We start from the raw sequence: 277025 nt of genomic DNA on the forward strand, positions 1-277025 counted from the left end.
TATTCTTGAGAGTTCTCTGTGTGAGAACTATGTACCTTATAGGTTTAAGGCAGGGCAGTGGCTGAACAAACCAAGTGACCATAGTAATGAATATACCGATCTGTAGAGCTAAACGCATTTCATATGACCATAATTGTCCTTGAATGGCAAAAATTACAACAACAATGCAACTGATGAAGTAAGCTTCCAAAAATGACACCATGATCAAGCCGATGATAGTGAAGGCTCTCTTATGCTGTTGTCCCTCTGCCTGTCCCTCCCCATCTCCCCTGGCACGGGCTGTTTCAGAGCTCTGAGAACCGCGAGGCCGCACAACAGCATCACCGACATGAAAGATAGGCATTCGCACAAATACAAATACAACACTGTCTTGGTTTCACCCAACAGCATGCTATGCAGGGGCGTCACAAGGAGTGGCAAAGTGGGACTGAGTTACTAGGGCCCAAGGTGGAGGGGCCTTAATTATTTTATACTTTAGCTATTGAAAAATAGCAGATCTACAAGCTCACAGCGCTTCTCCAGTCATGTTAGATATGGGCTTAATATGGATGACATCAGGGATCTCCATACACAGACATTTCTGTTAGTGTGGTTCCTTTCCATATGAAGTCCTGTTAGTCAGATATTGGCTTAATATTGATGACATCAGGGATTTCCATATATGGGCATAAAAGGGATTCTATCCCTTTTATCCCTGACATCACAGTGATGTCAGAGCTACAGCTATCAATATAGTACAGTACCCCCAAATCAAAGTGACCATAACAGTCAATGCTAGTTAGTGCAACAAGTGTCTCACCATCATGTCAAACACAAGCAAAACTACTAACACAACCTAATAGTGCAGAGTGTCCAAAGGTCAGTGCAATATTAAAACAACTAGAAAAAGAAAGAAACAAGAGAGGGTGACTCAGCAAGACGCACAAGAGCACCCTCCCTGGAAGGTCCTTAGAGGTCAGAGTCAGTGCAACTAAAGTTCCAGTAAGAAAGGCTACCGTCGTCCTAGGTTAGGAAGGTAGTCCTCTTCAATCGACCGTTGTGTGTCTCATTGTACAGCTTGAGAGCAGCCGGTACAAAATACTTTCCTAGTCTCTAGCATCTCCGTCCTGGGTAGGCAAAACGGTCATTTCCTACCTGAGGGGCGACAGCCTGCGCACATCGGTGTTGTCGGGCGTGCACGGCAACCGTTTGTACGTTGAGTGAGGTCAGACCAGAGCTCTGCTCAGCATCATATAATATTTGAAAATATTTTTGAATTCCACTTCATTCCACAGAGACCAGTGGATGGGCATGAAGTGTTCTTACTCAGTGCCGTGAGAAGAAGGAGAGGGTAAATACATTGTCCATTACCCAACAGAACCTAAAACTCTGTCCCTATCACAGGCCATGGATAGATGCAGATTTGATGATGAACCGCAACTCCAGGAAGGAGTGTATTATCAATCTTCCCAGACTACGGTCTGCTGTTCCGATTGTACATGCTTCCGATCTCAATCGAGCCATGACGACCTCTACCGCAAAATGCCCATAAATGGACAGTTCCCCTCAGAATCCTTCCAGCAAATCACCAGAAATGTAACCAGCCAGGAACAAGGAGACACAGACGACCACAGTCAAAGGTTTACCAAGACTTTAACTCAACCAGGAGAAGTAAAGACACATCAGCTTACTTTCCACTGTAAAGAGTGTGACAAGACTTTCAGTCAGTTAGGTCACTTCAAGAATCACCAGCGTATCCACACTGGAGAAAAACCTTTTCACTGTAAAGAGTGTGACAAGAGTTTTTATCAGTTAGGTCATCTGAAGAGACACCTGTCAATCCACACAGGAGAAAAACCTTTCCACTGTAAAGAGTGTGACAAGAGTTTCAGTCAGTTTGGTAACCTGAAGAGTCACCAGCGTATACACACTGGAGAAAAACCTTTCTACTGTAAAGATTGTGACAAGCGTTTCAGTCAGTTAGGTGACCTGAAGATTCACCAGCGTATACACACTGGAGAAAAACCTTTCTACTGTAAAGAGTGTGACAAGAGTTTCAGTCAGTTAGGTGAGCTGAAGATTCACCAGCGTATACACACTGGAGAAAAACCTTTTCACTGTAAAGAGTGTGCCAAGAGTTTCAGTGTGTTAGGAAACCTGAAGAGACACCTGTCCACTGTAAAGATTGTGACAAGACTTTCAGTCAGTTAGGTCACTTCAAGAGACACCAGCGTATCCACACTGGTGAAAAACCCTTTCACTGTAAAGAGTGTGACAAGAGTTTCAGTCGGTTAGGTCACCTGAAGAGTCACCAGCGTATTCACACTGGAGAAAAACCTTTCATCTGTAAAGAGTGTGACAAGAGTTTCAGTCAGCTAGGTGTCCTAAAGATACACCAGCGTATTCACACAGGAGACAAACCTTTCATCTGTAAAGAGTGTGACAAGGGTTTTAGTCAGTTAGGTCACCTGAAGAGTCACCAGCGTATACACACTGGAGAAAAACCTTTTCACTGTAAACAGTGAAAACTACCATCTGCACAATGGAGGAAAAAAACAAATGTGGTCACACCAAAATATGGCTGTAGGCTGGTCTCTCGCATCTCCGTCCTGGGTAGGCAAAACGGTCATTTCCTAGGTCACCTGAAGAGTCACCAGCGTATACACACTGGAGAAAAACCTTTTCACTGTAAACAGTGAAAACTACCATCTGCACAATGGAGGAAAAAAACAAATGTGGTCACACCAAAATATGGCTGTAGGCTGATACATTTTTTATTTCATTTCATTAAGCATCCCGCAAAGCTTGGCCAATGGCAAGCTTTGCTGCACATAAATACGTACAAACAAAAAGCCAGATGTAGGAGCGGTAGCACAGCTAAAAAAACTAGGCTGCACTCGGTCGAGGTGCCAACTTGCGACATGTGCACTCGTACCCAAATTGGAGCGTTCAACACATGAGTTCAACGGGACTCGGGAGCAGTCTAGTTTGTGAAGGAAAGATTTGAGGGCGCACTTACAGTACACTGTCAGCTGAGCCAGGGACTGGGAGGTCCACTCCAGTAGGAAGAAGTTGGCCTTCCCACTCCCATATGAAGTGTTCTGAAGTGTTCTGAAGTCCTCACATGCACTGTACCACCTGTTGATATGATGTAGTGGCTGGGTATGCAAATAGTTCTCATATTATGACGGGGCATCAATGTTCTTCCATCAACAACACAATTTGAAAACTCTGCGGCAAAGAAACTCTTGCTGTTAGTCACAGCCATGAAGCATGGGGCGACTGCCACATGCTGATGAGTTGAAATATCTCAAGACGAATGTTACGTGAACTGTAACTGGAGAAGAAGTCGAAAGGAGCTACCTACACACACCTTTTGTGTGTATGGGTGACATGCCAGCTGACACAAACAAAAACAAACACAAAGGCGTCAGATAATCAAATGGAGAAATGCCTATATTGCAGTGCAGAAATAATAAAATGAATGATTCATGTCCCTGTCAACTTTATGCGAAGTAATGAGGTTTGATAAAATCAAATGATGCTTCTGCCTGGGAAATATAGCCTACAACTTATGGAGGTCCTCAGCCTGTGAGAATCTACACTCTATTCATGACAGTATTATTAAATGTTTGTATGTGACCACATTATCTTTCAAACAATGTGCTGAACTTTTTGAAAAAGGCCTGGGTACTCGATGGAGCATACATCTTTGCCAAGAGGAATGCCCGTACTGTACCTCTTACCATCGTTGTGTGTGTCATGATGACATCATTGTGGTGTATGTGTGGATGAAAAGGCAGGTGTTATGTGCTTGCACATTTTCTCGCCTTGTTGTTTCTTAAGTTAGGTAAGAACTCTGTTTTTCTGTTGGGTGCAGGTAAGCATAGGGGTTTAGTTTTAAGTATGAGTTGTATGTACTGTACAGGGGCCCACCAGAGGTATTTTACCCATGTTTTAAACTAGTGTTCTTGTGGTTGTGTTTTGGGTCTGGGAAGGAGGGAGTCCACTTCTTTTTTTTTTTTTGCAGCTTAAGCCTCTATCATAGTCCAGGGTTAAGAGCTATCACCTCACCGCGGGCGCGGAGTAGTTTTCTAGCTATCACCTAAAAATGTATAACAAAGCCTAGGTGATAGCTAGAAAACTACACCACGGTGAGGTGATAGCTCTTCACCTTGGACTCTGATAGAGGCTTTAGGGTCCCCTGGGCCGGGCTGTAACACAGGGTAATGTGGGGAAAGGCTATAGTCCTTCAACGTCCATGCTGTATAAAATAATATAGGATACTGATAGTTAAGGCCTGGTCTCGGTCATGCTTGTACAGGGATAGACTGTGAGCACAAATTAGGCCAGCCATGTTTATGACCGCAGCCCTCATGTCTGTTCAAATTGAAACAAAAATAATAATAACAAAGTAATTAGAGCGGGCACCCAAAGGACAGCAACCAGCTGATCAGTCAGTCTAGGAAAATAACACAAACTAGACAACTTCAAGAAATTGCAACGTGTGGTTGTGATAATAATTATAATTATAAGGTGTCTTTTGTAAAAAAAAAAAAGAAAAGAAAAAAAGAAAAAATAATAGAAAAGCGGAGGTAATAAGAAGAGGATAATAAGTCAAACTGTCCAGCTGAAAGGGAGAGAGAAAAGAAATGGAAGGCCTGTGAGGGGACAAAATGTTTTAAATCAACTGATATATTCAGAGCCCCCAGTGTGGATGAACGTCAGTCAAAACATTATGCTGTTGCAAGTTACCTACAGTAGAAGACATATTTTCATACATAGCTTTGGGCAAAACTGGGTAATCCATTAACTTTATTCAGCTGAATCAATTTCTCGTTTGACATTAATTTGTAAATGTTGTAGCCTAATGTCCACACAGAGACTATGTGGACTTTAAAAACACAGAAAACTCTTGCTTCCAGAGCGTCTTCCCACTGGGAGGAGACCCCGTGCCAGACCAAAGACCAGAAGTTGCTTAGGATAGTGAACTCTGGAAATCTCATTTGGAACTGTTACCCCTGCAACCTGATTCCGGATAAGTGGTTGAAGATGGATGGATGGATAGATAGATAGATATTGGATTCATATTTGTGCTCCTGTGACATACAGTACAGTACTGTATACTGCAGTGGCTCAGGGCTAGAGTTGCCATCTTAAAACACGGAGGGTTCCCGAAGGGTTCCCAGTTCGATCCCGGCCTCGAGTGTCAAAGTGTCCTTGAGCAAGACTCTGAACCCCTAGTTGCTCCTGGTGAACAGGTTGGTGCCTTGCACATTTTCCTCCACCATCGGTGTATGAATGTGTGTGTGAATGGGTGAATGTAATGCACAATCTATTGCCACTTAACATTTATTCAGGTAATTGGGTAGTTACCACTAGCAAGACGGACAATATAGGGACAAACTGGAGAACAACTATAGTGGCTGTGACGCACGGCGTATGTGGAGAGGGCTGCAGGCGATTACGGATTACAAACCGAAGCCGGCTGTTATTAACACCTCGGACTCTCTACCGGACGAATTGAATAACTTTTTCGCCCGCTTTGAATCTCACAACACGGACCCAGTTACACCGGTGCGGGGTACACCCGGTGCGGTGGAGCTGCAGGTGACACAACGAGATGTGAGTAAAACTTTTAAAAGCGTTGGGACTCATAAGGCGGCCGGTCCTGATGGGATTGCCTCACGTGTCCTTAAGTTGTGTTTTGACCAGCTTTCGGGAGTCTTTACTGACATTTTCAATATGTCCCTGTCATTGTGTGTGGTACCGTTGTGTTTCAAGGAAACCATAATTGTACCCATAGCAAAGAAAAAACCTGTCACCTGTCTTAATGATTATCGCCCTGTGGCTTTGACCTCTGTTCTTATGAAGTGTCTGGAAAAAATGGTTATATCACATATAACGCACATTATCCCTGCCAATACTGATCCATTACAGTTTGCATACTGTGCTAATAGATCAGTCGATGATGCTATTTCTCTCGCACTACACATTGCCTTGAAACATCTGGAGAATAAGAACTCTTATGTCAGACTACTCTTCATAGATTATAGCTCTGCCTTTAACACGATTGTACCATCTAAGCTTGTGTTGAAACTCAGGGGTCTTGGTCTGGGCAGTAGTATCTGCAACTGGCTGTTTGACTTTTTGACAGGCAGGCCACAATCTGTACGAATAGGGAACAAGCATTCATCTAAGATATTGACCAGGACTGGAGCGCCCCAGGGCTGTTGCCTCAGTCCCTTGTTGTATAGTCTGTTCACCTATGACTGTGTTGCCAGGTGTGGAAATAATTCTATTCTCAAATTTGCAGATGACACCACGGTTATAGGACTAATATCCAACGATGATGAGAGGGCCTATAGGAGGGAAATTGAAGAGCTAACCCTATGGTGCCAGAATAACAATCTCTCTCTAAATGTTAGTAAAACAAAAGAGATCATCGTTGACTAGTCCCGTAACCATAAATGGTTCACCTGTAGACATAGTGGACAGTTTCAAATTCCTGGGTGTTCACATAACAAACTCACTCACATGGTCTCAAAACAGCGAAGGTATCCTTAAGAAAGCGCAGCAGCGATTGTACTTTCTGCGGCGCCTCAGGAGATTTGGCCTAAGCACCAAGGCTCTTGTTAATTTCTATCGCTGTACCATAGAAAGTGTATTGACAGGATGCATAACAGTGTGGTTTGGTAACGTGACTGCTCAAGACAGTAAACAGTTACAGAGAATTGTGAAGAGAGCTGCCAAAATCATTGGCACAGAATTACCACAGCTACACACAATCTATAACACACGCTGTAAGAAAAAGACAGAGAACATCCCCTTAAGTGCTGTTCGGGTCATTTTGACCCGTTTTACATTTTCATTTGGAAAAAAAAGGTAGAAGTTAAAAATGTTTCCACCTGAAACTCACTGGCCTTAAAGATTCTTCTGAGATGAACATGAAAAAAAATATATTTTTGCACTACACCTATGCTACACCCCCCTCATATTTTTGGAACCTTAAGTGCTGTTCGGGTCATTTTGACCCGGAAGCACAGAAATACACAGTATTATGCCAAAACACAGACACACAGTCACCCCCACTTCTAACACCCCCCTTCCGAAGCCCCATTCCGAACCCTCCCCCCCTTCCTATAAGCATGAGCAATATTGCCCAGTATTAAATGAAGTAGTTTTTTTTACATGGATTTCAGCTAAATCAGTAAAAACGCCTAGCTCTTTCAGTGTTTAATGTGATATAGCAAAGCAGAAATGCAAACATTTACCAAATATATCATATGAATTGTTTGGTATTGAGTCAAAGTCAATGTATCATGATGATTTGTTAAGTTAAAATGTATATTAGTGTTGTTTTTTTAAAACCAAATATCCCCCGGGTCAAAATGACCCGAACAGAACGAAGGTGTAGTGAATCTGAACAGAACTTAAGGGTTAAAGGACAGCTGTCATCCCGCCCATTCCCTGTTCTATCTCCTCCCTTCAAAAAAACGTTACCAGAGCATCAAATCTCACACCACCCGTTTCAGTAATAGTTTTTATGCTCAAGCAATCAGGTTGCTTAACGAAGAGATGGAAGCGAGACGTAGGTAGTCATGTGCAATATACGCAGTTTTTAAACTGTACACTGTCACACTGTATGGTTGTTTTGTTGTTTTTTGGGTTGTCCTGGGTGACCTGTTGTTGTCGTATTGTTTTGTGTGCAATAAGGCTGAGAGTGCTCTTGGCACAAGCATTTCATTGTTTGTCTGTACTTGTATGGATACGCATTTGACTAATAAACCGAACCTGAACCTGAACGCCTCAGGGTGACATGTGACCTCGCCCTAGGTCGTGCCAATTCTTGGCCATCTGGCCAGTGATGTATATCGGACTAGTTACCCATATATGGAGATCCATGTACTGTATGTAGTACATCCCATGTATGTTCAATGCCCATACATGGAGATCCCTGTCCGAACCAACCGCAAAGATATGGGCTGTCTTCCTCCATATATGGACATTCCCATATGAGGTTCTGTTAGATATGGGCTTAATATTGATGACATCAGGGATCTCCATATATGGGCATTAAAGGGATTCCGTTAGAGTAGTGACATCACAACATACAATATATTTTATGCCCATAAATGGAGATCCCTATCTGAACTAGCTACACAGATATGGGCCATGTCTTGGCCATCTGGCCAGTGATATATATATATATATCGATGACATCAGGGATCTTTAAATATGGGCATAAAAGGGATTCTGGGGAATACCCATATATGGACTTTTACATAGGTAATGTCTCCTGTGATATCACCTGTGATGTCACAATGATGTGTCAAGGGAACCAACCCATAGACTGTAAAAATGTGTACACACACAGAGACAAGCTGTGACATTTCTCATGGTAAACTGCGACCTTCGGTTGCAACAATTAGGCATATATGGTAGTTATGTTGTTGTTTTGTTTAACAGAAAATTACCAACAAATGTACTCAATTTCCATCACTGCGTGCCTGTTAGTACACTGTGGGCAGCCTGGGTGTGGGTGTAAAGCCCATATCATAGTAGGCACCGCGGTGAAAATCTATCCACCGCGGTGTAGTCTTTTCAATCATAAAACTACAACATTACGTCATTACTCGCGGTGAAAAGCTTTCCACCGCGAGTCCCGACACATCTCTCTGTTTTTACTTTCAGACAGAATATAACTACAGATCTTATTCTTGAGAGTTCTCTGTGTGAGAACTATGTACCTTGTATAGGTTTAAGGCAGGGCAGAGGCTGAACAAACCAAGTGACCATAGTAATGAATATACCGATCTGTAGAGCTAAACGCATTTCATATGACCATAATTGTCCTTGAATGGCAAAAATGACAACAACAATGCAACTGATGAAGTAAGCTCCCAAAAATGACACCATGATCAAGCCGATGATAGTGAAGGCTCTCTTATGCTGTTGTCCCTCTGCCTGTCCCTCCCCATCTCCCCTGGCACGGGCTGTTTCAGAGCTCTGAGAACCGCGAGGCTGCACAACAGCATCACCGACATGAAAGATAAGCATTCGCACAAATACAAATACAACACTGTCTTGGTTTCACCCAACAGCATGCTATGCAGGGGCGTCACAAGGAGTGGCAAAGTGGGACTGAGTTACTAGGGCCCAAGGTGGAGGGGCCTTAATTATTTTATACTTTAGCTATTGAAAAATAGCAGATCTACAAGCTCACAGCGCGGCACCGAGTGCCGCGCTTCTCCAGTCATGTTAGATATGGGCTTAATATGGATGACACCAGGGATCTCCATACACGGACATTTCTGTTAGTGTGGTTCCTTCCCATATGAAGTCCTGTTAGACACTGGCGCCTAATCAATGGAGCAAAGGGAGCAACGGCTCCCCCAGATCTACCGCCCCCGCGGGGGGGGGGGGGGGGGGGGGGGGGGAATATTGCGTACTGCTGCCGGTAACTTTATTTAATTATTTATTTAGCGTCAGACCCTAGCTCTGGAGTCACTTACTGCACGTTAACACGTACGTCCTTTAAGTAGACCTAAAAATAAAAGTAGTGTTGACTAATCATTACAAGTGTCTCTTATTTCTCTTATTTTGAAATCCGATTTTAGAGGAAGTCAGTCTTAACCCAGCTGCCATGACACATTGTTATGCTGTTCGAAACTCCAGTCTAACTAAGTAAACACGGACCCACGTGGATTAAAAACAATATATTAGCCACAGTTCATATTTACGATAGGATATTTAAACCATGCTTTGACTTAAACAAGAACACACTTTGGAAATACGGCACGTTAACCTCTCGGAATCTCCGCAGCATCATACAGTATTATGTGAGTAGATCATCTCATCTGTCTGTCTGTCTGTCTCTCTCATGCTGGTTTATGTCGCATCACAAGGCTTTCACGAACGTTGTGGGAGCAGAGCTTGTAGCTCTTTTCTCTTTACTAGGCTATTATTTATATTGTCTTTCACTTGCATGAGTGACTACGAGATGTGCAGCATATGCATATCTTGATACAATTTGCTGTCATAGTTCTCCATCTATTAAAAATGGCACTGTTGAATAGGATAACTATTTAATGTGCAGCTCTGAAAGGCTTGCATGTAGACCTATTTATTTGGTCATGTCAGAGCCCTGGTCATGTTTATAGGCCTATTAAAAAAACCAAGCAACATATCCAGGTCCTCCCCTGAAGCCCCAAAGACATCCGAAAATGACTTAATAAAGGAAACCCGTTTTAGTCGACTTTATACCCAAAAATACCCGTTTTAGATTACTTTATAACCGCAAATACCAGATTTTTCACGGCGCCGCACCAAAAAGATAAAAAAATAAAAGAAAATGTCCAGGATTTGTGCTCCCCCTAGTGGGGACAGAGTTAGGCGCCGGTGCTGTTAGATATGGGCTTAATATTGATGACATCAGGGATTTCCATATATGGGCATAAAAGGGATTCTATCCCTTTTATCCCTGACATCACAGTGATGTCAGAGCTACAGCTATCAATATAGTACAGTACCCCCAAATCAAAGTGACCATAACAGTCAATGCTAGTTAGTGCAACAAGTATCTCACCAACATGTCAAACACAAGCAAAACTACTAACACAACCTAATAGTGCAGAGTGTCCAAAGGTCAGTGCAATATTAAAACAACTAGAAAAAGAAAGAAACAAGAGAGGGTGACGCAGCAAGACGCACAAGAGCACCCTCCCTGGAAGGTCCTTAGAGGTCAGAGTCAGTGCAACTAAAGTTCCAGTAAGAAAGGCTACCGTCGTCCTAGGTTAGGAAGGTAGTCCTCTTCAATCGACCGTTGTGTGTCTCATTGTACAGCTTGAGAGCAGCCGGTACAAAATACTTTCCTAGTCTCTAGCATCTCCGTCCTGGGTAGGCAAAACGGTCATTTCCTACCTGAGGGGCGGCAGCCTGCGCACATCGGTGTTGTCGGGCGTGCACGGCAACCGTTTGTACGTTAAGTGAGGTCAGACCAGAGCTCTGCTCAGCATCATATAATATTTGAAAATATTTTTGAATTCCACTTCATTCCACAGAGACCGGGGGATGGGCATGAAGTGTTCTTACTCAGTGCCGTGAGAAGAAGTAGAGGGTAAATACATTGTCCATTACCCAACAGAACCTAAAACTCTGTCCCTATCACAGGCCATGGATAGATGCAGATTTGATGATGAACCGCAACTCCAGGAAGGAGTGTATTATCAATCTTCCCAGACTACGGTCTGCTGTTCCGATTGTACATGCTTCCGATCTCAATCGAGCCATGACGACCTCTACCGCAAAATGCCCATAAATGGACAGTTCCCCTCAGAATCCTTCCAGCAAATCACCAGAAATGTAACCAGCCAGGAACAAGGAGACACAGACGACCACAGTCAAAGGTTTACCAAGACTTTAACTCAACCAGGAGAAGTAAAGACACATCAGCTTACTTTCCACTGTAAAGAGTGTGACAAGACTTTCAGTCAGTTAGGTCACTTCAAGAATCACCAGCGTATCCACACTGGAGAAAAACCTTTTCACTGTAAAGAGTGTGACAAGAGTTTTTATCAGTTAGGTCATCTGAAGAACACCTGTCAATCCACACAGGAGAAAAACCTTTCCACTGTAAAGAGTGTGACAAGAGTTTCAGTCATTTTGGTAACCTGAAGAGTCACCAGCGTATACACACTGGAGAAAAACCTTTCTACTGTAAAGAGTGTGACAAGAGTTTCAGTCAGTTAGGTGAGCTGAAGATTCACCAGCGTATACACACTGGAGAAAAACCTTTTCACTGTAAAGAGTGTGACAAGCGTTTCAGTCAGTTAGGTGAGCTGAAGATTCACCAGCGTATACACACTGGAGAAAAACCTTTCTACTGTAAAGAGTGTGACAAGAGTTTCAGTCAGTTAGGTGAGCTGAAGATTCACCAGCGTATACACACTGGAGAAAAACCTTTTCACTGTAAAGAGTGTGCCAAGAGTTTCAGTGTGTTAGGAAACCTGAAGAGACACCTGTCAATCCACACAGGAGAAAAACCTTTCCACTGTAAAGATTGTGACAAGACTTTCAGTCAGTTAGGTCACTTCAAGAGACACCAGCGTATCCACACTGGTGAAAAACCCTTTCACTGTAAAGAGTGTGACAAGAGTTTCAGTTGGTTAGGTCACCTGAAGAGTCACCAGCGTATTCACTGGAGAAAAACCTTTCATCTGTAAAGAGTGTGACAAGAGTTTCAGTCACTTAGGTGTCCTAAAGATACACCAGCGTATTCACACAGGAGACAAACCTTTCATCTGTAAAGAGTGTGACAAGAGTTTTAGTCAGTTAGGTCACCTGAAGAGTCACCAGCGTATTCACACAGGAGAAAAACCTTTCATCTGTAAAGAGTGTGACAAGAGTTTCAGTCAGTTAGGTCACCTGAAGAGTCACCAGCGTATACACACTGGAGAAAAACCTTTTCACTGTAAACAGTGAAAACTACCATCTGCACAATGGAGGAAAAAAACAAATGTGGTCACACCAAAATATGGCTGTAGGCTGGTCTCTCGCATCTCCGTCCTGGGTAGGCAAAACGGTCATTTCCTAGGTCACCTGAAGAGTCACCAGCGTATACACACTGGAGAAAAACCTTTTCACTGTAAACAGTGAAAACTACCATCTGCACAATGGAGGAAAAAAACAAATGTGGTCACACCAAAATATGGCTGTAGGCTGATACATTTTTTATTTCATTTCATTAAGCATCCCGCCAAGCTTGGCCAATGGCAAGCTTTGCTGCACATAAATACGTACAAACAAAAAGCCAGATGTAGGAGCGGTAGCACAGCTAAAAAAACTAAGCTGCACTCGGTCGAGGTGCCAACTTGCGACATGTGCACTCGTACCCAAATTGGAGCGTTCAACACATGAGTTCAACGGGACTCGGGAGCAGTCTAGTTTGGAAGGAAAGATTTGAGGGCGCACTTACAGTACACTGTCAGCTGAGCCAGGGACTGGGAGGTCCACTCCAGTAGGAAGAAGTTGGCCTTCCCACTCCCATATGAAGTGTTCTGAAGTCCTCACATGCACTGTACCACCTGTTGATATGTTGTAGTGGCTGGGTATGCAAATAGTTCTCATATTATGACGGGGCATCAATGTTCTTCCATCAACAACACAATTTGAAAACTCTGCGGCAAAGAAACTCTTGCTGTTAGTCACAGCCATGAAGCATGGGGCGACTGCCACATGCTGATGAGTTGAAATATCTCAAGACGAATGTTATGTGAACTGTAACTGGAGAAGAAGTCGAAAGGAGCTACCTACACACACCTTTTGTGTGTACGGGTGACATGCCAGCTGACAAAAACAAACACAAAGGCGTCAGATAATCAAATGGAGAAATGCCTATATTGCAGTGCAGAAATAATAAAATGAATGATTCATGTCCCTGTCAACTTTATGCGAAGTATTGAGGTTTGATAAAATCAAATGATGCTTCTGCCTGGGAAATATAGCCTACAACTTATGGAGGTCCTCAGCCTGTGAGAATCTACACTCTATTCATGACAGTATTATTAAATGTTTGTATGTGACCACATTATCTTTCAAACAATGTGCTGAACTTTTTGAAAAAGGCCTGGGTACTCGATGGAGCATACATCTTTGCCAAGAGGAATGCCCCTACTGTACCTCTTACCATCGTTGTGTGTGTCATGATGACATCATTGTGGTGTATGCGTGGATGAAAAGGCAGGTGTTATGTGCTTGCACATATTCACGCCTTGTTGTTTCTTAAGTTAGGTAAGAACTCTGTCTTTCTGTTGGGTGCAGGTAAGCATAGGGTTTTAGTTTTAAGTATGAGTTTTATGTACTGTACAGGGGCCCACCAGAGGTATTTTACATATGTTTTAAAACTTTATTAATAAATCACTGTATTTTGGACTTTTAAACTAGTGTTCTTGTGGTTGTGTTTTGGGTCTGGGAAGGAGGGAGTCCACTTTTTTTTTTTTTTTTCAGCTGCCTCTATCATAGTCCAGGGTTAAGAGCTATCACCTCACTGTGGTGTAGTTTTCTAGCTATCACCTAAAAATGTATAACAAAGCCTAGGTGATAGCTAGAAAACTACACCACGGTGAGGTGATGGCTTTTCACCCTGGACTATGATAGAGGCTTTAAGCCCCTATCAGAGTCGGTACCGCGGTGAAGAGCTATCCACCGCGGTGTAGTCTTTTTGAGTTATAAAACTACAACGTTACCTCATTCCTCGCGGTGAAGAACTTTCCACCGCGAGTCCTGACACATCTCTTTGTTTTTACTTTCAGAATAGCCTCGCGTAGCCAGGCTTACTCATCTGCGAAGAGAAAAGCCTGGTGACAATATGAGGCAGAAAGTGTTCAACTTGCCGTGAGAATTTCACCGGAAGAATGCAACGCATGACGTAACTTCCGTTAAACGCAGGACTTCCGCCACTTCCGCTAGAACCAACCGGAAGGCATATTGTCTACAGGGTGCTTTCAGACAGATAGGCTCTTCACCCCGTTCACTGATTGGTCGACCTGGACCAGTCAGTCACGGTGAATAGGACTTCACCGTGACTGACTATGATGGCCTTCACTTATTTTCTGACTTGGGGTGGAAAGCTTTACAGCTAAAATTTGCAGTGGATAGCTCTTCACCTTGGACTCTGATAGAGGCTTTAGGGTCCCCTGGGCCGGGCTGTAACACAGGGTAATGTGGGGAAAGGCTATAGTACTTCAACGTCCATGCTGTATAAAATAATATAGGATACTGATAGTTAAGGCCTGGTCTCGGTCATGCTTGTACAGGGATAGACTGTGAGCACAAATTAGGCCAGCCATGTTTATGACAGCAGCCCTCATGTCTGTTCAAATTGAAACAAAAATAATAACAAAGTAACTAGAGTGGGCAGCCAAAGGACAGCAACCAGCTGATCATTCAGTCTAGGAAAATAACACAAACTAGACAACTTCAAGAAATTGCAACGTGTGGTTGTGATAATAATTATAATTATAAGGTGTCTTTTGTAAAAAAAAAAAGAAAAGAAAAAAAGAAAAAATAATAGAAAAGCGGAGGTAATAAGAAGAGGATAATAAGTCAAACTGTCCAGCTGAAAGGGAGAGAGAAAAGAAATGGAAGGCCTGTGAGAAGACAAAATGTTTTAAATTAACTGATATATTCAGAGCCCCCAGCGTGGATGAACGTCAGTCAAAACATTATGCTGTTGCAAGTTACCTACAGTAGAAGACATATTTCATACATAGCTTTGGGCAAAACTGGGTAATCCATTAACTTTATTCAGCTGAATCAATTTCTCGTTTGACATTAATTGTATATGTTGTAGCCGGGAGGCTCTCTCCATTCCGACATGTCGCCACTCTGAAATTGACTTCTTATTGTCGGAGTGGCGACACTCCCATGGGCCTAAGGTTTAGGGTTAGGGTTAGAGATAGGGTTAGTGTCGGAATGGAGACATGTCGGAGAGGAGACATGTCGGAGTGGAGAGATGCACTTGTTGTAGCCTAATGTCCACACAGAGACTATGTGGACTTTAAAAACACAGAAAACTCTTGCTTCCAGAGCGTCTTCCCACTGGGAGCAGAGCCTGTGGCAGACCAAAGACCAGAAGTTGCTTAGGATAGTGAACTCTGGAAATCTCATTTGGAACTGTTACCCCTGCAACCTGATTCCGGATAAGTGGTTGAAGATGGATGGATGGATAGATATTGGATTCATATTTAGTGCTCCTGTGACATACAGTACAGTACTGTATACTGGGGTAGTGCCAGTGGCTCAGGGCTAGAGTTACCATCTTAGAACACGGAGGGTTCCCGAAGGGTTCCCAGTTCGATCCCGGCCTCGAGTGTCAAAGTGTCCTTGAGCAAGACTCTGAACCCCTAGTTGCTCCTGGTGAGCAGGTTGGTGCCTTGCATATATATTTTCCTCCGCCATCGGTGTAGGAATGTGTGTGTGAATGGGTGAATGTAATGCACAATCTATGTAAATCGCCACTTAACATTTATACAGGTAATTGGGTAATTACCACTAGTAAGACGCCTCAGGGTGACATGCGACCTCACCCTAGGTTGCGCCAATTCTTGGCCATCTGGCCAGTGATGTATATCGGACCAGTTACCGATATACAGTACATGGAGATCCATGTACTGTATATTGTACATGCCATGTATGCCCATACATGGAGATCCCTGTCCGAACCAGCCGCACACATATGGGCTGTCTTCCTCCATATATGGGCATTCCCATATGAGGTCCTGTTAGATATGGGCTTAATATTGATGACATCAGGGATCTCCATATATGGGCATTAAAGGGTCCGTTAGAGTGGTGACATCACAACATACAATATATTGTATGCCCCTGAATGGAGATCCCTATCTGAACCAGCCACACAGATATGGGCCATGTCTTGGCCATCTGGCCAGTGATATATATATCGATGACATCAGGGATCTTTATATATGGGCATAAAAGGGATTCTGGGGAATACCCTTATATGGACTTTTACATACTGTAGGTAATGTCTCCTGTGATATAACCTGTGATGTCACAGTGATGTGTCAAGGGAACCAACCCATAGACTGTAAAAATGTGTACACACACAGAGACAAGCTGTGACATTTTTCATGGTAAACTGTGACCTTCGGTTGCAACAATTAGGACTTATGGTAGTTATTGTTGTTTTGTTTAACAGAAAATGACCAACAAATGTACTCAAGTACTGTACTTGAATTAATTTCCATCACTGCGTGCCTGTGAGTAAAACTACAACATTACGTCATTACTCGTGGTGAAGATCGCGGTGAAGAGCTTTCCACCGCGAGTCCCGACACATCTCTCTGTTTTTACTTTCAGAAAGATCGGCCCATCACCCCGTTCACTGATTGGTCGATCGAGACCAGTCAGTTACAGTGATAGTACTTCACCGTGACTGACTATGATGGCCTCCACTTATTTTCTCACTTTAGGTGGATAGCTTTACACCTAAAATTTGCGGTGAATAGCTCTTCACCCTGGACTCTGATAGGGGCTTAAGACTGACAGCCTCTAATTGAAGTTAGTTTTAATCTCTCCTGAAATCTTCTTGTGAAATAATTGGGGAAAACATGCGGTCTTCGAGTAAGCGCTTATCGTCAAGGCCAAATCAAGCAAAGATAAGCTGGTATTAAAACCAAAGTCTTTTGCACACCAGATTTTCAGCTCAGGGAGAGTGTGCACAGGTGGTGTTGGTCGAGCAGACGTTAAAAAGATCAAAAAGAACACGCACACTGTCTTCACTTGTGTCGGTCAAGCGATGTGCTTGACCGAAACGTTGCCTTTTTAGTAAAACGATGAGCTAAAGCAGGGGTTCCCAAACGTTTTTGTCTCAGGGCACCCCATAACTATTGTTTTAATCCGAGGCACCCCTACATTATAATTTTCACTCCCAGCACCTTATATTTATAGCATATCGTCGTTGTCGGGTGGAAACCTTGTACCGGTATGTCCAAAACCGTTCATTTTGTATTCATCATCTATAAAATGTACTAAACAACTAGTTTTGTGCGACAGTCTTGTATGATGAAGCAGGGCTTTGCTTTACTAAAAGACATACACATTTGAAACTTGGAGATACGAGGTTTCTGCCCGTCAGTGACGATATTTTAGTGATTATGTTGCGAGGAAAACGTTGAGATAAAAGCCATTTTGGTTAGAACTGACTGAAAATAACTTTGTACCTCAAGTTTAAAATGATACTAAATATTTTTTCAAGTGTCCAATACATTTCAAATATTATCAAATTACCTCGCGGCACCCCTGGACTGGCATCACGGCACCCCAGGGTGCCCCGTCACCCACTTTGAAAACCCCTGAGCTAAAGGATTTTATGCATTTCATTTTATAATCAACAAACACAACCAATATATTACTGTTCCTCTGTTACACTGTTACTCTGATACAACAGAGCAGTTGTGCTAGCCAATTACGTTGCAATTTAGTCCCTGTCCCCCCGGCTTATGTGATCTATAATACTTCTAACTAGCCAATTAAACACTCCTTTCCCTATGGCTCAATGGGTGTAGACAATCAACTTATCTTGTAGCTACAGTATCGACGCGGCTTCATTGCACCGTTCTTTCATAGAATGCAGAGGTACAACCAAAGTCAGAGAATAATTGCTCAATAGGAAGAAAAGGGGAAGGCTTTGCACACACTATTCTGACTGTGTGTGTGTCAGAATAGTATATATATTACCTCTAAAATGGCAAATTAAACATTGTCCAAATTGTCAAATATATCCACCTGTTTCCGCAAGAATTTACTGTAGCATTATTTGCGGGACACTTCCGGTTACCAGCAGACATACATGCTCACGTCGCATCGCAGATGCAACCGTTGTGAGCTTGTAGATCACTCTCGGCTGCGGCGCCGGAAGCTGCCTGCACATTCTGCGCAATGCACGATGGGATGTTGGAAAGTTGTGGATAGAGGCAGAAATTGTGATAATAGCCGATCTAAATTTTTTCATCTTCGACTTTCGACTTTCTCTGGTGGGAGTCGACTTGTGGAATGGAATCGACTGAGTCGACTTGTCGACTTTTTCTTTAATGCCCTAGTGTGTGTGTGTGTGTGTGTGTGTGTGTGTGTGTGTGTGTGCGCGTGCGTGCGTGCGTGTGTGCGTGCGTGCGTGCGTGCGTGAATGAACAGGAACTGGCGGCCGGACAGAGTGAGTTACTCGATTGTGGATGCTGACGTTTTCTTGGACGGAACATAGAAATATAGAAACTTGCTTAAAAAATTGGGGCTTCAAATATACGTCGGCAGCTATTGGTATAGCGGACCAGCCCTCCCCAGAAGAGCCTATTATTTTGTTAAACACCGTTTTAGAATAAATTGAATGTCAAATACTGATAGGAGCACCGTTTGTCCAGGAGCATATTGGTATTTCGGTGACATACAGCTCAGTATTTGATACAAGATGGAAGTCGTAGATTATTCCCCCCCAGCTTTTTATTCTTGCAATAACAGAGGACTGAATTGTTCTCGTTTTCAAAAGGATGTATTAATATTTCATATCTAAAAATGGCATGCATTCGTCTTCCGCAGAAGAACAGTAAGTTTGCCAGCTGTTCACCTTCAAGGAGTGAAAGAGCTTGTGGTTTGAATTGATTGAAACTTCACCTCAACAAGGGTCTGCATAGGAAATAAGGTGTAAAACATGTTAATTCATATACCCTTTATATTGTTTAGTTAGATTAGTGGATTGAAATAGTGCTTGCCTTACTTTTAAAATGTCAATTTCTGGGACTCCCATCACTTGTATTGGGATGCGTTACTGTTTTTTTTTTTATATATTTTTAACACATGAGCATTGTGTTTTCACATTATTTTAATTGTTGCGACCACCAGGTCGCAGTTACAATCAAAACCTCCATCAGCTGTCAATCAGTCAGTCAGTCTGTCAGTCTGTCAGTCTGTCAGTCTGTCAGTCTGTCCGTCCGTCCGTCCGTCCGTCCGTCCGTCCGTCCGTCCGTCCGTCAGTCTGTCCGTCACGTCACACTTTTCCCCTACTCATATTTCCACCACCGTTGCCCTGATCCATGCCAAACTTTGCACACACACTCCTTGGCTGCTAAACCACAACCCCCACTCATTTCTCACATGTCCCTCTTCTAGCGCCACCATGAGGCCGATTCTTGCAAAACACATTTTTGGACACTGTTCCTACAAATTTTGCCCTAAAATCACGCAAAGCGGTACACAGTATCTCTAAAGTCATGTCATCAAAATGCATCTGTCCCATCTAGCGCCACCATCTGGCCGCTTTTTGAAGACTACAGATTTTGCTCTAAAATCACGCAAAGCGGTACACAGTATCTCTACAGTCATGTCATCAACATGGATCTGTCCCATTTCCCATATCCCCTCCTGATTGGCTACCATTGCCTTCCAAAGTTTGTGCATGCGACCTGACGGTCGCTTATCTCCCGATTAGGGAGTCTTACTGGTAGGATACTGACTGTGAGATTAAGAGGACATTCCTTGCGGGGTCCAGTGTTGTACCCGAACGCGTTCAAAGAACGATCGTTCATGAACACGTTCATATTTTGGGCGAACGTGAACTGAACGTAATTGTTTTCGCTTGATGAACGATATTGTCGAACGCGGTCATTCTGACGCCCGTGAACGACGTTCGTCGGCGTTCGTCGGCCGTTCATGCGGCGGTCCGCGCCTCCGCGGTCATCTGTCCTCTGCTCCTCTCGTCTCTCTTTTCATTTACATGCTCCAATAGTAGGCACTGCACGCAGCAGCACGCAGCAGTGCCTACTGCATCTCGTGAACGTTCCGATATGCGGTGCTGTCTGCACTCTGCTGCTGCACTGTGAATCTCCTCCTCGTCTCGCAAGCCTGACTGACTATACTTTGTCCTATGTGTGTTGCACGGCGAAAATAGCTGATCTGCAAGCTCACAACGCGTCGCATCCACGAGACAACGTGAGCTTGTAGATCAGCTATTTTAACCAACGCGGAAACATGCTATGCACGGTTTAGAAACGTCTGCCTTCTAGTGGGGTTCCTTGTACATGTAATTTTTTGGTTTTTTTCTAGTGGGGTTCCTTGTACATGTAATTTTTTGTTTTCATTTCAAATGTGTGTTAAAGTTTCTTTCACTTCCAATTTGTAGATTATGGTTTATAGAACAATTTTGGTTAGAGTGTCAAGACAGTAGATTGAAGAAAAATATATGTTTTGCCCTATTTCCAAAATGACCAAAATCGGAATTGTGTTTTTTGAACAATGTCTTAGTTTTCCCACAACTGCTGTGTAATATATATATTTTTTTATTGCTATATCAAGTCAATACTGTGTGGGGAATCAATTGGAGTCAAATATTTGTTTTGAATATTATGATATTTCACACAATGAGACAATAACATGGTTATTACATTCAGCCCTTCACAATAAGGGTGCAGGAAGACTGGGAACTAGGCAGTGGGCACATAAATATTGTGGGCACCTCAATGTTAAGTTGGATGAAATTATTGCTGTGTGTGGTTCTATATGGGCTGAGTCAACAATTTTGACAAATAATAGCATGCAGCAACGTCTAAACATTTATATATATATATATAGACCTTTATATATTTTTTTTTTCCTTTTTTTTTTTTTTTTTTGAATAGCCAAAAGTATAAAAAAAATATGGTTAAAAAAAGAACTAAAAAAGAACTATGTAGTTCATTTTGGGGAACCATGAACTTTAGTTCATAATGGGGAATTATGAACTAAAAATGAACTAGTTCATTTTTGAAGTTCTGAACTTGAACTTGAACTAGTTCGTTTTTAAAGTGAACTTTCCCAACACTGGCGGGGTCATATACATAATTGCATGTTTGAGCTGAACTTTGGAGTTGAATTAAGTCAATTACTTTCAAATCGACTTTAGTGCATTGCAGAATTCTACTGGTGGTTGTTTTTCCTTTGAAAATGGCAGAAACAGGAGGCATTAAGTGTGTTTGTTTCTTACAGACTCAGTGGTAGATCTGTTTAGATAGACATGGAGGTGCCGCGGGCCATGAGTGCCTCCACTCTCTATATTTTCTCTGTCACGGATGAAGATATATCCTCATAACTGGCTCTTAAACTTTCGTTGGCACAAGAAATGATTGATTTTCCTTTTCACGTCTCAGCACTCTCTGCTTCTTCAGAACAATGTAATGTATGCAGTCTCTCGTTCCAAAAATATCACATGATTAATTTGATGTTGAGTGAAACAACCTTTGGTTTTGTTTCATTATTCTTGTTCTCTGGGGGGGAGTCGAGGTGCCTTTGTAATTTGCTGTGCGCATACTACTTGTCGGGTGGAAACCTTTTATGTCCAAAACAGTTTGTATTGTATTTGTCATTTTAAAAATGATTTAAACTAGTGAAAACAGCCTATCTACAAGCACACAACGCCTCGCACGGCGAGGCATTGTGTGCTTGTAGATCGGCTGTTTTCACTAATTTTGTGCAACAGACTTGTGTGGTGAGGCAGGGCTTTACTTTGCCAAAAAAAAAAATAATAATAATACAAATTTGAAACTTGGAGATACAAGGTTTCTGCCCGACAGTGACGCTATTCTGTTCTGCATGTGTATTTGGCCATCACTGTAACTTTTCCCACCCTGGAGATTGAGAATCACATTTCCTGGCTGATGTAATTTATATCAGCATTGATGGTGGCTCAAATAGCACGTGAGACATTTGTAGTCAGAGGTGGAAAAAGTAATCACATTTTGTACTTTGTACTACTCAATACTGCACTGTAGATGTACTCCGTTACAAGTAAATGTCCAGAATTCAAAAATGTACTTGAGTAAAAGTATGAAAGTATTGGCATCAAAATGTACTTAAAGTACCAAAAGTAAAAGTACTAAATGTTTGAAAATAGCCAAGGTATAAAATAGGGCTAAAGTGCATTAATGTGTAATATGATCATTTATATCTGCAAAGTAACTAGTAACTAAAGTTTTCAAATAATTGTAGTGGAGTAAAAGTACAATATTTGGATCCGAGATGTAGTGGAGTAGAAGTAACAGTACTGAAAACTGGAAATACTCAAGTTAAGTGCAAATACCTCAAAACTGTACTTAAAGGAGTAGTTCACCCCCAAAATGACTTTTTTTTTGATTAGTCACACCATGGAGAGTAGAGTTCAATAATATTTTTTTGTTTTTTGTCACATTCCTAAGACAAAAATGTTATTTGAGTAAATTTACCCCCATTGATTCCGGATGGGGACCCGTTTTGAAACAGGTCCCCATCCGGAACAAATGGGAGTACATTTATTGTTATCACATTTTTGTCTTAGGAATGCGACAAAAAACTAAAAATATTATTGAACACTAGTCTCCATAGCGTGACTAATCAATAGAAAAAAAGTCATTTTGGGGGTGAACTACTCCTTTAAGTACTTAGTTACTTTAAACCACTGTTTGTCGTGAGCTGTTCTCACACCAACTCTCTTATCTCTTAAGATTATATTATCTTGATTCCATTTTTACGCTAGTTTTTCCTTTCACATCCTGATTGTCAGCTGTGGCCTACCCTACAGTACAGTATATGAACACTGAATCTGATTCAAAGTATTAGTCCCTGTTAAATAGCATATTATTATTGCACCGTTTAATCTGCACCAAAACAAATGTGGGGATTGCTGATTAGGTCTGTTGCTGAAAGAATACATAGTGTGTGTGCACGTGTGCGTGCAAGAGAGGTACACACTTGAAAATGAAAGACTCAATAAAAAGCAACAATCAAGGGCAATAAAAACAAACAAAACAACTCCTCAGCGAAATACTTGCAGAATGTGACTATTACATGGGGATAAAGCAACATAATAAACCTGGAATAAAAGCATCAATGATTGAGACCTCTCCAAATGAAGAGTTTAATGTGAAATATTCACAGACACATTTTCAGATGGTTTATCCGTCACACTCCCAGCAGGCCCATATATAGGGACCTTAACTCTTCTAGTGCCTATCCCGAACTAGTTTGGCTCAATTTGTTGCCTAGCGACGCAAGGTCGTCCTACGTTTACTAACTTTAGTATCGTCATAGTCCGCCGATTTATTCAATGTAATCTAATGCAGATGGACAACTGTGAAGCCCATTTTCTCTGAATCTATGCTTTTCTGGAAGAGGACAGCCTTTATTCGCGGGAAACATAGCCACAAAATGTGCTTCTAACAATAACATTAGCCTAGAGGTAATGGAAGCCAAGGCCTTCCGGCGCATAGTGATGACACGCACGGAAGTCATCGCGCACGTCACGGCTGCGCAGGGCTTGCTCAGCTACAGCGCTGGTCTATGGCCCTTAGTCCGGCCATTGAGCAGGAGTTGGCTCTATCTAGTGGTGGCACTGGACGATTAAGACAGTGGTTCTCAACCCAAGGGGGTCCCCAAATTATTTTAGGGGGTCCCCAGATGATGAACTTAATGTGCAACATTGTTTTCTCTCTCAACAGTAAAGAAACCAACATAAAGTTTAAGTGTATAGAGGGTATCTGCACATTTCTAAAGTGACAATTTAAGGACTTTGTAATTAAACATTGGCCAAATTGTCAAATATTAGAGGCAGAAATGGTGAAAATAGCAGATCTACATGCTCACAATGCCTCGCGTTGTGAGCTACCCTCTAATACGTGAGCAGGCCGTGTTATAAAAATGAAGAAAGTTATCGAAAAACACGGCCTGCTCACATATTAGGAGGGTAAAATGAGTCACCAGAAAAAATAATGGGTGTTTTTAATGAATCTATCATGGTTAAAATGGAGTTTGAAGTTACAATGGGTGTGTGTGTGTGGAGAAAAGCCCATAAGCTGTTTCCCTGTTGAAAGTGGAATATCCCTTTAAATAAAATTTTGAGGTATTTTTACTTTACTTGAGTCTGTACCTTTACTTCCACTCCACTACATCTCAGATCCAAATATTGTACTTTTGCTCTTGGTACTTTAAGAACATTTTTGATACCAATACCTTTGTATTGTTTACCCAAGTACATTTTGAATTCCGGATTTTGACTCTAACCCTATTTCTATATCGCAGAATTGATACTCTTACTTAAGTAAAATATGTGAGTACTTCTTCCACCGCTGCCCCAGCTCTGTAAACCGTTTCATCGTCATTACTGATGAGGCCCACCTCGGTCGTATCGTCGGCAAATTTGATGAACTGGTTTGAACTGGATTTGGCAGAGCAGTCACGCGTGAGCAGAATGACGAGTAACGGACTGTGAGCACGCAGCCTTGAGGGGCCGTCGTGCTCGCTGGGACGGTACGTGAGATGTTGCTGCCAACGCGGATTGTCTGTCGTCAGGGGCGTCACAAGGGGTGAGGGGGGAGTGGGACTGAGTTACCAGGGCCCAAGGTGGAGGGGCCTTAATTATTTTATACTTTAGCTATTGCAGACATACAAGTAGGCCTGTCCTCTAAAAATCGACGCGTCGTTTTAAGCCCCGGGAATCGACGCCAATTGTTTGAGTCGAGGAGTCGAAAATATATATATATTTTTTTATATCACCAGTTAACCTCCTATACTGCGGTGCACTGCTGCTAGACTGGTGTCATGTACTTCCAATTGAGAGATGTAGCAATTGGCGAACAGTTATTTATTGTCTCGCACCAGCGTAGGGGTGAAAGTGAGACGGAACGGCCAGAACCGCCGCTTCGTTAAAACATTCGGAGCCGGGACGGTGTTCCGTACTTAAGAGGAGAAGCACGCTGTCAAAATCCCATATTAAATAACCTGCCACAGCACACACGCACGTCCACGAAGTAATTAAACAATCTACTACAGTCAAATTAACATACACAAGTGTAGGCTACTAGTTACATTTTCTAATTAAAGGGCCCAGAATTTGGTGCGACACGCCTGTCTGTCATCTCTTCTGACAGTAAATAAAAGGTTCCACTTACAAATGGAGGTGCAGAAAAGCCGAGCTTCTCTATTAACTGCTGTAGAATGGTGGTGTTAAAATTCATTACAGTTCCTATTTTCCAGGTGGGATAGTTGCAGGGACGTGCAGAGAATGTTAGAGAGGCAGGGGCTGAAATTTCCTTTTGGTTAAAATATCGAAAATAGCAGACCTCCAAGCTCACAACGCGTCGCACTGCGACGAATTGTGAGCTTGGAGGTCTGCTCACAACTCCTGTGAGTTGTGAGCGTTGTGAGCTTGTCGGCTATTTTCGGTGCTTGATACCACACAGAACCAAGCATAATCAAGTGAATACTGGAGATGTGGTGTAACGGCATAGATTTCTACACAGAGAAAGCAGTTCTTTCAACATAAGATGCAGCATTCAAGTTCAGGAGAGTTTGGACAAGGCAATATGCTCTTGAATGCTGCCTTCAGGTATGACAATGGGAAGAGGGCATTTCCATTTCTTTCACCATAGTAAAAAACACATTCATGGTCTGGAGAGGGCACTTTCCAGATAAAAGGGCAGGGGCTCAAGCCCCCTTTCATGTCTATGTGTGCTTGTCCCTCGTTGGGATGGTGTGTAAGGTGATGGAATCAATTGTGGACCGGTTGGTGCGGTATGCCAGCTGGAAAGGGTCCAATGTGGGTGGAAGTGAACGCTGGCTTTGATGTGACCCATGACTGGTCATTCAAAGCACTTCATGATAACATAAGTCAGTGCCACTGGCTGGTCACTGAGGCGCTACAGTTACAGTTTGGGTGACTCCACTGGGCGCGTCGAGCGCCGCGTCGACGTCAACGCTGGGAATGCTCCCGTTTTAAACAAATGAAGGGTGCTCCACTGCTGACGTCAACGTCGGACGCTCCGGTGACGGCGTCCAAACTCAAAAATCGCCCCGGTAAAATGTTTTGACGCCGTCCACAACAGTCCAGTCATGTATAAATTGTGATTAAATGTACTGTAACTGCATTGTATATTTAAATGTATATACGTGCCTTTCTGCTGTTGGCTATCCATTCACGTCATTCACAAGGGTGACTAGATGTCCCAAAAATCCTAGCATATATATTTTTTAATGTAATTACAGTGGTCTTCTTTGATAACATTGTGTATAAACACAACAGGCTATCATCATGAAAAAAGTGGTCAGTGGTGCATTGCTGCTCTCTGCTGTGAACATATGTCCTCTAGCATACATCCTCTAACGTTCACATTCAGGACACAAATAGTTTTATTACTGTTTGAAAGTGATTTTCATGTTGTTTTGAAAATGGGCTATATTGCCAACCAAACATAAAATTACTCTTCTCCACTAGTCCCTCCCTAATGTTTTAGTCTAGTTTTTATTTTGTTGACGAAATTGTCAATATATTTACTCTTAGTTTTTGTCATCACAGCACAGTATTTTTTTTTTTTTTTTTTAGTTTTCGTCAGTGAAAAAAACGCAGTCGGCAAACATTTTTCGTCGTAGTTTTAGTCGACGAAATAAACACTGATTCTGCACAATGGTTTTTGCTTTTTTCTTACCAAGTGGTCCTGTTCTTACTTAGCTCATTGAGCATGGACCACCTCTAGTTGTTGTTTTTTGGTCTCCCTGGCTTCCTCATCCCTTAGTGGATTATAGTCCAGAGCCTGTCATATTGAGCCTTGCAATATTGGTTGGTTCTTTTCTTTTTTATAGGTCAAAGTGGATATTGACAGGAAACAGAGGAGAGAGATGGGGATGGGGAGAGACTAGCTCTGGTCCAGAGTGTCAGCTGTCACTGACGCTCTGACAGGCGGCTGGCTAAAAGACTAGACCAGGATTTCTCAGCCCCACAACGGCTCAACTTCAGTCAAAATAAACTAAACTACTTCGCTACTCACCAAACCAAAGGTAGTTTTGTGTTGTTGAAAGTCTATTCTCCGTGGTGGGAAACCTCTCAGCACCCCACCCACTCTGTAAAATACATTATTTTTTGTCATGAAATAAAACGCACCCAACTTGAACCAACTCGACCGCCGCTTATTTCCGGGTTGTGTCTGCGGTGGCCGCTGGGTGGCTCGAGGTGGGTGCGTTTTATTTCATGACAAAAATAATGTATTTTACAGAGTGGGTGGCGTGCTGAGAAGTTTCCCACTGTGGAGAATAGACTTTCAACAACGCAAAACTACCTTTGGTTTGGTGAGCAGCGAAGTAGTTTAGTTTATTTTGACTGAAGTTGAGCCCTCGTCTTTTTGCCAGCCGGGCATCCGAAAAGGAGTCATAAAAGGAGTGATGAGTTTTTACCGCATGTGACAAGACGCACAAATTGAACTGGGTTCGATCGGGAAAAGAATGCACTGCCGCAGCCACCTGCCACATGGCAAATTCGGAGCCGGTGTGCATGAGGTCATAGAGAATCATTGTTTTCTTAAAAAAGAAAATGAAATGGTCAGTTTTTTTCTGTGAGAAAAAAAAGTGCAAAGCCCTTTAATCAAAAAAAAATTATCGATTAAAATAAAATCATTGATTCAAACATTTGGGAGAAAGGGGAAAAAAGAAAGACATGTTCCCCCCCAAAAAGTGAAATTGGCAGATCTACAAGGTCACAACGCATTTGTTTCGTGCGTACCGGTATGTAGATCTCCTATTTTTTCCTAAACTCAGCACAAAAAGAAAGGAAACTTGACTTCGGTCCATTATATCTCCCCTTTAATAATACCATTGTTTTGTGTCACCTTTACAACGAGGTACAGTTTGTAAGCATCGAGCATTCGTGGAATGAGCACCACAGCCAAACGTGTGGGTAGCGCCGACCCAATATTTGCCAACATTCGGTCCAATACCTCCCCTTTAATTATGCCAAATGGTATTGTGTTTGGTATCATTGTTATCGTTGATTCGTCACCTTTACAACGAGGTACAGTTTGTAAGCATCGAGCATTCGTGGAATGAGCACCACAGCCAAATGTGTGGGTAGCGCCGACCCAATATTTGCCAACATTCGGTCCAATACCTCCCCTTTAACACCCACCCTGCCAAAAAAGACGTTTCTATAATAAAAATGTCTTTTTAACTATGGACCTCCGTGCCAGACGTCTTCTGGACGTCTTTTTTAAATAAATAATAATAATTAAAAAAAAAAATTGGACCTCCAACAGTGTACTAGGCATGATCGCAATTGCGAAATTGCATGTTTAACCCCCATACCAACCCCATCTTTCAAACATGGCAGCCATGTTTGTTTACATTTGAAGAAAACATAAGGGCTGTTTTCTCCTGAATGCCTGAACGGATTTCCAAGCGGATTTTTTTGTTTGAAAGCTGTGAAAAGCATGCACAATGCACATGCATGGTGCATGATCTGTGCACGAATGTGTGCACCAGCGTGCACACTATTTTTTTAACCCTTTGTTGGCGAAACGGCAATATAAGAGGTCCCACTTTAAATATGGCACGACTGAGTTAATTATGCCAAATGGTATTGTATTTGGTATCATTGTTATCGTTTGTTTGTCACCTTTACAACAAGGTACAGCTTGTAAGAATCTGGCATTCGTGGAATGAGCAACACATCCAAACGTGTGGGTAGTGCCCGTCCAAAAATTGTCAAAATGGCCTGGCAGGCCTGCAATACTGTTCTTTTGGTGTTCACCTTTGTTGCTTGGAGCATTGAATGATTGCACTCTCCCACAGTAATATGGAAGTAATATGGAAAAGAAAAAAACAACACATATTGGCCATTTTTACCCTTTGTTAATTTTAAGCTCCGTGTCAGGGAAGCCCAAAACGAGAGTAAATGCCAGCGGAACAGTATTGCAAGCCATTTTGGCCACATTTTGGCTACCCACACATTTGGCTGTTTAGCTCATGCCTCGAATGCCTGATGCTTACAAGCTGTACCTCGTTGTAAAGGTGACGAATCAACGATAAACATGATGTAAAAAACAAGAGAAATTGGTATTATTAAAGGGGAGATATAAATGGACCGAAGTCAAGTTTCCTTTCTTTTGTGCTCAGTTTATTTTCACCATTGCAGCCTCACACCAGGATGATGGCGTGGCAGCCTTGAATATCCTTTGGGCACAACAGCATGCTTGGGAGACGTGTTAAGCCATGTAGATCGGGTACGCATGATTGCGCATTATTATTTTATGCTTTAACTATTGAAAAATAGCAGATCTACAAGCTCACAGCGCGGCACCGAGTGCCGCGCTGCGAGCTTGTAGATCTGCTATTTTTGAAAAATTGTGATTTTTTGAAAAACCTATGTTTCTATGTCAGTGGTTCTCAAACTTTTTCATGTGAAAGATTCCCAAAATGATATGTATTTGGCCATGGACCCCCATCTCAACATATTTAGTTCCAGGGACCATGCACCAGAAGAAAAATCTTGAGTTACAAACGTTCGCTTAAAAAAAACATAATTATATTCAAAGATTTGCACACATTTTCACGACTTTAAAAAAAAAATAGCAGATCTACAAGCTCGCAGCGCGGCACCGAGTGCAGCTTGTATATCTGCTATTTTTCAATAGTTAAAGCATTCAATAATTCTTGGCCTGAATGGGTTTAAAAATGTCTGTGAAGACTCCTGCTTGCTGTGCAGCACAATCCTTTACCACTCGAACCATGTATGTTATCAGCTCCCGCAGCTTTACATGGATTGATTATACTTAGGTTCTTCCTTATGCCAGAGTGCCTGCTCCTCGATGGGGGGGGAGGGGATGTTTCTTTCTTTCCCTGGCATGTGATTCAGTGCTTCAAAACCGGGCATAGAATTCATCCAGCCTGTCGAGGAAGGGAGGCATCGCTGACATCACCTTGTGGTGTAATTTTATAGTCTGTAGCAGCCTGTCATATCGCCGTTGTCGGGTGCAAACCTTGTATGTCCAGAACCGTTCGTTTTGTATTTATCATTTAAAAAATGATATAAAGGACAGCTTTAGTTTTTTTCACAACAAGGGTTCATATTTTAGATTGTAATTAAAGAATATAAAAGATGAGTGTTAAAATGATTTCATTTACTTCTTTCTATTGTTTTAGAGATTCTTATTTCAGTGGTTGGAGGCATGGTTGGATGTGACTTATGGGGGCTAGAAGTGTTACTGTAAATAGCAATAAAGAAACTGCTGGCTTATTGTGTATAAAAATACATATTTAGCCACTTGTACACATGCCCCCATGCGTACGCCTGCCCCACATTTTAGCACGGTAAACACGATAAAACAATAGAGCGAAGTAAATGAAAACATTTTAACACTCACTTTTTCTTTTCTCTAATTACAATCTAAAATATGAACCCTTGTTGTAAAAAAACAAAGTTGTCCTTTAAAACATTGTAAATAGCCGATCTACGAGCACACAACGCTTGTAGATCTGCTATTTTCACTAGTCTTGTGCGACTCTCTTGTATGATTAAGCAGGGCTTTGCTTTACGAGGAAGCGTACAAATTTGAAACTTGGAGATACGAGGTTTCTGCCCGACAGTGACGATATACAATGCCTTGTTGTCCCTGGAGGCTGAGAAATAGCCTTCAGTTTTCATCGTGCAGCCCAGTTTCTTCCTTCTTGATGTCTCGGGAGAAGGTCGGCTCTTATACCAGCCCGGGGGCTGCTTTGTCCTCCGATTTGAAGGCAGCGTCTCAAGATTTTCAGCCCTTTTTTCAGACCTCTCGTTCCACGGTTTCTGACTGGCCCGGGATGTGACGCGATTGATGGCTGTGACATCCGCGTTGCACTTCTATATGATATGTAGCCGGTCAGAGACTCTGTGTACTCCTCAACATCAGTTTGTAGGTCATGTCTTGTCTCCCTGAAAATAGTCCTATATATATACTGTATAGCAGGGGTGGGCAACTTTGATGATGGCGAGGGCCACTATATTTCCTCCTTCACTCCAGAGGGCCACATTGCATATTGCTACGTCCTACTTTGTCATTCTAGTGTCTCATACAAAAGAAGCAAAAATAGCAGATCTGCAAGCTCAAAACGCATCGCGCTGCGATGGAATCCTGAATTATTTTTTGTTGTTTTTGAATTGGAATCCTGAAATGTAACATTTGTTTATCTAATTTCAAACGCATTTAGTTATATACTCATGTTGAAGGAGCTATAGTCAACTTTTTCTTGAAAAACGGATGCTAAAATAAAAATAATGTTTCGAAATGTTACATCAAGGGTCTTCAAAAATAAGATTTATATGCGTTTCGTTTCAAAAATGACCACAAAAAGTGTAAAATAATAATTTTGGCCGTTGTCAGGCTGACTTTGTTTACATCCCTCAGCCTGACAACGGCCAAAATGAAAAAGTTGACTATAGCTCCTTTAACTTTATGAACCTAAATACAAATACATTGGACATAAAAAAAAAAAAAAAAAAAAAACATTTTAATACAACTATACTAGTCATTAAGCTACTAATATAGACTGAAGGAATTAAAGCAGGTCATGTTTGGAATTGTAACAGCTGAAATCAGTAATATATCAGTATTCCGGTATTAACCTGTGGGCCGCATTAAGTGAAGGTGGGGGCCGCATGTGGCCCCCGGGCCGCCAGTTGCCTATGTATGGTATACATACAGTATTATGTTCAAAGCAGTCTTGTAATGCTGATGTAGCGCCAGCGCCTCCTGGCTTCATATCGAAGTATACTTGAGCAAGACAGATCCCCTGTCGCATAGAGTACATAAAGGGTCTTCAACAGGGGGTCCTCAGAGTTACTACAGGGGGTCCTCCAAATCGTTGTGTGACAGAAACTTTTTACTCCTTTTTTATATGAACCACTTGAATCCTAGCGTCCATATTCTCAGAACTTTAGCCAAAAAAAGCAGAAAGTCGAAAGTCGAAGTTGAAAAAAACGTTCTATTGTGAAAATAGCAGATCTACATGCTCGCGAGGTGTTGTGAGCATGTAGATCGTCTATTTTCACAATTTCCGCCTCTATATATTTGACAATTTGGACATGTTTAATTTGCTATTTTAGAAATGAAAAAGTCCTTAAATTAGCACTTTAAAATTGTGTAGATACCCTCTATACACTTAAACGTTATGTTGGTTTGTTTACAGCTAAGTGAGAAAACAATGTTTCACTTTAAGTCAATCATCTGGGGACCCCCCACAATAATTGGGGGGTTATGTGTGATGTGATGACGTCATCAAACGATAAAGTCGACTTCAACTCAACTTTTTACTGAGTCAAGTCGACTTGCAAAAATCTTCGTTATTGCCCTAGTCTCAGGGCCGTAGCGCGCCTAATCGGCGCTCTAGGCGAGCTCTCTCGAATGCGCCCCCCCACTCCCGCGCGCGCAAAGCGCGCGCGCGATTTTTGCGGGTTTGCCGTGAATTTAGTCGGTTTTGGGTCGGTTTTGGGCTGGTTTGGGTCCACTCCCTCCATTTCGGCGCCCCCTCGGCGCCCCCTCTAGGCTGGCGCTCTAGGCGACCGCCTAGTCCGCCTATAGCTAAAAACGGCCCTGCCTAGTCTATACTAATAGTATGCAGTGAGTCTGTAACAGTTTACAGTTTAGGCATTTAGCAGACGCTTTTAATCCAAAGCGACTTACAATAAGCAGATAATACATCACTATAATAAACAAGATAACATGTCAGAACATCAACAACAATATAACAAATGCATATCAATATCAATCTAAAAAAACAACAACAACAATATAATCAGTAAAGAAAAGGGATTCTAAAAAACCTAAAAAAAACAAAAACAAATGCTAACTAGCTTCCTGTATGGTCATTGAGTGTTTCAGTAGTGCTATGGGTTTAGGTGGAGTCTGAAAAGGTGAGTCTTCAGTCCACGGCAAAAGCTAGTGAGTGAGTCCGTTGTTCTAAGTGCGACAGGGAGTTTATTCCACAGCTTGGGGGACAGGAGGGCAAACTGTCTCGGACGAGTGGATTTTTTGTCCTGGGGCTTTTAGCGATGGTTCCATCAGCATCCCTGTGTTGGCTGATCTAAGTGAACGGGTGGGGGTGTAGGGGTTGATCAGGTTTTGGAGGTATGGAGGAGCCGTACCTTTGGCTGCTTTGAAGGTCAGCATCAGTGTTTTGTATTCAGAGTGACACGTCTTTGTCACTCTAGGATGTATTGAAATAATAAGATGTCTGTATCTGTCAGTGTGTTGTAGAACAAGTCAGATGGAATATTCCAAATGGAATTTCCACCTCTTTGCACATGCAGAGCTGAAATGACACACTCAAGGATCATGCAGATTCCAGCAGTAAAATGCTGGTGATGATTACAGTGTTCTCCTTCAGAGCGCAGACATGTGCTTCTCACACGTGAATTACATGGATTCATTACATCTTTCAGATTGTCTATTTTCAGCGAATATTTTTTCGCAGAATGTCCTGGCTATTATGACCAGAATAGGCACATCACATCTCATTCAGTTATTCATGTCAAAAAGCTTTCAGAGGGCTTGGATTTGTTAATGCATCAGCTGATATACTTCTATGTTCTACTGATTACTTACTGTATATCTGTAAATCCAGATGGAGTGGGGTGCTGGCAGTGTTGGGGAAGTTACTTTGAAAGTGTAACTTACAGTTAAAGTTTATAAAGTTTCAAGTTACATAGAAAAAGTAACTTGGGTAACTTGAGTTACTTTTTTTTTTCTCAGCGTTAAAATGAGAATGTGCATTTGGTGTACATGAAACAAAATATAATATCCTACCAAAAAAGGCAAATGCCAGCAGAAATATGCCTCTCAACTGAGTTTTATGTTTTATTTAAAAAAGGTTGACATTTTCTTTAGTAAACATCTGTGTTCCTAAAATAGAGTTACACAAAATTTTACGATCAAATGTCCTCAACAGATCATAATTTTCTTATTTAATAAGAAAATTATGATCTGTTGAGGACATTTGATCTTAAAATTATAACTTCGCTTGTAACTTCTTGTAACTTGAAACTTGAGCCAAAAATTACCCAAAAAGTATCTCAGTTACTTGACGAGTTACAGAAATATGAATATAACTCAATTACCAGCAATTTACAACAAAATGTAACTTAGTTACGTAACTCAGTTACATGTAACTTTAACTTCCCCAACAATGGGTGCTGGACTGTAGTCCAGCCAACCAAATTGCTACATTTCAGTCTTATTTTCTGCTCTTTCGTCTGCCTACACATTGAGCTTACAATCAGGGGTGTCGCACCAAATTCTGGGCCCTGGGTGCAAGGATTCACTGCGTTATTTTGTGCTTTAACTATTGAAAAATAGCAGATATACAAGCTCACAGTGCAAGCTTGTAGATCTGCTATTTTTGAAAAATCGTGACAATTTGTGCTAGTCTCTGAAGGTTTTGTTTCTATATCAGTGGTGCTCAAACTTTTTCATGTGAAGGACCCCCAAAATGATATGTATTTGGCCACGGACCCCCATCTCAAAATATCGAGTTCCAGGGACCCCCCAGAAGTAAAATTTGAGTCACAAATGTTCGCTTAAAAAAATACATTATATTCAAATTAAGATTTGCACACATTTTCACAACTTTTCAAAAATAGCAGATCTACAAGCTTGCAACGCGGCACTCGGTGCCGCGCTGTGAGCTTGTATATCTGCTATTTTTCAATAGTTAAAGTATAAAATAATTAAGGGCCCTCCACCTTGGGCCCTAGTAACTCAGTCCCACTCCCCCCCCCCTTGTGACGCCCTTGAGCAGGGACGTGCTGGCCATTGGGAAAAGCGGGACAACTCCCGAACGGCTGGTTCATTCCCGGCCGGTGCAAGCCCCGGCCGGTCCCGGTTTTTCGCAAAGCAAAGCCCTGCTTCATCATACAAGGCTGTTGCACAAAAGTAGTGAAAACAGCAGATCTACAAGCACACAACGCCTCGCAAACGCGAGGCGTTGTGTGCTTGTAGATCGGCTGTTTTCACTAGTTTAATTTTTTTTTAAATGATAAATACAAAACAAATGGTTTTGGACATACAAGGTTTCCACCCTACAACAACGAAATATAACTCATGTAATTGGCCCACTGGCTTGTCACTTGTCATGATCTGAAATGGCAAATCTTTGAGTAGCAGCAGCGCTATAGAGAGAGATCTCTCTATGGCGTGCAATGAGGGCCTCTCCAACTCTTTTTCCCGTGCTGAATCAGGGGCCCAGCACGTCCCTGCCCTTGAGTGCAGCAGTGGAATGAATTTGCAAACATTACAAGCAGCCAGTAGTGGCGTCACTGGCGCGGGTAAAGGGTCACACAGCATCCTGACAAATGACAATACAGTAGATGTCTGGATGTCTGCCCTGAAGATATAGTTAATATTTCAATGTCAGTATGTAGTCACGGAAGCGTCAAACATTCAGACTGAACTTGACCCGTGTCCTTGAAGACAGACCACATTCTCTGGGCTGGTTGACGAAGAGAATAATACAATTCCAAGAACATCACTCTGTACCTGACGGATTGTTTTGACCCACGGTGATAGCGTGCAGCGGTGAGACGTCGCTACACACCAAGTGGGGAAAACCACTTCCAACCCATGCGCAGTTATCCCACATGTAGCCCATGCGGGACCACGTGGGACCCATGTAATTTGCCCACTTCAAGCCCATGCCCACGTGGTACCCACGTAGCCCACCTCGTACCCATGCGGGACCCATGTGGGCGTGCTGGCTGGGCTGGTTGCCGGAGAAAAACGTTGGCATTGTATGTTTCTGCAAACCGCACACTATATGTTGACATGAATGTTGAACCAATAAGATCAACATTTACGGACAGGGGTGCCGCACCAAATGCTGGGCCCTGGGTACAAGGATTCACTGCGGGCCCCCCATGAATGTTCTTCATAGGGGGAGGGGGTTTGACCCATTTAGACTGGGACGCATTATTACGCATCATTTTGTGCTTTAACTATTGAAAAATAGAACTCACAGCGTGGCACCGGTGCCACGCTGCGAGCTTGTAGATCTGCTATTTTTGAAAAAAACTTTTTCATTTGAAGGACCCCCAAAATGATATGTATTTGGCCACGGACCCCCATCTAAAAATATCGAGTTCCAGGGACCCCCCAGAAGTATTGTTTTTTTAATGTTTGCTTAAAAAGAATACATTATATTCAAAGATTTACACACATTTTCACGACTTTTCAAAAATAGCAGATCTACAAGCTCGCAGCTAAAGTATAACATAATGAAGGCCCCTCCACCTTGGGCCCTAGTAGTAACTCAGTCCCACGTTCCCCCTCCTTGTGACGCCCCTGTTTACGGATGCAGACCATACTGAATCAATTCTAGATTTCCAAGTCAAGTGTGGACTGAGTTACCAGGGCCCAAGGTGAAGGGGCCTTAATTATTTTATATTTTAACTATTGAAACATAGCAGATATACCGGTACAAGCTCACAGCGCGGCGGTGCCGCGCTGCGAGCTTGTAGATCTGCTATTTTTGAAAAGTCGTGAAAATGTGTGCAAATCTTTGAATATATGTATTTCTTTTAAGCGAACATGTGTAACTCAAATTTTGCTTCTGGAGTGGTCCCTGGAACTAAATATTTTGAGATGGGGGTCCGTGGCCAAATACATATCATTTTGGGGGGGTCCTAGCGGTAGCCTGACACTCACGATCGCATTTTACCGCAATTTACCGCATTTTATCGCGACGCGATGCGCGGTATGGTGCGGCGGCGGCGCTGGTGTACTTGGAAACACACATGAGTTCTGGGAAACCCCCACCCACGTTGATCACAAGACGCTGATTCACGACGTTGATTCGCTGTACAGATTTTCAACCGAGGCAGGCCTCTTCTTATGAGAGCGATGCTAGACCTGAATCGCCAAAACAAAAAATTTAAAGGGGTGTGGCTAGCGATTCAGGGTCTGGAACTAGGCTAGGGGGGTCCTTCACATGATAAAGTTTGAGCACCACTGACATAGAAACATAGGTTTTTCAAAAAAAAAATGTAGAAGGATTTAAAATATTCAAAGACTTGCAATTTCACGATTGTTCAAAAATAGCAGATCTATGGCACCGCTGCGCTGTGAGCTTGTATATCTGCTATTTTTCAATAGTTGAAGCACAAAATGTGAGTGAATCCTTGTACCCAGGGCACAGAATTTGGTGTAACACCCCTGTCAAGCACAAACACTACTTTTAAACTCACCACACACCAGGGACATGCTGGGCCCCTGATTCAGCCCGGGAAAAAGAGTTGGAGAGGCCCTCATTGCGCGCTATAGAGAGAGATCTCTCTCTATAGCGCTGCTGCTACTCAAAGATTTGCCATTTCAGATCATGACAAGTGACAAGCCAGTGGGCCAATTACATGAGTTATATTTCGTTGTTGTCGGGCGGAAACCTTGTATGTCCAAAACCGTTTGTTTTGTATTTATCATTTTAAAAACGATTTAAACTAATGAAAACAGCCGACCTACAAGCACACAACGCCTCGCATCGCGAGGCGTTGTGTGCTTTTAGATCTGCTGTTTTCACTACTTTTGTGCGACAGCCTTGTATGATGAAGCAGGGCTTTGCTTTGCGAAAAGATTTACAAATTAGAAACTTGGAGATACAAGGTTTCTGCCCGATAGTGACGATTTACTTCGTTGGCCGCCCAGCCCCCAAAATGGAACGAAGGCCAACATTTTATTATTTATTTTTCCTAATGGACGGCCTGGACCGGCCGGGAATGAACCGGCCGTTCGGGAGTTGTCCCGCTTTTCCCAATGGCCAGCACGTCCCTGCCACACACATTTGAACAGCTCCTGTTCAAACATCAGGTGGAGCCTCATGTTAGTTGAAATCAGACAAACTATATTAACGAGCAATCATTTGATAATTAATCAGTAATTACCCTACACTCTGCTCTGGTTCACACTCTACCCCCAGTCCTTCAGTACAGCTTTAATTTTCTAATACAATTAGACAAACGGTATTAATGAGTGATCGTTGGTTCATTAATCAGTAATTATCCCAGACTCTGCTCTAGTTCACACTGTACCAAAACTTCACGTGGGGTTATTTCTCACTCCAAGCTAATTTCCGACTCGGTTCGATTAGAAAATGTGCTAGGCAAATTAGCGTATAAATTAGCTTTCGTGACATTTCTAACAGCGTCTTTGGTCACATTTGTTTGCCCAGGGCCTACATTTTCAGCTAGCCACTGAGGTGAAGCAGTTACAGTAGCTATATCAACAGAGGAAATTGTGGACCTGGTAATAAATAACTCAAAAGACCAATGGCCTTCATCATGTATCTTGAGATTGTACAACATCCACCAAGACACAACCTTCTATCCTACTATTAAATAGAGAACATGAATGATGTCTTTCTTTCTGTCCGTCTGTCTTTCTGTCCTCATTATTTCTGTATTTCTGTTGGTTCTCATGTATTTGTCTACTCTGTGGCTTGACAAATTGATCTGACACTGCACATGGCCATCGACCACTGGCATATCATGCACTGATTCACCCAAATGTAAACCGTTTATTAGCTTCTGCCACATGCAGGCAATGTAGCTGAAGGCACACTCCTGTCTATGGTATTACATATTCAACACAAAATCTGTACTTCACTGTGTGTGTGTTAGGGCATTAAAAGTCGACATGTCGACTCAGTCGACTTCATTACACAATTCGACTCCTACCAGAGAAAGTCGAAAGTCATGCTTCATGCTCACAAGAGTGAGCATGAAGATCGGCTATTTTCACAATTTCTGCCTCTGTATATTTGACAATTTGGTCAATGTTTAATTTGTCATTTTAGACTTGGAGGTATTAAAAAGTCCTTAAATTGGCACTTTAGAATTGTGCAGATACCCTCTATACACTTAAAATGTGTTGGTTTGTTTACAGTTGAGTGAGAAAACAATGTTTCACATTAAGCTAACCAGTGTGCGTGCGTGCGTGCGTGCGTGCGTGCGTGCGTGCGTGCGTGCGTGCGTGCGTCCGTCCGTCCGTCCGTCCGTCCGTCCGTGCGCATAACACAATTATGTTTTAGTATCCACCTGTTTCCGCGGGAGTTTACTGGAGATTATTTGGACCTGTTTGCACCACACTTCCGGTTTAACAGCAGACATATAAGCTCACGTCGCGTCGCAAATGCAGCCTGTTGTGAGCTTGTAAATCACACTCGGCTGTGGCGCCGGAAGCTCGGTACAGCGTCTGCGCAATGCACTATGGGGCGTTGGAAACTCGTGGATAGCTGGGATGGAAGTCATCCCAGTCTTCTCAAATACTGAGTATTTGACCTGACGCTGAGTGGTTTGTGTTTGTTGTTTTCATTGCACTGCGTTGGCCACTGGAACGCCCTTGACACACACAATAGACCTTGCTGTTAATGAGTGTCCATTCAGCAGTCTGGGAGCCAGAGTTCCTGTTGATGATTGACCCAGTTCCACTCCACTAGCGGAGGTCATGCCAGGTCTTCATTATCAAAGGGACAATGGGTGCGTTTTTTAGCTATCTGAGGCTCAGTATGTTGGTGTAATTATGGCTCATTGTCCGTCAAAACGTTGTTGTTTTGGCGTGGGTTCAGGTTCAGTCACTGTGTGTTAGGGCATTCGCGAATAGTGATTTTTAGTATTCGAATTATTCGACCTCAAAGTGTTCGAATAGTCGAATATTTGACAGGACTGGCCAAACTGTCAAAATAAGTAAGCAAGAGGTGAACATTGTGAAAATAGCCGATCTACACGCTCACAACGCCTCGCAACGCGAGGCATTGTGAGCATGTAGATCTGCTATTTTCACAATATTTATCTGTGGAACCGAGTCACATTAAATGTAATACCTACAATTCCAAGTGCTTGTCAGGGTGGGTGTCCCCAGTTCAAATATGTTTATTTTGGGGGTCACAGCCTAAAAAAGGTTTGAGAACCCCTGGTATAGAGCATTAACACATTCATCCACCAGGGGCATTGACAACTCATTCTTATGACTTCCTATCTAGCCAAGCTTTATAAACTATATATTTTTTAAAGAGAATACCAAAAATAAATAAATAAATACGCGAATATTCGACTTCGGTGAACAACGGCGAATAGTGACTTTGATATTCGAATATTCGAATATTTGGTGAATGCACTAGAGCTCAGTATGTTGGTGTAATTATGGCCCATTGTCCATCAGAACGTTGTTGTTTTGGCGTGGGTTCAGGTTCAGTCTCTGTGTATCCTTGTTCTCTTACAGTAACTAGGGATGGAGCTCGAAACGAGGGTCCGCTACATCAGGGGTTCCCAAACATTTTTGTCTCAGGGCACCCCATAAATATTTATTTAATCCGAGGCACCCCTACATTATAATTTTCACACCCATCACCTTATATTTATAGCATATCGTCGTTGTCGGTTGAAAACCTTGTGTGTCCAAAACCGTTCATTTAGTATTTATCATCTATAAAATGTACTAAACTAGTGAAAACAGCCGATCTACAAGCACACAACACCTCGCACCGCGAGGCGTTGTGTGCTTGTAGATCGGCTGTTTTCACTAGTTTTGTGCGACAGTCTTGTATGATGAAGCAGGGCTTTGCTTTACCAAAAGACGTACACATTTGAAACATGGAGATACAAAGTTTCTGCCCGACAGTGACGATATTTTTGTGATTATGTTGCGAGGAAAACGTTGAGATAATATCCATTTTGGTTAGAACTGACTGAAAATAACTTTGTACTTCAAGTTTAAAATGATGCTAAATATTTTTTCAAGTGTCCAAATAAATTCCAAATATTATCAAATTATATCGCGGCAGCCGTGCCCCGTCAACCACTTTGAAAACCCCTGTCTTACTCGTAAACTCTTTATACTTAAAATAGCAGATCTACAAGCTCACGAGTCGCATTTTCAGCATGGAACACCACCGTATGACGGAGTATACATTAAGCATTATTAGTTGTTCTCCTTTTTGAGCGGTGGTAAACCGCTCCATAGAGTGGCTGTGCGTGTGCCTTTTTCCTCAGCGTTTTGCCATAGCAAAACGTGTGAGTGTAGCCTGTACATCCTAGACTCAAATCCTAGTCTGAAGACGTTATGCAAGCACGACCACCGCTCACTTCACATTGGGTGTGATTTTTGAGCGGTGGTAAACCGCTCCTAAGAGTGGCTGTGCGTGTGTCTGTAACCACTTTTCCTCAGCGTTTTGCCATATAGTAAGGGGAACATAAGAAAATCTGTGAAGTAAATCGTTACCAAGAAATTTCTTCACCAATGTGTTTCTAAAGGTGTGTAATAATATGTACTAAAAGGTTGAAAAACTCCCGGGAGAAACCTCATAAAAAAAAATATTCGTGTTTGTGTCCCATTAACTCATTGAATGCCCTTTTCAAGATGGCCGCCAAGTACCAGGATGCCACGTTCCTAAATTTCTAGTGCACGGATCAATTTTTAGTGCACGGATCGTGCACGCCCATGCACCATATATGCACCATATGTGTAGTACTTTTTAACAGCTTTCAAACAAAAAAATCCGCTTGGAAATCCGTTCAGGCATTCATGAGATAGAAGCCTTCAAAGTCAGACAAAACAAACACTGCCACCTTCCTAAATTTCTAGTGCACGGATCAATTTTTAGTGCACGGATCGTGCACGCCCATGCCTAGATCATGCACCATATGTGTAGTACTTTTTAACAGCTTTCAAACAAAAAAATCCGCTTGGAAATCCGTTCAGGCATTCATGAGATACAAGCCTTCAAAGTCAGACAAAACAGCAATTTTTGACATTTTGAAAGATGTGTTTGTTATGGGGCTAAACATGCAATTTCGCAATTGCGATCATGCCTAATACATTTGAGGCATTTTTAGAAATTTTTTTATAAAAAGAAAATTTGAAAAATCTTTTTTTTTTTTTTTTTTTTTTTTTTTTAAATGGCTTCCAACTCGGGAAACTCGGGCTGTGGCAGCCTGGGAGTACTGTAATAACTCGTGAAACTCGTGCCTTGGCAGTCAATGAGTTAACGTTACGATACAAGAAAAAAATACAAACAATAAATCTGCTTTAAATAACATGTGAGGGGTCAAACTAGGGGTTTTTCATGATGCTGAATCCATTGCAACCTTTTTTTTGCATGGAAAACATTCCATGGGCTACAAATGGCCCCCACAAAACGGTGAAAAGTGATGATTCATCACTAAACCATCGTTTTGTGGGTCCGAAACACAAATCAGTTTTTTTATGAGGTCTTCCCCGGGAGTTGAATTTCAACCTTTTAGTACATATTATTACACACCTTTAGAAACACATTGGTGAAGAAATTTCTTGGTAACGATTTACTTCGCAGATTGTTCAAATATCTTATAAAATCCCCTTACTAATAGCAATGTGTTGTCCTCAGCGTTTTGCCATAGCAATATGTGTGTGTGTGTGTGTGTGTGTGTGTGTGTGTGTGTGTGTGTGTGTGTGTGTGTGTGTGTGTGTGTGTGTGTGTGTGTGTGTGTGTGTGTGTGTGTGTGTGTGTGTGTGTGTGTGTGTGTGTGTGTGTGGCCATATTACATCACCAATTACATCCTAGAGACCTAGACCTATCTGTAGCCACTTTTCCTCAGGGTTTTGCCATAGCAATGTGTGTGTGTGTAGCCTGTATTACATCACCAACAATTACCAATTGAAGACGTTATGCAAGCACGACCACCGCTCACTTCACATTGGGTGTGATTTTTTTTATTTTGAATGAAGAAATATAATTCTGGAATCTGAGTTATATTATTATTTCCCTGTCCCATCTTTTGATGTTGCTGCTCTTTTGCTTAAAAGGTCACTAGATCATCAAAGGTGAATTTAAAGGATTAGAACTTTGTCCATGGGCTTAAAGTAGAACAAAGACTCTGTGCCCTTTAATGCCTCTATAAGAAACCAAGGATTACTTGGTTCAATAAAAGTCTAACTCACTCAAAACATGATTTTACATGACTTTTGTGTCGCACTGCAACGTTTCAAGTGTGAAACTGAGTTACTGTAGATCTACAAGCCCACAGGTTGTTAACTTTGAGCTTGTAGATCACATTATTTTGCTACTATTTAGTAAGTATTGTTGCGACCGAAGGTCACAGTTTACCATGAGAAATGTCACAGCTGGTCTGTGTGTAGACGTGAAGCCGTGTGTACAATTTTTTACAGTCTATGGGTTGGTTCCCTTGACACATCACTGTGATTTCATCACATGGGTATTCCCCAGAATCCCTTTTATGCCCATATATGAAGATCCCTGATGTCATCGATATATATCACTGGCTGTGTGGCTGGTTCAGATAGGGATCTCCATGTATGGGCATACAATATATTGTATGTTGTGATGTCATGGGAACCACTCTAACAGAATCCCTTTTATGCCCATAATGTAAATCCCTGATGTCATCAATATTAAGCCCATATCTAACAGGATTTCATATGGGAATGTCCATATATGGAGGAAGACAGCCCATATCTGTGTGGCTGGTTCAGACAGGGATCTCCATGTATTGGCATAAAAGGAATGTACTACATAGGAATGTCCATATATGGGTAACTGGTCCGATATACATCACTGGCCAGATGGCCAAGAATTGGCACGACCTCGCCCTTTAGGGGAGGTTGCATGTCGCCCTGAAGCGTCTTACTAGTAGGGCTTAAGTGGTTCTTCCCGTTCAACTCTTACACCACACAGCTTGACAGAGTGGGGTAGGCCTTCTAATGGGTTAAATCTATTATAGTTCAGTGAAATTTACTTAGGGAACATTTCCCACGAGGAATGGGATAATTTCATGCTCTGAGCATTTCCTGAAACGCGCTCACACAGGACCGTGGAGTTGCTGTGTAAATTAACACACCAGATGGTAGACAACCTGCAGACATAAGCCTGAAGACTTTTTATCTTCATTCATCAGACAGTATTAGCTCTACAGCTCATCCCATTAAGTTTGTATTTTATTTATTTATTGATTTACAGTTCCAGTGTGTGATGAATTTAACCACACAATTTTTTTTGTCTCACGGCACCCCATTGTTTTAATCCGAGGCGCCCCTAAATTATAATTTTCACTTGCAGCACCTTATATTTATAGCATATCGTCGTTGTCGGGTGGAAACCTTTTATGTCCAAAACCGTTCGTTTTGTATTTATCATCTATAAAATGTACTAAACTAGTGAAAACAGCAGATCTACAAGCACACAACGCCTCGCATCGTATTTTAGTGATTATGTTGCGAGGAAAACGTTGAGATAATAGCCATTTTGGTTAGAATTGACTGAAAATAACTTTGTACTTGGGTTAGGGTTAGGTGATACTAAATATTTTTTCAAGTGTCCAAATAAATTCCAAATATTATCAAATTATCTCACGGCACCCCTGGACTGCCGTCACGGCACCCCAAGGTGCCCCGTCACCCACTTTGAAAACCCCTGCCCTAGGTACAAGGATTCACTTCGGGCCCCCCATGAATGTTCTTCATAGGGGGAGGGGTTTTAACCCATTTAGACAAGGAACGCATTATTACGCATTATTTTGTGCTTTAACTATTGAAGAATAGTTAAAGCACAAAAAAAAAAGGTTTTTGAATATGTTGCACCTTTTGACAATCTGTCAAAACATTGTTAATCGTGCTCTAGGACTCTCATAAATCAATATTGCATCGAACCCAAATATCTGCCATTGATTGAGCTCTAGTATTCATGAATCTCTCTTTGTATAGGATCAACTAATGCCTTGTGTCACAAATAATCTATGGCAACTTTATGTTAACGTTGCTAATTTTAAACGGATGATCAGGCAAACTGATGGTGACCGATAAGCGCCACATTTCTTGCACATTGCCAGTAGGCCACAGAAGTATCTCCCCTATTTCATAATTATTCACATATGTTTTATACCTTTTTAAATATTTAACTTAAATTGTATGAAAGTCAATGGGACTCTGACTGAAACCATGGCCAAATTTGGTACCCCTGGGGGTTCCCGGAACACACTTTGAGAACCACTGTCAGAGATAAATAACTGACGCACCGTAGATAACTTGACGTCACAGGTTGTCCGCTTGAGGCAATTTTTCCACGCTGATTTACATCACTTCTACGCGGCACGGCTTCTTGAGTGCATCACCGACCAGGTTACAAGCCCACCGTTCGCTGCTTGGGTTATATATAGCGACAGCGCCTCATGTCTCTGCCCGCGTTTGATTGATGGCTTCTCGCGGTATATGAACAGCCCTCTGTTAGGCGCCATGCAGCCGTGAGGTTTGATGAGCAACTGATCAGAAGGAGCGGCGCTCATCCAGAAAGAGGCAGGCGAGGGACCGAAGCTGTCACGCAGAAGAGAATACATGAGAATACAGGGGGAGTAATAGGCGACAGGGGTGTCGCACCAAATTATGGGCCCTGGGTACAAGGATTCACTCACATTTTGTGCTTCAACTATTGAAAAATAGCAGATCTGCTGCTATTTTTTAAGTCTTTGAATATTTCAAATTTCAAAACCTATGTTTCTATGTCAGTGGTGCTCAAACTTTTTCATGTGAAGGACCCCCAAAATGATATGTATTTTTTGGCCACCCCCATATCAAAATATTTAGTTCCAGGGACCCCCCAGAAGCAAAATTTGAGGTATTAATGTTCGCTTTAAAAATACATAGATTCAAAGATTTGCACACATTCTCACAACTTTTCAAAAATAGCAGATCTACAAGCTCGCAGCGCGGCACTTGGTGCCGCGCTGTGAGCTTGTATATCTGCTATTTTTCAATAGCTAAAGTATAATATCATTAAGGCCCCTCCACCTTCGCCATAGTAACTCAGTACCACTCCCCCCCCCCCCCCCCCTGTGACGCCCCTGATAGGCGATGAATGAGAGAGGGAGAGAGGGAGAGAGGGAGCGAGGGAGAGGGAGATAGAGAGAGAGAGAGAAATGAAGAATGGTTGTGTCAGCTAGAAGAGAGTGATCTTCATAAAAAGGAGGTGCCATCTGTGAAATCCTGGGGAGACTCGCTGGAACCTCCGCCGTGGTAACATAATTTATTCGTCAACCCTGTGCGCGACCCCCACACACGCTGCGTGGTTTCTGTTTAACTTTGATTGTGTCCCATCTTTATTTGGAAGTCAAAAACAGTCACCACAATGTATTGGGTGCCATCTTCATTTGGAAGTGAAGAGATAAAGTCTCACCAGTGTTGTTTTTGACGGCAAATTTTGATTTAGTTTTAGTCATAGTCTTTTGAATAAAATGTAATTTAGTTTTAGTCATAATTTAGTCACCTGAAAATGTTTAGTTTTAGTCTAATTTTAGTCGACTAAATATTATAAGATTTTAGGTGACTAAATCAACAGTTGATTTAGTCAACTGAAATGTATTTTGGCAGGCCTTGATGGCATCGTAATGACTGATTTTACACTTGGTTATGTGCTGAAAAAAAATAGCAAAGCTTGTGAGCTTGTAGATCTGCTATTTTCAGCACAAAACACCTGAGAGCAACCAAAGATAAAATCTTCTCCACTAGTCCCTCCCTAACGTTTTAGTCTAGTTTTCTAACGTTTAGTCTAGTCTTGTCCTTCGCCGCTCAAGCCAAGTTTATTCTCAGTTCACCAATTGACACCAGCCAACGGCTGCAGAGAGAGAGTTGCACGGTTCCTGTGACTACAAAAGTGAGAGGGAAGAGTTTATACAAGGGGTCTTCAATGTTTTCAGGCCAAGGACCCCTTAATGGAGAGAGAGATGAAGCAGGGACCCCCACAACCTTTTCATAGATTCCATTTAGGCCTATAGTTTCATCGTTTGGCAGCACGATCATCAGTGTATTTTGGATGTCAATTTGTGTTTTTTTTAAACCACTTGAACCGTCAATACTTAATAAACTTGACCTTTCAGTCTTTACTTGGTCTGCTCTTTTCCTCCTCTACACCAAACATATTTTCCAAAAATAGCAGATCTACAAGCTCCCAACGTTGGGAGCTTGTAGATCTGCTATTTTTGGCTAAAGTTCTCAGAATATGGACGCTAGGGTTCAAGTGGTTAATATCAAAAAGGAGGGGAAAAAGATTTGCAGGACCCCCTGTTGAAGACCCCTGATTCAGAATCCAAAATAGGTCTTCATCAGTGTCCTGATGGCGCAATCACGGCGTTATTTCAAACTGCAACGTTGGCTTTTTATTTCAGGCTGATTCACCCGTTTAGATGACATGTTCGGTGTTATATATCGCATACACTAGTGCCTGATTGGATCACTTGTTAATGAATCCATCTAATCACTCGTACTGTAATGATCTATAATTACTCACTCATAATGATCATATTCAGTCATTGTGTGGGCTTGGAGAGCATATTCACCCAGAGGCATGAGGGATGCCAATTCCCCGGCCCACATTTTGTGAATTATTTCCTGCCAATTCATCTGCATGAGCAATCGCCCCTTTTCCACTGGCCCAACACCACACCACACCACTCAACACTAGGGATGGGTATCGTCTGCGATACCTTTAATGGTATCGATCGCAAGACGTCGATACTATCGGGTATCGGTTCACGTAAAAACGAACGATACCTCGTTTCGATACTTTGGAACGCACCCCTGGCCAGTCGCATCTGTAACAGTTGGGTTACTGAGAGTTTAATGACTGCTTTAGTAGGCTACACTTGTTACTGTGAAAATAGCCGACAAGAGCCTATAATGTTTATTATTATGATGATTATCCAACGTCTATACTCTCCGCACCGCCACACTGTGTGATCATCATCATCACCTCTGCTCTACCGCAGCAGCGAGTCGCCACTCTTTCCGTGTTGAAGTTAAACTTAAATAAAAAGTATCGAAAATGGTATTGAAAAGGGTATCGTATCGATTCCCGGGTATCGAAAAAGGTATCGTATCGATTCAAAGGTGAACGATACCCATCCCTACTCAACACCACACCGCCCACTTGTACCAGGTTTTCCACTACAAGGACCTGGGTAGAGTGGTGTAAAAGTGGTACTAAACGTGGTAATAAAAAGTATCCAATCTAGAGTAGGTCTGAGCCAGGCCAAACAGGGCCAAACGCTTCATAATGACTGATCACTCACTGACTTTTCATTTAGACCACCAGGATATAGTTGTAATACATGATAATAGATTCGATTGTGTTATAACCACTATTATAATCTATTATAGTGTATTATAATTATCATAGTAATACATTAATACTTTATAGTGTATTATAATCACAGTTATAATCCATTATAGTGTATTATAATTTATGATAGTTGTAATACAAATTGATATTGTATTATAATCACAGTTAAAATGGTCAATTTGTTTCTTACCGATAGGGTTACTTTTGTGTAATGGAAACTGGAGATATTTTTATGTGGTGTGGTGTGGTGTGGTGTGGTGTGGTGTGGTGCTAAAGCTGCAGTCGAAAAGGGGCTATAGTGACTGTTGGATAAATTATTAATAAGTTAAATAAATATGGATATGGATGAATCCATAACCAAAATAAGACAGAGACGAGCCAAAGGACTATCAATACATTGCTGTATTTGAAGAGAGTCAGACAAGGAGACAAACAGCTGAGCATACCATCCTGGTGGCAGCTTGATAATTCTCTCTCTTCCAAGATGGAAGTTACATACAGTATATAAAGAGTACAGTACATGACAGTTAGGTTGTGGGACTCATTCATTCGTTCCCAGATCATAACAAGAAGACAGAGATACAGTATAACAAAAACATGATTTCGTAGTCAGGGCAACCAAAGTCACTATGACCTGTAATCATAAGCCTGAACTCACAGTACCACCAAAATTTGGTCTCCTATACTGTAAGTTCAGTTCATAATATATAACCTTATCCATCATCTGTTTCCGCGGGAGTTTACTGGAGATTATTTGGACCTGTTTGGACCACACTTCCGGTTTAACAGCAGACATATAAGCTTGTAAATCACACTCGGCTGCGGCGCCGGAAGCTCGGTACGGCGTCTGCGCAATGCACTATGGGGCGTTGGAAAGTCGTGGATATGGTCATATGAGCCTCATACACAAATCATACAATTATGTATCATAATTCATATCTAACAGTGACTCAGGGATACAGCATTGTAGCACATTAACCCGACGCCGTGCCCCCGCCACGGGGAGAAGGCCTGTGGCGTGACCCATCAAACTTTAATATCCCCGGCCAGATATAAGACACTGATATAGAGCCGGGGAGCGCGTGCCATTAACTTGAATGGGTCGAGTGGCAGGGGTGTCGCACCGAATTCTGGGCCCTGGGTACAAGGATATCCACTCACATTTTGTGCTTTAACTATTGAAAAATAGCAGATATACAAGCTCGCAGCGCGCTGCGAGCTTGTAGATCTGCTATTTTTGAGAAATCGTGAAAAGTCTTCGAATATTTCAAATCCCTTCTGAGGTTTTTTGAAAAACCTATGTTTCTATGTCAGTGGTGCTCAAACCTTTTCATGTGAAGGACCCCCAAAATGATATGTATTTGGCCACGGACCCCCATCTCAAAATATTCACTTCCAGTCGACCCCCCATGAAGCAAAATTTGAGTTACAAATGTTACAAAAAATACATATTCAAAGACACATTTTCACGCTTTTCAAATATAGCAGATCTACAAGCTCTTGTGAGCTTGTATATCTGCTATTCTTCAATAGCTAAAGTTTAAAATAATTAGGGCCCCTCCACATTGGACCCTAGTAACTCAGTCCCACTTCCCCCCCCCTTGTGACGCCCCTGGTCGAGTGGAGAATCATGGAGGGGGATTATTTTATGAACCCCTCCCTCCCCCTAACCCTAACCCTAACCCTAACCCAAAATGATATGTATTTGGCCACGGACCCCCATCTCAAAATATTTACTTCCAGTCGACCCCCCATGAAGCAAAATTTGAGTTACAAATGTTACAAAAAATACATATATTCAAAGACTTGCACACATTTTCACAACTTTCAAAACTAGCTAAAGTATACAATAATTAGAGCCCCTCCACCTTGGGCCCTAGTAACTCAGTCCCACTTTCCCCCCCCTTGTGACGCCCCTGGTCGAGTGGAGAATCACGCAGGGGGATTATTTTATGAACCCCTCCCTCCCCCATCACCCCAGCCACATTCTGATTTAGAAAGGTGACGTGAGTCAGTTGGCTTTGAAGTCCCATTAAAAGTGAAGTACCGGAGCCAGAGCTGAGCAGTCATATCTTCTGTGTTGGGAGGATTTAGGGCCGGACTGTTAGGAGCTGAAGTCCTGCACATTATGTGCCAGTGTTGGTTCAAGGTTTCAAGGTTTACTTTATTGTGTCTCCCTTGGGAGACATTTGTCGTGGAGACACAAACCAGCAGCATATATAATACTAGTAAGACACCTCAGGGTGACATGCGACCTCGGTCACGCCAATTCTTGGCCAGCTGGCCAGTGATGTATATGGGACCAGTTACTCATATATGGAGACCCCTGCATGATAGTCAACAATGTTATGTCAGAACATGACCATATATGGGCATTCCCAGATGACATTGGGACAGGGATCTCCATGGGCATAAAACGGACAAGGATGTAATGAATGCCCATATATGGGATGGAGATATGCTGTGAGACCCCAAACATGCTTACTCAGTTATTCGTTATGTGAAAATCCTATCACATCTGACATCATACATACAGTACAATCCCTTTTATGCCCATACATGGTGATCAACTTTCGCTTTGGCTTGGGATCAACTTAGAGTCTTGAAGGATGTCAGAACAGGTCATTGAGTCTGTGAGGCCAGATGTAGAATTTTCATTCAGTCATTGCTCATTTATACCATTCTGATGAGTCTGAGTCACAGTGATGTGGCACAGAGTCACAGTGATGTCACAGTGATGTGGACATCAGGGATCTCCATCCCCTGACATCACAGTGACATCAGAGCATGAAGTCAGAGCTGCAAAATGTGTACACACAAGTGTACACGTCTACACGGACGCGGACAAGCTGTGACATTTCTTATGGTAAACTGTAACCTTTGGTCGCAATAATACCATACAAAACAGTACAAAAACAAGAAGGCACACGGTAACAAGTGCATCACCAGTAATTTATGCCTATACATACTAAGGCTGGGCGATATTAGGAAAACCTTCGATATTCGATAACGTTGTTGAATACCTCGATATAGATATTACTTACGATATTAATAAAAACAATTGCATTATATAGTTTTTAATGTTTTTCTGCTTTAGGTCCACTGCCTGCCTAACCAATGCATGTACATTTCACAGTACACATATAATTAAGAAATGAAATGCCTTATTTCCATTTTCCAACAATAGTTTTATTGAAATAACCACACCTGGTTACAGATGGACTGCTATTTTGCATGTGCTACGTGCAATGCATGCATAGCGTGTCTGTTAATTAGACATACACCAATACCTCATTATACCTCAAGCTGTCTTCGTCGATAGAGCATCGCAGCGGAAGTGGATTCCTGGTGCCACTTAATATTCCCCATTCATTTTCGCCATAGACTTTTACGAAGATATTTATAACAATTATGTTAAGCCTCGAACCAAGCCATCCAGGATGGCAGTGAATCATGACCATAAAACCTTTGTTTCTATGAAAAGAACATTTTGAAAATCGCTAAACAAAGGGTAGTTATTAACTCTTATACTGCTTTGGACGTTCCTGTTCGCCCCAATTCTAGAAAGTGAGCCGCGCCAATACGGCCGTTCGTTCGTTTACCTTGTTGATGTCCTTAAGCTGATGAGGGGTCGCGCCGCCGTGTACTGTAATCACATCGCGAGCAGTGATGGTCATAAAAATCCATTATGCGTTAACATCAACGGAGACCAATTCTCTTCCGTGTTGATTTTCTCTGGTCCTAAGGCTCTCTGGCCAGTGACTGCTCTCAATGTAAGGGAAGCGAGACCGGCCAAATTCACATTAATGGCATGACGCCGCCCTCTGCTGCCTGGTCTGCAAAAGTGCAGACCAGGCACTTAAAAAAAAAAAAAAAAAAAAAAAAAAAAAAAAAGAATGTCTATCTATCTACTATAACGTCGCAAAGGTAAGCCGCTTTTTGATGGCACCAGACCCAATAAATAAATAAATAATCTGGCAGGGAAAAAGTTAAATGTAGTATATCAAATAATTTAATATTAAAATATGTTTCCCATAAGTTGTCATTTAATATTTTATTATTAATGCATTACAACAGACTTGCAGACACGCACAGCCAACATAGCACATCAACTATGATGCCTGTACGCACGTACGCACACCTCCCCATACACAGCCATGTTGTGGCACACACAACACACACACGCTCACGTGGCCTGCAACACAAATAGACAGATAGGCAACAGCACCACGCAGATCAAACATGCCTTCAGCTGAGAGAGGGGGGGAGAGAGAGAGAGAGAGAGAGAGAGAGAGAGACAACATAAAATTTTAGGTGAACAGCTGCACGAGTCAGGGGCGTCAAAAGGGGGGGAAAAGTGGGACTGAGTTACTAGGGCCCAAGGTGGAGGGGCCTTAATTCTTTTATACATTAGCTATTGAAAAATAGCAGATATACAAGCTCACAGCGTGGCACCGAGTGCCGCGCTGCGAGCTTGTAGATCTGCTATTTTTTAAAAGTCGTGGAAATGTGTGCAAATCTTTGAAAATATGTATTTTTTAAGCGGACATTTGTAACTAAAATTTTGCTTCTGGGGGGGTCTCCGGAACTAAATATTTTGAGATGGGGGTCCGTGGCCAAATACATATCATTTTGGGGGTCCTTAACTCATATGCTGCCTAAAAAATACCCCTTTGTACTCCCCTCTGCCATGCCCGTGAATCCCGTAAATGTAATAAAAATTAATAAAAAAAAAAATATTTTATTTTTATTATTTTTTTTCCCGGAACTAATGTTTCGTGATCATCGTTTCTACACGGACACATTATTGAGCGGACCAGTTTAACATTGAACCCCTAAACCGGAAGTCCGGTCGGTCGTCTATTTTGGCCCGTCAGCTTACTGTGTGAAGTCAACGGCTTACAGATGGAGAACGGATTGATCAATTTTCAATGTTTCAACGGATTTGAGAAGCTGATGGATTACGCGAACGCACGATGCATAGCAGTGTCCGATCGCGCACGATGGGAATTGGATGAGCGCCCGCGTTAACAGGTAGGAGAAGCAAGCAGTGAGCGACATAGAGAAATCTGCGGGATTCACGGCCATCGCAGCATATGAGTTAACATGAAAAATGTTGAGTACCACTGACATAAAAAACCTTAGAAGGATTTGAAATATTCAAGACTTGCACAAATGTTCAAGATTTTTTTCAAAAATAGCATGATCTACAAGCTCGCAGCACTGTGAGCTTGTATATCTGCTATTTTTCAATAGTTAAAGCACAAAATAATGCGTAATAATGCGTTCCCAGTTCCCCCTATGAAGAACATTCCATGGGGGGCCACCAGTGAATCCTTGTACCCAGGGCCCAGAATGTATTACTCCTCTGCCAACTAGAAGGGAATGCCCTGCTATAGACACTGTCCATTCCTATGAGAAATACAAGTAAGAACACGGTTAATTTAAAAGTCTGTTTTAAAAGCAAGAGCTGGAAGATATCTGTGCTGGAGTGCACCTTTCTGTATTTCCATCTGCTGGCATACTCGCCTGCGGCTCCTGAATGTTTGTGCGTGTGTGCGTGCATGTGTGCGGGTGTGTGTGTGTGTGTGTGTGTGTGTGTGTGTGTGTGTGTGTGTGTGTGTGTGTGTGTGTGTGTGTGTGTGTGTGTGTGAGAGAGAGAGAGAGAGAGATTGTTTTTAGAGACAGTCCTGTATTCATGTCCCCATGCACATTAGTGTGTTTAATTACATGTATCTTAGCACGGTGACGAGTGCATGTTTCTGACCTTCCCTATTATGCAGATGCACACCTCATTGTTATGCAGCAGTGGGAGGCGGTACTCCGTGAGGACAGTGACATATTTGCACGTGCACGCACAGCGCACGCACAGCACACATGCGCGCGCACACACAAACGTGTGTGAGCCATCATTCCCTCTATCTGTCCATCTGTCTGTCATAATACACCTATCTGATTACTTTGTCATGCACAAATGTGGCACATGCTCACACACTGCAACAAAAAGATTTTCACAAATGGAAAGAGAGCCTATGATAGTCTTTTAAGACTATTGTTTTGGTAAAGCCTATCTTGTTATGGTACAGCTCGTTCCAGAGGCATTGAAGCCACACAGTATAACTCTAGTGTCGGACCATTCTTCTTGGCAGAACTGCCCAGAGTGTTAATTAATTGTACTTCTGTCCATGATATCATAATATATAAACTTGACCACACCACCACCTGATATAATTGTCTTGTCTCCTCTGTTTCTCATGATTGTTGATTGATCTGAATTCCACCACAGTGTAATATTTATTCTCTTCTGCATTAGTATTGTCATTGCCAGGACCATAGGCATAGAGGAACTATATGTCAGGACACAGGATCTATTCCCCCAGGGCCCTGTGAAGCAAAGTCCTATGGGAGGGAGGGAGGGAGGGATGGATGGATGGATGGATGGATGGATGGATGGATACCTTTATTATCCCAAGGGGGGAAATCAGTTGCCCAGAGGGAGATAGATAGATAGATAGATAGATAGATAGATAGATAGATACCTTTATTATCCCAAGGGGGAAAATCAGTTGCCCAGAGGCAGCACAGCAGTATAAGGTTATTTACAAAGTTACAGAGAAGTATGAAAAAGATAAAAGAAAAAACAAGAACAGAATACAGAGAGTACAGTAAGTACAGTAAGAGCAAGGTACATCAAGAAAGGGAACAAATAATATATATAAATATATATACATAAAGTGTCCTAAAGCACAACTATCAATATAATACAGTGCCCAAAACAAAGTGACCATAACAGACAATGAGGTGGCCTCACCATAGGCTACACATCCTTTTAGGAGTAATAACTGATATAATGTCAGGTTTTACTGTTATTCCGCGGACGGCAGAAAAATCCACGAATGGTCGGGAAATCAGCGATTCCGGAATTGTCACAGATTTCACTGCGATCGCGGAATCGCGGATTCCTACCGATATTCCCGATCACAGCATCAAATCCATACATTATTTTATTTATTGTGTTACTTTAGCAGCATTTATATATTTAATGATTCTTCTTACAAAACATTGACATTGTATATTACGTATAAACATTTGGAGATTGCAGGCTGAGGTCCTTTAGTGTCCAATTCAACTTGAGTTGAAGCTGAGGTTACATTCAGTCCCACAGATAAATATTGTGAAAATAGCTGATCTAGCTTGTAGATCGGCTGATACTGATCAAAGCCGATAGAGGCATTATCGGCCGATCACAATCACTCACCGATCAATCGGCACATCTCTATTAACAGTTACATAACATAAAGTGCCCTTCAGACGGGACGCGGTTGCCGCGTTCTAGTAATTAATTTTCAATGAGAGGCGGGCGATTATTTTGGACGCGCAGAGAAGTTTAGGAGCGGCGAGAAATTCCTGCGTGCGTGCTTGATGGGTTCCCAGATTGGGACTTCAGTACTCTCTGGTTTTGGTCCCTAACCTTGAGAGACGCGTATCCCATCTGGAGGTACGATTGTAGCCTGATTTCAGACTCTACGCTGGAGCTTGAGTCTGAAGTTGTCCCCATTCTATTTGATTGAAAAGGGGAGGGGATTTAAAATTTGAAATTCCCAATCACAAGAGATCTGGTGGGAGGGGTTGTGTTTGACTTTTGCACACAAAACATTCCCTCCTCCCCCTCCCCTCAATGACATGCACCAAACAGGTCATTGTCTTTGATGTTTCATTGATTAGAGAGAATCACTAACGAGCTATCGACACTTGTAGTTGTAGCTCTTTTGAAGTTCAAAGGAGGCAAGTAAGAACTCTGGTGAGCCACCCCTCCCTCCACTGTTTCTGTTGATTTTCAAAAGTTAGACGCACCCCTCCTCCGTATTGCATTGATTTCATTGGTCGGTTTCGGTCGGTTTCGGTAGAAAGAGACGCGTCATATAACAAAACCAGACCAAGAGAAGCAGTTCACTCAGAGAGTGGGCGGGTCTATTGGCTGGAGCCAGGCTAGTACGATTGTGCCCCGGTTATTAATTCACAAAAAAAGACATAGTTGTCGACTGATTTGAAATGTATTTGGGAATTGAGGTCCTTGGCCTGCTGGGAGCAGTCACAAGAAATATATGCTGCTTGGCCTCCCAGTTATAGTAGCCCACAGACAGACTCAGACAGACTCAGTAGTGCTTTGGGGGCCGGACAGGCCGGACGCCGCGTGCCCGGAAATATTTCCCCACATGCACGCGCACGGACGGCACCGAACGGTGCACGACCGTGTAAACGCGTGCATACCCCCCGCGAGAGCCGCCGGCGCGACAACCCCCCACCCCGCGAATCCGCGATAACTACAAGCAATACTTTAATCAGTGGCTACTTGCATAACAGGTTTCTAGTGGTGAATGTGTGTGCGTCCTCAAGCCTCTATTCATATAGCCTAACACCTAGGTTTCCAGCTGTGACTGCATGTGCATGTGTCGATGTGTGTGTGTCCTCATACATGGCTCCATATTACTGTGGTAGGCCTATTTAGTGTTTGAGATTCGTTCAAGCCAAACTTTGTTTCTCTATCCTACTGCAGCGCTGTATTTTCTAAATGAATTAAAAGAAAGTAGAACATAAAATCTTAAGTAACAATGCAAATGTAATTAAGACTAGAAAACTATTGTTTTCCCACCATTAGATCTGCTGACATCCTTTCTATCTAAATAGCCTCTAGAGGCGCGTGCACGCGCGTGCACGTGACGTCAATAAATGACGTCAATAAATGACTGTCCGCCCGGGAAAAAAAATCCCAAAGCACCACTGGACAGACTGCGCAGAGGAGCCGCGGCTTGTCTGGCATTGGAGCCAAACCACCTGCTCCACGAAAGGCTCCCAGTAACAGCTTAGCCCACTCTGCGCCTCAAGTTGAGACATCCATTTGTGCCTGCCGCACGGGAACTCCTGCAGCAATGGGCTAGGGCTGTCACAATTATTACATAATCGTCTAATCGCAATTATTTGACATAATCGCAATTATTTGACATAATCGCAATTATTTTGTGATAATCGTCATAATCATTTACATGTTGAAACATGTTTATATATGTTCCACCTTTTTTTGGGGGGAGGGGGGGGGGATAGCAGATCTACAAGCTCACCAACGCATCGCGATGCGACACAGTGTGAGCTTGTAGATCGGCGCTATTTCCACTATCAATGTTCTTTTTTAAATATTTTTATATATATATATATTTTTTTTTTAATAATTTTTATCCCACGATTTTGTAACCCATTTTTCACCCAGTGCCAATTGCCTATGTAATCCTGGGCTCTGCTCTCCCTCTGCCGCGCCTGGGGACAACTCCACACAGAAAGGCCCTATCGCCAATGTTATTTTTTTAAGTAGGAAGTTGTCAAATATGTCAGTAATTTCTTTGTATATTTAGGTTATGTGTCAAATCTGCCATGTGCAACTTCAAAGCCTAAAAGCCAAACAGAAACGCAGTTGTCAACGACAAAAACACAATTAAATCGTTAATCTTGTAAAATGTCATAATCGTGACAGCCCTAGGCATCATGGTCATGGTTTCCCCCCTTCTGGGGTGGACCTGCCTAGACTGGCCTGCATGAGGCTTAATCGCCTCCGGCGTCCGACTTTTCCGCTCATCCATGCACAGATGGGGCTTGACTCCTTGTGCGACCTGTGAGTGCACAGAAACAGACCGCAGACCATGTCATTCTGGAATTGCCGGATGTATCAGGCTCCCAGTGGGATGCAGGGCCTGCTGTCTGTGGATGATGATACGGTGACGTGGCTCCTGGAGGTGTGCCCAGAGTCAGACATGGGAGAGTGTTTTTTGCAGGTCTTTCAGTCCAGGGACGTGCTGGGCCCCTGATTCAGCCCGGTAAAAAGAGTTGGAGAGGCCCTCATTTCTTTTCTTTTTTCTTTTTCTTTTTTTTTTAATATTTCGTCGTTGTCGGGTGGAAACCTTATATGTCCAAAACCGTTTGTTTTGTATTTATCATTTAAAAAATTATTTAAACTAGTGAAAACAGCCGATCTACAAGCACACAACGCCTCGCACCGCGAGGCGTTGTGTGCTTGTAGATCTGCTGTTTTCACTACTTTTGTGCAACGGCCTTGTATGATGAAGCAGGGCTTTGCTTTGCGAAAAAAATTATACATTTGAAACTTGGAGATACAAGGTTTCTGCCCGACAGTGACGATTTACTTTGTTGGCCGCCCAGCCCCCAAAATGGAACAAAGGCCGATATTTTATTTTACATTTTTTCCTAATGGCCGGCCTGGACCGGCCGGGAATGATCTGGCCGTTCGGGAGTTGTCCCGCTTTTCCCAATGGCCAGCACGTCCCTGTTTCAGTCCGAGTGTATCAAAAAGGCAATTGGGTTAAAGGTGATACACCATGAAATTTCACTTTTCCTATCTTAAAACCTTTTTTGGGGTCCCACTAGCACCTTCTATCCTCACAAAGTCCCATTTCTGACCGTTGTGTCTTTCTCTGGTTTTGGGAAGGCGGAGGTTAAAAGCATCCCACGGGTTCTCAAAACAGGCTGTCCAGATTTGCTGGCGTCGCTGACGTCACCGACGGCCGTTTTTGAAGAAAAACATTTTTTTTTGGTTGTGCGGAGGTGCCGAAAGTCTGGGGGACGGAGATGCATCTAAACCTAACCTTAACCCCTAACCCTAACCTCAGTAAAACTAACGGTAGTGAATGCTAACCTGGTGAATGTTAAACCGGTCTGACCAACTGCTTAACCCAGTTGCTTTTCTGATACACTCGGACTGAAAGACCTGCAAAAAACACTCTCCTGCCCAGACATACAGTATAATAGCCCGGGTGGACCCCCCATTCCCCCAGGCCGGGGTGGTAAAAGGATAGCCCCCCGCCTCGTACCTGGGGGAGCGGACAGAATCACCTAACCCAAACGACAGACAGACAGGCACAAACACGTGCACACACACATGCGCGCATGCACAAATAATACAGATGTTCTGGATATCAGAGGGAGGAATGTCATCATCCGCCAGTAACAATATCACTGTTCTTTTAACCTGGATATGTCTTTGATTATACCTTATGAACACCTGATAGACACATTCCGGATTTTATTTGTATCCGTATGTTGTTGGATTTGTAATATCCAGGCATTCTGTAATTATATCTGTGCGTCGTGTTTACATCTGTACATTGTATTTGCCACCCATACAGGAAATACATGAAAATCTACATCCTCTCATGCGGCCTACTCCGCAGCCACAGCCCCTCAGTTTGTTAACCTGGATTCATAGCATATTCTCATTCCGTACTCATTCAGCGTTTGATGTAATCCAGTCACGCTCATGTTTAAATGATGAGCTCGGTGCAACATTGTCATGCACGCAACGGCCATGAAATCCGAGATGGCAATGTTATCCACGTCTCAACTCGGGGCATATTTATAGCAGGGAAATCCGGTTTTATTGACCTATCAGGAGCTCCTGCTGTCACGGGGAGAGGCCACAGTACTGCCATGGGATCCACCCTCCCAATTAGGGGATTCTTGACCCCCGAACCCTTTAAAATTCATTGGAGGCAGGCTGAGAAAAATACCTTTCCTCCTTGCTCTGGTCACCAAATCCCCTGAGGACACGTTCTCCTCTCTCTCTCTCTCTCTCTCTCTCTCTCTCTCTCTCTCTCTCCCTCCCCCTCCTGCATCTCTCCTCTCTCTCCCGCAGGCACGTGCACACATAGACATCAAATCCACCTGTAAAAAAAGGGCCCTCTCCAGACCATGAATGCAGTTTTTACCATGGCGAGAGAAGTGCAAATGCCCCCTCTTTCCTTGCCATAGCAGAAGGCGGCACATTCAAGAGAATTGCCTTGTCCAAACTCTCCTGAACTTGAACGCAGCATCTTATGGCGAAATAATTGCACTCTCTGTGTAGAAATGAGGGGTGTAACAATATAGTAGCTGCATCGAAATATCATTTTTTAACTTAAAAAATTGAAGTATATCGAAATGAAAACAGCTAAAATCGAATCGTATCGTTTGATTTCGTATCGTATCGAATCGGCAGGGCAAAGAATCGATTGTATCGATAATACCTACTTGTGCATTGTATTTAGCATTTTTAAGAAGAAAAAATGAAAAGGAGGGGTTTAATTACTTTTCCATTCATTCCATATAGCTACACTGATCTATCGATAAATGTGTACAATCTCTGGGTTCATGACAAGGTGCAGGTTTGTCAATATACAATGTCCATGTATTTGGCAGATAATCACAGTGTTTACTTATTTATTATATCCATAATACTACATGTTTCCCTTAAAAACCCACTATCCACACCTTTCACACAGATGTAATTTCTTTGCGAAATAGTTACTATATCGATTTTAAATCATCGAATCGAATCATATCCTATCTGCATGAATTAACCAATATTGTCTATGTATCGTATCGTCAACCATGTATCGTGATATGTATCGAATCGCTATTAAAATGTATCGTTACACCCCTAGTAGAAATCCAAGCCATTTTGTCACATAATAATGCTTAGTTCAGTGTGGTATCAAGTACCGAAAATAGCCGACCTCCAAGCTTGTGAGCTCGGAGGTCGGCTATTTTCAATATTTCCACCAAAAGGCCCTTTTGGTGGGGGCGCCCGCTGGCCTGGTGGTCAAGGCGCATACCACATACTAGGCTATGATGCCTGCTGGCGTCGCCGGTTCGATTCCCGATCCGGACGACCTCTACCACATGTCATTCCCCATCTCTCTCCCCATTTCCTGTCAGTCTACTGTCCTATCGAATAAAGGCATAAAAAGCCCCAAAACAAATCTTAAAAAAAAAAAAAAAAAAAGGCCCTTTTGGAAATGTCAGCCCCTGCCTCTCTAAAACATTCTCTGCACGTCCCTGCTCTCCCCCCCCCCCGGCCCGGCAGGAGACTGTGACCTCTGCTTTGTGGTTGATTTAAGCTGCGGGGTTGAGATAATGGCCGTGTCACAGCCTTCAGGGCAAGACGTGGCGGGAGAATAATCAGCTCAACGCCTCCCATGTCATTTCAACCTTCACACCCTCTGACACCGCGTCGCCACAGGAAGGGGGGGGAAAAGAAATAGCATGCTCCTGTGCTCAATGTGTCATCTGAGTGGAACGGAGAATTACCATTTCGGCTGGTTGTGTGAGCAGGGGTGTCACACCAAATTCTGGGCCCTGGTGGGTACAAGGATTCACTGCGGGCCCCCCCCCCCCGTGAATGTTAACTATTGAAAAATAGCAGTATAAGCTCGCAGCGCGGCACTCAAGCTTGTAGATCGGCTGTTTTTGAAAAATCGTGAAAATGTGTGCAAGGAACCTATGTTTCCATGTCAGTGGTGCTCAAACTTTTTCTCGTCAAGGACCCCCGAGATGATATGTATTTGGCCACGGACCCCCATTTCAAAATATTTAGTTCCAGGGACCCCCGCAGCAGCAACATTTTTGTTACAAACGTTCGCTTTAAAAATACACATGTTCAAAGATTTGCACAGATTTTCACGACTTTTCAAAAAAATAGCAGATCTACAAGCTCGCAGCGTGCTGTGAGCTTGTATATCTAATATTTTTCAATAGCTAAAGTATAAAATAATTAAGGCCCCTCCACCTTGGGCCCTAGTAACTCAGTCCCACTTTTCCCCCCCTTGTGACGCCCCTGGGTGTGAGCACGGCGCCTGGCTCGTTCTCCGGGCTCCTAAAATTACCTTTGACAGAACTCTGGCGGGGGGAAAAAAAGTTCAGTTCCACTCACCCAGTTTTGACTCTGTCCAATATGGACCCCATTTCTTCTTATTAAAGTCCTATATGCTTCGTTGTACAAAGGTGTTGGGAGCTTGTAGGTCAGCTTTTCATCATATCCTGTTCCTATTCAAAAGACAACTTTGTTTTTTTACAACAAGGGTTCATATTTTTAAATAGTCATTAGAGAAAAGAAAAGATGAGTGTTATAATGTTTTTATTTACTTTCTATCATTTTAGTGATTTTAACTATTTTGATTTGCATGCACGCCCCCAGGTTGGGGGCATACATACAAGTGGCTAAATATGTATTTTTAGACACAATAAGCCCATTCCCAAGATGGACCGCAATCTTTTATCGGCAGATATATGACTTATTAGTGTAAATAGTAACAAAGAAATTGCTGGCTTATTGTGTCTAAAAAGACATATTTAGCCACTTATACACATGCCCCCACCCACTGAAATCAAAATACTAAAATCGCTAAAACAATACAATTGTGTCTTGGCCGTCTGTCCAGTGATGTATATCGGACCAGTTACCCATATGGAGATGGAGATCCATGTACCGTATATGGAGATATGCTGTGAGACCCCAAACATGCTTATACTCAGTTATTCGTTATGTGAAAGTCCTATGACGTCTATCACATCTGACATCATACATACAATCCCTTTTATGCCCATACATGGAGATCCCTGTCTGAACCAGCCACACAGATATGGGCTGTCTTCCTCCATATAGGGGCGGCATAGCTCAGGGGTAGAGAAACCGTTATTAGAGCATGAAGGGTTCCCAGTTCGAATCCGGGCGCCCCCTGAGTTAATGTCGAAGAGTCCTTGAGCAAGACTCTGAATCCCTAATTGCTCCCGGTGAGCAGGTTGATGCCTTGCATGGTTTCCTCTGCCACCGGTGTATGAATGTGTTAGTGAATGGGTGAATGTAATGCACAATCTATGTAAAGCGCCTTGGATAAAAGCGCTATATAAATGCACCATTTACCATTTACCATATGGGCATTCCCATATGAAGTCCTGTTAGATATGGACTTAATATTGATGACATCAGGGATCTCCATATATGGGCATAAAGGGATTCTGTAAGTGTGGTTCCCATGACATCACCACATACTATATATTTTATGCCCATACATGGAGATCCCCATCTGAACCAGCCACACAGATATGGGCCATGTCTTGGCCATCTGGCCAGTGATATGACATCAGGGATCTTCATGTGGGTATAAAAGGGATTCTGGGGCATACCCATATATGGGTATGCCCCAGAATCCCTTTTATACCCACATGAATAGGTGGGTATAAATACATAGGTGATGTCACCTGTGATATCACCTGTGATGTCACAGCGATGTGCCAAGGGAACCAACCCATAGACTGTAAAAATGTGTACACACATGGCTTTACGTCTACACGCATACAAGCTGTGACATTTCTCATGGTAAACTGCGACCTTTGGTCGCAATAAATATAATGCAAAACCAAATAAATCCATATTTGTATTTTATTGCACTGTTGAAGCACTTTCTACAATAAGTCTCTTAGGTGCTAATCATGATTATTAGTATTATTATTTTTTTTTGTAGGCAGAGGAGAACTTTTGGGGCCAAAAGGCCCCAGCGCCCGTGAATCTTTTTACTATTTTTACTATTTACTAATTTTTCTTCTCTTTGTTGTTGAAAGGAAAGTGGTAGAATTATACTTTAGTCGTTATTTTTGTCTCGGATCTGTTGAAATAGCGAGGGACAGATATTGATAATAAATCTGCTTGGAGGTCTGACTACAAAATGATGTCACGGCTTAAAAGCCCCATATAATAGAGCCGCTGTAGCTCAGGAGGTAGAGTAGTGTCCTTGGGCAAGACACTGAACCCCACGTTGCCTCCAATGAGTCGGTCGGTGCAAGCCTGCCACCATTGGTGTGTGAATGTGGGAAGTGAGGACGCTGGCGTCGAATGTTCGCCGCTTCACCTCCCAATGTATGAATGAATGGACCATTGTAAAGCGCTTTGAGTTCGCAACTTGCTTAGAAAAGCGCTATAAAAGGGGGCACGGTGGCGCAGGGGTTAGCGCTTCGCCTCACAGCTAGAAGGTCCTGGGTTCGATTCCCGCCGGGGGACGCTGTGGGTGCTGGGGGGTGTGTTCCTCCCTCCGCATCATCAGCGCCCACACCCTAGGTGGGGTTGGCGATTATTGGGGCTTTCTGTGTGGAGTTTGCATGTTCTCCCTGTGTCTCCTAGGGTAGATGCCCTCACACAAACATGCATTAGTCCAGGTTTCTATACTACCTCCCCCTAGCCAGCCAGGTGTTCCCCAATTCCCCTGGTGTGGCAGGGGGAGAGTGGAAACCAGGACTACAGGTTAGGTAGTTGGCACTGGGTGAGAAAATGGGTTGCAAAAACCGTGGGATAAAAAACATTTAGAAAAAGCGCTATAAAAATGCAATCCATTAATATATATACAATATTGCTTTGCCTATTAAGACCTATTAAGCCTATTAAGTAGAAGTCTCAGGCACTTTGTGTGTGTTAACCACTTCAGCCATGCAAATGGCTGGAAGTACTGTATATGGAAAGGTGGTAACGGTGAAAGATGGCACTTACAGTAAGTAGACTGACTGACCCACTAAACAGACGAGTGGTTGTCACGTTCTTACCTTATAGAAAGGAGGATCACCACACAGCCCGCCACTAATCCAGTGTAAATATTTAGAGAGCTGATGTGCAGACAGCCAGCTGTATTGTGATAAGCCGGCCGGGCCATTATTGAGGCCTCTGTTTGCTACCAAAGGCGGTCAGGGGTGTCACACCAAATTCTGGGCCCTAGGTGCAAGGATTCACTCACATTCTGTGCTTTAACTATTGAGAAATAGCAGATATACAAGCTCCGAGAGCTTGTAGATCTGCTATTTTAGAAAAATCGAGAAAAGTCGTTGAATATTTCAAATCCTTCTAAGGTTTTTTTTGAAAGACCTATGTTTCTATGTCAGTGGTGCTCAAACCTTTTCATGTGAAGGACCCCCAAAATTATATGTATTTGGCCACGGACCCCCATCCCCATATTTAGTACCAAGAACCCCCCTGTTACAAAGACCCTCACTCACCTTCACGTCACGTGGCTAGTCGTTAGGTAGCAATATACCGGTAGTTAACTGTTGACACACAGTACACAAATGAGCATTATATAAGACCGGCATTATCTACAGATTAGACATGATTAGATGCCAGCATGACTCATCCATTCATTAGCCAGCTCTCGCGGAGAGAGTCCATATAGCCTTCCGTACGAGTCGGGATATTTGGCCTTACAACCCAAATATCTCATAAGCAAGAGGGTTGACATCTCGGTTAAGTTCTTACCAGACACCACTGCGGCGGGTTCTAATCCTGGACAACCAGTCTCTTTGAGAAGTAAATTTACACCCCCAGAAGCTAAATTTGAGTTGCAAATGTTCACTTAAAAAAGTACATATATTCAAAGATTTGCACACATTTTCACAACTTTTCAAAAATAGCAGCGCGGCACTCTGCTGTGAGCTTGTATATCTGCTATTTTTCAATAGCTAAAGTATGATATAATTCCAGGCCCCTCTACCTTGGGCCCTGGTAACTCAGTCCCACTCACTTTCCCCCCCTTGTGACGCCCCTGAAGGCGGCCACAAAGGCACATAACGGTAGCCAGCGCAGACATTTGCCTTCATGCATTTATCATTCAACCATGCTGCATTTATAATGCAGATATAGTTCACTCTACAGTACACAATTATAGGATGGGTTTTGTGTCAACACAACTTGGATCCATTTTCAGACCATTCCATAATGCCTGACAGTTGAAAAGAGAGATTTATATTTTGATACAGATCCCTTTTAGGATTGTGCGAGCCGAACTACTGTACATTTAGAACAGTGTTAATTTTGTCGACTTGAAAAGCCTTCAAGATTTTGATATTTTGACTAGACTAGACTAAAACATTCATAAGACTACGACTAAGACTATTATTTGTGTTATTCAAAAGACTAAGACTAAGACTAAATCCTAGTCTAAGATTAATGGCTGTAAAAATGAACACTGGTATGTAACTGCAATGAAGTTAAAGCCAAATACATCAAGTTTCATGTAGGGTTTATTTTGACCAAGTAAGAGGCACTAGAAGACAATGACTTTATGTGGTTATATTTAGCCTCTCACGCTGCGAGGCGTTGTGAGCTTGTAGATCGGCTATTTTCGGCAAAGAGGTTTGGTGTAGAGGGGAAAAAAGAGCACACTACGTACAGAGAGAAAGGTCAAGTTTATTAAGTATTGACGGTTCAAGTGGTTAAATATCCGAAAACACAAATTGACATGAATCCAAAATACACTGATGATTGTGCTGTCAAACAATGAAACTATATGGAATCTGGGGGTCCCTGCTTTCATCTCTCTCTCAGCTAAGGGGTCCTTGGCCTGAAAACGTTGAAGACACCTGCTCTACTACCATAATACTCTGTTGACCTCAGTGCTGGCTTTGGCAATTTCCTGCCCCATCCGTTGTGTGCCCTTCGGGGATACAGTGCTGATAGGCTGCAACACAGCACTATCTAATCCTACAGTGGTTGTACCTTGAAAGTGCTGGTCGTGGCACCTATGTGGTACCACCATGGCAGCCAAATCAGTTGAGGCACCACGTTGTTACATGCCACAACCACTAGGTGGGGTAAGAGAGCAACTAATGCCCAGACAAAGGCATATGAGACAGGTTTGTTGCTTAACTGGGTAGTTTATTTAATTTTCAAGAATGAGAAGATTTTGAGCTTTCAGTCAACAGAAATGACTTGTTGGCAATTGTATTAAATCCAGGGGAAAGGGTGAATTTAAATGCAGAGTTCTAATGAACTGAAAAAGCAATTATTGCTATATTAACAACTGTTTATCATATTTAACAACATTAGACAAATGAACTATTCTAATTTCAAAGTCTCCAGGCCAGGAAAAATAAAGGATAAATAAAATAATTCAATAAAATCCTCCAGTCAACCATTCGAAGTTGATTATCACCTTTAGGCATTTTATATATCCCTATGTAATTGTGAGTATTTTCTTTTTTAAAGATTGCTACTTTAAAAAACAACTATGTTTCTTACACTAAACAATGTTAGACGACAAAACAAACACCAAAGATTTGAAATCTATCACAAACAATGCCATTTCAGTGGACTAAGCAGGAATCGAACCCCTGTCCTTTGGCTTACAAACCTGTCTTTCAGTCCCCTAGACCACACTGGACCTAATGCAGAAGTGTGTCGTACTGGCTAGAGTCTAGTTAGCCTGCTACAGTGACAGCCTGAATAGTTGAGAAACAGATGTAGAGTTCTTAATGATAGTTTTTTAAATGATTGAAGACTTTATTAGAAGTTTGCATAGGAAAAGGTACAGTTTCATGAGGGTACAGTTCACTGGTACAATGTCTACTAAAAGGAGATCCATGAAAAGACTAAGCTTATTTCCACAGGAAACCATTAAAGTATCTCATACAAATAGTTTTAAAAATCAAATGGTGTTTATGTGATAAATGGAGGCTATATTGTTGCTACATTTCTGCCAATCATAAAAGAAGGGGGGAAAAACCCCAGCTCTTTGCAGAAAATAGCCGATCTACAAGCTCACAACGGCTGCCGAGGGGGAGGGGTGATGGGGAGTCTGATAGACAGATCTCAGACTTCTGACTGCCCCCGGCCATGAGTTAAACAAGGATCTCAATGTAAAACAGCATTGGGCTTTCCTGAGCTTTTACCAGTGAACTGTATTAACTGTCATGAAAGTCTACCTTTTCCTATGCAAACTTCTAACCAGTTTAAATATAGGCCTGTCTTTAAAGTGGCAATCTTCAGTCTCCATAAAATGCAGGTTTACAAAAAGTGATTATAACTTATAAATGTTGAGATTTTATTGTATTGATTTTTTCCCCTGTACGGTGTTCCTTGAGTACTGGGGGCTGAAGAGTTTGTTTCTTTATAAAAAACGGTTTATTACAATAAACAATGTTATTTAAACAAAGCAAACACAAAAGATATTGGATAGTGTTAGCACCCCAAGCCAGAATGGAACCTCAAACTCCCACTTACAAGCCCTCCTCAGAGTCCTGTAGACATTCGTACAATTGTTTAAACCCAGGCAGTTGTAGTTGAGTGGTTAGTGTGCCTGCCTGGCAGTCCAGAGCTCTCCAGAGTAATTGCAGGTACGATTCCTGCTCAAGTCACATGTTTGCTGAAGTGTCCCTGAGCAAGACTTTTAAGACCCCCAATAAAGAAACAATCTGTATATAGAAACAATACTAATTCTTTATTTTTGTTTAAACTGTGTCTGTTTTGCAATCATCATAGGGATATACAAAGTAGCCATAAAGTGATTACTAACTTCTAATTGTTGAATGTAAGATTTTATTGTTGTTGTTTTTTTCCTGTCCTGGGGACAGACCTGATTTTCATTACACCTTGGCACCAAGGTACATAATACATTATTATTATTATAATGTTTTATTTATTTATTGGAGAAATAATGCAAAGTTCTTCAAATGACCACAACTCCCCCAAGTCCCAACCTAGCCTGGGGCCAGCCTAGATACTAATGCATCTAGCTAACTAACTGCAGTATCTACCTACCTTGTTTTAACATGGCTGGGATGTCTAGCTCAGCTAGGCTAGTCCCAACCCCCCATGTGACACAGTTTAGCAAACAAACTCACAGAGAGAGTCAGACACACACAGTGGGGGGTGGGGGGTTGGGGGTTTGGGAGTACACAGGTACGAATTCTGGCCAGGCCACTTACTTGCTGAAGTGTCCCTGAGCAAGACTTTTAAATCCCTAATAAAGAAACAATCTCTATTGAAATAATCCTAATGACTTATTTTATTATTGTTTTAACTTTGTCTCTTCTGCAATCATCATAGGGATATACAAAATAGCCGTAAGTGATTACTAACTTCAAATTGTTGAATGGAAGACTTTATTGTATTGTTTTTTCCTGTCCAAGCGACAGACCTGATTTTCATCTTGGTGAAATGGCTCCCCCACCCTCCCTCCCCAAGTCCCCATCACCCCTCCCCCTCGGCAGCCGTTGTGAGCTTGTAGATCGGCTATTTTCTGCAAAGAGCTGGGGTTTTTCCCCCCTTCTTTTATGATTGGCAGAAATGTAGCAACAATATAGCCTCCATTTATCACATAAACACCGTTTGATTTTTTAAACTATTTGTATGAGATACTTTAATGGTTTCCTGTGGAAATAAGCTTAGTCTTTTCATGGATCTCCTTTTAGTAGACATTGTACCAGTGAACTGTACCCTCATGAAACTGTACCTTTTCCTATGCAAACTTCTAATAAAGTCTTCAATCAATCAAAAAACTATCATTAAGAACTCTACATCTGTTTTTCAACTATTCAGACTGTCACTGTGGCAGGCTAACTAGACTCTAGCCAGTACGACACACTTCTGCATTAGGTCCAGTGTGGTCTAGGGGACTGAAAGACAGGCTTGTAAGCCAGAGGACAGGGGTTCGATTCCTGCTTACTCCACTGATTTGGCATTGTTTGATAGGTTTCAAATCTTTGGTGTTTGTTTTGTCGTTAACATTGTTTAGTGTAAGAAACATAGTTGTTTTTTAAAGTAGCAATCTTTAAAAAAGAAAATACTCACAATTACATAGGGATATATAAAAACGCCTAAAGGTGATAATCAACCTCTAATGGTTGACTAGAGGATTTTATTGAATTATTTTATTCATCCTTTATTTTTCCTGGCCTGGAGACTTTGAAATTAGAATAGTTCATTTGTCCAAAACTCAAGCTTTGTACTATTATTATTACCCTTATTATTATTATTTTCCTGTCATGGGTCGTGGGGAAATTAGAATTCAATAGCATACTTATTACAAATCTAGTTGAGGTCTAGGCGCATCTAGTTTTTTATTTGTCAAATGTTTTTAAGTATAATAAACACAGTTGTGTATAAAGCAACAATTGCATTTCAATTCAACCTGAACTCTGCATTGTCGTCTAATTTTTCTTTAATTAATAACAATCACAATGAATCTGTTCACCCTTGCTGTGTTGCCAACACTGTAATGTAGGGTTCATGGACTCACATGTGCCTCCCTGTGGCAGATAAGCCACATTACATGCTGTAACACCTCTAAAAAAGGTGGTACCACCTTTACTCAACTACACTGTAGTGGCACTACAGTGGTGCCACTGAGGCAGCCAACTGGTGACACTGCCAATCTCAACTGCTAACGACTGTATCTAAGCAGACTCATAGCCTGCCTCCACTCGTGTGTCAGCGAAACAATAACAATCAAGGGTCTGAATGTGCCATTAAACGTCATTAGCCCCTCTAGAAACTCTTCTGGTGTATGTTTTATTCACCGCTCTCCTGCATCTGGTTGTTTATTCTCTTTTTTTTCCTATAATTTTTATCCCACGATTTTGTAACCTATTTTCACCCAGTGCCAATTGCCTATGTAATCCTGGGCTCAGCTCTCCCTTTGCCGCGCCTGTGGAGACAACGGACTGACCTCATGCTTCCTTCTATGCATGAGGAGTCCAAGATGCTTTTTTTCACCTGACAGTGGGGATTTCCCCGGTTTGGACGTAGCACGTGGAAGGAACACGTTATTCCAACCAGTTCCTTTCCCCTCCATCAGGCGCCCCGGCTGGCCAGGGGGAGGCATTATTGAGACCAGGATTACTGCATGTTTTTGTGAGGGTATCAACCCTAGGAGACACGGGGAAAACATGCAAACTCCACACAGAAAGGCCCTATCGCCAACCTATCATAGTTGTTTATTCTCTAAGTTGGACATGACCTTATCCCCTTCAACCCAATTTGACATTTTCTCCCCCCATATTATTTGAATATCTGGCATTTAATGAGTTAAAAAGACAATCCCGAGGCCTGCGTTGCTGTTCATATTAAAAGGAATTATGAATTCATTACACTACAGGACTCTCTATCATTATCAGTTACTTTCCCCCTTTTGTTCCTGTATGGTAATAAGCCCCCCTTCTCTCTCTCTCTCTCTCTCTCTCTCTCTCTCTCTCTCTCTCTCTCTCTCTCTCTCTCTCTCTCTCTCTCTCTCTGTGACAGCTGTCCTTCAGGTGTCCATATCCCTAAACAAAGTGGAGTTGAGTGTTGGAGAGTCAAAGTTCTTCATCTGCACAGGTAAGATTTATTAATGTTTTTACATCTCATATACTGTACTAATTTTGTGTAGTGAGGGTTAATGTGTGTGTGTTTATATGAATTCATTAATGTATACATTTTGACACCAGAAAGCATAATAATAACAACGTAACATCCACCTCTCAATAACCGAAAACCACAATTTACACCGATAAATAACGTATATATTCTGTGTGCGTGCGTGCGTGTTTGCACATGTTGGCCGATCGTCTCACCAGACAACCAGTGTGACAGTTAACATCTCAGAGACTCTGAACGTAAGGGATGTTTAGTACAGCAATGTGTAGTAAAAGGGACTGAGGCAGCATTGTACTGTAGGTATCCACCTGTTTCCACGGGAATTTACTGTAGAATTACAGTATGTGTGGGACACGTCACACATTCGGGTATTCTGGGACTGTCAGTGGCGGTCGGGATTACGATTACGTCACACTCGGCTGCGACGTAGCTGCGAGCCGGAACTGCCGTCCACCTTCTACGCAATGCACGATGAGATTATTACAGTACAGAATGAGACAGAATAAAGCCATGATAAGAAATAATGTGTTTGTAATTAGAAATAATATGTTTTCATTAGACAGAAACAAACACAGTTATGCCTTAATTATCCCTACATTATGTTCTAATCATTTAACACAGATCTTCTCAGGGTGCGCAACCTCTTTCATACTGTATGTCCAGTTTGCAACAGAGCCAAATATCAATTGCTAGATATCTAGAAACGCTCGGGAAGAAATCGCCGAGCGCTATAATCGCGGCCAGATCTTCTCGCCGTACTTTTCACACACAACAAGCAAAACCAACAAGCAGCAGATCGCCGCTTTTGTCGGCGAGCGCCAAAAATGGACGGCGACAGCACAATCACCTCAAAAAGTCGGGGCAGTGTGTTCGAGCCCTTATTCGATTTCTAATTAGAACATAATGTAGGGATAATTAAGGTATAACTGTGTTGGTTTCTGTCTAATGAAAACATATAATTTCTAATTACAAACATATTACTTCTTATTATGGCTTTATTCTGTCTTATTCTGTACTGTAAAATTAGGGTGGGACCGGAATGATAATAAAGCATAGAGTTAAAGGTGATACACCATGAAATTTCACTTTTCCTATTTTAAAACCTTTTTTTGGGGTCCCACTAGCACCTTCTATCCTCACAAAGTCCCATTTCTGACCGTTGTGTCTTTCTCTGGTTTTGAGAAGGCGAAGGTTAAAAGTATCCCACGGGTTCTCAAAACAGGCTGTCCGGATTTGCTGCCGATTGTGACGTCAAAAGGTGGCCAAAGGTGGTACTGCAGCTGAAATGCTCTGAGAGCCATTCAAAAATGAGAGAGGCTCTCTATTCAGGAGTGGTAATTTAGCCTCAAACCTTTTGAAAAACGTTTTTGGGACATAAACAATATGACATAAATACTTTTTAAATGCATGGTGTATCACCTTTAAGTGGAACACAGAGAGATAGATATGCAGCTGTCATCATCCATCAAACACGTGTTCCGGGGACCACCCTTTTGCATCCCTGTGACCTGTGTGGCACCGGGGATGTGGCGCTGCTAAGCTTCATATTTATAATTGATTACACATCCTCGACCGGCGCTGCCGTGCCAGTTGGAGCCGTTTCAAGAGGCAGAGCAGAATTCAGAACGCCTCAGCTCTGGCAAGGGCGTCACAAGGGGGGAGGAAAGTGGGACTGAGTTACTAGGGCCCAAGGTGGAGGGGCCCTAGTAACTTTAGCTATTGAAAAATAGCAGATATACAAGCCCACAGCGCGGAGCTTGTTGATCTGCTATTTTTGAAAAGTCGTGAAAATGTGTGCGAATCTTTGAATATATGTATTTTTTAAGCAAACGTTTGTGACTCAAATTTTGCTTCTGGGTGGCCCCTGGAACTAAATATTTTGAGATGGGGGTCCGTGGCCAAATACATATAATGTTGGGGGTCCTTCACATGAAAAGGTTTGAGCACCACTGACAGAGAAACATTGTTTTTTCAAAAAACCTTAGAAGGAAATAGCAGATCTACAGTTTACAGTTTACAGTTTAGGCATTTAGCAGACGCTTGTATATCTGCTATTTTTCAATAGTCAAAGCATTCAATAATTCTAGGCCTAAACGGATTAAAGACTCACACTGGCATCCCTATTTTAGGCCTGTGATTATAGGAGAAATATATAGAGAGAACCATGGGACATAATACTACACCAGAGAACTTGTGTGTGTGGGGAATAAGTTGCAGCAAATTGATACGCTCGAGCTGGCTGTAAACACAAACTGACCCTTTGGAGACACTCTCTCCTCTTCCCCGCCATCCAACACGGTTCTCGCTTCCCTTGCTCTCCATTTCCCTGCAGACCTTTAAATCAATTGCTGGCAAGGCTTTGGATCCGTGCTATTGTGGGGTTTCATCGAGGGAGAAGGCGCCAGTGCTTTTCGGTAGATAATTTTAGCACCGAGGGGCAGGCGAGACAGGAATACATCTTTTAACCCATTTAGGCCTAGAATTATTGACTGCTTTAACCAGTGAAAAATAGCAGATATACAAGCTCACAGCGCGGCACCGAGTGCCGCGCTGCGAACTTGTAGATCTGCTATTTTTGATAAAGTCGTGAAAATGTGTGCAAATCTTTGAATATATGCATTTTTCAAAGCGAACGTTTGTAACTCAAATGTTGCTTCTGGGTGGTCCCTGGAACTAAATATGTTGAATGGGGGTCCGTGGCCAAATAAATATCATTTTGGGGGTCCTTCACATGAAAAGGTTTGAGAACCACTGACATAGTAGTGTCTCAAGAACAGACTAACTGAGCTCCAGTTAAGTGAAAAGGACCTTTTCTTTGACGATGGCTGGCCAGATTGCTCTCATAGAAACATAGGTTTTTCAAAAGAACCTTAGAAGGATTCAAAAGACACTTATAGAATCGGGTCAAAATTGAAATTTTCAGGATTTTAGCAGATCTACAAGATCTGTGAGCTGTGAGCTTGTATATCTGCTATTTCTTTAATATTTAAAGTATAAAATATTGCGTAATAATGTGTTCAGGCCTAATTAAACAGTTTAGACCAGGTAAGCATTATTTGCGTATCATTTTACGCTTTAGATATTAAAAAAAATAGCAGATGTACAAGGCGAGTGCCGCGCTGCGACCTTGTACAGCGAGCTTGTAGATCTGCTATTTTCGAAAGATCTTGGAAAATGTGTGCAATTCTTTGAATATTTTGACCCGATTCTATAAGTGTCTTCTGAATCCTTCTAAGGTTTAAAAAAAAAAAAAGATATGTTTCTATGTCGGCGGTGCTCAAACCTTTTTCTTGTGAAGGATCCCCCAAAATGATATGTATTTGGCCACAGACCCCCATCTCAAAATATTGTATCAGGGACCCCCCAGAAGCAAATATTTGAGTTACAAATGTTTGCTTTAAAATATATATATTCAAAGATTTGCAAAAATCTTAAAGGGGAAGACCACCCATTTTCAATATTGAAATATGTCATTAATATACCTTAGAGGAGTTGTGTTGGAAATAGAAAAAAAGTTCCCCCTCTTCTGTGTTGCCTAGAACTGGAGGATTGATTTTGGGGTTTGTATTGTAAAGTACAATGTGTGATGTCATCAAGTTGTACTTTACAATACAAACCCCAAAATCAATCTTCCAGTTCTAGGCAACACAGAAGAGGGGGAACTTTTTTTCTATGTTCACACAACTCCTCTAAGGTATATTAATGACACAGTTCAATATTGAAAATGGGTGGTCTTCCCCTTTAATGATTTTTCAAAAATAGCAGATCTACAAGCTTGAGTGCCGCGCTGTGAGCTTGTATTTCTGCTATTTTTCCAATAGTTAAAGCATTCAACAGTTCTAGGCCTAAATGGCTTAAGTGTGGAGAGTTGAAGTTGCTTCGGTGTTTCATCTTATATGGCTGTCTCTCTCTGCTGTAGAAAATCATAAACATTACCTGGGACATCTTCCAGATACTGTATAAAGCTCTCGTGTTTACTCTGGTCTCATTTAAGGTTTCCATTGGCCAAGTTGTTAATAAAAAAATCGCACCCGTGCGAAGTGAGCGGTGCAAACTAATTCCTGCGCAAATCAGTGTTGATAGGCATGCATGGCAATATTCTTTTTGTTGTGTATGATGTCAGTCTAGAGGTCTGCTCAGACTATATAAGTCTTTATTGTCATTTCTCATCAGTTAGTTGACCAAGCTACGGATTGTAGCTTGTAAGAGTGTCATAGTGTAATGATAAGTGACCTTATTTACCTCCAGAGAGGCCTCCAGAGAGACGAGAAGAGGCCAGAAGATGAATATTTTAGTTTTTCAAAGTCTGTTCATTTGTATTTTAAACTTGTATTACCTGCCTATAATTTATAACCTGTAAGATTTTCCACAGTCTGTCTAAAAGTGTGGTTATTTTATCGCTTATAAGTGATATTCATCTAATATAATTTTGAAATTCAAGGTTAGCACCGCTCAATAATTTTTTATGACGTATTTTACGCGGCCTAAACGCGTTATGACGTATTTTACGCGGCCTAAACGCGTTATGCCGTATTTTACGCGGCCTAAACGCGTTCTAAATCAGGGTGAACCAATCGAGTGCCTCTGTGACTATGACATCATGGACAGATCAACAGAATCGAAGTGTTTCATTGGTCTAGCGAACTCATGTCATCATCATTTGTGACATCATAGTTTTGGTAAAAAAGCGGTCTATAGGAGCGGTTAGCACCGCTCAAAAATGTCACACTCAGTATACCATGCTGTACTATACTGGCTATGTTTCGTACAAGATGACGTACGTCTATTAATGCAGTGTTTCTCAACCACTGTGCCTGTGGACCTTTGGTGTGCCCCTGAGAAGGGTCAAGTGTGCCCCTTGAAATGGCTTGAAAGCCAGTATTGTATTTATCATTTTAAAAATGATTTAAACTAGTGAAAACAGCCTGTCTACAAGCACACAACGCCTCGCGGTGCGAGGCGTTGTGTGCTTGTAGATCTGCTGTTTTCACTACTGTTGTGCGACAGCCTTGGATGATGAAGCAGGGCTTTACTTTGCGAAGAAACGCACACATTTGAAACTTGGAGATACAAGGTTTCTTCCTGACAGTGACGATATTTACACCCCCGTATTATGTTGGTGTGCCCATTGATTCTTGGTACATGAAAAGTGTGACCATATAAAACTAGACCAGGTCAACCTGGTTGTGCCAGACCCCCTGTCTGTCATCATCATTTATGACATCATGCCTTTTGTAGGTATGTCATCATCATGTCATCATCATATATACCCTTTATATAGAAAACCCGGACCGACATTTGCTTATGTAGGCCTACCCATTTCATGGGTCTGGCAAAAATAAAAATAAATACAAATAAATAATTAATTAATGGCATGGCTTCGCTTCCCCGTGGATCTCTCACATAGTGCTGATGACGTCATATTGATGAACTCAGTCTTGCTTGAACTATTCTAGGATAGTGTATCTGAGATTATGAATTCACAAAATTAGCGAATTAAAGGTGTATTCAGTGATAATGAAAGTGGCCGGGGGTCATCTTGTCCCTTACTGGCCTATTTCTATTGAAAACAACGGACTAATACATTGTGCAAAGTTACCGTTAGAGTCGGTAAGCGTTTGGAGAACTCCTACGGCGTCTTATATTTTTCATTTGTGCATGTGTCGAGTCGCTAGAGACGATTTTGTCGAGCATGCAGCAGGAGTGTATCACAAATTCGGTAAGACCATCCTGCCGTCGCCCCAACGTCACAATGCAGAGGTCTCGGCAGGAGGTGTCTTAATGTAAGGCTAGGGCAAAGGCACAGTAGGGCAAAAGGTCTTCAGGAAACTCAAAACAGAGAGTACAAACTTTTCTATTTCTCTTTTTTGTTTGATTTTTTGTAGCCTCGGGATCCAGGCATTTCAAAGAGAAAACCCTGGGATAGCGCCCCTGTCTCTGTGGCTCACGACATTGTAATTGTATATAAAATATATGTAGCCGTTCAGATATCTTATTTTACATCAGTATTGTTCATGTGAACTGGTTTGTTTAGGCCTATCCCTTATAATGATCAAAATCGCTATGATTTATCAATCGTTTTCCACCGCGGATCACTTCCTCATTTACTCACAGCGGAAAGCAGCAGGAGTCGAGTCCCCCTCCGCGTCATTTCGAGACGCCGGAGGAGCCGGTGAGATCTGTCCTGGGCATAGAATTTCCGCGTTAGGTTAGACTAGATCTTTTGGCTCTCTTTCATGTTTGAGGCAATAATAAAGCGAGAAGTAGCGATAGGAGCAGAGATCAGAATTGGCAGTTATTATTATCATCTTCTTCTGATTCTTACACAAATCTATTTTTGGGCGGCGTAATATATATATATATATATATATATATATATATATATATATATATATATATAGTTGCATTCACGTGGAGCAAATATCATATGATCAGTGGTTCGGTAATTTTTTCCTGCCTAATATTGAACCAGTTCAGAGTGTTTCGCTGAAAATGAATTGGTTCAGAACCCTAAAAGTTGGTTCGGAACTGGAACCAAAACATGGCCGCCAGTTCTGTGAAAGGATCAAGGTTCCAAGAATCTAGAACGGAACCAGTTCTGGAATCAGTTACAGTTTACAGTTTAGGCATTTAGCAGACGCTTTTAATCCATTTCTAAAAACCTAAAAAAATGCTATCTATCTTCATGTATGGTCATTGAGGGAAGGGGAGTGTTACAGTAGTGTTCTATGGGATTAGGAGAAGTTTGAAGAGGTGCGTCTTCAGTCCACGGCAGAAGCTAGGGAGTGAGTCTGTTATGTAGTTCTAAGTGCGACAGGGAGTTTATTCCACAGTTTGGGGGCCAGGAGGGCAAATTGTAACCCAAAGTTTTTTTTGGGTGGAAAAGGGGCAGCAGATACCTGTGTGTCACCTTCCTGCGTCCATCTTTAAAACCCCAGAGGGAGGACTGTTATGTTTGGTGCATGACTTCCCCTGCCCTTCTCTTGCTTCAGTTCCCCAGGGGAAACCACCACTCAGGGGGCCCCAGGATGGATCTGGCAGATTGATAAAGTCGGCTAAAACGGGTAATTTCCTATATTAAATCATATTTTTCCTTTCACAATATTAATTCGGGTGTCTTTGGGCTTCACATTGGCTATGTTGACAACTCCAGGCAGTCTTTTCTGTTCATATTAACTCACCATTATTGCTCAGCCTCCAGTATATTCCCAATTCCTCCATCTGAGCTCTGAGCCATCCAGCCAAAAGTTCCCGTTCTGGTAGCATAAAGTCGGCTAAAATGGTATATTTTTCTTTCTCAAGACAAGGCGGGTCGGGTTCATATTTATTTACTAAAAAAAACATTGTCACGGGCACAGGCACACTAAGGCTACAGTCTTGCTCAGAAGACAGCGTTGTTTGGTTGTTTGTTGCTGTCCGCCTTCCTTTGCCGTCCGGGCCGTGGCTAGAACAAACACTCGATGCAGTGGTTCCTAGCTTACCCCATGCCCAGGCCATGGGGGAAAGGTAGGAACCATTGCAGCGAGTGTGTTATAACCCGGGCGGTAAAGGAAGACTCACACCCTACATTAAATGCGCCTGATTTATCCACAAGTTTCCCCGGGGGTTTACTGGAGACTATCAGGACCAAACTTCCGGGTTTAACAGCAGACATACAAGCTCACGTCGCGTCGCAGATGCAACCCGTTGTGAGCTTGTAAATCGGCGGCGGAACCTCGGTATGGGGCGTTGGAAACTCGTGGATAATAATAAAATTAATAGTAGGATTAAACGGTGTGATGTCATTGTTCAGTCTTACTGTCTAACATGTATATTTAGTATATCTAGTTAACATAAATAATATAAATTCTTCCAATGGAACATGAAAAAAAAAAAAAAAAACACACTTAGAAAAAAAGAGACTCCACAGGGGTTGTTGACTATGGGGTCCCAGACTTTAACTATGGGGGCTAAGCCCCCATTGGCCCCCACATAACTCGAACCCTGTCTCTGTCTGTCTGTCTGTCTGTCTGTATGTCTCTCTCTCTCTCTCTCTCTCTCTCTCTCTCTCTCTCTCTCTCTCTATCCCTTCCTCTCAGGCACATGCACACATAGACATCCAAGGGGGCTTGAGGCCCTATGCTTTTATCTTTTTTGTCTGTAAAAAGTGCCCTTTCCAGACCATGAATCTGTTTTTACTATGGTGTAAGTAATGCAAATGCCCTCTTTCCATGCCATACCCGAAGGCGGCATTCAAGAGAATTGCCTTGTCCAAACTCTCCTGAACTTGGATACAGCATCTTATGTTGAAATAATACGATTTGCCCTGAATGAATCCATGTGGTGACACCACATCTCCAGTTTTGACTTCATTATCCTTAGTTCAGTGTGGTGTCACACGCCGAAAATAGACAACCTCCAAGCTCACAACGTGTCACTCTTGGAGGTCTGCTATTTTCAATATTTTCACCAGAAGACCCTTTTAGAAATGTCAGCCCCAGTATCTCTCTCTGTCTCTGTCTGTCTGTCTGTGTCTCTCTCTCTCTCTCTCTCTCTCTCTCTCTCTCTCTCTCTCACACACACACACACACACACACACACACACACACACACACACACACACACACACACACACACACACACACACACACACACACACACACTTTTGTGTGTGCATGTGTTCACACGTAATTACATTTGAACCATGAAATGTGTTGCCGTAAATCCACTATTATGACATGAATGATCACATAATTTCAGTCCTTATGTTCCAGAAACGATGTCGGATGGAACTCAGCTGCTCAGAGTAGAGCAATATGTGTGAAAGCTCTCAAAATGCTGTTCAGTTAAACCATGTTGGCATGCATCACTGAACCTCAGAGAAGTTGTTCAGTGCACAGTAAAAAACTGTTAATTTAAAAGTGCAATAGACAACATTCAGCCACTACAGTAGATTATAGCGCCCTCTTGCTAGGGCTTAATTATTTCCCCGATTCAGGCCTATTAACAATTTTGCTGCCATTTTAAACATAGCTGTAGTAACAGCTGCCAAATTGTCCTTACCTTTTAACGTGGGCACGCCCACGCATCGTGCACTATCTGTGCGCGACTCATCTAGTAGACGTGTAGACTCGATGACAGCTTTCGAATACAAAAAAATCCATTGGAATAGACAAATCCGTTGCCAGGCTGTTACCCCTGCTGTATCGCTAGTGTTACATAAGAAAACATTGCAAACGGCCAGCTGTGCGCAATGGTAACACGTGGACACGTTCGCGCACATAGCAGACGATATATGTGCGCGGATCATATGCCAGGCTGGCACAAGAATCAAACAGCTACCAAATTAAAAAAAAAACGTGTGAAAAAAGACGATGATATGACCGAGCAGCTCCTTCCTCTGTTTACAAGGAAAACTTATGGGAACGGAGCTATGATTTGACGTCAGACCGGATATGGAAACCTAGATCCGGTCTAAACAGGAAATACGACAGGCTACAGTTAGGAGGCGGGCCTAAAGTCTCCGAAGCGGTTATATACAGCGGCCATACTTTTAATTGTTTCATAATGATTAAAGCTAATTAAATTTCCGGGATCGACGGGCATCGCAGAGAGGTACAGCGTGAAATCAACGGTTTCGACGGGGATCGCAGGAAATGAGTTAAGGCAGTAACCTAGTTGCAACATCATAATGCAAAAACGCAGGTAACTGTCTGAATTGTGGAAGTGTTTCATTTAGGTGTTTCTTTGTGCCAGCATGAAGTTAAATGTACAGGACATATCCATGTAACAGTAACACCTAGATGAAACGCACACACACATGCACGCACGCACACTCTCAATAAATCGTATTACCCTCAGCGATTTTTCCCTTAGCAAATGGCTGCTGTGAAAAGGTCAGCTCAACTGTATTGGACCGCTACAGTGGTTATTGTAGGAATAACCAATTTAAAACATTGGCATTGAATATAATCTGGTTTGTAGACTTGTACAACAGCAATGTCCTGTTCTGGTGATTTGATCAATAATAAATCATGATGATTAAGACAAAGCTGAACCTTTATGGGGAATGATTCACTTCACTTATTGCCACTAGGAGAATTTGACATTTTTGTGGTGTGAACGTTATTGAATCTTGAAGCCAGACTGTGAGCAGACGTGCTTCCATTGAAGCAGCATATAATTCCAGTCAGCCCAAGTTCTGCTTGGTCTCCTGATGAGGCAGGAAGACCTCTGTGAAGGTGTGAATTCAGAATGTGTGATGTTAAGTAGCAGCTAAAAATGGAGCAGCTCACGTTGGTTGTTGTTACACCAAAGTCTGGGCCCTGGGTACAAGGATTCACTCACATTTAATGCTTTAACTATTGAAGAATAGCAGATATACAAGCTCACAGCGCGGCACCAAGTGCCGCGCTGCAAGCTTGTAGATCTGCTATTTTTGAAAAATCGTGAAAATGTGTGCGGAGTCTGAATATTTCAAATCCTTCTAAGATTTTTTGAAAAACCTATGTTTCCATGTCAGTGGTGCTCAAACTTTTTCATGTGAAGGACCCCCAAAATGATATTTATTTGGCCACGGACCCCCATCTCAAAATATTTAGTTCCAGGGACCCCCAGAAGCTAAATTTGAGTTACAAATGCTCGCTTAAAAAAAACTTTTTTCGTTTCTTTTCTCTCCATCTCTCTCTTTGTCTCACTCACTCTCTCTCCTTCCCCTACCCTTCTCCTCTCACTTTATGCACAACAATATCTACCTGTACTTGATATTAAAACTCATTTACTGCTATTAAAAACATCGACTTTCGGGGGTTGACTGCCACGTTGTCCTTACCTTTTAACGTGGGCGCGTGCGTGCACATCATGCACGATCTGTGCACGGATCATGTAGTCTGGGATCACTTCACTTTTCGAGGTTTGATCCTGTCGGGAGAGGAAACCACTTTACGTCATGTTGTAGTACTCAAAGGACTACAATTTGCCGGGAACTATCAAACCGGATTCAGTTTTAACCCAAAATAATTCCCCTGCGCTCAAGGACATACTTTTAGGGCCTACCTTATAAACTCCTTGATGCTGCGTAGTTTTGCTTTTGAAAAAATTGTTTGGGATATGTATCTTTTATTCCACCTCGTAGTGACTGGCAAGACTACACTAGTCTACTCGAGCATTTTAATAGGGATTGGGGAAACAAACGGAGGGAACCAAAACAAAGCGACACCGCTTCTTCGGCTTGTGGTTTCCGCCTAGACCGGATCAAACCGCCCGTTGTTAACGATCACCAGGCTTTCCCTCAGAAACCGAGGCAGTGACACAGCTGTGGATATTGAATCAAGTTATTCAAACAAGAACAAGTAAAGATTGCAGATGGAAAAAATTGTAATTTGATTTCCGTATCAATAAAGATTTTATTGTCAGTATATCCACTCAACCTGGTGTCCCCATACCGGTATACCAGTATAATACAAGTCTGCAATAGGGGGGTCATAGCCAGAGACTAGCTATTCGAGGATCCCTGACTTGATAAAGTGCATTGCTTTGAGGGTTCCGGTTTCAGGCAACAGTGGTTTGCGTACCAGTTTGAGCGGATAATGTAATACATAAAATGCATAGACATAGTAATCTAGGGTCATAGGTAAACCAAATCAGCCTGAACAGTATCATATCAAAACATTCATAATCTTTGCATTGAAAGGTCTACAAATTAATCTGGTATTTGTCTGTTAGCACTGGAACCAACATAGTTATGATGTGGTTCTAACTACTTTGCATCTCCGGGAGAAAATGGGGTTATTCATGGTCGCATAGATACATATTGGAAAGCTGGTTATTGCACTTACATTTAATGGCAAGCATATCTGGAACAAAAATGGTGACATCGATATGATTCAGCACTGAGTCCTTCTTCACAGCCAGCATGTTTGCATGCCAACTTTTGTTCAAGCTGGCACACAGTAACGCCTAAACAAAACAGATTTAGAGATAATGTTACTACACTCCGCTGTGTTCAACCTCGTGAACCCTAGACTCAAGAGACAGAATGTTGGCTCACACTATTTTCAAACGCTTCTGTCTAAAAGTCTGGGTATTTGAAGCACTGAAAAGGCAAAGAATATAAAGTGGAATTGCTGCCTACACCCCACTTCAGTTTCGGCTTTGCAGTCACATAAATAATTCCTACTGTAAACTAAATTAGTCGAAGCCTGTCTAGCTTGCTGCTAAGAATAAATGGAAATTCAAAAAAAATATATAGGCCTATATTCTAAATAATTTATTTTAACACATTTTCATGAAAAGCTCATGATGATTGATGAAATTCCCTTCCAGTCAGAATAGCAGATGTCAGCGTGATGTCACCTGTGAGGTCGCAAGTTTCTATAAAACGCAAGTTACTATGAAAAGCTCCACCGGCTGTCCGTCTGTCTGTCTGTCCGTCACGTCACACTTTTGCCGTACTCTTATCTCTGCCACCGTTGTCCCTATCCATGCCAAACTTTCCACACACACTCCTTGGATGGCAACTCACAACCTCCAACCTCATTTCTCACATGGCCCTCTTCTAGCGCCACCATCAGGCCGATTTTTGCAGAACACATTTTGGGACACTGCTCCTACAGATTTTAGCCTAAAATCACACAAAGCGGTACACAGTATCTCTAAAGTCATGTCATCAACATGGATCCTTCCCATTTCCCATATTCCCTCCTGATTGGCTACGATTGCCTTCTAAAGTTTGTGTATGCGACCTGACGGTCGCTTATCTCCCGATTAGGGAGTCTTACTGGTAAGGCGTAGTTACAGACTCTTTGTAGCATTCAAAGACTGTGGAAGAGTTGCCTGGCTTGAGAGTCATATAATAGTCGAACATTTTGATGAAAATAGCAGATCAAGATGTCACATTGTAACGCGTTGTTAGCTTGTATATCTTCTATTTTTTGCTATTTGACGTACTATGAAGTACAGTATATAGCTTTTGTGGTTGACCATCTGGGTCTGTGAAACATCTGCTGTGAAAAAAGTACCCCCTTACAGCTCTTACAGTAGCTGCCCCTAGGGCTGTCACGATTATGACATTTTACATGACGATTAATTGTCACTCAAATAATTACGATTGACGATTTAATTGTGTTTTTGTTGACAATTACATTTCTTTTTGGCTTTTAGGCTTTGAAGTTGCACATGGCAGATATGACACATAACCCAAATATACAAAGAAATGAAGGACATATTTGACAACTTTACACTTAAAAAAAAACATTGATAGTTGAACATTGATAGCTCGCATCGTGACGCGTTGTGAGCTTGTAGATTGGCTATTTCCACTATCAATGTTCCTTTTTAAGTATTAAGTTGTCAAATATGTCAGTAATTTCTTTATATATTTAGGTTATGGGTCATATCTGCCATGTCCAACTTCAAAGCCTAAAAGCCAAACAGAAATGTAATTGTCAGCGACAAAAACACAATTAAATTGTTCAATTATTATATGAGTGACAATTAATCGTCATGTGAAATGTCATAATCGTGACAACCCTACTTGTGAGTACCTTTCCAACCACTGTTGTCCAGTGGCGTCAGTTCAGCAAAAGCTAGGGTATGGCAAAGATGGGAGTCCTCATGGACAAGAGGCATTACATTTTGTATAACACGGTTCTATTGTGAAAATAGCAGATCTACATGCTCACAAAGCCTCGCGCTGCGAGGCGTTGTGAGCATGTAGATCGGCTATTTTCACAATGTCTGAAAAAAACGAGTTTTGTCAGTTTTTGACACAGGTTTCTATAGTTTCTTGGGCTGGATATGGCAGCCTGGAACGGTTTTTCAAGTGCAGCTAAACTTGGCATGTTAGTAAACGTGCCACAATTAACAATAATGCATTGCACCTGTGCAGCTGACCTGCGGAACCTGGGAATATACCATTCTGTCAAGATGGGGCGAATAAAAGTGTGGAGAATATAATTATAATACCTTGTTAAAGTGACCATTTTGTTAAATGTTGCATTTGCAGTTATTTTACTGTAATTTAACAACATAATAACCAGCACAGATAGACAAAGACACATTCATGGATTTATATTTATTTTTAACTTTTATTTCCCCCCCCCCTGGACCCAGGGTATGGCAGCTGCATACCCCTGCCATGCCCAATTGAGTACCTGAGACGAATAACAAGTATAAGTCCATATTTGATTTTTTTTTAATATACATATTTTTGGATTTACCAGACTGTAAACCACAAACTAGTCATTTTTAATCTGTTAAATTGTTAATGCAACCCCCCCTCATTTTGTTTAATTGTCGGTTTTAATGTTATCTGCTCCCTTTCTCTGCTGAATATCGCTTGTACTGACTTATACTGTTGTTCCACAAACTGTTGGAGATATACTGTTTTTCCACTTCCCATAGGTATTATGTCTTATAATTCACAATATATATGAGTTAAGTAAAAAAATCAAATCCAACAAAATGAGAGGGGAGTACATTAAGACTTTAAGAGATTAAAAACGTCTAGTGTGTGGTTTATAGTCTGGTAAATAAAAAAAATATCTTTATCCAAAATGTTAAAATACGGACATAGGGCTCTATTATGAACCAGGTCTTATGCCTTATGCCTTAACTTCTTTGCCTTTTTTTACTATATAGACATATTCTTTTAAATATTTCAATTAGATGATCTGCAAGCTCACAACGTGCAGATGTAGATCAGCATTTGAAGTATTTAAAAATGTTTTTCAAAATAGTAAAAAAAAAAAGGCAAAGAAGTTAAGGCATAAGGCATAAGACCTGGATCATAATAGAGCCCTATTAGACTGTTATTCGTCTCAGGTACTCACGACGCCCCTGCTGTTGTCTTCTCTCCCTCTCTCTCTCAACCCACCCAGCCATTGGGGAGCTGGTGCGGCTGGAGTGGTTCAACCCGCAGGGCGAGCGCATGGTGGCGTCCAAGCGCGTGGCGCTGCACACGGAGACGTCGCGCTCGCGCCTCATCATCTACAACGCCGTGGTGGAGGACGCCGGCATCTACCGCTGCCAGGCCACCGACGCCAGCGGGCAGAGCCAGGAGGCCACCGTGGTGCTGGAGATCTACCGTGAGTAACTCACCGCACCGCGAACAGGCTCACACTGTGATACACATGGAACACATTCATATCAGTGTTTGTATGAGTCACGACTCACCCTTACCCTAACCCTTTCGTTTTGAAGTAGGGCATTAACGACTTGTGATTTTTGCAAGTCGACTCGACTCAGTAAAACGTTGAGTTGAAGTCGACTTTATCGTTTGATGACGACATCACATCACACACGACCCCCCAATTGTTTTGGGGGGTCCCCAGATGAGTCGACTTTTTCGTTAATGCCCTATTTTGAAGTTGAAAATATGTCAGCTGTCTGGGGTGAACTGACTTGAGTTTGGTGGTCCATGGTCAAGGTTTCATGCTGTAGCTCAGGGGTTCCCAAACTTTCTTCTGGCTCAGGGCACCCCTCTAAATATTGTTTTCATCCGAGGCACCCCTGCATTATATTCATATGTTTCACTCCCAGCACCCTGTATTTATAGCATATTTAACGATTATGTTGCAAGGCAAATGTTGAGATAATAGCCATTTTGGTTAGAACTGACTGAAAATATCTTTGTACTGTAAAATGATACTAAATATTTTTTTAAGTGTCCAAATGATTTCCAAATATTATCAAATTATCTCGCAGCACCCCTGGACTGCCGTCACGGAACCCCAGGGTGCCCCCTCACCCACTTTGAAAAGCCCTGCTGTAGCTGTACTGCCGGTATATGAGCCTGGAAAGACATGGATGTAAATCTGCAACAGATTGGTGGAGGCATACACACGGAGGCTCTAGGTTCTCCTGGTAGGGGCTCCTCACTGAAGATGAGCCAGTAGGATACAACAGCAGTGACAATACTCAGAAATAATGCATAATGACTAAATTGAGGAGAAAAAAGGGGTAAAATCACAATAATACATAAAAAGACAAATGGAACAACATTACCAGGCCAATCAGATTAATCAGATGTTTAACCAAGTGATCGACCATTACATTTTGATGATACGAATTCTCTTCCTTTTTTCTTTTTTTTCTCAAAACGGCAGCCTCTTCTACCGGCCGTAACACAAACACTGTGGCTTAGAATTGATAAAAAACGGTCCTGACTGAAAGAAAAGATTTTCGCGAAATAAACAGGACATACTTGGATTACATTTACTCGGATTACTTTTCTCGCCAGTACTTCGAAGGTAGGTAAAATGGCGGGTTGCCATGGGCACCAGCAAATTAAACGTCGAATAATTCTGGGCACCCGATGTGTTAAACAATCAAACCGACACTTTTGGCCATTATGGTCATGCATAAATCATAAGCCAGGTGGCAAGTTCGCAACTACAAATACATCGTTTAGTGTCAAAATATCTCAAACTATGACTTAAAGTGCACAAAACACACCATAAATAATAACATTTAGAGGATTCTTAATGCTGTTGATCTTATGAAGCAAAAGAACAAAGGGATGCGGCTGGAAAACAAAAGGATAAAGATGCCAAACAATGACCAATTAAATATGATCCACCACATAATGAATAATGAATGAGCTGTTTCTCCTCTAAATGCTGAATATTACAGACGTGCGTTTCAGACATGCATCATTTATGAACCAGCGTTCTGCTGTGCGCTGGCTGGCCTGTGATGATAAATCTAGGATATTTTTGTGTGTGGCGAGTTATAAAGACTGCCGCCCGTCATAGTCTGCTATTTTAACCCATTTAGGCCTAGAATTATTGAATGCATTAACTATTGAAAAAAATCAACTATTGAAAACTAGATCTGCTAGTTGTGAAAATGTGTGCAAATCTTTGAATATATGTATTTTTCAAAGCAAACGTTTGTAGATTTTGCTTCTGGGGGGTCCCTGATAAAATATTTTGAGAAATAGCAGATATACACGCTCACAGCGCGGCACCGAGTGCCACGCTGCGAGCATGTAGATCTGCTATTTTCTAAAAGTCAGGGAAATTTGAGCAAATCTTTGAATATATATATTTTTAAAGTGATCATCTGTAACTCGAATATTTGCTTCTGGGGGGTCCCTGATACAATATTTTGAGGTGGCCAAATACATATAATTTTAGGGGTCCTTTACATGAAAAGGTTTGAGCACCGCTGACATAGAAACATATCTTTTTCAAAAAAACAACAAAAAAAAAACCTTAGAAGGATTCAGAAGACACTTATAGAATCGGGTCAAAATAATCAAAAGAATTGCACACATTTTCAAGATTTTTCAAAAATAGCAGATCTACACGCTCGCAGCGCGGCACTCGGTGCCGCGCTGTGAGCTTGTAGATCTGCTATTTTTCAATAGTTAAAGCATTAAATAATAATACGCAACAATAATGCATACCCCGTCTAAATGGCTTAATGGAAGAGAGTGCAATTAGACAGGCGCACAGAGAAAGTCATTCGGAATAATTACACTAATGAGTTGACACATGAAACATTCCCTTCAGTTTAATCTTGTGTTATTGCTGGATGAGTTCCGCCACTGTTGCTGGGGCCGATGGGAACAGGGCTCAGACAGGCTAACCTTCAGTGTCCAGTGACAATAGTGGCATTCTCAAACTTGAGCTCGATTCACTCGGGACAAGTGCTAGTGTGCTACTTAAGCCTGTATCAGAGTCTACGGTGGAGACCTATCCACCGCAAATTTGAGGTGGAAAGCTTTCCACCTCAAGTCAGAAAATAAGTGCAGGCCATCATAGTCACGGCCCACGGTGAAGTCCTTTACCCCGTTTCGACCGGTTCAGGTCGACCAATCAGTGAAGGGGGTGTAGAGCCTGCCTGTCTGATAGTAAAAACAGAGAGATGTGTTGGGACTCACGGTGGAAAGCTCTCCACCGTGAGGAATGATGTAACGTTGTAGTTTCATGACTCAAAAAGACTTGAAAAGACTACACCGCGGTGTAAAGCCTTCTACCGCGGACCCGATGATACGGGCTTAAGTGGTGTAACGATATAGCAACTGAATCGAAAAATCTATTTTGATTTGCAATGATCTACTACAGTGGTTCTCAACCTTTTCAGGCCGCGACCCGCAAAATAATCATATTTTAACTGGGGACCCCCCACCCTGACGAGCACTAAAGAGTTGAGGCATACATTTTCTATAACACGGTTCTATTGTGAAAATAGCAGATCTACATGCTCACAACGCCTCGCGCTGCGAGGCGTCGTGAACATGTAGATCGGCTATTTTCACAATTTCTGCCTCTAATATTTGCCAATTTGGCCAATGTTTAACTTTGTCATTTCAGAGGTATGAAAAAGTCCTTAAATTGTCACTTTAGAAATGTGCAGATACCCTCTATAGTATAAGGGTATCTGCACAGTCTATACACAGTCTATACACTTAAACTTTATGTTGGTTTGTTTACTGTTGAGTGAGAAAACAATATGCACATTAAGTTAATCATCTGGGGACCCCCCAAATAATTTGGGGACACCTCTGGGGGTCCCGACCCACAGGTTGAGAACCACTGATCTACTATATCGATATGCAAAAGCATATATTGTACCGTTTTTGGCTTTGTATTGTATCGTTTACAATGCAGATAATCGGTATCGAATCGTTTTGCAATGCAAATATTCGATTGTATGGAAACTAAGTATTTGTGCTTTGTATTTAGCGATTTTAAGAAGGAAAATGAAAAAGAGGGGTAATTACTTTTCCATTCCAAATAGCTACTCTTGGTCTAACGATAAATGTCTCTGTGTTCATGTCAAGGTGCGGGTGTATCCATATGTGTTGAAATATAATGTCCATGTATTTGCTAGAGAATCACAGCGTTTACTTATGTATATCCATAATACGGTAATAGATTTTTGACACGTTTCACACAGATTTAATTTCTTTGCTTCGATTTTAAATCATTGAATCGAATCGTATCATATCGCCATGAATGAACCAATATCGTCCATGTATCATATCGTCAACCATGTATCATCTATTAAAATATATATCGTTACACCCCTAGTGCTACTGCATCTGGGGACATCTACTAATTTGTAAAAATATTGGAGATTGTCTGCTATTGTCTGAAATCTGCCATGTCTGTAATTTGTCAAGTAACAATTCCAGCGTAAATTATAACCTATTATAATGTTGTGAAGACAGAGGTTCCCTCTAAGTCAGAGGTCTTCAACAGGGGGTCCGCGACCCCTTTGGGGATCCTCAGAGTTACTACAGGGGGTCCTCCAAATCTTTGTGTGATAGAAACTTTTTTCTCCTTTTTTTTTATATTAACGATTTGAACCATAGCGTGCATATTCGGAGAACTTTAGCCAAAAATAGCAGATCTACAAGCTCACAACGCCTCGCAGTGCGAGGCGTTGTGAGCTTGTAGATCAGCTATTTTCGGCAAAGAGGTTTGGTGTAGAGGGGAAAAAGAGCAAACTAAGTACAGAGTGAAAGGTCAAGTCTATTGAGTATTGACAGTTCAAGTGGTTAAATATCTGAAAACACAAATTGACATGATAATCCAATAATACATTGAGCCGTCAAACAATGAAACTATATGGAATCTATGGGTTGTGGGGGTCCCTGGCTCAACTCTCTCTCAACTAAGGGGTCCTTGGCCTGCTCTAGGTTGATGCTCTAATCCTGTGTGAATTCACAAGATGCATGCATCTGATTGGATGCAAAATAATTTATCAGCACTTCACTTGGCTGTCAGGGCTTCGTGTTCAAGGTAGTTTCTTTCCCTCTGTGACACCCGCGCGAATAGATGATGTTGGCTGGGCGGCGAGCCAGCCAGAAACAGAAAGAGAGTGAAAACTCTCGCGTCTCAGCTGAACGGCTCAGAGGCAAACTGGCTCACATGCCCACTTGACACTTTGTCCTCGACATTCGACGCACAGAGCAAAACTTCACAAGACAGAGTCCTTCGGCGCTCGAGCCAAGTTTATTCTCAGTTCACCAGTTGACACCAGCCAGCGGCTGCAGAGAGAGAGTTTCAGGGGAGAGCATATGTTTCCTTGACTCATTCCTGTGACTACAAAAGTGAGAGGGAAGAGTTTATACCAGGGGTCTTTAACGTTTTCAGGCCAAGGACCCCTTAGTGGAGAGAGAGATGAAGCAGGGACCCCCACAACCTTTTCATAGATTCCATTTAGACCTAGTTTCATCGTTTGGCAGCACGATCATCAGTGTATTTTGGGTGTCAATTTGTGTTTGTTTTTTTAAACCACTTCAATACTTAATAAACTTGACCTTTCAGTCTGTACTTGGTCTGCTCTTTTCCCCCTCTACACCAAACATCTTTTCCAAAAATAACCCCCTGTAGTTGCTCTGAGGACCCCCTAGGGGTCCCGGATCCCCTGTTGAAGACCCCTGGTTTATACATAAAGACCTTACCCGTTCGACGATATGTGCTCCAAAATATGTGCAGAGTGTGGGTTGTGGGGAAAGTTACTGTAACTGGTGCGTGCGTGAGAATATGTGGGAGCATCATAATGTAAGGAGCAGCTCATGGAGGAGTGTATATTTATGATGGATACAAATAATTTTACATTTTTTTTCATACCCGTTGGAAGATGAGACACACATCAAACGCACCTGGTGAAAGCGTGAGAGAGAGAGAGAGAGAGAGAGAGAGAGAGAGAGAGAGAGAGAGAGAGAGAATGCACATTCCTAACTGTGAGAGAGGGAGCTGTGTGTGTGTGTGTGGGGCTACAGATCCCATGGCCTGGAGGAACGGACCGTAACCCTGGCAACAGACAGTAGAAAACGCTAATAAACAGCTTTAATTTGTGAGAAATTAAATTCGGGCTCCGTCACCGTTGGTATAATGCTAATGGCCAATACCATGTGAACTTTGGGATCAGTTGCTGAAGCGAGTGAATAGATAAACGTAGATAAGCGTGAGCGTTAGAGCGTTAGAGCGTTAGAGCGTGAGTTTGCTCCTTTATTAGTAGGATGAACAAATAAATAATAAAAGAAAAGTAGAGTGGAGAAGGAATTGAAAACAAATGAAGACCATGGCTAAAAGCTTGTGGCTTCATCTGAGCAGCTAATGAAGACAGCAGGATGCAGACACACATTTCCACTCAGAGGGGGGCATGGGTGGGTGGGGGGGTGAAGAGCACATTGTAAGGAGCAGACAGAAATCTATCGACAAAATGCAAATGGAGAAAACCAGTGAGCAGAAGGGAGATGTGATAGGAACCCAACCACCTTAAAAACCATTGTATATATCCCTGCCGTAACCTTGATGCAACTAACTGTTACACTCTTTTCACCATTTGTATTGTATTGTATTGTATTGTATTGTATTGTATTGTATTGTATTGTATTGTATTGTGTACACTTCTGCTTTGGCAATGTAAACGTATGTTTTCTCATGCCAATAAAGCCCTTTGAATTGAATTGAAAATAGTGTTGCTGTCAGGCACGTGCACACATAGACATCAAAGGGGGCTTGAGCCCCTGCCCTTTTATCCGTTTGTTAAAAAAGTGCCCTCTCCAGACCAAGAATGCAGTTCTTACTATGGTGAAATAAGTCGATTATGCTTAGTTCAGTGTAGTATCACGTAGCGAAAATAGCCGACCTCCAAGCTCACGACGCGTCGCAGGACGATGCGTTGTCAATCTACAATTGATGAATGAAATTATCTCAAGATTAAGTTCAGATAATAATGGCAATTGGATATCTTTCCCCTCAAGATATGCTTATGCCTGAGTCCTAGAAAATAAGAGAAAACCTACTTGTATTGACGCTTTAAAACGCGTGATTGTCTCTGCTTATTTTGTTAACGTTATTATATTATCTATCTTCTGACTCTGTGTTTATGTATCTATGTAGGTATGGCCTATTTATGTTATTTCTTTTTGAGATGCCTTGTTTGTGTACTTTATTTCTTGACAGTATGGCCTGTTAGTGTGCAAAAACAGAAAAATAAACAGAATGCAGTTTACAATCACCTTTGCCTCCGGGAAGAACAACTGTATAGGTGTATATAAATGTACCACACGAGTAAGAATGTTGATTTAGAAAGTCAACTGTACGTACAGTAGACCCCCAGGGAAATTAAATGCGTGCAAAAGTCCTCTTAATATATATGCACTCATGTGTGTGAGTGAGAGTTTGTCTAGCTATACTTATGGGGACTAAACGCATGTTCACACAGTCACCTGCAGGGGACCTCTGACAGTGTGGTGAAAACATATAATAGTAGGTCCCCACAACGGTTAGGGTTAGGTTAAGGGTTAGGGTTAGGTTAGGTTTAGGTTTAGGTTTAGGTTTAGGTTTAGGGTTAGGGTTAGGGGTTAGGTTTAGGGATAGAGGTTAGGGTAAGGCCACAGGACTTGCATAAAAATGAATGGAAGTCTATGTAATGTACCCACAAGTGATGTAAATAAATATATAGTGTGTGTGTGTGTGTGTGTGTGTGTGTGTGTGTGTGTGTGTGTGTGTGTGTGTGTGTGTGTGTGTGTGTGTGTGTGTGTGTGTGTGTGTGTGTGTGTGAGTGAGAGTTTGTCTAGCTATACTTATGGGAACTAAACGCATGTTCACACAGTCACCTGCAGGGGACCTCTGACAGTGTGGGGAAAACATAGTAGGTCCCCACAACGGTTAGGGTTAGGGTTAGGGTTAGGTTTAGGGTTAGGTTTAGGGTTAGGTTTAGGGATAGAGGTTAGGGTAAGGCCACAGGACTTGCATAAAAATGAATGGAAGTCTATGTAATGTACCCACAAGTGATGTAAATAAATATATATATAGTGTGTGTGTGTGTGTGTGTGTGTGTGTGTGTGTGTGTGTGTGTGTGTGTGTGTGTGTGTGTGCTCGCGCATTGGTGTAAAGTAACTAAGTACATTTACTTAAGTACTGTACTTGAGTACACTTTTTAGGTATTTGTACTTTACTTGAGTATTTCCAATTTCCAATACTTTTACTTCTACTCCACTACATCTCCGATCCAAATATTGTTCTTTTACTCCACTACATTTATTTGAAAACTTTATTTACTAGTTACTTTGCAGATATAAATTATGATATTATAAAATATACTTGCATGAACCACTTTAGCCCTATTTTATACCTTGGCAATTTGAAAAGCTCACAATGCGTCGCGATACGACACGTTGTGAGCTTGGTGGTCCAAGTGAAAACAACTTGGAGACACAAGGATTCTGCCCGACAGTGACGTATTGCACAGCCTATACTTCCAGCGGTCCTGTGGCTACGGAAACACATCCTACTATTTCCTTTGCCTTAGCCCTGCAAGCCCATGCTTTTTGGACACATTTATATTTGATCAAAAAAGATTTTAAATAATTAATTTTCCAGTTTTTTTGGCCACGGTTTGCATATGAATACCCCCCACAGAGGCTGATATTCAACACAACTTCAAGATCTCTGGAGTCCAGAGTCTGGACGAACAACATCTCACTTTTCCCTGAAGCTATTCCTCACAAAAACATATTAAGTAAAATTACTGTAATAATTTGTTTTGCAATCATTAGAATGTCTAGAACATGTACATATGTTATTATTGAGAAAACTATTCCCCAAATGTAAATTAGAGCATGATTTATGATTTATGATTTATGGCTATAAAACCTTACAAAAACATAAAAAAAAGAAAACATGACATTTTCCTCTGAATAGGACTGCTAAACACCATGATGTGAAAGGTTGATTTATTTATTTTTTGCAAGTAAAACATTAATTCAGGCCTTACAGGGTTAGCCTTGAGTGATTAGAATCTGTTCACATCAGAATATGTTGAGTTGTGTTTAAATGGTGATACATATGTTTCAGTTTATGCTATTAGCTCAGCTAAACATGCTGTAGACATAGAAACTGGTCAAATTAGAAAATGTGTGTTTTCAGTGTATGGCTTGAAAAGATGTAACAGTATTGTGTAAGTAATTCCACCTCTGGCACTGAAATATTTTTCATATTTGTCAGACCCTAGTTAATTAGCCCGCAATTCCATCTAGGTCTAGGGTTATATTGATTTTATTTAAATGTATTTTTTAATCAGCTCAACTACAATATGACTAATTTACTTTTCATTATGCAAAGCAAGATGATTTAATTTGAGTAATGAAATTCAGACCTGAAGGAATGAGCGTAACATCAACATGGAGAGAGACACTAATGTTTGCATGCAAGAACATTACAACAGCATTGTCCTGGAACAAACAACACAGGGTTTTCAGGAATAGTTTCTTTAAAGGGGCCCCACCATGCTTTTCAAAATATATATTTTATATATTATATATATATTTAAATTTCATGTTCTGTCTGTCTCTAATTCCAAGCCATTTCAGATGCAATACCAAAATGCCCTTTGTTGTCAACGGGGCACTGTCTTTGGGCTAACATTGGAACGATACAGAGAAGATTAACATGGTACCGTGATGAGAATCATGTAGAGTCAATCCATTGAAGCCAATGTTAATACCACTTTCTCTCATGGTTCCACCTCATATACAGTATATATATAATTTATATATATATATACATACATATATATATATATATATGTGTGTGTGTCTGTCTGTCTGTCTGTCTGTCTGTCTGTCTGTCTGTCTGTCTGTCTGTCTGTCTGTCTGTCTGTGTGTGTGTGTGTGTGTGTGTGTGTGTGTGTGTGTGTGTGTGTGTGTGTGTGTGTGTGTGTGTGTGTGTGTGTGTGTGTATGTGTGTGTGTGTGTGTGTGTGTCTATAGAATATAGCCTAACAAAAAGTACCGCCCCCTTCTCTAGGGTGCCCAATAGGAAATGAGCCCCTTTGTGACATAAACAAGGGCCTGTGACATAAAAAAGGGCCCTATTTCAAAAGAGTATCGTTTAGACACACCCATTCAGAAAATCTCTGAAATGAAAGGCAAGGCTTAGAGTTAATGAATGTTTTTTTGGGGGGGCTGGAAGAGGCACTGGGAAGACCAAAAACAAGAACGAAATGAAAAATGTGAAATTCATGGTCCCCTTTAATGTTACCATCTGTGTGTGATCTGTCTCACAGAGAGGCTGACCTTCCAGGAGGTGCAGTCGCCGCAGGAGTTCCGCCACGGCGAGACGGCGGAGGTGGTGTGTGACGTCATCAGCTCCCCGGTGCCTGTGGTGGTGTGGTACTACCAGAACCAAGAGATCACAGAGGAACGCCACAGTAAGACCCTGTGTTTTTCTCTTAAGCACGGCACTTAATAGACCATATTCACACCGCGGCCATCTTGGATCACATGACTTCCTGGGATGGCAGCCTGCATTACAAACCATTGTGAACAATGGAGCAATGGTCCCACAATATGAGTTCTATTCAACCAATTTCTTTTGACCAAATTGACAAATGGGCAGATGACAACATCAACATCCCCAAAATGATTAAATAGAAGGGCTACAGTAACTGGATTGATTACATCCATGGTAACAATATTCAAGGTAAGTTAGGTTGCAACCTTAGGCCTACTGTGTACAAAGGCTTGCTATCTGTGCAGTGCTTGCTCCACCATCATATTAACTATTTGTTGTTAGATTGTTCCTGATTAATATGCAAAAATCACAATACAGTAATATTAACTATATGATGGCAGAGCAAGCACTAGTCTGCACAGATACTGTAGCAAGTCTTTGTACAGAGTAACACTGCAACCTAACTACCATGAATGTTGTGGATATACCCTTCTATTTAATCCTTTTGGGTTGTCGATGTTGTCATCTGCCCATTTGTCAATTTGGTCAAAAGAAATTGGTTGAATAGAACTCATATTTTGGGACCATCGCTCCATTGTTCACAATGGTTTGTAATGCAGGCTGCCATCCCAGGAAGTCATGTGATCCAAGATGGCTGCGGTGTGAATATGTGTCCACAGGCCATGTTGCTGACCTCAGAGCGCTCAACAAAGCTCTGCACAGAATAATATCCATAAAAAAATCACACCTGTCTCAGAGCTGCTTCTACTGATGTGATCTGAACTCTCACTGAGCCGATGAACATCATTGACGGTCGGATGTTTTAATTGAAATTCAAATCTTCCGCACCGTGGTGACGATGAAAGGTGGAGATGGCTATCTCTTTATCGTAATTGTTGGTCTGATTACATTAGACGTTGCACATATCGCTTGGGAACAAATCAGATAAGACTAGTCCAATCCCAGCGCTGCAGCCAGCAGTGTACAGTGTGTGGGAATGTAAGCAAGGGTGTCGCACCAAATTCTGGGCCCCATGGGTACAAGGATTCACTGCGGGCCCCCCGCACAATTGTTTTGTGCTTTAACTATTGAAAAATAGCAGATATACAAGCTCACAGCACGGCACTTAGTGCCACGCTGTGAGCTTGTAGATCTGCTATTTTTGAAAAATTGTGAACATTAAGTGCAAGTCTTTGAATATTTCAAAGTTTTTTTTTTAAAACCTATTCTATGTCAGTGGTGCTCAAACTGTTTCATGTGAAGGACCCCCAAAATATGTGTATTTGGTCACCGACCCCATCTCAAAATATTTTAGTTCCAGGGACCACCCAGAAGCAAAATTTGAGTTACAAAATTCGCTTTAAAAAAAAATACATATATTCAAAGACACAACAAGACACATTTTCACGATTTTTCAAAAATAGCAGATCTACGAGCTCGAGCTTGTAGATCTGCTATTTTTCAATAGCAGATCTGCTTCCCCCCCCCTTGTGACACTCCTGCTGTAGTAACTGCTGAAGCCTTTATCTATGTGTGGACTTTATCAGGCAAATGTGCGCTGAGCTGAAGATTGACAGTTGGACTATGGAGGAATGGAGATTGCGTTTCTCATTCATTTCTCACAAGTTTCTAATTTCACCTGCGTATCTCTCTCCATCTCTCTCTGTCCGTCTCTCTCTCTCTCTCTCTCTCTCTCTCTCTCTCTCTCTCTCTCTCTTTATCTAATAATTTGAATAATCTACGTAAATAATTGGTTCATGCCAAGCCCCCCTATCTGTACTGTACACCCACTAAGTAATTAGGCCTGTCATACTGATCAAGCAGGATCCCCTCACACCCCCTCCACTCATTATTTTATTCCCTCTGCGATCATCAGCCTGAGCACATTAATGTGAAATACAGCAGGAACAGCATATTCTGACCTTTTTATCACTTGCGAGTTGCAGTTTTGTGTGTGTGTGTGTGTGTGTGTGTGTGTGTGTGTGTGTGTGTGTGTGTGTGTGTGTGTGTGTGTGTGTGTGTGTGTGTGTGTGTGTGTGTGTGTGTGTGTGTGTGTGTGTGTGTGTGTGTGTGTGTGTGTGTGTGTGTGCGTGCGTGCGTGCGTGCGTGCGTGCGTGCGTGCGTGCGTGCGTGCGTGCGTGCGTGCGTGCGTGCGTGCGTGCGTGCGTGCGTGCGTGCGTGCGTGCGTGCGTGCGTGCGTGCGTCATCCACCAGGGGCATTGACAACTCATTCTTATGACTTCCTATCTAGCCAAGATTTATAAACTATATATATTTCCTGAATCTATCTACAGTATATATCTGTTCCTGTGTCTGTCTTTCTTTGTGATTATTTCTGATTGATTGATTGATTGATTGATTGATTGATTGATTGATTGATTATTTTATTAGACAAAAATGGAGAACAGTACAAGTATAGTCAATACAATTGAAATGTAGTATAGTACAAGTACAGTTAAACACCCTGCCTAAAAGGAACATCCCAAATAAGAATAAATGTATCTATCAAATCTGGCTATATCTACTGCATAGTACTGTGTTCTATTCGTCTGTCATTCAATGTTATATGGGACACTTTAATGGTTTCCTGTGCAAATAAGCCAAGTGCTTACTAGGATCTCCTTTTAGTTGACCTTGTACCAGTGACATGTACCGTCATGAAACTGTACCTTTTTCTATGCAAACTTCTAATAGTCTTCAATCAATCAATCAATCAATCAATCAATCAATCAATCAATCAAGACCTTTTACAGTCTTTTTTTATGTTGGAAGCCCTCGGTATTTAATTCATGGACATAATAAATACCAAGCAAAGAAAACATTCAATAATATCGCAGTTATAAAAACAGTGTTGATTTCGTCGACTAAAACTATGACGAAAAAAGTTTGTCGACTGTGTTTTTTTTCACTGATGAAAACTAAATAAAAACGAAACAAAAACTAAGCTGTGGTGACTAAAACTAAGACTAAATATAATTATTTACAATTTCGTCAACAAAATAAAAAACTAGAGACTGGTGGAGAAGACAGTCATTTTATGTTTGGTTGCTCTCAGGTGTTGCGTGCTGAAAATAGCCGATCTACAAGCTCACAACGCATCGCGCTGCGACGCGTTGTGAGCTTGTAGATCTGCTATTTTCAGCACACAACCAAGTGTAAAATCAGTCATTACGATGGGCCTGCCAAAATACATTTTAGTTGACTAAATCAACGGTAGATTTAGTCGCCTAAAATCCTATGATATTTAGTCGACAAAAAAAAAACTAATACTTTTCAGGTGACTAAATTATGACTAAAACTAAATGACGTTTTATTCAAAAGACTATGACTAAAACTAAATCAAAATTTGCTGTCAAAACAACACTGTATAAAAAAACACTATGTCTACCTCTCTCTCTTTCCATCTCTGATTCTGTCTCTCTCTGTCTGTCTCTGTCTCTGTGAAGGCAGGTACCAGGTGTTGATTCTGTCTCTCTCTGTCTCCATCTCTGTGAAGGCAGGTACCAGGTGTTGATTCTGTCTCTCTCTGTCTCCGTCTCTGTGAAGGCAGGTACCAGGTGTTGCAGAGCAACAACCTTCAGATCCACCAGGTGACCAAGGCAGACGAGGGCGTGTACCGCTGTGAGGCCAGCGTTGAAGCCCGCGGCGAGATCGACTTTGTGGACATCGTTGTGGTCGTCAACGGTGAGCTGGATTCCTGGTTGCCTTATACAGAACCACAGGGGTGTCGCACCAAATTCTGGGCCCTGGGTACAAGGATTCACTCACATTTTATGCTTTAACCATTGAAAAATAGCAGATATACAAGCTCACATAGCTCTGCTATTTTTGAAAAATCGCGAACATTTGTGCAAGTCTTTGAATATTTCAAATTTCAAAGGTTTTTTGAAAAACCTATGTTTCTATGTCAGTGGTGGTAAAACCTTTTCATGTGAAGGAAGGAACCCCAAAATGATATGTATTTGGCCACGGACCCCCATCTCAAAATATTTAGTTCCAGGGACCCTCTCTAGGTCGTCCTCAGACGCAAAATTTGAGTTACAGATGTCCGCTTAAAAAATACATATATTCAAAGATTTGCACACGTTCTCATGACTTCTTAAAAATAGCAGATTGTGAGCTTCTATATCAGCTATTTTTCAATAGCTAAAGTATAACATATGGTAATTAAGGCCCCTCCACCTTGGGCCCTAGTAACTCAGTCCCACTTCCCCCCCTTGTGACGCCCCTGGACAGAACCACAGAGTACAGAGCCCACTGCACAAAAGTATGAAGTCATTCCTTGGCTTCTCCAGTTGATATACCGTTACGTATAGAGTTCAATTTGTTTTAAAAACGTATATCCTTGCCAACAATTTTAAACATTTGTACTAACCTTTGAAGATCCACATTATTTTCAACATAATTTCAAAGGTAATCAAGTATTAACCGATATGTCAGGTTCTAAATATTGAAATGAACCTCAGTTCACAGTGTAGAAAACTGTGATGGCACTATTAATGCCGTACTCTGTAAGGGTCCAATGATTTATTCTGACATACAGTATACTGCTTTCTGCAAAGGTCTAGTAAATCATTCTGATGAAATGTATATACTGCACTCTAATTCATTCTGATATATACTGCACTCAGTAAGGGCCCAGTCATTCAATCTGACACTGTATAAACTGCACTCTAATTCGTTCTGATATATAATGCACTCTGCAAGTATAAAGGGTCTAGTAATTGTGGGCTCGCCTGAAAGGCGAGAACACTGTTATCTTCATTAATTATATAGTGAGTTCCGTCGCAGACAGTATAAAGGCAGGGCCCTTAGCCAATGAGGTGCAATTAGCCAGTAGCTATGCCCCTCCCCTAAAAGCTTTTGTCCAATGCTAGCTGAGCAACCGGCAGCTTGCCAAGGCTGTTGCCAAGGCAAACCTTGGCAAGCAGGAAGTTATTCTAAGCTAGCATTGGACAAAAGCTTTTTGGGAGGTTCATAGCTACTGGCTAATTGAGGTGTGGAAAATCTGGGAGTGGTGTAGCTGGAGTATGGGTTGAACATGACTTCACATGACAGTTAGCACGCTGCAGAATATAGTCGTGAGCGAGCCCACACTGTTTCGTTGGAACAGTATTTCTAGTTAATTCTCATATACAGTATTCTTGCACTGAGCAAGGGTCCAGTAATACATTCTGATACATACTGCACTCTTTAAGGGTCCAGTAATTAATTCTCATATACAGTAGCCTATACTGCACTGAGTAAGGGTCCAGTCATTTATCTTGATGTATACTTCACTCCAGATAACATTCAGAAATATCTCACTCCTTTTTTGAGGTGAGATGCAAGTTGTGTCTGAATGACTCTTGAGCTGCAGTCTCTGAACAGAGTTGTCATCTCTGACATTATAAGCTTTACTGCCTGGAGTTCATTAGTAATGCTCTTAATACAGATCTCGGTTTGATTTGACTTGATCTTTCTCTCTCTCTCATTGCTATTTTATGTGAATGGGAACTTTTAATTAATGATGGCTCTGGGCTTTGTGGCCTAAATGTCAAGGGTTTTTTAGATTTTTACAAAGTGCCCTAATTTGTCCTCGTTTATTGAGGAGCTTGAGTCACCTAAAGGGGAACACACACCGGGCGGATAAAATGATTGTCCTTTTTGAGCGGTGCAAACCGCTCCTATGTCCTGCTTTTTTACCAAAATTATAATGTCACTAATGATGATGACATGAGTTAGCCAGACCAATGAAACACTTCGATTCTGTTGATTTATCCATGATGCATCTTTTCTGTCGGTCAGACAGACATCTTTTCTGTCTGTCTGACCGTATGTCAACTCCACATTTTGTCCATTGATCTCATCTCACTAAGGGTCTGTGAAATCTCATTACTATCTCTAGTTTTATACAAATTTCCTATACTAAGGGTCTGTGAAATCTCATTACTATCTTTAGTTTTATACTAAGTTCCTATACTGACAGTGATGTCATACTTGTCATTACTATCTTTAGTTTTATATTAATTTCCTATATTGACAGTGATGTCATACTTGTCATACTCCTCCTCATTAACCACATAAAATGACATCTACCATCGTGTTTGCACCGCTCACTTCGCACGGGTGCGATTTGTCTTAGACTACCAGCTGCCTTTGCAAATCGGTGTTATAAGAATGATGTCAATGGTTTGTGTTGTGTGACGTCAGACCAAAGCTTTGGTCAACCTGAATAAGATGTGACACAGTTTTTAAACGTCACATTTAGTCTGGGCACGACCAAGAGAGGGTCTTTACAGATATGGTGTACTGTGAGAGTCAGAGAGGCAGCGATACAGTATATAAAGACATACAGTAGAGGAGGAGAAGGGATTGACAGATAATATATTAAATTAGTCTTTCCAGCCAGAAAGAGACGAAGAAACAAACGCCTTCCAATTTACAGTCCAAGTAGCAGAGGGTGGTGGCCATGAACCAATCTTCCAAGACACAGGTGTCCTGTTCTGAGTGTCCATGTGCCTTCACGTCTCGGGTCACCCTACATGAAGACATGAAGAGGAGCCACAACCACCTCTACCGTCAAATGATGAGCAATGGACAGCTGCCCTCATCTTCCTATCGGACAATCACCAGCTGTTCAACCAGCCAGCAACAAGGAGACACAGACAAACCGAGATCTCGCGAGGACTTCAACACAGCCAGGCTAAATAAAGAAACATTTGATGACCTACACATGAACGAAAACCTAATTGAGGTATCGGCACAGCATGTCCAGCATGTCCACACCAAAGAAAAACCTTTCCAGTGTAAAACATGTGACAAGGGTTTCAGTCGGTTAGGTCACCTGAAGACACACCAGCGTGTCCACACTGGAGAAAAACCCTTCGTCTGCAAACAGTGTGACAAGGATTTCAGTATGTTATCAACTCTGAAGACACACCAGCGTGTCCACACTGGAGAGAAACCCTTTGTGTGTAAAGTGTGTGACAAGAGTTTCAGTCAGTCATGTAACCTGAAAACACACCAGCTTGTCCATACCGGAGAAAAGCCCTTCCAGTGTAAACAGTGTGACAAGAGTTTCAGTGTGTTAGGTAGCCTGAAGAGACACCAGCGTATTCACAGTGGAGAAGAACCCTTTGTGTGTAAACAGTGTGACAAGGGTTTCAATGTATTAGACAGCCTGAAGACGCACCAGCGTGTCCACAGTGGTGAAAAACCCTTTTTGTGTAAACAGTGTGACAAGAGTTTCAGTGTGTTAGCAACTCTGAAGACTCACCAGCGTACCCACAGTGGAGAGAAACCCTTTGTGTGTAAACAGTGTGACAAGAGTTTCAGTGTGTTAGGTAACCTGAAGACACATCAGCGTGTCCACACTGGAGAAAAACCCTTTGTGTGAAAACAGTGTGACAAGAGTTTCCGTAAGTTATCAGCTGTGAGGGAGCACCAGCGTGTCCATACCGGAGAAAAACCCTTCCACTGTAAACAGTGTGACAAGAGTTTCAGTGTGATAGTTAACTTGAAGACACATCAGCGTATCCACAGCGGAGAAAGACCCTTCATCTGTAAACAGTGTGACAAGAGTTTCAGTCAGTTAGGTACCCTGAAGAAGCACCAGCGTGTCCATACCGCTACCACCCGGCGCCACAAACAGCCTCAGCTCGTACTTGACCCGGATCCACGACTCACGCTCCTCTCTGAAGCAGAGACGAAAAAACAACAATAACAGGAAAAAATAAATCACAGGAAGAATATAGTTATGCTTCTAGCAGTGGGGTCCCGCATGACAGTGAGGTGACAATTTAACACTCTGAGTGCCCATGATGAAACAATTATTTATTTGCTGGGTGCCATGGAAATCTGCGATATTTCCCATATTTCGGAGCATGCGAGCGGAGTTCGAGCGGTGCAGGGCTTTTTTTTGTTGAGCATGAGCGAGCGAGTTTTCAAATGGGTCTGAGCGGCTATGGAGAATTGGAGCGAGGATTTTTCTCCATTCCTTGGAGCGCCAACCCTCCTCCGCTCCTAGCCGATCCTGTTGGGGCCGCACGCCACATGTTTCGCACGCAGACAGTGCAGACTGCAGAGTGCACCCGGGCCAGCACCGCAGAGAGGAGAGCAGACAGAGAATTCCCTTTATCAAGATTTAATTTCAAGTCAATCTACATGTATCTATATCATCCACACAAGTAGGCTATGTTTATAAAAAAAATCGAACCTCGGTTCGAAGTGAAGCGGTGAATTCCTATTCTGTGTTCTAGAGCTATGAAATCTGTGTTCTAAATCTATACATTCTATCTTCTAGATCTATACTTTCTATATGCTTTAGTTCTATATTTTCATGAATTCTGAATGAATGAATGATTTTGTCTGGAGGGCCAAATTATCATGTGAAGCTTGACCAATCCTCAATTCTGCATGCATGGGACAAACATGGGACAGACAAAGCCACACCTTGGAAGCGGCTTTCACCGCTTCCAAAAAAATGCCTACCTTGTGTTAGTTAAGTTATTTATCACCACCAGCCAGTCAAAGGATACAATTTGAAATGCAATTGAGACTGATTTGGTTGAATGAAAAACACACCACGATCGTCGACCTCCCTTAATCAATAACCAACAGGATTTAATATTGCCCGTCTTACTAAACAATGCCTTATATGTTGTCTTTTGAAGGCTAGACAGCTCTCCATCAAGCCAAGGCTCACAGGCATTTGTGTTAGGAACACTTGTGGCAAAGTAGTCCAGTCATGTTAGGGTTAGACCTAGAACAAATTGCAATAGTAGCAAACTCAACTGATTTTGTATCCTCATTATGTCCTTAGTGAGGGAAAAAAAGTCCCAAGGAATCCCACCGGGGCAAAGTTTTGAAAACGACCTATCCACCTTCACTTACTAGTATACACTACAATATAACGGAAAAAATGACTGAAAAAAAAATCTGCTTTAAGTGGGATATGAGGGGTCAAACTAGGTGTTTTTAATTATTCTGAATCCATTGCAAGCATTTGTTTTGCATGAAAAACATTCCTTGGGCTAAAAACGGACCCCAAAAGACTGAAAATTGATGAAAATTGATGAAAATTGACGTTTTGAGTGGCCATTTCTGGCCCAAGGAATGTTTTTCGTGCAAAACAAATGATTGCAATGGATTCAGAATAATTAAAAACCCCTAGTTTGACCCCTCACATCCCACTTAAAGCAGATTTTTTTTCAGTCATTTTTTCCTTTATATTGTAGTGTATAGTAAGTGAAGGTAGATAGGTCGTTTTCAAAACTTTGCCCCGGTGGGATTCCTTGGGACTTTTTTTCCCTCACTAAGGACATATTGAGGATACAAAATCAGTTGAGTTTGCTACTATTGCAATTTGTTCTAGGTTTGGCCTAATTTTGGCCTAAAATGACTGGACTAAAGGAGATGTTGTTTCGGACATGGTAGCAAAATCCTTTTTTTTATTTTGGTTGCTGACTCTGATTGACGACCTTGAGCGGAGCGAGCGCGGAGAGAGAGATGCGCAAATCAAGGTGAGCAACGGAACAGCGGAGGGCGGAGCAGCACGGTGGCAGAGCAATTAGCGAGCGGGACAACAGCCCTGTGGAGCACGGAGTGTCTTTTGTCCCCGCTTCACTCCACTCATGTGCTCTGTTTCGGAGGCTCTGAGTAAAATTAATCTAAGTAAATGTAATACGTGTATTTCCTTTTTTTTTTTTGCAATAGTATTTTCTTTCATTCAGAACAGAAAAATTACAATCGCGGCCATCAGTGATTTTTAACGGCCGGTAGAGAAGGGCTCGTAATAATAATAATAACTAGAAATGGGCTCGCTCGTGACTATAATTTCTGCAGCATGCTAACTGTCATGTGAAGCTCAACCAATACTCCAGCTAACACCACAACCAGAGTTTCCACACCTCAACTTCACCTCATTGGCTAAGGGCCCTGCCTTTATACTGTCTGCGACGCAACTCACTATATAAATAGGCCTAATGCCTTTATACTGTCTGCGACGGAACTCACTATATTGTGGTGGTTCGTTCGGACACCGCCCGCCAGGTAGGCCCTGCATGTCAAAGAAGCGCACCCTGGATGGGAGAGCGAGCCCTAGCAGACCAACACACTGTGTGGGCCAAGTGATTGACGGGCGTTACCTGCCGGCCCACACGCTTCATCAGGCACAAGCGTATGCACCTGTGGGCCCCACCCAACACAGGGGTGCATAAGTACTGAGCTCGCTCTCCCCTTCAGTCTGTGCTGGGAGTCTCTGACAAGCTGATCATGGGCAGACAGGCGGTAAGAGCCACCATATTTCCCTCTCCACCGCATGTTACTGTGTAAAGTGCATTATAGTAATGTTCCTTCTACTCATTACTTCTAGGCATGGACTGGGAGCGGACTGACACTGAGGAGTGTGTACCTGGATCAATGAGGAGCGCAAACCTGACTCACTGTGGAGTGTGTACCTATCACTGGAGAGTGTGTACTCGGCGAGCTGAGGAGAAGGACCTGGAAAAGGAGACCACAGCCTTACCTTCCGGACCCCCAGCGAGCCACCCCTATTCCTATTTTGTTGAGTATATCTCACTTCCCTTAAAACCTTACTAGTATCCGGAAATTCTCTGGCCCCAGGCCCATTATACCCCGTGTTCATTTTATTTAGAAGATAGAGAATTAGACGGATTTGTGTAAGAGCGGGCACCTACTCACCTATTACCTGTCACCTGTGGAAAAGAACTATACTCACCTATTCCCTGTCACCTGTGGAAAAGAACTATACTCACCTATTACCTATGGGAAAGAAATACTTTACCTGTCACCTGTAGAGAGGAACTATACTCACCTAGCGCCGGTGGGGAAGAGAGACTATACAATGGAATTAGACTCGCCTGTTTCCTGTGGAGGGAAACCCCTTTAAAGTAACTCTTACCTACCCCCCCCTGGCCGCCCCACGAAGAGGAGAAACGACAGCCCCGTCCCGGGAAAACCTTGTGTTGATTTATTAAAAGACAATTTCAGTTATTCACATTTATGTTGTTCATTCATGCTACGTTGCATTACAATGCTGTTGTAAAATAAGAACTGTTCAATAAATGCCCGAGTTGGCAACACGGTCTTTGCTCTCTTGTGCCTTGGTTTGGGTTCAGTCTCCACAATATATATATATATAAATAATGACGATAACATAGTGTTCTCGCCTTTAAGGCGAGCCCACAACTGGAAATACACTCTGTCGAGGTGCCAACTTGCTGCGCCTCACGTACAAGCAGGCCACACATGGCCTACTTGTGAATGCTGGTCCTTCATTGGCTGTCAATGATGATGACACCGACAAATATTCACAGAATCCCAGACATTTCAGGGCTACGCTGCCCTACAAAGGCTGAGTGCAGTAACTATGTTTTCGGACACACCGACTTATGTGTGTCACCCAAAGGTCAAATTAGCCTTCATTTCAATTCAATTCAATCTTTATTAGCGGACTCAGGTCCATAGAACAGGGTACAAGACATAAAACACTGTACAATACATAAAAGAAACACAACAGGCAATAAAAAATCAATAAGAAGATGTAAAAATAAATAGTACACTGCTCATAAGGGGGCTTGAAAGTGCCACAATGATGCCGTTAGTAGATACATCCAACCGTTTCGTGAATTTGAACATTACGTTTCTTAAAAGTGCTTCAAAAGTCCTCACTCCAGCAGTGACAAACATCTCACTAGCACTGCCCCCTCTGGGTTTTTTAAGGAGTATTCTCATAGCATCATTATATGCAACTTGCAGCCTATGCATACTAGATTTCTTATAAGATGACCAAAGGTGAGCAGTATAGAGCGGTGTGCAATATGTCTTAAACAGTGACACTTTCACTTTAGTAGAACATTGACTGAACTTACGAGCAATAGTGTTTGCTTGAGCATAGAGTTTTCTACACTGTCTGAAGATATCATCATCATCAGTCATTTGATCAGTAATGAAGTGACCAAGGTATTTGATTTTATTCCAGACTTCCAGATTATTGTCTGATAATTTAAATACAGGAAAATTAAGACGCTTGTCCTCTTTAGTTCTACTTGTTAAAACAGCACTTTTGCTGGCATTGTATTTTATGTCATGATCTACACCATACAGAGGACATTATGTCCAGGAGCTGCTGTAGACCAGCACTACTGGGACTCAGGACCACCAGGTCATCAGCATACATCAGGTGGTTTACAAGTGTTTCCCCAACCATGCAACCAGTATTACAACCTCTCAAGTGAGCAGATAAGTCATCCATATATAAATTAAATAAAATGGGACTTAAAATTCCCCCCTGCCGGACTCCATTGCTAACCCCAAATGGGGCTGATATACTCCCACCCCATTTGACTCGCATGGTCTGGTGGGCGTACCAGTAGGCCAGGACCCGCACAATATATCCAGGCACACCTCTTTGCTTCATTTTTAAGAAGAGCTTCCTGTGATTAACCCGGTCAAAGGCCCGAGATGCGTCAATAAAACACAAGAGGACTGATGAGTTACGTTCTTTGTATTTGCTCACAATTTCTTTGAGAGCAAAGATACACAAGTCAGTACCATGCTTTGCTTTAAACCCAAACTGGTTATCAAACGAATTAATATAATCGACAACTCTATCCAGTAGGATTCTCTCCATTACCTTTGAGAGGATACTGGCTATGGCTATGGGCCTATAATTATCCAGGCTACTGACCTTACCCGCTTTGTCCTTAATGACCGGGACAAGCAACACAGAAAGCATTGAATCAGGTAAAATACCATGAATCATAAAACCAGTAAAACTGATGGATAAAAGAGGGGCTAGCCTCAGACTGGCATTTTTCAGGTGTTCTGCAGATATCAGGTCCATGCCACAAGCTTTATTGTCAGATAATTTGTGCATGGCTTCATACACTTCATGTGTTTTTATTCCTATAGTGTCGTTATTCATGTCTGAGTCTCATGAGACTCATATGGTGTGTACACATTAAGAACAATGAAATCATTATCATTATGCGTATATTGGACCCCAACACACCAATCTACTTCAAGTCGAATAGTCTTTATCACAGCATCAAGTTTCGAGTCCCAGATATAGCCACGCCCCCTGGTATTCTCCCTCTGAGTATAGCCTTACTGAGATCAGTCGTCGATTCACCCACTCCGTGGAATTTAGAATTAAGAGAGTTCAGTTTATCCAAATCTTGCTTAGATAAAAATGTCTCTTGTAGACATAAAATGTCACAGCCCTCCAGTAATTTGTCCACAACTAAGCGCTTTATCCCCTGCACTCTGTCCCATACGCAGGCCACGACAGTTGTAAGACACGACCCGAATGGCCATTAGCAGGCTGTAGTATTGCCACCGTTGGGCACATTACTCTCCCCGAGGGCAAGGTTAGTTAGCGTATTTGCCCCAACCAGTGTGCCTACAGCCTTGCGCGGCTCATAATATCGCCTGACAAATGCCCCTTCAGGCCAGAGCTCAGGCATGTACATTTCACCAATGTCATTACATTCAGCAGTCACTTTAAATGAGGCAAATCTGCTGCGCACATTGTCAATTTTATGACAAGTGACTTCACGGTGAAGTTTATCCTTGAGATACAGCGCCAGTGTGCCAGCGTCTAACTCTGGAGCAAACTTAGTGGCAAATACACTTACAAGTTTAGTCTTAACAGTTTTGATGCTACTCACAACACTTGTGCCAACAATGGATACTGCTCCTCCTGGTCTCTTCCGTGCTGCGGAGGTAGCAGTCGCCCGAGAACCTGAGCGGACAGTGGCGTTCCCCGACCCCTGTTGTGGCCGGCTGTTTTTCACAACTTTGCTCCATGGAGGAGAACTTGCAGCTGTGGTTACGGTAAGCCGTGACACTGATCCATTTGGACCTTTCAGGTCGGAAGCGGAGGCGATCTTCAAGCCGTTCACGGCTCTGTCTTGCCTGCAGGGCGACGGTGCTAGTCTCCCCGCTGACGTGTCGTTCACTGCGGCGCCCAGGTCCCGCGATACGGCGGCTTCCTCGTCCTCCGTCTCGCCCTCGGGGTGTTCCCCCCGGTCCGGGGCACGGTCTGCATGCGACACACGCCCGTCTTCTAGGGCATTCAAACCAGCCTCCATGCCACCCTCGCCAGGTCCAACACCATGGCCAGGACAGCGCTCCAAAGCTGTGACTCTGAGGTTGACTTCCACAGCGTCGGCTCGTACCTGTTCACAAACATCTGTCTGCAGCTGGGTCAAGTGTTTCAGCGCGCCAACCTCAACACAGAGTTGCTCCATTCTCCGCAGTAGGCAAGTGACATCCATGCTGGTGAACGTAACTGGCGGCAGTTCATCCAGGTAATATGAAACAAATCTGGGTACATTCTCCCCACATTCGTTCAGGACTTTGAGACACAATTTGACGTTGTTTGTATCTTTATGCTGGCCTTTATGCGCTATGTTCCTCTGAGTTGTTGCAGGGCACAAGTCAAACAAAACTTTCTTGGAAGCCTCGATCCCGTCTGAATCAAAAGTGTTTGTTTGCCAACAACACTATTTCATCTTGACTCATGGTCTTAATTCTAATAGAGAGAAAGTTCATTAACTCATCCTCCACTATTACTTTGCCTTCCTCAGTTCTGTAGATCTCTGGTTTTAATCGTGATCGTTTGAAAGCGGGAGCTGCAGCAGGAGCTGCCATGCTGCTGTCTGCTCCCTCCGCCATCTTAGAGTCAACTCTAATACAGATGTGCTCAGATTGGGGGATGAACAATTAGCTCAAGAACAGATATACAATCAGTGTAATATCACTTTTATGCCATTATCCAATTTTTTTTTGGAAATTCTTTTACATAGTTACTGCACTCTGCCTTTGTAAGGGTCTTCAAAAAAGGAGGACATCTGCATACTCAGCCGTTTACAATACTTGCACGCTCAGCTTGCGCAAGTAATAAGAACACCTCTGACGCAGGGGCTACAATGTAAGTCCATGTCTAGTAGTGAGAAAAACTAGAAAGATGACTAGAAGTGACTATATTCTGCAGCAAGCTAAGTATCATGTGAAGAGCTCAACCAATACTCGAGCTAGCACCACTCCTCAAATGTTTTTCCATCAATTTCCAATTGCATCTGATTTCCATCAATTTCCAATTCACCCTATTCACGCCCAACCCATTCAGCAACTTCCTGGTGCTGACGTCACGCTTTGAAGGGGAAACCCTGCTAAAAGCCGATAGAGTTAACACAGAAATCACAAATTTAATGCAATTTCCGAATAGTAAAGTATAAAATACGGCTAGCATGATCAAGAACACAAGATAGTAAAAGGCACAAAGCATTATAATTTACTTTACTGTTCGAAATAATGATTTGTTGGCTTTAAGTCCAGTGATTTCTGTGTTAACTCTATGGGCTTTTAGCAGGGTTTCCCCTTCAAAGCTGACGTCAGCACCAGGAAGTTGCTTTGAAATTTGCTGAGTGGGCGGGGTGTGAATAGAGTCTATTGCATCTGATTCACAAATAAAGTGTATCTACAATAAGGTTTATCTAGTGGAAAAAATATAATTTCCCCAGGACTACACACGAATAATATTTGAAGTTATCGACAAGTACTTGTGTGCAAGTTGCAAGTTGACACCTTGACAGAGTGCATCTCTAGTTTGGCACTGTGGACCCTGGACGATTTGACGAACGTACTCCTTGTCATCTTAGAGAACTGGACTTGAGTTACAACTGTACTTTGACCCCTTTCTCGTACACCAAATGTCTTTGCCAAAAATAGCTTCACAGCGTGTTGTCACGCATTGTGAGCTTGTAGATCGGTTTACAACTTCTAACGCCGCTGAGTCGGCTCATGTGACCTTTGCAACGCTCGACACAGCGACTTGAGAAAACACATGGTGACATCATCCAATGGGAAAACCCTTGAAAAAACACAGTGATGTCATCAATCAGGTGATGACGTCACCATCACATAAAAGCCAATGAGGGACCAGTATTCCTTGTGACGTCACCATCAATAAGTGCGACGTGATATGAACATAGAGGGTGATGTCAGAATATTGAGGCATACAGTACAGTATATAAGGGCAATGAGAGCAGCTGTCTATGCCCGTAGCATAGCATATGCCAGATGGACACAAATGGGCATATGTCCGATAAGCTTGAGGATTGGTGGCTTCACATGACACTTTGACAGTAGGAGCGAGATCATTTAGCGACCTACAACCGGGTCGCGACGTGGTCGGTAGTTTTCAGCGACTGGGTCGCTAAATCGAGCGACCGGGTCGCTAAATCACCGACCGCGCCGCTAAATCGACCGACCCGGTCGCTAAATCTACCGACCTGCCTGCAGTTTTAGGTCGGTAGATTTAGCGACCCGGTCGGAAGATTTTGCGCCCCAGTCGGTCGATTTAGCGACCCGGTCGCTCGCTTTAGCGACGCGGTCGGTGATTTAGCGACGCGGTCGGTGATTTAGCGACCCGGTCGGGAGGTTGCGTGGCCTCCACCTCTCACGTCATACGGGTAGCCATAGTTACACCTGGAATGTTGAATCTCCATATATGGAGATAACCTACGCATCACACAAAGTCTGACCTCACCAGCCCATACTTGGGCATGGACGACTTATATCTCCATATACGGAGATGGCCATATATGGAGATACGATGACATCACAGAGTCCACAGCTGATGATGTGGCGTGATGTCATACAATACACAAACAAGCCCTATATAAAGGGGCAATTCTCACCAGGGAAGAGAGCATTGCCTGGAATGTTGAATCTCCATATATGGAGATAACCTACGCATCACACAAAGTCTGACCTCACCAGCCCATACTTGGGCATGGACGACTTATATCTCCATATACGGAGATGGCCATATATGGAGATACAATAAACAAACAAGCCCTATATACTGATGCGATACGATGACATCACAGAGTCCACAGCTGATGATGTGGCGTGATGTCATACAATAAACAAACAAGCCCTATATACTGATGCGGAGATATGAGCAGGGCAAAGGTGTGACGTGTGACGTGTGACGTGTGACGTGTGACCGACCGACGGACGGACGGCCGGTGGAGGTTTTCATAGTAAACTGCTCCCTGACGGTCGCAATAAATGCAACAAATCTCTGTCTGTCTGTATGTAATCCGCGTATCTCGAGAACCGTTCGTCCCACCGGCTTCAGATTCGCGGAGTGCTGTGCTGGGCCTCGACCCGACCCGCAAAACGCAAAACGTTCGGAATCTCCTTATGCAGAGCTGATTGTTGACATCAGGCTGTTCCGGTGGAAATCGGCGCAAGCGCTGACTCATTGTGACATCACTTCATAAAAGGCTCTGACATCACTTACGCCACATGAGTCAATGGGCATAAATGGACACAGGCAAACAGATGGTCAAAACGGGTCCTATGACAACAGGTATAATGGGGTTTGCATTAAAGGGGGAACCGGCACTGTGTCTGCAACACAGTCGGAGGCACAGCCAGATACAGAGATCTCCATAATGGGCATAAAGGGACACAGACAAACAGATACAGAGATCTCTATATATGAGCATAAAATGGATGCAGACAGACAGATACAGATATCTCCATATATGAGCATAAATGGACACAGGCAAACAGATGGTCAATACGGGTCCTACAGAGATCTCCATATGTGGGCATAAAATGGACGTAGAGAGACAGATAACTCCATATATGGGCATAAATGGACACAGGCAAACAGATGGTCAAAACAGGTCCTAAAGAGATCTCCAGATATGGGTATAAAATGGACGTAGACAGACATATATCTCCATATGTGGGCATAAATGGATCCTATGACAACAGGTATAATGGGGTTTACATTAAAGGGCGGGGCATTCATTCCCTATTTAGACGCTGACATCACGTACGCCACATGAGTCAATGGGCATAAATGGACACAGGCAAACAGATGGTCAAAATGGGTCCTATGACAACAGGTATAATGGGGTTTGCATTAAAGGGGGAACCGGCACTGTGTCTGCAACACAGTCGGAGGCACAGACAGATACAGAGATCTCCATAATGGGCATAAAGAGACACAGACAAACAGATACAGAGATCTCCATATATGGGCATAAAATGGATGCAGACAGACAGATACAAATATCTCCATATATGGACACAGGCAAACAGATGGTCAATACGGGTCCTACAGAGATCTCCATATATGGGCATAAAATGAACGCAGACAGACAGATAACTCCATATATGGGCATAAATGGACACAGGCAAACAGACGGTCAAAACGGGTCCTACAGAGATCTCCATATATGGGCATAAAATGGACGTAGACAGACAGATATCTCCATATATGGGCATAAATGGACACATGCAAACATATGGTCAAAACAGATCCTATGACAACAGGTATAATGGGGTTTGCATTAAAGGGCGGGGCATTCATTCCCTATTTACATTGTTCCCGAGTTGGCCAGGGCGCCGACTAGACGCATAAATGGACACAGGCAAACAGATGGTCAATACGGGTCCTACAGAGATCTCCATATGTGGGCATAAAATGGACGTAGAGAGACAGATAACTCCATATCAAACAGATGGTCAAAACAGATCCTATGACAACAGGTATTCAGATTCAGATTCAGATTCAGATTCCTTTATTTACCATTGTGTATCACACATAGGAATTTGCTTTGGTAACATACAAGTGTGCATTCAATATTTTTTTTCACAAATAACATGAAACCAACAAACACAAAACAACACCGTGCAGAAAATAAATAATAAATAATATAATATAAAGTGCAGTAGTGTTCAGTAGTGCAACATATTGCTGATGTCCCTAAGGGGCAGGGGAAGAAGGAAAACCAGCGTCATCAAGCATCAAGCAGCCTGGCGGCTGAGTGGAAAAAAACTGTTTTTGTGGCGCTCTGTCTTGGCCCCCAGATGCCGCATCCTTCTCCCAGAGGGGAGCAGGGTAAAGAGACCGTGGCCAGGGTGGGAGGGGTCGGCCATGATCTTTCTTGCCCTCCTCAGCGCCCTGGAGTCGTGCAGGGACTTGAGGGAGGGCAGGGGACGGTCAATCACCCTCTCCGCAGAGCGTATCACCCGCTGCAGCTTGATGAGATCTTTTGCAGCTGCAGCGGGGAATCAGGTGATGATGGAATGTGTGAGGATGGACTCGATGATGGCCGTGTAGAACTGTGTCATCATGGACCTCGACAGTCTGTATTTCCGCAGCTGCCGAAGAAAGTACAGCCTTTGCTGGGCCTTTCTCAGAAGGGCCGTGATGTTTAGTTCCCACTTCAGGTCCCTGGAGATGATCATCCCCAGGAACTTGCAGGACTCCACATAGTCCACCTGAGTGCCACCCAGCATGATGGGAAGGGGCGGGGCTGGGTCCTTCCGGAAGTCCACCACCATCTCCACTGTCTTAAGGGCATTTAGCTCCAGGTTGTTATTTCCACACCAGCTTCGCAGCCGCTCGATCTCCCTCCTGTAGGCCGACTCGTCCCCCTTGGAGATTAGGCCCACCAAGGTGGTGTCGTCCGCAAACTTGAGGAGCTTGACCGACGGGTGGAGGGAAACACAGCTGTTGGTGTACAGGGTATAATGGGGTTTGCATTAAAGGGCGGGGCATTCATTCCCTATTTACATTGTTCCTGAGTTGGCTAGGGCGCCGACTAGACGCTCGGCCGCCCTTTGGGCGGCCGAGCTTCTAGTCCTATAAATGAGGAGAATAAGTGTGAATGTATATATTATTATATCTTACCATTAATATTATTAAAACATGGTAAGACGGAATTCAGTTAACAATTTAGGCCACTAAACTGCTCCACAAGACGCAAGCTGGTATAAAATGACATTTTTTCTTAGACTGCCATCTGCTTTTAATTCTGGGTTTGGTCATCAACTTGATTCAATGATTCAAGTAAAATCACAGACGGATGAATTGCAAATGTCAGATGTGCAAATCGGTGTTATTAGGAATGATGTGTGCAAATCGGTGTTATTAGGAATGATGTCAATGGTTTGTGTTGTGTGACGTCAGACCAGAGCTCTGGTCAACCTGAATAAGATGTGACACAGTTTTTAAACATCACATTTAGTCTGGGTACAACCAAGAGATGGTCCTTATGGATAGAGTGTACTACAGCAATATATAGAGGTGGAGAAAGGGATTGACAGAGAATATATTAATCTTTCCAGCCAGCAAGAGACAAAGAAACGCCTTCCAATTTACAGTCCAAGTAGCAGCGGGCGGTGGTCATGAACCAATCTTCCAAGACACAGGTGTCCTGTTCTGAGTGTCCATGTGCCTTCACGTCTCGGGTCACCCTCCACGAAGACATGACAAGGAGCCACAACCACCTCTACAGTCAAATGATGAGCAATGGACAGATGCCCTCATCTTCCTGTCAGACAATCACCAGCTGTGTAACCAGCCAGCAACAAGGAGACACAGCCAAACCAAGATCTTGCGAGGACTTCAACGCAGCCAGGCTAAATAAAGAAAAACCCTTTGTGTGTGAACAGTGTGACAAGGGTTTCCGCGAGTTATGGACTCTGAAGGAGCACCAGCGTGTCCACACTGGAGAGAAACCCTTTGTGTGTAAAGTGTGTGACAAGGGTTTCAGTCAGTCAGGTCACCTGAAAACACACCAGCTTGTCCATACCGGAGAAAAGCCCTTCCAGTGTAAACAGTGTGACAAGAGTTTCAGTGTGTTATGTAGCCTGAAGAGACACCAGCGTATCCACAGTGGAGAAGAACCCTTTGTGTGTGAACTGTGTGACAAGGGTTTCAATGTGTTAGACAGCCTGAAGACGCACCAGCGTGTCCACAGTGGTGAAAAACCCTTTGTGTGTAAACAGTGTGACAAGAGTTTCAGTGTGTTAGCAACTCTGAAGACTCACCAGCGTATCCACAGAGGAGAGAAACCCTTTGTGTGTAAACAGTGTGACAAGAGTTTCAGTGAGTTAGGTAACCTGAAGAAACATCAGCGTGTCCACAGTGGTGAAAAACCCTTTGTGTGTAAACAGTGTGACAAGAGTTTCCGTGTGTTAGCAACTCTGAAGACTCACCAGCGTGTCCACACTGGAGAAAAACCCTTTGTGTGTAAACAGTGTGACAAGAGTTTCCGTAAGTTATCAGCTGTGAGGGAGCACCAGCGTGTCCATACGGGAGAAAAACCCTTCCACTGTAAACAGTGTGACAAGAGTTTCAGTGTGATAGGTAACCTGAAGACACATCAGCGTATCCACAGCGGAGAAAGACCCTTCATCTGTAAACAGTGTGACAAGAGTTTCAGTCAGTTAAGTACCCTGAAGAAGCACCAGCGTGTCCATACCGCTGCCACCCGGCGCCACAAACAGCCTCAGCTCGTACTTGACCCGGATCCACGACTCACGCTCCTCTCTGAAGCAGAGACGAAAAAACAACAATAACGGAAAAAATAAATCACAGGAAGAATATAGTTAGGCTTCGAGCAGTGGGGTCCCGCATGACAGTGAGGTGACAATTTAACACACTGAGTGCCCATTTATTTGCTGGGTGCCATGGAAATCTGCGATATTTCCCATATGTCGGAGCATGCGAGCCGAGTTCGAGCGGCGCTGGGCTTTTTTTTTGTTGAGCATGAGCGAGCAAGTTTTCAAATGGGTCTGAGCGGCTTTGGAGAATTGGAGCGAGGATTTTTCTCCATTCCTTGGAGCGCCGACCCTTCTCCGCTCCTAGCCGATCCTGTTGGGGCCGCACGCCACATGTTTCGCACGCAGACAGTGCAGACTGCAGAGTGCACCCGGGCCAGCACCGCAGAGAGGAGAGCAGACAGAGAATACCCTTTATCAAGATTTAATTTCAAGTCAATCTACATGTATCTATATCATCCACACAAGTAGGCTATGTTTATAAAAAAAATCGAACCTCGGTTCGAAGTGAAGCGGTGAATTCTTATTCTATGTGTTCTAGAGCTATGAAATCTGTGTTCTAGATCTATACATTCTATCTTCTAGATCTACACTTTCTATATGCTTTAGTTCTATATTTTCATGAATTCTGAATGAATGAATGATTTTGTCTGGAGGGCCAAATTGTCATGTGAAGCTTGACCAATCCTCAATTCTGCATGCACGGGACAGACATGGGACATGTTAACACATGGTAGGCATTTTTTTGGAATATAGTTATTTATCACTTATCACTTAGTTATTTATCACTCACCAAGTGAGACTGATTTGGTTGAATGAAAAACACACACCACGATCGTCGACCTCCCTTAATCAATAACCAACAGGATTTAATATTGCCCGTCTTACTAAACAATGCCTTAGATGTTGTCTTTTGTAACATTGAAGGCTAGACAGCTCTCCATCAAGCCAAGGCTCACAGGCATTTGTGTTAGGAACACTTGTGGCAAAGGAGAAAATGTTTCGGACATGGTATCAAAATCCTTTTTTTAATTTTGGGTGCTGACTCTGATTGACGACCTTGAGCGGAGCGAGCGCGGAGAGAGATGCGCAAATCAAGGTGAGCAACGGAACAGCGGGGAGCGGAGCAGCACGGTGGCAGAGCAATTAGCGAGCGGGACAACAGCCCTGTGGAGCACGGAGTGTCTTTTGTCCCCGCTTCACTCCACTCATGTGCTCTGTTTCGGAGGCTCTGAGTAAAATTAATCTAAGTAAATGTAATACGTGTATTTCCTTTTTTTTTTTTGCAATAGTATTTTCTTTCATTCAGAACAGAAAAATTACAATCGCGGCCATCAGTGATTTTGTAACGGCCGGTAGAGAAGGGCTCGTAATAATAATAATAAATACTGTTCCTACGAAACAGTGTGGGCTTGCTCGTGACTATATTCTGCAGCGTGCTAACTGTCATGTGAAGCTCAACAATACTCCAGCTAACACCACTCACAGATTTTCCACACCTCAATTGCACCTCATTGGCTAAGGGCCCTGCCTTTATACTGTCTGCGACGGAACTCACTATATAAATAGGCCTAATTAATGCCTTTACACTGTCCGCGACGGAACTCACTATATAAATAATGAAGTTAACATAGTGTTCTAGCCCACAACTAGAAATACACTCTGTCAAGGTGACAACTTGCGCCTCACGTACAAGCAGGCCACACATGGCCTACTTGTGAATGCTGGTCCTTCATTGGCTGTTAATGATGAGGCACCGACATACATTCACAGAATCCCAGACATTTCAGGGCTACGTAGCATAGCATATGCCAGATGGACACAAATGGGCATATGTCCGATATGCTTGAGGATTGGTGGCTTCACATGGCACTTTGACCAGACTATAAGTGGGCCAATTTACATGATTGGTCAGGTTACTATAAAAAGGGCGAAGCGGGCACAAACCTCTAGTATCCTATAAATGAGGAGAAAAAGTGTGAATGTATATATTATTAGATATTATTATATCTTACCATTAATAGTATTAAAACATAAATGGTAATGGCAATCCAGTTAACAATTTAGGCCACTAAACTGCTCGACAAGACGCAAGCTGGTATAAAATGACTGTGTCATTGTTTCTTAGACTGCCATCTGCTTTTACTTTTGGGTTTGATCATCAACTTGATTCAATGATTCGAGTAAAATCGCAGACGGATGAATTGCAAATGTCAGATGTGCAAATCGGTGTTATTAGGAATGATGTCAATGGTTTGTGTAGCGTGACGTCAGACCAGAGCTCTGGTCGACCTGAATAAGATGTGACGCAGTTTTTAAATGTCACATTTAGTCTGGGAACGACCGAGAGGATCTTAACAGATAGAGTCTACTGGGAGAGTCAGAGAGGCAGTGATATATAGAGACATAGAGGAGGGGAAAGAGATTGACATAGAATATATTAGTCTTTCCAGCCCGCAAGAGACAAAGAAACGCCTTCCAATTTACAGTCCAAGTAGCAGCGGGTGGTGGCCATGAACCAATCTTCCAAGACACAGGTGTCCTGTTCTAAGTCTCGGGTCACCCTCCATGAAGACATGGCGAGGAGCCACAACCACCTATACCGTCCAATGATGAGCAATGGACAGATGCCCTCATCTTCCTGTCGGACAATCACCAGCTGTTTAACCAGCCAGCAACGAGGAGACACAGCCAAACCGAGATCTTGCGAGGACTTCAACACTGCCAGGCTAAATAATGAAACATTTGATGACCTACACATGCACGAAAACCTAATTGAGGTATCGGCACAGCATGTCCAGCATGTCCACACCAAAGAAAAACCTTTCCAGTGTAAAACATGTGACAAGGGTTTTGGTCAGTTAGGTCACCTGAAGACACACCAGCGTGTCCACAGTGGAGAAAAGCCCTTTGTGTGTGAACAGTGTGACAAGAGTTTCAGTCAGTTAGGTAACCTGAAGACACACCAGCTTGTCCATACCGGAGAAAAGACCTTCCAGTGTAAACAGTGTGACAAGAGTTTCAGTGTGTTATGTAGCCTGAAGAGACACCAGCATATCCACAGTGGAGAAGAACCCTTTGTGTGTAAACAGTGTGACAAGGGTTTCAGTGAGTTAGCGACTCTGAAGACGCACCAGCGTGTCCACAGTGGTGAAAAACCCTTTGTGTGTAAACAGTGTGACAAGAGTTTCAGTGTGTTAGCAACTCTGAAGACTCACCAGCGTATCCACAGTGGAGAGAAACCCTTTGTGTGTAAACAGTGTGACAAGAGTTTCAGTGTGTTAAGTAATCTGAAGACACATCAGCGTGTCCACAGTGGTGAAAAACCCTTTGTGTGTAAACAGTGTGACAAGAGTTTCCGTGTGTTAGCATCTCTGAAGACTCACCAACGTGTCCACACTGGAGAAAAACCCTTTGTGTGTAAACAGTGTGACAAGAGTTTCCGTAAGTTATCAGCTGTGAGGGAGCACCAGCGTGTCCATACCGGAGAAAAACCCTTCCACTGTAAACAGTGTGACAAGAGTTTTAGTGTGATAGGTAGCCTGAAGACACATCAGCGTATCCACAGTGGAGAAAGACCCTTTATCTGTAAACAGTGTGACAAGACTTTCAGTCAGTTAGGTACCCTGAAGAAGCACCAGCGTGTCCATACCGCTGCCTCCCGGCGCCCCAAACCTCAGCCTCAGCTCGTACTTGACCCGGATCCACGACTCACGCTCCTCTCTGAAGCAGAGACGACAAAACAACAATAACGGGAAAAAATTAATCACAGGAAGAATATAGTTAGGCTTCGAGCAGTGGGGTGACAATTTAACACACTGAGTGCCCATGATGAAACAATGATTTATTCGCTGGTTGCCATGGAAACCTGCGATATTTCCCATATTTCGGAGCACGCAAGTGGAGTTCGAGCGGCGCAGGGCTTTTTTTTTGTTGAGGGTGAGCGAGCAAGTTTTTAAATGTGTCTGAGCGGCTTTGGAGAACTGGTGCGAGGGTTTTTCTCCGTTCATCGTAGCGTCGTCCCTCCTCCGCTCCTAGCCGACCCTGTTGGGGCCGCGCGCCACATGTTTCGCACGCAGACAGTGCAGACTGCAGAGTGCACCCGGGCCAGCACCGCAGAGAGGAGAGCAGACAGAGAATTCCTTCCTTTTAACAAGATTTAATTTAAGTCAATCTATATGTATCTATATCATCCACATAAGTAGGCTATGTTCATAAACAATTCGCCTCCCTTAGTCAATAACCAACAGGATTTAATATTGGCCGTCTTACTAAACAATGCTAGATGGCGTCTTTTGTAACATTGAAGGCTAGACAGCTCTCCATCAAGCCGAGGCTCACGTTACCGCAGGCATTTGTGTTGGGAACACTTGTGGCAAAGGAGAAAATGTTTCGAACATGGTAGCAAAATCCTTTTTTTATTTTGGTTGCTGACTCTGATTGACGACCTTGAGCGGAGCGCAGAGCTAGCACGGAGAGAGTGCGGAGCGAGAGATGCGCAAATCAAGGTGAGCGACGGAACGGCGGGGAGCGGAGCAGCACCGTGGCCGAGCAATTAGCGAGCGGGACAACAGCCCTGTGGAGCACAGAGCGGCTTTTGTCCCCGCTTCACTCCACTCATGTGCTCTGTTTCGGAGGCTCAGAGTAAAATTTATCTGAGTAAATGTAATACGTGTATTTCCTTCTTTTTTTTTTTTTGAGCGGTGCAAACCGCTCCTATATTTCACTTTCGGTTTATTTAGTTAAAACATATTAGCACGGGACGATTCTTTCATTCTTCATCGATTGGCTAGTTGAGTAACTAAACATTAGAATCGACCAATCAGAAACTGTTCTACCCATGACAACATTTGTTAGCCAAACAGAACAGACCAATAAAATGCTTTATTGTTCATGTCAATTTAGATCAGGAAATTCAGCACTTCTTGGCGTTGGCCGTCAGTCAAACCCATATCCTGGTCCTTTCCTAAACTTTAAACTGGAAGATTGAACACCACCAATGATTCGAGACAGCGACCACGCTACATTACCCTTGCAGACTATGGTTGCTGTTTCGAATCCTGGGTGGTGTTCGATCTGCCAGTTTAAAGTTTAGGAAAGATTTGTGCCGGTTTAAAGTTCAGGAAAGGTCCTTCCATCTTTCTGTCTGTCTGATCCCCTCTCCGTTCTGCCCTCTGTCTGTTTTGTTTGAGCTTCTGGTCTGGACTGCATATTATTTTTCTCTTCTATTCACTCTTTGACTGCCACCAAGCTGTTAATGGCCAGGCTGTTTGTCTGACCTCCTGTCTGTTCTCCCTCTGTCTCCCCCTTGCTTTATAACCCACAAGAAGCTCTATTTGGCTCTATCTGTTTTCAGACAGCGACATTTAAGAGTTTTCTCGGCTACTCCAAATGGAGTTTCTGGTGACACATAAATGTGCACATGAATGTGCACGATAAATTGTTATTTGGTCTGGTCAAGGATACTAACAAACCTGGCTGGTATGTTGCGCATAATATACTCCTGATGGTGTAACCGACATAAAAAGTCTGACCAACCGCATATCCTGGAACTTTCTGGCGCAAATCTACGACCACCCAAGATTCAAGACAGCGACTACGCTACATTACCCCTGCAGACTATGATTGCTGTTTCAAATCCTGGGAGGTGTTCAATTTGAGCCGGTGTAAAGGTCAGGACACACGAAAACCTTATATAGTCTGAGCAGACCTCCAGACTGACATCATACACAACAAAAAGAATATTGCCATGCATGCCTATCAACACTGATTCGCACAGGCGCCCTTGCAGGAATTAGTTTGCACCGCTCACTTAACACGGGTGCGATTTTTTGCAATAGAATTTTCTTTATCTCAGAACAAAAAAATTACAATCGGCCGGTAGAGAAGGGCTCGTAATAATAATAATAACTAGAGAAATTGCAATTTGGGAAATTGCGAGTGTGGTTGCCTAAAAAGTTACCTTACATCACTAAAGTTACTCACTATATATGGTGTTTCCCATTCAAAGTCAATGGGAAAGGTCAGATACCTAAAAGTTACCTTACTATATATGGTGTTTCCCATTCAAAGTCAATGGGAAAAGTCAGATACCTAAAAGTTACTCACTATATATGGAGTTTCCCATTCAAGTCAATGAGACTAAGAGTTGTAAAAACTGCAAAATTCCCCAGAGTAATAATGTGGTTGCCATGGCAACCACACTAACTAGAAATACTGTTCCTACGAAATAGTGTGGGCTCGCTCGTGACTATACTGCAGCGTGCTAACTGTCATGTGAAGCTCAACCAATGATCCAGCTAACACCACTCCCAGATTTTCCACAACTCAATTGCACCTCATTGGCTAAGGGCCCTGCCTTTATACTGTCTGCGACGGAACTCACTATATAAACTAGACCAGGTCAACCTGGTTGTGCCAGACCCCCTGTCTGTCATCATCATTTATGACATCATGCCTTTTGTAGGCATGTCATCATCATGTCATCATCATATATACCCTTTATATAGAAAACCCGGACAGACATTTGCTTATGTAGGCCTACCTATTTCATGGGTCTGGCAATAATGAAGATAACATAATGTTTGCGCCTTTCAGGCGAGCCCACAACTAGAAATACACTCTGTCAAGGTGACAACTTGCGCCTCACGTACAAGCAGGCCACTCATGGCCTACTTGTGAATGCTGGTCCTTCATTGGCTGTTAATGATTAGGCACTGACATACATTCACAGAATCCCAGACATTTCAGGGCTACGGTCTTCAACAAGGGGGACATCTGCATACTCAGCCGTTTACAATACTTGCGCGCTCAGCTTGCGCAAGTAATAAGTACCCCCCTGACGCAGGCGCTACAATGTAAGTCCATATCTAGTAGTGATAAAAACTAGAAAGATGACTAGAAGTGACTATATTCTGCAGCAAGCTAACTGTCATGTGAAGCTCAACCAATACTCGAGCTAGCACCACTCCTCAAATGTTTTTCCATCAATTTCCAATTGCATCTGATTTCCATCAATTTCCAATTCACCCTATTCACGCCCCGCCCATTCAGCAACTTCCTGGTGCTGACGTCACGCTTTGAACGGGAAACCCTGCTAAAAGCCCATAGAGTTAACACAGAAATCACAAATGTAATGCGATTTCCGAATAGTAAAGTGTAAAATACACCTAGCATGGTCAAGAACACAAAATAGTAATGATGTGTGCAAATCGGTGTTATTAGGAATGATGTCAATGGTTTGTGTTGTGTGACATCAGACCAGAGCTCTGGTCAACCTGAATAAGATGTGACACAGTTTTTAAACATCACATTTAGTCTGGGTACAACCAAGAGAAGGTCCTTACGGATAGAGTGTACTAAAGCGATATTAGAGGTGGAGAAAGGGATTGACAGAGAATATATTAATCTTTCCAGCCAGCAAGAGACAAAGAAACACCTTCCAATTTACAGTCCAAGTAGCAGCGGGCGATGGCCATGAACCAATCTTCCAAGACACAGGTGTGTCTAATCTTTCCAGCCAGCAAGAGACAAAGAAACACCTTCCAATTTACAGTCCAAGTAGCAGCGGGCGATGGCCATGAACCAATCTTCCAAGACACAGGTGTGTCCTGTTCTGAGTGTCCATGTGCCTTCACGTCTCAGGTCACCCTCCACGAAGACATGACAAGGAGCCACAACCACTTCTACAGTCAAATGATGAGCAATGGACAGATGCCCTCATCTTCCTGTCGGACAATCACCAGCTGTGTATCCAGCCAGCAACAAGGAGACACAGCCAAACCAAGATCTTGCGAGGACTTCAACGCAGCCAGGCTAAATAAAGAAACATTTGATGACCTACACATGAACGAAAACCTAATTGAGGTATCGGCACAGCATGTCCAGCATGTCCACACCAAAGAAAAACCTTTCCAGTGTAAAACATGTGACAAAGGTTTCAGTCGGTTAGGTCACCTGAAGACACACCAGCGTGTCCACACTGGAGAAAAACCCTTTGTCTGCAAACATTGTGACAAGGCTTTCAGTATGTTATCAACTCTGAAGACACACCAGCGTGTTCATAGTGGAGAAAAACCCTTTGTGTGTGAACAGTGTGACAAGGCTTTCAGTATGTTATCAACTCTGAAGACACACCAGCATGTTCACAGTGGAGAAAAACCCTTTGTGTGTGAACAGTGTGACAAGGGTTTCTGTGAGTTATGGACTCTGAAGGAGCACCAGCGTGTCCACACTGGAGAGAAACCCTTTGTGTGTAAAGTGTGTGACAAGAGTTTCAGTGTGTTAGGTAGCCTGAAGAGACACCAGCATATTCACAGTGGAGAAGAACCCTTTGTGTGTAAACTGTGTGACAAGGGTTTCAATGTGTTAGACAGCCTGAAGAGGCACCAGCGTGTCCACAGTGGTGAAAAACCCTTTTTGTGTAAACAGTGTGACAAGGGTTTTAGTGAGTTAAGTAAACTGAAGGCACACCAGCGTGTACACAGTGGTGAAAAACCCTTCGTCTGTAAACAGTGTGACAAGGGTTTCAGTCAGTTAGCAACTCTGAAGACTCACCAGCGTATCCACAGTGGAGAAAAACCCTTCGTCTGTAAACAGTGTGACAAGGGTTTCAGTAAGTTATCAACTCTGAGGGAGCACCAGCGTGTCCATACCGGAGAAAAACCCTTCCACTGTAAACAGTGTGACAAGAGTTTCAGTGTGATAGGTAACCTGAAGACACATCAGCGTATCCACAGTGGAGAAAGACCCTTCATCTGTAAACAGTGTGACAAGAGTTTCAGTCAGTTAGGTACCCTGAAGAAGCACCAGCGTGTCCATACCGCTGCCTCCCGGCGCCACAAACAGCCTCAGCTCGTACTTGACCCGGATCCACGACTCACGCTCCTCTCTGAAGCAGAGACGAAAAAACAACAATAACGGAAAAAATAAATCACAGGAAGAATATAGTTAGGCTTCGAGCAGTGGGGTCCCGCATGACAGTGAGGTGACAATTTAACACAATGAGTGCCCATGATGAAACAATGATTTATTTGCTGGTTGCCATGGAAATCTGCGATATATCCCATATTTCGGAGCATGCGAGCGGAGTTCGAGCGGTGCAGGGCTTTTTTTTGTTGAGCATGAGCGAGCGAGTTTTCAAATGGGTCTGAGCGGCTATGGAGAATTGGAGCGAGGATTTTTCTCCATAACTTGGAGCGACAACCCTCCTCCGCTCCTAGCCGATCCTGTTGGGGCCGCACGCCACATGTTTCGCACGCAGACAGTGCAGACTGCAGAGTGCACCCGGGCCAGCACCGCAGAGAGGAGAGCAGACAGAGAATTCCCTTTATCAAGATTTAATTTAAAGCTATACTGTGTAAGTTGCTCAACTAGTGGTCAGTAGCGTTATAGCAAACCGCGGTCGCGTCTGCTTTTTTCGACCGTTTTTCGCCGCAGACCGGGCCTTCAGACCACCTCGTCCGCCTCGCCGAGACCTATCCATAGAGGTCTTTTGTGTCCCTCTACGAGCCTCGGTTGGGGAGCTACATGCTAAACTCCTAGCCCAGAGTAAACACTGCAGTGTATTTCCTGAAGAGCTCGGCAGTGTATGATCTGGGCTTTGATTGGCCGGTAGGGAGACACGTGTACAGAATGATGCATATGACGTAATTTTGCCGGGAAAAACAGCCCCGGTCACGGCCACCAGGGCTCAGTAGAACACATATAAAGAAAAGGCTTTGGGAGCTGAAATGAACAGAGTGGGTGTTCTAAAACTTTAGAGATTTAATAATTAGGACAATTTTAAGATTTGTTTTATTAAAAAAGTTACATAGTATAGCTTTAAGTCAATCTATATGTATCTATATCATCCACACAAGTAGGCTATGTTTGTAAAAAAAAATCGAACCTCGGTTCGAAGTGAAGCGGTGAATTCTTATTCTGTGTTCTAGAGCTATTCAATCTGTGTTCTAGATCTATACATTCTATCTTCTAGATCTATACTTTCTATATGCTTTAGTTCTTTATTTTCATGAATTCTGAATGAACGAATGGTTTTGTCTGGAGGGCCAAATTGTCATGTGAAGCTTGACCAATCCTCAATTCTGCATGCACGGGACAGACATGGGACAGACAAAGCCACACCTTGGAAGCGGCTTTCAACGCTTCCAAAAAAATGCCTACCGTGTGTTAGTTAAGTTATTTATCACCACCAGCCAGTCAAAGGATACAATTTGAAATGCAAGTGAGACTGATTTGTTTGAATGAAAAACGGACACACACCACGATGGTCGACCTCCCTTAATCAATAACCAACAGGATTTAATATTGCCCGTCTTACTAAACAATGCCTTATATGTTGTCTTTTGAAGGCTAGACAGCTCTCCATCAAGCCAAGGCTCACAGGCATTTGTGTTGGGAACACTTGTGGCAAAGGAGAAAATGTTTCGGACATGGTATCAAAATCCTTTTTTTAATTTTGGGTGCTGACTCTGATTGACGACCTTGAGCGGAGCTAGCGCGGACAGAGAGATGCGTAAATCAAGGTGAGCAACGGAACAGCGGGGAGCGGAGCAGCACGGTGGCCGAGCAATTAGCAAGCGGGACAACAGCCCTGTGGAGCACGGAGTGTCTTTTGTCCCCGCTCCGCTCATGTGCTCTGTTTCGGAGGCTCCAAGTAACATTTATCTGAGTAATTGTAATACAAGTATTTCCTTTTTTTTTTTTCAATAGTATTTTCTTTCACTCAGAACAGAAAAGTTACAATCGCGGCCATCAGTGCTTTTGTAACGGCCAGTAGAGAAGGGCTCGTAATAATAATAACTAGAAATACTGTTCCGACGAAACAGAGTGGGCTCGCTCGTGACTATATTCTGCTAACTGTCATGTGAAGCTCAACCAATACTCCAGCTAACACCACTCCCGGATTTTCCACAACTCAATTGCACCTCATTGGCTAAGGGCCCTGCCTTTATACTGTCTGCGACAGAACTCACTATATAAATAATGAAGATAACATACAACTAGAAATACACTCTGTCAAGGTGACAACTTGCGCCTCACGTACAAGCAGGCCACTCATGGCCTACTTGTGAATACTGGTCCTTCATTTGCTGTTAATGATGAGACACCGACATACATTCACAGAATCCCAGACATTTCAGGGCTACGGTCTCCAAAAAGGGGGACATCTGCATACTCAGCCGTTTACAATACTTGCACGCTCAGCTTGCGCAAGTAATAAGTACCCCCCTGACGCAGGGGCTACAATGTAAGTCCATATCTAGTAGTGATAAAAACTAGAAAGATGACTAGAAGTGACTATATTCTGCAGCAAGCTAACTGTCATGTGAAGCTCAACCAATGCTCCAGCTAGCACCACTCCTCAAATGTTTTTCCATCAATTTCCAATTGCATCTGATTTCCATCAATTTCCAATTCACCATATTCACGCCCCGCCCATTCAGCAACTTCCTGGTGCTGACGTCACGCTTTGAAGGGGAAACCCTGCTAAAAGCCCATAGAGTTAACACAGAAATCACAAATGTAATGCGATTTCCGAATAGTAAAGTGTAAAATACGCCTAGCATGGTCAAGAACACAAGATAGTAAAAGGCACAAAGCATTATAATTTACTTTACTGTTCGAAATAATGATTTGTTGGCTTTAAGTCCAGTGATTTCTGTGTTAACTCTATGGGCTTTTAGCAGGGTTTCCCCTTCAAAGCTGACGTCAGCACCAGGAAGTTGCTGAGAAATGTGCCAAGTGGGCGGGGCGTGAATAGAGTCTATTGCATCTGATTCACAAATAAAGTTTATCTGAATTTCCCCCTTGGGATAATACAGGTATCTATCTATCTACAATAAGGTTTATCTAGTGGAAAAAATACAATTTCCCCAGGACTACACACAAATAATATATGAAGTTATCGACAAGTACTTGTGTGCAAGATGCAAGTTGGCACCTTGACAGAGTGCATTTCTATTTTGGCACTTTGAACCTTGGACGATTTGACGAACATACTCGTTCTCATCTTAGAGAACTGGACTTGAGTTACAACTGTACTTTGACCCCTTTCTCGTACACCAAATGGCTTTGCCAAAAATAGCTTCACAGCACGTTGTCACGCAGTGTGAGCTTGTAGATCGGTTTACAACTTCTAACTCCGCTCAGTCGGCTCATGTGACCTTTGCAGCGCTCGACACAGCGACTTGAGAAAACACATGGTGACATCATCCAATGGGAAAACCCTTGAAAAAACACAAGTGATGTCATCAATCAGGTGATGACGTCATCATCACATAAAAGCCAATGAGGGACCAGTATTCCTTGTGACGTCACCATCAATAAGTGCGACGTGATATGAACATAGAGGGTGATGTCAGAATATTGAGGCATACAGTACAGTATATAAGGGCAATGAGAGCAGCTGTCTATGCCCGTAGCATAGCATATGCCAGATGGACACAAATGGGCATATGGCCTATAAGCTTGAGGATTGGTGGCTTCACATGACACTTTGACCAGACTATAAGTGGGCCAATTTACATGATTGTGACGGTTACTATAAAAAGGGCGAAGCGGGCACAAACCTCTAGTATCTATCTATAAATGCAACAAATCTCTGTCTGTATGTAATCCGCGTATCTCGAGAACCGTTCGTCCCACCGGCTTCAGATTCGCGGAGTGCTGTGCTGGGCCTCGACCCGACCCGACGCACGGTTTTCCCGAACCGGCGCAAAACTTTCGGAATCTCCTTATGCAGAGCTGATTGTTGACATCAGGCTGTTCCGGTGGAAATCGGCACAAGCGCTGACTCATTGTGACATCACTTCATAAAAGGCTCTGACATCACATACGCCACATGAGTCAATGGGCATAAATGGACACAGGCAAACAGATGGTCAAAACGGGTCCTATGACAACAGGTATAATGGGGTTTGCATTAAAGGGGGAACCGGCACTGTGTCTGCAACACAGTCGGAGGCACAGCCAGATACAGAGATCTCCATAATGGGCATAAAGGGACACAGACAAACAGATACAGAGATCTCTATATATGAGCATAAAATGGATGCAGACAGACAGATACAGATATCTCCATATATGAGCATAAATGGACACAGGCAAACAGATGGTCAATACGGGTCCTACAGAGATCTCCATACGTGGGCATAAAATGGACGTAGAGAGACAGATAACTCCATATATGGGCATAAATGGACACAGGCAAACAGATGGTCAAAACAGGTCCTAAAGAGATCTCCATATATGGGTATAAAATGGACGTAGACAGATAGATATCTCCATATGTGGGCATAAATGGATCCTATGACAACAGGTATAATGGGGTTTGCATTAAAGAGCGGGGCATTCATTCCCTATTTACATTGTTCCCGAGTTGGCCAGGGCGCCGACTAGACGCATAAATGGACACAGGCAAACAGATGGTCAATACGGGTCCTACAGAGATCTCCATATGTGGGCATAAAATGGACGTAGAGAGACAGATAACTCCATATCAAACAGATGGTCAAAACAGATCCTATGACAACAGGTATAATGGGGTTTGCATTAAAGGGCGGGGCATTCATTCCCTATTTACATTGTTCCTGAGTTGGCCAGGGCGCAAGGGCGGCCGAGCTTCTAGTCCTATAAATGAGGAGAATAAGTGTGAATGTATATATTATTATATCTTACCATTAATATTATTAAAACATGGTAAGACGGAATTCAGTTAACAATTTAGGCCACTAAACTGCTCCACAAGACGCAAGCTGGTATAAAATGACATTTTTTCTTAGACTGCCATCTGCTTTTAGTTCTGGGTTTGGTCATCAACTTGATTCAATGATTAAAATAAAATCACAGACGGATGAATTGCAAATGTCAGATGTGCAAATCGGTGTTATTAGGAATGATGTGTGCAAATCGGTGTTATTAGGAATGATGTCAATGGTTTGTGTTGTGTGACGTCAGACCGCAGAGCTCTGGTCAACCTGAATAAGATGTGACACAGTTTTTAAACATCACATTTAGTCTGGGTACAACCAAGAGAAGGTCCTTACGGATAGAGTGTGCTACAGCGATATATAGAGGTGGAGAAAGGGATTGACAGAGAACATATTAATCTTTCCAGCCAGTAAGAGACAAAGAAACGCCTTCCAATTTACAGTCCAAGTAGCAGCGGGCGGTGGCCATGAACCAATCTTCCAAGACACAGCTGTCCTGTTCTGATTGTCCATGTGCCTTCACGTCTCGGGTCACCCTCCATGAAGACATGAAGAGGAGCCACAACAACCTCTACTGTCAAATGATGAGCAATGGACAGCTGCCCTCATCATCCTGTCGGACAATCAACAGCTGTTTAACCAGCCAGCAACAAGGAGACACAGACAAACCGAGATCTTTCGAGGACTTCAACGCAGCCAGGCTAAATAAAGAAACATTTGATGACCTACACATGAACGAAAACCTAATTGAGGTATCGGCACAGCATGTCCAGCATGTCCACACCAAAGAAAAACCTTTCCAGTGTAAAGCATGTGACAAAGGTTTCAGTCGGTTAGGTGACCTGAAGACACACCAGCGTGTCCACACTGGAGAAAAACCCTTCGTCTGCAAACAGTGTGACAAGGATTTCAGTAAGTTATCAACTCTGAAGACACACCAGCGTGTTCACAGTGGAGAAAAACCCTTTGTGTGTGAACAGTGTGACAAGGCTTTCAGTATGTTATCAACTCTGAAGAGACACCAGCATGTTCACAGTGGAGAAAAACCCTTTGTGTGTGAACAGTGTGACAAGGGTTTCCGTGAGTTATGGACTCTGAAGGAGCACCAGCGTGTCCACACTGGAGAGAAACCCTTTGTGTGTAAAGTGTGTGACAAGAGTTTCATTCAGTCAGGTAACCTGAAAACACACCAGCTTGTCCATACCGGAGAAAAGCCCTTCCAGTGTAAACAGTGTGACAAGAGTTTCAGTGTATTAGGTAGCCTGAAGAGACACCAGCGTATTCACAGTGGAGAAGAACCCTTTGTGTGTAAACAGTGTGACAAGGGTTTCAATGTGTTAGACAGCCTGAAGACGCACCAGCGTGTCCACAGTGGTGAAAAACCCTTCATCTGTAAACAGTGTGACAAGGGTTTTAGTGAGTTAGGAACTCTGAAGACTCACCAGCGTATCCACAGTGGTGAAAAACCCTTCGTCTGTAAACAGTGTGACAAGGGTTTCAGTCAGTTAGGAACTCTGAAGACTCACCAGCGTATCCACAGTGGTGAAAAACCCTTCATCTGTAAACAGTGTGACAAGGGTTTCAGTAAGTTATCAACTCTGAGGGAGCACCAGCGTGTCCATACCGGAGAAAAACCCTTCCACTGTAAACAGTGTGACAAGAGTTTCAGTGTGTTAGGTAACCTGAAGACACATCAGCGTATCCACAGCGGAGAAAGACCCTTCATCTGTAAACAGTGTGACAAGAGTTTCAGTCAGTCAGGTGACCTGAAGAAGCACCAGCGTGTCCATACCGCTGCCTCCCAGCGCCACAAACAGCCTCAGCTCGTACTTGACCCGGATCCACGACTCACGCTCCTCTCTGAAGCAGAGACGAAAATACGACAATAACGGGAAAAAATAAATCAGGAAGAATATAGTTAGGCTTCGAGCAGTGGGGTCCCGCATGACAGTGAGGTGACAATTTAACACACTGAGTGCCCATGATGAAACAATTATTTATTTGCTGGGTGCCATGGAAATCTGCGATATTTCCCATATTTCGGAGCATTCGAGCGGAGTTCGAGCGGCGCGGGGCTATTTTTTTGTTTAGCATGAGCGAGCAAGTTTTCAAATGGGTCTGAGCGGCTTTGGAGAATTGGAGCGAGGAACTAGAAAGATGACTAAAGTGACTATATTCTGCAGCAAGCTAACTGTCATGTGAAGAGCTCAACCAATACTTGAGCTAGCACCACTCCTCAAATGTTTTTCCATCAATTTCCAATTGCATCTGATTTCCATCAATTTCCAATGGCATCTGATTCACAAATAAAGTTTTAGTGGAAGAAATAAAGTTTTCCCAGGACTACACACGAATAATATTTGAAGTTATCGACAAGTACTTGCGTGCAAGGTGCAAGTTGGCACCTTGACAGAGTGCATTTCTAGTTTGGCACTGTGGACGTCGGACGATTTGACGAACATACCGTTCTTCCCTATTGAGCTTGGCACATTTCCTGGGGCAAGCTGCCCAGATCACACATGTCACACGTGTATTTTCATTTTTTCACCCTCAAAAAGCGCCTGCATTGTAGTGCATTTGAAACTACATTGCAGTGCACATCATGGGGTGATCACTGCTTGCCTCCTGTGAATTGTTTTATTTTTATTTTTGTTTATTTTCTGTTCATTTCGAGTGAGGTCAGCAGACAAAGTGACGTGAATGAGATGAAAAAAACCTGGGTGCAATGTGTCAATCTCAACAGGAAACATTGGTAGGCCATATGAAAATAGCCGATCTACATGCTTACAACGCCTCGCGCTGCGAGGCGTTGTGAGCATGTAGATCGGCTATTTTCACAATGTCTTAAAAAAAGGACTTTTGTCAGTTTTTTACACAGGTTTCTACGGTTTCTTGGGCTGGATAAGGCAGCCTGGAATGGTTTTTCAAGTGCAGCTAAACTTAGCATGTTAGTAAACGTGCCACAATTAACAATAATGCATTGCACCTGTGCAGCTGACCTGCGGAACCTGGGAATATACCATTTTGTCAAGATGGGGAGAATACAATTGTGGAGAATATAATTATAATACCTTGTTAAAGTGACCATTACCGGTTACCTTTTGCATTTGTAGTTATTTTACTGTAATTTAACAACATAATAACCAGCGCAGATGAGGTGACATTCATGGATTTATATTTAAAAGTAACTTTTATTTTCCCTCCTGGACCCAGGGTATGGCAGCTGCATACCCCTGCCATACCCAATTGACGCCCCTGTCTTTGAGGGAGGTTATGTGTGATGTGGGTGCTGTGGACACAGAGCAGAGGACTGAGAAGAGGAGGACAGGATCGATGGTTATCATGTTAGACAGATGCTGGGTCGTCACAGTTGTCCAGTTAGTGCTATTGGATACGACTCATGGACTTTGATTATTGCGCGGACCATTTCTGTCCCTGGGAAGGGTGTGTGTGTGTGTGTGCGTGTGTCTGTGTGTGTGTGTGTGTGTGTGTGTGTGTGTGTGTGTGTGTGTGTGTGTGTGTGTGTGTGTGTGTGTGTGTGTGTGTGTGTGTGTGTGTGTGCGCGTGTGTGTGTGTGTGTGTGTGTGTGTTTGTGTGTGCGGGTACGCACGAGAACTTTGTTCGAGGAAACATCCATATCAATGACCCTTTTTATGGCATGGCTCTTAAAGAGGCTAGTAGGAGAGTGTGTGTGTGTGTGTGTGCGTGTGTGTGTGTGTGTGTGTGTGTGTGTGTGTGTGCAGGGGCGTCACAAGGGGTAGGAAAGTGGGACTGAGTTACTGGGGCCCAAGGTGGAGGGGCCCTAATAACGTTATCTATTGAAAAATAGCAGATATACAAGCTCACAGCGCGGCACCGAGTGCCGCGCTGCGAGCTTGTAGATCTGCTATTTTTGAAAAGTTGTGAAAATGTGTGAAAATCTTTGAATATATGTATTTTTAAGCGAACATTTCTTTTTTTTTTAATAAATTTTTATCCCACAATTTTGTAACCCATTTTTTCACCCAGTGCTAATTGCCTATGTAATCCTGGGCTCTGCTCTCCCTCTGCCGCGCCTGGGGAGACAACGGACTGACCTCATGCTTCCTTCTATACATGAGGAGTCCAAGTTGCTTCTTTTCACCTGACAGTGGAGATTTTTCCCTGGTTTTGGACGTAGCGCGTGGAAGGAACACGTTATTCCAACCAGTTCCTTTCCCCTCCATCAGGCGCCCCGGCTGGCCAGGGGGAGGCATTATTGAGACCAGGATTACATGCATGTTTTTGTGAGGGTATCAACCCTAGGAGACACGGGGAGAACATGCAAACTCCACACAGAAAGGCCCTATCGCCAACCCCACCTAGGGTGTGGGCGCTGATGACGCGGAGGAGTTTAAGCGAACATTTCTAACTCAAATTTTGCTTCTGGGGGTCCCTGGAACTAAATATTTTGAGATCGGGGTCCGTGGCCAAATACATATCATCTTGGGGGTCCTTGACATAGGTTTCTTGCACACATTTTCAAGATTTTTAAAAAATAGCAGATATACAAGCTCACAGCGCGGCACTCGGTGCCGCGCTGTGAGCTTGTATATCTGCTATTTTTCAATAGTTAACATTCATGGGGGGCCCGCAGTGAATCCTTTGTCCCAGGGCCCATAATTTGGTGTGACGCCCCTGTGTGTGTGTGTGTGTGTGTGTGTGTGTGTGTGTGTGTGTGTGTGTGTGTGTGTGTGTGTGTGTGTGTGTGTGTGTGTGTGTGTGTGTGTGTGTGTGCGCGTGCGCGTGTGCGTGTGCATGCATGCGTGTGCGGAGCTAATCTTGCAAACCGCTGAACCAATCAGTACAATATTTTCCTCAGAGATGTTGTGGAGTAGAAGTAAAAGTACTGAAAATTAGAAATACTCACTAAAGTAAAAATACCTCAAAATTGTGCTTACAATTGTGAGCACATGCGCTTAGTTGCAGTACTTGACGCGAGTCTATGATGTCAGTACTATGACGTCATATTAGTGACGCACTAAAGCCTGGGTTTCCGAGGCTAATGACGATGGCAGAGTTCCGGGCCAATCAGATGAAGAGAGTATACGGAGACCTAATATACTGCATGGGCAAGTGTTTCAACCAATCCGTTTGCAGAGAGTGAATATTTGTGCAAGTCACAACATGTGTGCTTGTAGATCGGCTGTATAATTTAAATCATTTTTAAAACAACAAAATGATGGTTAAAATCCTTGTTAGATATGCAATTGAGTTGCTATCTGGCATCCCACAATGCAATGCTTTTCTAAGTGAAATAGGAAGAAACATTCAGGAGAGTTTTGGCAACCAAGAGATGCCATTGTGTTCTTGTCATGGGGAGATCCAGTATCTTTTACCATCTTGGTTGAACCACATTACAAAAGACTACAATTCAACACAGTAACAACGCAGACTAATCTCACCTAAAGTAACACGTCTTTGTGTGTGTGCGCGCGTGCGTGCGTGCATGCGCATGCGTGAGTGCGTGCGTGCGTGCGTGCGTGTGTGTGTTTGTGCGCGCACACATTTTCCAGTTGACTGCAGCATAAACAGAAAGTGACAGAAAAGAGATTTGTCCGGGGACAACTTGTTTCTCATTGGAAATGGAATGACGGGAAGAGAGAGGAGAGATTGAGTGGAGAGGCACGAGAGACAGTCCTATTTGTCCTGTTATCTGGGCCATCTCTCTGTTTTACTTTGACCTGTGGATAGGATGACAGCTCCACAGCCCATTGGATGGCTGGGACACATTATTTTGACTGCTGCTAGTCTGGATAACATCTTCCAGGTGGATTTATTCATGCTGTATCGCCTAGAGCCTGAACTTGCTACATTGTTTGATCAGCTGAGTTTCCTCCCTGAGTGTTCATACTAATAGTCAGTCAGTCTGTCTGTCTGTCTGTCTGTCTGTCTGTCTGTCAGTTGTGGAATAAACTCCCTGTCGCACTTAGAACAACGGACTCACTCGCTAGCTTTTGCCGTGGACTGAAGACTCACCTTTTCAGACTCCACCTAAACTCCACCTAAACCCTTAGCACTACAGAAAAAAAAATCAATGACCATACATGAAGCTAGTTAGCATTTGTTTTTGTTTTTAGGTTTTTAGAACTGTGATTATATTGTATTTTTTCTAGATAGATATACATTTGCATTTGTTATATTGTTGATGATGTACTGACATATTATCTTGTTTATTATTGTGATGTTATCTGCTTATTGTAAGTCGCTTTGGATTAAAAGCGTCTGCTAAATGCCTAAACTGTATACTGTCACGTCACGTCACGTCACGTCACGTCACGTCACGTCACGTCACGTCACGTCACGTCACACTTTTGCCCTACTCATATCTCCGCCATCGTTGCCCCTATCCATGTGAAATTTTCCACACACACTCCTTGGCTGCGAAACCACAACCTTCAGGACCCCCGGACCTCCACTGCCCCCAAGGGACCCCCAGGGACCCCCTGCCACCGCCACCAAATAGTGCAAAAATGACCAAATCAACACCCCGACTGGGCTGCTCACGGGGAATTCCCGGGGATTCCCCGACTCCTGCTGCTCCAACAGTCCTTCACCTTCATTGGTTTAACTTTTCCCCTTCCCACAAACAAGTTACTATGAAAAGCTCCACCGGCTGTCAGTCTGTCCGTCAGTCCGTCAGTCAGTCAGTCAGTCTGTCTGTCTGTCCGCCACGTCACGTCACGTCACGTCACGTCACGTCACGTCACGTCACGTCACGTCACGTCACGTCACGTCACGTCACATCAAGTCACGTCACGTCATGTCACGTCACGTCATGTCATGTCACGTCACGTCACACTTTTGCCCTACTCTTCTCTCCGGCACCGCTGCCCCTATCCTAACTTTGCACACACACTCCTTGGCTGCCAAACCACAACCTCACATGGTGACGGTTGCTTATCTCCCGATTAGGGAGTCCTACTGGTCAATATGACCATTACTATTTCTGTTGACTGAAGTCCATTGCTATCATCAGAAAAACACCAATACTGAAGCTGAACTGCAGCCCTCTGAAACAGCTAATTATGACCCCCTGCTCTTCTCTTCCAGTGCCTCCGGTTCTATCCGTGTTCCAGCCGTCCTTCAACGCCACGGCTGACTACCAGGAATCGGTCACCTTCACCTGCATCACATCTGGATCCCCTCAACCCGATGTCACCTGGCACAGGTAAACTCTCCATTTAAACATGTTTTAATGGTTGAGGATGTTGGCCCAAATCTCCGCCATCATGATGTTTGATGTTTTAAGATTGCCGGGCGCCACTGACCTATAGAGGTTAAGGCACATACTGAAGCAATAAGCCACGTGAGGCATGTGGTTACCTGGTATTTTATAACGGCTGAGAGGCGTAGTGTGACACGAGGCGAAGCCGAGTGTCTGCCCCAGGACATGAGTTTCAAGTTAGGCACGTCAAAATGCCTCTCCTAACCCCCTCCCCCAAATTCAAATTTCAAATGGATTATTGCGTCTTTTTAAACAAAAAATAGCATACTTTTTTTTACCTCTCACACCAAATTTATTGTAGCCTATAAGCGTACTTCCAATATTTAAAGTAAATAATTAAAGTACTTCTTCTTAAGTTCTTAAAGTGATCCCTGACTAATACGACAAATATGCCTTAATACATTATAATTGTCCTCTATAATTACAATGTACAATTAAAAACATCTTTTTGTCATTTATGACAAAAAGAAAAACACAAACACATTTGAAATATTGATTTGATGCTCATATTAACCATAGGAAGTATTACGTTTGTTTCTATTTGCACATGCATGTCATAAATTACTGTACTGGGACTGAGTTACTAGGGCCCAAGGGAAAAATAGCAGATATACAACTCACAGCGCGGCACCAAGTGCCGCGTTGCGAGCTTGTAGATCTGCTATTTTTGAGAGTCGTGAAAATGTGTGCAAATCTTTGAATATATGTATTTTTTAACCGAACATTTGTAACTCATATTTTGCTTCTGGGGGGTCCCTGGAACTAAATATTTTCAGATGGGGGTCCGTGGCCAAATACATATCATTTTGGGGGTCCTTCAACCTTCAAAGACTTGCACAAATTAATGTTCCCGATTTTTCAAAAATAGCAGATCTACAAGTTCGCAGCGCTGCACTCGGTGCCGCACTGTGAGCTTGTATAGCTGCTATTTTTCAATTGTTAAATAACGCAGTGAGTCCTTGTACCCAGGGCCCAGCATTTGGTGCGACACCCCTGTGTGGAGGTTTCAGGCTCTTACACACCGAGTCAATAGATTTTGTCTGAAATCATTGCGTGTTCGAAAAATACGTTTACACACCGCCTCTGGGACTTAAGCCTAAGATTTCAGATCAGGTTCAATATATACAATACTGTGTTTTGGGTTTATTTTTTATGTTTTTGCATCCATCAACTTCTAGTCTGTATTTTGTGTTTCAAGGCTGTACACCAAATGTAGCCTATGATAGTGGCAGGTTGCCAATAGCCTTAGCACACTCTTTATTGACGTGCACAACTTGGAATGCCATTTAAAGTGTGTGTGTGTGCGTGTGTGTGTGTGTGTGCGTGTGTGTGTGTGTGTGCGTGCGTGCGTGCGTGCGTGCGTGCGTGCGTGCGTGCGTGCGTGCGTGCGTGCGTGCGTGAGTGTGCGTGAGTGTTCCTACTGCCAGCCACAGTTCAGGATCAATTGAGTTGCGGAAATTGGTTTTCTTTTTAATATGTGGCTCCGGTATTGCTAGCAAATCATCAAACCCGACCACTGAAATGAACCTTGAAACGATCTGGATAATTCCACAGGTCCTTGCTCAGCAGGTGAAACTCGATCTCCTTGCTCTTTACCTGCAGGATTGGATGGACCCAATATTTCCTTTTTATTTTCCTGTGAGAAAAGAGAAAACACCAAATCATCCTCGCTTTGGTTTATGGCTGTTTTGTAGTTGTTCCCCCGTACTTTCACACAGTAGCTGATTTATGGTAGTACGAGGGAGCAATACAACTTACTGTATATAGAGAGTTCTGGTTTAGAATGGGTTAGGGTTAGTAAGTTATTAACTCATCTGGTGCCGATCCCGAACTAGTTCGGCTTTATTTCAATCCAATACAATCTTTTTTTTATTAATTCACTTACCCCGAGCTGCTTGTAGAGTCGTGGGTGGTCCTGGCTCGCTAGCCGCTAGCCAGTTAGCCATTCTACTCTGTCCGACGATATATTCCATTAAAAATGGTTTAAAATACATTTTTGAGCTCCCCAATGTTCACCCGATGTTCGGCGCCGCTTCCGATGAGTACACGAGTGTGCCGATCCCGAAGTAGTTCGGCTTTATTTAATTAAATGAATAAAATGATAAGAGGCCTTCTGAAGCCTGGCTTGATTTTTGTAGCTACTAGCCGAAAGCTAACAACGTCCCGGCCGGCCGTAATTTGCGAACGCAATCGCCAATCTCCGCCTAATCCAATGAAAGACCGCATCTTTAAAGGCTTATATCTCTTTTTTGTGTTTTAGGAAAGCGGCGCGAGGTTTATTCACGGCGAAATCGCCCAAAAATGATCTTTTAGATGACAAAATGGGAATAGCCATTCTGTTAGCATCTTCATCCGGGACATTGCCATGCCGTGCATCAACGTGAGCACGTCAGGTCCTGGAAGCTGAAGTCCTGGAAGCTAAAGCGCTCGCCTATGAGAGATGCGCTGGCATTCTTTGGCCCCTAGAGGGCGCTGGCGCTCAAAGAGTTAATATGTGGTGTCCAGTTAAGTTTATGATATATAATAATACCCAAAAACTTATTTTCAAACACTCTTTCTATTTATATGTAGTTGATCATGATGTTAACCTCATGTTTAGTGAGAGTTTATTAACGTCAAACCATTTCTTCAGAACTGTTATTTAAATATTAAACAATTTTGGGCCCAATACTGAGCCTTGAGGGACTCCAAATGTAATGTTTTTTATGGTCAGAATCGACACCATTCATATGCACAAACTGGAGTCTGTCACTAAAGTACCATGCATAGTAATACATAAGGACCGCAAGTCTACAATAGAAACGGAGGGGGAGAGTGATTAATCCGTTTGCTCCGTTGGTCTGTCCGTTTTTCTCTCTGTCCGTAACCTTACGGACAACACTCAACCCGACGGATTAAAACCGATAAAAAGGTTCAAGGTTCTACTTTATTGTCTATTTACTGTTAAAGGTACGTACGCATGAACTACCCGTGGCGAACTTTTGTCAACCGTGGGGGCAGTGAAGAAAATTACTTTTCCTCTGCTCTATGACAGCGGTTCTCAAACTGTGTCCCAATAAGAAATATATTTTATCAAGAAATGGGAAAAAAGGAACGTCATTGCATGTGAAGAGGACGCCTCGACTCCTCACACACTCACACCGCCTCTGTTATAATTACTCTGTGTCCGGATCAATGTGGTTAAATCTACGCTCGCAGAGTTGCATTTACCGTGATAACGTTGCCGACAGACAGCAGAACCAGTCCAGACTGTTACCACATATTACCAAATATCACGTCGGGTCAAGAAATTCTGTGGTTCTTCATATTTTGGCTAAATGCTTCGGTTTAAACGTGTATGCAGAACCACCTCCATGTGGCGCACAGCCCCTACAGGAGCAGAATTGGATCGGAGAGTGGGTCGGCACGTAAATAACGTAGAGGAACTCTGCATGTCGACGGATTTACTGTATGTACTCTCTCACCCAAAAACATACACACAATCAAGCATACGTAACTATAAACGGCCCTTTAGGTAGCTTTTTAGCTATGCATTTGCGGTTTCTCTGACACCGTATCTTTCTATTTTCTTTAAAAGCAGTGCACGGTAAATGGTGTCAAATGCCTTTCTCAGGTCAATGAATACCCCTACTGTATAAGTAGCCATAAATTATAACTTCCAGGAGCGGGCGCTAATATTCGGACGTTATGTCTCTCCTGGAGTTATAAGCCAGAGTCATATGGCTCTCGCTGGTTGAGCCCCAAAGTCCATACTACGCTCAAAACATGTACAAATCAATAAGTTGCTCACCGAGTCGTCGAAACAGCTTTATATCTACCGGCCGGCACACTCGTTGGCATGTGTTAGTCCATATGTTTCTAATAAATTAATGTTTACTAAAACTTCTCCGAGTCTCATCGCTTTCCTTGTTTTTGAACTGCTTGGGTAAAAATGGCCGAACATATCTTGTGACGTTGATCGCCGTTGCGATTCGCTCATACTAGGACATGACGTTTTTGTATGCGGAAGTATTCCAACGTTCTGTAGTTCTGAAGCGTTCTGAAGGCGACGAGGAAACGTGGTTTCCTCGGACCAGAACCCATACTGATGGTTACTGAGCAAGTTGTGTTTTTCCATGAAGTTATCAAGCCTGGTCACATACAGTTTTTTCTAAAATCTTTGAAAATTGTGAAAGTAGAGAGATGGGTCTATAATTGGTGAACTGACATTTGTCTCCACTTTTAAAGATAGGAATTACTTTAGCTGTTTTCATCTTGCTAGGAAAAATGCCGGTTAGAAAGGATAGATTGCAGATGTAAGTGAGTGGTGTTACTATACTATTTGTTATTTATTTTAATAAGCATCATGTGGTCTGTAGACCTTTTGTTAAATGTTTTAACAATTTCCACAATTTCACTTTCATGAACTTTCTTAATAAATGGAACTTGAATTCTGTTTTATGTTTCTTTCATTAAGGCCGTCACTGTCTTTCAAAGAAGTTGTTGAATTCATTGACACTTCCCTTTGTTTCAAGGATTATTTTATTGTCTTTGAGGAATTGGTTTGGATATTCAGCTTTTACTTTACCTTTTTTAATTAGACTATTTCATATTTTCCAAGTCCCTTGGATGTTACTCCTATGCTGTTCCAATTGCTTGTATTAATTTGTTTGTATATGTTTTATATCTAGTTTCTGCATCCTTCGTTCTATGCTTCATATACAGTTTATATAGGTTTTTCTTTCTGCAGGCATTTTCTAGGCCTTTTGTGATCCGCGGGCTATCTTGTCTGGTGTTATTTTTAATTGTGGATGTTCTTAGTGGACAATGCTTATTATAGAGTTTGAGTTGTAGGGGTGTAACGATACATTTTAACAGCGATACGATACACATCACGATACATGGTTAACGATACGATACATGGACAATATTGGTTCATTCACGGCGATACGATACGATTTGATTCAACGATTTAAAATCGATATAGTAACTATTTAGCACATAAATGAAATCTGTGTGAAACGTGTCAAAAATCTATTATTATGGAAGTAAATGCTGTGATTATCTAGCATATACATGGACATTATATTTCAACACATTGCACCTTGACATGAACACAGAGATTACACACATTTATCGATAGACCAAGATTAGCTGTATGGAATGGAAAGGTAATTAGACCCCTCCTTTTCATTTTCCCCCTTAAAATTGCCAAATACAAGGCACAAATACTTAGTTTCCATACAGTCAATTATTTCATTGCAAAACGATTCGATACAGATTATCACATTTTAAAACGATACGATACGATACAAAGCCAAAACGGTACGATATATTTTGCTTTTGCAAACGATATAGTAGGTAATTGCAAATGAAATTTTCGATTCAGTTACTATATCGTTACACCCCTATCGAGTAGGGTAGACAGAGAGGCCTCATGCATCGGACTCAGTGTGAAAGGTTTCTGTGCTTAATACATTTTATCAAATGATGGATTAAAAAAAAGCGGATGTGAAAAGTACAGACTCGGTGTGCAACAATAGTCTTTAATGTTGTTCATAACCACTCATCGGTGATGGACAGCAGCCCAGAGACAATCATCACCTCCAGGAAAAACACACACACACACACACACACACACACACACACACACACACACACACACACACACACACACACACACACACACACACACACACACACACACACACACACACACTCAGGGGTGTCGCACCAAATTCTGGGCCCTGGGTACAAGGTTTCACTCTTTGTGCTTTAGCTATTGAAACATAGCAGATATACGAGTGCCGTGCTGCGAGCTTGAAGATCTGCTATTTTTGAAAAATCATGAACATTTGTGCAAGTCTTTCGATATTTCAAGTTTTTCAAACCGATGTTTCTATGTGGTGTTTCATGTGAAGGACCCCCAAAATCATATGTACCCCCATCTCAAAACATTCAGTTCCAGGGACCCCCCCAGAAGCAAAATTTGAGTTACAAACGTTCGCTTTAAAAAATACATATATTCAAAGATCACGAAGCATTTTCGTGATTTTTCAAAAACAGCAGATCTACAAGCTCACAGCGCGGCACTCTGTGCCTCTGTGGACTCTGCCGCGCTGTGAGCTTGTATATCTGCTATTTTTCAATAGTTAAAGCATAAAATAATCAGGGGCCCTAGTAACTCAGTCCCACTTTCCCCCCCATTGTGACGCCCCTGCACACACTCTCTCAGGAGATTAAAATCCATAAAACTGCGCACGCAGAATCAACCAGGATGTAAACAATCAGCACATTTCTTCTCCTTTCTTTTGATGTCGCCTCCCTCCTCCTCCCTCCAACCTCCCGCCAACCTCGCTCCCACTTGCGTTTCCTCTCAGTGTGTGGTTTTCCTTTCAGCATGCGGGCTTCACAGCATGGGGAGAACGGAAATAAATCAACAGCGTATCGCACAGAAGGCATGTACAGTCAGGGGCGTCACATGGGGGTGGGGGGGGGGGGGGGCGGGGAGTGGGACTGATTTACTAGTAGGGATGGGTATCGTTCCCCTTTTAATCGATACGATACCTTTTTCGATACCTGGGAATCGATACGATACCTTTTTCGATACCATTTTCGATACTTTTTATGTATTATTATTATTACAATTATTATTTGCCTTTTTCTATGGGCTATTAGACGTTGGATTTATCATATTAATAAACATTATAGGCTATTCTCGGCTATTTTCACAGTAACGAGTGTACAGTAGCTTACTAAAGCAGTCATTAAACTGCTTTAGCAAATCTTTGAATATATGTATTTTTTGGGGACTGCCCATAAGTCCGAAGGTTCATTAGTCTGAATTTAGTTAGGGTTACTGAGGTTAGGGTTAGGATTAGGCATAGTATTCTTAACAAATTTGGACTAGTGAACCTTCAGACTAATGAACCTTCGGACCAATGCCATGGCACCTATTTTTTAAAGCGTACATTTGTAACTCAAATTTTGATTCTGGGGGGGGGGGGGGGGTCCCTGGAACTAAATATTTTGAGATGGGGGTCCGTGGCTAAATACATGTCATTTTGGGGGGTCCTTCACATGAATAAGTTTGAGCACCACTGACATAGAAACATCCAAAAACCTTAGAAGGATTTGAAATATTCAAAGACTTTATTCACAATAAAAAAAAAATAGCAGATCTACAAGCTCGCAGCGCGCTGTAATTTAACAACATAATAACCAACACAGATAGACAAAGAGACATTCATGGATTTATATTTAAAAGGAACTTTTATTTTCCCCCCTGGACCCCGGGTATGGCAGCTGCATACGACTGCCATACCCAATTGACGCCCCCTGGTTGGTTAACGTATATCAGTTCCAGTGTGCGTGTGTGCACAATGTAATTTAATTCCCACATGATTGTGTAATCTCCAAAAGTAATAAAACCGTAGAACCATGACATGAACTATCTGTGTAAATGATTGTCACTGTACAGAGCAGCTTGTTTGTTCGGTCACAGTTTTTGGTTGTCACATTTAGGTGTCCCAGCTGTCCTGTTGTCACAGTCAGTTATTTAGAGCTGCTATATTTTGTTTGTGTTTCATTCGATATAGCCAAGCACATGTATTCTTGCTCATTTGTTTGTAATTGTGTCTGTATTTATTGTATGTCTGGACCTTGACACCATTGAAAATTAGGGTTCACCCTCTATGCCTTTTCCAAATTTTGATGATGAAGTACCCAACTATCCTATACAAACAACTAGCCTCGTTGGAATCCCTGCCAGCTACTGGTCTTGCCCATGTCTTTCTCCTGACTGTACTGACTGATCCGTACAGATGAAATCAGCAAAATGACAAAAACAAATAACTAAACGCAGAATATTAGGAACTCGTAAGACGCCTCAGGGCAATCTGGCCAGTGATGTATATCGGACCAGTTACCCATATATGGAGACCCCTGCATGATAGTCAACAATGTGATGTCAGAACATGCCCATAATATTGATGACATCGGCACAGGGATGTCCATATATGGGCAGGTAATTAATTTGCAAGTGTGACTCGTGATGACATCAGCGATCTCCATACATGGGCATAAAAGGGACATCAAGCCAGAGCGTGACGTCAGAGCGGCAAACCCATTCCGTTAAGAGTGGTTCCCCTGACATCACAGTGACATCAGAGCATGATGTCAGAGCGTCAAACCCATACTTCCTGTGCTTCTCGTGTTGTCCAGGAGGGGGCAGCAGCTGCAGCAGCAGTTGGAGAAGTATGTGGTCTACAGTCTGGAGGGTGGGCGGAGCACTCTCACCATCCACAGCATCCGACAGGAGGACGGAGGCGCCTACTCCTGCAGGGCCACCAACAAGGCCGGCTCCCAGGAACGAGAGCTCCTCCTCAAAGTGTTTGGTAAGTGAAGCCTAATATGAATGGGGTGGGACGAGGTGGAGAAATCAAGATGTTCTAATCCAGTGGTTCTCAAACTTTGGAATTTGAAGGTCTCCGCTTAAAGGAGGACTTTGCCACTTTTCAACCCATCTTCGTATAATAGGTCCTCACTAATGTTCATAATAAAATAGCACAATTTTTTTCTACTCGTCCAAGTCTCTTAGGAGAGCTGTGGGAAGTTCAGAAATCCATCGTCTTGTGACATCATCATTTTCCAAAAAAAAAAATCAATATTTTTGAAAAAGATATTTAGATTTTTATTATCGCGAGAACAATGGCTTCCACTTTAACATGCAACTTTTCAGGAGTAGAAAGCCTGCATTTTCTATTAGCATGGATTCCCAATCGATGATGTCACAAGACGATGGGTTTCTGACCTGCCCACAATCCTCCTCTGAGAAAAAAAAAATCATTTGTTAGTGAGGACCAATTATATGAGGATAGGTTGAAAAGTGGTGAAGTACTCCTTTAACTTTGACAGTGTACAAATGGACACTGTCAAAGTTACAGACTTGTAAGGGTCAATTTACACCCCCATAAAGCAGCGACGGCTCCAGAAAATTGTGACTGGGGGGGCTATGGGGGGTCTGGCTTTTTTAGAGCGGGGGCTAATGAATTTTGGCAACAAACAATAACGAACAATACTAATACGACAAACGCGATTCTCTCGCTTAGGGTATTGATAACTGAACAGACCAGATCATTGGCAGATGCGCGAGCTCCAAATCTGTGGACTGTAGGTGATCGGATAGGGTTTTTGTGAGGCTGAAGATGCTTTCAATATAGTTTCAAGTGCACTACATTGCAGGCATTTTTTGAGAGTAAAACAATGAAAAAGAAGAAGAAGACGTGTGTGACATGCATGATCTGGGCAGATTGCCCCAGGAAATGTGCCAATCTCAACCAAAGGGTGGTCTGCATACTGTACACAATGCACTCGGCTGGGCGCAGCCATGTTTCTCTTCTGGGCCCACACTGTCATGTGACTAGATGACGTAATCGTTGCCGTCAAGTGATAATCCAAAAAAACTAAAACAACCCCCTTCCGGCCCTTCAAAATAATAGCGGCGGCCTACGGAGAAAGCGGCACCAAGCATCCCTTCAGATTAAAAGGCAGTAGATGTGTTAAGGGTGGCATAGAGCAGGGGTTCCCAAACTTTTTTGTCTCAGGACACCCCATAAATATTTTTCTATTATCCAAGGCACCCCTACATTATAATTTTCACTCCCAGCACCTTATATTTATAGCATAAGGTCGTTGTTGGGTGGAAACCTTGTAGGCCTATGTCCAAAACTGTTCATTTTGTATTTATCATCTACTATAAAATTTACTAAACTAGTGAAAACAGCAGATCTACAAGCACACGTTTTGTGCTTGTAGATCGGCTGTTTTCACTAGTTTTGTGCGACAGTCTTGTATGATGAAGCAGTGCTTTGCGTACACATTTGAAAACCCCTGGCATAGAGGAAAGGCACCCAAATCGTTATGGTTCGTCGATCCCTTTTCGGAGCATGATAAATGTTGTTTTGCGAGGTACAGGTTCCATAGTGGTTGATAGATGAGATGACAGACGACGAGTCCCTCTGGGCTGAAAGGTTTATGAGCATACGTGTTGCATTTATGTTACCTTAAATCACTGACAAGTGTAGGTGGCACAGCACTGCGTTGATCAAAACAGCATTTTTATTATACGTGATAGAAATGCATCTTGGAATGCGAGCAACGTCACCAAGTGATTCATTTAATTTCAAAAGAGATACTTTATTTCATTTACTGAAACACCCAATATGAGCTCTGTGAAAAAAGTTTGTAATCAATATTTTCATAAAGCTGTAAGCTGCTCTCCACAAATTCTTCATATCGTTACTGTCGGGCAGAAACCTTGTATCTCCAAGTTTCAAATTTGTATGTTTTTTTTTTTTTGCTAAGTAAAGCCCTGCTTCATCATACAAGGCCGTCGCACAAAACTAATGAAGACAGCAGATCTACAAGCACACAACGCCTCGCGGTGCGAGGCGTTGTGTGCTTGTAGATCGGCTGTTTTCACTAGTTTAGTTCATTTTTAAATGATAAATACAAAACAAACGCTTTTGGACATACAAGGTTTCCACCCGACAACGACGATATAGTTCTCTTCTCCCACCGTGAAATGACATGGAGATTTATACTCCATTCATCAACATCTTGTCAAGTCGAGAGAAGCAACTTGTTCTTCAAAATGCACATTTTAATGAAGAAGGTAACATGGGGGAGTTTTGTTTTGCAATAGGAGCTAGGAGGTACAGTTGTAAGTTACTTTTATTGTCCTTGACAGCCCAGGCAGGGGAGGGGCACGGGGAATGTAAGCTATCGAGACTTCTGTGTCTTGATGTGCTTGCTATGAGTGCGCTCATGCATGTGTGAGTGGTTGCATGTCTACTGTACTGTACTGTATGTGTACATGCGCATGCATATCTATGCCCCTGCTAAAAAAGAAACAACAGCCTAAAATTACATACTGGAAGCAAGAGATGTCAGTCCTGCAGTGGCGTCAGTTCAGCAAAAGTTAAGGTATGGCAACATGACTGGTGTCTTGCACGCGCGCGAGTTGCCATACCTTAGCGAAAGGCACAATGAAAACGACGCGAGCGATGAAATGTCATTAAAATACATTTGTTTCAATGAGGACGTCCTGACCTACCACGAGCGACAACGCGTTGTGCCGCGACCTCGTCCACCTCTCCTGTTTTCACTCGCGGAGCCTCTATTTGAGTGAGGTTTCGCGGCGACGTCCATAGAGGTAAATGGCCATGTCCCGCCCCCAAAAAACGTTATGTTATTATTTAATTATTTGATTGGTTCAGGGCTACATCGCAACGCACTGGCCGGCGCTCCATATGCGGACAGTATTTCGCGGGACATCGCGCCGCGTCGCTCGCTCGCGTGCAGTGCGGATGAGGTGTAATACCTAAGGTGCCACCACTCACATTACAAATATTAAAATTCAGTTTGAGTTTAGGTCAAAATAGTCTGGCAGAATGTTGGCTGTCATAGATAACTGGTAGCTAGCTATTCCAGTATTTCTACAACAATGCCAAAATTACTAGCATAGCAAAGTTATACTTTCTGCAGTCAATGGCAGACAAGTGGACATTCACAAAATCCATAAAAAATGTTACATATTATGAAGAAACCAAACTGCTTAGCTAACACATTATTAATGCAACTAATATACTGGATAGCCGACGCTTTGTGAGCTTGTAGATCGCCTATTTTTTGGCAAATGTTCCACCCCGGGATAATGGATTTTGATTATCGCAATAATGGATTTAGATTATCGCGATATCGTAAATTGCGATTACTTTGGTCACAATAATCATGATATGAAAATGTTCATATCGTCTCATCCCTACGTCCGATTATATTATTTTGTCGACTTCTACTACCTGGCCTGGCGGAGACCTGTGCTCCGAGGAGCACATTTTACTAGTTATGTCTGAAACAGTCTGTGAGTTGGTGTGGCTAGGATATTTGATGAACCTCTGCCAACAGGGTGTTTTCAAGTAGGCAGGTACTGTAACGGCACTGATGACAGCTGGTCAGCACATTCAGGGGCGTCACAAGGGGGGGGGGGACTGAATTACCAGGGCCCAAGGTGGAGGGGCCTTAATTATTTTATGCTTTAACTATTGAAAAATAGCAGATATACAAGCAGTAGAGGTAGAGTATGTAGATCTGCTATTTTTGAAAAGTCGTGAAAATGTGTGCAAATCTTTGAATATATGTATTTTTTAAGCGAACATTTGTAACTAAAATGTTGCTCCTGGGGGGTCCCTGGAACTAAATATTTTGAGATGGGGGTCCGCGGGCCAAATACATATCATTTTGGGGGTCCTTCACATGAAAAGGTTTGAGCACCACTGACATAGAAACATAGTTTTTTTTTCAAAAAACTTCAGAAGAATTTGAAATATTCAAAAACTTCTACAATCTCACAGCGTGGCACTCGGTGCCACGCAGTGAGCTTGTATATCTTCTACTTTTCAATGATTAAAGCATTCATGGGAGGCCCGTAGCGAATCCTTGTAACCAGGGCCCAGAATTTGGTGCGACACCCCTGCTGATGACAGCCGGTCAGCAGCACAGTATTTCAGTGAAGAAGCAGAGACAGTCTGGTCCAGCTACGGATTCAACTGCTGGGCAAGACAAGCTGGGGAGAATATTTAATCATCCTCACCTTCAGCATCACTTTGACCTCTTCCATATCAGTGAGAGACAAGCACCCACCTTAGCGCCGAAAAAATTATCTTTCTTTTACGGCTTTATTCAGTTATATTACAGAAATTCAATAAGAAAGAGAGGTTGCGCGTCAGCAATGCTGATGCATATTACAGAAACTGTTGGAAACTATAGGCAAGGGTTAAGCCAGAACAAAGTACACGATAGTGGGGATTATGTTTATGTGGTGGTGAATTATGATTATTATCAAGTTTTGTCACAGAGCTTGTGTAACACCCAGAATCAGGCATCGAATGGGATTGGCACCTGACCCATATTGCACATTTTGTGCCCCGGGAACATTAGGCTCATTTGTTCATATGGGAATGTCTGGGAATTTCTGAGTTATGGGGAAAGGTTATAAGGACTTTATCGGACCTAACAGAGGTACAGTTCCCAGTAGATCCATTTGTGCAACTTTTAAATTACATCTTACGGAAAAACCCGGAAAGTGTAGCTTGCGGGATTGACGGCAGCCCTAACCCAAAGATGGAATCCACCTCATGACATTTCAGAAACTTATTGGCTGAGGGGCTTTTGGGATATTTCATATCTGGAGCTTTCTTCTGCAAGGATTAGTCTAGCACAACAAGGAACAATAACACTGAACTGAAAAACCTACTGAATGTATAATTCTATGGATCGAATGTGAACGATGGAGGGGTGGGTTGGGAGGGGGGATTGAAGATTGAAGATGATTGATTGGTTGTTATGTATATATTGTTATTGTTGTTTTTTATATAATGTAGAACGGTGTTTCTCAAATGGGGATACCGGTACGTGTACCCCTAGGGGTATGCGGAGGTACTGCAGGGGGTACTCAAGATAATGCCCCCAAAAAGAAAAATAGAAGTATAAATCATGATAGGCTACTATTATTCATAGTTAAATAATTAACTACAATTGAATTAGAAGGAGAAACAACGTTTACTGTGACACTTGGAGAAACTTGTTGTGAGCATGATAGTTGCCAACCCAGATTACCAGGCAACAGCTGGTAGGTGTTTGAATGTTGTCTGAATCTAAGTTATTGACATGAAAACTGGACTGAAATGTTATGGCCAAAGTGTTGAAACTCTCACTCCCTTTTTTATTTGTTGTGATGTTATATTCTTGAAAGGTGGGGTTATCAATCATATACCACTTGTTATGGTTTTAATCGCAGTTGGGAAAATGTTGTCGTTGGGTAAAGGGGGTAGGTACTTGGATTAAAAAATCTTCAAAAGGGGGTACTCAAGCCAAAAAAGATTGAGAAACACTGATGTAGAAAACAAAAAGAAATGTAATGATAAAAAAAAAAAAAAAACTTTATGTGTATCTTATACGGCCTGTTCACAGCCTGAGCAAAGACTGAGCTGAACTGAGCTGAGGTCTCTGGGGAGGTAGAAATGCCTCACTGTGATGGTCAGCGACTCCAAGTCTGAAGGACCAGGGAAACGGTCCAGTATGGCAGAGTGACGGGTATGCTGGCCTCCAGCCACGTCTCTTTGAATGCCAGAGAACACAGCGTAGTACCTAACGTCCCGTCGGTGTTTAATCTGTGCGTGCAGCTTGTTTCAGATCATTTTCGAGGGACTGAACATTTGCTAGCAGAATGCTAGGCAGAGAGGAGGCTTGTTTCTCTGGCGCGTTCCGCAGAGTCCTGGCGCGTGCCTCCCTGTCCATGTTTTTCCTCCGGCTACGAGCAAGTAAACAAAGGACCCAGGGGAGTGCATCGTCCGTGGACCGTGATGCCAAAAGTTGGCTTAAAGTCTGGAATGGCTGTCAGCGATCGTATCTCCTAAAGTGTTTGTCGGAGCTCTGCATGTCTGGATGTTTAATGAGTTGACTCAAAGCGACAGGCGCATTTAATAAGAAGGTTTTAAGACGTTAGGAGAGTATTAATCCGAGAGCATTACTAGCCCAGCAAGCACGGTCAGGACCTGGACCGATCAGTGACAGATCAAGTCAAACCACGACTAGTCAGACCTGGCCTAGAATATCACCTGATTTCAACCAACATCAATCCTGCCCACAAAAACGGACGCCCTGGATTAATCAGAGAGGGTCCGATCGAGGCCAGATAAATATCATAACTAGTCAGATATGTCCCAGAATATAACCTTATATGCTCCTATTTCAACTAACATTACAAACGAATAGAAGCTCGGCTGCCCTTCGGGCGGCCAAGTGTCTAGTCGGCAACCTGGCCAACTCGGGAACAATGTAAATAGGGAATGAATGTCCCGCCCTTTAATGCAAACCCCACTATACCTGTTGTCATAGGATCCGTTTTGTCCATCTGTTTGCCTGTGTCCATTTATGCCCATATATGGAGTAGGGCTGCCAATATTCCTCAGAAATGAAATTTGAATATTGGTCTTACAAATTGGCCCGAATATATTCGAATATTAATTATAAAAAAAAATGTTTAATTATAAAAAAATAAAAAAATAAAAACAGGGACAATAGTAATATTAGCCCTGGGTTTCTTAAATCCTGTGTTGAGTCACACAAGGAGAAAATGCACTTGTTAAAGTTTACACACACACACACACACCTTCCCTCTGCAATGCTCTGAAAGTGACTGGAGTCTGTCTCATTTCACCCCACCCTTTAATGCAAACCCCATTATACCTGTTGTCGTGGATCTGTTTTATGCCCATATATGGAGATCTCTGTAGGACCTGTATTGACCACCTGTTTGCCTGTGTCCATTTATGCTCATATATGGAGATATCTGTATCTGTCTGTCTGCATCCATTTTATGCCCATATATGGAGATCTCATTGGTCCGACATTTCATTGTTCCACTTCCTACATCCCATTAGTCCGAATCTGGTGAATGTTAACCTGGTGAAAATACTATACCTAAACCTAAACCTAACCCTAACCTTAACCTCAGTAAATCTATACCTAAAGCTAACCCAAACTCTAACACTAATCTCAGTTAAAAAAAAAAGAAAAGAAAAAAAAAGAATATGCCTAACCCTAAAACCTAACCCTAACCAAATTAGGACTAATGAGATGTAGGACTTATGGGCAGTCCCCCTGTGATCTGGCCTAGTTCTGAACGTCACCGGAGTAACCGGAGGACCTTATCATAACGTCATCATGACGTCAATTGGCTTGCAGGGAGGCCTATGGTATTAGAATGAGCTGTTGGATATCATTTTAGAAGGACGATTAAAGATTGTACACGCTGACATTTTCCCTTTTTATCTATGTAGACCTCTGTCTTTCTTGACCATTCTCTCTCTCTCTCTCTCTCTCTCTCTCTCTCTCTCTCTCTCTCTCTCTCTCTCTGACCATCCTCCAGTCCAGCCTCACATCACTCAGCTGCGCAACGTGACCGCGGTGGAGGGCAGCGCGGCCATGATCTCCTGCGTGTCCGAGGGAGAGCCCATGCCTGACATCTCCTGGAGGAGAGCCAGCGATGGACATACCTTCACCCACGGAGACAAGGTATCGTCCAGCCTGCGTGTGGGAAGGTCGTGATCCGACTATACTTTACTTTACTTTATTTATTTATTTGGACGGGACAGTGTATATTAATGAACACTACACAAAGCAATGTAAATATACCGGACTTAGCAAGAATGCTAAATTCCATCCGTAGTCCCTACATGAAACACAAAACAAAACATATACCAACAACAACAATCTTACATCAAGAGAAGACACCTAAAACACATACATACAAGCACTATACTATTCCAACAGTAAGAACCCTACATTCGCAAAAGGACGATTAAAAACTATACTATACATACATGTGCTATACTATTAAGACTATTAAGACTATACATGGTCACACGTTTGATTGTCAAGTAACCATTCTTTTTAGGTTAAACTTGAAGGATGGAAATGACAAACAGTCTCTTATTACAGTAATGGAGGTAGGTCATTCCAGATTGAACAGCCCTGGACTGAAAGGGTGTTTTTCCAAAAGTGGTTGCCCGGTGTGGCACTTTGCAGTCTCCTCTAGCGATTGCCCTCGTATTGAGTCCTCTATCGGGCTTCCTTTACTAAACTAAACTGACTAAACTAAACTGACAGTGGAGTGTGTGTGTGTGTGTGTGTGTGTGTGTGTGTGTGTGTGTGTGTGTGTGTGTGTGTGTGTGTGTGTGTGTGTGTGTACCGGTACGTGTGTGTGTGGTTCTCAAAGTGGGGTCTGGGTCCTTCAGTGGATCCCCAGCAAAAGTTTAACCCTATTTACATTGGCTGTTTGAGAATAGACAATGTAAAACCACACAGCGTGGATATTTTTTTGAAAGATCTTTACACAGATCTCGTCTAGAGGTCCCTGGCACAAAATATTTTTAGATGGGGGGTCTGGAGCCAAATACATATTGACATGAAACAAGTTTGCTGACCACTGACGGATTTGCATGAATGCATGCTTGTCGATGCATCCAGTGTTTGTCTTTCCAGATAATTAAATTAAAAAGTTGATCCCTTTTGCAATACATAGCTGTTACCATGGACACCATGTCCACGCCAACAGCTTCAGCCTGTATTCCTGTCCAGGCACGTGTCCACATAGACATCAAAGGGGGCTTGAGCCCCTGCCCTTTTATCCGTCCTTTTTTTTTGCCCTCTCCAGACCATGAATGCAGTTTTTACTATGGTGAAAGAAATGCAAAATGCCCTCTTTCCATGCCATACCTGAAGGCATGAGAATTCAAGAGAATTGCCTTGTCCAAACTCTCCTGAACTTGAATGCAGCATCTCATGTTGAAAGAATTGCCCTCTCTGTGTAGAAATCCATGCCGTTACGCCACATCTCCAGTATTGACTTGATTATGCTTAGTTCAGTGTGATATCAAGCACCGAAACTAGGCGACCTCAAAGCTCAGAGCTTGGAGGTCTGCTATTTTCGATATTTCCACCAAAAGGCCCTTTTAGAAATGTCAGCCCCTGCCTCTCTAACATTCTCTGCACGTCCCTGTTCCTGTCGTTATCTAAAGTGTCCATGCGTCAGCGTCACACAGGCCTCTGATGTGCGATCACGATTTGTTGCTCACTATTCAAACAACCTTCAACAGACAAGCACATAGATTTCATATCTAATATATTCTCATGGCACTCGTATCAGAAACCGCATTACTGCTCTGTGACTCTACTGTATGCATTATAATAGAGCTGAAGTTGAAGAGCCCACAAAGCTAGCAGAAGCACCTGACATTTCTTTCATTTGCTTTTGTACACATAACGTTACCCTTGTGACAAAAGTAAAATGAATGAAGTCATTTACAACCGTTTAATGTACAGCAGTGAGGATCCCAAACAGTCAAACATTTCAGTTACACCAGCGTCCAACACAATCAGGGACGTGCTGGCCATTGGGAAAAGCGGGACAACTCCCGAGCGGCCGGTTCATTCCCAGCCGGTCCAGGCCGGCCATTAGGAAAGAATGAAACTGTTTTCACAAAAGTAAAAATTAAACACTTTGCAAAAAAGTAGTGAAAACAGCAGATCTACAAGCACACAACGCCTCGCGGGGTGCGAGGCGTTGTGTGCTTGTAGATCGGCTGTTTTCACTAGTTTAAATCATTTTTTAAATGATAAATACAAAACAAATGGTTTTGGACATAAGTTTTCCACCCGGCAACGACGATGTAATTGGCCCACTGGCTTGTCAGGCAAATCTTTGAGTAGCAGCAGCGCTATAGAGAGATCTCTCTTTATAGCGTGCAATGAGGGCCTCTACAACTCTTTTTCACGGGCTGAATCAGGGGCCCAGCACGTCCCTGAACACAATGCACATGTAGTAATAGTTCGTACTTCACAGAAGTGAATAGAATAAATCTCACTTTTTACTCATTCAAGGCATTTATTAGTGTTGATAATAACAGACGGAGCAATTGGGGATCTGTGGGAATTGGGAACTACTTAATAACCTACTTACTTAATAACCTGACCACATAACTGTAGCTGTGCGTGCTGGGTTTTACCAAAATACAACGCACAGGGGTGTCGCACCAAATTCTGGGCCCTGGGTACAAGGATTCACTGCGGGCCCCCCATGAATGTTTTCATAGGGGGAGGGGGTTTAACCCATTTAGACTGGGAGCGCATTATTTTGTGCTATATTGAAAAATATCAGATCTACAAAAATGTGTGCAAGTCTTTGAATATTTCAAAAACAGTTTTTATGTCAGTCAAACTTTTTCATGTGAAGGACCCCCAAAATGATATGTATTTGGCCACACGGACCCCCATCTCAAAATATTTAGTTCCAGGAACCCCCCCCCCCCCCCCCCCCCCCAGAAGCAAAATTTGAGTTACAAATGTTCGCTTAAAAAATACATAATTATATTCAAAGATTTGCGCACATAAATTTTCAAATATAGCAGATCTACAAGCCCTAGTAACTCAGTCACACTCAAACCCCCTCCCCCCATTGTGACGCCCCTGACGCACACGGCAGTAAAAGCCTCAGTCAAGTGAAAAGCTACCACATCACGTGTCAGTTTCTCTGCGTGACAAGCGAGGGAACAAGTGGCTTCGGGCGACAAAGGTGGCGTGCAGGACGGGGGAAACTCCCCAGGTGCATTGCCTCATTTACGAGCATTCTTCGATTACAGGGGTGACTGCTCTATTTCACTCTAATTGACCCGTTTGCCCAAATTGATACACTCTGTCTTCATACAGATTGTAAAGACCTCGGGGGTAAAATCCACAGCTTATGAGATCAATGGATGACTCAATCTAACGCACTCAAAGAGCTCACAACAGAAAGAGAACTCGTCTCGTGTTCAGAATGAATCCATTTAGGCCTGGAATTATTTAATGCTTTAACTATTGAAAAATAGCAGATATACAAGCTCACAGCGCGGCACCGAGTGCCGCGCTGCAAGCTTGTATATCTGCATTCTTTTTTTTTTTATAATCATGACAATTTTTGCAATATATGTATTTTTAAAGCGAACGTTTGTAACTCAAATTTTGCTTCTGGGGGGTCCCTGGAACGGAATATTTAGAGATGGGGGTCCGTGGCCAAATACATATCATTTTGGGGGTCCTTCACATGAACAAGTTTGAGCATCACTGACATAGAAACGTAGGTTTTTCAAAAAAAAAAAAAAAAAAAAAAAAAAACCTTAGAAGGATTCAAAAGACACTTATAGAATCGGGTCAAAATCAGGTCAAAATTCAAATTGTCAATAATAATAATGCGTATCACCCAGCCTAAATGGCTTTTTAACAGACCTGTAGGCCTATAGAGCAGCACCCAGAGAGAGCTCGCGTTCAAGACTAACCGCAAAGACCTGTAAAGCCCTCAAAGTACTCAAAAAAGAACAATAGAGTTATCAGGTTCAAAACCAACTACAATGATGGCTAATCTAACCTTTCTTACTGGAACATAATTGATCATGCTTGTGTGTGTGTATTGGTGGAAAAAGTATTCACATATTTTACTTATGTATAAAAGTATCAATACTGCAAGTAAAAATGTCCAGAATTTAAAATGTACTTGAGTAAAAGTATGAAAGTGTTGGCATCAAAATGTACTGCCAAGCATATTTAACCAAACTACTTACCAGCAACATAGTAATGTAGTCACAGAATATTGACATATTTTTCCGATCGATCCACCGATCAGACACACACACGCTTTCTCTGCTTCTGTGCAAAAAATATATATATATATATATATATATATATATGGCCATTGCTATACATAGTTATCTGCAATTAAAAACTCCACTGTTTAGCGAGACACAGGAGCGGATAAGTGGACGATTCTGTGAAAAAGATAAACAAGAAGCGGATGGAGTGGTGTTTTTCGATGACATAATTTCACTGTTGATCCTAAGGGAGGGGTTGTTTTTTTTATTGAGGGGTCCTACTGGAGAAAATGTATAAGCCCTGATAAAAAATGCCATGACCCTCCCTCTCAATTGGGGGAAAAATCAATGACCCTCCCCTACAACATGACATTTACCACAGTGGACATCACATAAAAGGTGAGAAGTTCTCACAGGTTGAGAACAGGATGAGAACAGGTTATTTGACATCTAGGTTACAGATAAAACAGTTGACACACGCACAAGACAGAGAAGGTTTGTAACAGCTGCCATTCATTTTGTGCTGTTGATTGCCTGTGGTCAAATCTGGGTCAAATGCGCATTTTCAACGAGCGATCATTAACCTATTGTTACATGAATAGTTGCCTGGCAGTGTTACCGGACTATTGTTAGCTAAAAATTGCATGACCCTCCCTTGAATTCAAAGTGAAATCAGCAGACCCTCCCTGGACTGAAATTAAAATAGCATGACCCTCCCCTATTTTCCTCCAGCGGGTGCTGTTCATAAATAAAAACGATTGCTCCCTAAGAGCCATGCTTTAATGTAGTGGTTCTCAAACAGTTTTGGTATTCATTAGGCCACGGGCCCCCATAACTCTTGAGATTGTACAAATGAAACCAAATGGTCCATTTGGTTCCATTTGTATACCAGACCCTTGGAGATACAGAACTGTAAGGGTCCATTTGGTCCAGTTGGCTCTTAGTCTTATCACCAACTTTTGAAAAATCGCTGAATATTCTGCGTCGCTCCGTGTTTCTCAACCTTTTTTCTGCATGGGCACACTTTTCATGTCCCAAGAATCCATGGGCGCACCAACATAATACGGGGGTGTAAATGTCGTCACTGTTGGGAAGAAACCTTGTATCTCCAAGTTTCAAATTTGTATGTTTCTTCGCAAAGCAAAGCCCTGCTTCATCATACAAGGCTGTCGCACAAAAGTAGTGAAAACAGCAGATCTAAAAGCACACGACGCCTTGCACCGCGAGGCGTTGCTGGTGACGTCACCGAGAGCGTTCTCGGTGACGTCACCAGCTCAGCAAGGCTAGTCCACAAGGCGCAAGCTGCTATAAAGGACTGTGTCATTTTTCTCCAGTAAATGGTAAATGGTGCATTTATATAGCGCTTTTATCCAAAGCGCTTTACAGAGATTGTGCATTACATTCACCCATTCACGCACACATTCATACCGGGGGAGCCCGGATTCGAACTGGGAACCCTTCGGGAACCCTTCGTGCTCTAATAACGGTTTCTCTACCCCTGGGCTATGCCGCCCCTAACTGACAGCATGGACATGCTGGTGTGTATTCAGGCTACTTGACACACTGAAACCCTTGTCACTCTGTTTACAGACAAAGGGTTCTTCTCCACTGTGTATACGCTGGTGTGTCTTCAGGCTACCTAGCTGACTGAAACTCTTGTCACATTGTTTACATTGGAATGGTTTTTCTCCAGTGTGGACACGTTGGTGTTGCTTTAAGCTACTTAACACATTGAAACTCTTGTCACACTGTGTGGATACGCTGGTGTGTCTTCAGGTCACCTAACTCACTGAAACCCTTGTCACAGTGTTTGCACACAAAGGGTTTTTCTCCAGTGTGGATACGCTGGTGCCTCTTCAGGTTGCTTAGCTGACTGAAACCTTTGCCACACTGTTTACAGTGGAAGGGTTTTTCTCCAGTGTGGACACGCCGGTGTTTGTTCAGGCTACCTAGCTGACTGAAACCTTTGCCACAATGTGTACACTGGAAAGGTTTTTCTTCGGTGTGGACATGCTGATGTTTCTTCAGAGTCGATACCTTAATGAGGATCTTATCACATATGAGGTTCCTGTGTAAGTCATCAGATGTTTCTGTGCTTCTCCTGGCTGAGATGAAGTCCTCACAAGATCTTGGTTGTTCTGTGTCTCCTCGTTCCTGGCTGGTTACAATGGAAGATGAGAGCAGCTGTCCATTAGTGATCATTTGACAGTAGAGGACGTTGTGGCTCCTCTTCATGTCTTCGTGGAGGAGGACCTGAGACGTGAAGGCGTATGGAATCCCAGAACAGGAGACCTCCGTCTTGGAAGATTGGTTCATGGACACCGCTGCCGGTACTTGGACTGTTAATTGGAAGGTGTTTCTTTGTCTATTGCGAGGCTGGAAAGATTTTGATTTTGATATATTCTCTGTCAATCTCTGTCTCCCCCTCTTCGCTATTTATCCCTGCCTCATGCCTCTTACAGTAAAGGATCTCTCTTGGACATACTGAGACTAAATGGGATGTTTAAAAACTGCGTCACATCTTATTTAGGCTGCCCAGAGCTCTGGTCTGATGTCACAAAACACAAACCGTTGACATCCTTCCTAACAACACCGATTTACACAGTTGGGATTCATCCATCTGTGACTTTGGTGTTTTTCTGGCATTTTTTGTCTGCACACATTTCTCGCTTAAAATTATGATAAATAACTGTTGGACTTAGCAGCTGGACTTACGGTAAGGGCCAGGGGCAACCAGACCATCTTTCCATCCATATTTCCATTTTTCCATCATTCTATATAATAAAGTTTATTTTGCAGCGCTAATCCTCCCACAGTTTTGGTGGCACGCCATTGCACCATTTGTCAAATCGACCGGCTTCATTGGGAATCGTGTGCTTACATTTGTATATATATATATATATATATATATATATATATATATATATATATATATATATTATTTTATTTTTTTATTTTTTCAATTTATCCATTGACTTGAATGGGAAATCAACAAAAACTTGAGGGAAAATTACCTTACGACCACAGGAAGTTTATAAGCTTTCTTCTAACAAAAATATATCATGGTTTGATGAGCCTACACATACATGTGTGTAGTTAATAAAGTGCAGAAGCATGGATTTACAAGACGCTGTCAATCTCATCAATAGCGCACCACCGCACGCAGCGGACGGGAAAGTCAGCTACTGTAAGTGATTGCATTCTATTAGATTGTACCTATTGGGGGCTATCTGTTGTCGCGTTTGCAGTCTATATGTCTGCACTAGTCTGTTGGTAATGCTGTGCCCTGCACTGTCACTTAGTGCCCCCTGGCGTTTTCCCCCGTCCTTTCTTGCCTTATCCCTCTCACCTTTTCCTTTGACTGTGAATTGACTGACTCCGCCCAGGCCACACAGCTGCACGCTGTTTTGTTTGATTGACTCTTGTACCGTTACACCGTTGTACCGTTACACCTCGCTTGTTAATTGCCACTGTTCGCTGCGCACCCTTACCTGTTGAACTATTGGTTTTGATCCACTCTTCATCCACGCTCCTGGCTCCTTGGGTCTGGCTCCTACGTCTGCTCTTGTTGTATTGTTTCTTCGGCCCTGTGTGGTGTACCTTTGTTATTTTGTTGCCTTCCTGAAGTAAAGTTTACGTTTGTACCGACCCCACTCTCTCCGCATCATAATTCCACTTTCCTGGCTTCTTTCCTGCTTAAAGCTGGGTTCAAAACTGGATGGTTCGAGCGGCGCGATTACATACAAAGGGAATGCAAAGACGAGACGACGCACAACCTAGCGCGATGCGAACTGGCACGGTGCGAATGATCCGAACAGGGTGACGCGAATGGCGAAATGGCACGGTTGCCTCGTATCATCGCCCACTTGGAAAATCCAACTGAAGCGACCTTCGCTTCATCCCCACTCCACCCATCGCGTCCTGACGGCCAATCAGCGTTGATGTTGTCCGGAGACACAGACATGTTTTTGGTGTTTGGAGTTGGGACTCCCTTTTTTCCGGGTGTTTCGCCTTGATTCCAACGGGACATGATTTTTTACCAACGCGGATCTGCACAACCAAAGTGAAGCGATAGAAGCGACTAGAATAGAAGAAATAGCTTCAGGTTTGGACGCAGCTTAACAGGTAAAGCACAAACATGCCCAGTGCCCACCATAGCGCGTCTCAGCGGTGAGCAGTGCTCACTTCCCACTTCACAGATGGTTTAACTTTGTTTGTGAAAACACATACTTTTAGCTGGCAAAAGTTTTTCTTTTAACTCTGGCAGTTAATAAAGGATTAAAGTATAAAATATTTGAAAATAGCAAGCTCACAACGTGTTGTGACTTGTGAGCTTGTAGATCGGCTATTTTCAAATAGCCACGGTATACACTAGGGCTAAAGTGGTTTATGTATGTTTTATAAATGATAATATATAACAATTCATATCTGCAATGTAACTAGTAAGTAAAGTTTTCAAATAAATGTACTGTAGTGGAGCAAAAGTACAATATTTGGATCCGAGCTGTTGTGGAGTAGAAGTAAATGTATCGGGAATTGGAAATACTCAAGTAAAGTACGAATACCTCAAAATTGTACTTAAGTACAATACTTAAGTAAATGTACTTAGTTACTTTACAACACTGTGTGTGTGTGTGTGTGTGTGTGTGTGTGTGTGTGTGTGTGTGTGTGTGTGTGTATGTGTATGTGTATGTGTGAGTGTGTGCGTGTGTGTGTGTGTGTGTGTGTGTGTGTGTGTGTGTGTTCAGAGCAAAGATGGCCGTTTTGAAGTCCGCGGTCGTCATGGAAAGTCCACGCTGACCATCAGCGACGTGAGGATGGCTGACGTGGGCCGCTTTGACTGCGAGGCGCTCAGCCGGATTGGAGGCCATCAGAAGAGCATGTTTCTGGACATCGAGTGTGAGTAGAGGTTCATGGTCTGAGAGAATCAGGGTTAGGGTTAGGGTTCAAGAGAATCAGAGAGAATCCATACAGGCAGAGGTCTTCAATGTTTTCAGGCCAAGGACCCCTTAGCTGAGAGAGAGAGAGATGAAGCAGGGACCCCCAGATTCCATATAGTTTCATCGTTTGACAGCGCAATCATCGGTGTATTTTGGATTCATGTCAATTTGTGTTATCAGATATTTAACCACTTGAACCGTCAATACCTAATAAACTTGACCTTTCACTCTGTACTTAGTCTGCTCTTTTTCCCCTCTACACCAAACAAGCTCACAACGCCTCGCAGTGGCTATTTTTGTCTAAAGTTCTCAGAATATGGACGCTAGAGAGAGAGAGAGAGAGAGAGAGAGAAAGAAGAAGCAGGGGCTTCCACTGCATATTGGATTCATATTAAAATGTGTGTTTTCAGACATGTAATCACTTAAACCCTCAATGCTTTGTAAAGCCCCATCCATTGATTCCGGATGGGGATCTGAATGCATTTAGGTCCCCATCCGAAATCAATGGGGGTACATTTATTGTAAAAAATGTTTTGTCTTAGGAATGTGGCAAAAAACTAAAAATATTATTATACTCAAGTCTCCTTGGCGTGAGTAATCAATAGAAAAAAAGTCATTTTGGGGATGAACTACTCCTTTAAGATGCCAGACACCTGGACTATATAATATCTCGCACCTTATAAATAAAAAAGGCGTTTATATAGTCTTTGACGAAATCCGGGCGGTCGCATTCATAATAAATAAACGCATCTCGCCTCGAATCCACATATAAAGTAACAACATGAGAAAGGAAATGGGAAAGGATTGCATGCGGTATTGGTCCGAGGCCATCATTGACAACTCCCTGGGCTGACAACTTGCTGAGGGCAGCAGAGATGCGTATGGCGCGCGCTCCTCATTTGGTGAGCATATATGCGCCCCGCTATCAGTATCCATGCTGTCTCAGCATATGATGCATCCACATGCCACCCTGCTCTCAATAAGTGCTGCCAGCCAGAAGTGTCGCACCAAATTCTGGGCCCTGGGTACAAGGATTCACTGCGGGAACACATTATTTTGTGCGTTAACTATTGAAAAATAGCAGATCTACAAGCTCGCAGCGCGGCACCGAGTGTCGCGCTGCGAGCTTGTACCGGTAGGTCTGCTATTTTTGAAAAATCTTGAAAATGTGTGCAAGTCTTTGAATATTTCAAATCCTTCTAAGGTTTTTTTTTTTTTGTTGAAAAACCTTTATTTCTTTGTCAGTGGTGCTCAAACCTTTTCATGTGAAGGACCCCCAAAATGATATGTATTTGGCCACATGGACCCCCATCTCAAAATATTTAGTTCCAGGGACCCCCCAGATGCAAAATTTGAATTACAAATGTTCGCTTAAAAAAAAAATTGCTAAAATTATAAAATAATTAAGGCCCCCCCACCTTGTGCCCTAGTAACTCAGTCCCACTTTCACCCCCCATTGTGACGCCCCTGCTGCCAGCCACAGAAGAACACTTCAGGGGGAGGGAGGCTCCGTCAGAGATTTTTGCATAGGGCACCAAAATCGTGTAGGAAGGCGCTGCGTGCAAAACCTATAAGCGCTCACAAAGTGACAAGGTGATAGACAGACTGGATTTGTCGCAAGCAATATTTGAAATGGTTATTTATTAGAATTAAGTCCATTGATGCTAGATATTGAATGGAGTTTCCAAAGCACATGATTTCTTTCATGAAGGAAGCGTAATATATCAAAACAAAGACAGATTCCGAATTTAGAAATACTGTCATTCACCTAGCCTGACACTCAGCCAGAATTGCATTTTGTATCACTCCATTATTCAATCTGAACTTGCTTTCATCCAAGGCAATTTCTGGGATGGGCGTTGCCAAAGAGGCAGTCTTCTGCGATTGGTTCACCGTCTGACCAACACAACAGTAGCAAAGAAGATGACATAGTGTTGTTATGTGTGGCTGGCTATTGGCTAGCCTGTTGCTTGCTAGTGCTACTTGCTAACCAAAGAAACAGGCCAGAATAGGAGCGCTACGAACTAGTAATCAAACACAACATAACATGTCTGCCACTGATGTTTCATAGCGAGCTCGATACGATCGCATATTACCGCGATGGGCGACGCGATGTTTATGTTTGGGAATGTGCGGTCCGGTCCGGCGGCGGCGCTGGGTTACATGGAATCACACATGACTTCTTGGAAAACCCCACCCACACTTTTCACAAGACGCTGATTCATGACGCTGATTCGCCGGACGGATTTCCAAACGAGGAAAACCTCTTCAGTGAGAGCAACACCAGACTCCCTGAATCGCCAAAACAAAAATTTAAAGGGGTGTGGCTGAACCACGCTATCATTCACCTATAAGTCCGAACTGAAATCGAGGTTTAAACAACAAAATAATGCATGAATATCACATGAATATCAAATCTGGTTATTCCATGTGTGTAATCTCTGTGTGCACATCAAGGTGATGTGTTGTAATATAATGTCCATGTATTTGCTAAAGAATCACAGTGTTTACTTATTTATATCCATAATAATAGATTCTTACCTTAAAAAACCTGCTCTATTGACACGTTCCACACAGACTTAATATCTTTGCTAAATAGTAACTATATTGATTTTAAATCATTCAATCAAATTGTATCGTATCGCCATGAATGAACCAATATTGTCCATGTATCGTTCCGTCAACTATGTACCGTGATGCAAATCGTATCGTTGTTCAAATCTATCGTTACACCCCTGATTTATATGGCTGAGTAGACAGGTTCAAAGTGCATAGCTATGAACGCCTATTGTGGCAAAAATAGAAGGCATGCTTGATGCTTATATCAAGTGTTCTGTGTAGTTGCTGCAAACACGGTCAGTGTAGCTGGCTGCATCGATTAGGTTGCATCAGATCCAACAGACAGACGGAACGCAGATGGATTGGAACTAGACCTGGTGTAGCTTCACCATTACTCCAACCACCATCCACCCACCCAGGGGCATCACAAGGGGGGGAAAAGTGGGACTGAGTTACTAGGGCCCATGGTGGAGGGGCCTGGAATTATTAAAGTCGTGAAAACGTGTGCAAATCTTTATATGTATTTCTTAAGCAAATATTTATAACTCAAATTTTGCTCCTGGGGGGTCCCTGGAACACACTATTTTGAGATGGGGGTCCGTGGCCAAATGCATATCAATTTGGGGGTCCTTGACATGAAAACGTGCGAGCACCACTGACATGGAAATTAGCCTGGGTGCCAGCCTGTTCGCTCTGTTCCGAGATTTGTTTTGTCTCTCTGCATCACAGTCTGGAAATGATTCAGCTGACTCATATTTCAGGAAGCAAGTTGTGACGTAGGCGTCGTCGTTGCTGATGTTGTTCCAATGAATCAGATTAGGGTTAGGGTAGCCACGTCATCATAAACACACTCAGCACACTTATGTGCTTGACAGACATCACCAAAGACCAATCGGAAGCCACAGATGTGTGAAAGCCGATTCCATGTCCCACCTCCCCTTGGAGATAGGAGGCTTTCCAGACTGTGGTGCCTAGAGACAAAACAGTTTGCATAACGGAGTGAACAGGCTGGCGGCCAGGCTACATAGAAACATAGGTTTTTCAAAAAAGATTTGAAATATTCAAAGACTTGCACAAATGTTGACGATTTTTCAAAAATAGCAGATCTACAAGCTCGCAGCGTGGCACTCGTTGCCGCGCTGTGAGCTTGTATCTCTGCTATTTTTCAATAGTTGAAGCACAAAATAATGCGTTCCCAGTCTAAATGGGTTAAGCCCCCTCCCCCTATGAAGAACATTCATGGGGAGCCCACAGTGAATCCTTGTACCCAGGGCCCAGAATTTGGTGCGACACCCCAGCATCCACCCACCCAGTGACAAGATCTCCATCTGGGCTGAAAGAGGCTCATTACCTCAGTGCACAACCTCTTCTGAGAGAGAAGCCAGGAAATGAAATGAGGAACGTCAGAGTAGGATCAGGAAGTGCAAGATCAGCAGCGGTGGGAAAAAAGTACTTGCTCTTTTTTTACTTAAAAGGACAACTTCACCCATTTTTCAACCTATATTCACATTATTTGGTTCTCACTAATACTCATTATTAAATGGCACCATTTCTGCCTACTCACACATTCAGAAACCCATCTAGAGGTGACATAATCGATGAGGAATCCAAGCGAAACTGCAGGCTTTCTATTCCCGGAAAGTTAACATGCTATAATAGAAGACACAGAGTAGACAAAAATCGCACCCAGTGTGAAGTGAGCGGTGCTGTTTATGCGTTAATTTCATTAAAGCGTCCCAAAGCTTGGCCAATGAGCCAACGAGCTGTAAAAAATGTTACCATATTATAATGAGCATTAATTAGTGAGAGGATGGGTTGAAAATGGCTAAAGTCAACCTTTAAAGAGGCGGTGCCATAGTTTGGTACTTTTTCTGGTTTTAATGTGTCTAGGAGGTTGACAGTACTTCATTCACTTCCTGGTGTGGTTGTTATGAGCAATTATGTATTGCCTTTCTATTTGGGTTTTAGCTGGAGGCTGCCACCTTGTGGGGTCAAACGTGCCGGTTCAAAAACACAGATACTTATTACATCACAGAATCAACCCCTCCCCTAATTACCATTCACCCAACATATGTGGTGGGTGTGGGGGGGGGGGGGGAAATCATGGCACACGCACTTTAAGTAAATGTAGCAATAGCACAATGTAGAAATATTCTGTTATAACTAAAGTCCTACATTATATTAACATTTACACTTGAGTAAACGTAGTCATTATGCAGATTGACCCATTGATGAATTGTATCGTATTCTTTACAAATGTTTGTCAAAATGGTTTAGAAATAGCAGTTCTACAAGCTCACAGCGCATCGCGATATGACAAGCTGTGAGCTTACAGCTATTTCAAGTACAATACTTGAGTAAATGTACTGAGTTACTTTCCACCACCCAAGATCAGTGGCAACAAAACACTGAGATGATGTGCACGTAGAAGCGCACGTACACACTGGAAAGAAACATACACTCGTAAGAAGGATCAGCATGCACACACGCACGCACGCACGCACGCACACACACGCACGCACGCACGCACGCACGCACGCACGCACGCACGCACACACACACACACACACACACAAGAACCGTAGAACGCACAAGTAATGAAGTCATTTACTAAGTCACCGCTGACTGAGGGGAGGGGATGTGTGGCAGAGGGCTGCATGGCCATCAAGCTCTTTAATGGCATCCTGTGAGCCAGCATAAAACAATAGTAATACCTCTCCTCTCCGTCGGAGGCGGGCCGGGCCATCCGGGCCATCCAGGCCATCCGGGCCCCAGGCTGCCGCCCAGGGGCGTCACAAGGAGGGGGAAAGTGGGACTGAGCTCCTAGGGCCCAAGGTGGAGGGGCCTTCATTATTTTATACTTTAGCTATTGAAAAATAGCAGATAAGCTCGCAGCGTGGCATAAGTCGTGAAAATGTGGGGTGTTGGTAACCAAATGGACCCCTATAGATCTTTAATGAAATCTTTAATAGATGTTTCATGTTACACTCTCAAGAGGTAAATTATTAAACATCTGCATTACTTAAAGGTGATACACCATGCATTTAAAAAGTATTTATGTCATATTGTTTATGTCCCAAAAACGTTTTTTTGAGGCTAAATTACCACTCCTGAATAGAGAGCTCCCCCCCCTGAGAGGAGAATATTTTGAAAAAAAAGAAAAAACGGGCGTCGATGACGTCAGCGATGGCAGCAAATCTGGACAGCCTGTTTTGAGAACCCGTGGGATGCTTTTAACCTCCGCCTTCCCAAAACCAGAGAAAGACACAGCGGTCAGAAATGGGACTTTGTGAGGATAGAAGGTGCTAGTGGGACCCCAAAAAAAGGTTTTAAAATAGGAAAAGTGAAATTTCATGGTGTATCACCTTTAATCTACACAATTAAACAATGTAGAAGCATTTTTATATTGATCAACGTTTGCCTGTTATCTCTCCTATGGTACCACATCAATACAGCATGAAATTATGTACAAAAACATAGCCAACAACACTATATTCTATGGTTTGGGTCTGAGAGGTGAAATCTCATCAAATGGTGGCTCAATTGCCAAGTAAATAATGGTCCTTGTTATGGAAAAGGTTGAAAACCACTGATCTACAGTATATATTAATGATTACAATTTTACAATTTAGGCATTTAGCAGAAGCTTTTAATCCAAAGTACAAGACTTACAATAAGCACGTAATACATCAATATACAGTAATAAGCAAGATAATATGTCAGTACATCAACAACAATATAACAAATGCATAGGAATATCAATCTAGAAAAAAACAATAACATAGGTAGACCATGTACCTAATCAGAACAAAGAATAGAAAAATAAAATAAAAACGGTAAAAAAATGCTATCTAGCTTCATGTGTGGTCACAGATAAAGAGGGAAGGGGAGTGTTACAGTAGTGCTATGGGTTTAGGTCGGGGGTCAGCAACCCGCGGCTCTAGAGCCGCATGCGGCTCTTTAGCGCCACCCTAGTGGCTCCCTTGAGCTTTTTCAAAAATGTATTAAGGGAAAAGGATAGGGGGGAAATCTATATTTTTTTGTTTTAATATGGTTTCTGTAGGAGGACAAACATGACACAAACATTCTTAACGCTTTCCAATGCTGTAAAAATGGGTAGAATAAATATTGAATTTAATGCTCATTATGTATTTTTAGCCTACTTAGTCATTTTGACAGTAGGCTAATATAGCTAATATAGACTTTTAATATATTGTCACTGTCGGGCAGAAACCTTGTATCTCCAAGTTTCAAATTTAGATGTTTTTTTTTTTTTTTTTCACAAAGTAAAGCCCTGCTTCATCATTCAAGACTGACGCACAAAAGTAGTGAAAACAGCAGATCTACAAGCACACAACGCCTCGTGCTTGTAGATCGGCTGTTTTCACTAGTTTAGTTCATTTTGTAAATGATAAATACAAAACTAAGTTTTGGACATACAAGGTTTCCACCCGACAACGACGATATAAAGGCTTTTATAATTTTTTGCGGCTCCAGACAGATTTGTTTTTAGTTTCTTTGGTCCAATATGGCTCTTACAACATTTTGGGTTGCCGACCCCTGGTTTAGGTGGAGTCTGAAGAGGTGAGTCTTCAGTCCACGGTGGAAGCTAGGGAGTGAGTCTGTAGTTCTAAGAGCGACAGGGAGTTTATTCCACAGTTTGGGGGCCAGGAGGGGAAATTGTTGAGTGTCGAAAATGACAAGTGGATTTTTGTCCTGGGGTTTTTAGCGAGGGTTCTGTCTAGGGATGGGACGATATGCGATATTATCGTTTTTATCGTGATAAAAAAACACTCACGATAATCGTATAGTGGAGATTTAATTTATCGTGATATCGTCCTCCGTCACGCACTGGGATCAGTTCACCTTTTACTCGCCGATTCATCATCATCGCGCATCCACGTGCACACAATAGTGATCCCTTAACATGGATGCCAACGGTCTTTCTCATCTTTGATGTCCATTTTCTCCAAAAGACACTTTTGATGCCAAGGATGGCATTGGATTCTCGCTAAAATAGTACAAGCTGAAAGGCATCGATCCGCCATTACTGTTTACGCTTTGGACGACAACACTTCCGGGTAAATTTCAAAAGGTCGTCAAGTAGGAAATGTGAGCGCGATCTACTTCCGGACTTCAAAATAAGAGACTGGCCGTGGACGGAGCAGGCAGCCGACAGCTTGGATTTTTAACCCGTTAATTTCTGGAGCACTAAATGGGTTAAATCGCTCTTAACTGGTTGAGTGCCTATCCCGAACATGTTCGGCTTTATTTCAATCCAATACAATTTTTTGGAGCTGTGTGGAACACAAGCTCCCTATACGTGGCGGTGTGTCTGTCTGTCTGTCTGTCTGTCTGTCTGTCTGTCTGTCTGTCTGTCTGTCTGTCTGTCTGTCTGTATGTAGCCTCTGGTGTAGCCTGAGTACCCTGGGTGACCAGAGAGGTGCTGTTGAGTCTAGCCTGCCCTGAGCATCAACTGCAATACACACACACACACACACACACACACACACACACACACACACACACACACACACACACACACACACACACACACACACACACACACACACACACAGCTCCACTTCGAACAGAGGTTCGATTTTTTATTTTTATTTTACTTACCCTGAGCTGCTTGTAGAGCCGTGGGTGGTCCTGGCTCGTCCTACGCTAGCCAGCTAGCCATTTTACATGGTCCGACGATATATTCCATTAAAAATGGTTTAAAATACATTTTTGAGCCCCCCAATGTTCACCGAATGTTCAGCGCCGCTTCCGGAACGTAGTCCAGTGTGCCTATCCCGAACATGTTCGGCTTTTTTAATGAAATGAATAAAATGATCCGAGGCCTTCTGAAGCCTGGGCCTAAATTTTCAATCCAGTGGCCGAGGCCCGGCCGCTCCCCGGCCGGCCGTAGCGAGTAACGTGGCCGCGAAATCGCCGCCGAATCCAATGAAAAACCACATCTTTGAAGGGCCATATCTCTGGATTGTGTTTTTAGGGAGGCGCGCCGAGGTTTATTTACGGCGAAATCGCCTAAAAATGATCTTTAAAATGACAAAATGCTAATAGCTATTCTGTAGCCCTTTTCATCCGGGACCTTTCCATGACGTGCACGAACGTGAGCACGCGCGTCACTGCAACGTGAGTCCCCGGATGCTAATGCAGTCGCCTATGGGAGAAAGCCTGGCATTCTATGGCGCCATCTAGGGGCTGGCACTGGAAGCGTTAATAGGTGTAACATCGCCTGAATCAATGTTTTCGTTTGTATATTGTTTATTGCGAGCGCAACCGACGGAGCAGGAGACGTAGACCAGATTTTCTTCCAGCGGGGAACACGTTTGGAGGGACACCGCACTGTGAAAAATGTAACAATATTAATAGCTGTGATTTATATAGCGCTTTTCTTAGTACTCAAAGCCGCTTAATACTACATGTTTGTGTGTGCGTGTGTGTACGGCAGATAAAAACAACAACTTTATTAGGAAAAAAAAAACTAGGATAAGATAAGAAGATACAGTAGAAAACAATACCCGCACTGTGGAAAAATATACAAATTCCAGGAAAATTCAGCCCCACCTCCTAGGACGGTCTCTGCCTCATATCTTGACCAGGCTTTTTTCTTCGCAGATGAGTAAGCCTGGCTACGCGAGGCTAACTCTCTCCCCCCCCCCCCCCCCCCCCCCCCCCTTGTGACGCCCCTGCCTCTCTGTGTGCTGTGTGCAGACATGCCCAAGTTCCTGAGCAACCACACCATCTATTACTCGTGGGAGGGGAACCCGGTCAACATCAGCTGTGAGGTCATGTCCAACCCGCCCGCCACCATGCTGTGGAGGAGGGAGCGCTTCACCATCCCTGCCGAGGGCATGCCCAACATGCGCCTGCACAGCGCCATGGACAGGTCCCTGCTGGAGGTGTGTACGAACAGTGTTTCTCAAATGGGGGGTACGTGTACCCCTATGGGGTACGCAGAGGTACTAAAGGGGGTACTTGAGAGAACATGGAAAATGAAAACATTTTATTTACTTCATTACGTTATGTTTAATGACAAAACATTGACAAATGTATGTGAATGTGCGGCTCTGTATAGTTTTAAACCGGGGGTCAGCAAACCCGCGGCCCTTTAGCGCCGCCCTAGTGGCTCTCTGGAGCTTTTTCAAAAATGTATTAAAATGGAATGAATATATTTTTTGTTTTAATATGGTTTCTGTAGGAGGACAGACATGACACAAACATTCTTAACGTTTTCCAATGCTGTAAACATGTGCAGAATAAATATTACATTTCAACATTCTCTCCAGGATGCGCTGCAGGGAAAATAAACAATTAATCATGAACGCTCATTAGGTATAGCCTACTTAGTCATTTTGATAGTAGGCTAATACGTGTAGCTAATAAAGACACTTACAGCATGTGTTGCCTTCATTATAAGGTTTATATAAGGCCTTTAATTTTTTGCGGCTCCAGACAGATTTGGTCCAATTATGGCTCTTTCAACATTTTGGGTTGCCGACCCCTGTTTTAAACCAAACTAAGTAAGAATGTTACTGTTACTAAATAGAAAACAGGCTATTTACTTTTATTTTCAACGTATTGACAAATTGGTCACTATTTTCTAGTCACTGTGTACAATATATCGTAGCTGTCTCGCTGGTTGACTTGCTATTATGAAGATTCAGGAGAAGGTTTAACTTCTAGAACAAGTGGTAGAGTTTTGCTGCCTAGTATTATTTAAGTCTGCCTATAATAGCATGGCAAATTGGGACACCTGGTTGAAATATTAAAGAAATAATAAAGTTCAACTCAATGTCATTGGGTTTTCTTTTTTGGTGGTTTTGGTCCAGGTGACACCAATGTCTGACAGAGACTTTGGACGCTTCAACTGCACAGCCCGAAACAACATCGGAGTACGGTACCAGGAGTTCATCTTAGCCCAAGCAGGTGAGTCTACAACCCTGTCACAAATATAGTAGTCTAGATGGACAGGGGGGTCTAGGTGTATTTTTCTTCGCCACTTGTTTTTTCTTAATCCTTGAAGGGTATATTTTAAGATTCTGCCAGGTACCAAGCTGAAATATGTTCTCATGGGCTTCATTTTTAATGATTTCTTGCACCTACCAATTCACTTACTCTACAGGGAAAAAATACCCCCCCAAAAGTAGCATGTAGCACTTTAAGTAGCATGTGAGGGGTCTAACCAGGGGTATTCATGATTCTGAATCCATTGCAAGCATTTGTTTTGCACAAAAAACATTCCTTAGGCTAAAAACAGTTCACGAAACTATGGTTGTGTGGTGAAAAGTGATGAGTCATCACTTTTCAACGTTTTGTGGGGTCCATTATTAGCCTTAGGAATGTTTTGTGTACAAAACAAATGATTGCAATGGATTCAGAATCACGACAAACCCCTAGTTAGACCCCTCACATGCTACTTAAAGAAACATTTTTGGGGGGATCTTTTTTTTTTCCTGTATAGTGAGTGAATGGGTAGGTGAAAGAAATCATTAAAAATTAACCCCTGGCATGAGAACATATTTCAGCTTACCTGGCAGAATCTTAAAATATACCCTTCAGGAATAAAAAAAAAAAAACAGGTGGCGAAAAAAATCCACCCTATGCGCGCAGACCCCCTTGTCCATCTAGACCAGTGGTTCTCAAAGTGGATTCCAGGGACTTTGTTGGTTCCTTTTTGGGGGACTAAATTGACCCATACAAGTCTGTAACTCTGACACTGTACAAATGGAACCAAATGGACCCCAACGCGTCCATTTGGTTCCATTTGTACAGATGTCAGAGTTAAGGAAAGACCTTGAAATGACAAGTTTGAGAAACAAGAGAAACATAGACTATAGACCTAAAGAACGCTTTCCAGACCCACATAAAACGAACACTCATGAAACTAAAACTAAAAACGAATGAATTTCAAAACTATAATACCGCAACTCTGGTCACAACACAGCCCTGTCAGGTGGTTACTATATCCCACAGGTCTCTATTCTGCAAGAGGACCACAATCCTCCATTCTCATCCTCATCTCCAACCAGGGGCGTCACAAGGGGGGGGGGGGGGGGGGACTGAGTTACTTGGGCCCAATGGGGAGGGCCTTAATTATTTTATACTTTACCTATTGGAACATTTTTTGAAAAGTCGTGAAAATATATGCTAATCTTTGAATATATGTATTTTTTAAGCGAACATTTGTAACTCAAATTTTGCTTTTGGGGGGTCCCTGGAACTAAACCTTTTGAGAGGGGGGTCCGTGGCCAAATACATATAATTTTGGGGGTCCTTCACATGAAAAGGTTTGAGCACCACTGACATAGACACATAGGTTTTTCAAAAAACCTTAGAAGGATTTGAAATATTCAAAGACTTGCCCAAATATTCACGATTTAAAAAGAATAGCAGATCTACAAGCTCGCTGCGCGGCACTCGGTTAAAGCACAAAATAATGCGTAGTAATGCGTTCCCAGTCTAAATGGGTTAAACCCTATCCCTTATGAAGAACATTCATGGGGGGCCCGCAGTGAATCCTTGCACCCAGGGCCCAGAATTTGGTGCGACACCCCTGTCTACTAACCTGACTGCGCCAGATGGTGGCAGTAGTGTGTAGGCTACCGCCCTACTTTACCATCTGAGATCTCTCGGGGGGAGTTGATAACGCTCGTAAAGTCCCGGGCCGGACGAATCAGCGGCAGCTACGGGCGGGCTCTGAGCCAATAGAGTCTGATTGCAGACCACGTGGATGCAGACAGGCCAATATGAGTGGTTGGAGTTGGCACAGACTGTGATAGAGAGACGGCCACATCCAATCACCTGCTAAAGAATTTGAAAAAATGGCCCGCCCCTTACATCGGGTCTGCCCGAGCAATCCCAGATGATGGTAAGCAGAGCGGTATGCAGCCAGGCATACGCACTGCTGCCACCATCGGGTGCAGTCAGGTTACCTGTCTACAGTAATGAATTAATGTGTGGTATGAGGGTGTTCAAATTATACTATGAAAGGACAAAGAGAGATCAAGGACAACAATGTTTTGTAACGAAAGGCAACAGCACAAACCATCAACTAGAAAAAGGCTTATTTCAACCCCCATAACCCAGAGAGTGTACAATTGGAACCAAATGGACCTGCAAGCAAAGGGTCCATTTGGGGCCATTTGTACACTCTCTGGGGCCTTTTCCACCGGCAAAGAACCGGTTCTGGTTCTTTCTCCCGCCTATGGGATGAACCAGAGGTGGTCTTTTCCACCGAGAACCGGAGTTGTTTCCGAACTGTAAAAGTTGGTTCCGAACGAGAACCATTAAATCCTTGGTTCCTCTGGTTCAATCATGGTTCAATCTAGGGCTGTCTTCGACTCAGGATTTATCAAGTCGACTCGAGTCGCGGGGGTTAATCCGACGCGTCGATGAATCGTTTATGTGTAAAAAAAAAATAAAATAAAAAATAAAAAAAAGTTGTGCTTTAATGACTGGAGAGGAGGCGCGACCGCAACGCATTGATAGAGTACCGGTACAACAGCTGTTGTAAACCACTATGATTGGTGGATTCTCTGCTTTGAAAACTGCCTGGTTGTAATGATTTTATGCCTCTCCAAGGCTAAAGGAACAGGGCTAAAGCGCTAGCATGCTAACGATTTAGCCCCGTTCCTTCAGGAGGAAAAACAACACCAAAGTAGGCTAAAGGTAACAATAATGTAACATCACTGCGTCGATGCAGAACGGCACACGGCTGCATCACAATGCAAGCAAATTGTCATAATCTAAAACTTTTTAAGAAGTCCTCTACTCCACCGCAGTCCTCTGCCTTAGACCACCACCACAGAGCCACACTCAGCGAGTCAGCGGCAGTGAGTGAAAGTGAAAGCGCATCGCGCTACTGCTTCTTGGTCAGCTTTAACAAGTAGAATAACAACAAGTCGACGCATTTCCTCTCTAAGCGGTTAACTTCAAAATAAGAGCACCTTGTTATATGATCAAGGCAACTTTCAAGTCACGTGAACTGGTTTTATTTTTAAGTCTAGTTGCAAGCAGTAGGAAGTATGGACTAAATAGGAAGAACATGACAGTCCAGCGCTCTCATACCGCACCGGTGTGATAAAAAATAATATATTTTATATCCGGGGGCTTAAAACAACGCGTCGATTCGTCGAATTTTTGAAGACACCCCTGGAAACGCAAGCCGGTTCACAAGAACGAACCAAGGTTCCAAGAAAGTTGAACCGGCACTGGTTCTGGAACCGGTTCTTTGCCAGTGGAAAAGGCCCCTCTGAGTTACGGTACAGGCATGTAAGGGTCCGTTCGGTTGCTAGCTATCAATCATTTAACTGCAGGCCCCCTGGAATCTCCGAAAAGGACCCCTGGGAGTTCCCAGACCCCACTTTGAGAACCACTCCCTTAAACTTAAGCCCCATATGGGAAGCCGGCTTCCCATGACCAGTCACCAAACTGTTCAGAGGTCAATAAATCAATAGAGACAAATTACAATTACAATTTCAATGTTGATTCTGCTACAGGGGCCCTACAGCACATATAACCAGCTGCCATTGTATTTTTCATCCATGCATTACTATTACATTATTATTACACATTATTGTCTCCACCAGCCGAAGGCATGGGGGAGAGTATGTTTTCCCCTCCGTCCGTCCGTGTGTGTGTCCGTCCGTCCGTGCGTTCGTCCGTCCGTGCGTGTGTCCTCGCAGTTTGTGTGCACCTAATCTCAGTCGCCGTTGGCCCGGTCGCTGCCAAAGTGAGCACACACATTCCCTGGATGCCTCTAGAACCTCTGCCCTAAATTTTTCAAATGGGCCTTTTCTAGCGCCACCTAGTGGCCGATGTTCCCAAAACACATTTCTGTGCACTACTCTTACAGATTTTGTCCAAAAATCCTACAAATCGGTAGGCAGTATCTCGACAGTCATGTGATCGACACGGATCTGTCCGATTTTGCATATTCCATCCTGATTGGCTAAGATTGGCTTCCAAAGTTTGTAGGATTGAGCCGTTTTAAACAAAATGCCTCAAATCACAAACGCAAAGTGCAATTATCATGAAATCGCGCACACACGTTCCCACTAGGCCGAGGAAGAAATGCGCCACCTTTGGGCCGACTTATGTAAAACACATTTTTGGATATTACTCCTTGAGATTTTATCCAAAAATCACGCAAATCGGTACACAGTATCTCTATAGTCATGTGATCAAGTCCAATCCATTTGATATTTCATATTCCATCCTGATTGGCTAATATTAGCTTCCAAAGTTTGCAGGATTGCTCCGTTTTTGAACAAAATGCCTCAAATCATCAACGCAGCTTGCGATTACTGTGAAATTTGCCACACATATTCCCACTAGGTCAAGGAACAAATTCTACCTTTTTCACATTGGCCTGTTATAGCGCCACCAGCAGGTAGACTTTAGCAAAACACATTTTTGGAACACAATGCTTCAAATCATGCATGCAGCGTCCGATTGCCATGAAAGATCTAAGGTGAAGAACATATGCCACCCTTTTTACATTGGCCTATTATACAGTAGCACCACCAGGACGCGCGGCCTGGTGGAGACCTGTGCTCGGAAGAGCACTGCTTCTAGTTTTTACTCGTTTTTATAATTGTTCACCCTATACTTTTACATTACAGCACTACTCTCACTAAAACATCTGTAGAGTTTACATAGTTTGAAATATATGTATAAGATTTTGCCTGTCAATAATGACACCTTGATGGACAATTTCTCTATTCACTATGTCTCCAATGAGATCTTGAGTCTTTTTCACTATTTTTTCAGCCCTCTTTTCCCTAGTAAGTGATCACAGCATTACAATTTGGTAAGAGAAATGTGATGTTTTACACTGCATTTGTGGATTTTCAGGGGTTAGCTGACATTTGGTGGGTCAAGAGTAGCCACAATCATTGTAGTTTTGTGTTCCACAACTGTTCCAATTTGGGCATACATCTTAGGCAGATTTTTCCCCCTGGAACCCCCTGGAGTTCAAGTGGTTAACACCAGTGTTGTTTTTGACAGCAAATTTTGATTTAGTTTTAGTCATAGTCTTTTGAATAAAATGAAATTTAATTTTAGTCATAATTTAGTCACCTGAAAAGTTTTAGTTTTAGTCTAATTTTAGTCGACTAAATATCATACGTGTTTAGGCGACTACATCTACAGTTGATTTAGTCAACTGAAATGTATTTTGGCAGGCCTTGATGGCATCATAATGACTGATTTTACACTTGGTTGTGTGCTGAAAATAGCAGATCTACAGGCTCACAACGCGTCACGCTGGGACGCGTCGTGAGCTTGTAGATCTGCTATTTTCAGCACGCAACACCTGAGAGCAACCAAACATAAAATTACTTTCTTCTCCACTAGTCCCTCCCTAACGTTTTAGTCTAGTTTTTGTATTTTGTTGACAAAATTGTCAATATATTTAGTCTTAGTTTTAGTCATCACAGCTTAGTTTTTATTTAGTTTTTATTTAGTTTCCGTCAGTGAAAAAAACACAGTCGACAAACATTTATTATAGTTTTAGTCGACGAAATTGACACCGGTTAACACCACACCCACCATTTCAGCACAAGCCTGCCAGTCAGCTTGAAAGATGTTTTGTGTTCAGAGAGCTCTCAGAGCAATCTCAGCCTTTGGCTATTTATAATCGGGGGATATCTTAAAAAGTCCTGGAATAAATTCCTTACCAAAACATTTCTTCACCATCACCAATGTGTTTCTAAAGGTGTCTAGTAACACATCTCACAAAGACTGAAATTCAGTTTCCCTAGGAAAATCTTTGACAGCTAGGGTAATTCTGGGTCTCATTCACTCACTATACACTATACTATAGGGGAAAAAAATCACTCCCAAAAAATATGCTTTAAGTGGGATGTGAGGGGTCTAACTAGGTGTTTTTAATTATTCTGAATCCATTGCAAGCATTTGTTTTGCACCAAAAACATTCCTTGGGCTAGAAATGGACCATAAAATGATGGTTTAGTGATGAGTCATCACTTTTCACAGTAGTATGGGGGTCCATTTCTAGCCCAAGGAATGTTTTTGGTGCAAAACAAATGCTTGCAATGGATTCAGAATAATTAAAAACACCTAGTTAGACCCCTCACATCCCACTTAAAGCATATTTTTTGGGAGTGATTTTTTCCCCTATAGTATAGTGTATAGTGAGTGAATGAGACCCAGAATTACCCTAGCTGTCAAAGATTTTCCTAGGGAAACTGAATTTCAGTCTTTGTGAGATGTGTTACTAGACACCTTTACAAACACATTGGTGAAGATTTCTTTTGGTAAGGAATTTATTCCAGGATTTGACACTATTTCTAAAGATATCCCCCGATTATTAGTAACCTTGGAGCTGTCTGCTATCGCTACTAGCCTTTATGCAATTCACCACGTGGAGATAAATTCCACTGTAGCTTGCGAACCCCCTTTTCAGCGCAGCCTAATCTCAAATAGTGCTGCCTGATTCACTGTTTGCTGAAGTACCTCCTAATTTACTGTAGCGCAGCCCAACACACAACAGTGTGGTTTAATTTTCTTTAGTGGAGATCGAATTGCCACAGCTTAGCAGGAAATGTGCCAGTGTTGATTTCGACTAAAACAACACAACAACACGCGCTGCGAGGCGTTGTGAGCTTGTAGATCGGCTATTTTCGGCCAAGAGGGGAAAAAGAGCAGACTAAGTACAGAGTGAAAGGTCAATTAAGCATTGATGGTTCAAGTGGTTAAATATCTGAAAACACAAATTGACACGATACCAAAACACACTGATGATCGTGCTGTAAAAAAATGAAACTAAATGGAATCTGAGAAGGTTGTGGGGGTCCCTGCTTCATCTCTCTCTCTCACAACTAAGGGGTCCTTGGCCTGAAAACTTTGAAGACCCCTGGCTTATAACCATTGTGCGCAGGGGCGTCATTTGGGCCTCTAGGGTGTTGCCATTGCCAAGCATTGCCATTGCCTAGCATTTTCATAAAAAAATATAATTTAGTCAATTATGCATTTTTTCTCCGCCCCAAACGTTTGCAGGACAGTACATACTGTAGATGAATTAGGCCTACCCTCTGTGTATAAATCCATGTAGTACTGCATAATTATCTAGCTTGTTATCCTAAAATGAGAGCAAGCTTGTACAGTAGATTGTCTATTTTTGGTGCGCAACATCTGTACACGCACATGTCCATTCAACGAGCCTAATCGCACAGACGCGCTCTCTCGCTCTCTCTCTCGAATTAATTATTTCATTAAGTTCACTCTCTTATTCATACTGGCGCATTATTAGGCTACCTATATCTACCTGTGGAGTATTGTCTGTTTGCGCCCGTAAAACATTATCCCTTTTGTAGCGTGTGTGTGTGTGTGCGCGTGTGTGTGTGTGTGTGTGTGTGTGTGTGTGTGTGTGTGTGTGTGTGTGTGTGTGTGTGTGTGTGTGTGTGTCCGTTTTTATTACCATGTGAGGACCAGATGTCCTCACAAGTATAGTAGAATTGGAAAAAATAGGCAATGTGAGGACCGATAGCAGGTCCTAATAAGGATTAGGGTTAGGTTTAGGGTTAGGTTTAGGGTTAGGGGTTAGGTGTAGGGATAGAGGTTAGGGTAGGACCACAGGACTTGCATAAAAATGAATGGAAGTCTATGTAATGTCCTAAGTAGGTAGCAAAAATGAGTATGTGTGTGTGTGTGTGTGTGTGTGTGTGTGTGTGTGTGTGTGTGTGTGTGTGTCCTTGTTAGACTGTTGTGTGGGGAATAAACACCCGAAAGTGTGATAAAAATCACCCAAAACCGGATAAAACCCAACAATTCCTTGCAACACCCTAGATATTGGTCAAATTACTCCTCTGATTGCGCGCTGTCTTTGACAAAGCGTTCTGGTTGTGTGTTTGTAGACGTACCGTCCAGCCCGTACGGTGTGCGTCTGTCAGCGGTATCCCAGCGGCTCGCCACCGTGGCCTTCATGAAGCCTGACTCCCACGGAGGCGTCCCCATCGGACACTACCTGGTCCAGTACAAGGAGGTGGGCTCCCCGGACTGGAGGGATGTGCAGTCACACGGCGCGCAGAGTGAGTAATGGCTGTGCTCATAGGCGATTCTAGCCTCTTCTATGAGGTGTGCAAGACCGACTGGTTTCTTTTTTACCTACAGTTTACAGTTTACAGTTTAGGCATTTAGCAGACGCTTTTAATCCAAAGCGATTTACAATAAGCAGATAACATCACAATAATAAACAAGATAATATGTCAGTACATCATCAACAATATAACAAATGCAAATGGATATCTATCTAGAAAAAACACAATATAATCAAAGTTCTAAAAACCTAAAAAACAAAAACAAATGCTAACTAGCTTCATGTATGATTGGTCATTGATTTTTTCTGTAGTGCTAAGGGTTTAAGTGGAGTCTGAAAAGGTGAGTCTTCAGTCCACGGCGAAAGCTAGCGAGTGAGTCCGTTGTTCTAAGTGCGACAGGGAGTTTATTCCACAACTTGGGGGCCAGGAGGGCAAACTGTCTCGGACGAGTGGATTTCTGCCCTGGAGTTTTTAGCGAGGGTTCTGTCAGCATCCCTGTGTTGTCTGATCTAAGTGAACGGGTGGGGGTGTAGGGGTTGATCAGCTTCTGGAGGTATGGAGGAGCCATACCTTTGGCCATACCTAATTGTAAACACATACAAACAAAAACTTGTGCTTTTTCTAGACACCATGAGCATATATCTATATGATTTATTTACTTATTTTGCAACAACTTGTGTGTAAAATGCATTTACTTACTTGAGTAGGCCTACTGACTGCACTTGTAGGTATTTGTACTTTACTTGAGTATGTCCAATTTCCAGTATTTCCAGTATTTTTCCTCTATTTATCTTAAAACTGTGGTTACTTTGCAGATATAAATTATAATATTATTACAAAACATACATAAACCATACTTTAACTTAAGTAGAAAATTCGGTAGAGTTGGGTAGAGTTGGCTTGCTGCGAGCTTGTAGATCTGCTATTTTTTGAAAAATTGTGAAAATTTGAATTTTGACCCGATTCTATAAAGTGTCTTTTGAAATCCTTCGAAAGGTTTTTTTGAAAAACCTATGATTCTATGTCAGCAATCTGGCCAGCCATCGTCAAAGAAAAGGTGTTTTTCTCTTAACTGGAGCTCAGTTAATCTGTTCTTGAGAGACTACCATGTCAGTGGTTCTCAAACCTTTTCATGTGAAGGACCCCCAAAATGATATTTATTTGGCCACGGACCCCCGTCTCAAAATATTTAGTTACAGGGACCCCCAGAAGCAAAATTTGAGTTCGCTTTGAAAAATGGATAAATTCAAAGATTTGCACACATTTTCACGACTTTTTTCAAAAAGCATTCAATAATTCTAGGCCTAAATGTTAAAGGTGTAGTTCACTTACTCATGCCATGGAGACTTGAGCTAAATAATATTCTTTAGTTTTTTGTCGCATTCCTAAGACTAAAAAGACTAAAATTTGATTACAATAAACTTACCCCCATTGATTCCGGATCCCCATCCAGAATCATGGGGGTAAATTTACTAAAATCTTTTTTTTTTTTTTTGCCTTGAGAATGCGACAAATACAACAAAAATATTATTGAACTCAAGTCTCCATGGCATGAGTAATCAATAGAAGTTTTTTTCTTTTTTTTTTGAGCGGTGGTCACACCGTCTCCTATACGTGGCCGTGTGTGTATGCGTCCGTCCGGCCGTCCGGCCGTCCGGCCGTGTATGTAGCCTCAAGCCTGCAGTACCTTTTCTGACCACACATGTTAAGGGAGGGGCGCTGTTGTTCTCACACACACACACAGACACACACACACACACACACACACACACACACACACACACACACACACACACACACACACACACACACACACACACAGGGGAGAAGGGTGGGTCAACATGTGTGGTCAAGTATTATCTCACAACCTAATCAGAATGGGGTCGTGTGTATGTATGTCTGTATGTCTGTATGTCCCAATGTCTTGCATCTGCAACTCCACGTTCAGCAGTTGTTCAATTGTCTCAAAAACATAATACAAAAATCAACAACGCATGTTCCTTGCTGACCATCAACTTTTTTTTTTTTTTTATATGAGCGCCCGTTAGGGCGCGATTTCTAGATGTGAGCGGCCGCGAACTTCTAGTTATTATTATTAACAAACTGAATGTTTTAGGGTCAAATAAATTAGAGTGTGTGAAGAAACTACAGCATTGTAAAGCACACTAACCCCGCTGCACCCACCCAGTAGTGCTGTTGCACAGCCTCCACGACCACCGCTCAGTTCACACGGGTGTGATTTTTTTTTTCATTTTGGGGGTGAACTACTCCTTTTAGGGTCACTTCAAAACCCACTTCAACATTTCAAAATCCATGAAGTGGGTTTCTCTGGGATTCAGGTTTTATGCTTTGAAAGGCGGGCTTTTTGGGACATTTAGTGTTTCTAGTATGCCTTCAACATCCATATGGACTTGGTGTAACTGGTACACAATAACAGTAGAATATGAATGATTCATAATTTAGGGAATTTAGTGTAGAGTTTAGAACTCTTTTTTTCTTTTTACTGCTGACATTACGTGTACAAAGATATACACACAATTCATATTAGGCCTAAGCCCAGGCACGTGCTGGCCATTGGGAAAAGCGGGACAACTCCCGAACGGCCGGTTCAAAATAAATAAATAAAATTTTGGGGGCTGGGCGGCCAACAAAGTAAATCGTCACTGTCGGGCAGAAACCTCGTATCTCCAAGTTTCAAATGTATACATTTTTTCGCAAAGCAAAGCCCTGCTTCATCATACAAGGCCGTTGCACAAAAGTAGTGAAAACAGCAGATCTACAAGCACAGCTTGTAAATCTGCTGTTTTCACTAGTTTAAATCATTTTTAAAATGATAAATACAAAACAAATGGTTTTGGACATATAAGGTTTCGACGAAATATAAATCATGTACAGTAATTGGCCCACTGGCTTGTCACTTGTCATGATCTGAAATGACAAATCTTTGAGTAGCAGCTGCGCTATAGAGAGAGATCTCTCTATAGCGCGCAATGAGGGCCTCTCCAACTCTTTTTCCCAGGCTGAATCAGGGGCCCAGCATGTCCCTGCCTAAGCCTGTTGGGAACGATGCGATGCCCATTGAGGACGGTGCCCGTTGGGAACACATGACCTTATGGTTATGCAATACCTGTTGGACCCATTGTAACCATCAGGGTACTTAGTGCAGTACTCTTTTGGTACTTGGAGGGCGGTCTATGACGTCAGTAGTACTATGATGCTACCAATCTAGTGTGACTGTCAGTATTGTTTAAATAAAAAGTAAAATAAAAACGAATAAATCTCAAAATAATCTGAGGGGCCAGAAATAATTTCAGAGGGGCCAGTTTTGGCCCGCGGGCCGGCGCCGCCTATTGCCGATCGCTGCTCTAAAGTGAATCATTCATAGCTACTGTTTATTTAGACTGAAACCAATATTTTCGGTGGACTGAAAGTATTGGTCACAGTAAATTGCACAAACATGCAGATCTCCAGGTGCTCCCCAATGTCCCCTGGCGCGGCAGGGGGAGAGCGGAAACCAGGACTACAGGTTAGGTAGTCACCGGGTGAGAAAAATGGGTTGCAAAAACCGTGGGATAAAAAAAATATATATATAAAAAAAAAAAAGACCCTCACCGGCAAGACCATCACCTTAGAGATTGAACCAAGCGATAGCATTGATAATGTCAAGGCCAAAATCCAAGACAAAGAAGGTATTCCCCCTGACCAGCAGAGATTGATCTTTGCTGGCAAACAGCTGGAAGATGGCCGCACCCTCTCTGACTACAACATCCAGAAGGAGTCCACGCTACACCTGGTGCTGCGACTTTGCCAAGACCCTCACTGGCAAGTTGAACGAAACGATCCCATAAGAATATTCCACTAGGCAAGCAAGCCGTGGCACTGAATTTGAAGAAAATGACATTAGCCTCAACTGTGGTTGAATGAACACAATTTTCCCCAGAAGTCCAGAAGGAGGTTTTATTTAGTGTGTCTGCGTGTGTGTTGTCTTTTGGCAGCTAATCACGTTTTTACCTAATTTACCACACAGTTTCTACCTAATTTATCTAATTCATATTTTATTATTATTATTTACGTTTGTGATCACACTGAACAAAAGTCGCATCTCAATCAATAGGTGCTTATTTTCCCTTTTTTTCTCCCCAAGGCTTTTCTTTTTTGTTTCTTTTTATGAATTATATAAAAAAACAAGTTGTGCCTAAGGCGAGTCACCAGGGGAAATCTCGCTTTTTCGAAACGCACATCATTTCAACGACGGAGCGTCGGCAGGTATCGCTACTCACCCCACGGAGGTTAGGGTTAGAGTTAGGCTTGGTTGTCTAAAAGATTACTTTTAGAAATAGCGACATGCTCCCGAGTCACCTGGATCATCGCTTTTCAAGTGTGTTGATGGTTTGTCGATCATCAGAATATGTCATTGATTGATGCTCTCATGTGGTGTGGACACCCTGGTGCCTCTTCAGGTTACCTAACTGACTGAAACCCTTGTCACACTGTTTACACACAAAGGGTTTTTCTCCACTGTGGACACGTTGATGTGTCTTCAGAGTCCCTGACACATTGAAACCCTTGTCACACCATTTACACACAAAGGGTTTCTCTCCACTGTGGACACGCTGGTGTGTCTTCAGATCACTCAAGTCATTGAAACCCTTGTCACAGTGTTTACACACAAAGGGTTTTTCTCCAGTGTGGATACGCTGGTGTATCTTCAGGTGACCTAACTGATTGAAACTCTTGTCACACCGTTTACACACAAAGGGTTTTTCTCCAGTGTGGACACGCTGGTGTGTCTTGAGGTGGTCTAACTTACTGAAACCCTTGTCACACTGTTTACACACAAAGGGTTTATCTCCAGTGTGGACACGCTGGTGTGTCTTCAGGTTACCTAACTGACTGAAACGCTTGTCACACCGTTTACACACAAAGGGTTTTTCTCCACTGTGGACACGCTGGTGTGTCTTCAGTTCACTCAAGCGACTGAAACCCTTGTCACAGTGTTTACACTGGAAAGGTTTTTCTTTGGTGTGGACATGCTGTGTCGATACCTCAACGAAACTCTTATCACATAAGAGGTTTTCTTTCCTGGGTAGGTCATCAAATCTTTCTTTACTTCTCCTGGCTTCGTTGAAGTCCTCGCAAGATCTTGGTTTGCCTGTGTCCCATTGTTGATGGCCGGTTACACAGCTGGTGATCGTCGGACAGGAATATGAGGGGAGCTGTCCATTTCTCATCGTTTGACTGTAGAGGTTGTTGTGGCTAGTCATGTTTTCACGGTCGTACTCAGACTAAATGTTACGTTTAGAAACTGCGTCACATCTTATTCAGGTCAACCAGAGCTCTGGTCTGACGTCACACAACACAAATCATTGACATTAATCCTAATAACACCGATTTGCACATCTGACAGTTGCAATGTTAATTTAGTTGAATCACTGAAGTTGATGACCAAAACCGGAAGTAAAGGCTCAAGCTTATCGAACATATTCCCTTTTACCGGTATGCCCATCTATACCCATCTGGCATACCTGTATGCTATGCTGCCATTGGATGACGTCAGCGCAGACACTTGGGACGCAGACACGCATACGTAGATTTCCCTAATTATGTTATCTTCATTATTTATCTATCAGTCAAGTTCTCCTCGATAGTACAAAGGCAGGGCCCTTAGCCAATGAGGTGCAGCCAAAGGGTAGATCTTTGTGCCCATACATGGTATTACATGCAAGCCCACACTGTTTCGTAGGAACAGTATTTCTAGTTGTGGGCTTGCCTGAAAGGTGAGAACACTATGTTATCTTCATTATTTATTTACCAAGTTCCGCCACAACAGTACAAAGGCAGGGCCCTTAGCCAATGAGGTGCAATTGAGGTGCAGAAAATCTGGGAGTGGTGTTAGCTGGAGTATTGGTTGAGCTTCACATGACAGTTAGCACGCTGCAGAATAGTCACGAGCGAGCCCACACTGTTTCGTAGGAACAGTATTACTAATTTATTTAGTGAGTTCCGTCGCAGACAGTACAAAGGCAGGACCCTTAGCCAATGAGGTGCAATTGAGTTGCGGAAAACATCTGGGAGTGGTCAGTGTTAGCTGGTGTATTGGTTGAGCAGTTAGCACGCTGCAGAATATAGTCACGAGCGAGCCCACACTGTTTTGTAGGAACGGTATTTCTTTTTTTTTCTTTCTTTTTTTTTGGCTTTTATGCTTTTATTGGATAGTACAGTAGACTGACAGGAAACGGGGGGAGAGAAGGGGAGAGACATGCGGCAATGGTCGTCCGGATCGGGAATCGAACCGGCGACGCCGCCAGGCATCAATGCCTATATGGTATGCGCTTAGACCAGTAGGCCACCGGGCGCCCCAGGAACGGTATTTCTAGTTTATAGATAGATATCTGCATTTAATAACAGTAAGACTCCCTAATCGGGAGATAAGCGACCGTTGGTCGCTTATCTCCACAAATAGGCCAAAAGTTTGTTTTACCAATTATCAAGACATACGGGCAGCCATGGTTACTCATTGAAGTTGAATCTCCATATATGGAGATAACCTACGCATCACACTAAGTCTGACCTCACCAGCCCATATTTGGGCATGAGCAACTTATGTCTCCATATATGGAGATATGATGACATCACACAGTCCTCAGCCGATGATGTGGCGTGATGTCATACAATACACAAACGAGCCCTACAGTATAAAGGGGCAATTCTTGCCAGGAAAGAAGCATTTCTTCGACTCAGACCTTATCGCCAGGGTTGGCTTATAGCAGCTGTCGGTAGGACCATATATGGATTCTGTTAGTGTGGATCTCCTAACAGGGCATCATCTGGGATACAATCCCTTTTATGCCCATATATGGAGATCCCTAACAGAATCCCTTTCATGCCCATATATGGAGATCCCTAACAGAATCCCTTTTATGCCCATATATGGAGATCCCTAACAGCATCCCTTTTATGCCCATATATGGAGATCACTAACAGCTAACAGAATCCCTTTTATGCCCATATATGGAGATCCCTAACAGAATCCCTTTTATGCCCATATATGGAGATCCCTAACAGAATCCCTTTTATGCCCATATATGGAGATCCCTAACAGAATCCCTTTTATGCCCATATATGGAGATCCCTAACAGAATCCCTTTTATGCCCATATATGGAGATCCCTAACAGAATCCCTTGTATGCCCATATATGGAGATCCCTAACAGAATCCCTTTTATGCCCATATATGGAGATCCCTAACAGAATCCCTTTTATGCCCATATATTATGGAGAAATCCCTGCTCTGAGTATCTGACATCAGTGTGATGTCACCTGTTTATGCCCATATATGGGGATCCCTGCTCTGCGTATCTGGTTGCTATGGTAAACAGTTGGTTGCTAGGGTAAAAAAACATGGTTGCTATGGTAAACAGTTGGTTGCTAGGGTAAACAGTTGGTTGCTAGGGTAAAACCATGGTTGCTAAGGTGGTTGCTAACGTACACTAACAGACCAGCAACAACAGACTGTTGCCACAGCAACGTACACAAAGGTTTGTGTACACATGTGGTGTGATGTCATACTGATGCGGAGATATGAGCAGGGCAAAGGTGTGACGTGTGACGGACGGACGGACGGACGGACGGACGGACGGACGGACGGCCGGTGGAGGTTTTCATAGTAAACTGCTCCCTGACGGTCGCAATTAGAATAATGTCCTTCTCAAGCACTTGTTGGGCACACTTGGTTTGGCCAGATGAAGCATAGACCGTCACCACACTAAGGGCGGCTTGCACCAACACGGTTTAAGCCTTAAACTGGTTTAAATCAAGGTTTATCTTTTAATCAGCTTGCACCAAACCTTAAATCTAGTTTTCATTAATCAGGTTTAGTTTTAAACCATCCTTTTAATCTTGGTTTGAATTTTCACTGTAAACCTGGATTTCTGTTAATCCTGTTGCACCACTACTTTAAACTTTGATTTAAACATCAGTAAGGGATCAATTTTAAACCTGCTGTAGAGGTGGTTTAAATGCAAACATGCCATTGACATGAATGGGGGTCCCCCTCCTGGCTGCGAGGGAAGCCTCACAGCATAAGCCCTGCAGGCTTGCTGCAGACAGCGTTTCACAGCTGAAAACAAAAATCTCATCATATTGTTGTCTTCAATACATCCTTGTACATCGGCTATTTTAAAATAGCGAACATTTATATATTTACGGGGACATAATAGGCCTACAGTCATGGAAGAGGACTTCCCAACCAATATGGAGACGTTTTAATTTTCGAAATCGCTTCATAATTGACGAAACTATCAAACTGTGGTGTATTTCTTTGCTTCCCTCACAGGAGGATAGCCGCGCATCGCCGCACCGCGCTGTAGCGAGCGCCACCGTCGTATGACGGAGCGTTATAAAATTAAATATTTTTTGGCTGCAGGCGCTCTTCTTAACATAGAAGGTGATAGGCCTGCCCACATTCTCCCCGAAGTAAATAAAAAAGTAACGTTAATGATGTTAGGCGTAAGAGAATAGTTTATTCCAGTGTGTTTACATCGCAAATCCAAGATGGAGGACATTTAAACCATGAAATAATCGCAGTTTAAGGATTTAATCACAGGTTAAGGATTTAAACACCGATTTGTTAAGCAATGCTTACATTTAAGTGGTGCAATACACCTCGATTTAAAATAAATCCTAGATCAACAAAACCATGATTAACCCTAAACTAAGATGTATTTAATCCCTCTTGGTGCAAGCCGCCCTCAGACACAAAGCATGGCCAAGGCTTGAAAGATGAGGGAAGAAACCTGACTAGGCCGGGAGCCGATATGCCCATATACAGGCATATATGGAGATCCGGTTTCCAGAGCCACTGATCCGACCACTATGCCATATATGGTCATTTGTATATTCTGTATGGGACGGACCGACTTCAAACTCGGCACGCGCATCGGTGAGAACTCGATGGAGTGCGGTGCGCTCCGCTGAGTCGTTCGGATGTACGGTTGTCCAGAACCACCGATCCAACAAATATGTCCATATACAGTATGGGCATGCCAACAGCATGGAATTCCTTAACCCACTCAACAATGGCTACTACAAGGATAAGGATGGCCTGCTGAAGCCAGTTACAACTGAGTCCCTCCCAGCATCAGAGGCATTGAGATGGTCAGATGTCACTGTAAAGTGGACTGTTCTTACATGGATGTTCAGGTGGAGCTACTCTGTACTGAGCTACTATATTGTCACTGTCGGGCAGAAACCTTGTATCTCCAAGTTTCAGGTTTGTAGGTTTTTTCACCAAGTAAAGCCCTGCTTCATCATACAAGGCTGTCGCACAAAAAGTAGTGAAAACAGCCGATCTACAAGCATACAGCACCTCGCGGTGCGAGGCGTTGTGTGCTTATTTTCACTAGTTTAGTTAATTTTTAAAACGATAAATACAAAACGAACGGTCTTGGACATAGAAGGTTTCCACCCGACAACGACGATATGTCATGTATGCTGACTACCAAAATGATGAAGACAGTCCAGATAAATGTTCTAGTGACAGCGATGAGATGTGAGGATGATGCATAGACTGGTGATTGGTCTACAGTTTGTGTTCTTGCTATTGCTACAAACAATATTGACTGGAAGGGGTCAGGTCTGTTGTGGGGTTTATAATAAATATTAAACCAACAAAAACAAGAGCATGTGACTAAATAATTACTTCATCCATTGGAGCACGTTATTTTTCTAATTTCTGACAAGTAACTGCTTTCTACATACGGTACAAGGTTTCCACCCGACAGCAACAATAACAAGCTTTACTTGGTAGTTTGAAACTTTACCGATTCAGTTTAATGTTGGGTAGGCATAGTAAGTTTTCTACAATAGAATGGAATATATCTCGTGATAATGGAATCCGTAGGAGACGGGGTTGAATAAATTAGAAGGCCCGGCTTGTGATTGGCTGGAGCGGAGGTCGGGAGTGCTCGGCTGTGTTCACTTGGACCGTGCGGGTGAATGTTGACCTGGTGAAATGCTAACCTGCCGACGCTGGGGAATGTCAACCTCTATGCCTAAACTTAAACCAAACCCTAACCCTAACCTCAGTAACCCTGACGCTGGTGAGCAGCTAACCTGCCGACGCTGGTGAACCGAAAACAAGCGCTCCTTCCCCCACCGTCTCCTATGGATTCCATAATAGCCCGGCTGTCTCTATCCGGCTGACAGTACAACGGCAGGGCCTTTAGCCAATGAGGGAGCAGCGTTCTCATGACGTCACCAACTACCAACAAGTGTCGTCATATACCCACATGCCAACTGTCATCACCGAAGGTAGGCCATATATGGCCACAAGTGCACACAGTGCAAGTTGGCACCTCGACAGAGTGCTGTCTAGTTCTAGATATTTTTCGACAACTGGAACTGTAATTTCATATTTGGGCAAGGCTGAAGTCAGCGATAAACTCATCGAGTTAGCATATACAGTATAATGCATCTTATCCTCAAAAGTGAATCATTCATAGCTACTGTATATTTTGACTGAAACCAATACTTTCTGTGGACTGATATTGAAGTTCTTTCTAAGTGTTCACAGTAAATTGCACAAACATGCAGATCTTTGTCAAGACCCTCACTGGCAAGACCATCACCTTGGAGGTTGAACCAAGCGATACCATTGATAATGTCAAGGCCAAAATCCAAGACAGAGAAGGTATTCCCCGTGACCAGCAAAGATTGATCTTTGCTGGTAAACAACTGGAAGATGGCCGCACCCTCTCCGAGGTCCAGAAGGAGGTTTTATTTAGTATGCATGTTGTCTTTTTGCGGCTAATCTCGTGTATACAATTTCTTGTGAACCACGGAAGTACCTCCACTATTTCTTTTACCCAAACTGTGCTTTATGATATGGGAGTGAATCGTGGTTCGATCGTGTCCAGATTCGGAGTTTCAGATGGCATAGATGACTGAAGTCATATACTGGCCCACACAGGAGCCACACAGTTTTTACCTAATTTATCTAATTATTATTGTATTATTTATCTTTTTGTGATCACACTGAACGAAGTCACATCTCAAATTCAAGAAGTGCTTATTTTCTCTTTTTTCCCCTTCTTTTTCCCCCCAAGGCTTTTCTTTCTTTTCTTGAATTATATATAATATTTAAAAAAAAACAAGTCGTGAATAAGACGAGTCACCTGGATCATCGCATTTCAAGTGTGTTGATGGTTTGTCATCAGAATATGTCATTGATTGAAGCTCTTATGTGGTGTGGATACCCTGGTGCCTCTTCAGGTTACTTAACTGACTGAAACCCTTGTCACACTGTTTACACACAAAGGGTTTCTCTCGACTGTGGACACGCTGGTGTGTCTTCAGATCACTCAATTGACTGAAACCCTTGTCACACTGTTTACACACAAAGGGTTTTTCTCCAGTGTGGATACGCTGATGTCTCTTCAGGTTACTTAACACATTGAAACGCTTGTCACACTGTACACACACAAAGGGGTTTTCTCCAGTGTGGACACGCTGGTGCTTCTTCAGAGTCCCTAACTCACTGAAACCTTTGTCACACCATTTACACACAAAGGGTTTCTCTCCACTGTGGACACGCTGGTGTGACTTCAGGCTACCTAACTGACTGAAACCCTTGTCACATTGTTTACACACAAAGGGTTTCTCTCCACTGTGGACACGCTCGTGTGTCTTCAGTTCACTCAAGCGACTGAAACCCTTGTCACAGTGTTTACACTGGAAAGGTTTTTCTTTGGTGTGGACATGCTGGACATGCTGTGTCGATAACTCAACGAAACTCTTATCACATAAGAGGTTTTCTTTCCTGGGTAGGTCATCAAATCTTTCTTTACTTCTCCTGGCTTCGTTGAAGTCCTCGCAAGATCTTGGTTTGCCTGTGTCTCTTTGTTGATGGCCGGTTACACAGCTGGTGATCGTCGGACAGGAAGATGAGGGGAGCTGTCCATTTCTCATCGTTTCACTGTAGAAGTTGTTTTGGCTACTCGTCATGTTTACACGGTCGTACTCAGACTAAATGTTACGTTTAGAAACTGCGTCACATCTTATTCAGGTCGACCAGAGCTCTGGTCTGACGTCACACAACACAAACCATTGACATTAATCCTAATAATACCGATTTGCACATCTGACAGTTGCAATATTCATTTAGTTGAATCATTGAAGTTGATGACCAAAACCGGAAGTAAAGGCTCAAGCTTATCGAACATATTCCCTTTTACCGGTATGCCCAACTATGCCCATCTGGCGCTATGCTGGCATTGGAAGACGTCAGTGCAGACATGCAGACGCAGACACGCAGACACACAGACTTAGATTTCCCTAATTATGTTATCTTCATTATTTATCTATCAGTCAAGTTCTCCTCGACAGTACAAAGGCTACAAAGGCAGGGCCCTTAGCCAATGAGGTGCAGCCAAAGGGTACATCTTCGTGCCCATACATGGTGTTACATGCAAGCCCACACTGTTTTGTAGGAACAGTATTTAGTTGTGGGCTTGCCTGAAAGGCGAGAACACTATGTTATCTTCATTATTGCCAGACCCATGAAATGGGTAGGCCTACATAAGCAAATGTCTGTCCGGGTTTTCTATATAAAGGGTATATATGATGATGACATGATGATGACATGCCTACAAAAGGCATGATGTCATAAATGATGATGACAGACAGGGGGTCTGGCACAACCAGGTTGACCTGGTCTAGTTTATTTACCAAGTTCCGCCACAACAGTACAAAGGCAGGGCCCTTAGCCAATGAGGTGCAATTGAGGTGCAGACAATCTGGGAGTGGTGTTAGCTGGAATATTGGTTGAGCTTCACATGACAGTTAGCACGCTGCAGAATATAGTCATGAGCGAGCCCACACTGTTTCGTAGGAACAGTATTTCTAGTTTATAGATAGATATCTGCATTTAATAATATAAGAAGAATGTCCTTCTCGAGCACTTGTTGGGCACACTTGGTTTGGCCAGATGAAGCATAGATCGTCACCACACTAAGACACAAAGCATGGCCATGGCTTGAGAGATGAGAGAAGAAACCTGACTAGGCCGGGAGCCGATATGCCCATATACAGGCATATATGGAGATCCGGTTGTCCAGAGCCACAGATCCGACCGCTATGCCATATATGGTCATTTGTATATTCTGTATAGGACAGACCGACTTCAAACTCTGCACGTGCATCGGTGAGAAGTCGATGGAGTGTGGTGCCCTCCGCTGAGTCGTTCGGATGTACGGTTGTCCAGAACCACCGATCCAACAAATATGCCCATATACAGTATGGGCATGCCAACAACATGGAATTCCTTAACCCACTCAACAATGGCTACTACAAGGATGAAGATGGCCAGCTGAAGCCAGTTACAACTGAGTCCCTCCCAGCATCAGAGGCATTGAGATGGTCAGATGTCACAGTAAAGCAGCAAAAACAAGAGCTTGTGACTAAATAATAACTTCATTCACGTTGTTTTTCCAATTTCTGAGAAGTAACTGCTTTCTACATACAGTACAAGGTTTCCACCCGACAGCAACAATAACAAGCTTTACTTGGTAGTTTGAAACTTAACCGATTCAGTTTAATGTTGGGTAGGCATAGTAAGTTTTCTACAATAGAATGGAATATATATCATAATTTCTATTATATGGAGATATGTACATTATACGTAGTGCTTGTGTTTATGTAATTAAATGGTTCATGTCTCTTCAAATATTCATAGTTCAAGATTATGACCCAAATATGTGCTATTCAGATCATCTGTACAGATTAAAAAAAAAAAAAAAAAAACAGAATTGTAATTATTTGGATTTCCTGAAAATATTAGATTGGAAATGTTAGATTAACAATCTAGGAAAAACAAATCTTAAAATGTATTTTTTCCCCCCAAAATCACAGATGATGACCCAGATATTTGCCACTGATCAATTGTAAAAATGTTTAATTTAGCTGCTAGAATCATGATCCTATAATCTGGAAGACTAGATATTGAAAAATGAATATTCAGAGATGGAAGATCTTTTTTTTTAAATCCAATATGGCAACTATATTGGCTTCTGCACAATTCATGGATATTCTGATTTGTTATACTCTTAAAGGAGTAGTTCACCCCCAAAAATACTTTTTTTCCTATTGATTACTATAGATTTTTTTGTCGCATTCCTAAGCCAATAATTCGATATAATAAATATACCCCGATTTATTCCGGATGGGCACCCAAATGCATTTGGGTCCATATGGAATCAATGGGGGTAAATTTATTATAATACAGTTTTTGTCTTAGGAATACAAATAAATATCATTGAACTCAAGTCTCCATGGTGTGAGTAATCAATAGGAATAAAAATCTTTTTCGGGGTGAACTATTCCTTTAAAGGACAACTTTGTTTTTTTTACAAGGGTTCATATTTTAGATTGTAATTAGAGAAATGAAAAGATGAGTGTTAAAATGTTTTCATTTACTGCTTTCTAAATGTTTTAGCGATTTTAGTATTTTGATTTCAGTGGTTGGGGGCATGCGTACAAGTGGCTAAATATGTCTTTTTAGACACAAAAGCCGTCAATTTCTTTGTTACTATTTACACCAGCCCCCATAAGTCACATCTGCCCATGAAAGATTGTGGTGCATCATGGAAATGGGCTTATTGGGTCTAAAAATAAATATTTAGGCACTTGCATGCAAATCAAAATCTTTAAAATCATTAAAACGATAGAAAGAAGTAAATGAAAACATTTTAACACTCATTTTGTCTTTTCTCTAATGACCATCTAAAATATGAACCCTTGTTTTAAAAAATCTAAGTTGTCCCTTGAGTGTCTAAAAATTACATATTTGTCCGTGTACGGACATATTGATGACGCCTGCACTGATTCCTGTCTCCATAACCAGCGACGGTGGTGCTGACAGGTCTGGAGCCTAACATCACGTACGAGGTCCGTGTAGCAGCGGTCAATGGGAAGGGCCAGGGAGAGTTCAGCCACACAGAGGCCTTCCAGACGTTACCCATCCGTAAGTCCACTCTTTCACAGATACTGTACATGGACTGTAAGCACAGTCGACGAACGACTGCTGCGCGATTGCTACCCTGCCACATTCAAAGATCTGATTGGCCGCTGTTGCTTATCATTGCGTCGTTGTCGGGTGGAAACCTCGTATCTCCAAGTTTCAAATGTGTACTTTCTTTCGCAAAGAAAAGCCCTGCTTCATCGTTCCAGACCGTCGCAAAAAAGTTGTGAAAACAGCAGATCTACAAGCACACAACGCCTCACGGTGCGAGGCGTTGTGTGCTTGTAGATCGGCTGTTGTCACTAGTTTAAATCATTTTCAGGATGAAAAATGAAAAACGAACAAATTTGGACATACAAGGTTTTCACCCGACAACGACGATTTACAAACTCAACTTTTTGACACTCAACTCACCTGCTTCCATTGAAAATGAATGGGCTTGGATTTTTTTTTTTACTTGGAACATTGCAAGTTGTACTGTTCCAAGTTAAACCGAGTCATGGGCATGTATTCAGTCCCACCAATATTATGCAATTGCACCTTCTAGCTCTCTTGTTCCTGTCATTGCAGTAAATACAAATTATTGACATTCTTATATACTGGTATTTGTCATTTTCTTTTATGATAATCTTATAATGCATTATAACAGTTATTACAATATAATGTATTACAATTCTGCCCACAACAAAAAGTCCATGAGTGACCAACAATTATTAACTCATACAGTGCCTATCCCGAACAAGTTCGGCTTCATTTCAATCCAATACAAATTTTATTTTATTATTTTACTTACCCTGAGCTGCTTGTAGAGCTGTGGGTGGTCCTGGCTCGTCCTACGCTAGCCAGCGAGCCATTTTACATGGTCCGACGATATATTCCATTAAAAATGGTTTAAAATACATTTTTGAGCCCCCCAATGTTCACCGAATGTTCAGCGCCGCTTCCGGAACCTAGTCCAGTGTGCCTATCCCGAACAAGTTCGGCTTTTTTAATGAAATGAATAAAATGATCCGAGGCCTTCTGAAACCTGGGCCTAAATTTTCAATCCAGTGGCCGAGGACCGGCCGCTCCCCGGCCGGCCGTTAGCGAGTAACGTTGCCGCGAATCGCCGCCGAATCCAATGAAAAACCACATCTTTGAAGGTCATTTTCTCTGGATTGTGTTTTTAGGGAGGCGGCGCAAGGTTTATTTACGGCGAAATCGCAGAAAAATGATCTTTTAAGTGAGAAAATGCTAATAGCTATTTTGTAGCCATTTTCATCTGGGACCTTTCCATGACGTGCACGAACGTGAGCTCGCGTGTCACTGCAACGTGAGTCCCCGGATGCTAATGCGCTCGCCTATGGGATATACCCTGGCATTCTTTGGCGCCCTCTAGGGGCTGGCACTGGAAGGGTTAAGTACTTTATGTGTGTTTAATCACTATAATACAGTTGTATAAGCAGGTTATAATGCATTATTATGTTTATAATGGATTGTAGATTATAGATGGGAAAGTGATACCGGAAGTTCAATTTATTAACAAAAAACTACTTAATGAAGGAGTTCACAGCTTGTAGATCTGCTATTTTTGAAAAGTTGTGAAAATGTGTGAAAAATCCTTGAATATATGTATTTTTGCAACTCAGGAACTAAATATTTCGAGATGGGGATCCATGGCCAAACATATCATTTTGGGGGTCCTTCACATGAAAAGGTTTGAGCACCACTGACAAACATAGGTTTTTCAAAAAACCTCAGAAGGATTTGAAATATTCAAAGACTTCAATAGTTGAAGCACAAAATAATGCGTTATAATGTGTTCCCAGTCTAAATGGGTTAAACCCCATCCCCCAATGAAGAACACTCATGGGGGGCCCGCAGTGAATCCTTGTGCGACACCCCTGGTAACGGTCATCTCTCCCGCCTTTCCTCAGGAGAGCCGAGCCCCCCAGCCGTCCACGGGCAGAGGGGGATGGGCAAGGCCTACCAACTAGGCCTGGTCAAACAGGACGATGGAGGAATGCCCATCGTTGAGTACATAGTCAAATACAAGACGGTAAGTATCACAGGGTCTCAAACATGGCTCCTTGGAGCAGCATTGGTGTTTAGGATGAAGATGCAGAGGATTAGTCGGGGGCCTTAGGGTTTTTTGTTTTTTTACGTGCTAATCAGTCTAAAAGCGCCAGATATTTGCACAGATGTAGCCCAGGGCATGCTCTAATGATTTAACTAGGGCGACCTTCGGGGTCGCCACATCGGCCAAATCAAGTTGGGCTCTCATTGAGGGGAAAAAGTATAGTTCACCCCCAAAATGACTTTTTTTCTATTGATTAGTCACGCCATGGAGACTAGAGTTCAATAATATTTTTACTTTTTTGTCACATTACTAAGACAAATTGATTCCGGATGGGGACCCGTTTCGAAACGGGTCCACATCCGGAACGAATGGGGGTAAATTTATTGTTATCACATTTTTGTCTTAGGAATGCGACAAAAAACTAAAATATTATTGAACTCTAGTCTCCATGGCGTTACTAATAAAAAAATAAAAATAAAAATAAAAAAAACATTTTGGGGGTGAACTACTCCTTTGAGTAGCATGTGAGGGGTCAAACTAGGGGTTTGTCATGATTCTGAATCCATTGCAAGCATTTGTTTTGCACAGAAAACATTCCTTGGGCTAAAAATGGCCCCAACCAAACTGTGAAAAGTGATGACTCATCACTATATATCGTATCTTTTGTGCAAAACAAATGCTTGCAATGGATTCAGAATGATGACAAACCCTTAGTTAGACCCCTCACTTGCTACTTAAAGCAGATTGTTTTCCCTCCTGTATAGTGTATAGAAAGTTGAGGGGAGCCCAACATGATTTGGCCGCTGTGGCGACCCCGAAGGTCGTCAACTCGGGCGCCCTAGCTAAATCATTAGAGCATGCCCTGGGCTACATCTGTGCAAAATTTGACACTTTTAGACTAATTAGCACAAAATTACCATTTTATCTCCCTAAGGCCCCCGACTAACAGTGATGTCCCAACAAAGTGTCATCTAGCACGATTGTCAACCATTTGACCACAATTTCGCACCAATTAGCAGATACAAGCTCATAGCTCGAGCTTGTAGATCTGCTATTTTCTTCAAAGAAAAAAGGTGAGGCCCAGTACAGAGTCGGCCACGGTCAACTAAGTCAGGGGTTCCCGAACATTTTTGTCTCAGGGCACCCCATAAATATTGTTTTAATCCGAGACACCCCTAAATTATAAGTTTCACTCCCAGCACCTTATATTTATGGCATATCGTCGTTGTCAGGTGGAAACCTTGTATGTCATTCGTTTTAGTATTTATCATCTATAAAATGTACTAAACTAGTGAAAACAGCCCGACATTTCTTTTCCTGATGGCCGGCCTGGACCGGCCGGGAATGAACCGGCCGTTCGGGAGTTGTCCCGGTTTTCCCAATGGCCAGCACGTCCCTGACTCGAACGACGTATTTTAGAAGAGGGAAGCCAAGCGGGTGTCCCCAGTGACTGACTGTGGTGAAAACACCGTTCCTGAAGAATATTCCATTCAGTAGAGTTATGAGTCGTATCCAGCTTCTAGGATCTCCAGATGAAAGGTAGTGGTGTTCCTCGTCACGTTGTTCTGAATCTAAGCTCTTCCTGAAGGCTCTCTCGCGGGTCTGGAAGTCCGACCACTGCTGCTCATTCAGGGGCTGTACTGTGTCGGAGAAGTCTGTCTGCGGGAGCAACACCAAGCCCAAGTCAACCGGCGTTGGGTCATAGGGGATCCACTGTTGTTGATAGATTCTCCCACTTTGGAGTGCTCGTTTGTAGGCGATTCTGATCGCAGAGACCAGACACATGGTCCAGAATAATCTCCACAAGAACGTCTTGCACATGGCTACATTTACGACGGCAGTTACGACGGGTGTGTGGTTAGATGTTTAAAACAGTGCGCTCGTGTTTTCTCCTGCTGCTGCTGCTGCTGCTGCAGCCACCATCACACACACACACACACACACACACACACACGCACACACACACGCACACGCACACGCACGCACACACATTAAGACGGGATGAGGGGATGTTACATGGTCAGTTTAAAGCTCAGCCACATCACAGATATACTTCACAATGCGATGCACTTCAGAATCTGTAGCTTAGACTTTAAGAATTTCTATTCTGAACACTCAACCACGTTATTAAAGGCCTGTTGGCAACTGTTGTCAGAGATAAAGTTGTTGTGGTGGTGCGAGTGTGTGAGTGTTTGGGGAGGGAGGGAGCATAAATGTGCTTTTGACACGCCTTCAAAGCGCTATGGTTCACTTTGGGTTTCTATCAGTCTTGAGCACACCACGCCGTCAACAAAGAGAAAACACTGAAAAACAAACGGCGAAGGAAGGAATAGAGAAAGAGAGAGAGAGAGGATGCTGGGAACTGAAGGAACAAGGAATCTTCATCAGCTTACTTCAGTAAATGTGTTTACATACTGTAGGTGTAGATAGGGGTGTAACGATATATTTAGGCCTACAATTATTGAATGCTTTAACCAGTGAAAAAAAGCAGATATACAAGCTCATAGCGCGGCACCGAGTGCCGCACTGCGAGCTTGTAGATCTGCTATTTTTAGCTGCACTTGGACAACCGTTCCAGGCTGCCATATCCAGCCCAAGAAACCATAGAAACGGGGGAAAAATAGAATGTACTTCTTAAAATAAATGTATCATGCCTGTTGCTAAGGTATGGTAACATGATTTTGCGCGCGTGCAAGACATCAGTCATGTTGCCATACCTTAGCTTTTCTGAACTGACGCCACTGTCTCTCTCACACACCTCTTCAGGATAAAGAGGATCAGTGGATGACCAAGCTGGTGCCGGGTTCAAATGACGTGGCCATGCTGCAGCCTCTCCAGTGGAACACGCGCTACGAGGTGGAGATCACAGCGCGCAACATCAAGGGCCTGTCAGAGCCCACGTTCTACCAGTTCTTCATGCCTCACAAGCCAGACATCACAGGTGAACAACGATTAAGTGATAATGATCGAAGAAAAAAAACGATCGGCAGCTCTTCTCCATCTCTTCTTCGACTGATCTAAAAGAATCATTCTCTCAACCCTTTGAACCGGAAGTGCTTCTAGTAGCTTTTCGTACTCTACAGCCAGAGTCCCGTTCACTTTCATTGTAGGAGGAGGCGTTAGCATAGCATCTGTCCGTGATGCTTTCGATCAGAAAAAAGTTGACACAGGCGCTGCATACGGAGTGGATTACATTTGCTTAACTCGACAATTCGCTGGTGAGTTTACAATGGGGGACCGTGATCGGGAAAAAAGAACGGCGTTACGTGGGATCGCGCTGATTGTCTTGTAAAATGAAATGCTGTCTCAGATCATAATACAATAATAGAAATTTCCGGCTAGTCCACCGACAGCCATTCTGGGCAGGCTGTGGAAGTGTAGATTCATTCACAATCAGATCACCTGTGTCACGTGCAGAGTAACACACCAGCTCAGCTATCATTACACAGAATATTGTGATATCACAAAACACAGCATAGATACAGGGCTGGATTAACCATCGGGCCGGTGGGGCCAGGGGCCCTTGGCTCTCAGGGCCCTTGGTGGGAACTGGGCCGCGTGGTCATTGACAATTTGCTAAAATGAAATGTATATGTTAATTAAAATGTGTGGGCCCCTCCTCTGTTGTCTACAGGTGCTTATGGCCCACAGATAATCATCGTGACTTAAAATCCGACCTGGGTAGTGCGCGTCGGAAGGGAGGGGAGGTTATGTTGGAGGGTGGGGGGGCCCTAAAAGATTATCGTCCAGGGGCCATCGCGGGGGTTAATCCGTCCCTGCATAGATAGGTTGCCTATAAAGAATATAGAGAAAAAAATAATGTTCAAAGAAAGGAAAGACCGACAGAGTTAGGCTTTTTAGTAGTACATACTTACCTAGAAAGGCCACATCAGTGATCAGTAAAGTTACATAACGTTGTTGTCGGGTGGAAACCTTGTATGTCCAAAAGCGTTCGTTTTGTATTTAGCATTTAAAAAATGAACTAAACTAGTGAAAAGCAGCCGATCTACAAGCACACAGCGCCTCGCACCGCGAGGCGTTGTGTGCTTGTAGATCTGCTGTTTTCACTAGTTTTGCGCGACGGCCTTGTATGATGAAGCAGGGCTTTACTTAGCGAAAAAACATACACATTTGAAACTTGGAGATACGAGGTTTCTGCCCGACAGTGACAATAAGCAATATTTGGCCCAAACGTATGGTTAGATTAAGTAATGGTTTCCATGTGAAAGCACACAGCCTTTTACAGGAGTAGAATTAATAATGTGATATGATGATCATCATTATCACAGGGACGCGGGGGAAGCAGCTGCATGGAACAGGTGGCCGTGCTGCCGGTCAGAATCCATGTCGTCCTTGTTGAGCCTAATGTTTCCTCATGTAGACATCTGTTATATCTTGACCTATCAACTTGATAATCACATGCTCATTCTCAGTTCCTTCTTTAAACAATCACTTATTGCAGCATGTATCTGTACACTCAGAGGCATGGGGTTCCTTGAAATTAAATAATTTGAGAACCACTGATATACTGTATATTACCAGTAAGACGCCAAGGGCAAGGTCGCGCAGGACGGAATTCATTTGCAAGTGTCATTCGAGTTGCGGTTGGACGTTTAAGTTGGACAAAATGTGCCCAAAATGTGACCATATTCTCCCAAATATGGATATGACTGACGTCTGACATCATAGAGGTCATAGACCACATGAGACTCACCCAATATGTCCATATATGGGCATTCCAAGCTATTGGCTTAACATTGATGACCTCAGGGATCTCCATATATGGGCATAAAAGGGCTCCACCAAAAAGACGGCGTCATGCCGGCATTGGACGACGTAAAAAAAAGGAACAGTCTAGGCAACCACACTAAATAACGGTGCTTTTTAAAAGATACCAAAACGGTGACAAATAAGGCAGATACAATTCTGAGGTGTTCTTATCAAATGGGATTTACTGCTAGCTCCACAAACACTTTTGAGAGAGTGTTATGTTGATCTCTCCTCTCTTGATCTTCTCTTCTTCTATATTGCTGGATGAGCCGGCCTGGCCCCCCGGGGCCCTCCCATAGCGCTGCATGGGCCTGACTCTTGCTCTTCTCTCATCCCTTCTTTTCTCTAATTCTTCTCTTCCTCTTCCCCCCCTCCTTCTAATTCAGTTGTCATGGTAGCGACATATTGCCGGAGAAGCACAACCTAGGAAAAAATGAACGGATTTACCCTGTTTATTTTTATTCATCTCAGAAATGCAGCGTTTCCTGCATTTTTATCTGTCACTGTTGTCATTTCGTAAAACAAGGATTTAAATCCATTTAGGCCTACAATTATTGAATGCTTTAACCAGTGAAAAAAAGCAATTATACAAGCTCTGTGAGTTTGTAGATCTGCTATTTTTGAAAAAGTCGTGAAAATGTGTGCAAATCTTTGAATATGTATTTTTAAAGCGAACATTTGTAAGTCAAATTTTGCTTCTGGGTAGTCCCTGGAACAAAATATTTTGAGATGGGGGTCCGTAGCCAAATACATATCATTTTGGGGGTCCTTCACATGAAAAGGTTTGAGAACCACTGACATAGTGGTCTCTCAAGAACAGACTAACTGAGCTCCGGTTAAGTGAAAAGGACCTTTTCTTTGACGATGGCTCACCAGATTGATGACATAGGTTTTTCAAAAAACCTTTGAAGGATTCAAAAGACACCTATAGAATCGGGTCAAAATTCAAATTTTTACGATTTTTCAAAAATAGCAGATCTACAAGCTTACAGTGCGGCACTCGGTGCTGCGCTGTGAGCTTGTATATCTGCTATTTTTCAATAGTTAAAGTATAAAATAATGATACACAACATTGTGTACCCGTTCTGAATGGATTAAGGTGCTTATCTTAAAAGAAAGAAAAAAAGAAGAGAGATCAACATACATACACCCTCTCAAAAGTGTTTGTGGTGCTAGCAGTAAATCCCCTTTGATAAGAACACTTAGAAAAAGGGCCCCCCTCACACTTTTTACTGCCTTATTTGTCACCGTTTCGGTATCTTTTAAACAGTGCCATTATTTAAGTGAGCTATTCTTTTGCGATGGATAAACAGTAAAATCCTCAGTGTTAAGTTATCCATTCGTGAGTCTGAGAGTGTATAAATGTAACCAAATAGACCCTTATACGAGTCTATCACATTTGTACGCTTATCTCTTAACGCCAAGGATTTAATATGCCAGATGTCACAGAATTTTGTTTTAGCTGGGAGGCTAACAGACTGCCTGGCCTATAAGCCAACAAGCAAACATAGCAGTTGGAGGTTTAGTCTGGGGTTTCTCTTCATTTGTGGAGGAGCTGGCGGCAGGGGGGTTCAGCCAACAAGTCAGCGGTTCATAGCAGAATCCGATGAGACACCCCACAGACACAGAGCCTCCTTTGGGGACATAATAATAAATTAAAAAAAAGCGGAAGTGAGGACAGCCTAGCTGGCCTTTAATCCAACCAGCAAACACAGCAGTTTTTTTGGCTTGGGGTTTTCTCTTCATGTTTGATTCAACCAGTGAGTCAGCAGCTCTGAGCTCGAGTCCAATGACATCCCAGTAGGCCCCCTTTCAGGCAGGTGCACACATAGACATTAAAGGGGGCTTGAGCCACCGGGGACAGCCCATAAGTCCGAAAATCTCATTAGTCCGAAATCTCTAGTCCGAATTTAGTTAGGGTTAGGTTTTAGGGTTAGGTTTAGGCATAGTTTTACTGAGGTTAGGGTTAGGGTTTGGGTTAGGTTTAGGCATAGTATTTTTCACCAGGTTAACATCACCAGATCCTGACTAATGGGATGTAGGAACAATGAGATTTTGGACCAATGCCATGGCACCTGAGCCCCTGCCCTTTTACCCGCCTGTAAAAAGTGCCCTCTCCAGACCATGAATAAGTACCAAAAATCTCACGTTGTGAGCTTGGAGGTCTGCTATTTTCAATATTTTCACCAAAAGGCCCTTTTAGAAAATTCAGACCCTGCCTCTCTAACATTCTCTGCACATCCCTGCCCCCTTTGGGAACGTTCCACGTGAGGGCGTGGCAGTGACGAGGTGTGAGCGTGTAGCCTATCTGTTCTTTCTTAGCCCATGACAAACCTTTCCCAACATTTGTGTGGTGTTGCATGAATCCAATAGGAAGTTACATCATGCCTTTTTGAGAAGTCACCCTCTCCCATCCTCGCTACAACCCGTTCTGACCAATAAGTGTGAAAAGCAGCATACTATAAGTGCTTCCTTGCCCAATAATGACTTTCTACATATTTCTCATAGGCTGTAAAAAAATATGGACAGTGTTAAGCCATTGGTTTCTATGCTGCGAAAATGGCGCTTTTGTTGTCCCTTGTATGGGTGTCGCCATCATTGTAGAAATCAACGTTCATTGGTAGAATTGGTACCATCATGAATGCTATTGGCTGCCAACGGTCACATGCAACCGCAGGGATACTAGAATGTGGTGTTGAGCTTGCCAAATAAAGCACACGAAGAAGAACCATCACAAGCCCCTCCTACTGTACAGCATACCCTACTTTAATTAACATCAAATATAACATAAATTGGACCATATTTTCACAAAACGCATATCATGGTGATTGAATCAAGGCTTTAAACTTGCGACAGGAACCATAAAGTACTTGTGACAATGTTTATTAACTCATTCCCCGTCTCCCCCGATAGTCCCGAGAAAATCCCTATGTCGTTCCCCGCCAGGCCCGATAGTCCCGAGAATTTGCTTTTATATAATGTAATGTTTAATTACACTCTTCCACAGCCCGTGACAAATTTTGAGCCTTCTGTGAGAACCAGAACCAAAAATATCACACATCAAAGTAAGTGTGTTTGAAAAAAAGACTGTAATAATGTATACATTGCAATACAAATGTATAAATCTCCCCATAACGCACAGTGAACTGGCAAAGTGACGCATTTGAGCACTCAAGGCTATCAGCCGGAAAAAAAAGAGAAGAAAAAAAGTGTTAGAACAGCTGTGTGTGTGTGTGTGTGTGTGTGTGTGTGTGTGTGTGTGTGTGTGTGTGTGTGTGTGTGTGTGTGTGTGTGTGTGTGTGTGTGTGTGTACATCTCTTAGCTGGCTGGTCCACGGACCACCAGTGGTCCCCCTGATCAGCACACAGTCCCATAAAGAAATAGTGCTATCAGAGATCTGCCTCTCTCTCTCTCAAGACACAAAAAATATATCGCCAATTCGCCATATAAATGCTTCTAAAACATACCTGAGAATGATGATGGTTGATTAGAATCCACTCCAAGGTTTATAATCCATATATCCAGGCTATAATATATTTTTTTGTAATGTTATGTTAGTCCACAAGCAGTCCTTTGCAAAGGGGGGTCCCTGGTCGCCTTTCTAACGGAACCAATAGGGGGTCCGCGCCCAACGCTTCGCTCCGCAGAGGCAGAGCAGTGGGAACACGATAATCAACTGTTACATAAGTTATAAAATCAATCGATCATTTGTTACATAAGTTCACACGACATCCAGTTGTCAGAGACAAATGAAGTGGTCCCTGGCGATCACGAAGGGGGTCCCCGTCCTCTCACTACCCTGGTCTCCAGCCAACACTTCTCAGGGAACCAGCCGGTCCGTGGACCACCAAACAAACAACTACTGTGATGAAGCCTCAAAAGACGCAACAGAGATCAACTTGCCTCGTTAGCAAAGACGCGCACCAGAGCTGTTTAGCAGGGCAGTGCAGAGGATTTTTTAGGGGCAGGGGGAGACATTTTTCTAACTATGTCCTAGAATGTGAAAATAGCAGATCTACAAGCTCTACAAGCTCTCAATGTGTCACAGAGCGATGTGTTGAGCTTGTAGAGCTTGTAGATCTGCTATTTTCGAAAAAATATATGTTAGAAAAAAAGACTCATGCCCCCTTTGATGTCTATTTGTGTGTGTGCACCTGTAGAGATCAAAATCCATCCGAGACACATAGAGACAGAGAGAAAGCGCCCCCAATTATACTGCAATATAGTATGTGAAATTGCTGAGTGTATGGTCAGACATAACCAATAAAAATATGTTTCTCTGCATTTTTCTAAACAGAAAAAAAAAAAAAAAAAAAAAAGAAATCCTATTACATAATTACATTAGTACACTTATCTGATAATCCCTGAAGCCATAAAGACAAATATCAAGTGAGTTATCCACTTGAAAAGCGATCGATCACAAAAAGGTCAATATCTCCAGTTTTTTCAATTATAGCTGGATTTTGGTCAAAAATGGCTATTTTGAGATGGCTGCAACTATAGAAAAAAAAGCTTTTTATTTATTTATTTTATTTTTTGGTGAGACTAGAGGTTGTCCTGTTTCATTTCAGGTACTGTATGACATTGTCGAAAAAAAACAGAATTTAGGAAAAATGTCAATGTAAAAAAAATATATAATTTTTTTTATTAAACAAAATGGCAGGAGAGCCATACAGTCAATGTTAAAATGGCGGCCAATGTGTTAAGGTAAGAAAATCAAATGTAAAAATTCGGGGGAATAGAATGGAATCCTATGGAGAACATGTTGCTTCTGGTACCAGAAGAGCGCAACTAGCGGCCAATCATAGGAACTTTCAGTTCCGTGTTGCTTCATTTTAAATCCTGACGCCTGCACCCATGATATTTCTCCAAGTTGAATGCATATCTGTTCATAACTTTTGGAGATATATTGTGCCAACAGGCAAACAAAATGTTTATTTGTTGGCGTTTAAATCTCCTGTGAGCGTGTGCAGTGCTTCTCAAATAGAAAACAAGGCTGTCAGTGAGCTTCAAGGCTGTCCTCTCTTAAGGCGGATCACTTTGATTGGCTGTCCTCTCTCGAGGCGGGTCACTTTGATTGGCTGTCCGCTCTCTTAAGATGGATCATTTTGAATGGCTGTCCTCTATTGTAAGTGAACTGAGCTGCGCTGTTGGAAAAAGACAAAGTGAGGGAAAGGGGAGGAAGAAATTGCTTCTTGCTTAATGTGTTTGTTTAGCTAATAAGACAATAATGGATACAGAGCCATGTTGAAAGATGTGTCATGCTGTGAGTACACAGGTAAAACCAGTGGTGTAAAGTAAGTATATTTACTTAAGTACTGTACTTTTGAGGTATTTGTACTTTACTTGAGTGTTTCCAATTTCCAATACTTTTACTTCTACTCCACTACACCTCGGATCCAAATATTGTACTTTTACTCCACTACATTCATTTGAAAACTTTAGTTACTAGTTACTTTGCAGATATAAATTATAATAGTATAAAACATACATAAACCACTTTAGCCCTATTTTACACCTAGGCTATTTGAAAATAGCCGATCTACAAGCTCACAAATGTGTCACATCGCCACTTATTACCCAATTACTTTGTGTAATTTACCAATATACCAATACTTTTGTACTTGTACATCACTGGGTAAAATAAACAATACCTCTTGTGCCCCCTCTATGGAACTTTGTGTAAGATGACCCACGATTTTGCAACCCATTTTTCACCCAGTGCCAATTGCCTAAGCTGTAATCCTGGGCTCTGCTCTCCCTCTGCCAACCTGTGGAGAGCCCCGAACTGAGCTCATGCTTCCTTCAGTGCATGAGGAGTGAGCAGGCCGCTTTTTATAACCTGACAGGGGGGAGCTTCCCCGGTTGGACTTCCATAATAATAGATATTTTACATGTTATACACAGATTTCATTTCTTTGCTAAATAGTTACCATATTGATTTTAAATCATTGAATTGAATCGTATCGCCATGAATGAACCAATATCGTTCATGTATCGTATCTTTAACCATGTATCGTGATGCGTATCGTATCGCTGTTAAAATGTATCGTTACACCCCTACTATACCTACCTACCGACATACACTTGCACTGATGAAAGCCATATACTGTAGGCTGTCCTTGGTGATACAAAACCAGTATGTATGACTTCTATCTTTCACAATCTCTCCTTTCCTCTGTTTTATGAATCTGCAGAGGGTTGAGTCTGCGCTCTTCTATTGATCCCTCCTTTTACAACCTTTCCTGTCTCTTATTTTTAGTTCCTGACCTCCTCCTCTTTTCCCCACTCTGTCGTCTTTTCTCCTCTCCTCTCTTCTTTTCTCCGCGGCTGTTCTGTCTCTTAAACTAAAATGTCAGCGATGTCAACGTTGTCCTTGGTTTGTTTGCAATTCATTCGTCTTCCCTCTGGTCCTCTGAAATTGAAGCTTTCCTTTTACCACCCTCAAATGACATTCCGTGTCTCTATTTAGGTTTGCATTCCATTGCAAGTGAGGCTGACTTATTGGTGCACTGATAAATGTTAGTCTTCCTGTCAAGGCAAGTTCATTTATTGAGCCCATTACAAACAAACAAAAACAACACAGATCAAAGTGCTGCACAATACCAAATTAAGAGAACAAAGTACAAAACAAAGACAAAGACACAACATATAGATCAGGGGTCATCAACAGGGGGTCCTCAAAGTTACTAGAGGGGGTCCTCTAAACCTTTTTTATATTAACCACTTGAACCCTATAGCGTCCATATTCTGAGAACCAAAAATAGCAGATCTACAAGCTCACAACGCCTCCCTGCTTCATCTCTCTCTCAACTAAGGGGTCCTTGGCCTGAAAACGTTGACGACCCCTGATATAGATGGTAGGCCTACAGGGCACAGTAACAAAGACAATAAATCATGGGACAAGCAAAGGGCAGGCCTAACACAGAGACAGCTTATTCTACAATTCGTGACCAAATGCAGCAACTATAGATGGTCATTTGAATTGTTGTATTTCCTATCATGTGAGCAGATCAGAACTACAAAATCGTGCATGTCTTGCTTAAGCCCCTGGTACACATAGCAATTTCTTCATCAATATCAACCAGCAACGACCAGAGTCGTCAAGGGTATGGCCATTGGCAGCGTCATTGGATTAATATTTTTGTGCCTTCACGTGTGAAAGACACCAGTCATGTTGCTATACCTTATCGACAGGCATGAATTTATTTTAGTACATTTTATTTTTTTCCCCTTTAGCCAAGGTATGGCAACTACCCATACCCAATTGACCCCTCTGATCGTTGCTGGTTGATATTGATGAAACAATTGTGGTCCCATCCTCTTTTACAGTACACTTTAAGACATAATAAGACATAATAACACAGAATAAAGCCATAATAAGAAATAATGTGTTGGTAATTAGAGCTAATGTATTTTATTAGACAGAAACAAAGACAGAATAGTAGAAAGAGCGAATATATTCTCTGGCACCGTCACCTGCCGCGGAACTGCAGCGGCAGACACTGCCGCACGACCGCTAGTTCGACCAGCAGTCGCACTGCATCGCCGGCGATAGGACCAGCAGTCCCGCCAGTAGGACCGGCGGCCGCCGCACGGACCGGCAGGTCCCGTAGCGGTAAACTGCACGTCCGTGCGGTGGTGGCTGAGGCAGAATAGCAGAAAGCGAATACATTATCTGGCACCGGCATCGCTGGTAACTGCCGCGGCAGCCACCACCGCACGGACGGGCAGTTTACCGCCACGGGACCTGCCGGTCCGTGCGGCGGCCGCCGGTCCTTCTGGCGGGACTGCTGGTCGAACTAGCAGTCGTGCGGCAGTGTCTGCCGCTGCAGTTCCGCGGCAGGTGACGGTGCCAGAGAATGTAAAAATTAAAAATTAAAATTAAAATTAAAGTGTACTGTAAAAGAGGATGGGACCACAATTGCTATGTGTATCAGGGGCTTTAGACTGTAGAATTATGAGTCTTAAAACTGTAATTCTGGGGAAAGGTTCTTCAAGGTTTTGAGAAAGATTTGCAATTTTCATACTTCTCAGCTCAAAACACACCGTTAAAGTGTTGGGTTTGTTCAGGGAGACGGTTGGATCCATGCCACAGCTTTTGATATACAGTACCCCCTCTGGTCATTCATTTGGCTGCTAGGGATATGTTTTATCCCGGTTTCTGATCAGGCTGAATTAAATATGGATTTCCCTTTGGGAAATGTAGACCCTCTGATATTTATGTTTGATAATAACACAGTTTAACAGTAAAAAGGTTAACCACAAAATAAAGTTGCTACATTTTAATTTGTCTTACAAAGAATATAGGGGTTAAATGGTTCAGAAAATGTCCCCTCCCCCTCCTCTTTGTTAGGGTTCTTCAAATAAGGTAATACCAGGCGTGTTTTTGCCTGGATTATTCATGAAGCATTCGCGGAACAGAAAGATCCCATGATTGGCCGCTAGTTGCGCTGTTCAAAAAGAATATTTATCCATAATCCATTGGACCCCAGTCATTTCCCTCTTTGATTTTCTAATACATGGTTCCTGTTGCTAGTGAAAAACTGCCTTTCAATCACCATGATATGCGTTTTGAGCAATATGGTCCCATTTATGTTAAAATTCATGATAAAGTTGCGTGGACAACTAAACTGATACCAGCCGGCTGTGTTCTTCTTCGTGTGCTTTATTTCGGGAGGCTCAACAACACATTCTCCCATGTATCCCTGCGGTTCCACGTGACCGTTGGCAGCCAATAGCATTCCTTATGATTCCTTGGGTACCATTAAAACAATGATGGCGACACCCAAGGGACAAAAAAGCATCATTTTCGCAGCATAGAAAGCAATGGCTTTGCACGTCCAAGTGTTTTATAGTCTATGGGTAATAAGGAGCATTACCAAAAACAGATTGTATTTGTTCTTGTGACGTTGCCATGACATTACTAGCCTGTGACGGTGCGAATGCCAACACTTTCTTCATGATGTTTGTCTCGCATGGTCTTTTTGCTCTTCTGCTGGTCATGCTTCATAAAAGCACTTGATTGCAAAAATAAGGCACCATCTTGGGTTTTATTTGTGCGGGACACAATAATGGCATCAAAGATATTCATGAGATTATCCAGAGAGGCACTTTATCTCAGCGGGGAAGAGACATTCCTGGAAATGATGCCAGCAAATCAAAATGGATGCTTTTATCTCTGCCTATTATATTAATCATATTCCCTTATTTATCAAAAAGCAATGGAATGTAAAAAGACGAGGCTTGCTTGGTTGGGAGGCTGCTATGTTCTGTCATCTGTATTCAAAGCGAGCTGTCCACTAAACGAGCTCTCTAAAAGAACAACTTTTGCTTTTTCTTGTTTATGGCATTGCGTTTATTTGATGGGATTGCCACTGACTGCTTTTTACAAATCTGATTGCCAATAAACCTGATGGACATGGCAGTAAGAATATTTTTACATCAGCTAATTAATAGTGCTCTTTGCAGATTAATCCTCAGAGATGGGCCTACACTGAAATACAAAAGGGATTGGAAAGAAAGCCTGACAACCTTCAAGAACATTCATGTTTATGGGGTTACATAGTTGTGGACGTTATTGAGCTTTTCTTTCGTATTGCAAGTTAAAATGTCAATTTTGTATATGTCTATTTGTGATGTAGAGTATTAATGCAGATGTTGATAATTGATATGTAAGAAAATATACTAAAACAGCTCGCCCAAAGTGAAATTAACTGTTCCTCCAAGGAAGGCTTTAGGCCAGGGATGGGCAACTTTGATGATGGAGAGGGCCACTATATTTCCACCTTCACTCCAGAGGGCCACATTGCATATTGCTACGTCATTCTAGTATCGCATACAATAGAAGCAAAAACAATAGAAGCAAAAATTGCAGATCTACAAGCTCAAAACGCATTGCGCTGCGATGTGTTTTGAGCTTGTAGATCAGCTATTTTTGCTTCTTTTGAATTGGAATCCTGAATTATTTTTTGTTATTTCTTTATTGGAATCCTGAAATGTAACATTTTGATTTAATTCCAACGCATTTAGTTATACTCATGTTAACTTTATGAACCTAAATACAAATACATTGGACATAAAAGACATTTTAATACTACTATACTAGTCATTAAGCTACTAATATAGACTGAAGGAATTAAAGCCGGTCATGTTTGGAATTGTAACAGCTGAAATCAATAATATATTCAGTATTCCGGTATTAACCTGTGGGCCGCATTAAGTGAAGGTGGGGGCCGCATGTGGCCCCCGGGCCGCCAGTTGCCCATGTATGCTTTAGGCTATTATCTTTCTCTGTCCAAGGCTTAAGCACAGTCTATATAGGAGAGTGTATGGAGACAGGAAACATGTGAGACATGATAGGCAGGGGTGTCGCACCAAATTCTGGGCCCTGGGTACAAGGATTCACTGCGGGCCCCCCATGAATGTTTTTCATAGGGGGAGGGGTTTTATCCCATTTAGACTGGGAACGCTATTACGCATTATTTTGTGCTTTAACCATTGAAAAATAGCAGATATACAAGCTCACAGTGCAGCACCGAGTGCCGCACTGCGAGCTTGTAGATCTGCTATTTTTGAACATTTGTGCAAGTCTTTGAATATTTCAAATCTTTCTAAGGTTTTTTTTTAAAACCTACGTTTCTATGTCAGTGGTGCTCAAACCTTTTCCCAAATAGATGTATTTGGCCACGGACCCCCATCTCAAAATATTTAGTTCCAGGGACCCCCCCAGAAGCAAACTTTGAGTTACAAATGTCCGCTTAAAAAATACATATACTATATTCAAAGATTTGCACACATTTTTACGACTTTTCAAATAGCAGATCCACGCTGAGCTAACTCAGTCCCTATAGTTTAGTATACATAAGATAATATACAAATGATACAGTGCAAATGATTAATAAGCAGTGGCGGCTCCAGACAATTTTTAATGGGGTGCTGGAAGGGAGCTTGGCTATTAATGGTGGTGTTTTTTATATACAGTATACAAACACAATATATCTTGTGCTGCAGTGCAAAATCCGCTATTCTGTTAAACAACCAATAAAAGAAAAAAAAAACCTAGTGTACTATTATTGACAAAGCGAATCACTGTTCAATCAGTACCATTCAAGTATCGCATCACAAGTGTTAAGTCACATTAAAGCTATACTGTGTAAGTTGCTAAACTAGTGGTCAGTCGCGGTATTGCTTTTTTCGCCCGTTTTTCGCCCGGAGTCACCGCGGACCACCGCCGCGGACCACCGGAGCGGCGCCGCAAACCACCGCAACCGATACGAATCCATGGAGTGGTAGAACGTAATTTTCTGAGCAGGATTTGGGGAATAAGAGGTTAAGAATCCTTCACCATCGTAAACACTGGTTGCTGAGGGAAGCTACTTCCTGAAGAGTCGGTTATTGGCCGGTAGTGTATCATGTGTGTATGATCTGCGATGTGATTGGCCAACGTATACACAACGTAAACAGATGATGCAGATTACGTCATTTTGCCGGGAAATCCCGTCCCTGTCACTGCTAAGAAGAAAACATATAAAGAGAAGGCTTCAGAAGCTGAAAATAACGGATGAGTGGGTGTTCTAAAACTTTAGCGATTTAACAGTTAGGACAATTTTAAGATTTGTTTTATAAAAAAAGTTACATGGTATAACTTTAAATAAATGGTAATACCATCAACAAAAGGAGTGATATAGTATAGTATAGGATATAGGCTGCACACAATGCAGATACTGATAATTTCTGGCACATTTAATTTTTCTCCTAACTTATCATGAAGGACTTCTAGTGGGCAGGAATCTTTGTTTCACCAATGTCACAGATTTGAACTAGAAGAAGTGCTCTTCCGAGCACAGGTCTCCACCAGCCACGTGTCCTGGTGATGCTATAATAGGCCAATGTAAAAAGGGTGGCATGTGTTCTTCACCAATCCTAGACCTTTCATGGCACCACCATGAGGCTGATTTGAACATTTTGTAGTGTAATTTCTTCCTTGGCCTTTTGCGATTGTGGGTGCACAATTTCATTACAATTGCACACTGTGTTTGATTTGAGGCATTTTGATCTAAACGGATCAATCCTGCAAAGTTTGGAGGCCAATCTTAGCCAATCAGGATTGAATATTTAATACGGGACAGATCCGTCTTGATCATATGACTGTAGAGATAGCCTACTGTGTACTGATTTGTGTTAATTTTGGGTAAAATCTGAAGGAGTAATATCCAAAAATGTGTCTTACATAAGTCGGCCTCCTGGTGGCGCTATAAAAGGCTGATGTGAAAAATGTGGGGCAGAGGTTCTGAATTGGCATCCAGGGAGTGCGCTTACAAAGTTTGAAACTGATCATAGTTATAGGTAAAACCACGAATTGGCCTGTTATAGCGCCACCATGAGGCTGATTTAAAAAATTTGAAGTGGCATTTCTTCCTCAGCCTAGTGGGAACGTGTGTGCACGATTTCATGTTAATTGCACTCTGCATTTGTGATTTGAGGCATTTTGTCCAAAATGGACCAATCTTACAAACTTTGAAAGCCAATATCAGCCAATCAGGATGGAATATGGACAATCAGACAGATCTGTGTCGATCACATGACTCTAGAGACACTGTCTACCGATTTGCGTGATTTTTGGTCAAAATAATGTAGGAGTAGTGTACAGAAATGTGTTTTGCAAACATCGGCCTCAAGGTGGCGCTAGAACAGGGCCATTTGAAAAATGTGGGGCAGAGGTTCTGAATTGGCATCCAGGGAGTGTGTGTGCTCATTTTGGCGGCGACCGGGCCAACGGCGCCGGAGATTAGCTGTACACAAACTCGGAGGACGGACGGACGGACGGACGCACGCACGCACGCACGCACGCACGCACGCACGCACGCACGCACGGAAAGGGGCGAAAACATACTCTCCCCCTGCCTTCGGCTGGTGGAGACAACAAAGATAATTTTATTTGATGACAAAAAAAAATTTGGCTGAGCATTTCTTGGGGGTGCTACGGGGCTGCTATGGGCTTCTTTGGAGGTGCTAAAGCACCTGCAAGCACCCCCCTAGCACCGCCTATGTTAATAAGACAAAGAAAGACATTGATTCTGCAGGCTCATCACCAGGGCAGGAATTTCATGGAGGCCATGAAGGCCATGGCCGCTGTTGCCCCTCAGTTTGGCCTTGTGCCCCTCAAACCAATGGCATAACCTGAGGCCACAGTGGCCTTAATGCCCCAGCTGACTGTACCACTTTCTCCTCTGTCTCTTTCTGGTCAATATGTAGACAGTAGACACCAGTGTCTCTTGCTTGTCATGTAGACACCAGTGTTTTTTTTTTTTTTTTCTTTTTTTGTTTTGTTTTTTAGATTCTGAAATATTAACTCCTCCAAGTCCCCATCCCATTAAACCAATCCAGTGACTTTGATTGATGCAGGGCTGAGCATGGATCAGATTGTAAATACGATTAGGTTATCATCCCTAAACATTAAATTCAAAAATTCTTTCAACGGACTAAAATCTTGTTTTATTTGATGGCCTTCCTGCCCTGGCATTTGGCCTTTGTGCCCTCAAAAAATGGACAACATCAAAGGCCAAGTGGCCTTGCCCCTAAAATGACGAAATTCCAGGCCTGCTCATCACTCTCCTGCCACCTTATACACCAAGCTAGGCCAAAAACAATACATTCAGTTAACTGTATAGTGGAAGAGACACGGCCCATTCTGTTCTACAACCCCAACAGACACTTACTGTAGGTGCTGGTGCTTTGCTCTTTAAAAGCTTGTTCTGTACTGACACTCCATTTAGACTTTGTCTTGGAACTACCTGAGGGCAGTGTAGCGCCCTGTTTCCACACAGCCATTTCCCCCAGATAAGTACTGTAGCTCTGCCAAGCCATTAGGAAGAGAATGAGAACTTAAACATCTCCGTCGGGGACGTGCAGAGAATGTTAGAGATGCAGGGGATGACATTTCTAATAGGGCCTTTTGGTGAAAACAAAGCTTGATTTCTACACATTTCTTGATTTCGCTCTGACATCACGCTCTGACATCACTGTGATGTCAGGGAAACCACACTAACAGAATCCCTTTTATGCCCATACTGTATATGGAGATCCCTGAATATTAAGCTTCTTCATAAGGGGAGGGGGTTTAACCCATTTAGACTGGGAACGCATTATTACACATTATTTTGTGCTTTAACTATTGAAAAATAGCTTGTAGATCTGCTATTTTTGAAAAGTTTCAAATCCTTCTTAGTTTTTTTTTTTCTATGTCAGTGGTGCTCAAACCTTTTCATGTGAAGGACCCCCCCCCCCCCCAGAAGCAAAATTTCAGTTACAAATGTTCTCTTAAAAAAATACATATATTCAAAGATTTGCACACATTTTCACGACTTTTCAAAAATAGCAGATCCACCTTGGCCCCTAGGCAGTCCCACTTTTTCCCCCCTTGTGACGCCCCTGCCCCTGCCGCTTCACTATACTCCGCAAACTACCAGATAAGATTTAATGATGATGTTTACTTCTCTCTTGACTTCCTCCAGACAAACTTTCTCTTTCACTCGCTCCTTTAAGGAGATTAAATTGAGCACTCAGGAAATGCCCCTCCCTAGTCACATATCGTCGTCGTCGGGTGGAAACCTCGTATCTCCAAGTTTCAAATTTGTACGTTCTTTCGCAAAGTAAAGCCCTGCTTCATCATACAAGGCCGTCGCACAAAAGTAGTGAAAACAGCAGATCTACAAGCACACAACGCCTCGCACCGCGAGGCGTTGTGTGCTTGTAGATCGGCTGTTTTCACTAGTTTAGATCATTTTAAAATGATAAATACAAAACAAACGGTCTTGGACATACAAGGTTTTCACTCGACAGCGACGATATCCACTAATGATCATGTTTATCCCACAAAGCATTAGCACCTGCTAACTTCCCCAATCAGCGAGTGCCCATTCAATCATCATAAATCGACCGCACGAGCCTCCTCAGATGTAATCAGGGGAGAGTCAATCAGCGCTGAAGCTGTAATGAGCTGATAATGTCGGTGAGATGCAGATGAATGGCGACCAGGTCGGGTGCAACAAGTCGGATGACTAGCAATTTCAAGCCAATCGAATAATACTTCTAAGGGCCCTTATATATATCACTGCTCCAATCAGAGGCATGTAAAAGGGTCATTAGAGCTAGAAAATTAGAATTGAGGATCAGAAAGGTTTTGTCTTTTCTATTTTTCTTTTTTTAAAGCTGAGTTATTCAAGACTAAAAATTGAACTAAATTCAGACATATAGGTCTGGCTTTGTGTGCGTGTGTGCGTGTGCGTGCGTGCGTGCGTGTGTGAGCATGGAACTCCATGTATGGAGATACCGTAACTAACATCACGGACAGAACGGCCCATATAAGGAGATATGCACTTGTGTTGTGTTTGATGCCATCACGTCTCCTTTTTTTCCCTCTAACCCCTAACCCCCCAGCTCCACTGCAAGTGTTGAGCGTCGCGTCAACGGCAACGCTGGGAACGCTCTGGTTTTAATCAATGAAGGGCGTCCAAACTCGAAAAATCGCCCCGGTTCAATTTTTTGACGGCGTCCACAACGTCCAGTCATGTATAAATTATGATTAAATGTAATTGCATTGCATTTAAATGTATATGTATACGTGCTTTTATGCCGTTGGCTATCCATTCATGTCATTCACAATGGTGAGATGTCCCAAAAAGCATATTTTTAATGTAGCCAGTGGTCTTTGGATCAAATTATGTATAACACAATAGGCTTGGAAACAACTCCTTTCTCATTTCTTCCTCCTAAAACAGGTCAGCAGTGAGTGACTGAGTCTGAACACTAAAGACAGATTTTTATACATTATCGTGGTGGCGCTTGTGCACCGAAAATAGCCAATCTACAAGCTCACAGTCACAAAACAGCATGTCCTGACTCCAGTCCTGACTCATGCATGCGACGTGTTGTGAGCTTGTAGATCTGCTACTTTTTTCCGTCACTTTACACAGTATGAATTATTATTTTTTTAGGCATATACCGCAGTTGATAATGCTCATATCCTCATCTGATCTTTGATTGAAATATCCAAATTCACGCACAGTGGAGCCAGTCGGACGTCAACGTGAAGGCGTCAATGACGCCGTCAAGATGCAGAGCAACGCGACGCAGAGCAACGCGAAGCAAAAATAGCCGATCTACAAGCTCAAAACGCATCGCAGCGCGATGCGTTTTGAGCTTGTAGATCTGCTATTTTTGCTTCTTTTTGTATGAGATACTAGAATGACAAAGTTGGACGTAGCAATATATGCATTGCGGCCCTCTGGAGTGAAGGTGGAAATATAGTGGCCCTCGCCATCATCAAAGTTGCCCACCCCTGCCTTACAGTATTAATGTGCTTGTCCGCTTGCATCTGCTCTCTTCTGCCGGTGTGCCCCGAGGGCTCTGAGTCAACTCAGCAAACATGTGTGGATTTACTCTGTATTACTTTTTTGCACATTTGGTGCTATCATATATTCAGTATGATAGACAAACACTTTCAGAGATGCGTTCCCCTGGGTCCTTTGTTTACTTGTAAAAAAAAAGAAAAAGAAGACTCGAGAGAGGTACAGTAAGCACGCCGGGGCTCCACAAAACCCAACGGAGAAACAACAAATCTCATCTGCCCGGGCGTTCTGCTTGCAAATGTTCAGTCCCTGGAAAACAATCTGCTTTATATGAGCTGCGCTCACGGATTAAACAACAACAGGACATTAGGTACTGCTGTGTTTTCTGGCGTTCGCCGAGACGTGGCTGGAGCCCAGCATGCCTGTTAAGTCGAGGAGGGGAGCTTTATGGATAACTCTCCGCGGGCCACGGTATGTCTGTGCTTTAACAACACACTGTTCGCTCGTTCTGGAGCTGCTGACCATCAAAGGCAGACATTTCTACCTCCCAGGAGAGTTCAGCTCAGTCCTCCCTCGCAACTGTTTACGTCCCCCAGCAGGCTGATACATCTCTAGCCCTGGACGAGCTGAATGCCACTGTAAAAGGACTGGAGCGCTGCTCGCACCCACGAGCATGCCGATAGTAGTAACACTGTGTTGCACATATGGTGCACATATAGTTGTGGTGTACATTAATCATAATAACACATCGACCCGCCGGCCACTGCCGTTGGTCCACCGTTTCGAAACCGGTGGTCCACAGACCTCTAGGGGGCCATGGCATAATTACACATGGTCCAGTGTTTTCAAATGTGTTGTGCCTTTTTGCGACCGTCGGGTCGCAGTTACTATCAAAACCTCCACCTGCTGTCTGTCAGTCTGTCAGTCAGTCTGTCCGTCACGTCACACACTCCCCTTACTCATATCTCCGCCACCGTTGCCCCTATCCATTCCAAACGTTGCACACACACTCCTTGGCTGGCAAACCACAACCTCCACCCCTCATTTCTTACATGCCCCTCTTCTAGCGCCACCATGAGGCCGATTCTTGCAAAACACATTTTTGGACACTGCTCCTACACATTTTGCCCTAAAATCATGCAAAGCAGTACACAGTATGTCTATCATGTCATCAACATGGATCTGTCCCATTTAGCAACACCATCAGGGCGATTTTTGGAAAACACATTTTTGGACACTGCTCCTACAAATTTTGCCCTAAAATCACGCAAAGCGGTACACAGAATGTCTAGAGTCATGTCATCAACATTGATCTGTCCCATTTAGCGCCACCATCAGGCCGATTTTTGAAAAACACATTTTTGGACACAAAGTGGTACACAGTATCTCTAGTCAACATGGATCTGTCCCATTTCCCATATTCCCTCCTGATTGGCTACCATTGCCCTCTAAAGTTTGTGTATGCGACCTGACGGTCGATTATCTCCCAATTAGGGAGTCTTACTGGTATAATATAATGTATTTTATGTTACAGATTGATTGCACTCACTGTGGTTCCAGACCCTGAATCGCTAGCCACACCCCTTTAAATTTTTGTTTTGTCGATTCAGGGGTCTAGAATTGCTCTCATTGAAGAGGCTTTCCTCGTTCGAAAATCCGTACGGCGAATCAGCATCATGAATCAGCGTCTTGTGATCAGCGTGGGTGAGGATTTACCAGAACTCATGTGCAATTCGCCGCCGCCGGACGGGACCGCACACATCGCGTCGCGGTAAAATGCGATCATATCGATCTCGCTATGAAACATCAGTAGCAGACATGTTATGTTGTGTTTGATTACTAATTCCTATTCCTGCTGTTTCTTTGGTTAGCAAGTAGCACTAGCAAGCAACAGGCTAGCCACTAGCCAGCCACACATAACAACACTACGTCATGTTGGTCAGACGGTGAACCAATCGCAGAAGACTGCCTCTTTGGCAACGCCCATCCCAGCAATCGCCCTGGGTGGAACCAACTTCAGACTGCATAATGAAGTGAAACAAAATGTCAATTCAGGCTGAGAGTCAGGCTAGTGGTCTATGCACTGCAGTTCCTGCTCTGAAGGAAAGTGAGAAGCATTATACTTATATTTTGCTGCATATGGTGTAGCCTGTCGGAGCATATGGATAATTCAATATTTTAGAAGAGGCATCATCCGGGGGCTTAAAGGGTAAAAATATACTTATCTCTATAACTGAGAGGTCATGCAGTCTGTAGCACAGGGCAGCGCGGAAAGCGCTGGCCTTTTTCATTAGCTGTAAATGGAGCCAAAGTGTTTGGCATCTATTTCGAAGGAGGGCTGAACAAGGTTTACACTGCACAACAACAAAAAATATGTTTTTCCTCTCTCTATTCACTCTCATTTCCTGGGGCAGGGGCGTCAAAAGGGGGAAAGTGGGACTGAGTTACTAGGGCCCAAGGTGGAGTGGCCTTAATTATTTTATACTTTACCTATTGAAAAATAGCAGATATACAAGCTCACAGCGCGGCAAGCTTGTAGATCTGCTATTTTTGAAAAGTCGTGAAAATGTGTGCAAATCTTTTTTAACCCTCTAAGGCCCACGGTTGTAATATTACAACGTTTGTATTTCATCCAAAAAAAGGTTTAAATCATTTTATTTTAGCTCCCCCTACCACCTAAACACCACCATTGGATTCTATTGTTTAGTATTACAATGCCATTGGCCACAATATTTGCATATAAATACCCCCCACAGGGGCTGACATTCACACCCGCCACACCCGCTGAAATTCCAGAGTTTTGACGAAAAACATCTCACTTTTTCATGGAACATTTGTAACTAAAATTTTGCTTCTGGGGGGTCCCTGGAACTAAACATTTTGAGATGGGGTCCGTGGCCACATATAATTGTGGAGGTTGTTCACATGAAAAGGTTTGAGCACCACTGACATAGACATAGAAACATAGGTTTTTCAAAAAACCTTAGAAGGATTTGAAATTTTCTTAAGACTTTCACAAATGTTCACGATTGTTCAAAAATAGCAGATCTACAAGCTTGCAGCGCGGCACTCTAGTTAAAGCACAACATAACGCGTAATAATGCGATCCCGGTCTAAATGGGTTAAACCCCCTCCCCCTATGAAGAACATTCATGGGGGGCCCGCAGTGAATCCCTTGTACCCAGGGCCCAGAATTTGGTGTGACACCCCTGTCCTGGGGTCCAGGTGACAAAATCACACACAAACCAGGTGGATTCTGGCAGTATATAAATTACAGGAGAATATAATGTGTTTGAATGTGTATTCTAATCGTGCAGAAAAAAGACTCGAGGTCCTCCATGGTCAACTGGGAGATCATGACATTGAGAACAATTATGGAGATCGAATTTTCGGTTCTTCCTCTTCAGAAATCAGCATATAAAGTGGGCACAGATGGTGCCGGTGGCATTTTCCCACGCATTGTATCTCAACCGTATTTTCCAAAACACGCACACAACAAGTATTTCCAAGGCACACACACGTACACATACACGCACACGCACACGCACACGCACATGCACATGCACACGCACGCACACACACACACACACACACACACACACACACACACACACACACACACACACACACACACACACACACACACACACACACACACAGCCCTGTGTCTGTCTCTCTCTCTCTCTCTCTCTGTCTCTGTCTCTGTCTCTCTCACACTCAAACGCGCGCGCACACACACACACACACACACACACACACACACACACACACACACACCTAACACACCTAGAAAGCACAACTACCACTCATATTGGTGGCAAACAACAGGGACGTGCAGAGAATGTTAGAGAGGCAGGGGCTGACATTTCTAAAAGGGCCTTTTGGAGAAAATATTGAAAATATTATTATATAAATATTTCGGTACTTCATAACACACTAAACTAAGCATAAAAAAGGCAATACTGGAGATGGTGGTGTGGATTTCTGGACAGTGAGGGCAATTCTTTCAACATAAGATGCTGCATTGAAGTTCAGGAGAGTTGAACGCTGCTTTCAGGTATGGATATGAAAAGGGGTCATTTGCATTTCTTTTACCATATAGTAAAAACTGCATTCATGGTCTGGAGAGGGCACTTTTTACAGACTGATAAAAGGCCAGGGGCTCTGCTAGTTCTACAGCTGTGCACAGTTCATCTCCAAACTTTGTCCAGAGTGTTTTTCCAAGTAGCTCTCCAACTTCCTTCAGCTTTTCATCACATTCTTTTACGGTCTTTGCTATGTCAGCGTTTTGCTGTTCAGTCAGCTTAACTGACTCTCCTTCGCCTGCAGCTTTGCCTCCTCTTGTTCAACAACACCTGCCATGACTTCGTCATTTGTTTCCATGACATTCCCGGCTTCAATGGTGATTCTATTGAAGCTATCTCGGAGCTGGTCTTCTGACATGCTGTCGTGAGTTCTGATGATATTGTTCCTTAGACGTGTGAAGGATTTTCTGGCTGCTGTCCGCTCACTTTTGAGCTGCTAAATGGTTTTCGCCATGTTGGATTTAACCTGCTTATATATTGACTGTGTCAATTCTTGTTTGGGTCCACTTGCTGTTGCAGGGTGATTTTATTTCTTCCAGTCACTGTTTTCACTGTTCCAGCTTACAGTCCCGTTTTTTTCGGTTCTGCACGTGCCTGACAAACAAGCATTGTTGACAGTGTTTTCTTCCTCTGTGCGTGCGTGCGTGTGTGTTTCCCTGTCTCAGCAGAATCCCTGTTCAGCGGCCTGGGCCTGGGGGTGGTGGTAGGACTGGGCCTGGGGGCTCTGCTGCTGCTCCTGGTGCTGGTGGACATCAGCTGCTTCTTCCTACGCCAGTGTGGTCTCCTGATGTGCATCACGCGCACCCTGTGCAGCAAGAAGACCACCACCAGTGGCAAGGGGAAAGAGATGGAGGAGGGCAAAGCAGCCTACCTGTGAGTCCTTTGATTACCGTTTTCACTGGTTTCTGTATCATGGTCAGGGGCGTCACAGTGGGGGGGAGGGGAGGGGGGGGGGGGGGGAGTGGGACTGAGTTACTAGGGCCCAAGGTGGAGGGGCCTGGAATTATTTTATACTTTAGCTATTGAAAAAATAGCAGATATAGAAGCTCACAGCGCGGCACCGAGTGCCGCGCTGCGAGCTTGTAGATCTGCTATTTTTTTAAAGTCATGAAAATGTATGCAAATCTAAGTCGTGAAAATGTATGCAAAAATTCGAATATATGTACTTTTTAAGTGATCATTTGTAACTCAAGTTTTGCTTCTGGGGGGTCCCTAGAACTAAATATTTTGAGATGGGGGTCTCTGGCCAAATACATAATTATAGGGGTCCTTCACATGAAAAAGTTTGAGAACCACTGACATAGAAACATTTTCAAAAAACCTTAGAAGGATTTGAAATATTCAAAGACTTGCACGCATTTTCACGATTTAAAAAAAAATGGTAGATCTACAAGCTCGCAGCTGTGAGCTTGTATATCTGCTATTTTTCAATAGTTAAAACACAAAATGTGAGTGAATCCTTGTACCCAGGGCCCAGAATGTGGGTGCGACACCCCTGATCATGGTCAGTGTCACGCTAGTATCATGGTCAGTATCATGTCATTATCATGCCTGCATCATGGTCAGTAGTATGTTATATCCCTTTGGTCTGATATTTAAGATGTTAGACTTCACGCGGGAGACCCAGGTTCGAATCCCGGGCGTTACACTCGGTATGAATTTGGGCTCCAACACACTGCCCGACTTTTTGAGACGAGTGTGCTGTCACCGACAATTTTTTGGCTCTCGCCGACAAAAACGGCGATCTGCTGCAAGATCGGGCTTTGTTCGCTCGTTGTGTGTGAAAAGCACTGCGAGAAGATCTGGCTGCGATTATAGCGCTCTGCGATTTCTTCCCGAGCGTTTCTAGATATCTAGCAATTTATATTTGGCTCTGTTGCAAACTTGACATAGGCTACAGTATGAAAGAGGTTGCGCACCCTGAGAAGATCCATGTTAAATGATAGCAGAAGACAGCATGTGATCACAGACAGAACGTCTGTCTGTCTGTCTGTCTGTCTGTCTGTCTGTCTGTCTGTCTGTCTGTCTGTATGGCTGGATATATGAATAGGCTAATAGACCTCTTATTGGTATTAATATTGCTGTTAAATGATAGTCTGTTTCATGACTTTCATTATAATAATATAGATGCTGTTTCATAGCAATAAAAAAACAATGCATCTCACAACATGTTGATAAAACCACACAGCAGCATGGCTGGTGTTATTATGAAAACATCGAACAAGTGTGTGTGTGTGTGTGTGTGTGTGTGTGTGTGTGTGTGTGTGCGCGTATGGGGCTCCTTCAATGCCTTTAATCTCACCGAATTGCGCAGCAACGCGTACCATTACGCGTGAACGCGTGACCAAGTACGCGTACGCGTACACGCGTACACGCGTACACGCGTACACGAGTAACCACTTTAAGTCAATGGGAAACTACATGACGCAACCACAAGTTCAGTCACGCTCGGGGGTATGAGGTACGCGTACGTGAGAGTTTTGGCACTCATGGGGCGTTTGATTATGGCTCCCTGCGTAGCACAGCTCACATGAGCATGTCATGTATATTTCCCATTGACTTACCATTGTAAGTCACGTGACGCGTCACGTGACGCGACCAGATCAGATGCGACCAGATCAGATGCTCCAACAATGCCAGCTCTCCAATGAAAACTACGTGTGAACCTGTAAAGGTACACGTTTTCGCATTAAAGTTAAGCGTAGCATGTAACCTTTACACCAAAACGTGTACCTTTACAGGTTCACACGTAGTTTTCATTGGAGAGCTGGCATTGTTGGAGCATCTGATCTGGTCGCATCTGATCTGGTCGCGTCACGTGACGCGTCACGTAACTTACAATGGTAAGTCAATGGGAAATATACATGACATGCTCATGTGAGCTGTGCTACGCAGGGAGCCATAATCAAACGCCCCATGAGCAGCAAGAGCCGTCGCAGACTGCGTCCGCGTCTGAAGACGGGTCTTATGACCCGTCTCATGACGCGTCAGTGCTTAAATAGCGGTCAAGACGCAGCTTTGCGTCCAGGACGGAGCTCCCGCGGCTCAAGACGCGATTCTCGGTTTCAATCACTTCAATCACGTCTTTGCGTCTTCTAGACGCGAAACCGCGGCTCAAGACGCGATTCTCGGTTTCAATCACGTCTTTTAACCTCAAAGACACGGCTTGGACACTACAATCGCGTCTTTGATCCCAAAGACGAGGCTTGGAATCGCGTCTGGCTGGAACTCGGTGTGGCCGTAAAGGAGACATGTAACCCGCAAAGTCTGCTGTGTGCTGTCCTTGTATCTATTAGATACATTTTACTATTATTTATTGTCAATGGAACATGCTATATTCTACCATATTGTCGGCATTATAGTGTGTCATAACGTTTTTAGTGCGAAAATATATCTTTTCGTTTCTTTTTTTTTTTAGCATTAAAAAAAAAAAGGCAGGTTATATCTGCCTGGATTCATGGCACAGAGCAGAACGTTTAGCTCAGTCACTAGAGTGGCCGCCCTGTTGACCGGAGGTTGCCGGTTCGATCCCCGCCTCAGTCACTCTTTATTTCTAAGCACTGTGAAACACGTTTTCTTGCGGCTCCAGATGCGAATCTCGTTTCAATCACGTCTTTGAGCCAAAAGACAGGGCTTGGACCGCGTCTTTGAGCCCAAAGACGGGGCTTGGACACTACAATCGCGTCTTTGGGGGCTTGGACCGCGTCTTTGAGCCCAAAGACGGGGCTTGGACACTACAATCGCGTCTTTGATCCCAAAGACGTGGCTTGGAGGCTACCGCGTCTGGCTGGAACTCGGAGCGGAGTCAAGTTCATTGAAAATAACGGGGCCGTATGTTTTGACGCGGCGCCTCCGTGCAGCCGATGTGTCTAGTGTGTGTTCCCCTTCAGACGTCTGCTGTCTGCTCTCCGTGAAAAAAAAAAAAAAAAGGGTGTCTATTGTATGTATTTTTTGATGGAGAATTCAAATATTACCTTCTTTTTTGCATAGGACAACTCTAACCTGCATCAATTGGTATTTTATAATTGCCAATTGTACCCTATCCATCTAAAAAACAAATTGGATGTCTATTGTAGGTATTTTTTGATGGAGAATTCAAATATGACCTTCTTTTTTGCATAGGACAACTCTAACCTGCATCAATTGGTATTTTATAATTGTCAATTGTACCCTATCCATCTAAAAAAACAAATTGGATCTCTATTGTATGTATTTTTTGATGGAAAATTCAAATATTACCTTCTTTTTTAGATAGGACAACTCTAACCTGCATCAATTGGTATTTTATAATTGCCAATAGTACCCTATCAATCTAAAAAAAACAAATTGGATCTCTATTGTATGTATTTTTTGATGGAAAATTAAAATATTACCTTCTTTTTTTAGATAGGACAACTCTAACCTGCATCAATTGGTGCATCAACCTTCTATCTATCTATCTATCTATCTATCTATCTATCTATCTATCTATCTATCTATCTATCTATCTATCTATTTATACTTCACCTTTAGTCAAGAAGAGAGTTCAGCCTCAGGAACTTGCACACCTGGAACTGTGTCATGACTGTGTCATGGAGCTAAGCAGAACTATGTTAAATACTCACAATGAGTCTGATGGACCAATCAGAGTGGTGGTGGGGGGAGGGATCAACAATAGACAGAAACTGGATAATGCTTTGTTAACTGTCCCACCTAAGTCCCTGCTAGTCTGAACAAATCACCTTCCCTCTCATAACACTACTACTACTACTACTACTACTACTACTACTACTACTACTACTACTACTACTACTACTACATTTATATAAAGCTGCTCTTGCATTTGAATTCAAGTCTGACACAAGTTAAGGTTAACTTAGGTAGTAGTTCATTTTGCTGGCTTTTGTGTGTGAGTGTGTAGGCCCACAAATTATTATAATTGTCTGTCATTAAGTGACTCAAAGGGAGACGTCTAATGGGTGTTTATTATTTTAATATTAACTGTGGGAAGATTATATATATTTTATTTTGCACTTACAGTGTTGTGATATTATTCCTGAAGGAAGAGGGGTATTTTCACAGCCCAGGCTTTGAACCTAAATGCTGTTTACATGCTCTATAAATATTTATTTCTATATAAAACTCAGTTGTGTGGAGTTATTGTGTGCCTTTTCTTGTAGCTAAAGAGTCCATTTGTTCACTAGACATTAAGTCAAGGTTACTATTTTGAGTTGAAGCCAAGTGTTTTATTACTTTGTGGTTTAACATTATTTAAAAGGCAAATTCATTGTTATGGTTACTTTAGAAGACTGCTTTTGCATTCATGAGTTAAAAAGAGAGCCAAGCTAATTCAAAGAGTTAAGTTAAAGGAACACAAAACGTGACTTAACTCACAGCTGCCATTGGACAGACAGTTATAACATACTCTTATCTTTCACAGAACAGACAATTATCATTTATTTTATCTATTTGAGACATGTAGCTGCTCTAGGGGAAATAGAGCATTAATTTGGGATCAGCCTATTCAATTGATAATGACCAATGGGTGCCAGTTTCTAAGTAGTTAAGCATATTACCATAACAATATATGTGGCCTAGACATGGATATTGCCCACTCAACTCGTAATCTACAGAAATGTCCACCACATCACACAGTATAAAACCTAGTAGAGAAATCTGCCTTCTCCTGTATTGTATTAGTGACATTCATTAATAAATAGTAAAATAACAGGACAGAGCAGAACAGGCCTCTGCTGTGTCTTTATTATGGGTGCATTCCAATGCAAATGGATAATCTGGAACAATCTGAAACAATGTATCTTTCCTGTGGCTGTTATAATGAACACAAACAGATCAGAACGTAATTTAACATTAACCAGTTACATTTATCACACAACAATGTAAGGGATGGATTCCTTTCTATTGTGTGAGTTACTTAAATGCTGATCAATATGTGAATCTGGCTCTTATCAGGTGGGTGTTTTCTCTCCCTGTCCTGTGCTGTCCTCAGTTAAACCAAGACAGTGCTGTTGTCACCAATGTGGAAAAAGCTTCAGCTCAATTTATTATCTCAAAGTAGACCAGAAAATACACACAGGAGAGAAGCCATTCAGCTGTGAACAATGTGGGAAGTATTTTGCTAAAAGATCACAAGCGTTCACATACTGGAGAGAAACCTTATTGTTGTGACCAGTGTGGGAAAAGATTTGTTCAAAAGGGGATTTTAAAAGAACACCAGAGAATTCACACTAGAGAGAAGCCCTATTGCTGTGACCAGTGTGGGAAAAGCTTTATTCGATTGTCTTATCTCAAAATACATGAACGAATTCACACAGGAGAGAAACCATACGGCTGTGTCCAATGTGGTGAAAAGATAGTCCGAAAGTGCACCAGAGATTTCACACCGAAGATGATGCATATCACTGAACATTTTCGCACACTGGACACAGCAGTATATGGCTTCTCACCAGTGTGGATTTTCAGGTGTCTTTTCAGAGCCGTCTTCAGAGTGAACCTTTTCCCACATTGGTGACAGCAGTAAGGTCTCTCTCCAGTGTGAATCTTCTTGTGTTGTACGAGGCTAGATTTTACAGTGAAACGTTTGCCACAGTGTTCACAGCAGTAAGGCTTTTCTTCGGTGTGAAATCTCTGGTGCACTTTCGGAGCAGCCATTAAACTGAACTTTTCTCCACATTGGACACAGCCGTATGGTTTCTCTCCTGTGTGTATTTTCTGGTCTACTTTGAGATAATAAATTGAGCTGAAGCTTTTTCCACATTGGTGACAACAGCACTGTCTTGGTTTAACTGAGGACAGCACAGGACAGGGAGAGAAAACACCCACCTGATAAGAGCCAGATTCACATATTGATCAGCATTTAAGTAACTCACACAATAGAAAGGAATCCATCCCTTACATTGTTGTATGATAAATGTAACTGGTTAATGTTAAATTACGTTCTGATCTGTTTGTGTTCATTATAACAGCCACAGGAAAGATACATTGTTTCAGATTGTTCCAGAGTATCCATTTGCATTGGAATGCACCCATAATAAAGACACAGCAGAGGCCTGTTCTGCTCTGTCCTGTTATTTTACTATTTATTAATGAATGTCACTAATACAATACAGGAGAAGGCAGATTTCTCTACTAGGTTTTATACTGTGTGATGTGGTGGACATTTCTGTAGATTACGAGTTGAGTGGGCAATATCCATGTCTAGGCCACATATATTGTTATGGTAATATGCTTAACTACTTAGAAACTGGCACCCATTGGTCATTATCAATTGAATAGGCTGATCCCAAATTAATGCTCTATTTCCCCTAGAGCAGCTACATGTCTCAAATAGATAAAATAAATGATAATTGTCTGTTCTGTGAAAGATAAGAGTATGTTATAACTGTCTGTCCAATGGCAGCTGTGAGTTAAGTCACGTTTTGTGTTCCTTTAACTTAACTCTTTGAATTAGCTTGGCTCTCTTTTTAACTCATGAATGCAAAAGCAGTCTTCTAAAGTAACCATAACAATGAATTTGCCTTTTAAATAATGTTAAACCACAAAGTAATAAAACACTTGGCTTCAACTCAAAATAGTAACCTTGACTTAATGTCTAGTGAACAAATGGACTCTTTAGCTACAAGAAAAGGCACACAATAACTCCACACAACTGAGTTTTATATAGAAATAAATATTTATAGAGCATGTAAACAGCATTTAGGTTCAAAGCCTGGGCTGTGAAAATACCCCTCTTCCTTCAGGAATAATATCACAACACTGTAAGTGCAAAATAAAATATATATAATCTTCCCACAGTTAATATTAAAATAATAAACACCCATTAGACGTCTCCCTTTGAGTCACTTAATGACAGACAATTATAATAATTTGTGGGCCTACACACTCACACACAAAAGCCAGCAAAATGAACTACTACCTAAGTTAACCTTAACTTGTGTCAGACTTGAATTCAAATGCAAGAGCAGCTTTATATAAATGTAGTAGTAGTAGTAGTAGTAGTAGTAGTAGTAGTAGTAGTAGTAGTAGTAGTAGTAGTGTTATGAGAGGGAAGGTGATTTGTTCAGACTAGCAGGGACTTAGGTGGGACAGTTAACAAAGCATTATCCAGTTTCTGTCTATTGTTGATCCCTCCCCCCACCACCACTCTGATTGGTCCATCAGACTCATTGTGAGTATTTAACATAGTTCTGCTTAGCTCCATGACACAGTCATGACACAGTTCCAGGTGTGCAAGTTCCTGAGGCTGAACTCTCTTCTTGACTAAAGGTGAAGTATAAATAGATAGATAGATAGATAGATAGATAGATAGATAGATAGATAGATAGATAGATAGATAGATAGATAGAAGGTTGATGCACCAATTGATGCAGGTTAGAGTTGTCCTATCTAAAAAAAGAAGGTAATATTTTAATTTTCCATCAAAAAATACATACAATAGAGATCCAATTTGTTTTTTTTAGATTGATAGGGTACTATTGGCAATTATAAAATACCAATTGATGCAGGTTAGAGTTGTCCTATGCAAAAAAGAAGGTCATATTTGAATTCTCCATCAAAAAATACCTACAATAGACATCCAATTTGTTTTTTAGATGGATAGGGTACAATTGGCAATTATAAAATACCAATTGATGCAGGTTAGAGTTGTCCTATGCAAAAAAGAAGGTAATATTTGAATTCTCCATCAAAAAATACATACAATAGACACCCTTTTTTTTTTTTTTTTCACGGAGAGCAGACAGCAGACGTCTGAAGGGGAACACACACTAGACACATCGGCCGCACGGAGGCGCCGCGTCAAAACATACGGCCCCGTTATTTTCAATGAACTTGACTCCGCTCCGAGTTCCAGCCGGACGCGGTAGCCTCCAAGCCACGTCTTTGGGATCAAAGACGCGATTGTAGTGTCCAAGCCCCGTCTTTGGGCTCAAAGACGCGGTCCAAGCCCCCAAAGACGCGATTGTAGTGTCCAAGCCCCGTCTTTGGGCTCAAAGACGCGGTCCAAGCCCTGTCTTTTGGCTCAAAGACGTGATTGAAACGAGATTCGCGTCTGGAGCCGCAAGAAAACGTGTTTCACAGTGCTTAGAAATAAAGAGTGACTGAGGCGGGGATCGAACCAGCAACCTCCGGTCAACGGGGCGGCCACTCTAGCGACTGAGCTAAACGTTCTGCTCTGTGCCATGAATCCAGGCAGATATAACCTGCCTTTTTTTTTTAAATGCTAAAAAAAAAAGAAACGAAAAGATATATTTTCGCACTAAAAACGTTATGACACACTATAATGCCGACAATATGGTAGAATATAGCATGTTCCATTGACAATAAATAATAGTAAAATGTATCTAATAGATACAAGGACAGCACACAGCAGACTTTGCGGGTTACATGTCTCCTTTACGGCCACACCGAGTTCCAGCCAGACGCGATTCCAAGCCTCGTCTTTGGGATCAAAGACGCGATTGTAGTGTCCAAGCCGCGTCTTTGAGGTTAAAAGACGTGATTGAAACCGAGAATCGCGTCTTGAGCCGCGGGAGCTCCGTCCTGGACGCAAAGCTGCGTCTTGACCGCTATTTAAGCACGGACGCGGCATCAGACGGGTCATAAGACGCGTCTTCAGACGTGGACGCAGAGAGTCAGCGGCTGTCTCTCCCCATGAGTGCCAAAACTCTCACGTACGCGTACCTCATACCCCCGAGCGTGACTGAACTTGTGGTTGCGTCACGTAGTTTCCCATTGACTTAAAGTGGTTACGCGTGTACGCGTTCACGCGTGTACGTGTTCACGCGTGCACGTGTGAACGCGTACTTGGTCACGCGTTCACGCATTCACGCGTAATGGTACGCGTTGCTGCGCAATTCGGTGAGATTAAAGGCATTGAAGGAGCCCCATATGCGCGTGCGTGCGTGCGCGCGTGCGTGCGTGCGTGCGTGCGTGTGTGCGCGTGCAGAGAGAGATGGAAAATCATTAGTGCAAATTTCGTATCATCACATGTGCCTCCAACTCAAAATCATACCGAATGCAATTCATGCAAACACACCGGTATCTCGGCCCACTATAAGCTCCACTCCAGTGAAAGGAACAAAAAACCCATTGATTCCAGGATTTACATCCATCCTCATTTCAATTAACATGTGAGCAGTAGTGGCTTATTTAGGTGGTTTAATACGCCCAAGGTCTTGTAAGATTAATTGGCCTCAGTAGTAACAATTCTGGGTGCAAAACAGACTTGTCAGCAGCTCAGCATCCAAGTCCAGTGCCTGCAGAAGAGACGAATGCCGGAAGAGGACAGAATGAAAGAGAAAGAAATGTCAGTCAACAAATTATTGGCTTAGGAATGTGACAAATACTGTAAAATATCCATGAATTCAAGTCTCCATGGGTTGAGTAATCGATAAAAAACAAGTCGTTTTGGGGTGAATTATCCCTTTAATGTTAATTCCACTGTTGTTCGCAACAGTGTCACAATTGCTTTTTAATCACCAGGCGCCTCAAGTAAAGCACAGAACCTCAGATAAAATACAACAACAACAACAACAACACAAAATACAACACACCACCAAAGACAGATTCTATGAGAATATAAGCTCAACTGTTTGCAGGATTGATCGTTTGACATCATGCAGAAGTTAACACATTTGGTGCCAACCCCGAGTTTCCCGAGTTTGTATTGATACCAACGCTGTGCCAACCCCGAGTTTCCCGAGTTTGGGCCGTTTTTGAAAAAAAAAAAAAAAAACATTTTTTTTTTCCAAAATTTTTTTTGGACCTCCAGAAATGTATTAGGCATGATCGCGATCGCGAAATTGCATGTTTAACCCCCATACCAACCCATTCTTTCAAACATGGCAGCCATGTTTGTTTACATCTGAAGAAAACATAATGGCCCATAAATCATGAATGCCTGAACGGATTTCCAAGCGGATTTTTTTGTTTGAAAGCTGTGAACAGCATCTACACACGTGGTGCATCATCTAGGCATGGGCGTGCACTTTTTACACAATTGCACAATTACATGGAAGTCTATGGTAACCATGGCAACGCGAGACATTGAAGAGAAAAAATCATTGCAACATAGAAGGTGTATTGAGCAGCGGTGTCAGTTCAGAAGAAGCTAAGGTATGGCAACATGACTGGTGTCTTCCACGCGCGCCCTCGTGCACGTGCAACACACCAGTCATGTTGCCATACCTTAGCAACAGGCATTTTATTTTTATTTCCCCCGTTTCTACGGTTTCTTGGGCTGGATATGGCAGCCTGGAACGGTTATTCAAGTGCAGCTAAACGTGCCACAATTAACAATAATGCATTGCACCTGTGCAGCTGACCTGTGGAACCTGGGAATATATCATTTTTGTCAAGATGGGGAGAATACAAGTGTGGAGAATATAATTATAATACCTTGTTAAAGTACCCATTTTGTTAAATGTTGCTTTTGTAGTTATTTTACTGTAATTTAACAACATAATAACCAGCACAGATAGACAAAGAGACATTTGTGGATGTATATTTAAAAGTAAGTTATTTTCTCCCCTGGGCCCAGGCTATGGCAGTTGCATACCCCTGCCATACCCAATTGATGCCCCTGGTATTGAGAATACATGTGTAATTGTAATTCAAGCCACCATTGGTCATCATGATAGTGAGGATAGTCACACTGGACACAGATCCCTACAACACAATCAATATGCAATGCATGGCTGCAGGCTGTGACAGTTACTATAGACTGTGGTAATAACAGTATCCTTAAAGATGCAGTACACAATTCTTTTCTCCTCTAAAACATGATGATCAGGTATTATGATTATACTAGGAGGAAGATTTAAAAAAGAAAAGCCTCCCCCTGGCCAGCCGGGGCGCCTGATGGAGGGGAATGGAACTGGTTGGTATAACGTGTTCCTTCCACGCGCTACGTCCAACCGGGGAAGCTCCCCCTGTCAGGTGATAAGAAGCGGCCTGCTCACTCCTCATGCATTGAAGGAAGCATGAGCTCAGTTCGGGGCCCTCCCCAGGTTGGCAGAGGGAGAGTAGAGCCCAGGATCACAGCTTAGGCAATTGGCACCGGGTGAAAAAATGGGTTACAAAAATCGTGGGATAAAAATTTAGAAAAAAAAAGAAAAAAAAAAGAAAAGTGTACAGAAAGAGTTAAAATTGTGTTATGTTTTATATGGTGATAGCCACACCCTCAGTTTACAATTTAGGCAGTTAGCAGATGCTTTTAATCCAAAGCGACTTACAATAAGCAGATAATACATCACTATAATAAACAAGATAATATGTCAGAACATCAACAACAATATAACAAATGCATATGAATCAATCTAGAAAAACTATAATCAGTAAAGAAAAAAGGTTCTAAAACCTAAAAAGTGCTAACTAGCTTCATGTAGGTCAATGAGTGTTTCAGTATTGCACTGGGTTTGGGGTGGAGTCTGAAAAGGTGAGTCTTCAGTCCACGGCGGAAGCTAGTGAGTGAATCTGTTGTTCTGAGTGCGACAGGGAGTTTATTCCACAGTTTGGGGGCCAGGAGGGCAAATTGTCTAGGACTAGTGATTTTTTGCCCTGGGGTTTTTAGCGAGGGTTCTGTCAGCATCCCTGTGTTGGCTGATCTAAGTGAACGGGTGGGGGTGTAGGGGTTGATCAGGTTTTGGAGGTATGGAGAAGCCATACCTTTGGCTGCTTTGAAAGTCAGCATCAGAGTTTTGTATTCAGTGTGGGCCGCAACCAGGAGCCTGTGTTGGGTGAATGGTAAAATGGGAGGGGATGATTACATGATGTCATTGTATCTGCGTTTTTCTTTCAGCTTTCAGGAAGTAAACACAAATACACAGGGAAGACAAATCTGCACATTATAACCAGTGTTGTAGTGCTAAATTTGGAAGTGTGGGCACTCCCCGTGCGTGCACCCACATGCGTCCGTGCGCGTGCACATAATGTTTTCGCTGGCTTAAAACGGGTCTGCGCGGCGGCAGAAATAGCCTTAGACCAGTGGTTCTCAACCAATAATTTGATGACCGGATCATCAGCCAAACTTCCCATGCAACATAGCTCCACAACTGATATTTCCAATTAATTAATCCATTTTCAAATCTTATATTACCATCTGCTGTTTGTCATGCTCATTTCAGCATGGCTGGCGAGCCTATTTCAACCAATTGCTGGGTCAGAACGACCTGAAAATATAATATCAACTGACTTGACTTGAGAGAAGTGTGGGCACTCCGTACCCCCGCGTCCCCCCCCCCCCCCCCCCACACACTACATCCCTGATTATAACCACACCCGGTGGCTAGTAGAATAATGTTAACTCCATAGACACATACGAAACAGAAAAAAGTACAACACTATGGCACCACCTCTTTAAAAATAACAGCCCCAGGTTCAAATTCAGCCCCAGGTGAATTAGATGTTTGGGGTGAGCAGAGCTGTGTGTGTGTGTGTTCTTGAATACTGTATCAACACCAGCATTCAAAAGGGACTTAGACATCAGAGTTCCTGGGGTGGACAGACATGGTCAAGGCAATCCATCTTCACCCTGGTATGGAGTGTGGTGTGAGTGTGTGTGTGTGTGTGTGTGTGTGTGTGTGTGTGTGTGTGTGTGTGTGCGTGCGTGCGTGCGTGCGTGCGTGCGTGCGTGCGTGCGTGCGTGCGTGCGTGCGTGCGTGCGTGCGTGCGTGCGTGCGTGCGTGCGTGCGTGCGTACACACGTGTGTGCGTGCATGTGTGCATCAGTTGACAGCTGACATTGAAACTATCCTTGTTGGGATCCTGATAGCAGTGGGTGTTGACTGCATTCCTACTGTTGCTTGGAGTGTTTTTGTTCGATTTCTCCACCATGCTGTTTTGTTCACATTGATTCTATCAGATCAGATTTAGTTTATTTTTATTTCCTAGCTGTGTCATGTACAAACCGTGATTACAGGAAGTAGATGTCAGAGAGTGAGATCTGGGAATGGGAATTCTGATCTTATATCTGCTACTTGCTTTAATATTACCTCTAATAATAGCCCCATATAGAACCTCACCCGTCGCTGCGTCCTGTTGTGCTCCGAGATGAGGTCCTAGAAACACACAAAACTAAATTTTGGCCAAAAAGTAACGGCAGTTCCGAGCTCCCAGACTGTGAAAACCTTACCTCGGTACATAAAACATGAACTGCGGCATGAAACAACCCCTTAAAATCGCTAGTTTTGTCAGCCGGTAATGTTTACAAGCCTGGAAGTTGCAGCCGGAATGGCAGCATTAGCGCCCTCTCTGGTCGAATGTCTTTTCGAATGCAGCGACGGTTGGGGCTACGTTCGACCAGAACTGCCGTTACTTTTTGGCCAAAATTTTGTTTTGTGTGTTTCCCAACTGTGATGTGGAGGCTGTCGCCCGATTCCAGCGGCCATGTTTCTAGGACCTCATCTCGAAGCACAACAGGACGCAGCGACGGGTGAGGTTCTATATGGGGCTACTCTAATAACAGCAGAACAAAAGAAAAAAAACACCTTGCAGTCATTTTCTTCATTTTCTTCATTTTCAGTCACCTTCTCCTTAACACACATCTGTTTCCTGAAGTCTCTTCCATAACTATCCATCTGTTCCTTTGCCCAAAGCATCTTTTTGTTTCTACAGTCATTTCTGATGGAGAATGACTGGGCGTAGACATTCCTATTCTTAGAAAGAAGAGATCTTGTTGTGGTCATATCTTCCCTGGTGCATTTCAGTTAGGGTTCTGTTCTATTTTTTTTTTGATCTGTTTGAAAGTCAATAGGGGTCAGATTGGACTGAAATCCTTAGCAAATATGGATCGACTCATACTGTATGTACATAATAGAATTTGCCACTCAGCCTCCTTTCAGTTATACTTCCACTGTTAAGAGCCATGACCAGAGGCATTACTTCTGGACTACACCATGAATTTACATTTTTCCAATTTTTATGTATTTTCTTGGTGTCCCACCAGCAACTTCTATCCTCACAAAGTCCTATTTCTGACCATTGTGTCTTTCTCAGTTTATGGGCAGATCTATGTTAGCATGTCTCAGAACGGTCCTGATTGTGAAAGGTCAGATTTGTGATGTCACAAGGCCTGAGAAGGAGGCAGGAGGAGCTGGGAGAGGGTTGGGGAGGGGTGGGCAGGCCTGCTGAGCAGGAGGTGGGGAGGAGTGTGGGGCCAAAACTGGCTCAATAGCGCAGTCCTCCCACTCAGGACAAGGTGGTACTGCAGCTGAAAATGCTCTGAAAGCCAGGCAGAAATGACAGGGGCTCTGTATTCAGGAGTGGTAATTTAGCCTCAAACCTTTTCAAAAACGTTTTTGGGACACAAACAGTGTTATATAAATTATTTTTAAATGCATGGTGTAGGACCTTTAATGTCAGTAGTCTTGGCTGCCAGTTCCCACCTGATGTCGTGCGGGAGTCCCAACTGCTACAGACCAACTGCTAGTTTGCATAACCCTGTGACCAATTACTTTCTGTCCATAATAATAATATTAATAATACTAATATATTCCCCATTGGAAAGCAATAACATACATGTACAGTAGGGCAACATTTTCAGTCTGTTGTGTAATGTGACCCGTAAGATCTGCATGTAGATCTGCTATTGTCACAATAGAAAGTATTATTTATTTATTTATTTCAACTTAGACTTTCGACTTTCTCTGGTGGGAGTCGACTTGTGTAATGAAGTCGACTGAGTCGACTTGTCGACTTCTTCGTTAATGCCCTAGTGTGCAGCACTCCACATAACACACCTCTGTGTGTTTCTGCATTGTGTTTTTTTATCCGCCGCAGGAAACTACCGCTGAAGGAGGAGAACGGGAAAGACGCCCTGAAGCCGGACACGATGGAGATCAAAGAGCACAGTGACAACAGCATTCACACGACCACACACCACCACAGCAAAGCATGAGAGGAGGATGCCCCCGTCCTCCCCCCCTCCCCTCCTCCCCCTCCCACCGACCCCTCCCACCACGACCGACCCACCCTGCCAACCCATCCCCCCACCCCCACCCCTCCACGAGACCAAAACCCAGAGAAATCTCTGCACTGGAAAATACTGGAGAAAAAAAAGAAAAAAAGAACCGTGTTTAGAACAATGCCCGAGGCAAAGGCATTTGTAAATACAAAATATCACAGAGGAAACAGAAAGGAAAGGAAGTCTTGTAAGGCTCCCGGATGATTCCGTGGTAGCCGTAAAAAGAAAAAAAGACCCATTTCCTGCACCTTCTATAACTTACTGCCAGCCTGTGTTGCAGGCTGAGCGGAATATTAACACGTAACTCTCCTCCTTTCAAAGTGTTACGCGTCATTGCGGGTTTCCCGTGATATGGACTGCGGTACACGGGACCCCGGCAACGACTACATTAGGAGAACGCAAGAGAAAGACTGTACTGTACAAAACAAACAGTGCTTTACACTAAGGAGAATATACAACTCGACAAAAGAAAACAACACGTTTTTTTGCCCCAGGACCTTTTCGAAATCGACCAAACCTTCAACATCCGCTTCCTGTTTGCGTAACAGCAACGGTAAACCAGACCAATAAGAAGACTAGGAGTCTTCGTCTGAAGAGGAAGCAACCCGTCGACCCGCTGAGGACGGGTAGAGCTGAGGGCCCCACAGAAAGCACCGCCCCTCAACCCCAACAGGTCAGATGTCAGACTGATCCTCACCACTATTAGTCGGGGGCCTTAGGGTTTTTTCGTGCTAATCAATCTAAAAGCGCCAATTTTTTCACAGATGTATCCCAAGGCATGCTCTAATGATTTAGCTAGGGCGCCCAAGTCGGCGACCTTCGGGGTCGCCACAGCGGCCAAAGTTGGGCTCCCATCGACTTTCTACACACTATACTACAGGAGGGAAAAGAAATCTGCTGTGAGGGGTCACATTCCACATTCCTTGGGCTACAAATGGCCCCACAGAACTGTGAAAAGTGATGACTCATCACTAAACCATCGTTTTGTGGGACGATGTAGGTAGATTCTTCTTCTTCTTTCTACTTAAAGCAGATTTTTTTCGGGGTATTTTCCTCCTCTATAGAACGTCGATGTGAGCCCAACTTGATTTGGCCGCTGTGGCGACTCCGAAGGTCGCCGACTCGGGCGCCCTAGCTAAATCATCAGAGCATGCCCTGGGCTACATCTGTGCAAAATTTGGCACTTAGACAGATTAGCACGAAATTACCATTCTATCTCCCTAAGGCCCCCGACTATATAGTGACAATGCTCAATTAGTAAATTAAGATATCCGGAACATCGAGGCTAGTGGTGTAAAGTGTACATTTACTTAAGTAGCCTACTGTACTTAAGTAACATTTGAGGTATTTGTACTTTACTTGAGTATTTCCAATTTCCAATACTTTTACTTCTACTCCACTATATCTTTGATCCAAATATTTTACTCCAGTACATTTATTTGAAAACTTTAGTTACTAGTTACTTTGTAGATTGCCTTGTAGACATTGAGGCTTGTAAACAATGTGACAACAGCTATAGACTATTGACAATGAGGCATTACTTACTAACTTGCTCACTGACTCAGATACGGACAAGATGTGCCGGTTTTCTGAGTTAACTACAACCTACGGTACGGTCGCAATCAACCTATCCTGTTGCAAGAATCATATTTTTGGCTGATGTCTTAAGTTTCTGTAGTCATCTGCATTGTTTTAACCTCATTCTGATCCGGCTATATGCAATCAAGTGCTTTCTCTATGCACACTAAGTATAGTACAGTATTTACTTGTGTGGATAGAACATTTTGTACGCAGAATACCTTTAGCTAAAGGAATATGGGCCCACTGGACAGTCTTGACATTTTTGAACAGGTTTGAATTGCAGAGACTTTGTTATGGATGAATTAATGTTAGATTTAACTTTGTATTTCATTCTGTTTCCCTCCCGTTTTACAGGAAGCTCGTCCCACCCGCCTCAGTTAGGCAACAGCCTAACAGCAACAGCGATGATGTCATATCCTAACTCCGGCTTCTCCCTTATATGGTTTACTTTGACCGCCACCGCCGCAAACCCCACCCCCTGCTCCTCCTCCAATCACGGACCTCTGCTTTCTGTTGTGTGAGGCTTGATTGGTAGACAATCAAACCCCTTGAAAAGCTGGCATAGCAGCAGATGGAAGGGATGCTGCAGTGCTGAGCCCGAAGTCACAGAGGGGCATTGTGGGAAAAGGAGTCTTGCTCCGAATCTGCCATGTAGTTTCACAGATTAGAAGATTGGGTGCGAAACACATGTAATGGAGGTGATCCAAACCTCCCCACCCGGCTTCGTACCCGGGTCTCCCGCGTGTAAGTCCAATATCTTAACCATTACCCCAAAGGGATATCCCTATGGAACGAGAGCAGATACTAGACTTTTGAGGCTTCAGGCTGGGGCTGCGACTTTCTCCGCCACACACAGACCTTCTCTGAGAAGGATTCTTTTTTTCTTCTTTTTTTTGCGCAAGAACGACCATGAACTCTGTTTGACAAACACGTCCTTGATGCTGAAAATATGTTCCACTGTTACAGTCTGACATGTTAATTTGTATAGTGTTGCTGATCTCAATATTATACGTTTGGGTTCACTGAACTGACTTTCGAAGACAAGGAATACAAATACATTGATCATTGCCAGCCATTTTTGTCTGACTGACTAAAGAGTCAAGCTCTGCAGGTGGTCGTACACGGCTGACATTAGAAACTGTCTAAACATCAGATACGATCAAAACAATTAGAATGGAATTGTATTTTTCATTTACATCGGTGTCATGTAAACACATCAAACTGCTACTTCTCACTTCACCTGCTACTATTTGTTTTTTTCCCCAGGCAAATATCTTGTTCAAAAAGATAGGATGTCATCAATGGTGAGTTTCCTGCAAAAGAAAGTCTGGTAAAGTTGATGAACTTGGAAACCATAAATCTAAATTGACTAGCATAGGCCATTCACATGTTCTTTTTTTATACAGTAAATGTATATGGCTCAATTGGTTAAATGTACACACTGTCATGAGAACATTTACAAACTGATGGTGCCCTCACCAAAAAAACATGCAGTAATCCTAGTCTCTATACTGCCTCCCCCTGGTCAGCTGGGGTGCCTGATGGAGTGGAAAGGAACTGGTTGGAGTAACGTGTTACTTCCACGCACTACGTCCTAACGGGGAAACTCCACCCTGTCAGGTGACTTCTGTAATTTGAGAAATATAGATTGTCTGTGGGAAAACAATGTTCAGAGATGTCAGCAGCAACACAACCTCTTCCTTCCCCCTGAAAAAAGTGACCTCACTGTTGAAGGAGCAACAATTGCTAGTATTAGCATCTAAATAAGTCTATGGGTATGTGACAAACTAATGATCGTCCAGGTATTTGTCATACGTAGCTGTAGGTTTGATAACCTCAGCAGCGATTGCCCCTGTGATTATATGTATATAATATGCACTGTACTGTGTGTGTGTGTGTGTGTGTGTGTGTGTGTGTGTGTGTGTGTGTGTGTGTGTGTGTGTGTGTGTGTGTGTGTGTGTGTGTGTGTGTGTGTGTGTGTGTGTGAGTGCGCGCGCGCGCGTGCGTGCGTGGGAGTGAGTGAGTGCGAGCGTGTGTGTGTGCTTGCACGGGTTCAACAATTTACAGGTCTGCAAAATTGCAAACCATATTAACTTCTAAAGGAACATTTGCTGTAATGCCACAGTTTAATAAAACTATCTTGTAAATCTTGTAAGGAATTAATTGAAAATGTGAAGAACATCCAATGTGTGTGTGCTCACCATTACAATCTGACCATGAGAACAGATACAATAATATCTACTGAAAAATCATACGGTCCCATAAGTTAAAGACGAAATGAAACCAAGTTTTCCACTCACGCCACTTCCTTATAGTGACGCAGTTCCTCCTGAAACGGACCAGAAAGGAGGTACAGAGCACTTGGGTGAATGTGATTTGACGGTCAAAAAGTAGGCGGGCCATAACTCATTGAAGACATTAATATGTAAAGACAGGCAGGCCTGACGATCGGCGCTCAGTATCACAGTGTCGCGCTACAGACTGACAAGGCAGCGGCTACGGAAACGCATTTGTGTTCATAGGACATCAGATGTCGGCCGCGGCTTGTGATTGGCTGGACCAGACGCAAGCTTGCGCAACAGACTGGCTCTGCTGTGTGGAGAGGACGAACGGGGAGGCGGGGGAAGGGGGGAGACACGCGAATCAGCGGCTCGCAGGGAGTCGCTGAAGTTAAAGTAGATGACGTTGATTGACACAGACACCTGTCAGTCATTCTGACCTCGTGAATTATACATTTTCTTGATTTTCGTCATCACGCAAGTAGGCCTGTCCTCTAAAAATCGACGAATCGACGCGTCGTTTTAAGCCCCGCGAATCGACGCCAATTGTTTGAGTCGAAGCGAAAATATATATATTTTTTATATCACCAGTTAGCCTACTGCGGTGCACTGCTGGACTGGTGTCATGTACTTCCAATGAGAAGTAGCAATTGGCGAACAGTTATTTATTGTCTCGCACCAGCGTAGGGGTGAAAGTGAGACAGAACGGCCAGAACGGTTCAGAACCGCCGCTTCGTTAAAACATTCGGAGCCGGGGATGGTGTTCCGTTAAGAGGAGGAGGCACGCTGTCAAAATCCCATATTAAATAACCTCCTGCCACAGCACAAACGCACGTCCACGAAGTAAACAATCTTCTAAAGTCAAATTAACATACACAAGTGTAGGCTACAAGTTACATTTTCTAATTAAAGTGCTTCTGAATTGTTCCAGTGTTGTAATCCATGATGAATGATTGTGTTTCGCTGTGTTTGCGTCCATGACATGTCCACACTTCTGGCTCAAGCGGGAGCTGTGCCTCCACCTTTTTATGATCCGTTTCTGAAATTAATCCGTTCTCGACACTGACTCATTACTCTGTCAGTGCTCTGTGTCCCGCGACTGCGGACTGGATCCCATCGTTCATTTAAAAGAGCCGTTCAAGAGAGCGGAATCGTTCGCGAATGTCTCATCTCTACTGCACGCTGCCGAGAGACGGGGCAGAGTTGAAACAGCGGAGATGTTTTATTTGTTTTAACGGTGTGTTATAACTCTATGGTTGTACACTGCTATGCAGATAACATTTGTGCTCGCGCACCGATATCACCGAAAACACAGTGAATTCAATTAATCTCTTAATGTATTATTGTATTATGTTGACGTGGTTTAAAGCAACACTTTTTTTTTTTTTTTTTTAATACAAAGTAGACTATAAAACGATTCGTCGACGCGTCGGATTAACCCCCACGACTCGAATCGACTCCATAAATCCTGAGTCGAGGACAGCCCTACACGCAAGACGTTTCTGTTTAGGGGCTGGGCTTAGGGCTCTGATTGTTTCATTATAATACACTTTTTTTGGCATCCAGTGTTAGGTAAGGCCATATTATCACTACAGATATGCTCTAAAAGTGTGAAAAACTTATTTTTGATTTCATTTCGACTTTAACCCGTAGTAAGTGTGACGTCCAGAACGACCAATAATCATAAGCATACATTATTCCGTGGAAATGCATTAGCTTGAAAAACTATGAATTGATTCCATGTTTTAATTCCAAAGTGAAATGTCATTTTACATTCAATTCAAACTATACAATGTATATAAAGATGTCCTCCCTTGGTGATGAGCTAGAAGATGTTTTAAAGAAGAAAAAAACAAATGTTTCTGTAACCTGTTTGGAATTTTCAGCACAATAAAGATGTTTTAAAAATATGGTTGCGTAATTAGGTTCAAGCTGTGTCACTGTCAACCCCTTCTGGGGGGCAGACCTCCATTCAGAAACACCCCCACTTAGAAACATCCCCATTCAGAAATACCCCACACTGAGGTTAGGGTTAGGGTTAACTCATCTAGTGCCATTCGCGAGATGTCTCGCGAAATGTACTCGAGTATCTGTAGTGCCATTCACGGGATATCTCGGGAAAAGTAATAGATTACTGTAACGGCGAGTACATTACCGAGAAGAATCGCCGGCGGTCCGGAGACGAAATCCGTCGCTGATTTCGCATCATCACGGCTCCACGAGCACAAAATAGTCCCATCCATAACATTGAGGTGGACGGGGGATCTCATCTTTAATGTCCATTATCTCAAAACTACACTTTAGAAGCTAGGATGGAGGCAGATGCTCGCTTATGTTACACAGTTATAAAAGCTCCCGGTCGGCCATCACACAACTCCACGTGGACACGGATCGGTTCCGGCGCACAATCCGATGACGTCAGACCGGAAGTGATTGCGCGGTGGACTTCTGGCCTTCAAAATAAGACAACGCAAGTGAATGGGACCTGAAGGAGGCACTTTGGACATTATAATCCGTTAATGTCTGGGGCTCTGAATGAGTTAAGGTTAGGTGACACCTCCATTTAGAATAGTGGAAGTCAATCTTCTGAATGGCAATGTTTCTGAATGGAGATGTCTAACCGTCTTTCTGATTGTAGACCTGATCAGAGCTGCATGGTTTGAATTGGATCTTTGTTAGAAAACAAATAAGAAACACAACGTTAACAACAAAGTTCAAATTCTTAAAAGTGAACAAATGTAACTTTACAAATAAATGTGGTTGTGTGTCCATTCATAATTTCACTGTATCATTGTTGTTGGACCCCAATGCGATTGTTCAAAGGATTTATTGCCTCATACAGTGTTTGTAAAGTCTAATAAATGAATACATTTAAATGTTAATATCTTTACAATGTTTACATCTGGTTTTCAGTTCAGCATCTTGGCGTGTGACACTCCGTCAAGGGTGAAAAACACAGGAGAGGACTTACCTTTGGCCTCAGGGTGATTTCATGATTTTAGGGATGCACCGAATGAAAAGATTATTCTTTTTTTGTACCATTGCTGTCATTGCCGGACCTTTATTATAGAGATACCTGATTATGTCAAAAGACACGATTACAGCCAAACTTAACATAAACTAGAGAAAAAGTGGCGTAAGAAGATGAAGTACAATATCAATGAGTGGCCTTTGCCACTTTGTGGCTTGGCCACTAATAATATCGATAATCACTATTATGGGTCCATAAAACATTCATTCAGCACTTTTGAAAGCATACATGAATTCCAGACTGACTGCTGAAAGATTGCAACATTAAATTAAAATATTTTCTCTTTGCATACAACAAAAACATTTTCAGTGATAATTATTCGGCTTTAAAACGCCGAATGGCCAAAGGCCGAATAGGCATTATTTAACTATATTTTGCTGAAAGTATTAGGTGGACAAAATGTCCGTGCAACCCTAACAATTTCCTCTGTGTATTTTCTTTTTCCTCTGTGAGGAAATTGCATGTTTTGATAACAGGGTAGGACACAATGTTGTGGGAAACGGCTTCAATGCATGAATGGGTGCTCCGTGGAGCGTACCTGTATATCTCCACCATGCTGAGTGGAAACATTGTATGTCCAAAACCGTTTGTTTTGTGTTTATCGTTTTAAACGGGATTTAAGATAGTGAAAATAGCCGATCTACAAGCACACAACGCCTCGCGCTTCTAGATCAGCTATTTACACTAGTCTTGTGCGACGGCCTTGTACGATGAGGCAGGGCTTTACTTTACGAAAAAAAACGTACACATTTTAAACTTGGAGATACAAGGTTTCTGCCGGACAGCGACGATATCTCCACCGGGCTGAGTGGCCTTCCCAGGGCTGTGTACGGTGTCGAAGTATATCCTTGAGCAAGACAATTACTGTAAACTAACTGCTCCCGATGAGCAGTTTGGTGCCTTCACTGCCTTGCATGGTTTCCTTCTCCATTCTTGTGTGTGTGAATGGGTGAATGTAACTCACACTGTAAAGTGCTTTGGATAAAGGCACTTTATAATTGTACCATTAACCATTAGTAGATCGTCGTTGTCGGTTGGAAACCTCGTATCTCCAAGTTTAAAATGTGTATGTTCTATCGCAAAGTAAATCCCTGCTTCATAATACAAGGCCGTCGCACAAAAGTAGTGAAAATAGCAGATGTACAAGCACACAACGCCTCGCACTGCGAGGCGTTGTGTGCTTGTAGATCTGCTATTTTCACTAGTTTAAGTCATTTTTAAAATGATAAATGCAAAACGAACGGTTTTGGACATACACGGTTTTTACCCGACAACGACGATATGCTTTCTTGTATGGTGGAGTCTTAGCAGATCTACAAGATCTTCAAGCTCACAAGACATGGCAAGCGGTGTCTGTCTGTAGTTGCGTTTCCATAAAGCTTATTCGAAAATAGGAAGCGAATTCTCAGAAATTCGAAAAAAGAAAAGGCGAATTTTGCCTGTTTCCATCCACTGATGAAATGCGATTCTTGGGAGACCTGCTGTAAATGACTTCCCGCGGGCCTGCACAAAGTGCACAAGAGCTGGGATCGGGCTGATTTTTTCAGACCGAACCCGAAACGAGACGTGACCGACAGCTTTTTGTCCGCCCTGAATCGTCATCTCATCCAGCAAGTTTCTGCGCCTGGAAGGTGGCCGATCTGCAAGCTCACAACGCGTTGTGGATAAGAGGTGCTGTGAGCTTGTAGATCGGCACACAACACGGTGTGGTGACGAAGTGTTAGCCAGGATTTACTTGGGTGATGTGACGGACGAGGCTTGCACACAACAGCGCCGTAAAATAAACATCCGATGCAGGTACAGTAGTTGGGAACACGGCGCCAACAACTTAGTAGCTCCCTTCAGTCAAATCGATATCATGCGAGTTCAATATATTTTAATTAAAAACCTATTCGCTTAGTGTTTCCATTTCCCTTGCACATTTAGTTTTTTCGATAAAGCCTCAAAATCTACCTCCTCCAAGCGCATACTGTAAATGTTATTGAGAATAATGAACGTTTATTCGAATCGCTTTATGGAAACGCCATTAATATCTGTACCGTTGTTTTGGGTTGAGATTGGCACATTTCCTGGGGCAATCTGCCCAGATCATGCATGTCACCCGTGTCTCTTCTTCTTTTTTAGTTTTTTACTCTCAAAAAAGCATCTGCAATGTAGTGCATTTGAAACTGCACTGCTTGCTTCCTGTAAATTGTTTTATTTTTTATTTTTGTTTATTTTCTTTTTATTTTGTTGCTGCGTGAGGTCAACAGACAAAGTGACATGAGTGAGATGAAAAAACCTGAGTGAAATGTGCCAATGTGAACCAGAAACATCGGTATATGAAATGGACATCCGTGAAGCGTTATCAAAACAATACGGGCAGGCTGTAAACAAAGAGCCAAGGAGCACCGGTGGGTGTCCGCTGTGCAGAGATGCCCTAATATGGTCACGCTCAATTCAGGATTGCTAAGCAACGGTTTCTGTTGCGTTTGACTTCACATGGCAATGGTGATCGCTGGCGTCAGCACAAATCAATCAATTATGCGCAATAAATATGGTCAGAGAGCGAGGGAAAGAAAAAGAGGGCTCCACCCTTTATCAGTGGAAGAGAGAGAGACAGGGGTGTCGCACCAATTTATGGGCCCTGCATGGTTACAAGAATGTTTCAAATCCTTCTAAGGTTTTTTCGAAAACCCTATGTTTCTATATCAGTGGTACTCAAACCTTTTCATGCGAAGGATCCCCAAAATGATATGTAGGCCTATTTGGCCACGGACCCCCCATCTCAAAATATTTAGTTCCAATTAAGGGATCCCCCCCAGAAGCAAAATTTGAGTTACAAATGTTCACTTAAAAATACACATATATTCAAAGATTTGCACTAATTTTCACAACTTTTCAAAAATAGCAGATCTACAAGCTTGCAGCGCGGCACTCGGTGCCACGCTGTGAGCATGTATATCTGCTATTTTTCAATAGCTAAAAAACGGCCCCTCCACCTTGGGCCCCAGTAACTCAGTCCCACTCCGAGATCAGATGGCGAGATGAGATGGCGAGTCGTTAAATATCCACACTCCACAGAGAGACAGTGAAAGCTCCTCCTCCGGCTGCCTCCGGCGACCGGCGCCGGTCATGGAAAAAAACATAAATAAACCAGAGATACTGTTCCTCCGAAACAGTGTGGGCTCGCTCCAGACTATATTCTATCTACAGCGTGCAAACTGTCATGTGAAGCTCAACCAATATTCCATCTAACACCACTCCCAGATTTTCCACACCTCCAATTGCACCTCATTGGCTAATTCACCCTTTGTTAGCCTCCTGGTTGGACCCTGACTGACCAACCAGCAGGCTCTGTCTGCCTTGTCCCGCCCTGGTTCCGCCTTTTTTATGTTGAATTAGCTAAAACATAATTTTTGAAGAAATAAAAACATTTAAAAACATGCTGATTCACTATGCTGCCACTGAGCAGCTCCAATTGACTGAAACAAAGTTTGAAATTAGAATTGACCGATCGCTATGCCCCTCCTAAAGCCGTCCTTGTCCAATGCCAAGTTAGCAACAGGTTACTAACGCAGCTGACTTGGCAAGCTGCCATGGCGGCACGCATCGGTGCACCGAGTCTGGCTGCTAGATAGAGATGGGATTTATGGTTCTTTGTGAGCCGGATCTCTGAGATCCGTTCCTTTCAAAGAGCCGTTCAAAAGACTGGCTCATTTTAGTTACTGGTTACTTTGTAGATTTTGATTATGATTGCAAATCACTTCCACCCAAATAGGCCTATACATTTTGGCCATTGGATACATTTCTGGCATTTGAAAATAGGTGATCTAGGCTACAAGCTCACAATGTGTCACGTTGCGATGCATTGTGAGCTTGTAGATCGGCTATTTGCAAATGATTTTTCTACATTTTACTCATTGGAAAACCTGTGAAACAGGACATTCTGCATAATGAGTAGTCTACGTTCTAATATTGGTACTTTAAGTACATATTGATACCAATCCTATTTTACTTTTACTCAAGTACATTAATAACATTCCAAACTTGATTGCAGTATTGATATGTTTACCTAAGTAAAGATATTTAGTACTTTTCCCACCTCTGTTCATTAGAAAGGAACGGCTCCCTACTGTGAACCGAATCATATCGTTCATTTCAAAGAGCCGTTCAAAAGACTCGATTCGTTCGTGAACGTCCCACCCACTCGCTCCGTGTCACAAACACTGAAACAAAAACAGAACGGATTGCACTGACCTACAAACCCACAGGAATAATTTAGGAGCACTTCATGAGAAAATATAACTGGTAACACTTGTGTACTGTATGTTAATCTGACTTTAGTATAGGCTATTGTTTTCTTCCTGGACGTGCGTTTGTGGCAGGTTAACATGGGATTTTGACAGCTGGCTTCTCCTCTGCAGTCTGCACGCCGCCATGGCAGCTTGCCAAGGCACCCGCCTTAGTAACCTGTCGCTAACGTGGCATTGGGCAAGGACGGCTTTAGGAGGGGCATAGCGATCGGTCAATTGAGCACACAGAATAACAATATGAAGCAACTGAATTAACATGGCAGTGGATGGAATGTCCCACTGAATGTCCCACCGAGACACAGCAACCAATGGGTGTGGAGAGGGGCAGGACAATGGGCGGGACTTGACAAAGGGTGAATTGTACTGTCTGCAATGGAACTCACGCGACGGAACTCTATAAATGGAAGATAACATAGTGTTCTCGCCTTTGACCGGTTTGTCACCCATGTGTTAAGGCCTTTGGTAAGGCGTTCCACATGGTGGTGGTATAGCAGGAGAACGAGTTTGACCCTTTGTTTGACTTGACTCTGGGTTGGACGTGATCTGTGGCGATGCAGGTGAAAGGCTCTCAGATAACCTCCATGGCCATCCCTCCGAGCCCTGCACTGAAATGATCTGAGGTAGTGTAGTGGTCACCACGGCTAACTGGCTTGTGGTCTCCTCCATTAGTGTGCTATTTTCTCTGCATTTCTATACAGTCCTGCACCTACATTGTGTGGTCCGCAGTACCAATTTAGCTGTCAACCCGGCTGACATTTCTCGGCATTCACCCTCCTCCCTCTCCCGCCAAACCACATGTGGGTGAAAGGTGAGAGAAAATGATCTTAGCAGCTTTGAATCGGGTTATATGTGACAAAATGTTATGGTCCACTGCTGATTTCTTTATTAGTGTGGTTATTTGATTTATTCTAGATTTCAACTTTATTTGTGAATGGGTTTTTACCTTGAATCAATAGGTAGGTACATTTAGCTAGCATTTCCCTAATTACGGATATAATAGTGACATCACAGATAACATCATAACTTAAATAACTTAATCTGCAGTTATGAAGTTTGTTAGTTACACAGGGGAGAGATGTCTTCTCAGAATTGTCGAGAAGATAGATGCATGCTGCAGAATATATTCGGCGACCACTCTTGCAATTTCCAATTGCATCTTTCTGCAGTGTTTCTCAACCACTGTGCCTGGGGGACCTTTGGTGTGCCCCTGAGAAGGGTCAAGTGTGCCCCTTGAAACTGCCATATTTATAATTTAAAAAATGATTTAAACTAGTGAAAACAGCCGATCTACAAGCACACAGCGCCTCGCACCGCGAGGCGTTGTGTGCTTGTAGATCGGCTGTTTTCACTACTGTTGTGCGACAGCCTTGTATGATGAAGCAGGGCTTTACTTTGCGAAGAAACGTTCAAATTTGAGCTTTCTTCACGACAGTGACGATATTTACACCAACATAATACCCCCCTGTATTATGTTGGTGTGCCCATGGATTCTTGGGACATGAAAAGTGTGCCCATGCAGAAAAAAGGTTGAGAAACACTAGATTAAATCTAGTGCTATATTAAAATTGGCTAATGGAGGCCACTCCTCCCATTGGCAATTTACATCAGTTGTAGACTCCTAGATCAGTCATAGATGACTGACATCATAGATTTGTCCAAATATGGAGCTCCACCCAGCCTTTGCAGAGATATGCATTCCAATGAGAACACTTTTCTAGTTTTATGCCAATGAGAATTTTTGCAGTGATTTTTTTGTTTGATACAATAATTATATTTAGAAAAAAAGAAAAGAAAAGAAAAACACGCTTGATTATTAAGTATTAACCAAGGTTACTGTCAACAAAGCAGACTGCATGGAATCACAAAATAGGGATCACTGGTAGGGCAATAACGAAAAAGTCAACTCAGTCGACTTCATTACACAAGTCGACTCCCACCAGAGAAAGTCGAAGTTTAAAAAAAAACAAAAAACTTTCTATTGTGAAAATAACAGATCATGCTCACAACGCGAGGCGTTGTGAGCATGTAGATCGGCTATTTTCACAATGTCTGCCTCTAGCCTACATATTTGACAATTTCGACAATGTTTAATTTGCCATTTTAGAGGTATTAAGAAGTCCTTAAATTGGCACTTTAGAAATGTGAAGATACCCTCTATATACTGTGGTGGTTCGTTCAGACACCGCCCGCCAGGTAGGCCCTACACGTCGGAGAAGCGCACCCTGGACGGGAGAGCGAGGCCCAGCAGAGCAGTGCACAGTGTGGGCCAAGTCATTGAAGGGCATCACCTGCCTGCTCACATGCTTCATCAGTCAGAAGTGTTCGCACCTGTGCTACTCACCAAACACAAGGTGCACAAATAGAAGCCTCGCTCTCCCCCTCAGTCTGTGCTGGGACTCCGACGGGCGAACATATGGGCAATCAGGCGGTAAGGAACCACCATATTTCTCCCTCAACCGCATATTTCTGTGAAAGTGCATTATAGTAATATGCATTCTACTCACCACTTTTAGGCTGGACCGGGGAGCTGACTTACACTGAGGAGTGTGTACCTACCACTGAGGAGTGCGTACCGAACCTCTGGAGAGAGAGTACTCAGGCGACCTGTGGAGAATGGACCTGGAAATGGAGAGAGCAGCCTTACCAACCTGATCCCTGGAAGCCAACTTGAATCCCATTTTGTTGAGTAATACTCGCCTCCCTTTAAAACTTACCTCGTATCCAACAATTCGCTGGCCCAAGGCCCCTTATTCCCTGTGTTTAGTTTGTTTAGAAGATAGTGAATCGGTTGGATTTAATTGAGACTTTGCGGCACCCTACCTCACCTTACCTGTCACCTGTAGAGAGAAATACTCACCTATTACCGGTGGGAGAGAAATACCTTACCTGAACCATACTCACCTATGACCTGTGGGAAGAGAAACCCTACCCCTAGAAGAGAAGAGACGGCAGCCCCCACCTGGGGAAGAACCTTTGTTGAACTGTTTTGACCTAAGTTGATTTATCCCTACCTTTGTTGCACATTTATACTTGCATTGCATTTACCTGCCATGTTGAGACCTGCAAATTGTTAATAAATGCCCGGAGTTGGTAACACTGTCTTGCTCTCTTGTGTCTGGTTTGGGTTCAGTCTCCACAATACTTAAACTTAATGTTGGTTTGTTTACAGTTGAGTGAGAAAACAATGTTGCACATTAAGTTAATCATCTGGGGACCCCCCCAAAATAATTGGGGGGGTTGTGTGTGATGTGATGACGTCATCAAATGATAAAGTCGACTTCAACACAACTTTTTACCGAGTCGACTTGCAAAAATCACTTGAATTTTGCTTCTGGGGGGGTCCCTGGAACTAAATCTTTTGAGATGGGTGTCTGTGGCCAAATACATATAATGTTGGGGGTCCTTCACATGAAAAAGTTTTAGCACCACTGACATAAAAACAGGATTTGAAATATTCAAAGGCTTGCACACATTTTCACAATGTTTCAAAAATAGCAGATCTACAAGCTCGCAGCGCGGCACTTAGTGCCGCGCTGTATATCTTGTATATCTATTTTTCAATAGTTAAAGTACCCAGGGCCCAGAATTTAGTGCGACACCCCTGCCACTATACACTCATAACAAAGTAGAGATGGAGAGCATATTTGCCATTAAAATGTGGTAAACTCCAAAGGCTCCCTCGATAACGTTCTATGAATATGAAACAACTGGGAATGGACTTTGAAGCACCAAAGAGATGTAAATTATTGATATATTATAAAGAGTACGCTGTAAGCAACTAAATCTTCTCTCTCTCTCCCTGCCATTTGGTAAACATGAAGCAACCGTAGATGTATTTCTCATTCATTTGCATGTGCAGAATTCCCATCTCAAGATCTGGAACCAATTTGTATGCAAATGATGAACAGTAGGTGATGTTTTTTGAGGATGTTGGCATTGTTAGGCGTGGGCAGGTATAGTCCGAGCGTTTCGTGCGCAAATCGTGCACTTTATGATAGAAACATGAAATTTGGCACACAGTTAGAACATGCCATATGGAACATTTTTGGCTATAGGGACACCGCAGATTTGTCTTGGGAAACTTGTGGGAGCCAATCAAAGTTGGGCTCCCATAGACTTTGCTATACAGTAAAATAATACAAAAAAGAAATATGCTTTAAGTTGCAAGTGAGGGGTCAAACTAGGGTTTTTTCGGGATTCTGAATCCAATGCAAGCATTTGTTTTGCACAAAAAACATTCCTTTTCCGAAACACGCCCCCCACAAAACTGTGAAAAGTGACGACTCATCATTAAACCATAGTTTTATGTGGGCCGTTTTATAGCCCAAGGAATGTTTTTCGTGCAAAACAAATGATTGCATTCGATTCAGAATCATGAAAAAAACCCTAGTTTGACCCCTCACATGCTACTTAAAGCATATTTATTTTTTCTATTATTTTACATATAGTAAAGTCTATGAGACGCCAAATTTGAATGGCCCCCACAAGTTTCCCAAGACAAATCTGCGATGTCCCAAAAATTATACATATGGTATGTTCTAACTGTGTGCCAAATATCATGCTTCTATCATAAAGTACACAATTCCATCAACATACTGCCCGAAATGCCCGGACTAGTAATGCTGGCTCAAGGTGTAACACACAGCAGTTAAAAAGGACCAATACACACAAGACAGGCTCATATTTTCCTTAGGACACTGTGAACTGACAAACTCTCGACGCGCTGCGTTTTAGTACAGCAGTGTGCAACCCGAGGGTCATACTTTACAGAGGTATGAGAAACGGCTGTGGGGAAGCATCACACAGGGGCGTCACAAGGGGGGGAAAGTGGGACTGAGTTACAGGGGCCCAAGTTGGAGGGGCCCTGGAATTATTTTATACTTTAAAGCTATTGAAAAATAGCAGATATACAAGCTCACAGCGCGGCACCGAGTGCCGCGCTGCAAGCTTGTAGATCTGCTATTTTTGAAAAGTCGTTGAAAATGTGTGCCAATCTTTGAATATATGTATTTTTAAGCGAACATTTGTTACTCAAAATCTGCTTCCGGGGGGGGGGGGGGGGGGGGGGGGTCCCTGGAACTAAATATTTTGAGATGGAGGTCCGTGGCCAAATACATATATATCATCTTGGGGGTCCTTGACATGAAAAAGTTTGAGCACCACTGACATGGAAGCTCGCGGCACTCGGTGCCGCCCTGTGAGCTTGTATATCTGCTATTTTTCAATTTCATTTTCAATTTCATTTTGGGGGTCCTTCTCATGACGAAGTTTCTAACATAGAAACATAGGTTTAAAAAAAAATAAAAAAAATAAGCAGATCTACAAGCTCGCCAAGCTGTGAGCTTGTATATCTGCTATTTTTCAATAGTTAAAGCACAAAATAACGAAGTGAATCCTTGTACCCAGGGCCCCGAAATTGGTGCGACACTCCTGATCACACCTCACAGAGGGGAGAGGAGGAGCTTGGCCAAACTGATGGAGGGTCTGGAGGGAAATGTTCCTCTTGGCCAACGGGGCAGAAAGAGAAAGCTGGGCTCTCATATATCTCAGCCCCTATCAGGGACGTGCTGGGCCCCTGATTCAGCCCGGGAAAAAGAGTTGGAGAGGCCCTCATTGCGCGCTATAGAGAGAGATCTCTCTCTATAGCGCTGCTGCTGCTGCTCAAAGATTTGCCATTTCAGATCATGACTAGTGACAAGCCAGTGGGCCAATTACATGAGTTAAATTTCGTCGTTGTTGTGTGGAAACCATGTATGTCCAAAACTGTTTGTTTTTTATTTATCATTTTAAAAACGATTTAAACTAGTGAGAACAGCCGATCTACAAGCACACAACGCCTTGCAACGCGACGGCCTTGTATGGTGAAGCAGGGCTTTGCTTTGCGAAAAAATGTACAAATTTGAAGATACAAGGTTTCTGCCCGACAGTGACGATTTACTTTGTTGGCCGCCCAGCCCCCAAAATGGAACGAAGGCCGACATTTTGTTTATAATTTTTTCCTAATGGCCGGCCTGGACCGCCCGGGAATGAAACGGCCGTTTGGGAGTTGTCCCGCTTTTCCCAATGGCCAGCACGTCCCTGGCCCCTATATGGAAGCCCCCGAGCATCCTTCTGGTAACAAATGGCACACTGTCCCGCAACGCAATCCATCGCGGCTCTACAGCAAAAGGTGTGAGGGGGACAAAACAAAAGAGCACCATATCCCTGCAAGGCCCAGTGTTGCTTTTTGGCAACGTTTTTTAAATCATTTTTTTTTAAATGTTATAATTAGTTTTCCTGTTCTTTTTTCACATTAACATCACCATTAAATCCTATTGTTTAGTATTACAATGCCATTGGCCACGATATTTGCATATAAATACCCCCCCCACAGAGACTGACATTCACACTTCCCAGAGAAATTGAAATTCCTCACTAAAACATAAGTAAAATGCCTGTAATATTTTTTTTCGTGATCATTAGAATGTCTAGAACACGTGCATATGTTAATATTGTGAAAAATATCCCCAAAATGCAAATTAGAGCATGATTTATGATTTATGGCTATAAAACCTTACAAAAACATTATTAATTTTTTAACATTACATTTTCCTGTGATTAGGACTCCTACAACACCATCTGATTTTTTTTTTTTTTTTGGCTAGTAGAAATTAATTCGGGCCTTGCAGGGATATGGCTCTCCTCCCGTTAATGATCACTGCTCTTATTTCACTTTCTACATTTCTGGACGAGGTCGCACATTTCCCAAGGTGAGTGGTGGCTGCTTGTCATTGTGCATAGGGGGAGCTGACTTCAACAGTTAATTACTTGCATAGATCAATGATTCTCTGCAGGCACGTGCACTCATAGACATCAAAGGGGCAGGGGCGTCAATTGGGTATGGCAGGGGTATGGAGCTGCCATACCCTGGGTCCAGGGGGGGAAATAAAAGTTACTTTTAAATATGAATCCTTGAATGTCTCTTTGTCTATCTGTGCTGGTTATTATGTTGTTAAATTACAGTAAAATAACTACAAATGCAACATTTAACAAAATGGTCACTTTAACAAGGTATTATAATTCTATTCTCACGCTTGTATTCTCCCCATCTTGACAAAATGCTGTATTCCCAGGTGCAATGCATTATTGTAAATTGTGGCATGTTTACTAACATGTTTAACTGCACTTGAAAAACTGTTCCAGGCTGCTATATCCAGCCCAAGAAACCGTAGAAACCGGGGGAAAAAATGGACAAACCCTGTATTTTTTAAGTCTTTTTTTGCACGCGGGCGTGCGTATGAGGAAGTCCCATCTTGCCATACCCTAGCTTTTGCTGAACTGACACCACTGCAAAGGGTGCTTGAGCCCCTGCGCTTTTACCCATATGTAAAAAGTGCCCTCTCCAGACCATGAATGCAGTTTTTACTATGGTCAAAGAAATGCAAATGCCCCGTTTCCATGCCATTCCTGAAGGCTGGGCAAAAAAAGGATTGCCTTGTCCAAACTCCTGAACTTGAATTTTGTTGAAAATAATTTCTTATGTTGAAAGAATTGCCCTCTCTGTGTAGAAGTTACTTAGTTTAGTGTTCTATCAAGTACCAAAAATAGCTGACCTCCAAGCTCACAACGCGTCGCGTTGTGAGCTTGGAGGTCTGCTATTTTCGATATTTTCACCAAAAGGCCCTTTTAGAAATGTCATCCCCTGCCTCTCTAACATTCTCTGCACGTCCCTGATTCTCTACATTTCCCCACTCAGGAAAGGTTCAGGAATATTCCAGTCTACACCACAATGCCCAACTGGTGTGGTCGCTAAAGTGCTTGTGCTTCTGCTATTTTCACCAAATGTTCGCCCTGGCATAAGGATGTTAACTCTTTTACTGCCACAGAATTGAACAAAAAGCTCAATCCACTGCCAGCTAAATTGAGAATTGTCGCTCATCTTTGAAGGCCTACTGGAGAAATTTGGTTTCGACTATAAAGACAACAATTATATGGCAACGAAGAATAGAATGTCTACTTTGCAACAGAAAAAGATTTCGAGTTTTTATCTTGTTCTGTTCATTAGCTAGAAGCTGCAGAATGTGGCCTAAAAACAGCTCTTTGAGAACATAAAGCTGAGAAAAATGCATTTTTGTGAAGAATACATTTTCAGGCAGAAATCTCTCTTTAGCCTTTTATTGTTGGCTTCAGTAACATCACACCTATGATCAGTGGTTGTTTACAAACAAATTCAAAAAAATAAAAACAAGAAAAAGTGTCTTTTTACACACTTTTAGTGTGTAAGAGAAGTAAGAGCAGTAGTAAGAGCAGTGCAGAACATTGACACAGTGACATGAGCTTCAGCCTGAATCCTGCTTCAGCTTTCAGGGTTCTCTTTATCTCACTGTGACACTACTGTGACACTACATGTCTACAGTACAGAGTGTATATGTGTGTGTGCGTGCGTGCGTGCGTGTGTGTCATTCAGCCTGCACAGGGCCTGGGGCTCCATTCTGTTTCACTCCAGCCAGGCTCCTCCGGAAGGGCTCCACCGGGTCTGCTGAACTCGTACACGAGCCCATGGTCGATCTGTAAATTATACAAATACATAATTACTATAAAATACATGAAAAATAGTACACCTTCAAGCTCACAACGCGTCACAGCAGAATGCGTGGAGGTTGGGGGCCTACTATTTTCATCAAAAGGCCGTTTTAGAAATGTCAACCCCTGCCTCTCTAACATTCTATGCACTTCCTGCTTACCACACAAATATATATATATATATATATATATATATATATATATATATATATATATATAGTAATTATGTAAAAACAGCATTCATGGTCTGGAGAGGGCACTTTTTACAGATGGATAAAAGGGCAGGGGCTCAAGCCCCCTTTGATGTCTATGTGAGCATGTGCATGGTGCTAAGTCTGATTTACAGAAAAAAGTTTGTTTTTCCACGATGTGGAAATGAAGAAGTAGGCTCATCATCATCGTCGACTCATCATCTAAAATCATAGCCAGGAAAATATCAAATAGTTTATATCTAAACAAATCAATTTACAATTTTGACATTTAGCAAATGACTTACAATAAGTTCATATATAACATAAAATGCAGTTATAGTAAATAGTTACCATGCATTTACTGTCACAGTGAAATTCCCTTTATACCCTGTATACCTATATAAAATGTCACAATGCAACATAGCTCTGTTTACACAAAGCTGTACTCCCTCCAACTGTATATATGTTCCCCATTTTCAACAGTTTTTATTTGTAACACTTGCTTTGGCAATGTAAACGTATGTTTTCTCATGCCAATAAAGCTCCTTTGAATTGAACTGAAAAGCTACATCATCAGCTACTGATGATGATGATGATGATGATGATGACGATAAAAAGAAACCTCTCCCTCTCTCTCACACACATCGTACGCACGCACACACAAACTAAGCCAATAAATCCTAAATTCCCATCAAATAATCCTAGTAGGCTGTGCAGTGCACGTACACTACACGCGGTACGTGCACGCGCGTGATAGGAACTCCACGTGTGTCCTGAGTAGCGACAAAAACAAACCAAGCACGTGGATCCTAACTGCTTGGATCAAGTTACTGATCCGGTCCGGATACGGAAACATTTCTTGCATGTATGTGTACGTGTAAATAGCCGGATGCAGTAGGCGGGCTCTAGACCGGATCCCAATGTCGGAGTGGCAACACGTCGCAATGGAAACCCGTTACCCTATCTCACTGATCACTGACCATCCCCCCATCCCAGGCTTCCAGTTCCACACGGATGCTCTGTTATCACACAGTATACAACTATATACAGTATACAACTATACAATACATACATGCACTGGATTGGAAGTCTTACTTTGGACAGTAGAATCGTGGCCTCTGTTCTCCGAGGGGTCTCTACGCGGAAGCCATTCTTCATTGGCCAAATCGCCCAGTTCGTCTGTCTCTTCGCGGCGGTGGCGGCGGTACATGGGTCTCTGCTGCTGCGGCGATGTGAGCCCCCGGGCGGGGGGATCCATCCTACACGGGGGTCGAGCTCCGTCGGGATCGGTTTCCACAATATCACGAGGCTCTTGATCCACTTCTGGACCCCGGTTCTTCGCGACTGGCACCATCTTCAATCTTTTTATCTTCAATACCAACGGCTACAGTGATCTTTTTCTCTTCTTCATCATCATCATCATCATGATCATCATCACGACCACCACCACCATTCGTGGGCGCTGCCTGGTCCTGAGTCACCAACGCGGGTAGGTTTGTAATCCTAATTCTAACAAAGTTTGTTTCTATCCGTGGATCTGCTCTGCTGCTGGCTGCTGCTCCGGCCAGGGGGGAGGGTCGCACTTCGGCGGAATGATACCAGCAAGTTGAGGCTGAGTTGGCCTAATACATCTCAATATTCTAGTACTGCTAAATACTACTACCTACTACAATTACTATACTACTAATACTATAAAACAACTGATTTCCGACAAAATGATCGCTTTTACCAACGTTTCTCTCTCTCTTTCTCTACTAACAGCCCGATGCATAAAACAATATAGTCCCTCAACGCTGCTGCTAGCAGCTAGCAGTGGCGTCAGTTCAGAACAAGCTAAGGTATGGCAACATGACTGGTGTCTGGTGAAGACACCAGTCATGTTGCCATACCTTAGCAACAGGCACGATGAAAAGTACATTTTTATTATTTCCCCCTGTCAAGGTATGGCAGCTGCATACCCCTGCCATACCCAATTGACGCCCCTGGCAGCTAGGCTGGTGCAGAGTCGCTCTGGGCAGGCGGAGCCAGGACAGTCTGTTTACTTTTTTTTTTTATGAAAGGTTTCCGGCTGTCCTCAAAACGACACCACGACCAATTATGCATTCAAAAGTTGCGCAAGGACGTCTTTTATCATAATCCATAAAAAACATCAAACGAACGAACGCCCGTATTGGCCCTACTCGACCTCAAGAATTGGGGCGAACAGGAACGTTCAAAGCAGTATAAGAGTTAACTCTTTTACTGCCACAGAATTGAACAAAAAGCTCAATCCACTGCCAGCTAAATTGAGAATTGTCGCTCATCTTTGAAGGCCTACTGGAGAAATTTGGTTTCGACTATAAAGACAACAATTATATGGCAACGAAGAATAGAATGTCTACTTTGCAACAGAAAAAGATTTCGAGTTTTTATCTTGTTCTGTTCATTAGCTAGAAGCTGCAGAATGTGGCCTAAAAACAGCTCTTTGAGAACATAAAGCTGAGAAAAATGCATTTTTGTGAAGAATACATTTTCAGGCAGAAATCTCTCTTTAGCCTTTTATTGTTGGCTTCAGTAACATCACACCTATGATCAGTGGTTGTTTACAAACAAATTCAAAAAAATAAAAACAAGAAAAAGTGTCTTTTTACACACTTTTAGTGTGTAAGAGAAGTAAGAGCAGTAGTAAGAGCAGTGCAGAACATTGACACAGTGACATGAGCTTCAGCCTGAATCCTGCTTCAGCTTTCAGGGTTCTCTTTATCTCACTGTGACACTACTGTGACACTACATGTCTACAGTACAGAGTGTATATGTGTGTGTGCGTGCGTGCGTGCGTGTGTGTCATTCAGCCTGCACAGGGCCTGGGGCTCCATTCTGTTTCACTCCAGCCAGGCTCCTCCGGAAGGGCTCCACCGGGTCTGCTGAACTCGTACACGAGCCCATGGTCGATCTGTAAATTATACAAATACATAATTACTATAAAATACATGAAAAATAGTACACCTTCAAGCTCACAACGCGTCACAGCAGAATGCGTGGAGGTTGGGGGCCTACTATTTTCATCAAAAGGCCGTTTTAGAAATGTCAACCCCTGCCTCTCTAACATTCTATGCACTTCCTGCTTACCACACAAATATATATATATATATATATATATATATATATATATATATATATATATATAGTAATTATGTAAAAACAGCATTCATGGTCTGGAGAGGGCACTTTTTACAGATGGATAAAAGGGCAGGGGCTCAAGCCCCCTTTGATGTCTATGTGAGCATGTGCATGGTGCTAAGTCTGATTTACAGAAAAAAGTTTGTTTTTCCACGATGTGGAAATGAAGAAGTAGGCTCATCATCATCGTCGACTCATCATCTAAAATCATAGCCAGGAAAATATCAAATAGTTTATATCTAAACAAATCAATTTACAATTTTGACATTTAGCAAATGACTTACAATAAGTTCATATATAACATAAAATGCAGTTATAGTAAATAGTTACCATGCATTTACTGTCACAGTGAAATTCCCTTTATACCCTGTATACCTATATAAAATGTCACAATGCAACATAGCTCTGTTTACACAAAGCTGTACTCCCTCCAACTGTATATATGTTCCCCATTTTCAACAGTTTTTATTTGTAACACTTGCTTTGGCAATGTAAACGTATGTTTTCTCATGCCAATAAAGCTCCTTTGAATTGAACTGAAAAGCTACATCATCAGCTACTGATGATGATGATGATGATGATGATGACGATAAAAAGAAACCTCTCCCTCTCTCTCACACACATCGTACGCACGCACACACAAACTAAGCCAATAAATCCTAAATTCCCATCAAATAATCCTAGTAGGCTGTGCAGTGCACGTACACTACACGCGGTACGTGCACGCGCGTGATAGGAACTCCACGTGTGTCCTGAGTAGCGACAAAAACAAACCAAGCACGTGGATCCTAACTGCTTGGATCAAGTTACTGATCCGGTCCGGATACGGAAACATTTCTTGCATGTATGTGTACGTGTAAATAGCCGGATGCAGTAGGCGGGCTCTAGACCGGATCCCAATGTCGGAGTGGCAACACGTCGCAATGGAAACCCGTTACCCTATCTCACTGATCACTGACCATCCCCCCATCCCAGGCTTCCAGTTCCACACGGATGCTCTGTTATCACACAGTATACAACTATATACAGTATACAACTATACAATACATACATGCACTGGATTGGAAGTCTTACTTTGGACAGTAGAATCGTGGCCTCTGTTCTCCGAGGGGTCTCTACGCGGAAGCCATTCTTCATTGGCCAAATCGCCCAGTTCGTCTGTCTCTTCGCGGCGGTGGCGGCGGTACATGGGTCTCTGCTGCTGCGGCGATGTGAGCCCCCGGGCGGGGGGATCCATCCTACACGGGGGTCGAGCTCCGTCGGGATCGGTTTCCACAATATCACGAGGCTCTTGATCCACTTCTGGACCCCGGTTCTTCGCGACTGGCACCATCTTCAATCTTTTTATCTTCAATACCAACGGCTACAGTGATCTTTTTCTCTTCTTCATCATCATCATCATCATGATCATCATCACGACCACCACCACCATTCGTGGGCGCTGCCTGGTCCTGAGTCACCAACGCGGGTAGGTTTGTAATCCTAATTCTAACAAAGTTTGTTTCTATCCGTGGATCTGCTCTGCTGCTGGCTGCTGCTCCGGCCAGGGGGGAGGGTCGCACTTCGGCGGAATGATACCAGCAAGTTGAGGCTGAGTTGGCCTAATACATCTCAATATTCTAGTACTGCTAAATACTACTACCTACTACAATTACTATACTACTAATACTATAAAACAACTGATTTCCGACAAAATGATCGCTTTTACCAACGTTTCTCTCTCTCTTTCTCTACTAACAGCCCGATGCATAAAACAATATAGTCCCTCAACGCTGCTGCTAGCAGCTAGCAGTGGCGTCAGTTCAGAACAAGCTAAGGTATGGCAACATGACTGGTGTCTGGTGAAGACACCAGTCATGTTGCCATACCTTAGCAACAGGCACGATGAAAAGTACATTTTTATTATTTCCCCCTGTCAAGGTATGGCAGCTGCATACCCCTGCCATACCCAATTGACGCCCCTGGCAGCTAGGCTGGTGCAGAGTCGCTCTGGGCAGGCGGAGCCAGGACAGTCTGTTTACTTTTTTTTTTTATGAAAGGTTTCCGGCTGTCCTCAAAACGACACCACGACCAATTATGCATTCAAAAGTTGCGCAAGGACGTCTTTTATCATAATCCATAAAAAACATCAAACGAACGAACGCCCGTATTGGCCCTACTCGACCTCAAGAATTGGGGCGAACAGGAACGTTCAAAGCAGTATAAGAGTTAAGGTTAATGTGTTCATATTTTAAACTTGGCTTTTCTCGAACTTTCTGGATCAATTATGGCATTCGATTTACACACACATTTGCAGTGTTTTATGCTTTTGACAGAAGTAACATAGGATCCATATGAGTGCGATATCAAATGATGATGAATCAACATGTTGAGTCTAAGGCTAATTAGATTATACAATGTTGACAGAAAGGGTTCTTCTCTTAAATGGAGCTGACAATGTCAGAATAGGCCAGACAAATATTATAGGCTACTAACTAGACAGATATTGCCAACTTGCTTTTCAATTAAACAAGCATATATCCAATAAAGAACACAATCATTAACTGTGACACAATCACCAAAATCAATTAATCTACATAATTGCGTCTGCTGTCTTGCGGTAACGGCGTAATTCATTTGTGATCTTGCGATAACTAGAATTCCTTTTAAATAAATTGAGCAGCGTTGCCTGCTCTGCTCTCCAAGGCCCATAGAAGGAGGTTTTGGCTGAGATGCAACCTAATGATGAACACAGGACTGACAGCGGAAGGATAAGGACAAACACATCACACCAGCTGGAATCAATCCAGCATTAATATTGCAACAATGTGTCAATGTGTACCATACCTTATTCTTATGCTTTCAGAGTTAAAGGTTCTACACCATGCATTTAAACATAATTAATATCATATTGTTTATGTCCAAAAACATTTTTCCTCAAAAAGGTTTGAGGCTAAATTACCACTCCTGAATACAGAGCCCCTGTCATTTCTGCCTGGATTTCAGAGAATTTTCAGCTGCAGTACCACCTTGTCCTGAGTGGGAGGACTACGCTATTGAGCCCCACCCTCATGCCCACCTCCCTCCCCAACCCTTAACCTCACGTCACCAGGCTTTCCGCTGGGAGAAAGCCTGGTCTTCGTTTACTAAACAGCTCATTTGATCCGGTCTAGACTGGATGGTATCTTACATCATTTTGTATTCTAAACGGACTACACTTTGGCAGGAAACACCAAACCGGAAACAGTTTCAACCCAGTTAGCACATGCGCAAGTAGTCAGCGCATGCGCAAGTAGGAGTTAAAACTGTTTCCGGTTTGATGTTTCCTTCCAAATTGTAGTCCGTTTTTACTACAGAATGACGTAGGACGCCATCCGCTTCAGCCCAGGCTACCCAACCCTCATCCCAGCTCCTCCCCGCCTCCTGCTCAGGCCTGCCCACCCTTCCCCAACCCCCACTCAGCACAGCACACAGCACAGCAGTAGGGTTGGACACGGTAACCGCCGTACCGCCGTACCGCGGTAAACCGAGGTCTACCGCGGTGTCAGTGTGCTTACCGCGGTAAAAAAAGACAAAAAAAAGTCTATTTTTTATTGGAAAACCAGCGAGTTTTAAAACAGGGGAGAAGCGAGGACCGCATGCGCTCCATGCCGCTCTGCTCTGGGCCGTGTACCACAGTTTGGAAGCCACATACGTCACTCTCACTCTCAGAGACACAGACAGTCAGTCAGACAGACGGTCAGACCTACACTGTACAGGGCAGCCTGCGTAGAGGAGTACAGAGCAGCGTAAACTTTCTATGTAATCCACACGACACAAGGATGTTAATACATACCTTGTGTTGTGGCATATATTTTTTTATTCATACGGATTACTGGCGGAGCGCGGGCCGCGTGGACCGAAAATGAAACTATTTTACTTTTTCCATCGCGTCGCACGTTGTGCCCCGTCTGTCGGCGCGTCGGAGATTTTATAACCTTTTCTGTCAAGTCTTGTAACTAAAACCTGTATATAGCAGCACTCAATCACTGCGATTTGAGAGTTGAGACGTGACGTGAGTTTACAGAATCACTGTACACGATCTGACTACCCGTCCTCTTCTGGTTTGTTCACACAGCTGTTTGTGTCTGAAAAGCTAAGTAGCTAGCCTACGTTACTATGGTAACCCGACAGTGCAGATCTAAAAGCTCAGAACGCGTCGCGGATGCGATGTGTTGTGAGCTTGTAGATCTGCTCCTTTCAAAGCCATACCCGCTGTGCTGTACGGAGAAGTATAACTCGGGCAGTCAGGCTGTGGAGAGGCGACTTTTGGGAAGATGATTGCAATATTTTGGCTTATCGCCGAACCTTAATTAATAGATAGGGGGGTGCGGTAATTACCGCAGTACCGGCGGTAAATGGGAAGACGGTAATCGCGGTAACAAAATGTCGATACCGCCCCAGGCCTACACAGCAGTTGCAGTAGGTAGGAGAAAATCAGACAGCCCGTTCTGAGACCCGCTTACATATATCTGCCCATAAACTGAGAAAGACACAATGGTCAGAAATAGGACTTTGTGAGGATAGAAGGTGCTGGCGGGACACCAAAAAAAGACATAAAAATAGAAATGTTTAAAGTTCATGGTATATCCCTTTAAATCACCATTCCTGATTTTACTGTGAATAGTAAAGCCAGCCTGTGAAAGCATTGCTATAATGTGACGAAAGCATACCATTGCTTTGTTCTTTGCATTCATTGAAGCGATGAATGGAACTCTTGAGCTGTGGCTTTTATAATTTGGCTCTTGCTGCTGTAAGCTACTTATCCAAGTTGTCTGAATGAAATCAGGAATTAATTTCTCAGAGTCCTCCAGGAGATATATGGACAGGGGCGTCACAAGGGGGGGGGGGGGGGGGGGGGGGAGTGGGACTGAGTTAGGGCCCAAGGTGGAGGGGCCTTAATTATTTTAAACTTTAGCTATTGAAACATAGCAGATATACAAGCTCACAGCGCGGCACCGAGTGCCGCGCTGCAAGCTTGTATATCTGCTATTTTTAGAAGTTTTGAAAATGTGTGCAAATCTTTGAATATATGTATTTTTTAAGCAAACATTTGTAACTCAAATTTTGCTTCTGGGGGGTCCCTGGAACTAAATATTTTGAGATGGGGGTCCGTGGCCAAATACATATTATTTTGGGGGTCCTTCACATGAAAAGGTTTGAGCACCACTGACATAGAAACATAGGTTTAAAAAAAAAAAAAAACCTTAGAAGGATTTGAAATATTCAAAGACTTGCACAAATGTTCACGATATTTCAAAAATAGCAGATCTGAGCTTGTATATCTGCTATTTTTCTATTTTTCCTATGAAGAACGTTCATGGGGGGCCCGCAGTGAATCCTTGTACCCAGGGCCTAGAATTTGGTGTGACACCCCTGGATATGCATGTGTGTGTGTGTCTGTCTGTATGTATGAGGGGAGAGAAAGAGAAATATGTCTGTGTGTGTGTATGAGAGCGTTTGGGTGATAAAGAACTATTCTTTATGATCCCACATTTTGTGAAGTCACATTCTTAATTAGCTAGAAGCTCACGAGGATTCCAGTTGAGACCCCATCAATATGCAGTTGTTTTATTTGAAGTCTCGGTATAGGAACTCTCATCTGTCCTCCATCTCCTTAGCCTCGCGTAGCCAGGCTTACTCATATGCGAAGAGAAAAGATATGAGGCAGAGACCGTTCTAGGAGGTGGGGCTGAATATTCGCGGAAGTTGTCTTCTTTTCACAGTGCGGTGAAAAGACATATTCCCCGCTGGAAAAGAATCGTGTCTACGTCTCCTGCTCCGTCGGTTGTGCTCACAATAAACAATATATAAACTAAAACATTGATTCAGGTGATGTTACACCTATTAACTCTCCTACTGCCAGATTATTTATTTATTTATTGGGTCTGGCGCCATCAAAAAGCGGCTTACCTTTGCGACGTTATAGTAGATAGACAGACAGACATTTATTTATTTATTTTTATTTTTTTTGGTTGTGCAATAGTGCACTTTGGTCTGCCAGGCAGCAGAGGGCGGCGTCATGCGAGAATGAATGTGAATTTGCCTGTTATGTGTTGAAGAAGAAGAAGACCAGTCACTGGCCACAGAGCCTCAGAGCCAGAGAAAATCAACAAGGAAGTGAATTGTTCTCCGTTGATGTTAACGCATAATGGATTTTTTACACCATCACCGCGGAAAATGTGTTTACAGTAGACGGCCGCGCGACGCCTCATCAGCTTACAGTCATCAGACGAACGAACCGAACGAGCGCCGTATTGGCATCGAGGTTCTGTAAAAAATGGGGCGAACGTGAACGTTCGAAGCGGCGGGAGAGTTAAGAGTGAGTTAAGAGCTACAATCTATTTTAGTTCTTTCGCTGGGGAATGTAAACAGACCTGCACCGCATGACGTAACTTCCGTTAAACGCAGCACTTACGCTAGAAATCTTGGAACCAAGCGGAAGTCATATCTTGGCCAGGGTGCCATCTCCTTGCATCTTTCACAGACTGTCAACATCCTGTAAAACAACACTGAGGAGCAGTGGTGGAAGAAGTACTCACATCTGTTAAGAAAAACTATCAATACTGCAATGTAGAAATAGTCTGGAAAAGTCTACATTTAAAGTATGAAAGTATTGGCATGAAAATGTAGTTAATAATTAAAAGTGTCCCGTTTCACAAGTTTTCAAATGGGTTTAATGTCTAAAAATCTTTTGAAAATAACAGATCTACAAGCTCACAACCTGTTGCATCTTGTGAGCTTGTAGATCTGCTATTTTCAAATGGCCGAAATGTATAGTATAAGTGTTTAATGTATGTGTTGTAATCATAATCAAAATCTACTGTAAGTAACTAGTAACTAAAGTTTTCATATAATTGTAGTGGAGCAAAAGTATATTTGCCTCTGAGTAAGAGGAGTAGAAGTAAAAGTACCTCAAAATGCTTAATTACAGTACTTGAGTAAATGTACTTAGTTACTTTTCACCATTGCTGAAGAGACTCATGGTGACTGTCTGTTCTCCTGCTTTGTAGAGGCCCTGGGGTGGCATATGGTAAAACATTTAAAAAAAATAAAATAAAAATAAAAAAGAAAAGAAAGAAAAAGAAAAGAAAAAGAAGCTGCAATGGAACAGAGGGTGACAGCTGGAACAGGCTCCTGGATGCTAGCCACGGCTCAGATTAAACACCATAATTATTAATCCTGAGGTCTGTAATAGAAGAGAATAATGTGGCAGTTGTCAAGAGACCATTGTATCTTTTATGTGTGGAGGAAAAGGCTTTTTTTCCTGACCTAGAGAAGAATGAAGTTCGCTCTACAGTATGTGAGCACTGTGCAGTGAACAGTGGTGTGATATGGATTTTAGAAGTGTGGGTCCTCTAAATTCATGACGTCAGCGTGCAGCAATCGCCGAGCCCACGCGAGCCCATGGCATCTCACCCCCATGGCAGTGAACATGGCATGGCCTTTCTGTGAAACTACAGGGTCGGCAGAACTGGTGGTGCCAAACCGTGACCCAACTCGAGCATTTAACTGTAATGGCACTGATTGGAGCATTAGTTGGAACTACAGCTTATAGAAGTATGTTTTTGAGTGGTGCTGAGTGGCCGCTCAAACATTTGACCGTGTGTGTGGATATGTCCATCGATCCATCTTCAACCGCTTATCCAGAATCGGGTCGCAGGAGTAACAGTTCCAACTGAGATTTCCAGATTTCCCTATCCCGAGCAACTTCCTCCACTCCCTCAGGGAGTATACCGAGGCGTTCCCAAGCCAGTTTGGAGATATAATCCTTCCATCTGGTCTTTGGTCTGCCACGGGGTCTCCTCCCAGCAAGACGCTCAGGGGGCATCCGTACTAGATCCCCTGACCACCTAAGCTGACTTTTTCCAAGTGTACTGTCTCTCTCGGGTGACTGAACTTCTCACCCTATCTCTAAGGGAGATACCAGCCACCCGTCTGAGGAAACCCATTTCGGCCGATTGCACCCGCGACCTTATACTTTCGGTCATGACCCACACTATGTCTGTCCATACAGTATGTCCATGTATGTCCGTATGAGTACGGGAACGCCAGCTGCAGCCACCCACTGTAGCCTACTGTTGAGCAGCCTACACAGCTCATTCCCAGTACACATTTGACGGATTTTCATACTTTACCAGCTCAAAATATGGCTTTGGAAAAAAAGAAATTATGCTATGAATTAAGTAAATGAACAAATAATTGTGTGTGCCTGCGACACGTGCCGGCCTGTGTGTGCGCATGTCTTCAAGTGGTGCATGTGTGTTGTGCAGTGCCTCCTCCTGTTTGTGTTTAATTAGTGTAATTACCTGCAGCTTTGTGTTGCAATCAGTCTACCCGGACTGTTCTTCAACCCGTGAGAGCACCCCGAGGGCTTGGAGCGCAAAGGGCCTAAGTGACATTTTCAGAATTTTACAGGAGAGCAAAAACAAAGTTTTGATTGACTGTAACTATTTTATTAAAAACAACATATGTAAACAGTCTGTACTTTTATACAGATTAATCTAAAAGGAATTGATATTTGAATAGGTATGTACATAAAAAAGTACAAAACTATTTTAAAAAAAACGTCACTTAGGCCCTTTGCGCTCCAACATTATAGCTTTTTGCTTAAATGTTTAGGGCCCAAGTGACATTCAGACAATAATAATACTGGACCAGAGACAGTAACTCTTTCGATCTGCACCAAACTTGGCAAAACACTAATCAGGGGTCTGCGATCAGAGTAGCCACACCAGGGGCCACATTTGGCCCCCAGGGGAAAATCAGAGGCCCCAGGGGCCCCAAGGTGCCAAAGGTGTACCGTTGCTCTGATCTGTACCAAATATGGCACAAACACTGTTGCGCTCCAAGCCCTCGCCTGCCTGCGGCCGGCTAAAAAAAAAGTTCAACTCCTGCCGTCCGGTGAGCACAGATGACAATATCAAAATATGTTTACTTTGGCGAGCGTCTTCGACTCATTGAGAGCTTGTAGATTGGCTATTTTCTGCGAAGAGGTTTGGTGTACAGGGGAAAAAAGAGCAGACGAAGTAGGCCTACCGAGCCAAAGGTCAAGTTCACAAAGTATTTAGGGTTGTTCTGAATCCAATAAATTAACTTGAATCCAATATGTAGCGGATCGATCAACTGATTGAATGATTGAATACATAATTACAGTAGCCATTATAAATGATCTGCCTGAAGGTCCTGGGTTCGATTCCTGCCGGGGGACGCTGTGGGTGCTGGGGGCGTGTTCCCTCCTCCGCGTCATCAGCGCCCACACCCTTGGGCCTAGGTATAGGCCCTAGTAGGGATAGATCGATAGGGCCTTTATGTGTGGAGTTTGCATATTCTCCCTGTGTCTATAGGGTAGATACTCTTACAGTGTACGTGTAGTACTGTTCAAGGACACATGAAATAGGGATTGGGAAATTAGGATTTGTGTCTGGATTCGTATGATCTCTCTATGCCAGGGTTCCCCAATTAGTTTTCCCCAAGGGACGAATTATGTCTAGGGTACCAAGCCGAGGGCCACAACATTGCAGGGGGCGACAGTGGCGTTCCCGCTACTCCAGTGACAGTTCAGATATCGTTGTTGTCGGGTGAAAATCTTGTATATGTCCAAAACCGTTCGTTTTGCATTTGTCATTTTAAAAATGATTTAAACTAGTGAAAACAGCCGATCTACAAGCACACAACGCCTCGCACCGCGAGGCGTTGTGTGCATGTAGATCTGCTGTTTTCACTACTTTTGTGCGATGGCCTTGTATGATTTCCAAAAGAACGTACAAATTTGGAGACACAAGCTTTCCACCCGACAAAGACGATATACCAGTGTTGTTGCTGCTCTTATACCACCATTATTACTGAGGTCGGTGTGGGCCAGACAGTAGCCCCCCGCGGGCCGCAAATGGCCCGCGGGCCGCCTATTGGGGAACCCTGCTCTATGCTCTTGAGTTCTTCTTCACAGGCAATGAGCATTTCCAGTAGGTTCAGGTCCATAAACAAATGTAATTCTGTCCATTAGATTTTCACCGCATATTTAGAGGAAATAACATCATCTTTGTCTACTCTAAACTGTGTTTAGTTGAATAATGGAAGAGTTGCGCCATTAGCTAAACCGACTTTACTTCAGAAAACGTGACAAATTGGCATTTTAATGAGCGGAATTTGATTAAAAACAGAGGAAAGACAGTTAACCAAATAATATTATGCTGTAAAACAGTGTGATGCAGACAGCCTACTGTGAAAACAGACACAGAGCATTGTCTCCACACTGACAGCAATATTCCCTGGGACATACACTATCATGTTATGTGCATAGAGTAGGGATATGGTGTATCATTCGTTTGTTAGTTAGTAGTGTATGTATAGTTAGTGTTAGTGTATGTATACGTAGCATTGCTTTGATATCACAGCAGATTGTGCTGGCATGCATTTACACCCTGGGTGATGCACATATCAGCACAAGACAACAGGGGTGTCACACCGAATTCTGGGCCCTGGGTACAAGGATTCACTCACAATTTGTGCTTTAACTATTGAAAAAAGATTGCACTGCGAGCTTAATTGTAGATCTGATATTTTTTTAAATTGTGAAAATTTGAGTCTGAATATTTTCATGTGAAGGACCCCCAAAATGATGTGCATTTGGCCATTTGACCCCCATCTCAAAATATTTTGTTCCAGGGATCCCCCAGAAGCAAAATTTTAGTTACAAATGTTCACTTAAAAAGTACATTATATTCAAAGATTTGCACACATTTTCACAACTTTTCAAAAAGAGCAGATCTACAAGCTTGCAGCGCGGCACTCGGTGCCGTGCTGTGAGCTTGTATATCTGCTATTTTTCAATTAAAATAATTAAGGCCCCTCCATCTTGGGCCCTATAGTAACTCAGTCCCGCTCCCGCTCCCCCCCTCCCCCTTGTGACGCCCCTGCAAGTCAAGTCATTCTTGGAGAGGTTGTTGACACTGCAGTGGTCCTATCATCAACCCACGCAACGTGACCACACATTTCCTCAGAGAGCAGCAAAGGACAGATGAGGAGGACGGAGAGAGGAAGAGAGTATTAAAAAAACACACCACTAGAGAGATTGCCCAGTAGGCTCTGTCCAATGAATTGGCCCATAACTTGGTGGCGGAGGGGGGTGGAGGGGCGTCTATTATGGTGAGCGCAGATTGAAATGTGGACAGTAGCAGGGGAAAGCTTTCCACCTCAAGTCAGAAAATAAGTGAAGGCCATCATAGTCAGTCACGGTGGAGTCCTATTCACCGTGACTGACTGGTCTAGATCGACCAATCAGTGAACGGGGTGAAGCGCCTATCTGTCTGAAAGTAAAAACAGAGAGATGTCGGGACTCGCGGTGGAAAGCTCTTCACCGCGAGGAATGACGTAACGTTGTAGTTTCATGACTCAAAAAGACTCCCACCGCGGAGCCCACTCTGATCGAGGCTTAACATGCCAAGTTTAGCTGCACTTGAACAACCGTTCCAGGCTGCCATATCAGCCCAAGAAACCGTAGAAACATGGGGGAAAGATAAAATGTATTTCTTAAAATAAGGTATGGCAACATGACTGGTGTCGCGCGCGTGCAAGACACCAGTCATGTTGCCATACCTTAGCTTTTTCTGAACTGACACCACTGGGTGGAGGGGGTCTATTATAGTGAGTGCAGATTGAAATGTGGACGGTGCAGTGAGGTTGCAGCCTTGCAGGGGGTTTGAAATGAGGAAGAGAGGCTTATGTGACAGGGAAGCAGCGTGGAAGTGATACCGTCTTTATATGAACACATTAAAGTGGCTGCAGGGAGAGCGGAGATGAAATGATGGCGGAGTCATCCCTGCACGAGCTCCCCTGACAAATGCGCGCACGCGCGCACGCACGCACGCACGCACGCACGCACATACACACACACACACACACACACACACACACACACACACACACACACACGTTTCCATATTTGCTCTCTCACACACTCATACACATCTCGATCTCTTCGTGCTCTGCTCGGCAGTGGCGTCAGTTCAGAAAAAGCGAAGGTATGACTATGTTGCCATGACTGGTCATGCCATGACTTGTTATATCCATTGATATGGATATGACAATACAGTCTCTTGGGGATATGGCAGCCTGGAACGGTTGTTCAAGTGCAGCTAAACTTGGCATGTTAGTAAACGTGCCACAATTAACAATAATGAATTGCACCTGTGCAGCTGACCTGAGGTACCTGGGAATATAACTTTTTGTCAAGATGGGGAGAAAATACCTTGTTAAAGTGACCATTTTGTAAAATGTTGCATGTGTAGTTATTTTACTGTAATTTAACAACATAATAACAGAGTGCAGATAGACAAAGAGACATTCATGGATTTACGTATATTTAAAAGTAACTTTTATTTTCCCCCTTGGACCCAGGGTATGGCAGCTGCATACCCCTGCCATACCCAATTGACGCCCCTGCTGCTCAGCATGTTTATTGCGACTATGAAAACCGGCAAATCTTGTCCACGTATCTCTGTCACGCCTGACACTGAGGATCTATGGGTTTGTCTGTGGTTCTATGGGTTTGTCGCTCTGACATCATGCTCTGATGTCACTGTGATGTCAGGGGAACCACTCTTAACAGATGGGTTTGCCGCTCGCTCTGACATCACGCTCTGGCTTGATGTCCCTTTTATGCCCATATATGTTATGCCCATATATAGTCGACAATGCATTGTCAGAACATGCCCATATATGGGCATTCCCAGATACGTCCTTGTCCGTTTTATGCCCTGTCCCGATGTCATCAATATTAAGGGCATATCTGAGAATGCCCATATTTGGTAATACCCATATATGGGCATGTTCTGACCTCACATTGTTGACTATCATGCAGGGGTCTCCATATATGAGTAACTGGTCCGATATAACACCACTGGGCAGATGGCCAAGAAC

General features: G+C 42.8%; 1 protein-coding gene across 1 annotated transcript; it reads left to right on the plus strand.

Moving 5' to 3' along the window:
- Nucleotides 1-71298: 71298 nt before the first annotated feature.
- LOC308280582 (neural cell adhesion molecule 2-like) lies at nucleotides 71299-240922 on the plus strand (the record flags this gene model as incomplete). Its single annotated transcript, XM_080720911.1, has 16 exons — nucleotides 71299-71386; nucleotides 86284-86490; nucleotides 96439-96582; nucleotides 100152-100289; nucleotides 138773-138890; nucleotides 147150-147322; nucleotides 154918-155063; nucleotides 163921-164071; nucleotides 173398-173585; nucleotides 174516-174612; nucleotides 182565-182738; nucleotides 197646-197765; nucleotides 199679-199800; nucleotides 202588-202762; nucleotides 225694-225901; nucleotides 240805-240922. Coding segments are annotated over 16 exons (2367 nt in total), but the record flags the coding sequence as incomplete, so codon positions are not given.
- Between the last annotated feature and the right edge of the window lie 36103 nt (nucleotides 240923-277025).

The sequence above is a fragment of the Nannobrachium achirus genome (assembly GCF_963921795.1).
Source record: "Nannobrachium achirus genome assembly, chromosome: 24".
In the NCBI taxonomy this organism is placed as follows: Eukaryota; Metazoa; Chordata; class Actinopteri; order Myctophiformes; family Myctophidae; genus Nannobrachium; species Nannobrachium achirus.